The sequence below is a fragment of the Accipiter gentilis genome, chromosome 30 (genome assembly GCF_929443795.1).
Source record: "Accipiter gentilis chromosome 30, bAccGen1.1, whole genome shotgun sequence".
NCBI lineage: Eukaryota > Metazoa > Chordata > Aves > Accipitriformes > Accipitridae > Astur > Astur gentilis.
In genome coordinates this window covers 7,663,048-7,926,408 of record NC_064909.1, presented here as the reverse complement: position 1 = coordinate 7,926,408, position 263,361 = coordinate 7,663,048, and the positions used below count along the sequence as shown (strand labels likewise).

Genomic DNA, 263,361 nt, shown 5'->3' with positions numbered 1-263,361 from the left:
ATCTGCATATTTAAAGTATTGATGTTAATCACATGCACGTTACAAGTATCAGGTGGCTATTGACCTTACAAAAATGATGCCTCAGCTATTTATCACCTGAAATTCCTAGGATGTAATGCTGTTCAATTTGATTTTCTTTGTTTCACTGAAATGCCAGAATGAGAGAATTCTCTGAAATGGTATAAAAAGTAGGGGATTATGAAAGCATAAGAAAGTTATGAAAGTACAACTTTTCACTCTTGCTCCACTGCATTTTTCCACTGTAGAAGGGAGTATCTAAACTTTGGAAACTCTGGCAGGAAGAGATGACACTGGTAAATAGACATGAAACAGCTCAGGAAATTGCCTGGCTAGGAGATGACTATACACTGTAGCTGCACAAGCTATAACCCAGACTGTCTTCGTTAGCCATGGCCAAGTGTAGCCTCAAGTCATCGGCTCAACCTGCCTTGAGTTCCTACTGCTTGGTGGGGCATGGTTCAAGGTCAGGCTACTCCCCATGTGGGGCTTGATTTTTCCTGCCTGAGAAAACACAGTTGATCTGCCTGCAGCCAAGCCAAAACATGAGCCAATAACAGGAAGCGAGGATGGTGGGAGAGCTTGGACTCAAGCCACGAGCCAACATGTAATTAGGCACAAATAGCACCACGTCAGAAAGCACTGCTGAAACCAACAAGTCAGCTCTGGCTGAAACCAACAGCCGGTTAGGTGTTATCAGGCAGTTATCTAGGCAGGTATTTTAACTGTAATCACATTATCATCCGACTTATAATGCTGCACAAGGGAGGGGGCTGATTCCTTTTCTTTACAAATGTTTGGATATGACTGAATGAGACCCAGAAATGAAAAGGTTCTCAGATGTTTCACCCTTAATATACTGACCCAAACGAGCAGGAACAGCTTGGAGACAAGTTGCTTAATCTGGTTGGTCAAATATCCCTGAGTGCTGTATTGCTTTCATTGATCTGATCACAGAGAGGAGTTCAAGTGGGAATTTTCAACAATTAAGTGCTCCAAAAATATGTTTTGAAATTGCTACTCAGTCTCTTTAGATTTCCAGCAAAGTCCTGCAACTAGTCAACCACCAAAACTTTTGCATACATGCTTTTCTATTCCTGATGGCTTGTGGATACCAATTCTGCTACTGGCATTCAGGTGCCTGAGTGGTCCACTGTCCAGTTAATGTCTTGGAGCTAGAGAGTATCTGGAGCTTCTGCCTTAAGGGTATGAATGAACGTTCAAACAAGAGCAAGCTAAGTACATGACCCTGAACAAGCTTGGACAGACATCTCAGGCTGAGCCCAATAAGCATCATAGCTGAATGGGAAACAGATCAGTAAGGAGAAAGAATGACATACACTGAGCAACGTGTGAAAGAAAAGGAACACCCATGGATGAGTAAGGAGGGCCAAAACCAGAAAGCACAACATAGAGAAGAAAATTAAATTGGGACAAGAGGTGGCCAATATGCTCCCAGAACACCACTGCCAAAGACAAAACCTAACCCCATAAATGGCAGAGCAAATCTGCAGGAAAAGGTGGGTCAGCAGGAGTGGGCAAAAGCAGGCAAACTGAATCTTTAAAGCTTATACAGCAAATTGTGCTCTTGTGCTCCAGTGAACTATAAGACAAACCTTGTCCCCAAACGCTGCTAGCACTTGAAACAAGTTTTAAACACCACCCCACAAAACCAAAAAGAGCAGCTCCCCTAGATCAGACAGCAATGGAGAACCCCTCCTGACTCCAAGCCCCCAGTTTGCTGGGTCTGTTCAGTCCTAAAAAAACCCTTGCTGAGCATATCGAACATCTGCTTTGAGCTATTTCAGGCACAAGTAGCAGGTCTGAAGTGTAGTCCAAAGTCTGTGGTCCCTGAGGAACAACTCTTTGTCTGCAAGCCTCTCGATCGGACACCTGCCGGGCTCTCCAACATAGGCAGTCTGAGCCCGGGTGGAAAGCTCTTCTCCTACATATTGGCTTTGAAATGTATAAGCTTTAGAATTCAAGCCCAGAAAACTACTACCAGCCTAGTCACAGCTGATGCTACTATGAAGTGCAGCATCTGGTAAACAAATTCCAGCTCCTTAAGGGTATCTTGGTAAGACTAGTGGCACCACGCATGCCTGTCCTCTGCAGTCTGTATATTTGCCGCTTAGTAGAGGCAATTTCAAAAGCACGTTGATAAATTGGAGAGGCTGCAAATGTGATTTGAGTGCTGGCGAAAACACAATACAGTGAGAGCCAGCGAGTTCTATCTATGCAGCTTATCAAACAAAAAAGTGAAAGACAAGCTGATGGTCACATAAAAACTATCAGAAAAGACAAGACCAGGGATTGAAGCACTCTTCACTTTAAAGGACAGAATGATTGGAGACCTGTACGCAGTCACTGGAGCCAGACAAAAATCAAATTAGATTGCAGGAGTACATTTTCATTGTGATGGCGATTAACTACTGCGGCAAAACTTCAAGGAAGCGGTGAGTTCCCCACCGCTTGCTATTTGTCATATCAAGGGTAGATGCTTTTCTGGGGAAGGTGATTTCAGTAAGCAAATTAGAAGGTCAGTGCAGGTCTGAGTGAAACTCTGCAGCTATACAAAAGATGAGGCTAGATGATCTAATGGTCCCTTTTGGCTTCAAAAATCTGTCTGTGGACCTATGAATCCCCTCCCTCGGCTCCAGCTGCTCTGTGGATGAACGGAAAAGAAACTCCAGCGCCCACGGCAAACCGTATCAGTGTTTGCACAGTGCCACCAACTCCACTGCCCTATCACTTGCACCCTGGGCAGCCATCAGCAACATGATCTCTGCCTACAGTCCCCCTTTCCCAGGCAGATCAGTAGGTAAGTGCCAAAAAAGAGCCGGGTGGTATCGGAGAGAAGCCCATCCCGCTCCCGGCGGGAGCTCGACCCAACTAGCGGGGCGGGAGAGCCGGCGGGGCCCTGTCGCCACACACCGCTTTCCCGCCGCGGGGCCTGCTGCGCGGGACCGGGCGGCGGCGGAGGCCGAGCGGGAGCCGCGGGGCCGCCAGGGGGCAGCGCCGGCCCGCGCGGGCCGAAGCCGGGGCCGGGGCCGGGGCCGAGGGCTGAGCCCCGGCCTCGGCCCCGGCCCCGGCCCCGGCTTCGGCCCGCGCGGGGCGGGAGGGTGTCTCAGGCCCTTCCTCCTGGATCACACAAGTTACTCAGCGGCTGTGGGCAGTGAGTGGGGCACCTGCTTCTTCCCGGGATCAAGGCCTGGATTTCAGAAACAAATAAGCAATCGATGATGGGAGGGAGGGGCAGTGAAGTTGTTTGCTCAGGAGGTGTGTAGAACCTGAAGCGCAAATTCAACCGAAAAGCTGGAACCTAAGGGGGTTTTTTTCACTGAAAGCAAAAGTAGAGGCAGTGGAAGGCACGGGGCAGCAGAAGTCAATGACGTGTCTCGGATTAAATCGCACTTGTGGTATTTTAAAGTGATACAAGCTATGACTGCATTAAGCTCGTGAAGCGTTTGCTGTTGCTCTATATTTGTGTGTATATATATGCGAGGAAAGGTTTCTGTGAGGAAAGCAACCATGACGCACACTGGGATTTATGTTCGCAGAGAATATCCATGGGGAAACAAAACTTGTAAATGTCTAATTCTTCGGCTTAGTAACTAGGATGTCTTAGGAATTTACTATCCTTGTAAACTCGGAGGATTTGGAGCTTTCGTAAAACAACTGTTTGGTGAGCCAGACTTGCTGTCTGTGTCACACAATTTATGTGCTAAGCATCATTTCTGATCCCATAAACGCCAGTTCCAAAGTGCTTGCAAAACTCTGTAACACAACAGTGGTTTTGCTCTGTTCACTCTGAACTCAGAAAATGTGCTATTTTAGAATAACATTAAATTTGGCCTTTATTTTTAGCACATGCTGATAACTAGGCAGACATACTCTGGCAATGAAAGTTTGCAGCAGAAACATCCATCACCTTCCAAAGCACTCAGTTGATTTCCAGAATTTGTACTTGATAAATGGCAACGCTTCAAGACACAAGTGACATGACAGTAGTGATGGAAACATCCTAATTGCTCAGAAGATGGTTTGGCCTCTCTCTTTTTTTCCCATGCTGTGATTTTTGTATTTATTAAGAACAAACTATCAGGAAATTACTTCTAAATTTAAAATTACTGTGCACTCTCTATCTATTACTGCAAAACCCAGTCATCAGCCTTCTCACTGTTCCCCAGCTAGGCAAATCGAGCTGTCTTTGCCACTGCCATTTTTCTTGTGCAGTCAAATCCACACCTTCTTCCCTAAATCCTGCCTGGCTCTTTTTCCTTCATCTGTAAAAAGCAGCAGGAGAATTGACTCAATTCTTTTATCTTAGGTTCCCTTATTTTCTTCAAATACATTTTTTCTTCATCCAAAAAAAAAAAAAAGACACCACAAGATGTGGACAAGGATGTTGAGGGGATAAGAATCAAGAAGAGGATTTGCTTCTTACTTCATTTTCTTGTATTATATCCCTAAGGTTAGTATCTTTTCCAGCAAGGTTACAATCAACAAAATAATTCCGTTTAATGAATAGGTTTTGATAGATGACAAGTTACATTCCCTGTGCTTGAAAGGGAAATGTCAACAAATAATTATTTTTAGAAGGTAAAGTTAATTCAACAGGAAAGAGCTATGCTTCAACATAATGTATATATATTATTTTTTTTAGATTTGTTTGTTATTTATTCCCTCTGACTGCAGTTTATGTGGAATAAAGGACTACATATAATATTTTCTAGACGAGTGGCTTTTTACATTTTTCTGGTATTGATTGTAGATCCAACATCATGAATGAACAAAAGAAAACACTGATTTTAAACAGTCTGAAGGGCCTTTCAGACTCTATCTATTGCTGCTACCTACTCACTGTCCCTTTGATACTGAAACAGTTAAAAATGTCTGAAAGAGATTGATTGGGCCAAATTGCTCCCTGGTGCAATTCCATAGAGTATATCATGGATGAATTTAGCACCATTTCGTCAGCATTATAAAAGCTATATTCAGTCATTAGCCAGTTGATAAATTATTCAGGAGATTTTCTTCCATGGAGCCCATTAGGGACAAAGAAAATCCTTTTTCAATCAGTCATTGTCTCGTCTTTATTTTTGGTACTAATTTAAGAAAACACGCCACATTAGCAAGTGATTAATAACATTGGCAGGCAGTCGCCGATGGACCATCACTCCTCTGTGTGCATGCGTAGGGGCAGCCAGAGCCCATCCCACGTCCCACACCAAACACAGGCAGCTCGGGGCTGAAAGTCGGACAGCCTAGTGTGTGCCCTCATTTACCAACTCTGCCTCCCAGGAAAGTTTTGCCCCACATAAGCCGTGGATTAGCCCCACAGTACCCAGCTGCTGCGCCTCTGACTGCTTGCTCAGCCTCTTTGAGGCTGCCAAAGTGCTAATTAATGCCGCTCCTCATGGGCAGCTCTGGTGAGCACAGATGTCTGCAGCAGCAAATCCGCACATGCCAAAAGTGATAACTTTCTGTTACCACTGACAGAGGCCAGGGCTAAAGATGTGCGATGAAAACAAAAATGAAGCGTGCATCATTGCGCATCCATCCGCTCAGCTACCCCTCAGCCTGTCATTATACTTTTTATCAGTGCTTATGAAGACATTTTTCTATTACAGAGTTTGTGAAGTGATTGGGCACTGGACACTGAGCATGACACACCTGTTTTTGTTGACAGTGAGGAGTGTGTCATTGCCACAGAATAGCTACACTAGTCACTGTGGGCCATGCCCATTAAAAGCACTCAGACATGTGTCTTTGAGTTCAGGTGCCGAAGTAAGTCCCACATTGCTGATTCTCCTGCTTCCCAAACTCTACAAAGACCGATATTCTGTCAGCACCAGTTTCTGGCTGCAATGTCCAACAGAAGTACCCAAGGTCTGAGTCTGTAGCTTGTTGAAGCCCTGTAACACATCCAAATGCTGTGGGGATTTCCCACCCGAACAGTTATGCCCATTTCCTTGTTACACATGTTCTGAGAGTAGCCAGTGAACACAGTATACATCTGGGAGAGACGGAGAGGGTGTTTTCCCCACTCCTCCTTTTCCAGCCATCAGCTCTTGAATGACTACAGCAGTCAGCTAAATTGTGGGAGATCTCAACTAAAATCCCTCTTCCACCAGCTCTTCCAGAACAGGACATAAAACTTCAACCTCCCATTTAAGAGAGAAATGCCTCTCCCTCTTGTCTGCATCAAGTCAGTGGTGAACCACTATTAAACTCTTTGCTGAGTATTTTTTTGTTTGAGACTTTTTTTAGATACAAATCAGAGGATGGGCAGTGATTGAGGTCTCCCAGCTGAATGTCCTGGACACAGGGCTATCGACTCATTGCCTTTCAATGTAAATAGTTAACTGTACTGAAGATCTACCATCAGACCCTACCATGAGCATCTGAGACACGTAAGCAGCCAAGAAGAATAGAATTATTCAACATAGCCCAAGAACAATGGGATGAAGGTGATTAAAGGTATTTTTCAATTTAACACCAAGAAAAAAACATGGAAAACTACACTTAACTGCAATCAGAGTTTTATCCCAATCATTTAACAGCAGGTCTGCCACATAAATTAATATTGAATTGGTAAAATAGAATCATACAATTTATCTCTTCCTTAGTTCTGTTGTTTCATGGTGTCTCTAAAAAGGGATGGAAAGTTTTCCATCTGCCTAGCAGGAATGTTGGGAAACTGATCCACAGAAAATAAAAAAAAAAAAAAAAAACCAAAACCATTCCTGAGTTCAGAAGTGCAGCAACTTTTAGGTCACACATTCACATCCACCTGACATTTTAGGAGAACTCTTATAAAATGTGGGGAAGAATTACAGAAGTTTCTAGCAGGCATAGAGGGAAGTATGAACTGTACTAAAATTGTCTTCGTAAAATGTCATTAGCTTTATCCCTACTTGAATTGTGTAATTATTTTCATATAGTCTCACCACAAGATGAACACCTGGCCCATTCTCTCTTGTAGGGAAAGAATAAGCAAAACCAGCAGTTAGGATATGTCTGTCATGCCAGTTTGGGCTCATTGCATCAGGGCCCAAAAGATAATGCCTAGCTCTGCAGCAAAATACTTGCTGCTCTGTCACGCGGGTGAAACTAATTCACATTAGGAGATAGAGTTACACACTCATAAAGCCAATAGCCATGCCAAAGCTTTGATGCGTTATATAAAAACTCGGTATCAGTTTTCACTCCCCTTCAGTTCTGCCTCACTTAAAAAATTCCCCACTCAGATCTGTTATTTCCAATCCAATCCAACAGAAATTCTTTGCAATTTAAGCGAGCACAGAGCACAGTCCTCTCCAAAACCAGATGATATTTAAATTAGCTTCATCTATTTGCTTATTTAAAGCAGCATGACAGCAGGGATAGCTGAGCTCCACCTTGATGGTATAATAAACTTGAACTTAGCGATATGTGTAGGGGATTGATTTATGCTGTTGACAGATTCTAGGCTTCAACGATGAATGTGTTAGAGAGGATGTAAATGCAAATGGCCACGTGGTTTCCTGAAGACATGAGTGCTCCTATGGTCTTATACTAATCACTTCCACATTTAACTCTTATTTTTCTCTGTGTAACCTCCCTGGTTTTCACAGGAAGGTTATGACCATCCAAACCGAATGCATTTATTCACCAGATCAAAGTTTTTTTGAATAATAAGCACCAATTCTAAAACAAACAAGCAAACAAAAAAGGTAAATTCACTTTCAGAAATATCCCTTGAAGGTACCTTACCCTGACTAAATGCAAACTGACATAGGGTAAAAATCAGTATAAGAAATGTCAACCTGTGTTTCCTATGTTGATATAGATAAATTCACACTCTTTTTTCACCATCTACAAAAAACTTCAATCAGAAACACACATCTGTGATGACAACCTAAATTTTTGCCAAGAGGTAGTGTTGGTTTTCCCCCCAGTTTCACCAGTCCTTTTGTCTCTCCCCTTCTTGAGAACCACAGAGCAACCTTTAGTGCCTCCTCTCAGACCGACTTCCAGAGCGTGGGTGTTTTGCTGCTGGCTTGTAATGAGACAAAAAAGTCCCAGAGATGTTGTTACCTTTCCCCAGAATTCTTGCCTTGCTTAAAACAAAACATAAATTTTGAATTACAGAAAACCCGTTAAAAGAAGCAGGAAGAGGGGAAATCCTGATGCCTTAGCATTATAATTGCCCATTGAGAAATGACTCAGTTCTTATCAAGATAACACAGGTATAGCCATGCCAACAGCGTGGTAGGAAATGCTCGGCTCCTCAAGCTTCCAAGAAGAGCCTAACACACCCACCTCGGAGAGTGCTGCATGCCGCAGCGCACAGCTCCTTCCCAAAGCCCATCTCGTGCAGGCAGGCGTTAGCATGGTTGGTCTTCTGAGGAAGGAAACGACCTTGCCTATGAGAGGGCAAGGTCGCAGGCAAACCAGCAGCTGCAGTTTTGCAGAGGAAGTACCGAGTATGCAGCCGATGTTACCTTTTCTCTTCTTGATTCTTGCACTAAAGGAAACAGAAGGCAGACGCATTTAGAGGAATATCTTGGCCTGCAGCAAAGTAGTTCTTACGGTTCAAGCCTCCGCCACAGCTCCTGACAACTCAAATGAAATTATAAACACAAGGGGCTTGACCGTGCATATAACCCGTGTACGGTATTGTGAGGAAAAAACAATAACGGAAGGACAGACAGGGCTGTCCATGCGCCTCCAGCTTGGCAGGCAATAAATACACATACCTGCTAGCTGATACCAGCCAGCAAGAGGTGCCCCCAGTTTCCAACATAAGCTTATTTCTTTGACTCTTTGTATTCAGGCAGCCTCTCCTCTTGCCCCATCCTCTTCCCTTGTACTCTGAAGAGAGCAAATGCAAACACAAGGCTTTTCCCAGTTTCTCTGTGAAATCAAGAGTCAAATGAGCATCACAAATTTGTTTGTCCAGGTTCTGCTCAGGAGCGTTTTGTTGTCAAAAGATAAAATACATCCTGGCCTCTGTTTGCCCTTCATCTTGAAACTGTTGGTGTTATTTTCAGCTTTCCCCTGGAGACATTTAAGCTAATATGAGCTTTTCTGTTGTAATAAAAGAAAGAGAGAAAGAGATTTAATGCCAGGACTCCAGAAAACGGAGCCTTAAAGAAAAAAAAAGTCACAACTTTTACAATACTCTTGATAAGCCTGAGAGCGCTGCGTATCATGCAATAGCCTTCCAGTCTCTGTTGAGTTATCATATAAAGACTCACAGAAGAAAAGAGTTGGTTTAGCAACACCCAAATTACAAAAAGACAACCTTTCAAAGCAAAACAGGAAGCCAGCTCTCTGCGCCAGCTACCTGACTCACGGCAATGAAACCATTGGTAAAATGCTTTTCAACACCCAGTCAGTGAAGGCCCTCTCACAAAAAGAAGTATTGATGACCAAAAAAAATCACTACTACTTTTTTTTATTCTTTTTACATTATGTCTTTTTTTTACTGTTTGGGACAGATTTACTTTCAAAGCTTTTTATGGGCTATGGGGAAGTCTATTAAATCATTACGTTACACTTCCTAGTTCTTACACATATCCCTTTATAAACCTGAAACCTCACAAGGTTCTCCAAGCAGGCTTTATCTCTCTGTTTTAGAGAAGTTAATCCGGTTGCCCCAGCCAAGGCCAGGAGTCAATGTCTGAGTTGTGATTAGGACCCTGGACCTCAGTGGGTTGCTCAGCCCCAGGCAGGGATGGTCTTTGGTGGACAGCGGTCCATCATGGCAGGGCTGCAGGGCAGCGTTTCAAGCTTCGGCTGGAGGCTGCTGAGAAGCCACAGTTCTCTATGCAATTGGGAGAAGGGTTCCAGGTTACCAACAGTTAAATGAAAATCAAAGTTATAACCCAAACGGAGAGTAAAAATGCAATGTCATTAACCTTGGCTGTTTCCAAAAGACATCGTCAACCTGGTGCTAGCATATAACACAAGTTCAGTCACCTTAATGATGCCCCAAAAATTCATAGCTTGGTCAGCTTTAGAGTTTAAGGGACTGTTTGTGCAAACTCTGCTCAGAAGTGTTTTGCTGTCAAAAGTTGGAAAATATCCCACAGACAGAAACTTCAGACACTGTGTTCATTTGCCCAGAGCACAGTCTTGGATACTCTTTGTGTGACCCATCTTTTTGAAGTAGCATATGCATCATTCTGCCTGGAAAGCAAAGCAGAGTCACAGAGGCCTAGGAGCTGGACAGTGTCAGAACAGCAAGAAGTCGGTACCTGAACAACTGAATCACACCCACTGACCTTGGGTAATTAAATTGAAAGAGCCAGCAGGGCTGCTCTCCTACCAGGAGCTCTTCATAACAGGCAAGAGACATGAGTAAAATACTTCACTCTAGATTTCGTTTAGCTATAGCGTTTCTTCTTCTAACTCCAACAGCCTGATCAACACTCAAAAGTGTGCATTCAGCTATTGTCGCTATTGTCACTATTGCAAAGGACCTCAAAGTTGTGAACACTTTGTATTAAGACACTTTGTGTAGCCTAATAATTCTTTGGCTAGGAAAAAAAATCCTCCTTTTCTAGCATGCTGCATTCAGCTTAAATTACAGCTTAAAAAACTGTCTTTCACTGCATCATAGCATAATGGTGGCAAAGGCTGTAAAGCACCTCTCAGTATTTTAACTTCTCACTGTCCTTGCTGTAAATTTCCATGTAGACAGCCTGGACCCCAGCACACTGAGTACTGTGTTTTTAAAAATATCATATATGCTCACAGAAGAAGTTGCATATGCTCTTGAAGGGAGAAATTAGCTGAATGCCCATGCCTACAGGGCAATCACTTTCTAAACTTTTAAATTCTATTTATGGCATTATCATCCAGCTTCAGCAATTAATTACCTTGCATGCTATGATGCAGTTGCTGTGACTTAGCAACTGTTCATTCATATTCTGGTCACAGGGTAGAAACCCAAACAGGTACCCAGGGAGAGACCAAGATTCCTGACCTTAACTGTAGGTGGCATTCTTCATCTGTTCATCTGAGTTATTGCTCAAGAAACAGACAAATGAGTAATTTTCCTGTACCCTTGATTAATGTTATCAGCTCTCTCCTAAGTTTAATTAAATGGTACTTTTAGTTGGAAGGAATGCACATTCATAAAACCTGAAGTTGCGTAACTATGTCACCTGGAAAGATTAAAACAATTTTCTGCTGTTCTTGCCCTAGAAGCTGAGGAAATGACATGTGTTTGAATGATCTGGAGTGTTTCCAGAGAAATTCTTCCATCTTGTGCTATGAGGAAGAAAAAGCTGTAATGCCCAAAGGTTTATCCATGGTCTAAAGACCATTTTCAATTACCTTGCAGCAATAGTGAGTAAATCAAACTACATTTTAAATTATCAGTGTTATCTCTAGAGAAATCTCAAATAATTTCCTTTAGTAGAGGGATTTTGGCATGCCCAGAATTTCTCATGTGTACTTGGTTATCTGAGACAACTCTGTACTCTTCCAGCAGCTTTAGAAAGGTTACAAGGGGAAAAAAAAGTAGAGGAAATTTTCTTCTTCAACTTAGCAAAAAATTTAGTGAGCTTGAAAAAGAGGACTAATCATGCTCAGCTAGAGCCAGCCTGAACTACAAGCAAGCAAGTTATCTTTGAGTATCGCATGCAGCTCTGAGTACATTTTGCTCTCTAAGCTTTTCCAGCCCTGATCTTCTTCTGATGTAATGCCATCAGTGGTGTCAGATTATGTGCATCCTTCATGATGTAGGCAAACATCCACAGAGGAGAAGACTAAGGGCACAGGGTTAATCTACACTTGTGACCTGGGAGGGTAGACAGCTTCTAATCCTGCAAATAAATCTTCCAAATAGAAATGCAATTCAATTAAATTATTCATTTCCCTTCTCAGCTTAATCAAAGATTAAACTACAAGAAATACGTACTTGTGCCAGATAACTGAAAACAGATGGCTAAGATTCATTTTGTTTATCAGAGAAATTGGTAGGTCGAAGACACTGAGTCCCTCAAATAGTAGGCTTTCTTTTTTAAAAAAAACACCTTAGTCTGTGGATGACTTGTTTTCTTTTAATACTTTTATTTCTGTCATGACAGTGAGGTGCAGTCAAAATTGTTAAATGAGCTGTTTATCCACGTGGCTGAGAGGATTATAGGAAACGTTTCACAGGGACATATTAATTTTTCCACATTTTTTCTGTGTGAAATGTGTTAGCAAAATATTCATTTCAGCCTTCTGTATGACTGAGTTAAACCCAAATATTTTAGTCCTATCCAAGGGGGAACACTCAGATAAAGTCTAAATCAAATATTCTGGAAAGTTTAATTTTTTCAATGACAATTTGGGGCCCAATGCAAACAAAACAAAATACTGAATTCAGTTGCAGAACTGATAGTATTTTTGACCAGTTCTAAATATTATTTCTACAGCACTTATCAGCAACGAATCTGAAAGAATATGAATTCTTTGGCACCTACAAAAGTTTAGCTGGATGGAAGTGCTGTTGTATTTCCTTTGTAGAAAAAACAGATGAAAATTATTTGGCAAAGCCCTTTCCAGGAGTCATGCCTAGATTTTACTTGACCTTGTGTGGATTTTTTGAAGGCAGTGAAGGGAGACTAAGTGAACTGTACTTATCTCTTTCCCCTGTCTCCCATCATCACTGCTTGGGTCAATGTGCGTTCACTGATAAGTGACAGAGAAGAAGATGGGATGAGTCTTGTCTTTCCTATTCACAGCGTTGCTGGGTTCAGCCTTAGCTGGTAAGAGCAGAAATATAGATCAGTCGCCAAGAGAAAACTGTGAAAGCTGTGAAAATCCTGTATTATGCTGGATAATACACTTAGATACACCCTTTTTTTCTTCCAGATAGAGAATAAATGAAAAGGTACTATCGTGCTTGTTTACAGTTTATTATTGTTACACGTGCACAGAATGGTGTATTAGAATCTGGGAAAAGGGCATTAATTTATTGGTTTTCCTGTTTGTTCTTCTGTAAAGTGTGATTGTATGAAAACAATCTGTCCATCAGGCCCAAGCCTTAATGGGTGTCACAAAAGGAACCACGTCCACTGGCACCAGGTGAAGGGGGGGGCTGCTGCTTTTGGGAAATACTGTGGAAGTGAAGCCAGTCTTAGATTTGCTGCTGATTATGACAAAATGGCAAAACATTTCACAGAGTTCACTAATATAAACAGGATTTTAGATCATTTAGCTATAATAGGTGGATAGAAAATGCATTATTAAAGCTGGCTTTGTACTCCTGTGAATATATTACAGTGCAAAATCCTGACCAGGTCAAAGCTCCAAACTACAACACGGTCCATAAAGAACTCAAACATAAAACAAAATTGTGCAGCCCAATCTGCCTGAGCTCATGGATGATTTAAATCTCAGCCTTACTTACCTGAGTTTTGGAAAGGTTCTGCATAACAGGTTCTTGAGTTTTGGGCTTTAGTTTTTCAAATTAGACTGACGTTAATGAGGTCTTCAGTAGCACAGCTGATAAAGATGAACAGCCATTTTCTGCATGAGGAAACACACCAAGGTTATGTAAAATCATCCTTCAGTATGTTTTACAGCTCCCTTTATGCTCTCAGATCTGGAAAATATGTTTCACAGTGACAGTTTAACTAGAGTACCATGAGCTGAAGCATGCAGCAGGTTTCTAGGTTTCATTTTGGGCAGAAATGAAAAAATAAAATCACTTTGGTTTTTGTAAACACTAGCCATTTTGATATTAACTTAATCCTACAACTCAGGCATTTCAGATATATGTGTCTTTGCAGAGATCTCTAGAGTCAAGCAACAGGCACATGACTCCCTCGCTCCTTCATGAGCATGCTGCCATGCAGAGACAGCAAATTTAAAATACACATTCATAAAGGTACATTCTATAGTGCAATATTTTTATCACTTCAGTGAAGATACACCTAACATGGTGCTCCAGATGGTATCATGCACATTACAACTCTGCAGCAAAACTGTTAGCAGCATTGCAGCCCTGTGGGATCATGAGCCTGGAATCATAAACAGAAGTATCTTTAATTAATGGACAACTTCACAGCTATTTAGACTCTACCTTGATAGATTTAAAACTGCACCCTGAACTGTTACAAGGTCAAACTCATGTTCACATAAACATGAGCAAGACCAAGGCAAAATCCAGCCTTACTGGGTATAGTTAAATCCCACCTCAGTCATATCCCTTGAAGTTATGGTGATAGATTCCCCAGGCTAGTCAAATGATTGTAAAACCTCTCCATTCTGCACAAAGTGAAATGGAGATGAGACAGTCATGAATCCTCTACAGCAGCCTAGGGACCAAACTAACACATCAGGGCAGCTGCACTTCCTTATTTTGTGCTATGGCATCTGATTCTCACAGGTAGCTGTAGGAATTAGTTTCACAAATCCCTTTTCCCGGGTTTAATAAAGGGATTTGGCTGAACCAAAGATCACCATATAATCTGAAGAGAAACATTCAGGTAAATCCTCATCACATTATGGACTTAATCAGAAGATTCAGATGACCCACCCGGACCACATCTTCTCAAACCTTGTAGTGATTTTTTCAAATCAAATTCATTCAGTGCTTTGGAAGAGTGCCTTAGAAAATGAAGTCCATGATTTTTCTTGTATCATGTGGACAGTGTGTAGGCATATTTTCCCATACCATAAGAACAGATAGCACATTTTCCCACTCCCCTAGAAACTGAGTTAATGCAGAATGACTAATGCATCTGTTTGGACTGTCAAAATACTTGTTGTAAACTCGATGCATCATTTAGCCCAAGTACATCACAGTAAAGGATACAGTCCAAGGAACACAGTTTCTTTTCCCTTGATTAATAAAGGCTTGGAAATCATGCTTAAGAGCATTCTGTGGGCCCTCAATGTCAAGAAAAAGATGCAATACTTAGAAGTGGTTCACTCTGAGGAATTACACAGTACTTTAGCTCACCCTACATTGCTCAATAATTTACTTTTAAAACTTCCATGTGGCTTCACCTATCCTTCCTCTCTCTTTCTGCAATGTTTTGTTTTGTTTTGTTTTGTTGTTTTGTTTTGTTTTGTTTTCCCTGTCAGGCCAGACAGTGCAGACCCTGGGGCTGCCCACTCAGTCTTCACGCCATGGTCAGTGGTAGCTTGGCAAAGCTGTTGGAGGGAAGCATACGCTTCACTCTTCTATAAAGTGTCCACTTCAATGGAAATATTGTGCAGACCTCTGACAGAAATTAGGGCAACAACACAATTCTATTCACCTTGTATGTATGATTTCTTGAGTTTGGAATTTGCCAACAGATAACGTAAGCTGACTTCACAAGGTTGCTATAAAACATAAGGAAAGGTCGGGTTTTGTAGGAACTACAAGGGCAGGTTTTGTAGGAGATATATGTAGCATCAGCAAACATTTTCCTTATGGCCTCCTTCTCAGCAATTTATTTCCAAAATAAATGGCAGTGATTGTGTCAGTACCTAAACAGTCATTCCCCTGACTCACCAGTGCTAATAAACTTTCTAATACACAAGGAACAGGGGGTGTTCAGGCAAAATCAATCAGTGTTTTCTGCCATAACACTGCTGAATAACAGCAAAGAGAACGAAAATATTTATGAAGAAAGATTACCAAACCAATGACCCTCACTCAGGACCAACCCAACTGATGTAGGAGACAAAAGGTGGAGCGAGGAACAGTACACACGACTCATGGGGACATAGCACTGTACCTAACAGCACCGGCTGGAAGGTGAAAGCGCACTCAGCACCCTTGAAAACTTACCCCTATGACACAGCTCAGTGGTGAACTTGCAGAATTCAAAATTTTATACCTTCCTTATGCTGTTTTGCGGTTTTTAGCCATTTTACAGAAAGACAGTGATAGTATGGTTCAACAACATCTCCTGTGTGTTTGTTTTCCATAACATCTTCTATACAACTTATTAGTATAATAAGTTTGAAGAACTTGGCTGTAAGGGCTTTCAAATGGTTTCTTCAAACAGCAACACACTGAAAGTACTATTTTCTCTCGAGCCAAAAAAAAAGTCTTTGAACAGTTTATATAATATGCAGCAATGAATGTCTTGATTAATGAAACCCCAAGGGATATGGAATAGAGCTCATATCACAGGAGCAATTCTAAGGCCCAGAAGCCTATTATTTTGTAAGAATTACTGTGGAGATACAAGCATTCATTGCAGCATGTTCATTAGAGCATTTCTATTTTAACATCACTGGAATACTCTAATATCTGCTAGTCAGCTCAGGAATGTGAGATTGCTGCAGGAAGGAAACTATATTTTTGAAGGACGGAAGGTGCTCATTCATCTATCTCAGGAGCCAGTCTGAACATATCAGGATAATATTGATGTCTAGAAAGGAAGGTGCTTGGAGCACTAGAAAACAGGTGAATGGCAGGTTCAGATTTGTCAACACAGCACTGTAAAATCATGCATTTGAAGTACTCTGTATGGAGAAGAGGCCCGTGTATCTCAATTAACTTCTGTTCATCAATAGAAGAATAAAAATTTAAAAAAACAGCGGAAATGTTTTCATTGCAGTTACTAATTTGAAATACTGACTGACAACAGCTCCAGTATCTTTTTACTGCTCCTTCAGTAATTATTAGCTTAAAAAGAAATGATAACTACAGTTTTGTGGTTAGAATAACAAACAGCTGCAACTGAGAAATAGTAAAAAAAAAATTGCCAATAAATACATTAATTTCATGTTATAACAGTTCACCCTTACTTCCGATATTCCTCTACTGAAGCCCACAGTTACCTAATTATATACAAATTAATCAAAAATAAATTAGAGGGAGAGAGTCTTAATGTGAACAAAAAAATACAGCTAACTTTGTCCAAAAATTATAAGGATTGGCAAAATACTATGACCAAGGTAAGGAGAGCAAACTGAAATACTCAAAAGTAAATGAAGCTTTAGTGAAAGTTTGCAGTGGAAAAGAATATAGGAAAGAAAAGTTCAGGAAAAATGCAGTAAAGGGATATAGCTAAAACAAATGGGAAAGAAAAATAAACAAGGAAAATGCTGTTTAAAAAAACAGAGCATGAAATATAACATTCCACCTTCACTGAAAACAAATCTAGTGTCTACTTCTTTTATGCGCAGAAGGGTAAACACTGGCTAAAACATGCTGGCTTCCAAACAGCATTGCCAACATAAATACCGCCAGGAAACACAAGCTGTGCGTAGCACTTGCCCCATAGTTAATTCTGTTGTTCTGACTTCTACAGGCACAAAACACTGTGCACATTGTTCGGTAGTGCTCTACCTGAACAGCGTGCATTGAACAAAATGCCCCGGGGCGTAGTCTCAGCGCATGTGGAGGGGTGCTCAGCAAAGTGAGAGGTATGCCCGCCGCGGGGCTCCTCCACGGTGCCCTGCGTGGCCGCAAACCCACAGGCTCCCTCGTTGGCGTTCATTAAGCTGTTCAAGTAGGGTATCTGTCAAATTTGGCATTTCATCTTTGAAATGCAGAAAACCTACACCGCATCATATTTCACACCGGTGTCCCTCCACAGCTAAGGATAATCTCGTAGCTGCACCCTCATCAGCTGGAATCTCCGCTCAGATCTGCGCTAGCTGCGTGACCCATTTCCCTAGCATCCATCCATCCACAGGTGCTTACAACAAACTGGCTGCGATCAAGCTTCCTTACTGATTCTGATGGTTTATCATAAAATACCAGAGTGTGGGAAATGTGAGGAATTTAAGCGGATCTTTCTCAGGTCAGTTGGAAGTGGCGTGGTTGCTGAAGGTGGTGGACTACATGGAAAACCTGCCCCCCGGGGCAGAGCTACCAGTGTCTGCTGGGAGTGGACATGCCACCTTCTGAAGCCTTTCTGGCTCTGTGAGTATCCTTTTGTTTGGTGACTTCTGCCCCTTGCTAAGGGAGGAGGCAGAGTGGTGGACAAGTGGTTCTTAACAGTTCATAGACTCTGCATAGGGTCCACAACATACACCTGGCATACCACATACCTGTTCTTCCTGGGGCTGGCTTTATTTGATGCTGACATCAGTTTATTTGCCCTCACCTTGACTTACGAGTTAGATGATGTCTTTGCAGCCAAAGAAGACACGGGTTGAGACAGTCCTCAACAAACCTTCCTGAGGCTGGCATGTGCTCGGTGCCGACAGTCTGTCCAGCAGTGCCCATGAGCCGGTCCGCGCCTACCAGTACTGTTGGGACAAGACTGAGTAAATACAAGGTTGCTTCAGGTTTAGAATATCACTGAGCCTGGATAAAAGTCATGTTTCTTTTCCCTTTCTGAAGAATTTCTATGGCTCCTCCACACCCTTAAGACACTCAGAATTACAATTATTTGGGGAGGAAAAGATGAAATACTTTTATGACATGTTTTCATTGATTTAAAGAAAACCTTACATGTCATGGCTTTGCTTTGAATATTCTTCCTTTGATGTAGGAAAGAAAGGTAACATCATTCTTGAACTCTTTTCATGGATGATTGTAATATATACAGAATTTTTGTCAGGAACAAACATTTCTCCCCTTCATTCTTGCCTCCCCAATTAATTTTGCAATGAAATGACTACATTGTCCATTAAAATTTCTGAGTTTGTGGCACAGACTTTTTTACAACTAGAAGTGTGAGTTAAAATAAACATATCTTGCCTTGATCACTGTCTCCCGTATATTTGAAAAGGTAGTCTATGAAGGTGCTCACTGAACCAAAAATACATAGTGAGCCATGGATCTCTCAAAGCTATTTTCTCCATAGTCTAGAGTCTGGAAATTAGTCCAAACCAGGAAACATGTAGATACAGTGTGTATATAGGTAGTAAGCACAACTCTCTGTAATGACCTTGTAAGATTGACGTGCTGCTCAGTATTTTCTTACTTAAGAAGCAATGTTCAGCCATCTCAGCTCTTGCAATGAGGTAGCAAGTTTCTGTTGACAACTATGAATGCACTTGCAACTCAGATTTCCCTGAAGTCCAAGTTTTGACCCTACAAGACTGATTTCCTATGTCACAAGTAAATCAAGTAATTATTTGATGTTAAATGTATAAAGGCAGGTGTTAGAATGTTTTAAAAATGCAAATGTATTATTAAGTAGTATAAAAGTATCAAGAAAAAAGGGTAATAGCCGGTGTTTCAACTAATCACTTCACAGAAATAAAGTTCAGTTAATGTTTAAAAAGTTACGCAAACATTGCACGTTGACTGCCTTTTAAAGCAGAAAACAAGGGGGTGGGGTATACTGCAGTTTTCATTTGAGTAGACACCAGTGATTTTTATGGTGGAGAAAACAAACAGAAAATCTATCTCAGGCATCTCAGGAGTGGACCGGCCAGCCTGTTACTAAATAAAAACATTGGCAAAGTGTTGCTTAGCATGGTAGAATTATTTTCTTGTTTTTCCTGTATCCTATCTTGAGAATGAACAACAGGCAACAAGAATGACATTTTTTCACCTATCTGGTGCTAATGTTTTGAACATACCAAACTTGTGAATGTTAGAATTAAAATGCGTGCATGTATACGTACATAGATGTTCTTTAGTGTAAAAATAGAGTGCAAAATTAATGCTTGACACACTATGCAGCCTCTGGGCAATTTTAAGAGGAGGGACATCCAGATCCCTGACTTTTTTCCATTTATCCTGAAATATATGAACAACATTTCATGAATTTTTGCTCTGCTTACTTGGTTATTGTTTTCTTTTACTACTTTGTTTTGTTTTACTACTTTCACATTTCATTCATTAATAGATAAGCATTCTACATTTTTTTCCCTTTTTTTTTTTTTTTTTTTTTCTTTCTTAAAGCTAGGCAATGTAGACCATCATAAAAACAATATCTATTTGGAAAGAAATGCAAACTGTTTTAAGTCAGAAGCTCAAGAGGGTTATAGGAATGGTGTCCAGGTAGCAAATTCCACATCTTTCTGCCTACCCTCCATGAAAAGTTAGTTGTTGCTTCTTTCTCATTTCCAAACAGTCTGACAATAGCAACTTACAACAGTGAAAATGCAGAGTAAGTACTCCTGAGAGTGCTTGACAGAAAAACAAGCTGTGTCTCGAATGGAAAGCTTAAAAAGATATTTTTTAATGGCAGAGATTTTGCAGAAAGTTTGCTCTTATAAGCCAATGATTCAGTAGCATTTTCAAGATCAGGAAATCCTTTCTCTACAATGGATACTTTGTCATGCCAACGGACAGATCCAAAATTGCATTGTGACTCATTCATAAAGCATTCAAACATTTTTATTTTCTTCAAATGTCTGGAGTTTGAATCATCCAAATCTCGATCAAAAGCAGCAGCAAGCAAGCACTTTCTCCTTTCAGACGGGATGTTTTGCGAAGAGGCTATGCCTTTCGCCGGCCAGCACAGACACATATGGCACTTAAAGGTCGGCAACAGCAGTCAGCGGCATTTGCAGTATCGCGAGCACTAAGGGGCTGCTTACCAACTTGTCTCTACAGATTTTTACCTCTAATAGAGCCTTTCAAAGAACAAAAGTACTTTGGCTGTGGTAAGGTATGTGTACATCATAATGACTTTGTACAAGCTATGTACCATTGAAATTAATCTGTTTAGACAAGTTCCTCATCTGATTCACGGCTTAAGTAATATACCCTGGAAAGGTTTTCATGGGGTTTTGTTAATTTCCTGTGTTGCTTCTATTCAAGTATTGCTGATGTAAAATTTTTTAGATGAACGCAGTAACAGCAAAGATCTTCATCACTGACATTCACAAAACTCCACAAATTGCTTTCAAAATAGATTTTATTCTCCGGTACCTTGTATATTCTAGAAAGCACCAATAATGAGTTCACGGGATTTAAAGAATTAGTGCACAGGTATTTTAAGCCAATATTCACTTGTGACATCTCACTAATAATCTGTAAGGATTTCTTTTAATTCCTGAGAAAATCCATCGTGTTTGTTTTGTTTCTCATTTTGATTATCTGCTGCACTGCTCATTACTGAGCACTTTTTGCTTGTGAGTAGTGGAAAATGGAGCCATAGGTGGAGAAAGTTAGCTTCGGTGTCTTCTCCCTTTTTCTTTCATCTGAGAGTAATTGGGTTTTGATCATAAATTTAAGTAATTACTGCATACAGTGAATTTAAAATGGATATGAGAAGTACTACACAGGGTAAAGGATCAAAAATTTTGCCTTTTCAAGCAAGTGCAAACCATACTATGCCATTTGCTAATCAGGAACAAGTGCATCACCTCACAGGGAAAAACTAGTCAGCTCACACAGCTTGAACCAAATCAGTATTGAAGTGTCTGGTAGGTATACTATGGCATGTAGTTAACCAGTGATCACTGAACTGTAGATTCAGGATCAGTACTGAAAATACAACAGATACAGCCCAGTACCAGGCATTTATGAAATTATAATAAACACCTGAAAATTTCTAAACTTCTTTCTAGCACAGTCGTGGTTACTGCTGTTTCCACCCCAAGGTCTCACCACCAGCTGCAAATCTTCATGCTTCTTTATAGATCATTCACCTCCTCCAAAACTTTTAATAACTATTAGTAATCAAGAACTGTGAAATATCTAGGTTCTTGCTTACCAGCCAAGCAAATTAACTAAGTAGTTACAATTTATTCACTCAGCTGTCACTGAAATGAAATATAACACCTCGAATTTAAGACTCTGATCCTACAGGCTCCTACAAGCCCCTGTAGGACTGCTTAATTTTACCATGAGGAGCAGTTCCCTTTGGTCACTGACACAAAGAGAATAATGAGAGTAAAGGAAACTTATGAATGTATGATAGATTGAAATTTAATGTCTTAAAAGTTGCTATATTGAAACATTTACACTTGTTGATTACTTTGACTTTATTTTAATGATAATTCAGTTTTTAGTCTCTTCATTGCAATAGTGGTTCAGCAGCTATTTGCTACAAGCATTACAAACTATTTAAAATTATCTAGAATTACACGATGGAGTTTTATTTTTATTTTTCAAGAAGGAGGTTGAATATTTCATTTGAAACAAATAGGTTCACAAAGTTTTAATGCACACAATGTTTCATTTATAATGAGGAAATATAAAAAAAAACACCAGCTGCTCACATAGCCTGGGAGCTAGTATTTTCAAACTCACCAGTGGCACAAAAAGGCATACCTGAAATTCCAAGCCTCAGCTTTTCAAGATTTCCAAGCACTCAACCTTAAAAAGCCTTATGAATAGGAAGTACAGGCTTTCCACATCCTCAATACCTTCTTCTGACTTTTGCAAAGGAGACACTCAAATGCCGTGAAAGTTGGCATACATGTTTGCTGGTTAGTTGAACACATATACCATGGCCTGTATACCATGCATCTATCTGTGCATTTCCACAAATGGTGTATATCTGGCTATAGCAAGATTTTTGAGGTGCTAAATATGTAATTCCATATTTTGCGATCTAAAATTGAAAACAATTTTTTGCAATTTCTGTCATTTATGATGGGCTTTAAAAATAACATTAATCTCCCCAGAGTAGTTCTACATTTGTTTCACCATCAGCTAGAATATTGCAGAAAAACACTCTACCTTTTTCTACATGAGACTATTACTCCAGCAGAATTACCTTTTCAGATTTAGAGATATACATGCAATATAATATTTCCAGTCTTTGTTCACCTCTGTTCAGAGCTGGAACAAATCTGCATGAGAACTGCCAGCTGGAAAAATACTGGTAGGACAACAGATTTGCCAACGGCTGGATTACACCATGCAACCATAAAACCCCCAGGAGCATGTTTTAACCACTCTTTCTAGAATAATTTGTCCTTGTCTACTGTAGCAAGTCTTATTAAATATAGAGCTAGTTCAACAGCAGCCTTTACTGACACTCACCAGGAGCAGTAAGTGACATTTGAAGCTGGATCCTGACTGTGGGCAAAATCTCGACCTCAGTCTCTCTCTGGAACACCATGGACTCCAGTGGACAGGGTGCAAAAGACGGTCTGAATCTAATTGCTATTTTTCAAAAAAAATCTAGTTGAGAACTATTAAATAGCAAAGTAGATTGAAAATTTTGCTTTAGATGCTGGTGTCAACCAGCATCAGGCAGCATTTTAACTTCCAAAGGAAAGTTACAGCAAACAGAAGTCACTACTACCTGCCGCTAACTTGCAGAGAAAACTGGCCATTTCCACAGTGTTATGTACTCAACTGCCATTAGAGTGGATATTTTCCTTTGTGCGCACTTGCAGCCCATACCTTTATGAATACTTGTGCAATAAATAGTGGATTGCAGCTTGACTCATTGAATTGAACTGTAAAACACAATCTTCCCTGGAACAGGATATCCATTAATATACCAATCCATCTTAGCTTATGAATGGCTGTCACAGCACAATAAAGTTACTTTGAATAAAAACCAATTAACTTCTAAACACCACTCCAGCGGAAACTAACCATGAAGCCTACATAACAGTAAAGCCAACAAACAGAACTGACTGGGAAGGACCTTAGACTGTCACAGTAAGCCATGTCACGTTTTATCATTGCTATCAGCCCTGTGGATCCATGAAAAAGAAAGAAAACATGATTAATGCCTCTCTGCAGTCCACCAGTCACTAGGTACCAGATTGTCCTTCTGTGCCTGTTTGCTAGCACAGGCTGGAGTTGAAGTCAGGATTATCTCAGCTACACTGAAAGAAAAACAACCATCCCACTGGAGAAAGAAAAACTACAGTCTGCAGTATTTCTGCTCATCCTCCTCTGGTCCTGCCAGCTTAGTCAAGAAAAGTTCAATACTAGTAGAATACGCAACACGGAAGAATATGTTTTTCTTTGAAGCAAAATGTGTGATGAATATACCCGAGTATAGTTCAAGACAAACAAAGAGACCAGGAGTATTACTACTAAAATGCTCCTCCAAGGGGGGCACGTGGTATTCTGCTGTTCTAAGATTAGTTATACACAGTATGAAGACCCCCATGGTAATGACCAGGAAGCTCAGTAAGAGACTAAATTTTCAAGCCCTTTGCTCGGTAGGAAATGTTTAACGCAACACATTTACCTTTACTGTTTTGCTGCTAACAAGAGTGAGCTCTGTCCTGGAAGAAGACTTTGGCAGTTTCTTTGGCCAAAAACCACATGGCAGCAATTTCCTTCGAGTACTCCAGATGGCACAGTGACCCCCATTGACCTGTCAGTCCTCCCAGCTTCAGTGTTACTCAAACCAGACTTCTCCAGGGTTGCAGAACGGGAGACAGGGAGCGAGTGTCCGTCCAGATCCAGCACAAAGCATCTCTTCTGAGCTCCGATACCAGCACAGGCAACTAGCAAGAGGTTTCCTGGTTTACAGAGAGTAAGAAGGTAACCAGAGGACTAAGAAAAATCAAAAGCAAATTTACTCATAAACCTGTAATCAGTCATTTATGGAATAAGATGGTAATGGAAAAAGTTACCTTCTACTGTATTCCAGTCATGCATTTTGACCAAACTCTTATTTTAGGAGTCCTGTCAGACCGTTTCACAAGTAGACATGGCGTGAAGAGCAGCTCTGGCTCCTCCGCCCATGCACTCAGCCTGGGTAATTCAGTGGTGTCAGAAACGCCCAAAGGCTGCTGACGCCTTCGCACCTGCGCACACATCTGTGCCCACGACAGCACCTAGCAGTGCTTTCCTTTTGGGAAAGCAAAAAAAATACTCAGGTGAACTTACTCAAGCCAGGAGAGAGGAGGTAGAACACTTCAAGCCTCCGTTACTTTCCAGGTGACCACTGCTGGTTACTGGTGACTTTGGGCCATCTCAAACCGACACATAGTTTTAAACAGAGTCATCTTACTCTCGGATGCAAGGCAACAGGTTAACAAGGGGTGTATGAGGAACAGTGATAGGGCTTTTTCAGAAACAGCCCTAGTTAGAAAAAAACATGCTTTTTCACTTATTCTTTCTTTGCACTTTTTTACGAGTGCTAAAACTCTCTGTACTGTGACCGTCAGTAATTGCAAAGCAAACGTGTCACGTAATCATGCTCTACGGCTCTGTTTCTTCCATGAATCTCCAAGTACTTTACAAAGGAAGAGAAATATTGCTATTCCTATTTAGAGTGGATGGTTCCTTTTTCGCAGATGTCGTTCCCATACCACACGGTCCCCTCAGACAGCAGTAATGCTTCCTCGGTGCAGCTCTAGCTATAAAGAGAATCAGCCCAATGATGCATTTGGACCAACGAGCACAAGGGAGACAAACACATGGCTTGAAGCATTTAATTTCAAAGTCTGTATCTCTAGAGGACATATGAAGATTAGAGAAGATCTTTCTCACAGACACACAAGCCCAAACACCTGTACGTTCTTTTGGGTTTATTGTATATAATGATTTTTCTTTCCATTCTGTTTTACCAGCACATCTTCCTGACAACTGGAAATGGTTAGAAAACAGCAGGAAAATGGGGGTGGGAGGGAAGCAAGGGAAAAAGAAAATATTTACGTGCTGCTTTAAATATTTTCCAGATTTGAAGATTCAGGGTGGGAGGAGGAGAAGGAGGGGCCTGTTTTTCTAAAAAGCATGGGAATCCAAAAGTTGAAATCTTTAAATTTCCAAATGCCAAAATTCAATGGCATTAAGTCAAAACAGATGTTTCATTTTGGTTTTGCATTTTAAAAATGGATGTAAGCTTGATTATTGTCATTTCATAACAAAACATTTTGTTTTTAAAAGTGCTATAAAGAACTCCATTTCCTTTTACTTCAGTTTTTTTGAAAGAGGTTTCCCCAGGGAAATTTCAACAGGAAAAAAGAAGGGGCGTTCTGACCTCCTCTGCCTCCACACTTGACTTTAATCTGCAATGAAAACGGGTCACCTCATGGTCTTTATTATACTGTGCTCAGAAAAAGAGGACCAAAGAAGGTGTTAGAATATTCCCTATTGGACATTATGATGATACAATGAATTATGGCCATTGCAGACACTACCTTTTACCACTTATAATTTATGGGGGAACAGTAGGATATAAAACTGAAGAAGAGGAGAGTACATTTTTCATTTTGCAATGTAGAAATGGTGTGTTTCTTATAATTTTACAGCTCTGGGGTGTCTTTATTTTGTATTATTTTTTCCTGACAAGTTTGTTATAATGTTTAATATACTTTTTATGATCAATACTTGACATTTTGCATTTTAATTGCAATTTTTTGAAAGATGGTATTATAGTCACTTGAAAGAACCTTAGACCAGTCCATGCAAACATACATATTTAGTATATGCAAATGTATAATGTATATACCTCTGTATTTTCATTTTTAATCTATTTTAATACAGCCTACCTTTAATACAAAGGGGGAAAAAGAATTCTAAAGACTGATTTTCTTTGGCTTAACTATTTGCTATACTGAAAATTCTGCTTTCTGAATTATATAGTTGAAATATTTGCAAGGAAATGCAAAATCTTTTATAAGTTTTGAAAATAATCACCTGGCCTCTGCAATCCAATTCCCTTGTAAAGATTCCTGTACCATCGCAGTAACATTTACGCAGATATGCCCACTGAGATGAGACTGAAACACTGGAGAGCAGTTAAAGGGATTTTTGGTACAACAGATAAGAATAATCTGAGAGGAGGAAAAATGCAGTTACAAACCACAGAGTTAATGGTGTGGATCCTGTGTGGGGGGAGGGAGTGGGGAAGGAGAGAAGGGAACACGTGCCTGAGGATTCAGGCTAAGAAATACTAGAATTGCTTTGCAAAAGGCAGAAATAGCTCATGTGCTATTTTTGTCTTTCGCAAACTAAGTCTAAATAGCACACTAGAGCCCAGGGTCAGATTTTTTAAAACACAAAGGATGTAGATAAAACACTTTGGGTGCAGAGAGAAAAAGTGTGTTATCTGGCATCTAACTCCCACTGCAAATCAGGAGGTGAGAAACCCATTTTAACTTTAAAAAGTCAGCCCCCACCTCCACATGCAGGCAAACTGTGTATGAGCAAGTAGTGTTTCCTCGTTAAAATGTTTTTCCGTAACCCATCGGACAGTGATAGTGTACGAGACCTCTTCGGCAGAAAGCAGAGTGCAGCAGGAGCACCGCAGTGCAGCAGGACGTCACTTCTTTTTGCCATTAAATCCGCACCCCCAGCTGTCCCTTTATAATACAGTGCAAGAAAATGCATCCATTAAGTTGGGTTTCTTCATAGCTGGGCTGAGCCTGTGATTTCATGGGCAAGAAGAAAGCCTGCAGCCTTCTGAAAGAGCGATTTTGGCTCTCTTCATCTGGACCTTAGCCACACACCGTCTGCAGAGCTGGGGCAACCTTTCATTCTTCCATGAATTCCCAAGAATCAGACTTCAAAGTCTGGTGGGGTCCATGTACCCAGAACAGCATTTCCTGGGGGTGATGAGGTGGCTCCGGGAGTGGGTGAGCTGTAAAACCTGGGGAGACCACGCATGCTCTTCGGTCCTGGAGAAGCAGAGATGGGTCGCCGGTGGTGGGGAGGGGGATGCAGCAAGTGTGGGAGCTCCCTGCACTCCAGGTCGGCTCTATCCCAGCCTGTCAGTGTGGAGGCCCATTGCAGAACGATGTTATGTTTACAATTAAATGTATTAGCATCGCTGTCCCAGCGCTGGCTCTTGATTCGGCTTGCTGCCTACAGGACAAGTAAAACCCGTTTTATGATGGAGGCGTGCAGCTAATGCGCACAAGGTTGGTTTTGGTCTGAGACAGGGCAAAGCGCTTCTGTGCTTGGAAAAGGGTCAAAGCAGAACAGCAGCTGTGGCCCAAAAAGCTCTCTCCTTTTCTTTCCATTGGGATATTTTCTGTTATTATGCAATTTTCAGAGCAATCAAAGCCAAATGATTCCAAGCAGCAGCTAAACAAAGTTAAGGAAGAGGTTAATATAAACTACATGGAAAGCTACAGATCGCACAGAACAGTTTTCAGCGTAAGCAGACAAGAAGGCTGAGACAGTGAGACATAAGGAGAGCACGTATCTCAGCATTGCACAGGGAGCTTGTGAGAGCGGTACAGCTTTCTGAAGTCAAACTTGAATCTCACTCCATTTCTCTAGCTATAAAGCATGTGTCACAGTCCCCTGTGACAGTCTTCAGTGGCTCAGGAGTGAGTCTTCATTTCACAAACAGCAATTCTCCAGCTTAGTTTTTACTGTTTGGGTCAAACTTCCCCCTCCTTAAGTGTGTGGTATTCTGATTCATTAAACACAGTATGTTCATATGACTTTGTGTTTCAGGACCAGAGACTTATTTCAGTATTTCAGTGCTTACTAATATTTATAGAACACTGTTTACACTTCTCTTGACAATCAAAATTCGTTACTCAAAATGGTTGCTTTTTCCTTCAGAATCGGCACTTTGAATTCTTTTGTTCCTTTCTCCTTGGCCTACTTGCGTTCCCTTTACTTTCCAAAGCCATCCTACTTTCTCTTAGGCAATTTACAAAGCAAGTCACTGATCCACCACAGTTCAACTCTTGCATAAACTGGATCCATGGATTTGTGGGTTTTAAGGAAGGGGGTAGGTAGAGGGGTCTGACTGCTTGGCTGACGGTGCAGCTTCTCCAGAGCTCTGGCTCAGGCTATGCACTGCTCACAGAGCTAGACGACATTGTTACACACCATTAGCTGCCCAAGAATTAAGCAGGTTATATCACTATGTTCTCAAGAAGTTATTACTTCTCAACAGTCCCTTTGTTTTGACATTAGCCCCTATTTTACTGTAACCGGGTGATTGAAGTATTTCTTGTAGCATTTCATCATTATTCAGAGCTGAACAAGTGCAGTCAGTGATTAATAGCACATTCATTGTGAGACTTGGATACCTGGTGATCTGCATCATGGTGCTTAGTTCCCAACATCTGCTACATTCTGCAAACTTTGTGAGAACAGAGCCTTTGTAATATTTCTCTGAAGGTTTTTAAGCATGTTTGCTTGCAGTGTGTTTACAGGAATGATGTCTATTATTCCTGTGCTGGTGGAACTTGTGAGCCCTGAGCTATGTCTTGGCACCTGCACGCAGACTTTGTATAAATATATACATAGCAGCTTTTTAGGCCGCTCAGGACTGGACTAGCTATTGCTTCCTGGCAGTATCTTAGCAAGCAAGTTTATTGGCACAAATACTCATTAGTTAAAACAAGTCTGAAGTGGCTCTTATGGAAGTCTATTTTGAATTGGTATCATGAAAAGTCTCAGTAGGAGCCCCATTCCCTAAGGTATAGACATCTGATCGAGGAATGTGCTGGAACACTCACAACCAGCAAACACACGCTCAGCTTCACACTTTTGTATGGTATTAAAAACTTGCAGAGAACTGATATTTTGTAGCACCACTCCCCCTCCTAAAATTCTTTGTGTTCCCACTGCAACACTCTCCCTAGTGGGCTTTCCATCAGCCAAGTCCCCAACAGGAGAAAACCTCCTCCCCAAAACACCTCACAAGGAGAAGGGATGCTGGTGTCTCTGCTGCTGGGGATGCGTTGGGCGGAACTGACGGAGTGTAGCTCCAACGAGCAGCTTCTCTCCATCCCTGCTGGGGGAGCAGACAGGCTCAGCCACAGTCTGCTCCACATCTGGTTGGCTGCTGCGGCTTTTGGCATCGAACCTGTGTGGATATTTGCAGTCTGTTGAGTGGTTTGATGAACATATCAATATGATGGTCAAGCACGTCAGTTTTCACTTCACGTAGCATTGCCAAAGTATGTTTTTATTTAAAGTAAGGCTATTTTGAAACTCCCTTTCATTCTTCCGTGATGTCTCACAGATTACTGAAACTCATTTTTGGAAGGCTGAAGTGTCCTTTACGCCTTAACCTCTGTTCTTCCTGGGCTGCTCAGGGAATCTGCATGCTCCTTCCCACCCTGAACTCTACTACAAGCAGGTAGAATGGCTTTCAATGTTACGCTTTGTGCGTGCGAAAAAAAATCCCAACAATGCTCACATTTTGCAGTGTTTATACGTAATTGCAGAACAGGCTTTCTCCCTGTTGGAAGGGGCTGGGTAGGATCTGAACAGTGTAAGAGCTGTCCCACAACAGGGGAGTCTTCTCCCAGTGAAGATAGGATGCAACAAGGAAGGAAAAAAAAAAAAAAAATCTGTTTGAATAAGACTTTCTGTATACAAGGGTTAAAATCTGCTCCCTTTCTTCCTTGCTCCTGTCAAATTTCCCCCTGAAGCATGCTTCTGCAGCAAATCCTTCCCTAGGAATAACTCCTGCTCCCTTTCTACTCCTGAACTATTACAATTGGCCTTATTTCCCCCATGTCAGTGGTTAGAACAAGGATTATCTGAAGGGACAAACAAGTATTACAGGAAAGCTAAAAAGCCTTCAAAAGGGCGTCTTCAAAAAAAAAAGGGGGGCAGGAAACAGCTACGCCATGAGACTTTGGGAAGGTTCTTCAGAAAAGGGTGAAAGAGCTGTCCACAGGGCCATGTCCTCATCTATTTGTCTGTGAGGTCCCCAGGAGGAGATGCCTGCTCTGCCCTCCTTCTTTGGGGTGGCTGGTGAGGGTGCCTGGAGGGGCACGGCACCCACCAGCATCACCTGCCAGCCGGTACACTGTGCACCCCAGTTAAACCTGGTCTGAATCTCTCCCTTCCTCCCTTTTCCTACAGCAGTCTTTTTGAGGGAGAAGAAAAATCTCACCGACTTCAGAGGGAAGCAGAGTATCAGCCCAATTAGCACAACGGTCACTACGGGAGAAATGTCCTAACATTATTTAAGTTCAGGCTAACCTCTGAAAGGGCTGCGTGCTTGTACGAATGAGGACACCCAGGAAAGTTAACCCTTGTTTGTCTTTAAAGTGGATTGGTTAAACTAAGTTAAACTCCCACATAGATGCTTTTACTGTTCCAAAGGGAATAAGCACTGCCAGCCACAGTGGTGTGTTTAGCAGCGGTGTGCTTAACAGTGTCCACAGGGCAGTTTAATTCAATTTAATTAATCCACTTTGGAATTCACTCCTTTAATTAAATTCAAGCTCAGTTTCTAAATATATGATTTGTTGACAAGCCCTACATGAATAGCCCTTCAAACAAGATTGTCTTTTTTGCTAACCAAAAAATGGGAGAAATCATTCTAGGACACTAGTGCTGCTTAAGGGAAAAGAGCTGGAAGAGGAGCAGGTACAAGAAAGTGCTTGGCTTTGCTTTAAATTACAAGCCTTTCTATGGCATTTTGTATCACTTTTCTATTTCTGCTTTAGGTTTCTAAGGAAGCATTCAAGATGCAGTTAAATTATAAGAATGTCTCCTGGTTTGGTAAGGAATCATCCTGTTTCAGCAGATCTGTAATGACCTGAAACTTATCGAAAGCAAGACCAAGCACATTCCCTTAGAAAAATGTGTTACAAGTGGAGCCTGCTCATGCCGAGGCTCCATCCCAGGTACCACAAATGGACAGAAAGTATTACATTCATTTTAACGCAAAGATACACCAGCACTTTTGGTTCAGTGAGCTGAAAACTCAGAGAGATCTAAGACCTGTTGAGTGACTGGACAACTACAGCTTTTAGGAAAAAGAAAAATAAACTGATAACATAGGGTGAGTAATGACTAGTACATTTATGGTGCAGTTGTTTATGATCTGATCCCCCAACCTGTGGTATTTTCAGGATGCATGAATACATTGGTGCATAGCAACCTTCCAAAGTCTTGTTAAAAGGCAGATGCTGAATGGAAATCTTCACTTTCTTGTATTGGTGTTTATAATCTGAGAAATGTTGGGCAGCGAAGATACGATTTTCCAAGGGGTTATTAGACATTATCTTAATCCAACAAAGCACTTAAGCACCAAGCTTAAGAGCTCTGCTGGATCTTTAAGCCAGAGGGCTCTGCAGCACCCTGGTTATCAAGTCCTGTGTGAAAGCTACTCGGTGAGGAACAGGAACATATAGTGCTTTCAGCCCACTAAGAGTTAAAAGCGCAGCTGCAGCATTCCAGTAATAACATCCGGGAAACATCAGCTCCCATAAGATCACATTGACCACAAAAATCTCTCAAGCTTAAACACTCAGAAAATTGATTACCGCTGCTTTTTAAATAAGCCCTGTCTACTGACAGCAGGTTTATGAAATAGATTTGTAGCTGCAGTTATGACCAGTATCAAGTGGATTTCCTCTCTGGCAAGAGAGAAGGATAGCAGCAGACACTGTCCTCCAAAGGTCTAAGAAAAGAAAACCTTGGGGGATTGTTGAAAGATTTTTTCTCTCGACTCCTCAAGAAAAGGGAAGGTGGGCATTAGCAGTCATCACCTTCCACAGCTATGCAAGCTCCAGTTCACACACCACCCCCCCCCCCCCCCCCCCAACATTAAGCCCATTTTCAGACTGGTGTACTAACCTAGCAGCACTGTAACTACGTCTCATTCAACACCCAAGTATTTCATTCAGTCAGATGGCTGGGTCACCAGTTTCTCTTGGTAACAATAGGGTATAGATGTGTACATTTGCCGGGATCATAAGTACAGATCCATCACAGTCCCAGATGCATGAAATACATTAAACGGCTCTGTGGGTATTTTGGAAATTATCCGTAGAGATGATGATCGGTTTTGGTGTACACAGCCATGGTGGTATGGGTGCAACTGATCTTTGCTAAATATCTGGCTGCTGCCTCAGCTTTCCCTCTCTGAAAATGTATCCCCTGGGGTTGATTTGTCCTGAATTTCCCTTTCAAAGAAAGGAAGAGTCTGAGCACAATTTAGGTCAAATGTCTTGTTTTATCTACAGATTTTCTATGGGTTACCCTAATGCTCTTCAGGGACTCCACAGAGGGCTTTCCTGCCTGGATGGTGATGAAGGGCTGACTCTTACAAGGAGAGTTTCACCTCAGTGGTCGGGGTCTCTCCACAACAACTCTTTCACATCACTCCTTTCTTCTGGCCCAGTGTGGTCAGCCGTGTACCCCACTCCTTCCCTGCTTCACGGGAAACAGCTTACGAGCCAACACCACCTCCTCCTCCAGTTTCTACCTCAGGGAGTGCATTGATGAAAACACTGTATGGCTGATCATTTCCCTGCCCCAGCTCTTAAATACACCGCTTCATCTTTTTTGCAGGCCTTTGTCTCAGCCGTCTTACACTTCTCCTTAGCTGCTTCTTTTATTAAAAAAATCTTTTTTAGAGGTCGTGTTCCTTGCTGCCTTTCTACCACCACCACCCCTCTGCAATCCCGCCAAGGCACTAGAGAGCTCTTGCCCAGCTGCTGACCTCTCCAGAAGCCTCCCCCCACGCTGCAGCACCAGTCGCTCTCCGGGTTCCCATCACAGCCCTTTTTCCCGAGGATCCCCTCCCCGCTGAAGCCCAGCACATGCTGGCCTCGTCTCACCATGCCGTTCTGCATCCAGCCTACAAGCTAGCACTTGCTGCAAGCATGATCAGGGAGGAAAAACAGGTTGACACTGTGTAAGTCGGGGCTCAAGCCCTGGTTTCTGTCCCAGGTCAGTGCTGTCCCCTCCAGGGAGGCAGAGAGAAACCTGGGGTGAGTGGTGGCCGAGCTGACAGCCCCACTGCAGTAAGGGTGAAGCCGAACTGCAGAAGAGGGGAGGGGGGGTTAACACACGGGATGACATCTGCAGCAGGTAGATAACACCAGGCTGATCTAAGAGGCTGAGCAAGGTGGCATGGCCCCTGCAGCCCAAGTTGGCATGAAACCTGCCTCTGATCCAGGCTAATAATGAAACATAAATGGGTAGATCTGAGCCCAACTTACTTCTAAGCATCAGAGCATCAAACCCCACGATCTTAGACAATCGTGCTGTAGCACTTGTGGGCTAACGAGGAATTAATTTTTCTCCTCCAGGACTACTACTTGGGTTGATTGTCCTCAGCAGGAGGTGACTTGTGCACCCATGCAGAGATGTGCAGGGTGGAGAACTCGCCATGCCTCGGTGGATACCTGTAAGACGGGAAACTGTCTTCCTGGGTGGTATTGATTTCAGCATCTCACTGTACGGATTCTGCCATGGCACCTTGACAAAATTCAGATTTATCTGCACATCTGGCATTAAGTACTTCAAAAACACCTGCATGTGCCAAAACCGGCCTGAAAAAAACTGTATGTGGTCTGAAAACTATATGCATTTTTCCTACTTTTGAGATAGCTCAGCTCCATTTTTAATGATCACAGCCTCAAACGGCCATGATGTTAACAGAGCACAGAATGTGGTATTTAGAGAGCAGCAATTATGCAGCAGTTGAAGCATGGTCTGTAAGCAGAAGCAATTTTGTTAGACTTTTATTAGACTTGCTGCTGTTAGAGGAAGAAGCAAGTAAACTCTGGCCTTGTGTGCACTGAATGCCTTCTGAGTATCTTTTGTTTACTTTTCCCTCTCTACAAACCATGTCTTTCTTGTGTCTTGTGTAATAGATGTAGGTTAAAGAAACAACAGGTAAAACTAAGAAGACAAGAAGGACATCAGAAATGTATATATATGTATATATATTTACCATTTTTCAAAAGTTAAGATGTTAAGTAAAATCCTGGATTCAAGCATGGTCAGTTTACCCCACCTCAGATCTTAACATCTGAAATATGACCCAGCCCATATTTCTGACTTATTGCTTTCAATTTTATCAAAACAAAGTAGCCCAGAAGTTCCTTGCCAACCCATCTATTTTTGCCACACATACAGAAAGCAGATCCTTTTCTGCTTGTTCTGTTTTTTTCCAAGCACATCTTATGTCACTGTTTAAATCGTGGTAAAGATCTCTTCTCCAAAGCATTATAACTGCAGAAAATCAAAATTGCAATCACAATTGTGAAATATTTAGATTCTCGTTTGGGATCAATCTGTAAGTCTAGATGATTTCTGTAATTCTATTTCTGAAACATATGCAAGCACAGATGTAAAAGGAGAGGAATTATGTCAAGATACCAAAACTCAGTGGTAACTGTGTCTCACATGATTTCCTTCAACTTTGGCCAAAACCTTTGCTTCTGCTAATACCAAGGAAACTTGAAGGATGTAGCAAAATAATAGATGGAAATTCTTGCCTGGCAATTGTCTACTTAAAAGCCAGTTCAGCACCACATGCTAATACTAATACTAATACTAATACTAAATAATGATGATGATGATGATGATGATGATGATGATGATGATGATAATAATGCTGGGGTAGGTGAAGAAGGCACAGCCTTACTCTCTTGAGAGAGCAGTTGAAGGCACTACAGACAAATGTAGTGATCACTGAACTGTTATTTACAGCTTGATCTAAAATTTTCCACAAACAAAACCACAGCGGGTGAATCAGAGCTTTTGCCAGGGTACCAGCATTACCATCACTATTCATGCAGGAAAATGTCTTAATCTGGCAGTGGGCGAGAGCCTCACCCCCTCGCGGACACCAGGGACGCAGACGTGAGGGGTGCCCACCAGCATCGGTGCTGCCCACCAGTGTCGGCGGTGCCCACCAGTGTCGGCCGTGCCCAGGCCCTGGTCCCCACGGTCAGAGGCAAAGTCAGGCTTTGGGTCAGCGCTGGTTGAAAGACGGGGCTGTCGGCAATCCCTCCAAACTTTCTGGAGGTGTGACTGAGGGCTGGCTGACTCAGAGGGAAACATGCCACCTACTGACTCTTGCAGCGCCCGGGATTTTCCCTGAAAACTCCTATTCAAAAACTCACACGGAGCTTCACTGATTTACGGGTAAGGGATCAAGCAAGAGAAGAGTCATCACACAGAATGAGAAATTGGATCTGCTTACTGGACTTTCTCTCTTTGCTTTACACGGTTTAGACTTCAGTTTTTACTCGGCTAAGCTACTGTAGATGTCAGAGAAAATTTTGCCTGAGAGGAACTTGTATGGTGCTGCTCTGCAGTACTATGCATAAAAACCTGTGATTTTCCAGTGAAATAATATTAGTTTCAGGTTTATGGGATCATTCTGCTAATGGCTATTCCCGCAAATAGAGCCTCTGCGATTTGTATATGCTAGCTTTAGTGGACTTCTTCCCCAGATTTGTAGTTGTCTAGAGTCAGCTTCCTTCCATACATCTTGCAGAAGCTTTAGATCACTAAATAGCCCTTAACGATGAACAGTGAAAGAGTTCTAAAAACTGATTTTTTTTTATGATGCTGGTTTTTTACCTCTTTGTCTGCAGAGGGAAATTAGTGTGTCTCTTTTTTTGTGCCAGATTCTGCTTTTGTTTACATTAGCATTAATTTTTAACAACTCTATTTATTTTGTTTATCTGTATTATTATTTGTATTGCTTACAGCAGAAACTGGAAGCCTTTTTTTGACAGCTGGTGAGCCAAATTGTACTTTTTTACATGACCATGCACCTAAAATGAACCCTTTCCAAAATCCATTGCATTTAGCGGAGGCAGCATTCTCTCTCACAATTTTCATTAGTGATTCCAAAGTCTTATTTTCCTTTGTATGAGATAGCAAATCTCATTTAGATCAACTTGAAAGAGTCTTTCCTTGAGAAGACAAAGTGTCAGAGCCATTGTACCCATTTACAAGCTAATTAAACTGCAGAGCAGCACCATGCTTGCTGTTTCTGAAGCTGTGTTAAAAAAAGGTTCTTTTTTTGCTAAGTGTGGTCCCAAATATTTTCAGGATGCTTTTCTGGCTGTTTCGTTGCACATTCAAATTTTATATTTCAGAGGATTTAAAGAAATAGCTGGGTAAAAAGGCGTGCATATGTTGCCTGGCCTGGGTTTCTGACAAGATACCACCTCATTTTTCCATGAACAGACAGAATCACCCAGAAAAGAGCTCTGTGCAAGGCCCTGCTTTGGAGAAGGTGAGTACGCTGGATTTAGATTTAATCGCATTCTGGTGCATGCTCACTCATGTAGCAATTTGTCTTTCTGCATCAGGAATAAAATATACAAGCTGTCAGTTTAAAACATGCATTTTCCCTTCTGCTTCTGTTATTCTTTCACTGGCAGGCCCTAAAGTCCATATTCTGGAATGAATTTCCAGAGTTAGGGTATGTTTTCTTTCAGCAGATCAGATTTCAGGGCTTTTCTCCTACACGTGTAAGATCTGAGTTTAACTGAGCCTCCTTGCCTTAAAAATGAGGCTACAAAGGGGGCATAAGAAAAACTGGAGTAGTCTGCCAGAAGAAAGGGGTTAAGTACTCAGAAAGAGCATGGTACCTATTAAAAAGAGTTTTCATGCTATCACATATTCAGAGCCTATTTTTAGTTACAAAAAATCATCAGTGGTAAGATGATTTTTTTGTCGTCACATGCAAAATGTCTTTCAACTTCCTTTCACTTTCAGGTATCTCTGACTACCTTCTCCAAAATCAAGTGAAGCCAAGTGGCCAGAAAGATCGCTTGCTACTGATGTAGGGCTTGGCAGTGCCAGGTCCTTGGTATCGGTACCAGGATTCATGGCTACCCCTCTTCTGGAAGGGATGAGAGGACTGAAGGACAGGACATCACAGAGGAACTGGCTGAATTTAGAGAAACATCAAACACAGACAGAGGAGGTAAGATGGAGGAGGAGAAGACCACTCTCTGAGTAATTCATTCACTCAGTCTCCCGATAACACCCACTATCTTCCTTATGCAATGCAATCTCGCACCCTGTAATTCTTCGTTTCTCCTCTTTGTGCTGTCTCCTGTGAATGTTACATACTCCTGCTCCTGCTACAGTAATTTGGAGTCGCCCCCCCCCCCCCCCCCAAGCCTGTTGAACAACTATGGCTCCCCTTAGAAAAATTAACACCACTTCTAGCCGCACTGAAAGCTGCTAAATTAGTTCTTCAAGCATGTGCCAGCGCATAGGACTACTTCCCATTTTTGTCAGCATTCAGCCTTCTGACCATATTCTCAACCGCTCAGTCTCTATCCTTCTCCCCTCCAGCCTGCTTTTCATTTCCTGCCACTCAAATCCAGTCCCCCCAGCCCCCTTACTGAGAAGGAAAAAGAGAAAATAAAACTATCCTAATATCCTTTCACAAATTCACAAAGAATAAACTTATCTGCCAAATGTCAGGCACCAAAACTACCCACATCTAAGACACATTTTTATTTGTACAATGAGCAGCTATGTACATTATCTCAGAGAAATTCAGAAAGAAGGGAGCTTTTTGCAACATCTGCATTTCCTGTTGTATATTCATTCTTTTTTTTTTTTTTTTTTTCCTGCAGGGAAGTGTAGTGCAATCAATATATAAAATAGTGTCATTCTTCTTTGATCTACAACCATACCCATATTTTAGCAGGGAAAAAAAAAAAAAGACACTTTGCTAATAGCCACAGGGAAAGAAAAAAAAGATTGCCTATTAAATAGAGCGAGTGTTGATGAAAACAGATTCTGGTAACTTGACGTTCACATTGTCTGTTGCTCATTACAGCAGCACACAGTTGTACTGATTACAGCTGAGACCGTCAAGATTTCCATCCCGCACCAGTTGACCAGATGTATTTGCTCTGGGCTAAAATGTAGCATGCTGGACACGGGACATCTTTTATTAAGCAAATGTCAATTGAAATGATAGCAAGGCCTTAGCCAGAGTTGAGTTTCCCTTGCAAATCCATAAGCCCATGCAAACCTCTACTAAAAAGTGAGAGAGAAGTCTCCTGCAGCAACAAGGCACTCTTAGAGCAGACGCTCTCAAATAGTGCCACATTATTCATCACTATAGTATCTCTCAATAGCAGATTGTTATCACTATGGCTATAAGCAAGGCAAGGCAAGGCTTCTAGGGAAAGACAATTTCTTTTATTAGACTAGTTGGCATATTTGGAAGAAATGAACAAGCTCTGAGGAACATAAACTCTTCTTCGAAGCACAATCTGAAACCACTTTCAGCCTGTTCTTTCCCCAGCCACTCCTCACTCCCCATAGAGGACTTTTTGTTGTTCAGGGAAGTTTATAAGATCATCAAACAAGTTACCCTCTCCCTGGATTTTGTTCCAGCAGATTGAGTTTAAGCCACAAATGTTATTTGTATCATGCAGCCATGATGTCTGCTGGTGCAGGAATCAGAGGAACTGTATAAGAGGGCCTAAGTCCAGAGGAAACCGATGGTGAGAGTTTTGGTATAAAAAGACATCAGCTTCCTGGCTTTAGTGATTTTTTAAAGATTATTATTGTGTTAGCGATGCACGTTACGATGAACACCATAGGTGAGAGGATCAGCTGCTGGCAGGCAGGTCTGCAGCCCAGCCAGCTCCTCAGGGCAGGGTCCCAGCAGGGCTACTGCCACGCGTGTGACCCCCAGCCACGGGCTACTGCCACGCGTGTGACCCCGGCCATGGGCTGCTGGGAGTGTGGCCTTGCCATGGCAGTGAGCATCCTGGGGGCTGCGGCAGGAGAGGGGCCCCCATGGGGATAGGAGATGGGTGACGCTGGCCTGACAAGGGGGTCCCGTGTCCCAGGAGCCCAGGGGACTTTCCCCTGCTTGCTACCCCCTGGTCTTCCTCTGGCAGTCCCCGGGGGACTGCCACGCACAGCGGTCCAGCACAGGCAAAAAATGGCAGGGGCTTTCCTGCGTGGCCCCCCCGAGCAGCCCCCTGCACACAGCCTCTCACACCAGAGCCAGCGGACCACCCGCCTCCTGCTCCCAGGAAAACCAACCCCTCACCCTGCCCTGGCCCTAAGCGACTGTCCCCTCCTGGCCATGTCATGATTCTTCCGAGGTTCAGCTCCTTCGGGGCCCTGCAGGCAGCACTTCAAGTCCCCGTCACGCGTCGGAAATGGGGAATTTTGCTAGACAGCTGCGGGGGCATCACGTATCGCAGGAAGGCCGGGTAGGCCGTGCCGGCTTACTGCTGTCAACTCCGTGCTGGGAAAGAACGCTTCCTGAAGGATAAAAACCGCAACCGTCTGGAGCAGTGGAAGAGCTCCCGCCATTGCAGCAATGCACGCGCCTTGTTTTCGGCGAGAGGAGTGGAGGGCGCGGGTGGAGGACGCGGTGGGTGATAGCCCGGGGCAGATGCCGCAGCGCCAGAAGGGCTCAGCCCTGCTGCCCGGTGAGGGACGCAGCCCAGGGCAGACAGAGCCGCGGCTTACCCAGCACGCCGGGGAAGAAGCCGGTCCGGCAAGCTGTCACGCCACAGTCTGCATGCGTTTTTCTCACTTGGGAGCTGGCAGCCACCTCCAGCAGACTGTGTGCTGCTCTACCTATGCCTTTCACAGTCCTCACCCTCTCCTAAATGCCTTCTTGGTTTAAACGCCAGGCTCGTGTTGCAACCACCTCCCAAAGCCTTCTGGGTGCTCTTTTGCTGAATGCTGAATCTTCACAAATGAAGCCTGTCACAGCTTGCACACATCTTTCTACTGTACTTCCCATCCTGAGGTCTGACCATACAGCCAGGTTAGCTTGCATCATGTTATCAGAAGCTCATGCAGCATGTAATTTTCCCGAGATCCCAGCTCTTGGCACACAGCAAGGTTTTGGCTTTCTGTTTTATGAAGTACAGTTCTAGACCTTACTACGGAAGTGGGAGGTTTGAAAATGAAATGCTGTCAGTCCAGAAAATAAAGGGCAACCAAAACCAGAATCCATAGTTATTATTTTAAAGAATACATGATGTCAGACCGTCTCAAGATTTCTGAAGGCTTGGGGTTTGCAATACAAAACCTGCCTCTAATTCCTTGAGTCTGGAGAGAGATGTATCTGTATTGCAAAAGCCCAGCAACAGAGAGTTCATTCTCATCCTGTTATCATCCCTCATCACTCTGCCAGGCACAGACACACGCACACCACTTCAAGCAGTCTGGGCCACATCCTTATTTAGAGAATAGTCTCAGCTTCCTTGTACTTTTGCCTGGTGCCCGCTCATGCCATGCAGCACATTAACATAGCAGCTGACAGAATTAATCAGCAGTAATAAAACCACTTGCATGACTTGACCCATATAATCTATTTGAGGACACCTCTCTCTTGCCTGCTCTTTCACTCACCCTCTGCTTTTATGTCTAGCTCACTTATTTTTACCCATCATTTGCAGAGCAATTTAAACACACTGCAGCACTAGTGTGGTAGCTGAGCTACACAGCAGAAGTTACTTTGGGTGGTGGCTATTGTACAAAGTGGGTCAAATATAGCTGCAAAGCTGTTCTTGGGCAGCCTTTTTTTTTTTTTTTTTTTTTTTTTTTTCCTTCTCTAAATGAAGATCGGTATTGCAAAAATGCCATTTGGTGTGAGACAAAAAAATGCCCCCAAAATAAATCCAATTAAGTTTTCAAAAATATTAAGAAGAGGCAAAGCAAAAAGTGTAAAAAAAAAAAAAAAAGGAAATAAAGGGAAGGAAAACCTATTTCTTGGAAAAGACCACTGCATGACAGGAGATGTCACTCTTTGGTCTGGTCTGTTATTGTTGCATGACAGGAGATGTCACTCTTTGGTCTGGTCTGTTATTGTTGTTAATGAAGTATATTTAATCTAATCAAAGGACACAAAAGGGAAATGTTCAGACTAAGGCAATGAAATTTTTTACAGACCTGTGGGCCTTCCTTATGAGAAGAGATGAAAATGCCTGATTTTGTTTCATGTGCAAAGAAGTAAATGATGAGGACACCAGTAATTCAGCAGAGACAACAGAAAGGACCATTCAAGAAGAAATAAGGGAACAATTACAATTTCAGCTATAATCCAGGTAGAAAGACAGCTCTCTGCCTGGACTGGTGGTGGAGACGAGCTCCTGCAAATCAAGCAACAGGAAATTCCTTCTCCTGAAGCTACACCTATGCATGTTTTACCCTGGGAATACTGGTTTGTGTTAGTTCCTGAGGGCTTATCCCAGGAGATTTCTATCGGTGGGATCATCTGAAGAGTGACACTGCACACTGACCGGCCTGCACGGAGGGCATCTCCGCTGACAAGCTGTGAGAGCAGGTCTCCAGCACTGGGCTGGCTCTTCCCGCTCCCATGGGTGCAGGTGACATCCAGGATGTGCTAGGAGAGCCTGATACTCTGACTGACATGGAAAAGGATGCCTTTCTGCCCCTACCTTCTCACGTGCAGGGTGCCGCTGTCTAACCTTCATCAAGAAAGGTAAAGTACGGGCAGATGCAATTCCCTATGCTACTTTTAAATTTGAAAGCATGCAAATACACATGCAAGCAAGGCATGGCCCAGGACACCTGGTCTGCTGCCAGGGTACAGCTGCAAATTTGAGGGGGTTCCTCGATTAGGCAATTGCATGGCTACTCCCCTTAAATAGGCTAATACTTGTAAGACACATTGTCTGAGTCAGAAGTGTATTTCCCTTCCTTCATTCCACGTCATGATAGATCCCACTTGCACAATTTTTGCCTATAAAGGTATCACCAGGAGACAGGTGAAGGTGAATAAATTAAACCGTACCTTATTAAATACACTTTCTACTTGTTTAGCCTATACGCTATCCATTTCCAGATCTTAGATTTTCCAACTGTGTTTCATAGATAAATTTACTCAGTATCTCTCTGATTTCATACTCAGTGCAATGCCTGCAGAGCTGCCTGGATAGAGCTGTGTGGGGCAGTGCAGAAGGCATCATTTCTGTTTGCGGGCTCTCAGAGATGGTTAAGCTTCAAAAGAAAATTAGCATCATTAGGTCAGGTTCTAGAAACAAGCTCATTTCTTTGAAATGTGCAAATCCTAACGCTGGTAAATCTTTGCTGTTAGTGTGTTGCAAAAAGCAAAACTGGAAACAGAATTTCTTCGTTGTTCATTTACTGAGCCCAAATAAAGGGAAAGGACTTTAGGTACGGATAAACAAATCTGGAGTGGATGGGAGAGGGTTGGTTTTGCTTTTGAATTTTTCCTGTGTACCTCTTCCTGACAGTCCTTAATGACAACTCTCCCCTGAGACAGACTTATAGCTATTGATCTTAATTAGATTTGTTAGAAATATCAGCTGTTTTGGATAGGCACTCTGGTGTCTTATTTAATGTTTGAACCAAACCAACTGAGGAGGTTCTGTAGTAGCTGAGGCTCTGGACTACACTGCCCTGCACACAATGCAGATGTTTCCAAGAACTCCTCTTCTCTTTCTATTCCTTGTCAAGGCATGAAATGCCATCCCAAGAAGGGATATCATCAATTGATTAGCAAATTTTTGAAGCTTCATAAACAGACATCTATATTTGCATGTGCTTCTCAGTGGTTTAACTTGCAGATCCCTACACTCAAAATAATGGTGTTTCTCTATTTATCTATCTGCATTTTAGTGAAACAATAGAGCTCAGGAGGGATGCCTCACATAAAACTGAATTGACTGGCAAAGTTTCAGCCCTTCTCTACATGAGCCTTTTACACAGTGCCTGGCTGAGCTGTAGAACTCTTTGTCACAGGGCACTGTGGTTGCTAAAGGATGACATGATTTCATAAAGTGGGTGGATTAAGATATGTAAGTAAACATTTGGGGCTGTAAAAACCAAAAAACATTACCTCTAGGACAGGAAGACTCCAAGCCAAACTTTTCTGGAGTTGGAGAAGATACTGTATGGAAGTTCTTAAGCTTCTCCCCAGGATGTACTATTTGCCACTGTTTGTGGGAGGACAGAGAGTGAGGATATGCAGTCTTTGAATATCCCTTGTTCTCTTTTATCAAGAGATGCAACAAATAAGGAAGTTCTACAGGTATTTTAATTCACTTCAAATTTCCCAAGAGACCTCTGTATGCAGTCATACAACAGCCAGTAACAGTGCTTTTGGCCTGTCATGTTTTCTTCCCCGAAGCCCGTTCTTGGCGCTTCTGCTGAGTCTGCCGGAGCCTGGAACCACAGGAAAGCTCCAACGCTACCTGAGACCAACAGAGAAACTGAGGCAGTCTTGAGCAAACATATTCAGAAAGCAGCACTTGCTTCAGTTCAATGTAGAAAGAACTGGCCAACGAGAACTCAGCTGGGAGGCTTGACCATTTGCATCTAGGACATGGAAGAGGATGAGCCTACTCTTCATATGGTCGAAGGCAGAAAATGGCCAGCAAGTTGTGACCATGAAAGAGAAAAGAACTGGGTAAAATTCTGCATAGCTGGAAGACTCAAGCAGCATCAGTACATCAAGCACAGAGAATGTAGAAAGTAGCTGTGAAATTTTAAAAATAGCAAGTGGAAGAAAAAAGGAAGTTTATGATAAAAATATGCATCAGAAATGCATTTTACAAAACACTGTAAAAACTTGAAAAGGCAAGCAAAAAAATTAAGGCCAGCACAGTTAAGAACAGTGAGAAGAGATCTTTAAAAGATTAGGAGTGAAAGGACTAAGTAATTCAGTGCATGTATTGGAACAAATGGCCAACTCTGAGAAAATGGCCACATTTTCAACAGTAATAAACAAGCCAGAATGTCTGATATTAGTGGGAAGGCTTCAACAATTTCTATTCAAGAATTTTAAAAGAACTGGCTGAGGACTTTTCTGAACTCCTTCCTTCAGTCGTTATTGGTTGTGGGTTTTTGTTTTTCTTCAGCAGCTGTTGGAACGTAGGGGAAAACCTGGGAAGAGAGATGAAAATCATTTAGGATTGTGCCAATATTTAAAACAGGTAGGTAAGATGAAAACTATTACATGGGTGCTTGTCTCTGAATCTTGAAGGATATATACATATATCTCTCATCAGTCTTAAAGAGTATATCTATATGGCACAGTGCAGCTCTTTGCTGAGATAATATCTTGGTTTCAGGAACAATATAGCTGTATCAGTGCAGCCTCTGCCCTATTTTAATTAGCCTGGGCATACCACTGTGCTGATGCAGCTAAACTATTCCCAGTTCTGGAGCTGGTTCAGTTGGAGTTATGTCAGGTATTGTAGCATATTTTGGTATTGCACCATAAAGACAGAAAGGCTAGACTCCATATGTCTGGCCATGTAGTATATTGCTCAATGGAGGGGTTATACTTGTACCAGTAAAGAGAACTTCCTATTGGAAGAACAGGCAACAATACAACATAAATCTCACCAGCTAGCCTTCCAGCAGGGTAATTTGTACTTGTCTCCAGCAATCGTGCACTTACAGTGTTACAAACAATGATACATGAGCAGTTATGTGAAATATGGTTCAGATGTTGCCACCATACTTTGCACGAGACTTCTTAGTGCAGATGAGGTCAACAAGAAAGTCCCAGCCATCATGATTTATGCACGCAGAACCAAAAGGAAAAAAAAAAAAAAGACAAAGTTGAGAAAAAACTCAATTAGAAAGGGAAAGAGAAATACTGAAGACATAAAAAATCATCACATATTCTAGAGCACGGTTTGTTGAAGAATACAAAATGGGATCTCTCATCTGTGTATAATTTTTTTTTTCTTTTCTGTAGTTGGATTTTTTTTTAACAATTTCTCCTGGAGTCTTATGGGATTTCTTCCACAGTAACTGCCCTGGAAGCTATTATCCTAATTGCACAGATAATTCATGCAACCCACAGGCTAGTACTTGGACTTGGCTTCCCCTGCTGCCAACTTTTCTTTTCCCCATCAGATTTTCTTCCTTGTTTAGTGCCACGCTCCTCATCTTTCTCTTTTCCTCCCTGCTGTGAAAATATGTTTCTTTTCTGCTCTCTCTAAAGCTCCTCTCGCTTGAGGAGGAGATCTGGGATCCCGCGGAGCCATCCACAGGCTGCTCATAAACGGGAAAACAGTGGCCCCTTGCAGGGTCTGCCGGCTGCCCGGGGCAGTACCCTCCCAAGGTACCCGAGTTACCTCCAGCAAAGCCCTGCCTGCTGAGGAGCATCACCAGTGATTCCTGGAGGCGTGAATACATGGCTATCTTGCTCCTCGGAGCCAGCAGTTCCTGCTCCCGCGTACCCTTATGATACCCGGTGAGCAAGGCTTGATGCCATCACCTCGCAGCAGCGTGGCTCAGGCTCTGGCGTAGCTGGTGCAGGCACAGCTGTGCCCTGCAGAGGTGTCTGCAGGCATGGGGGAAAACCCCAGCTCTATAGGTGTAAGGTCCCTTTGCTTTGAAGAACATCAGCCTCCCAACTTGAAGGTATTTTAATTGCTTTCGTCATTAAAATGACAAGCAGCTAGGATTCATGGGAGCACAGACTAGAGGTAAGCCCACCTGGGCACAACAACTGGCCCTCCCTCCTATCCTCCAAAACATAACAGAGGTTACAGACTTCCACCAATATCTGCCCTGCTGTTGCTTGGCCTCTGTCCTCAACATCCGTGAGCTTTCGCCCCTAGTGACAAAACATACCTTCAATATCCCTGAATGTGCATGTAAAATCTTAAGTACAAAGCCATAGGAAGAAAGAATGAGAAAGAAAAAATATTGTCTGTATCTATGGCTCCTTCAGCGAAAGGGCAAGAGTGAGGTAAAGTACTAAGGGAAGCCCAAGACTATTTCATGGTGGCAGTAAGGCTCTCCTTCCCAAGCTAACACCCAATCTGCTTCACCATGAGATTTGGGAAGAAAGAAATTCTGGCTTCATGATTAGTTCCAGAATTTGCAGAGAGATGCTTAGCTCTCCTCTCATAGAAGGGCTTTTGTGTGTATGCGTATGCTTTTTAACGTCTTTGGCAACCTCCCATCACTACAATAGAGTCACTACAAACATATGCATCGTATTAGTAAGTTATATTGTCCTTTACCTTCCCTCATCATGTCAGCAGTATCAAGTTCTGGAATTAATTTGATGTCCTCTTTCTTCATTCTAGTTGTAATAAACCCATCCTTCCCAGCTACTCATGTCGTATTTTGAGTGTAATATCTTTAACTCTTATCATTTCAAGGTTTTTGTTTTGTTTGTTTGTTTTTTAAATTTTGGTTTCTAGAGTCCTGTAGGTTTCATTTAAAAATTAACTTGCCCCCAGGATTGCGGAGAAAAGTTGAATCAAAATTGAAAACTTCTAACAATCCAAAGCAAATGAAGCGAATTGCACAGCTAGTATTTTTCTATCTCATGATTTTTAGACAAATCGCGTGATTTTTGTGATCTGCCTTTTGACTTTTGAATGCATAGGGCTGGTGCATCTGGTTCGGTCCCTGTTTCATGCTGTTCACATGCTGAAATTCTGGCACTTCTTAGGGAAGAAACCTTTTCTTGGGAGGTAACTCTGCCATGTAGTTCAGGATGCTGCTCATGCCCTGTAAAGAAAGGATCAAATACTGGGCAACAGCAGCTCCAGCTGAAGGAAAGGAGATGTTTTCTTTTCCATCAGTAATTAAGGCTGGATTTTTGTTCATTAATTTTCTGCCTGTGCTTCTCACGCTCACTCAAGCATTACCTCCCAGCAGAAACCCCACGTGCCAAGGTGTACTGCCTTTGCTCTGTGAAAAGCTTGCACAGAGCAGACACGAGTTTTCACTTATCAGACAAAGATAGCCCATTTCTTCAATTCAGATCTTAACCTCACTGGATCAAAAAAACCTTACCCCTGATGTACATCTTTACAAAGTAGGAATGAATCAGGTTTATGACATCCTATGTTTCTCCTGAGTTTTTTTCAACGAGTGAGGTCTTGTTGCAACTCTGTAGGTGCAGACCAGAGTCCGTCAGTGCAAACTGCTCATTTATCTGTCCCGTGGACACCCTCATACTGCCAAGTCTCAGCTCTAAGCCAGTTCCCAATACACACGCTGTACTGTGCAGCCCAGTACATATGCATAGTTGAAGTAAAAGAAGTCTTTTTCTGCATTCTCTGCACGTATTGTGTATCTCTGTTTCATAGAGCTACGGTAGAAGTTATTCCAAAAATGAAGGTGCTAAAAATATCTAGGCTTCAGAACTGAATAGCATCCACATACTGCAGCTTTTTTTTCCTCTAGGTATATGTCCTTCTTATCAAGAAATGTTAATAAGACTCCCGTACACAACTGCATTACAAATAAAACAGTAGCACACATCTTTTTTATAATATTTTATTTTTTAACAGCATATACACAGACATCTGGCTAATAATCATTGGAAGACATGGCACAGTACTACCCCAGTTCTCGCATTTATACAAAATGCTGAACCAAAAGGAATCTAGAAGACTTTTCCTCTCTTCTTTACTTTCATAAATTAAATACACAACATGCCCCTTCTGGAAAATGCACACCACATTTCCAACATTTAGTCATAATGAAAACCAGAAGGCCACAGTCTGGCTGCTCTGGAGCGTGTGCGCGCTGTGGAGAGAAGGAATAAGGACCATTTCCTCTGTTTGCATGTCTTTTGTGAAGGAGCTGAAGTCTCTGCAAAATGGTAGGGTCAATAGGCTGCAGGCTCCACGTCCTGAGGTCCAGCCCTGTGAGCCCTGCGACTGCGTGGGGTCTCAGCTGGTGCTTCAGCTCTGATGGACATCAGGGCCGGGGAGGGGGGGGGGGGGGGGAAGAAAACACAGGGAAAAAACCCAGCTTTTGTATATGAGCAAAGTCTGATTATAAAAGCTCCAGGTTGGAGGAGTAGGAAGCGTCCCTCTCACCTCAGCTGCCTCTTGACACCAGGATCCTCAGGTGGATGTTTTTGCCCCAGAGCCAAGGGCTCCGGAGGCAATAGGCATGATGGAGACAGCACCAGCAGAGACCTGGGGGGGTCTCACCATGGCCGAGTGGTGTGGGGGCACCCAGGGGACTGCAGAGGGGAGCTCCGGGGCTCGCCGCCAACCTCCCATCTCCCCAGGTGCCTGGGGACCCCCTGCTGCCTCCACCACCTCCACCTCCACGGGCAACAACGGGAACGGGGACCTCCTGCCCGCAGCACAACTCAAGCCACCCCTGAAATGGTGAGGAAGTGGCAGCTGTGGTCCACAGAGGTCTTTTAAAATCATTTTTAAAAATCGGATAGGAATATAACATACTCTCAGCTAGTATACCTAAGAGTCAGCTGAAGGCACTGGAGCCAGCCAAATCCTTTTCTCCCTCTGTAAATACATACGATTTCCCTCTGTGCACGGCACTGCTGGATAAGAACAGCCACAAACTGTACTGAAATGTACTTTCCAAACAGTAATCAAATTTGCTGAATTTACATTCACATCCTTTTTGGACCCTCTTTCTCAAAACATCCTGCTAAAAGCGTCTCTTTTTGAGGCTCCTCACCTTGAAACAGCAAATGTTGTAGAAATTCATAAAGAGACTATGTGGGGGGTTGTAATTGCAGATTTGCAGAGACTGAAGGGTAGGCTGAGACAGAACGGTGTCCCAGGCAGGTATTGCTGGGTCAGGAGCCAGGTGTCAGGCTGGCACTGCTAAAAAGGTAACACCAGGAGCGGGTACTCGGGCGTCCCTCTGTCTCTGGGGGTCTGCTTATGCCGAAGCCCAGCTCCTACACCTGCAGTGAACTGAAAACCTGGGATGACTGCACAGGAAAGGAAGAGAGGCTGAGCCGAACATAAATAATCAACTCTGTTGCCTCTCAGGGAGACTAACAGCCCTTTCAGGCTACGAGTAACACCATTAAAGACCGTGACTGGGAAGAGAGGTATTTCGTGGTGAGGGAAGGATTTGTTACCTCCTCCGCATAACAAGTGGAAAACTATAAAGAGTGGAGAGCACTAAATTTCATATGCAATCTGCTTGAGGAACAGTTTGGAGACATGGAAAGTCAAAGGTAATGTACTGTTGACAAGCAGAGCACAGGAAAAGGAAAACACTCCATCGTGCTAAACACATTACACCGCTCTCCAAGGGCTCGCGGGAGAGAACACTGAATTCTCCAAAGGATGCCAGCGTGGAAGCGAGCAGGACTGAAGCTTATTTTCTAGGAACTCATCAAATCCAAACATTAGACTTAAAAACAATAGTAAAGGGACAGTTTAAAAAAAAAGACCACTGAAATAAAAAAATAATTCCAAGAATTGTACCAAATGAATCATGAAACAGAAATTAATGGTGTGACTGGTGCATCCAGATCAAAACTCCAGATCACATTGTTTAAATAATAACTGTGGTTATTTGCTAGCATAGAAATAGTTCTCGCAAAATATGTTCTTCATAGATAGTTAGAACAATCCATACAATCACAGTCTGTGAGGAAAATGAGAACTACATTGTAAGTACAAATAAACACATAACTTTGGTTTGACACTATGTGCTGCTGAAATATGCTTAGATTTGCATGTACCAGAGGTGGATCCAGGTTCTGGTGATTTTTAATGCTACTTGATGTTGACTGGCGCAGCAGATCTGATGGTGTTCCCATCTATTTGCCCATTCAGAGCAAGCACAAGGGATCTATTGTTCAGCTACGCTTTCTGCGGTGGATCAGGAATAAAGATCACGTTGCTGCCAGGGTGGATGTTGCAGGGAATCCATTGATGTGATTAAGGCATTTCAATGGCAAAAGAGGAAGAGGGATTTTTATCTAACCATTATCTTCCCAGCTTTCTCTGCCAGGTAACATTTTTGTATGCCAGGTAGCACTATCTGTTTGTCTCTTTGTAGCTGTATAGCACTTTTTTCATCACAGATAGACCTGCCTTAATGGGAGATTAAGGATAATAGCTATATTTAGGAGGATTTGGAAGACATCTATATTTAAAAGGAAATGCTGGGAATGAGAGCTTTGGGAAAATGTTAAATATATAAGGTATGGCCAAGCAAAAAGATGTTATTACATCTAGACAGAGGATTTTGTCATGAAAAATGCTTATAGAGATTTCGTACTTACGGCTTCACTACAAAGGGAGGATATGGTGCAGTAACGGAGTGTGTGAATTTATAGAGCACCAATTATCCAGCGCTAGCTGCCTGCCCAGAAACCCCTAATGCATAATGGATGTGAGCTACCTTATTCCAGTTTTTAAAGTAGAAGTGGTAACTTTTCTATGAATACATAAATCCAAGACTTTGTCTTCCATGACAGAGTGATGGCGGGGGGGGGGGAGAAGAGGCAGTTTGCAGAAAAATGCCTGTTACTAAACTGTCTTCTCACCCTACATCCTAGATGTAAGCAAGGCATCTGGAGTGCTCACAGCAGGTACTGAGGAGGGTTCAGTATGATACTACGTACCTGTGCTTCACCCCTTGTATGTTGTCCAGCAGCAGATGCACAGTACTGTAGCTCCATTTTATTTTTCAAAATGAGGGAACTAATGTGCAATACAAAGAGGCCAATTCTTCATCTCTAGTGTTAGAAAGGCATATTTTTACTGTGTGCTTCATTTCCCTTGCATAACCTTTGTGGATGCAGAGCACTGAAGATATACTGGAAGGGTGAAAGAAGTAAGGTTAGCCTTCAGTAGGTATTGTGTTGGCCTGTTCTTGTCTTAAATAAAAAGACAGCAAAACCGGTTGGTGCCTTCATGGATATTTTATGGTGTTATAACAACCCCACTAGCACTAGTTGCCTTGTTGTAGAAACCGTCCTTGGTGCAGTGAAGAGAAAGGACCAGGTAATGTGAACTATTAGGAACACAGAGTTCTAAGATATGAAAGAGGACAGGTTTTTTCAGAGTAGTAAAACTCCAAAACTCCTTAATTCAATGTAGAATTAGCCCAGCAATAGCTTTCAGCAGAGTCATACATGTGTCTTCTTTATGCCACTTCTCGCTCTAATTTAACACCATTCCAAATAAAAAAATTGCCCCATTAAAACCAAACTCTACATGGTTTAAAAATCTATCTTAAATTCTGACTGATAGTGCTTGGTGAGAAATAAATTACTCTTTTGAAAGAAGATAGGAAAAATTGATTTGACAGCCAACATAGAAAGAGGAGCACTCTTCTTCCCAGAATAATACCACCAAAAGGACTGTAAGAATTATGTGGATATTAATAAAAACAAATAGGCACTGGAAATTTATACCTGATATTTATTTGTGAGTTCAGTCATGACCCCCTAACAGGAAGGAATGAAGAATAAGTAACTTTAAGTTTCCCATGGTATTGTTTTAATCCTGTACTGCATATCCCACCAACTCCAGGTAAAGCTGTAACGGGAAATAGGAGTTTGGAAGTTTAAAGACAGTGAAGGAATGTCTTCTACCAAGTCACTTATGCAAACAGTGAAAGGGCATAGGCTAAGTCATGGTGGTTTCCCAGTACAGGTAAACACTGAGAGAAATAAATTAAGCTAACACAGATTAGGAGGTAGATGTTAAAACCTTTTCCTGATTTTTTTTTTTTTTTTTTTTTTGCGTGTTCACAACACTCTGTGCCTGAAATCTGAAACTCCACCTGTATTTACCAGCCTCAGATTCAGATCATCTTGACAGCTGATGGCCATCTCAGCATTGCTTTGGCAGATTCAGGAAAATTAAAAAAAAAAAAAAAAAAAAAGAGAAAAAGAGGCAGGGCTGATTTTAAACAGTGAAAGTAAAAAATAATTTCATTAAGACATACAGTGTCCTAGGAAGTTTTTCTTAACTATTTCTCTCTTCTGTAGGCAAGCAAACATAGCTGTACAGACTTTGAAATCTCTTTTAAACATTAAAGAGGAAGTGTTAGTCATTACATATACAAAAATATAATTATATAAATTGAATCGAATACCTGGTGGAAGGTTATCTTTGCAATCACCGGCATTAACACTGAAATAAAATTCAAGTTTTGTCATTGACTTCAGAGAAATCAGGATTTCATCCTTAATTCTATTTTTCAAGTGAAATTATAGGGCCTAACACAAAACCTTCTGAAGCTAACAACAAAAGACTGCAGTTGATGTCAGTGGTTTTAGTGGCAGTAGGTGGCAAATTGACAATGTGTAGATGTATAAAATATGCAAGGATATTTCCCAAATCTTCTAGAACGCCTGTTTCAAATTCTGTACAGTATATTGATTAATCAGACACATATCAGTAAGCACGGGTGAAATGAAAGGAGTGTTTTAAAGTTTGAGCCTACTGCTTTTGGAGTAAGTGAAGGTTTGTCTCTCATTTTTATTGGAAGCAGACCTAGTCCTTCCCAGAGCAGCAAAGCAGAGCAGATCATGAAGTGAATCGGCGACACATTATTGCTAACACAGGTTTTTTTCATGAGAATTATTTTTGTGTGCCTAGTGTCTGCTAGACACAGCCCTTGCTTCTTTTTTATGTAGCTTATTGCAGAATCTCCTTATCTCTGAAATGATTATTGATAAAGAATATTAAGCCACATTTCATTAAACACTCAACTGATAGTTTTAATTGGTTCAAGGAAGGCTGGAAAAGCACATTCACGGGTGGAGGGTGTGGTAACAGATTTGGTATCTTTGCTTTTCTTGCTCTTGCTATGCAAATTTGTCCTTCTTTCCAAAGAGGTGATGAAGAGCCACATGTATTTATTCCAAAGAAGTTCCAGACTGAAGGGCTACACTCAGCAGCCAGCCCGTAGTCCTTTCTCACACTGGACGTCCCTGGCTTCCCCGGGAGTCCCTTGGGCAAGGCCATGCGCCGAGGATGGTGTCCGTATCAATCACGGCCAATTCTTCCTCATAAGGAGGTGCTGGTGTGGTGCAACTGATAAATAACAGGTGGTTAGCGCAAAGGAATGCAGGCACATAACAGGGTTAAAACATTGCGATTTTGCCTGCAGCTGTCCGCAATAAATATGCGCAAGTTCATTTTTTGCTTAGTTATGTATTCATCCACCTGTTTTCCTGAGAGTGCCAGACATTTTGTACTCTAATTATTACCAGGTCCTACCCAAAGTCCATTTGAGTTAACACAAAAGAAGTTGTCAGTGATCTCAGGGAACAAGCCATATGGAGCAGTTTCACTAGCATATTTATATTACAGGTTCTCAGTTTTGACCTTACAAGAGCAAGGCCTAGAGAAAAAAGCATTCATTCTTTGTGCAAAGGACATACAGATTCTGTGCTGTTCTTATTTCCAGGTAGTTTTTAAAAAGAAACCTGTGCTCCTGCTGAATTATTCCAATAGCTACCTTCGCAGAACCACAAAGCCAATGGAGGGCTCAGAGCTGCGGCCCCAGTCAGCGGAGGTTGATGTTGCTCTGCTGATGGCTCCCACCCCTCTTCAGACTTCAGACCTCCCCAGGTCAGCTTTCACACTCTCTCCAGAGCCGCTTCAGCCGCAGTGCAACACTGCCCGTAAAGCCGATGAAGCGCTGCTGCCGCGGAAAAGAGCCCATTTCCTCCTTCGGACCACCACTCCGCTCCCCACCGACACTTCTGATGCTTGTCACTTTCTACCTGTTCCCTTCGACTGTTATCTTACCGGTTTGTGTCCGATGGGTTTTATCTCTATCGCCTTTGCGCTCAAGTAAGGCCATAGGGTATCCTACAGGCATAGTTAATCAGTGAGTCCACAGGCAGGATCACAGCCCTCAGAAATGTAACCTTATCAGGAAAATATCTACAATCTGTGAATGCTCCAGAAAACTTTACATACAGGGGTCAAGATTGACCAAACAAAAAACAAACCAAAAAACAACAACAAAAAAAGAATGCCTAGAGGTAAGTTCCCATGGGCATAATTCAACAACTCTGCAGATAACCAGATGTATGAAGTATCCAGCATTACCAGTTCCCAGTGAGTTTCAGGATCCATTTTATAAATCTGGAACTGCACCACATAGTATACTACGTATCACTTAATAATACATTTAATGACATAAGCCATCATATCAAGCAACCCGGCCTTCTCTAAACTCCATTTTCCCTCTTAGTGAAACAATCGGTGAAGCAATTTCTTGAACTTGACACTGCGTGACTCAGGATCATTAAATCTCATGCTTTATTTTATAACAAAACTTCTAGTTAATCAACATCAGACTTATCTCTTTTTATTACTGTCTGGTATTTACATTGAAGGTGTTGGCTAGTCTCGAAACTGAGGTGGTAGAAATGTGGTTTGCATTTAAAAAATGAACCCATGTTTGCTGACACCTCTCTGCACAACTATTTTCTGGTGTGAGTCTCATGGGATGGAGATTCTTGTCAGCCAGGTTTCGGGAGGTTCATGGATATGATTAGGTGACAGTGTCCCACGTGACTAGTGCACGCAAAGCAATATGAAATCAGTCTTCCAGTCTTGGCAAGTAAATGGAAGAAGAGCTGGCCTAGACCTTTTTCTTTAATATGTCTTTAGTTGTTATTTAAATTTCTTTGTTCCTACTTTACACTTACATTAGCAGACTAAGCAAAAATTTTATGGGTAGTTTTCCTCTCTGCAATATTGTAATTTGCATTAGCTGTTAGTATAGACCTACTTATGTGACCCATCAGTAGCAGTCAGTGATTTGGAGCTGGGAAAAAGAAAAATCAGGAAGATTATTTCCCCAAATCAGTTTGCTTTTTAAAGGCTGCAACAGAAAGTTTGAAATATCTACTCTTAATATCACATTGGTGAGTCAAGATGTATTTGCTTGCCGCTGAACACTTTTCATGCGGTACTCTCATGACTATTGGAGTAAGGAGAGCAACAGGGCCCCTCTGATCCCACATGGGATGGGAATCCCTCTGTGGGATCCAGACGTGGAGAAGCAGAGCTGCTTGCTCAGGGTGCCCCAGGAGAGGCTGAGGAGAGCTTAGCTCTTTGTGGTCCAGGCTAGTGCCTACCCAGCCGATCCATGCCCTCTCTCGCTAGGTGTTGTGCAATCAAATCTAAGATCAGAGCTATTCCCTTGATAGATGTATTTTTCAAAAATAGAAATTGCGCTATGATTATTTCAGCATAGAAACGCCATGCAGTGTTCTCTGCTTCTGAAAATTGCTGCAGCTCTGTGGATGTCTAATGATTTACTCACCCTTTTTTTGAGACAGACATCAACATTTCAGAGAAGACTATAAAGCCCTTATTATAGATTTTTATTGCAATATATTGTATTAAAATACAATGTGCATCATAGAATATACATTGCATTAAAATACAATAGTCAATACATTATTGTATATCTAGCGTATCATTATTCTTGTCATAAACTATTAATATTGTAAAATCAATGATGGAATTAGAAGTCTTTTCTGAAGTCCTGAAAATATGAAATCTGATTACAAGAGAATTTCAGGTATCAGTTAAAAGCAATTTCCATATCCCCTGGTGTGAAGAAAGCTCAAAAACCTGAGCCGTATGCAAACTGAACAGACTGAAAGAGAAGAAAAATACACGTATTTGTTAAAGCCTTCTGTAAGCTGATTTGATTCTGCAAGTAAAAACCTGGTAAAAGTTAATTAGACACCTGATTAAAATTAGTAAAAATTGCTAGCAAGCAAAACTGAAATAAATCTTTGCACAAGTATGGAGGCTGTTATTGAACTCTGGGCCTGAATGCCTTCCAGCCTTCTCTGGTATGGCCGAGAAATTTTAAGAGCCACATTTTCCTTTTAAACTAATATTCAAAAGAAAAAATAAAACAGGACTTCCAGAAAAGAATCTCCTGGGAGTTGAATAATGCTTTTCACTGGAGTTTGCTGCAGCAAGTTAGACTGTACTCACTACTGCTGAGAATTAAAGAGGTAATTAGCAGAAAACCAGGGAGAGATGCCTAACCTGTAGTGAACCTGTACAGCTCCAATGCAACCCACAAAGACTGCCCAGGCAAGATGAAGACAGAGTTACGACTTTGCTTTGTATTTTCCTTTGATATACAAATACATGTGTACAAGAGTAAAGCTACGTTTTTAGTAAAATCATATAGCTATACTACCTGACGCAAAATCACACTTGGCTTTAGAGGCCTGGCCCGCACCATAAACCTTATGTATGAGAAGTTAATAATTGATTTGGCTCTGCATTCAAGACAAAGCCTTATTTCTCAGAAGCATCAGCATATGCTGTAAAGGGACTTGAAGTTTATGGGAAAAACATGCATGGCAGAAGCATGCTGTTTTTACCATAAGTGATCTCCTTCAGGAAAAAAGTTCCGCAAAGAAATATCCCCCGAACTTAATAAAAATATAAAGTGCTTATTCCTAGTAAGCCTGAAATTTTTCTGGTGAGATTATCCCATGCAATAAATTTGTCAAGAATTACCCCTTAAAAAATTAACTGGTCTTACTAAGCACCACTAATAATGTATTTTAAATCTAAGACATATATGCAAAAAGAGATTAACTTAGCAAAAGAATTCTGAATTTTGCAGCAAATGATCTTCCTTGCAGATGAACATCCAGAATAATTTCAGTGTAAGTGGACATCAATAACAGAAGACTTCATGGGCACTAAGCAAGAATTTTTCCTTGTTTTTCATAATACTTCTTGGGTAATGAACTTAAGAGCCTGGAATAGAATAAACTACATAGTACTAATGCTAGGAAAACTACTTCTGTTTTATCTAGTTAATGGTAGTAACATTGCTGCAAGTGTGGATGCTGGTCTTTTAATGATAAGAAAGAGTATCTTTGGAATACTTTAATAATTTAAGTGTTCTTCAATTAGTGTCTTCAAAGAGCTCTAAATAAATTTAATAAATTGGGGTAAATCTATTTTAACAGCGAAAATGTTGATGGTCTGTTTTAGCACTGTGTTTGATATTTCTGGGTGTCCTGAGACATTATGAAAAGATTTTAATATTCAGAATCTAAAGAAGTAAATAATTAAGTATAATTCTGCTAGCAGACGAATCCACTATTCACTGGCGCTGAGTCTTCATCATTTTGCATATGGTGTAGTCATTTACAGATGTGCAGAGTCAGTGCAAAACATTACAAAGTTAGAATCAGATTGTTCAAAATCCCTTTATGAAGGTGCACGAAATGTAAGGCCGGAAACTGGAAAGTCATTCCCAGTGTCTTGTGGATCTCCTACTGTTACTGGACTGGATTCTAGTTTTATTCAAGTAAATTCTTCAGATCTGATCCTTTTTACCGTTAATTCACAGTCAAAGATGAGATTTATGGACCTGAACTCACGTGTTCAGCCATGCACAACGTGGTTTCTTTGAAGAAAAGGTAATCACCAGTAAACAGGGGCAGACCCTCAATTAGTCTCCATGGGGTTTTTTTTAGGCGTTTGCTAAAATTCGTATAGCAAGAGCCTGCTCTGTGCATTTTGCTGGACAGAATATGCACAAAAATATTTTCAAACTAAATGCAGCTGGTTCTAATCCTCTGATAATTCAATATACATGCATCCCTAGCTTTAACATGAACCAAGTCATCTGTAAAATCTTAGTTACATTAGAAGACACAAATCTAGTTTTTGACCAGACCCAAGCCAATCAATACGACTTTCTTTCTTTGATCTTTGTATTTTCTGGAATAATGGCAAGAAACCAAACAAAAGCCACCACAAAATCAATCCAAGCCATAATGCAGTCTTAAAACTACTAGGCGCTCTTTTTGATGAGGGGCTTCGTTGCTGGTAGAGTTTCTCCGCTCGCCACATGCATTCCAGTGGTGATTCAAATTCTTCTGCTGAAATGAACTTAGAGGATAAACTGTACTTGCAATCATTTAGCAAGCAGTAGGAATACTAAAAAGGAACCATGAATTTTATCTTAAAAGGCATATATGGCCCTCCTTGCTTTTTTCAGATGAAATCCAGACCAAATTTGTTTAAATAACCAGTATAGACAATACAGGAACTGAAAGCAGGAAGAATGATGAGAAAAAAGAAAATGCAGCCAAGTGCAAGTGCACCAAAAGCATTTTATTCATATTGTATGTTCACATTACGTTCAAACTGTGCTTATTCCATACTCTCACACTCCAGCTATAATGTGGTTTCATTACTATTTACAGATAACAGGTTGTATTTAAAAAACCCCCGAGGTTGATTTATTAAAAGGAAATGAGTTTGCATGACAAATGCCATTTTTTTGTGAAAGTCCCTTTATGCATCATGTAGTTTTCCTCCATTTGTGGGTTGCATATTCTTGAATCAGGATTTTTACTATCCTACACCTATTTAAGTGAGAGCTAGTTGAGTAGGAATGGGCATAAAGCACTGCTGCTAGAGTAGGGTAGTATTTTGATTTTGCTTGGTGCAATTTGATGGACAGATGAGCAGAGTGAGAAACTGGTACCTGCCCACCAACTCCTCCACTTTCCTTGGAGAAAGACAGTAGCACTCGAAATGCCCTTGAGTGATTTTTTTGGCTACCTACAAAAATGATTCAAATACAACTCTTAACTTGCTGCCTGAAGTACACAGCATGTTTTCAGCAGTATTCCTTCTACAAACCTAAACCCATAAGGCATAGAAAACAAGAAAAAGATGACTAACGACTCCAGGTCTGTTAAAGAAAGTCTGCTCCATTCCTCCCATTATCAGACATAATTAATAAGTTCTCCTCCATGTTTTTTTCCCAGTTGCTGCGGTCTTGTATTTTTCTTCCCATTTTATTCGTGTTTACTAGTTTTAATCTACATTTTTTTTGCAGCCCTCAAGATCAGTTACTCTTTTCTACTGATGTGGAACCAGCTAGAATAATTTAAAAGCCCTTCCAAATGCCTGTCATCACAATCAAACTTTTACTGTTTCATTTACCTGAAACCCTGATAAGTCTAAGTAGCAATATTTTCATTTGGACTACTAACTAAGGTCTACTAGTGCCTGATGGTGCTTTTTGCCTTTTCCACTTAGCTGTTATCTTTACAGTTTCCTCATAAACCAGTGGACTGGTTGCTCATCCACTTCTTCCATGTTGGTAAAAGATTTGGGCAGACTCCATCCTTTCATCTAGTCTACTGGTGTGGTATGCCCTGGAAGAATGGGTGGAAATGGTCTTAGCCAGGTATATGGTCAGTACAGATAACCCTTCCGGTACTCCCAGCTCTGAATGATGCTGGAAGGCTGACATAGCTGGGGAGGGATGTGACAAAAAAACATTCAGTGCAGATCTCCTAGGCTTCAGAACATTACCTGAAGCACAAACTATAGTAGCAATCATATTGAAATAAGAAAAATAAGAGAAACAGATCAGTTCCCCCTTTCATATGCTGCCACCTGCCCTCTCCCAGCAAGGTTCTGGTTTGACAGTCTTTGTAGAAAGAACATTTAAATCAGATTTTGATCTCCATAACTTGTTACAGCTGGAACAGCAAAATATAAACGAGCTCACAATGGTTTTCCATATGAAGAAATGCTGGAGACATCTCTAACTCCTTTGAATTGGCAGAGAAAAATAGTATGTATAGCCAATATAGTCTGTCTGGTACATCTTTTATTCAGAAAGAAAATGTCATTCATTATCATGCATACTTCAACCAAGGCATGCAGAGATACAGAAAGACAAAGGAAACCTTTAAAAGGCTTACACAGGAGCAGGAAGAGCACTGTAACTTTGAAATCACTGGGAGACCATAAGAAATCTTCTTGTTTAAATCTGAAACAAGGAACCTTCAGAAAATCACTATCAGTTGTGAACGGGGACTGGAAGAGGCAGTCAACCCAGCAGGGCCATCTGAGCCAAAAAAAATCTTATATCCCACAGTAGAAAAGAACATGGTGAAAGAATTAGCAGAGTAACGAGAAAAATCATTTAGAAATATATGGCTCTGAAGAGGACTGGGTTGCCTGATCCGAAATGTGGTAAAGGAATCTACTGAGCATGAGACATCTGTATAGCCAGCATATAATGTGCAGGAAGAGTAAGAAAAAACTTCACATAAGAATGTCTGTAAAAACAATGGAAGTGGGGAACTTGCTCAAAAAAAAAAAAAAAAAAAGAGACACTATTCATATTGTCACAGGAATGGTTAACTTAAGACATTTTTGCTAAATTTGACTCTGTACTGTCCCAATGCACTTGCTTTCCTCAGCTATGAAGCCCAGAAGGAAACTTGCCCCTCTCACAGTTCAAGCTTTATTTCCTTAAAACATATTATACCTCTGCAGAGGTAGAGCTGCAGAACCTAATGTCAATGACCTGAACTTCCTGTGGAAATCTTAACCTCCAGGGGCTGCTGTTTAAAGGATGAATTCATGAGCACCTGGATATTAAATGAAACTTTTTGTCTTTAATGCCTGTCTCACAACTTCAGCAATATTAGGTTTTGAATGACATTTTTCTTTCTCTTTTGAAAAGCACTGCCTTTGCCTGTGACTCCATTTATTTATCACATGATGCTCAGGCAGCAATTTTCTCCTATCTTGTCTCCGGTCTAATACATTCTCTGCATCCGGCAGTAAACCCTGGGAGCTGTGACGCTGACGTGTGAAGGATTTTGTCTGAGAAGCACGCTTTAGAACGAGAAATGTTCCTATCCACCACTATTATATTTAAAACAAAAGAAAAAGATCGAGTTGCTCTGGGCACTCACCTTTGCCTTCAGCACGATTTCTCAAGCATTATAAACCACATAAAAGGACAAAGGATACTTCAGTGCCAGGCCAGAGAGACTTGAGCCAAGAAATATGTTGCCAGGATGAAGATCACAGATACTGAGATCACATGCCTAAAAGAAAAGGGCATTTCAACTGTCTTATATTTTCATGACCAACTAGAAGAGAAGTTAGCCAAGAAATGATTCAAAGCCTACCCACCAAAGCGAGGAAGGCAAACCCCAGATTTGGATGCACAGTCTCTCTTGCTGCCATCTGCTGTTTTCCTGTGGAAGCATGGAAAATTTCAAATACTACACCATGATTCTTCCCTCTACCTACTGCATTAAGCCTACCTACAATTTGGCATAATTTCATGGACCATGTGGGGAGGTATCATTCATGCCAATTTGTTCACTCCGTGGTTCCAGAAAACACCAACTCCTTCATCTGCAGAATTACTGACAGTAGCTGCTCTTACTGAAGATGCCGCGCTTAGCTCAGCTTTGCTCGTAAGCACTTGCAAGAAAACCAACCTGTGGAAAGGGTAACGCTAGCTGCACACCTGAAATGCTCTGCAGAAGCTGCTCTGTTACCCTTCGGGAGCAGAAGGGCACCGGGATGCTCTGAAGGGCACAGCTCAGAACTGAGGAGCTGCAAAAGTTGTTGTGCGTATTACTACGGTCTGACAAGAAAATTCACGGATGCTGCATGGAAATTGTTCCTGTGCTTAATAAGAAGAGTGTGTGCCAGAAAGCTTTTGGAAGTCATTTTTTATGTGTCTTTGTTTGGCAAGTGCCTGGTAAATTTTGCTCGTTATCTTTAAAAGGAAAACCTGAAGTAGTTCGTGCTGCTATTATTGAATGACTTGCTTTCTCCGAGATATGGGCCATCCTGTGACAGAGGCATCTCATCCTGTGATGTTTTTCTCTTGATGTGAAGGGGCATTGATATTGTGTAGGATTGTACCACGCTTTTTCAATTTTTAAATGCAGTCATATACGCAAAATTAAAGGGAAGCCTTTCATTTTCCCAATTCTTTATTTAAGACCTATAATTTACTAATTTGACCTGAGAAATTTTCCTTTAATTTTGCTGCCTATTTCGGGGGGGGTGGGGGGAGGGTTGACAAGAATTCCCATTTGGGGCAAAGGAAAAAGGTTGTTCACTTCTGCTGAAAAGCAAAGAAAGCAGATTTAATAGGGGAAATAATGTATTCATTCTGGTATATTATATACTTTCTATGAGTAAATTTTAATTGGACGACTTGCATAAATGGAATGTAAATGTGTCTACAGCACAGCATGGGTCTGGTGCTTAAAAGCCCAAGTTCCACTCCTGATGTCATTAATTAGGAACTATAATTTGTAAATGTAGGGTAGGTAAAGGAAATTAAAACAAATGTGCTTTATTAACTTCAGGCACAGGTAAATCTATTCAAAAGTGAGTTTATTCACCCCAGCAACACACTGCATGCCTAAGACAGCCTTATTATGAATAAGTTAATAATTTACTGCCTTTGACTACAGCAAATCTAACTCCCCTGGTTACATCTGTTAGGGACCCACATCCAGGAATCAGGGTGCAAGACAAGTTTGAAGCTTCATCTTTGAGCCTTTACAGATTTGGTCCAAAGAAAGATCAACTATCACTGCCCCCATTACACAATCTGCATAAATTACTTTGAAGGCCCTCTCAAAGCAGGAGATACTCAGCTGAGACGTATGTTTTGATGACCATTAAGAAACCAAGATTAGAATTTTTATTTTCTTGATTGACGGTGATGGTCACAAAGATGCAATCAGATATGTCTTTAGACTTTGCAAGTGATACACGATTTCTGTATGACCCATCCTGCAAATGCAGTAACAGCGTAAGTGTGTCCAAGAGCCTGGCAGAAGCCTCCTTCCTAGATCTACATTTTCTCATGGAGTAGTAAAGTAAATGTCTGCTACTGCAGACATGGAAGATACCAATGCTTAAAAGCTCACTTGCGCACTGCTGGTATACAGAGAGCAGCCTTGCCCTTAATCCAAGTTCTCTCTACATAGACATTATTGCAGGATTATTTTTTAAGGGGAATAGAGTTTCCACTTTCCACGTTATTTCAGTTTAGCCTATGCTGACCTGGTTTTGGTCTTCACTCTCCAGCCTATGGTCTTGCATTAACATCCTTGTTTGTGTTCTCAGTCTGTAAAACGGAGGATGAACCCTGTGCTGCTCGCTGAATTTGGGTGCTAACGTTCTCCTTTCTAAAAGAAAACATCACACACCTGCCCTGCTAGCTAATAACCAGGCAATAGGATGGTTGTCACAGCTTAAAAATGTAGAAATGGAAATGGGAAAGAATCCCAAACTCCCAGAGGGGAAAAGGCCAAACATAAGAGAGAAATTTATTGCTGAGTGTGGCATAGCTGAAAGACAATAAAAGATTCCTTAAACTGGGCATAACAGCAGGACAAAAGAAAAACAAAACCTCCTAAGCCACGTCTGTTCACTTTTATTAGGGGGTCAGCTGCAGACTGCTAGCCTGCTTTAAAATCAACACTTCACAGCAAGAAACTATACAGTAATGTATCACTTCTCTGCAGGCACTTCCTTCCACTGACAAATGGTTCAAGCGGGGTAATAGCTTAAACAGAATTGCACAGAGGGGTGAACGGCACTGACGAAGGATCTATATGAGTGTATGTATTTACAGATACATACACATGCACACAGGCTATTGTGTGGACCAGCTTCTTATTGTGGGTAATGATCTGTATAAAATGCAAAGCTACGGGAGATGTTTTAACAGTCAGGGGAAAAAAAATACAAATTCCGCATGTGACACTAATTTATTCTGTCCCCAAGGGGGATCTCCATAAGCTCGTCAGTCTGAAAATCAGCTCCTCTTCCACCAGTTTTAACACTTACAAGTTAGCACCCCTAGTTAACATCGCTAACCTGCTAGCTTTATCTTTTCCCAATTTTTCTAAGCAAGGAGAACAGAAAAGGGGTTGCTCCGGAGCTCATCATAGTGCTCCCAAGTACAAGCTGAAGCACATTTTTTCCTGAGGCAGAGAATAAACTGCACCCTAATGTAAATGGCTGATACAAAGCCAATGCACCAATTTATGCCTCAACTAAATCCTTGACTTAGCACTTATGTAAGACATTAGACTTTTATAGGGCTTGGACCAAGGTACGAATTTCATGAGGAGCTCACTAATTTGAGAAAACAACTGAGTGTGCTCTTTGGTATGACAAACCAGACCACTTATCCATTGGGGAGAGATGAAGGAAGATAAGATTCTATTTTTCCAGCTTTCTGAAATGTTTTTCAGATTTCCTCATTTAATATAACCTGGATACAAACAAAGTTTCAGAATAAAATTTTTAACCTGCTCTCTAGTTAAAATGCTAAGCCTTTCCCCTCACGAGAAAAGAAAGTATTGTGCACACAGGGTTTCAACTATCTCTGCTCAAATTCTGCCAATTTTCAAATGCTTAGGAATCACACTGAATCTGCTCATTCCCCACCAGGGCTGGTGAATGAATTAGCACTAGAGCTCTGCTATTTTTCTCTTCCTCAGTAGTCACATTTCTAGGAGACTGCCATTTTCTAAATACATTAATGCAATGATGTGAAATTTAGCTTAAGCTAACAGGGTTTTGTAGATTCTACACTTGAACCAAAATGCGCATTTAACGAGGACTCCAGGAAATGATGTAGTTCTTGCCAAGGTTTCACTAATGGCGTGGAATTGCAATTTTGGGATAATCAATACAAAGCAGCAAACTGTAAGCTTGCTTTTTCAGGCAGTGGGTGCTCTGCACTTCCTCAAAATAAAACCATCTCTATTGAGTCTCCATTCTCCTCACAAATCATTAGTATCTTTAAAAAATATTCTTTTTTGTCCTGACTGTCCGTAAACTGTATTTATCCTATTAAATGAAGACATTTCTGAACATTTGGGAACAACTTTGCAAACTGTGATCAAAATCTATTTGCAATAAACTGAAAAACCAAACGTGCAGAAGTAAATTAAAGATCAACTACATACAGCTGCAAAAGTCAACCCTGACCCTTTATGAGTTTTTATGTTTATCAACGATGAAGGAGTAGCATTATAGAAACAAGACCATGATCCATCCTACTACAAAAAAAATCCCCCTAACCAGAGTTTAGCCACTTGAAACCTTTTGGCAAACTTTGATATTTTTATTCTGGAAGACAATTTCTGTTCCTACTTTATACAAAAATGGAGGAAGACCAGGAGACGCTTCGGTACGCCTTAACCTTAGACCTCTAGGAATAATTTACAAAAACTGAGTGAAGCAGGTACACAGCAACATGAAGAAGAGTGGCTTCTAATACATATTATACAGTAGCAGCTAGGCATCTTTATCAAAATTAATGAGGATAGGCGTGGCAGTTAACAAATTCAGCCCCATTTTAAAAACCCTATGTCATATTTTAGTTAAACACATAATTAAAAGCTTTAATGGAAGCTCTCTAGTTCTCCTCAAGTCTCTGGCAATAATCCTAGTGCCTTCCAGCCTATTCAGCATTACAGGTGCTGATTCATGCCCTTGGGTAATTTAGAAGGACTGAACCTTAGGCTGCTTCTGTGGGGAGGCAAAATCCCAGCCCAGAAAGAAAAACTCATGAGACTCTGTTGGAGGTAAGAGGAGTACTCTCTATAAATCAGGAAGGAGTAATTTAATCTTCCTCTAGGTCAGGCATCACTTTTTTTCCCTTACGTCAGTAACCCCTGGGAACTTCTTAAAACTCAAGCCTCAGTTGGGAGAATTTAACAATATCCCATGCCTTACGGCAAGCCAACAAAGTTGTTCCTCTTCAAAACAGGGCACCGTAAATAACCCCACATATCTGTGAAGGAACATCATCTCAAAGGAGCACAGGGAGTGATCCTACACTAATTACACCACCACCACCACCACCAGCTGCGGGGCACAGCTGGCTACAAACACCATCACCTCTTCCCCCCTTCCCAGGTCTGCAGGTGGGAGCAGGGGAGGGGCAGGACCAGGCCTGGGGCTCCCTGGCTGCCCCTTGCCATGCATCCAGGCTCTCGCCACGTCACCCTGAAGAGGTGCACCAGAAAAACTGCAGGAAGGAGAAGATTTCCTTCAGATGTTTCCACTTTGCTCCAGGAAACTCGACACCCGTTTAAGTAACAGGAGACCAGTACTGTGGGAAGCAGATTCCTCTTTCTAATGGGTAAGATGAAGTGGCTCACGGGTTCACACGCCCAACTTCGCACACAAGAATCTCAGCAAATTTCATTTTCAGTTGCTAGTCATTCTTGTTTCCTCAGTGAAAAAATGTTGAAATATAATTTACATTCAAGCCATCAAAGTTATAAACAATTCCCAGGCTGAATGTTGCCAAACTATGTCAATTAAAACAAAACAAAACAAAAGCCAAACAAAGGTATTCTTGCGAGAAGTACCATTCAAAAACCTGTAGTCCAAGGAAAATGTGCCAGAGAAAGGAAACAATGGGGGAAAAATAGCTTATTTCCTTCAAGGGCTGGGCAGAAATCTCTGGAATGTGTGTTGCCTCTGCTGTGTATTTCAGGGTGACCCTTTTCTGTGATTCATCATTTCCCCCTAGTAAGAGGCAGACTCCACGGGTATGCCCGGGCCCTCGACTAGGGCACCTCAGCGTTGCCTGAAGTCTGTAACACCAAAAAGATTTACTGCAGCTGAGGCACCAGCTCACTGCTCACCAGCTACCCTGAGAAGCATAGCTCAGACTTTGCCTACCCCAGCATCGGTCCAGCCGCCTCCTGCATCAGTGGCACTTGCAAAGGGTCCGGCTGCGCTGCAGAGGGAGGGAAGGCTGCAGACAAGAATTTGGATTTCCTAAATTGTGAATCCGTCAAACCGATATAAAATTCCTGCCCTGTGGTACTGCAGTTTTCTTTCTGTATTTACCACCTCTACGTGCAATAAAGCACTGGACGTTTAGCTGATTTGAAAGCTGAGGCGAGATATTCTAAGTTTACTCCAATTCTGACTAATGTAGTCTTTCTTTAGCATCAAAACATAAACTAAAAGGAGACAATCGCCGAACTTGTTAAAACTTTGTAACAACTCTGGTTCATGTTTTTGAATCATTGTCAACTAAGGAACAGAAGTTAAACCCCTTAAAGCACTATACAACTTCTCCCTCCTCCAAGTTAAGGACTAGGTGCTCTACCAGAGGTAAGAGAGCACCTTGTCCTTAGGGTTTGCACCTGGAACAGTTATATTGTTTATCAGTCTGCAGGCGATATTAAGCAATTTGCCAGTACCTGTCTGAAACCTACATAAACAAAAGTCTTTTTTGCTTTGTGTTATTCTCCTCAGCAGCCAAGTGAAATTGTTAAAGACGATATACACGTGCCCAATATGTATTTACCGCAGATTTTTTTGCTAAAGCTCTGCTTGTGTATTGTCTATACCACAATTACCTGTTGTGCACACCAAAAACAAATAAATTAACACTCCAATCAAAACCCCACCTAAATTTAGGTAGCATTCAGAACTTGGCTTAGACTGAAGAAGTCAACATAAGAATTTAAAAGCTGGAGTTTGCCATATTTTAAGTCCTGCATAGTTTTTCCTCTTCAGAAATTCCCAATTAACAAGTCACACAGAAGTAAACTTCCTTGCTTTTTAAAGTCTTTAGTTTTGTTCGTTTCCTTAACTCTGCAATGATAAAGCTTTATTTTTAAAATCTTGGAACCAAAGTTTGAGGTCTCATCAGTAGTTGAGTACCATACTCCTCTCGAGTTTGAGATGAGTATGAAGAACTAGCTTTCTTTGCAGCTCTCTAACTTTTTATGTACTTTTGTGCAAGCTCTGCAGGACCCAGATAATCAAAGGTATTAATTCATGCTCCTGACCAATTTCAGTAGGAACGAAACATCTAGATAAGGATCCATGCTGTCGTCTTCACCTCTGTGCCTCAGTTTCCAGTCTATAAAATAGAGGCAAGGCTTCTTTACTCACAGATCTAAGGATGTTTCCAGTAACTCACTGGTGTGTCTGAAGGATGGTCCTGCTGAGAGCTCAAGGCAGCAGCAGGGCATGCTTTTTGTTTGGTTGGGGATTTTTGCTTGCTTAACAAAACAGCACACCGAAGCACACAAATCCCACCTGAAGAATTTACATAAGGCTCTGCCTCAGGGGGAAGGGGCCCGTTTCTGAAGGAAACTGTCCACAGGCTCTGAATTCCCAGGGTACTTTTCCTAGTGTGAGGAGATTCTTCTCTCCATACTCCCGATGCTTTAAGCATCTTGAAAACCTGGCCTGAGGCAAGTAATAAATGGGAGGTGCGGGCATGGAACTGGAGCTATAGAGTCTTGTTCTTCTTGCTTTTGTTTGTAAAATGAAGCATTTTAAAGGGAATTTTTACTGGGCTGGACTGACTGCAGCACCCACTTACCATAACTTAAAGACCATGGAAGTAGTCTATTAAAGAGCCATTCTACAGCAACAGAGCCCACGAGCAGGTAGGAAGTCTAATGCCTGCTAGTAATTAAGACCAGAACTTGGTGGCTAGTGATGTCCCATTTACACCAGACCGATTGAAAGGCATCTCTTTCGACAAGACTACGGGACGTATGAAGATGGATCATTTACGTAGTTTGCAGGCAGCCACACTCAAATTCATTGCTGCGGCAGCCGTTCAGTAAAATTTGCTGGAAAATCTAGTGGAGGCCAGGTTTTGATGAGAAATTTCAAGGCGTTTTCCTCTAACGTGGGCAAGCATAAACCTCTCGGGTTTATCTTCTGTTGCAGATCAGCAAGATAACCACGCTTTTGCCCGAGTGGGTGGAAGGTGCTGGGGAAATGGGGGCTGCTACCATCAGGTCCGCGCTGCTCTCCAGCACGTTTCTCCCCAGTCCTGTTCAACAACATGCACAGACGGTCATTACAGGACACGGCTGCAAATGCCAGGGACGTGCTTGCGAGGCAATCGTCCATTTCTCTGTGCGACCGCAGAGCTGTCACTCGAGTGCAATAAAGGAAAACACTCAGAGCAAGCCGGGATGTTGCAATGGGTACGGAGCTTTTCCTGACCGAGGAGAAAGCAATGCATCACACAACCTGATGATGTTGCTCAAGGTGTGAAACTCTCTTGGCTGAGAGATTAGACGGTGCGCAGCATGGCTGACTTGAATTTCTGGTTCTACTTTCTGTTCTCCCTTGCCATCGAGCACATGGCTGGAAGCTACAGGAGTCAGCGGCGAGCGTGGCTGGCTGGAAGCGGCGGGAGAGATCGCCTATAGGCAGCTGTAAGAAACATAAGGTCACAGAAGCGACAGTTCCTCTGGCTTAACACGCAGCGAGGAAAAACTTCCCCAACTTCTGAACGAGCCTTCTTCTTAAGGAAACCGCTGTTTGGATTGCTGGGATCGTTCTATTACAACCGCCCAGCGAACACCGCCCGCCCAGCGCCCGACAGCATCAGCTTCCGAGCCTAAACCGAGATGTTTCTCCTGAACGGCTCACCCCGGACAAGGTGCGCCGCCGAAGACCGCCCCCCTCCCGCCCGAGAGCTGCGGTCCGCACCCGCCGTCTCTCCCTCCTGCCGGGCGCCCCTCACGGCCCGCGCTCCCAGCCGGAGCGCTCGCGGCGGCGGCGGGGTGCGCGAGGCGGGCGGCAGCCGCGGGCGGAGGCGGCTCGCGCCTGCCCGCCGGCGGGGGCCCGGGGCCGACCCACCCGCAGGGGAAGCGGCGGCTGCCAGGGCGGGCGGAGTCGGAAGCACGACAGCACGGGGCGCTGGGGCGGCGCTGGCGGCGGCGGGAGGAGCTCGGCACTAGCTGCCGTGCTGGGGTCGCGGCGCAGGGACGGAGCCGGGCAGCGCCGCCGCCGGCCCCGCAGCAGCTAGCAGCAGCAGCAGCAGCAGCAGCAGCAGGAGGAGGAGGAGGAGGAGGAGGAGGAGGAGCCGTCGGAGCCGCCTCCCGCCGCCGCCGCCGAGCGCGGGGAGCCGCCGGAGCCGCTGCCCCGGGCGGCTCATGAGCGCCGGGCTGCGGCGCCGCCGCTGCCTGCCGCCGCGCCGCGGGTGAATGAACCTGTCCCGGCCGGCGACGGCGGCTTCGCCTCGGGCTGCGGTACCGGCCTCCCCCCCCTCAAAATGGACGGTTTCGCCGGGAGTTTGGGTGAGCGGCGGCGGGAAGCGTGAGGGAGAGGGCGGGACGGGACGCGACGGGAGGGACGGGGCAAGCGTGCCGGCAGCCGCTGGCCAGCCCGCGGGGCCGGGGTCGCGCACCTGCGGCCGGTGGGGGTGCCGGTCCTGCCGCCGGCTGGGGCTGGGGCTGGGGCCGGGGCTGGGCTGCGCCGCGCCGCGGGGGCTGCGCGGGGCCGGGCGGGCGGCGGGCACCGGCCCGGCGGCGGTGGCGGTGGCGGTGGCAGCCGGGCCGGTGCAAACACCGCCCGTGCCGCGGCGGACGGGGAGGGGAGGGGATGCCAGCGCGAAATCTGGTCAGCTTCAAACCATCTGTTGCGAGAGCTCCGGCTGCACTTGCCTCCTTTGTTCTTCCCTCGCCGTGGGCTTGCGCTTCCCCGGAGTTAGTTGCTTGGGTTTGGGCTGTTGGTGTTTTCTTGTTTGGCTGGGTTTGGTTTGGTTGTTTGGGGTTTTTTTTTTTTGTGTGTGTGTGTGTGTGTGGTTTGTTTTTTTTTTTTTTTCAATATTATTATTTTGCTCCGGGGGTGGGAGAGACTCCCGGGCGGGCCTGGGTGTCGCAGCGGGAGCCCCGGGAAGCCCCGCTGCCCCGGGAAGCCCCGCTGCCCCGGGAGGCGCCGCTGCCCCGGGAGGCCGTGGGCCAGCTCGCCCCGTGGCCTGGCGCAGCTCGGCCCCGCCGTGCTCGCTCGCGCCCCTTAAAAGTTGACCGCGGCGATGTCAGGCAGGGGCGGGGGAGTCGGCGCCTTCCCGGTGGCCGCGCATCCCTCCGTTTGCCCGAGGAGTCCTCCCGGCTCCCCGGGCGTCAGGTTCCTCTGCCGGGAGCTGTGGCGGGAGCGAAAACATGTACTGTTTTCACCGTTCGTTTGTCCAGATGTTCCCAGAAAACTGATAGGCTGCGTTCTCCTCAGTTTTGTTAAGGCTGCGGCAAACTGTCCTTGGTTTCTTCAAGAAAAAATACTTCACCAGCCCACTTTCCGAATGATTCGGAGGACGGATTGTATGTCACATGAAGTCGTCCTGATTAAAAGTGCGAAGTGAAAATAGATCCGAGCGTAAGAATTACAAAGCCTGTACGTCGCTATGCATTTGCCGCAAATCATAAGCGTAACGTGGGTCTGACCGTTCACTTCGCGGTGACGTTACGTGTGGTGCCTACCTGCCGCTCTCTTGTACGCCTTCTGTTTGCTTTCAGGGCTGCTGCATCCGTGGCAGGCATTTCGTGATCAAACTCGCTCCGTCTTTTGTAGAAGAATAAATCTGTGCCTCTAAAAATTAGATTAATTTATTTTTATAGAACTCCTGAGAAATATGTAATAATAGTGAATAGTTCTCAATTTTCTGGAAAAATTGACTCATTTAAATACTTCTGAGTGTGATCCTAACCTTTCAGGTTTTTGAAATGTCAACTCCAGCATTTTGGGCACCTGTCCAAACCAAACTGGTGCACCGTAATTAACAGAACGCTTTGGGAGTTTGGCTCTTTGCCTGATATACTCTCCTTGCTCAAGTAACTTCTGTGGTCATTTTATATCCGAAGATCAAAAAGTGACACACGGAGGAGTTGTACGGGTTCTGTTCCTGGTTTTCAGAGGGAAGATTATGCCTGTGGGTGACATATGCAAATGTGCCACTGTTAATATTTATGAACCTCTTTACCCAGCAGTGGAACTGATCACCATATCAAAGGGCACCGATACTGCTTTTAACTCATGGAGTGTTGGCCCTGCTGAGGTCGATATTTAGAAATAACTGTTTTCTCTTGGAAGTGGGGAAAACCCCAATTATTTTGAAATAATAAAGCATCATTTTCCTGCTCGGAGGTTGCTCGCTGAGTAATGGCGCGGGCTGGTTGGGTGGCCCAGTATCTTGCGCTGGAGCAGTGGTGATGGGCTCTTCAGAGCATCCCGCTTGCCATGTTAAGGGAGGCTCCATCTGGACCTTTAATTTGTTTCCCTGTTTGGTCAGGAAGATGCTGATGTGATTTTATTAGAATTTAATGAGGATTAAGCTCAGCTCAACCTCTTAAATGTGTATCATGATATTCACTGTTAGTTGGCCTTTGATTTTGCTTTTATGGCAAGCACTGATGCACAGTGGTTTTCTGGGCTTGGGCTGAGGAGAGGGCATTCCCAGAATCTCCAGCTTTGAAGTATGAACTTTATGTGACTTCTTCTTGTTTTCAGGTTTGAATCATGCTGCTTAGTCCTCTTCTGTATTTATAATCACTTGCTGGTTCTAGCTGCTAACAAGCATGTAGCATTCACAAAGACGTGTGAATTGTTCTGAGATTTTTCTTTTAAACATGTCTAATTAAAATCTAATGGCTTGAATTTAATTAGCTGTCTGCTAAATGTCTTTTAGGAAGGCCATAAATTAATGTAATTTAGAATGAAATGTAAAAATTAATTAAAATTATTGTTGGCAAAACTGTGCTATCTATGTATGTGCGTGCTCAACCAGTCAAGCGAGCTCATTAGAGAGCAAGTTGTCCTTTTAATGTGTCCTGTCATTATCTGGAAGGCAAAATGTTATTACAGATTATGCCCTCCAGCACAGGCAGAAATACCTTCTTACATGTCTCTTGCAGTTGAAAATACTTTACGCAGCTGTTTTCTTTTGGCTTCCACATTGAAATTTTTATGAGAATAAACGATGAAAGAAACCATTTTATATGTAATTTAGAAAATTGTTTTGATTATTGGTTTAGTAAATGCTTATGTAGCAGTACTTAAGAATATACAATTACTGTTTACAGTAAAAAAAAAAAAAAAAAGTATTATGAGTTAACTTGCACAGCCGAAATAGGTATTGATTTACTCTTTTGATAAAACACTGAGTTATTTCACATTTGCTGGGACTTCAGTACCTTCTGAATATCACCAGTAGCAAAGCGGTTATTGTCTCAGGTAGGACAGTCATACCTTACATTTGAGCATGTCCAACATGACGGTCGTCAGAGGGCTCAATGGATTTTGGCCATCTGCTTTTTCAGATGCATCCCTCGAAGTGAAGGAATGTGCTTCTGAACGGGAACAAGAAGTCCAGAAACTTGGACCGAGTGCCTGGGCTCCTGCCTTGCGCCCTTGCCGAGACAGGAGCACAGCATGGGTGTCTGGCTCTGGCTCTGCCAAGTTCCCTCCTGTCTTAGGGTCCTGATCAAAACAACTTGAAGATGGCATCTTCAGGGAAAAGAAAGCACTGTTAATTCCACCAAAAGAATCAAGCAGAGAGTTCTACCAAAAAAAAAAAAAAAAAAAAAGGGGGGGGGGGGGGGCAAACAAACCAGAAAGTTGATGTGGGAAATAGTACAGCCAAGCCTGTCGGCAAGGCTCGCCGTGCTTTACCCCCCCTCTCCTCTTCGTGCTGCGCTGCTGCCCTGCATCTCTTGCACCTTCACGCTAGTGCCTGTGAGCCTGCGGTGAACTGGTTCAGAGGTGCCCATCAGAGGGCTGCAGGACTGTAGAAGGCAGACAGTTTTGCCAACAGTAATTCTGATTTTTACATATCATCGTGGATGATGTTCTGCTCGCCCCAGCTGTTTTGGCAGGTTTTTGCCCAGATTGGCTTGTTGGAGGGTAGGAGAAGCGTGACAGGTGGTAGGAGCCCTCAGCTGGGGGTAGGTGGGACGTGGTGGCACTTGTGCGTTGTTGGCAGCTCTCGGGTTGGCTCTGCTCTATTTTGAACCTGCTGCAGTGTGGAGGGTGATGCCTTTCTTGGGCGTAAAATGCAACTTTCTGGTGCAGCTAATGTCCACCTTCAGCTGAAAGGTGTCTCAGAGTGCTGCCTTAATATGAAGCATTTGTCACCCTGTCACTTCTCTGGGGCACCTCTTAAGCTGTTCATTTATCTTCCTTTCTGTAAGGTTAATTGGCTAAAGTACGAGATCTACTAGATCTAGGCTTGTGAAGAGTAAGCCCTGACTGGCTGCCTGGGGCTGGTGAGGGTGCTCTTTGGTGGACAGTTTTCCATTGTTTTTAGCTGTTGCATTGTTTTCCCTTCTGAGAAAGCTTCTGCTAATTGAGCGCTGTAACAATAACTCATTGTAAACAAAGATATGGAAGCATTCATCAGATTATGTTAAAAAAATGACTACCGCTGTTTCCAAGTTTGTCACCAACTTATGGTATGGTATGATAACAACACGGTGTAAGGCATTTCAGTAGGACTCTCTCCAGCGATGAGGTCTGTGGCAGAATAGTAACTCTTAAAAATAAGAAGTCTCAACTTCTGAATTCTAAGCGTGGTTTTTGTGCAGCTGTGCAGGATGCCCTGAAGCTTAGAAGTAGTCTTTACTGAAAAATTCTCTATGATTGAAAATATTTTCACAGAGAAATTAAAGTCAATCTTCTCTTGAAGTCTCAGGCAAGCAGAATAATTTAGGATTTTTTTTAAAGAAAAGAGTAGTTGAGCTTATGCATTTTTTTCAGACACATAGAAGGCAAAGGAGAGCTGGCATGACTAAGTGGAGACCAACGTTTTGCTCTGCTGTTGTTATTGGAGAGAGAGCTGGAGAAATGAGAGATTATTTTTTTCATTTTATGTAGGATCTACTATTGTTCTGTCACTCTATATATTCTGCTACCAACTGCAGTATATGTGCTAACTATTCGCTGGAGGGGTGGCATGGTTCCTCATTTTTTTCCCCCATTTCTCTTACTGGGTATCGTATAAAAGTTGTTGGAAAACATTCCTGTTTCATAGGTGTGTCAAGTCTGGTTCGGGTAGCTACTGAGGCAGTGTTATGAGTAGGTGCTCTTCTCTGCATTGGAAGAGTCAACAGTGTCTGCTGAACCTGTGGCTTTGCTAAAACCCAGTAAGTCGTCTTCTCTAAAGCCCCCAGTGATGTGCAGGCAGGAATGCTGGAGGGGTCAGGAGAGCTCAAGCAGAGAGGATCTTGTGGTCACCAGTGCTCTGAGCCTGGGGAGCGCGTGTGCATCATGATTCATCTCTAGCTGGGTTCAGTACCAAGAAAAATGAGCGTGTGGAATGACTAGCTACAGCAAGTTGGGGTATTTGTCATTTATTTGGGCTAGAATATGAAGTTTTATGGTTGCCCGTCTAGACTGCAAAAGTGGCCGTGGTGCAGCAGTGCAGTTGCTCATAGCGACAGCAAGTTCAGCTTAATTCGCAGGGCTCTGTTTGTGGGATTGCTGTGTGCTATTGTCAGCGTGCTAGTCTTCTTAAAAATAAAAACTTTGGCAGGACATCAGTCTATCCTGCCTGAGAAGGATGGCCTTGGTTGGTGCCAGGGGTGATTAAACTATAGCAGTGAGGAGAGGCTGTTTGCTTTAGAAACTCAGTGGTGGCCCACCTTTTGCTAAAAGGGTCTTTAGTTAATGGGCAGCGAGGAGGAACCCTTTGCTCTCTAGCCAGCTGAGAAGCAAAGGATCGTGTGTTTAAAAAACAATCCTTTTTTTGCACAGAGCAATTGGCAATATTTGGCCGGGTTGTGAGTAACACTCTTTCTTTTAAAAACAAAAAAAGAAACAGAATCCCAAACACAGGAGTGCCTATTAGAAAGACTGTTCTCTCTCCTTTAGAAAGGCTTTTAATGCTTGGGATGCTGAGAAGAATTTTTGGCCTCACACTGTGTTTTTCATACTCTTTAATGGAATATTTTTGATATGGGAAGTATAGTTATCTGACAGGATTTTCTGTTGCCTGAAGAACCTGCTCTGAAGGGATTTTTTTTTTCTGTGCTTTATATCATGAGGTATGCAAGAGGGGAAAAAATTGGTCAAGAACAGTGCTCTTACAAATCCTCTGAAACATCGTTTTGTTTTGTAAGCAGCATGATGTTGCTAATTATGCTGTTAGTAATGTACAGGGAGATCTGTATGTCAGTCCTTGCTCTTCAGAGCAGCTCTTTCCCTTCTTGGTGTGGTTTCTATCATTTATTGAGGTTTATTTTCCCCTTCTCTCTTTAGGTCCTTGCTAAATCTAATCCTTAATGAATGCAATTTTAAGGCCAAGAATGTTGTTCCTGTTTTACCCACACATAATGTAATACGGAAGGGTGTTAGAGGGTAATTAATGTTATAGCACATGGCATGTGTGATGACAGTGCAAGTCTCTCTGCTCTTGCTGGTGTTGTGCATTTCTAGTAGGGACACTCTGTTTAGGAGATGAGAATCACCCGATAAACAACTTTTTATAAGCTTCACTAACTTCCTTTTCAAGAAATCTTTCTACAGTTACTTAGGAGCTCAGGTGGAGCTGCTGCTTGCCTCGTTTTTCCTCTGTAAACAAGTGAGCACAGGCACCAACAGTTTAAAGAGGAATTGTTTGCCTTTTTTCCTTTCATCTGCTTGTTTAAATGGATGCAGAATGTTGGTTTTCTAGGCTTTTCTTTCATCGGGTGCTGAAGAATGGATACCTGCAAACACCACGTGGTGATGTGCAAGCTCTTCTGAGAGTTTTGAGTCATCTTTAGGAAACACACATACGTGCACTCAGATTTAAAAAGGCTGTGTTCCTGGAGAAGCTTGCCATCTGAGCTGATAATTCAGACAGTCAGTGGAAGTAAACGGGTGGTGCTGCTGGAGGGGTGGGATGTGAAGAGAGACACCAGAGACATTAAAGGCCTTAGTTTATTGCTAAATCTTGGAACGTACAAAATGTTTTTCTCTTCTGCTTTTGTCCCCCCTTTTTTTTTCTTCCTGGTTTTTGGTTTGGTTTTTTTTTTTTTTTTTCTTCCTCTTTCCCGCTCCCCTTTACTTCTTTTATTTAATTTTTTTTCTTTTTGCTCCATGTTTTAAGTATTTATGCTACATACCATCAGTGAGTACAGTATTCTTAAGCTTTCTGCCCTAAGACTTTATACTGGTTTTTTTAAATTAGTTTTTTGATTGTTTTGCCGCTCAGTGGGTTGCCTCTTCTGCTCACCCTCAATAGTTTCAGCCTAACTTGTTTACTAAATATAGCTGTGTCTTGATGTTAACTGCTGGTTTCCCAACTGCTCTCCTGACTTTTTTTAATGTCTGTACTGCTCTACTTTGCATGACAGTGCTGTTCATTGGGAAGGACAATGTTCTTTTAGCACGTGTTGGAGAATCCAGTTTCTTTCTTTGGTTGTTGGTCTACACTGCCTTTCTGCCCCATCTAATGATGTAGATTGCATGCTCTTGCAGGTTTTAGGCAAGATACTTTTGATTGCAAATCTGTCTTACTGTAGAAGTAAGCTTACTTTTTGTATTTAAATACATTTTCTTTAGCTTTCTGGAGCTGCTTGTACATGTGAATGACATGCATAATAGAAGTGAAGTGGAAAAGGCAAGAGACAACCAACATAGCTATGCTCTATAAACAGTTATGATATATTTTGGAGAGGTACAACTAGCTTGGATTTCAGATGTTGTCTTAAATTAAATACTCACTGTTCTCTCTCACCTGATTTTTCTCTTCCTTCACTGAAACTCAGCTTGTAGCTGTGAATGCAATGCTCCAGCCTGGAGTTGGTTCCCACTTCTCCTGCCAGTTTCCTTGGGCTTAAAAAAAAAGGGGAGGGGGGGCTGAAACCAAACTGGTTTATGTTTGAATGTATTTTGGATTTGTGTAAACAGTTTTTAATGCATCAAGCTAAATTGGCAGGCTTTCATAATCCTCTGGGAAAATTGGGAGTTTGAAACCCAGTGGATAAGTTAAAGTCAGAAATGCTTCTAAGCCCCAGATTTGGCTCCCTAAAGGGACGCTGTAAATTAGTTAGGCCTAGAAACGTGGTTTAGTTAAAGTAAATGAAAATGCTTTTTCATGAGAACTTTATAATTTTAAAGACAAAGGGTTGGATTTCTTTATTCTGAGTTGAGGACACAAAAGCAAGAAAATGACTATTAACAAGAGAAATTTATATTTGCTGTCCAAACACAACAGTTAATGATTTCACCACTTTTTATGGTTTTTAATGAAATTATGACATAAGGGTAATAGAAATTGTTTTAAAATGCTTAATTTCAGTCAGCGGCTGAGGTAAGCAACCCCTCACGTGCGTAACTAAATTAACAATCCCAAATATACGTAAAATGAATGGTAGAAGTATTAGTTTGCTTATGGTTTACTCTGTTACATTTTTTTTCCTCTATGGAGAGCAAAAGAAAAACATTGCTTTTACATCAGGGTTCTGACAAGCTTTGTGCCCATCGCTGTGCAAAAACAACAGCAGTAGGGTGGGCTCCAGTTTATTTCCTTCCCCCTTATTCATGGTCACAAGCAGACCATGCCATTTTCTTGAGAGGTTTCCTGTTGTGTGCATTATATGGATCTTTAATTAATTAGACCTCTGAATTTCGTTGGCAAGCAGAATAAAGCCCAGTCTTGCAGGTTCAGTTTTTGAGGATGGACGTCACCTCCCTAAACTAATTGGGTTTTTTTCCAGACTTTTATTATACATCTTACAGTACCTCTGGCTTTTATAACTAATAAACTTTGGATTGGCTTTGAATTGTAGATGTAATCCTTTAGGTAGGGCATGGCTGACCAAATTCCTTTCCAGGAGCAGTAGGTATTGAAACCTGACCACGTGGAATGGAAGGAAAAGTGTTGCTGTTAGAGATTTTCTCACACGTCTGGTTTGATGTAGCTGTGGTGAAACCGTGCTTTGAGTCGGAGCAGTTCTGAGATGACCGCTGCACACCTACATCTGGGCTGCTCTGGGAGCAGCATCCACTTCAGATGTGTTAACATGCACTACAGCTGTTGGGGTTTGGGGCTTTTTGGATGCGATTTGATTGAATGGAGTTTCAGGAGAGCATTCCTGAAAATGCGCTTCTCGGTGCTTCCGAAGAGAGGTGTGAAAAGGAGGAACCTTCAGCAGTAGGGACTGTAAATGAACCTCTTTCAGCTGCAGGATTCAGAGACATGGCAATACTCAACGTCTGCATAGTATCGCTTAGCTTTTTTTAAACAAGAACTCTAACAAGGAGAAAAGTACAGCTTTGTTTAGCTATGAAATTCTGCATTGACCTGCTATCGCCTCCTCTCCCAACATGTACTGTGCGAACGCCATCAGAGAGTTCTAGCAGGAAATCAGTGGTTTGTGTGCCTGTAATGCTTGCTTTCTGACCTCTAAACGTGTCTGTTAAAGTCATGAGGTCAAGGGGGCAATAACAAACAGTCCAAACTCTTTGGTGTTTGGTTCCCCCCTCCCCCCCGCCCCCCCATAGGATAAGTATGAAAGAGCTCCAAGTTCCCATTGACAGGTTTGTGATAGCTGTAATAAGCACTGCTTTGAGATGGTTTTAGACTTGCGTGCATTGGGATTGGTGATGGGGAGGATTTCTGCGTGTCTATTTTCTAAACACTTAACGTGTGGGATGGCATTTTGCTATGAAAATGATACGACATATTTAAGAAAGATGACTTGTTGGCAGTCCCGCTGTCCCGGTTTGGATTTTTAGCTGTATTTTCTATAATCTGTGACCATCGTATTTCCTGAAAGATGCTCAGAGGGGTGAAGGGTTGGTTAGCACGGATAAGGCAGCTGTTAGGCTGTGACCATACTAACAGTCTGCTTGTTCTTTGCCTGCCACAATTCTTGGACTGAATCCTCATTAGAGGAGTGAATGTATAATTTCTGTGAATATCCAAGTTGCTTTTGGAGGTATATATGGTGAAATGCTTAGGAGCTTGATTTCTTTGAGTTTATTCTTTACACTGAAGAACCAGAGTAATAAGGCCATTTATTTAGCCAGTGTAGACTTGATGGTGGTATTCTTGATGTAAATGCGATTTTTTTTTTTTTTAAGTATTATTTTTCTGAATTTAAAATGTGTTAGTCAGGGGAGATGCTGTTTCTATCTGTTAACATTTTTATTTTAAATGGTTTTAACTTATTTTTAATAGGCTGGATCTGCAAAAACTATTGTAGCTTGGGCAAGTGTTTAGCCTGAAGCTAAGAAATAGCTGAAATCTTGTTCTGAATTTGGTACGTGTGTTTGTTTTCCAGGAAAAGCTTCCTGGAGGATACATGCCTTTTCTGCAGCATCCCTCCCAGGTTGTTTTCCTTTTGTTTCTCACCCCATACCAGAAATCATTGTAGCTGACGTGGCTGAGGACTCAGTTCTGACAGGCAAGGCTAGAGGGAATAGGAACTGCGCAAAGATACCATATGGGTGCAGGATTTATGGTGAAATGTGGTAGACTGAAGGTGCAGTGTGCCCAGTGGTGATGAGGACAGATCCAGTAAGGCAGGGTAATAATAGGTATTTATATAATTCCTTGTGACTTCAAGTTCTGCATAACAGCATGATATTCCTTAATTCTACAACTAAACTTGTGTTTCCTGACTTCAGTAAGCTAACAGAACAGAGTTCTCCAATTTGTACTGAGTTTTTTTGTTTGGTTCCCCCTCCCCCCAGGTATTTAGCCTTGATTTAGACTTCTTGTTTCAGTTGTTTGATTTTTAAAATCCTATGACTATTCATGTATTATTGATATAGTGAAGTTAATGGAAGCTATAGCTATGAAGTGTTTAGTGGCTCTATAAACAAAGAGGAAGGCGATTTGAGATATTTTCAGTGTAGCTTTAAAAAAGAAATTGCTTATTTTCCTGTTAAACATAGAGGAAAATGGGTACTGGGCATAGTAGTAGAAAACCGTAAGCAATTTAGATTCTTGGAAAAATTGTGTATTTTTTTCTGAACACTTGCTCTGGCTTACTAGTGTTTCATTAGAAATGATGCTCCAGTATGGTGCTATTCCTGTGCTGTTTGCTAGTACAGCTAACCTGAGGGGTCAGGTACAGGCATTAAATAGGTGTGTATCCATATCCATTACTGCTCGTGTGCCTCGTCAGTTCTGGAGGTGAACGTGCTCACTAAGTGGGACTGCTGCAGCTGGGTGACTGGGATGCTCTGTGGATCGCAAGGTAAGGAATGTCAGCGGTGTGCCTTTTCCAGAGGACTGCAGTACCATGGAGGAAAGCAGATACAGTAATGAATCATCTCAGATGTCTTGTGTGCAAGAGAGTTGGGATCTGCTGCGTCAGGAGCTCTGTCCTCATCCCATGGTGGGTTTGGGAGGAAACGACTGCTGACCCCCAAGTGCAGTAGAGCCTCAGGTGGTACATCTCCAAAACCTGCCCAGCACATTAGTCAGTAATTGTATTAGAAATTGATTTACATTTTTATGATTTGATTCAAAAACTTTCAAAGTGCAGAGACTGTGTAAGATTAACATCAGGCCTCAAGCTTTTCCATGCTAGCTTTTCTTCAGATGCAAAGAAAATAGGTCTAAGCTTGCAATCTGCAGATTTATAAACTCTGATGTTTAGAACAACTGCAGCCAAGAACTGAAAAACAGTCCACCTTTATTCATGATGTGGAAAAATATATACTAGAAGTTACTGTTTAACTGTAGAATGGTTTGGGTTGGAAGGGACCTTAAAGATCATTTAGTTCCAACCCCCCTGCCATGGGCAGGGACACCTTCCATGAGACGCGGTTGCTCAAAGCCTCATCCAATGACAAATTCAATTCTAAAACAGACTTCCATTTTTCGTTTTTAGATGCCACACCTGTAGATGTTAATAGTTGTTAGTTATTTAAGTAATGTTGCAGATGCAAGCTTTTGTTTTAAGATGCATTGTGTGGAAAGTACCTATTTGTAGTTGATAGCAGCGCAAATATACCCAATGAGCTGTTTAAATACTTCAGTGTAACAAAAGTCTTACTGATTATATGTGCTAGCATTGGAGAGAGGAAGTGGGAAAGATACTGGTGCGGGTTAAGGGAGTTAAATATTCCAGGTAATCTGCAGCAATTACTTCTTTAGAATTTTAGGTACATAGAGCGTATTGCACAGGAGGGAAAAGAACCCTCCTGTCCCTGTCTTTTCAGCATGACAACTTAATACATTTAGATTTGATATTTGCAAGAATCCTACCTGTAAGAGGGGATAGCTTTTGTTATGCTGTTGCATGCCCTTCTGGGCTTGTAGGCCAAACAGCTTTGTCACTGTGGGTCTTGCAGTTATTTGGGGTTTGGTCTGTACATCTTTTTGAAGATAACTTTGATGTATGGTTCTACTTTTCACTCTGTTGGTTTTGAAGCAGAGAAATGGGATCCCATGCTTTGGTGCATCCTGCTAAAAGTTCTATTTAAAAAATATTTCCAACCTAAATCCTCGCCCTCCTTGGCTTTTTTTGTTTCTTTTTCTGTGCCAGGCCAGCAATGCTTTATTTGATATCAACATGCTATTTTCCGCTTACCTGATTTTGTGGGCTCTTTTGCAGTAAAACCGCTGGCCCTTTCCTCAAGTGAGAGCTCGGGGCTGTGGTCCAGGTGGTGTGTTGCTTTGTGCCTTGGTGAGAACCTGATTTCCAGCCCTGAGAGAGGCAGAGTGGAGGCTGGCTCAAGTTTGTAGAAGATGCTGTGACCCTTCTTCTGCAGCGGAACCCACAAAAGGCGCTTGCGAACCTTTAAGAAGTGCTGAGGATGCTGGCAGAACCCCTGTACGTTCAGGGTCTGTTCTGTGTAAATGTATTACCAAGGTAGCTTTGGTGCAAAGGTATTCAAGCTGTGGGCATCAGGTTGGCAATCGTTATCAATCTCTGATCTCTGTGTACTGCAGAATGGTTTCTTTTGGGTTAAATATCCTGGTGTGCATTAGCAAACACAGAAAATATAGTTTGCTTGGAGGAACCTTATGTTGCTTTTACTTCGGGGTAAATTGTAAGTGAGTTGTATGGTATTGGGCAGGACTTCATCTGACATCCTATTTTCTGAACTGGGATGAGAGACAGCTTTTTTTCTATCTAGTCATCTGCGTTTTGAACAGATTTTTCATCATTCATTTTGTACGTGTGTGCCAAGCTTGTGGTTCTGCTACAAAAAAGTTTATGTGTGTATTGTGCTCTGCTCTTAAAGGAATACGGGGTTGGGGGAGTATTTAATTTGAATTCTAGTAGTCAAACGTTGAAGTGGTCATCTGTCTGAACCATGAAGAGTGTAAGCCGTTTACTACTGTGTTAAGGTATTTCAAACCATAATGCGTGTAAAGATTGGAAGCTGTGCAAGCAGCAAGCAGTGTCTCTTTCTCTGTACCTGCAGAAAGCCTTACAGCTTAATGTGAGACCTATCCCTGAAGGTGGCAGGAGATGTAGGAGGGAGGGGAGGGTCTGAGCTGCTGGATGAGCACTGCTGTACACGTGTGCTCTGAACCCCGGGCACTCGCCTGGGACCAGCAAGGAGTTGTTTAGTGGGAGGGAGGAAGTTACTTAGTGCATTGAGCAAGAGAGCATCTTTAAATGAAGTGCGAGCGTGCGGCTTGCCCCCAGCCCCGCACAGGGGTCACTCAGCATTTTTTCTCATTGCCTTTACAGGGGGCTTGGACCTTAGATGCCCCTGTATTCAGTCTGTTTCCTCTGTTTTTCCTCTGTTTCCTTCCATTTATTCGTCAGGTCTTCCTATTTTAAATGGTACTGAAAATGTGGGCCACCAAAGAGTTAAATGTCTGTCCTTTAACTCAGATATTTATGGGCTGTAAACTATGCATTTGAAATTCTGGCTATGCTGAAGTCAATAATAATTTAAAAAAAAAAAAAGTCCTGTTAGTGTTGACCAAGCAGAGGTCTTACCTTTTGTTTCCCTCCCCTGAACAAGGCCCCATTACTGTCCTTGTCGTGCTCCAGTTCTCTGGCATTTCTCATCTCCATGCAGGGAGTCCTTGTTGGCCCCCAGCGCTGGCAGAGCTGAACACAGCTTGCTTCTGGGGAAAGGTAAAGAGGGGAGGTGATGTCTGTGCAGGTGAGATTTGAACCCCAGATGGGACTTGGCTTATGTGATCACCCTCCCCCTTCTCGTCCGTCCCCCCCCCCCCCATCTAAATACAGTGATTTGAAACCTTCAGAAATATGAAAATGAGAACTACTGTTTGTGCGCTCTCTAGATATTGGTTCAGTTATTGCCTAGCTAAGTAATATAGGTATGTGTGTAATGGTTCTTGCTAACATGCTTTTAATTATCTGCATTTACGTAATTATTATTTGCAGTAGAAATTTCAATTTCCTGTTCCTATAGCCATAGCAGCTTTACCAGCAAAAGGGCTCGAACTTGGCTGCTGTTTTTGTGAATTAATGGCAACATTTGCTGTTTGCTTTTTATAGACCACAAAGGGATGTTTTTTCAAAGCTGTAGATAAAATGACAGGGAATTGTGGGAAAACAAAAGGGAATTGACAAGAAAGCATGCATAGAGTATTTGCATCATATAGCATGTATTGTATTTCTCAGTATTGTGTGGATTTGTGTTTGATAGAGTCACATCTGCCTTTCAGCCTTTAGTTGAAGTTAATTTAAACAGGTAAAATTTGAATAGTCCTTATTTTTGTTTCCAGAACTGATTGGGAAGTTTCCAGCCTCTGGTGTGTGCATATATATACCGCTCCCTGCCCTGCACACCCCCCACCCTGATTTATTTAAAGGGACTGAAGTCTGGCCTTTTTTAGTTCATAACTGAACATTTCAAAGAATGCCATTACAGTTTGTTCTGGACCTAGTCATATCTTACATTTTCAGCACAGTCTACAACAGTCACAGTAGGTCTTTTGACATCTACAAAAACTGCATAAAATCATTACATAGTGCACCTATAATCTCATCAAAGTATATATGCATTCTTAGTGGAAACATTTCTATTATATTACGTAGCCCTATTTTCAGATACTTTCTGTATGTATGATTAGTACATATTTTAGTTTCTTTTCAATATTATCTGGTCTTGATTATCTCATGCATTGCAGTATGTATTTTGGTTTTGCAAAACTTTAAGCTAACTTTGAAGCAGCTTTTTTCCTCTTTCCCATATCGCTATTTACAAGTCTTTTTCATGCAATGTATGTATTAAAACTCAAATACCTTCAAAGTTGAACTAATTGGCAGGTAAAAGAAGATAGAATTCTTTACTAGAAAGAAGTGACTTGCCCAAGATGAACAAGAAGCTACATTTTGGCAAACAAGTCTTCTGTACTATTACATGATCTTTGTGTATGTATTTTTAGAAGAAAAATGGGTAGGGTTGATGCCATCTAAGCATTGCCTGTGCACTCTTAACTCTTCTTCATCAGCTTAACTACCCTGGGATGCTAAGGACCCTTGAGTTGCAGTACTGGCTGAACAGCCTCTGGTACCAGCTTCTGCGCTTGATCTGCATCATTCTCGGTTGTGGAACAGGGGTGTAGAAATAACCATTTCATAGTGATCCATCATCTGTTTCATCAGCTTTGATGTGTATGTGTTAATGTCCCCTCTTCCATGCAGCGCACAGTACATGTTGCATCCAGGGTTTCCCTCTGAGCTCCATGAGGAGTGGGTGGTCGGTGGCCTTGAGCCACGTGCTACCCCTGGGCAGCGCTGTGGCACCCCGCTGGGGTTTGGGGTTACCTGTCTGGGGGAAAACCCTCGAGATGTTGCTCAAGATGAAAACCTTCCCTGCGGCTGTTTGCTAATCCCATGGCACGTGGTCCTAAGTGGCATCCAGGGAAGCTGGAGACGGGTCATGCGACAGCAGAGACTTCTGTGTGCTTGCACGGAATAGGGGTAATGTTAATCACCAGACGTTAAATGCAGTTTGGCTTGCTGTGAACAAGCAGCGTTGTAGTAGGGAAGGGAAAGGCAGACGTCCGCCCCTGGGATCGCCGGCTGTGGGAGCCACCCTTGGCTACTCTCCGGGAAGTGTCACCGGGATGCTGACAAGCTGCAGCTGACTGGAGTGGTGCTCTGCAGAGCAACTCCGATTTCTTCCTGTTGTGTTAGGCTGCCATAACATGTGCTCCTCGCTATAAATACCTCGATTGTCCAACACTCGATAATTCTGTAGAACTTCCCCTCTTCCTCATAGTATCTGTATGGATGTTTTGTTGTGGGGTTTTTTGTTTGTTTGTTTTTTAAACTTCAGTTCCTCGGGGAATATTGTTTTCTGTTTTTCACTGACTGCCATTTAACTTCAAGTTTTTTTGCTGAAAAATCCTTGAGGTGGGTCCCGAGTATTTTTGCTGTTAGCTGCAAGGCTGCGCTCTAATCCTCCAAGAAGAGGCAGGGAAAGGTGATGATCATCCTGCCAGCGTACTCGATGGCAGAGAAGGATGGTACTGCGGTCTTCCTTTGCAGTGCTGCTGTGCTAGGGAGAATGGTGGAGGTGACACGTGCTTTATATTTCTTTTTGTACATTAAAAATGCATAGACTGTGAAATGGGGAGGCCATCCGTGCTGTCTCTAACTGGTACCTCATGGATTCCTTAGCCCCAGGTGGTGACTGCACTCATGTTGATGCCCTGGCTTGGGATCCCCGACAGTGTGTCCCCAGCCTCGCGGTGGTGACAGAATAAAGTCATCCCTCAAATCGCTATGGCATGCAGGCAGCAGGTTAGCACAGCCCTGCTCTGCAGTTAATTCTGTTTGTCCAAATCTGCTGGTGCATGACATGCACCCCCATATTCTCCTACTGTGCTCTCCGTTGTCATGGGCTGGTTTATGTCATGTCAGTCTTTTTCTAACCTGTGCCCTGCTTGGATTCTGACTTTGAATGGTTTCAGCATTACAGAAGCAATTTTCTGCCTCCTGGAAGGAGCTGTTAGAAGAGGTTTTAGCAATTTAACTTCTGTGCTATGTTAACCATCAATATTCTCGAAATGGAAAACTGAATCATGTTGATGCTCCGAGGACTTGACGTGTTGCTGGGCCACTTCAGGGAGCTTAGAGCAGGAGGGTGCTGCTGCTGCTGCTGCACTGTACTGGCAGTTCAGTCCAACAAGGATCTTCTCATCAGTTCTCTTCTAGCAGAACCATCCTTCTTGTTTAATAAGATGATGACTGCCATATGGCTTTCTTCTTTCCCCTCTTCCCTTCTTTTAATTTTGCATGTGTGTTTATGTACTAAAAGCATCAGGAAGACCATTTCCCATGCTAGTATAACACTGAAAGTAGGTAAGTTTCTACTTGTTTTTAGGGACAGTTTACTCACAGTTTAGTAAAGTAAGAAATTTTTTTTTTTGATGTTTGTAAAATAGACTCCTGGAGTTCCTGAAGGCTTTTACATTTTTGGGGTTGTTTTAATGTTTGGATTTTTGGATTCTTTTTCTTTTGTTTGCAGAACAGTTAATGCATTTTAAGGTAACTAACTATGGAAATATGACAAAACTTGTTTTTGCAGAATACGGCTACACTTTTTTAGCATATATAATCTTATTTTAAAAGCATTTACATTGGAGAAGAGGGGTGTTTTTTATACTGCAAAGTACGTTCCACTTCTTTGTTAATCATTACAATTTGATTATTTTTTGACGTGACTCATTTTTTCCAAGGACTTTTAATGCGGCAATTACACATGTACAACAGGAAGCCTAGAAGGAAGTGCAACATCAGATCATTGAAGATTCTCTGCTGCTTTTACAGCTAACTTTTATGTTTTGTGGTGCTGAAGTTAATGATTTCTTGCTGTGCATGTTCTGTTTCACATGCATAGTTTATATTGTGTCTGCTTTATCACTGAGAATATTTTTTTGAACCCACATGTCAGCGTAATTAGTAGGAAACTTATCTTTGATTTTGTAATTGAACACACAGTTGTGCTTAAGTGCTTTCTGGTGCTGCTTCTTTTGTTGATCTAGGAGGTGCCCTGTAGTAGCCATACAGAATAGTTACAATTATCAAGAGGTAGTGCAGCTCTTCTGCTACATGATGTGATCTTGTTATTGCCATATGTGTTTTTCTACAGTCATTTTACATTTCTCTTTCTGCTCTCTTTTGAGTAAGCCTTAGAGAGGACCTGCATATTCAGCATTTCAGCTGTGTTCTACCTACCAGAAAAAGTTCAGTTTTAGTTTTGAGGCAGTATTTATAGTCCTTTGGTAGGTCATTGTTCCTGTTTGTATGAAAGCATTACTAAAAGTGTCTGTAGGGGCAAACCAGATGGACTCGAGTTCTGGTTGCGTTCTCACTACCTTTCCTCCTTGGACCATGGATGATAAGCTGCTGCCTTTGGGACTGTGCTTTGCTCCACGTGTGTAAGCTCATCTGCATGATATCATGCTGAGCTGGACCCAGTCTGGAGGTGTTCTCCAAAACTTGTGGCTCAGACCGTGTGGTGTGTGTGGCTGTGTTGGAGGACCGCAGAGGGCTGGCAAGAGGCAGCTCTGCCAGCAGAGAACAGTGGGCTACCCACTGCTGTTGAAGGAGAGGGCTCCTGAGTGTGGCCTTCCTGCTTTGGGAAACAAAGGAATATTTTTTTTTTTTTTTTTTTTTTTTTTTTTTTTTTACTAGTCTGCTTTTATAAACCCTCTTCAGGTGAAGACTGAGTAGTGACTGCATTTGAGGGCAGAGGCACGAGAACAATGAAAGGTGAGTGCTTGAAGCCCAAATGATGTCTTGTATAAAATGTTTAGGATTAGCCGTGTGCCCATCAGCATGATGATGGGTATATTTCTGCAGAAAATTGGCTAATTAAGGATTTGGGTTTCCAGGCTAGACAGTACCTTGTGATAACTGTCTTCTTGCTTGTCCAGGGGTGGCAGCAGTAACTCTTCTATTCTTTCAGTCATGCTGCAGAAGCTCTCCAGCCTTTCTGAGGAGTTTTGAGACTCTGAGCCTTGCAGGCTTGGCTTTGCCCTCCCCAAGGAGCCCAGGTGCAGGAGGCAGTGCCGGTGTTGTGCCGGTGCTGCCTTTGACTTCAGTGGATCACTGTTAGTGGCTGTGTAGGCGGTTACTGGGAGGATCAATTTGTCATCTCTGAAGGACAGAAGACGTGTGTCTTCGAACTGAGCCGTCAGATGGTGATGTGAAGCTTTGGTTTGGAAACTGTAGAGATAACGCTGTGTGCCTACCCTTCTGAAGAGCTCTTGAGTTGGAGGGGGAAAGAAATTAAAGAAGGTGCCAAGCTGTTTTATGCCGCCCAGTATGGCCAACCTGTGGTCCTGTCCCCCTTTGCAAAGACCCGTCTGTCTCCCTTGTGGAGCTCCTGTCTGCCAACATGGTGAAGTTAGTTCCCTTCCCACCCCAAAGATTAAAAAACCTCCTCGAGGCATGGCTGCAGGGCTGATGCTGCAAGGGGGGCAAAAACGACTTGGTGTGGTGGTGGAGCCAGCTGGATGCTGTTGAACCTCCTTGTTCCTCTCTCCAAAACCTAGCAGCTTTCTTCCCCCTCTGGTTCTGTTCCTCCCCTTCTTCCCTTCCTTCTCCTTGTCACGCCATCCTCAAAAAAGGTGTGTGAAAAGAGAGACCAGGTGCACCCATCTTGGGAATGGGTTTTCCTTTCCAAAGCCTTCTGAAAAAGGTAAATGTGTAGCGTTAGGCTATGTCATCGTGTAATCTCAAAAATCATATGTAAACAAATGTATTACTGTTTTTTGAACCAAACCCCAACCTTGAATGCAGCAAATGATATAATTATCCCACTTGATTATCACTATTTGTCTAGCTGTCCTTGTTAAGGCAGTTATGCATATGTTCCCAATGAGAAAATGTATTGTAATTTGGTTTTGCTGTTGCTGTGTGATAAAAGAAAAAAGAAGCCAACCTAACTCAGTCTCTTAGCATGTATGTGTTTCATGGAAATAGTCTCAAATTAATTAATTAATAACTTTTACTGAATATTTTGTTTATAAGAGCAGATTGCAAGCCCCATATTCTAAAGCTAGTATGTTGTGGAACACCTAATCATAAGAAAAGCGAATAAGTATCAGATTACAGAATTTTTCTGCATTAAAAATATGACCATATGTGCCTTTGAATAATTCCAGATGGAAGGCTGCTGGTTTATAATTCGTTGTTTTGGATTTAATTTCTTCAGAATTCTTTATTTTTTTTGTAAACAGGCCAATCCATAGGTATATTACAAACAGAAGAGAAGAAAGGAATGTATTTGGTTTGCTAGGTGTATAAATCTGAACTTTTCACCTATTCATTCTCCCCTCCCACCTGCCAACATTTTGGTTGCATAGCTGAGCTATCAGGGATGTGTCAGGTTTAGATTAGTTGTGTAGACCTTTACATACATTATTATTATGTAGTTCCTAAGTGATTACATTTTACAGCACAATTATTTTTTATATGTATTTTTAAGAAGCATAGTCAGATGCTTATCGAGAGTGTTCCCAGAGTGAACGTGAAACCTTTCAAATAAAAAGGTAAATATTTGAGAACGTTATAAAGCTCTGAAAACAATATTATAATGAAAATTGTTTTGCAACCGTGGCTCTGGCTGCCAGCACTAGTGCACACTGCAACTGCTTTCGAAAGAAACATATTCTGAGAGTTTGCCAGCTTATTCTCTTTAATGATTCCCTTCTTGGGGGAGGGGGGGAGGAGTACTTTGTGACTTTGTGTTTATCAGGTAATTTTAAAGACCCTTTTGTTACAGCTTAGAAACAGGCATAAGCTTTGTTCGTGTTGTCAAAGGCAGTGGTTAAATATCCCATCTCAGTACTTGCACCTGTACTTCCATGGTAAGGTGAGAAAAATGCAATTTTAGGTTATAGTTTGTAGGGTTCGGCGTCCGGAAGATCTCACGATGTTATGGAAAGATGGAGGGTTAGTCGCAGCCCTATGACACACCTGTAACCCTGCCTGCCCTTATTAGTATAAAAGGAATTAACTGCGCAATAAAAGGCGGAAGTTTGTACTCACACCGTGTGTGTTAGCTGTCTCTTTCCCTGGTCCGGGTCGACCAGTGATCTAATCGTGGCACCTTGATATGTAGCAAATGCTACAATAGTTAATGGAGTCTTAATTGTTCTGTATCCAAGGTGGCTTGGGACTCTCTTGCCTCAGGAGTGGTTTGTAGTAATCCTTCAGTTCTCTTACCCTCCTGCCCTGGGCAACTTGATCATTCTTGATCCCCATGGGGAATGCCTGATTCACATTTCAGGTCCTTATTAGTCCTTGTTTGCTCATTCTTTATGCCAAGGCACTAGGATATACCAAGGTAATTCAGGGTGATCATTGCAGTTCTTACTATGCATGTCTATTTGTGTTTTCCTTGGCTTTTTTTTTATTTACTACTTGCTCATAGAGTTTTAACAGTATTTCATAAGTCAGTATTGTAGGAAATAATAATTGTAGCCATGTCAATAGATTTTTTATTTTTAATTTCACTCAAAGCATCACATGGGGTCCATGCGTGACCTATTAATAATGCAGATGGTGGGCTTGGCATCAAGAGTGCCTGTTCTAAGTTGCTTTTTCATCTTCATCCTTCCTTGTTTTACTTCTGCTGCCACAGTCAAAAGTTCTGGAGTTTAAGAAAGGCTATATACTGTATTTACTTCATGGCAGAGGAAGGTATAGGGTTTAGTCTTGGCCGTGACAATTACAAAGTCAGAATATCTGGAAAACTCATTTTCATGACTGAGAACTTTATCCTTCTTTTACCACTTCTTGGGGCTAAAAATATTGTTTATTGATTATTCAGGAGTCACACGAAGTATAAAACAGGACTTTCAGAGCCTTGTGGCTTTTAAGCCTTTATAAGCTTGCCCCAATGACTTTCAACTGGTTGTTAAATAAAGAGGTTCTTCATGCAGTTTGGTGACGTAATAGCTGTTCATGTCGGCATATTGTGGGGTTTCTTTAAGTAATGTAAGAAAACAGAGTTCTGTGATATGTCCTTCTTGCAATAAATGTAAATGTGAATAAAATGTGAGCATTTTTTTCAAATCGGGATCAATTTCAACCAATGTTACAAGTATGTGTGATGTAAGAGAAATCATTTTTATTCCTCAAGAAGCATCATCTTTGTGCAAAAGTGCAACTTGAGTAGAATAGTTTCTGGAGTACAGAACCTACTGTACAGTGCTATTTCTGAAATACCGCTAGGAAAGAGGCCAGGATTAGAAGGAGAGCAAAATTTAGCAGTATGGAGGACTGGGATTGCTAATGATAAGCATTTTCTCATGCTTGTGACTGTACCATTTTTACACAGCAGTCTTTTAAAATGTTTGGAGGAGGGATAGCATGAGATGCTTCTTTGGGCTCAAGTACTTCTGTGGTCATCTTTATCTGTGGTTTAGACTTTTTTAGGTTCAAACTCTTATTTTAAAGGATTTTGTCACTCTTCTATGAAACCATTGCCCTGGCCCTTCGACATCTTGGGTGGAAGCTGTCCTGTGCAGCTAGATATTTCTGTTGACTGGCTTGTGTTTCATTCAGTATGTAAGTTTAAACATGTTCACAAGCCCTTGCGTATAAGGGTGAGGGTTTTTCCATGCAGTTGTTTTGAGAAACCAAGGAACGAATGAGCTTTTGCAATATTAGGCTTGTTTGCGCAGTAGCTGTTATAAGACCCCCCCCTCAGTAATGCTGCTTTGCAAATGAATTCCTGCCGACTGTTTGATTCATTTTAGAATTTAAGACCACTTATTTGGTGACCAGTTAACCTGGAAAACTTGACATGTAAGGCTGGTTAACGTGTATGGTGTGGTGTTCTTTGCGTGCATTTTTTTTATTTTTAAGCAGCTGATGTAGCAGCAGTGAGGCACCGTCTGGCATTTTTTAAGCTCTATGATCATTCCTCAGCATCAGGGTTTCAGGAAGACACTGTCACCACACCCACCAGCAGCTCCCTCTTCTCTGGGGACTCCTTTTCCTCCTCTTTCCTACAGTGCCTGTGCGATTCAGCCGCTCAGAAGTGTGCGTTTGCCTCGTTCTATGAGGTGACAGGGTTTTGCTTGAGATTCAGAAGTCCTTGAGCAAAACTGTTGCAAGCTGACAAAACCTGCCGGCATGTGCCCTTGCAAGGGATGGGAGGCTAGCGGGGTGTGTGTGTGCACCTAAGGTCTTGGAGTAACTTATGATAGAAACTGTGTTTTGGAGCAGAAATGCGTAGATGGCTCAGTTATGTTGGCACCAATTTTCTGTGCGGAGCATAGGGAAGATGCTGTGGGGTGGGTACATAGACAGCTTAAACAAAAAATGGCTGAATCAGTTACATTTAGTCTTTCTACAGAAATTGCCTTTAGGTGGAAATTGGGCATGAAGAGCACAGGCCCGTGTAGAAGTAATTTGCTGGAGCTATGAGTAATTAAGATTTGGAAAAAGGGGATGCTATAATGGGAGGTGCGGTTGCCTTCCCCAGTGTATCCTTCCACATAAACAAACGGTGTTCCTTCAGCTGAAATGTGGGCTAGCAAAAGACAAAAGACAGCGTTATATCTTTAAGCAAACCATTGAACATTCAATTAATATACCACATTAATATACATAAAACTGAAGATGTGTGGAGGAGGGGATGGATTAGGAGCTGTTACAAAGCATTGTTAATGCGTTCCTAAAGGGAGATGGCAGAGGTGACTTTACTTACTTTAAGAAGTAAAGATTAATTGAAGAAATACCAAATATTGTTACAGATATGAGATCCATGCTGTCCTGTCCTGCAGAGCAAAATTTGTTATGAAAGGATGGATTTTTTCAATATGTAGTAATTTTTTTGCTATGCAAATAGTGTGTAGTCTCACTTCTTTATAGTCTGTGTTGCCACAGGCGATTTCAATAACCAAAATGTGTTGAAAGATAAGGTGATGCATTGCATAAAAATCTAGAGTATTGTTAAATGACAAAAGTTTGTGATACAGTTAATTTCTCGATAGAGAAGTTTCTCTGGGTTACTCCAAAACATTCTATAGCTTTTGGCACGGATATATTTATAAATATTTGGTCTGAAAGGCACCTTTTGATTACTTAGCTCTTTCTGTATGGGTGGGTTTGAAATTTTTAGTTTGAAACCTCTGAAGAGGAAAATGGTAGGCATGTTCTTGATTCTGCAAAAAGTTGATTTACCCGAGTAAAACTGCTAACGAGGCATTGTAACTGTTTAAAAATTACCGTAGGTAGGTGTTCTCAGGTTAAAATCCTTAAATATATAGAAGCGTACTGTGAAATGTTTCAGGTTTTTGTTTCCCTAACTGGATTAGACAGTGGTTTCTCCAACTTTTTCTGGTGGTCTAATCTGATTACTTTAATTGTCCAAATAAGAAAATCTTGAGTGACATAAGCAGACAAAAGAGTGCAATTGTACAATTAAGTTTTCGTGATATTTTTAGTAGACACATGTAAACCTCTAATCTGTATAACCTCTCTAGTTTAATGAACCATGATACCAATATTAGATGCAACTACATACTTTCTTCAAATGCCTAAGTGGTTATTCAGTTTTTCTCTATTTTCTAAATGGGTTAACCAGATGTATCTATTTAAATCCTGAATTTCTGATGCCACGCTATCTTGAGTCATGAAGTGTGTCTCGTTCACTCAGACTGTATTTCCGTAAATGACACTTGACAAGCTAGCAGACAGGAATTTAGAAACTGGTAAGTGTTGGCATCTTCAGTCACTGATCAAGCTCTGCCACACTTGCTCTCTCAAAGGTTTTTAGTGTTCCAAGGGTTTTTTTTTTTTCCTTCCCTTATATCTGTTCATATAGGGCTTATTCTCTGCTTGTTAGCTGATTTGTAGACTTAAGTTAGTTGGGTTATTTTGCGTTTATTTCTTTGCAACCAGGGAGGTAGCAAAACCTGTTGGAATTAATGTATATTTACACATTGCTTACTTTACTGATGTAGATGTTTTTGCTTTGCATCTGTGTGATGCATGCTCAAAGTCTTAATTTGCAACTTGGCAAGAATGGTGAGGAGTCTACCATTTAACATCTCTCCTGTGTTTTTGACAGCGTTCCTGCAGTACCTATTCAGCACATTTGAATGTACTCCTTTCATCAGATGTCTTGGAAGACTTAGCATTTTGGCAAGCAAAATGGAGAGTCTTCTACCAAAATAATTTTTCCCCTCTTTTCCATTCTTCTAGTGATTATTTTTTTTTCTTTTCCTTTTCTTACATGTATGCTTATATAAATTGCACCCAGCTCAGTAACTTTTTGTACATATCGCGCAGAAGCTCTTACTATGGAGGCTATGTTTTCCACGTGTCAGAATTGACATTCTCACTAATGGTTGAGTACCCTCTCTGCAACGTGTCTCAACCTCTCGCTTTTTAATTACAGACCTTTTAGAGCATAAATTCTCCAGTATTTTAACTTATAACTTTACTTTCACCCAAGTCTGGTCACCTCAGTCTCCCCGATTTGCTTGTGGGCTTCTTGTTTGCTAATGCCCACAACTTCAAGCAACATGGAGTGAGTATTTTTTTTGGTGCTGTAGTGTTGGACAAGCCTGTTTTTCTTTTATCTCCCTTCTTCCCCCCTCCCCCGGGCTATCAGCATTTCCTATCCACAGTTAACAGTACCCTATTAAACCCCTGAAATTCACAGTCCCCAAGTGAAAACAAAATTCTTCAAAATAGTAGTTTTCAAATGAAAATAGCATTTTCCGTAGAGTAGATGAGCTGTGTCCTTGTAATTACAGGAAGCTGGAAGATCAGTGTGTGTGGGTGCCAACTTATTACTGGCTCTCATCTTGTCTGCAGGTTCTACTGACACCTAAATTTTTCACCAGGGTAGGTTCCTCTTACTTGTATCACCTTGCTAGGAAACCTAAATTGTGGCCAGATTCCAGTTTTCATAGTACATCTCAGTCTCCTAAAGCTAACACGGACTTTAGACACATGGTATCTTAATCATATTTATTAGCAAAAAGCAGCAATTACTTCTATATTCTGTGTGTAGAGTAGACTGGTTTCACATTCTTAAAAAACGTGATATGCTTCCGTCCACTCCCAACTTAAACTATCAGACATTGAAACAACCAATCTCTTACCCTATTCACCTTAGCAGGCTTTCTGTTGTGAGGACTGTCCACCCTCATAAATTGAAGTTATCACAACAGACTTTACTGAAGTTTTTTCAACACATACAACAAAAGCGTAGCAGGCCAGATCCACTCTCCTTGGTGGGGTTCTGTGGATTAACATCAGCTGAATTTCTGTCCCAGCATGTCCAGTGCTCTCAATTCCCAAACATAGCCATACTGGCTCTGTGAGACACCAGGAGGACATTTGTATTGGAGCAACGTTTGTTGTATCAGCTGTGTTACAGAAAATCTGTTTTCCCTGGGCTGTTTGTTACAGACTTTTTATTGTGACTTTGGCTAGCTATCAGATGCTTCTATTTAAACAAGTTTCTTCCCCAAGTTTTTCTCAAGATGTTCTGCAGTGAAGTACCTCTGACTGAGACCAAATGGGGAATATATACATATTTAATAAGCGGCATTTGTTCAAACACATGGATAAATCAGTCATTGAATTGTGACTTCAGAGTAGGTTCTACTGGGAGTAAACCAGCGGAAGGCATCTTAAAAGAGAAAATTTCCGTTTCAGAACACTTATCTTTTGTCCCTGATGTTTGTTCCCCTTCAAGCCAAGTCTATGCTACCAGCGTGCGCTGCCTGTGTCTGTTGCTCAAGGGTGAGCCACAAAAAGATATGATTTGCTGTATTGAAGGTAGAAGTCCTTATGTACAGATATGTTGGAAAAACTGTGTGTTTGCATTTCTGGATTCATGTTTTTTAACTTGCCCTTTCCAGTGAGTTTTGACCCAGCATTTTGGAGCATCTGCTGACAAGGGTATGTCAAAGGACTTCAGAGTAGTATCTTCTATTCTTGCATTTTGGCTGGCAGTGCATTTTGGCTTGCTGGTATATTACATTTGTAACCCTATACCATGCATGCCCTCCTAGAATAGATCATAGAATCACTGAAAAATGTGGGTTGGAACCACTGGAGGTCATCCGGTCCAACACCCCCCAGCCCCAGCAGCGCTGGCTTCAAAGACGGATTGTGTTACTTGGGGTCTTGTTCCAGTTGAGTTCTGAATATCTCCAAGGAGGGAAAGGCTACAACTCTGGGTACAAAGCAAAAATAAAAAAATCCAGATTGAGAGTGGTTAAGAGCTAAAACAGGTTGCTGAGCTGGAGTTTCCCTTGTTGCAACTTGTGATGGTTGCCTCATGCACGCCCCTTCCCTTTGCACCTCTGAAGAGAGTTTGGCGTGCTTTTCTCTGTAGCCCCTGCCGCCCAAGGTAATGAAGAGTAGAATTGGATCCCACTTTGGCTTTTCTCTAGGCTGAACGAGCCTAGTTCTCACAGCCTGTGGTCATACCTGATGTGCTGCACCCTCCTTACCATATTCATGGCCCTCCACTAGGCGCTCTGCAGTTGGTCAATGTCCGCTGCACTGAGGGACCCCACGTTGGACATGTGTCTAGCTGCCACCAAGCAGGGAATAATCATTTCTGCCAGACTGTTGGCTGCACTTCTGCTCATACAGCCCAGCGTGTGGTCAGCCTTGGTTGCTGCAAGGGTTCCCTGCTGACCTCTGCTCAGTTGGTCCACCTGGATGCCCATCTCCTTTCTGCTGGTCACCCTCGACCGCACTGCTGCATGGGGTTATCCTGGCACTCCTGCAAGACTTTATATTTGTCTTTGCTGAATATTGCAAGGCTTCTGTCAAGCCAGTCTTCCAGTTTGTCCTGATGCTGGAGAGTGGCAGCCCTATGCTCCACCACTTCAGTCCTCCCCCAGTTTGGTGTCATCCACAAATAGGGTGAAGGCGTGTCCCCCCCCGTTGACCAGATGAAGCAGTATTGACCTTGGTACTGACTGACCTATGAGGGACACCAGTTGAAATTAATCCCCAGTTGGACCATTAGATTAGAACCATCGGCAGTTGGACCAGAACCATTAGACCACAATGACTGCATTTGAAGCCTGATGATCCAGCTGGTTCTTCACCCGGCTTCTAAAAATTATCGTGTGTCATCTTCTCTCACCCAATCCTTACATTTTGGAAATGCAAATTTAACAAACAGATTAGTGGAAAGCTGAACAGTGGAACAGAAATTGTTTATATTGTAGACTTCTAAAAATGCATCTTTGTTTTTAAGAAGGAATTGGGAATTATTTGTGAAAAGGACAGAGTCCAGCAGAGGAATGGTTTTTTTTTTGTTTGTTTGTTTGTTTTAAAGCAGTCTATATTCATGTTGAAAGTGGTATGTTCAAAGTGATTATTTGAGCTTTATTGCACTGGTTGTGTGCTGAAGACCTTTATAGGAAAAGCAATTGAGGAAGGTTTTAAGGGAAATACCTGATGGTAAAACCACAAAGTATCAGGAAGGTTCAGCATATTTTGAACTATTTTTAAATAATTTTTGCTTTAAAATCATTGAAGTTTTAAAGTCATCTTTATGTATGACTTTTTTCTTTTTCTTTTTTTTCTTTAAGATTTGGGAGAGACTTTTCCTGAGGTGGTGGCAAATTATTGTTAGTCAGAATTTGCTTTGTAAATTATTCTTCATCTGAAAAAAAACTTGGGTTTGGTTTGGATAACCTCAAGGTCTAAGCATGGCTGTCCTGAAACACCTGGGCTCATCTGAGCTGTGAAATGCATCAATGGGCAGGGTTTGACTGGAGCGTGGTGTGGGGGGATTGTTTTCCCGCACAGTGAGACAACCTTAGTGGGTGTTAGGAAGTCACAGCTGAACACCATGGAGCTGTGAACTTGCTAGGCAGAAAACAGGGATGGGAGAACATGTTTCCAGCTTGGGAACAGCTGACGTCCGTGAGCTTTGGGGAGCATTTTCCCACCATATGAATGTGAGGAATGGGGTGGCAAATTGGGGAAAATGCTCTCTGGGCAGAGGCAGGGTTTCCAATGTTGCACAGCAACTTAATGCTGGAAGACTTCAGTCCAACAGTCCTGTTTTAAGGGAAGATTTGTATGGAAGTCCTGTGTTGTCTTGACTGCAGGGATTTTATACCTCTGTTCCTGCTTTTCCTCCTTGACGCCTCCCTCTCCATCGCCTTCCCCTCCTCGGCAAACTAACTAGATCCCACCACAATCTGCTGCATTGACAGGCATGTGTGTTCAAATGAGTATCTTGTATTTCAGATATATACACAAAGCTGTGCATAGTTCACGTAAATCTTACATCATGCCTTAGTACATTCATTTTGCTAACCACCTCACTAGATCCATTATTACTTACACGTTTTTCCTTTTTTGTTTTGTTTTGTTTGATTTGGACTTGGAAAAGTTTGCACAATAACAAAGGTGTATTTGCATGCCTTTTCACTAAGCCAAGCAGCTTCAGTTGTCAAAAGATACACAAGTATGTTGACTTTGCAAGCAGACAAGCGTTTGGTAGATGAATTAGGTGGATCTTTGGAAAATCTCTCCTATGAGGCATCTTGATGAATGAACATTCATTTTTATTATGCCACAACTGACTTGCATTATTAAATTTAATGGTCAAAACATCACCCACAAAAGAAAATTTGGTGGCAGAGATCAGAGCTAGTGTTCTGGAAATGAGAAAAAATTGTTATCGAAAATTTGCGTATGAGTGGTTTTGTCCTAAGTGTTGATACAATTTGCTTGAAGGTTATAATAAAACTGTGTAACACTTTCTCTCCAAATAGGTTTTTTTTAAAAACAAAACAAAACAATCCCCAAATCCTAAGAATTCTTGCAGTGAATTTGGAAAAAATGCCAGGTATGAATTTACACAGCTGTGCATGGTACTAGAGATACTGACTTGTCAAATATAAAGGAGGCTGGAGATGCATTGACCTTTTATTCTTAAACACTCAAGTTTGCTGGAAGCACAGAATAAAATCATCTGTTGCTTATGGTGCTGGACATATAGATTGATGCCAGCAGAAGTACTTACAATAGAGAGAATGCCTTCAGTTTTGAGTAGAGAAGCCTGTTCACCATACCTTGAGGAGTGGTCACTCTCCTAAAAATAATCTGCTGTCAAATACAGGGAAAAAGTGAGAGCTATCAACTTTCAGCATATTTTACCTAATGGAAGATGTGTGATTTTTTTTTTTTTTTAAACATTATTTCTTTTCATTGTTGACAGTGGAAAGTGATTGATTGATTGATTTATTTATTTATTTTTCCCCTCTCCACGTGTTGCCTGAAGCCTGTCTTGCCGTGGTTGAATTTAGAATTGGGCAGCGAGCTGTATCTGCTAGAAGGAGCTGCAAGTTCACCTTTAACTGCTGTTGCAGCAAGAGAGGACTTGGGTTTGGGGCAAAATGGGGCAGGGTTTTCAGAGGGAAAAGCACATGTACAGTTAGGAATTTCTCTTATGGTGCTGCAGGCAGAAATTGTTTATTCTGTTTTCACTATATATAATCACTGGAGATCTTGATCTCTGTAGTGACTTAGTCAAGATAATGTGCAATCTTTGTTTCTGGCACAAGTCAGTAACTGTAGTTGGGAGACCACTAACTTTTAAGTAGTTCTGTTGATCATCAGGTACACGTGCCCCTAGGTATAACCCATGATTTGCAGTTATAAAGGTGTTTAAAACTTCTTGGTCTGTCAATCTGATTGACATCTAAAAATCAAGTTCATTTTGGAGAATATAACTGCTATTGTAATAATTACTAGTAGTCTAGTCATTACTTCGCAGCTGCATCAGTTTGAGGAACACTTGTGTTGAGCTTTTGGTTAATTTGTCTTTTGTGCTGTTAGAAATAAGTACAAAACAAATAAATACAAAATACTTGGGATAAAAATCTGACCCTTATCTGTAAATTTGTTAGATGAGGCTAGTGGTATTGAGTACAGACAGAGGAGTTCAACTGCATGAAACAACAGTGGCGATGGGATCCAAAACTTGCAATTTTTCAGCAGCTTTGTAAGAAATTTTAGAGGAAGAAACTTTATCGGGTTGCCTGTGAGGTTTTATACATTATTTTTTTAAGACAGAAATATAGTTAGGAGGGCACTGTTAGCTTGAGAGCTTAGTTTTTTGCTGACAGCATCACATTGATGCTAAATAGAGGTCTTTAATCAAAATTTAGATGTGAAAATAGACCTGTAGCTTGTGTATATGACACTGTGTAGAGCATGTTATCAGATGATGATGTAAAAGTTTTGCTCTTTCACTAATCTTTTTGATATTTTTTTTTTCCCTCTGAGGCAATAAACAACGTGGTATAAATATTGTACTCTCTTTGTCAGTTCAGTAGGTGTAAATCATAGCAGTTTCAAGAAGATAATTGCTAGAAGCTTTTATTGTGGTCCTTCAGAAACACCCTAGTATCTCACCGGATGGTTCTGATTATGTACAACTAGTTTTTTGAGGCTGTGACGTAGCTTTCTGTTTGTTTTTTTTAGTAGCTGCTGTTCTTGTAGATAAGGTTTTTCTGTTTTTATTCAAAGCTTTGCATAATTTCAGTGAATTCTGTGGTTTCAGCAGGTATAAGGCAGTGGATTCTAACTAAAGCACTTCAGCTCTGAAAACATCAGACTTCCAATACCTTGTCAGGAAGAAAGCTGGTGATAAATTTAATACAAAGTTTGAGCTTGTCTTTGTTATGAGTTGCTGAAACAGAAAAGTTTGTGTGCTGTTTTGGAGTAAGATTTGCTACTTTCCTGTTATGCAGCGGTCTTATCCAAGATTGCCTAAAGCCAATTCTGTAATGCCGGAGCTCTTAAGGTTTTCTGTTGTATGGATGCAGCAGATCTGGAAATGGTGTTCCGTCCATAACAGCATTACATTTTACATTCAGTGATCATTGTGGTAGAACAGGAAGAAGAAACTTCACTTCTACAGGGGGCAGAAAGCCTACAATGGAAAAATACTATTTTCTTTTTTTCTGTGGATTACAGTCCAGAAACCGTCAGAAGAAACAGGAGCATAGCTAGAGTTAAAATGAAAGGCTAAATGGAATTAAAACCAAGGTTGGAGCTGAAATTAAAGGCAATTTAAAAAAATCTGTTCACTGATTTCTGTATGATCAGTCCCCAAGATTCATCTGATCAGACAGTTCAGTCACTTTTACCACAAAGCAAAAGAGAAATGCAGCAGTTCCCACTACTTTCCTGAATGTTTTTTCCCCTTTGGAGATTTAAGGTGCTGCCTGAAGTTTGATCTGCTCTGTGTGTGTATGTATGTATGTCTACATATAAAAAAATTTCAGATATACAAATAATACTTTGTAGCATCAGAACTGAAGAACTGGAAGTCTCCCTTGGCAATGCATTGGCCTTTCCTCCCTTCCCATCTCTTGCTGTACTCCATCCCTCTGCTCCCCTGGCTCGGCTGCTCCATTTTCCTATTTCCCCCAGGTGCAGGCAGATGCGTAAAGCACCTTGCTGGCAGGGACCAACAGCTCTTTCCTCTTAGTTGGTGGGATTTGGCGAGATCACGTAGACACTTGCTTCAGGAGCTGGGAAATTACATTGCAGTCTGTTCCAGTTAGGTGTTTGTGAGTAATTGCAAGTTTCCCATATCTGTATTGGCTTAAGGTTTTCTATTGTTAATTGATTCAGTTGCATGAAGCTGTGACAGCTATGATAAGCCTTACCATTTTTACTTTCACTTAAATATTTATAAAATATGTGTTTCACTCTGTGGCTTGAAAGTCGGATGGCGAGTCTCTGAATGTATTTGTTTAACCATCTGTAGCCAAGTACAATTAGCATGTACTGTAAGGGCAGTGATAATTATCCTGTCTAGTAAGCATGCAGAATTCTTCCTTACTGGAAGGTTATTTTAATATTCCCTTGGTGTAGCTTGGGGCAGCAGGGAGGTGGATCCCCATGCTAAAAATAATAAAGAAAGATGTGCATTCGTGTGTTGCATCAGCTTTCAGCAAGCTTAAAATAATGTATTGTGCAAGAACATGTCTCCTTCAGCTGATTCTCTGAAGACTACTGGGAAGTTTAACTTCCTTGAACAAACACCCCCGCCCCATGTACATACACATAAATAGTTCATATGGAGAAAGCTGTGTTCACCATTTATAAAATAACTCATCCCTTTTTATGTGTTGTTCTAAATTCAGGAGGATCTGCACTTCAGGTGCAGATTAAATTGCACTAAGGAAAGGAAAGAATCTGTAAATATTATCAAATGGTGCAAGTAAGAGGTAACTTTAAAAGTCTCGGGGCAAAACGAGTTTGTTTTAAGTTTGTCACTGAATGAAAAGGGTAGTGGTTTGTTTACATGGAAAAGAAGAGGCAGTGTTAGCTTTAACTAAAATACAGTATTCTGAATTTGATTGATTTGGCATGAGCCCTGGTCTGATTAAATAAGTACTTTCTGAAAAGGTTGTTTAGGTGTCCATGTACTGTCTTCAGTTTCTTTGTTCCCCAGGGAAGAGAATTGGAGAATGGATGTGTAATATGAAAAGGGTTTTTTTGGGAATGGGGAAAGGCTTGGTGTTTTTGTTTTGTTTTGTTTTGTTTGTTTGGTTGGTTTTTTTACAAGTGAAATAATATATGGGTGTTTTGCAGTTCTGGAGTTCCGGGGAGTCAAGGCTTACTGTATTGCTTACTTTGGAAATGATGCACTCTTATTGCCTGTTTACAGAGCAGGACAAAATAAAGTTAAGGAACTGGGTACAGGATGCGGGAGATCACTCTGACACTGAAGTACTTCTAACAGTCAGCTTGCTGTTTAGGGAAGAAAGAGCTTGTAAAAAAATCTGTTACTTTAACTTCTCCAAGTTGAACAGGTTGTGGCACTTGTTGATGCTTGAGTCAATACTGAAATACAGCTTCTAGTACCTTTTTATATTGGTAGTGGAGCAAAATGAACCCATTTAATGGAAAGGCTGTGAGCTTTTTTATTTTAACTTGCTGTAACAGGACTGGTCTGAAATCAGGTCTCTTGAATTCTGTGTGCTAGAGCCAGAATCTCTTGATTGCAACTCTTGGAGATTCAGCAATAAATGTGTCCTTCCTCAAATACTGATTATGCATTACTGCATGTACTTGCTCATAAGTTGACTAAAGGAACTGTAGTATGAAATATCTTGTACAGCATCCACAGAGGTGCTTAAAAATAACTACACATTCCTCTTTTCTGTTATTGCTTTAGTTGTAGAATAATATTTTTGTTCTCTGCTTTGGTGAGTTTTGTGTTTTGCTTCAATATAGTTGATATTTAAAAAAAGAGCATAAATGGTTTTTCCAGTAGGCTAAGTAGCTATTGACCTAAACGTTTGAAGCTTAGCTTGGTGATGTGAGATTAAACTATAACTTTCACAAATGAACTGTCAGCTCTAACGTTTGAGGCTTTTATTTATTTTCTGCTCTATTTCTCACTGTGGGGTTTTGTTTTTTTTTGAGGTGTAAAGTAAACATAATGGCATCGTGAAGAAGAAAAAGCAATGAAAATGTAATTCATATCTATTAAGATAGTCACTTACCTGCTTGTAAACAGCGTACTTGAATTTGTGTATTTCCCTTCTGAGGCATCCATCCCTTTAGCTGGACCTTGCTTAGCGTGTGTGGTACGTTGCTGCTGGCTCTGGTCCTTCTCCAGTTTCTTCTAAAGCAGAGGGCAGCTGGCTGTAAACTTTATCTGTAAACTCCCCAGGTCCTTTTGTCTGTCCAGTGCTTATTGCTCTGATCTTCCTCTGGCGTTTCTTGGGACAACAGCAGTGGAAATAACAATGCGTACAAATGCCTAAACTCATCTGACTTGAGTGACCCGTCTGTTGGAAACACACTGCAAATATATCTTGCACTATCGGATTACATTTAAAAAGCATCAGTGATAGTGTCTGTACTGCACATTACTGGGGAGCTACTGAATTGTGTAATATGTGTGCTTGAAAAAGCAGGATTACGTTTAACTGGGAAGAGAAAAATTAAGCAGCTGAATAAAATGCTTTAGAGTACAATTATAATACTACAGAGGAGGCACAGTGCAGAAAATGGCACTTCTACCCAGATGGCTTGTTCATGGTTCCAGAACCAGGGAATAGTTAGGCATGAAACAAGGTCTTTACCCTCTAAAATGTTAAAAAGAAACTCATCCTCAATAAGGTGATTTGTTTGTTTGTATGTCTTTGTTTCTTAAGAAAGAGGTGTGTATGCTTTCAAAACTTGCATAAAAGCTGACATTTCTGTTTGTGCTTTTGTAAAACACTCTGGCATGTCTAACAAAGTGAATTCAGACAACAAACCGAGGCTATGTTACGATAATTGTTTTCCCTACTCGAATCAAAATTTGAACCTGAGTGTATTTCACAGAACAGACGTAAAAGTGCAATATTGATTTTTGTCTCTAGATAATTAAAGGTTTCCAGGTATTGCCATGTGTGGGAGTCTGAAGTTAAAATTCTCTGTTAAACTGTATTAAAATGCTGCTGTATTTAAAAAAAAAAAAAAAAAATCCATATAAATGCGGAGTAGAAATGATACCTTTCCTAATTAGCTATTGACATTCTGATGAACTTTACTAGTCTACAGTTAAAATTAAATAAATATAAATCAACGTTTGATTTTTTTTTTTTTTTTGTGGCTTGCATATTACACCATATTGTATTATAAGGAGCTTAATCACGAGCCCATTGCTCTTTACCTCTATTTATTTATATAGAGTGCACGGTCTTTTAAAAATAAATAAATAACTTCTATCTACACAGTGAATGTTCCCGGCCTTAACTAATTACTGATACAGATAGTTTCAGAGGTATAGAGTTGCGTACCTTAGGGTTTTTGGTGTTGGGTTTTTCTATGCTTAAGGTAAATGGAACGTTTTCTCATACTTCATTCTGGTTAGCCATAGGATTTGAAGTCTCTTACTTTTGAATGACACTATTCCTTTTTTGTGTTTTGCTGCTCTGTGTTTCTTAGCACTCTGAGTATGAAGGAGGAGGATTTTTTTTGCCAGTACAGGACCTATTTTATACAATTCTGCATTAAAAGGCATTTACTGGATTTCTGTAGTACTTACTGATCTGGTAAGATGAGCAAAGCTGCGCGGCGTGCTTTGACAGGTTCCTGCAGTTTTGAATGCCTGCCTTTCGTATGCAGTAAGTACAGAGGCAGCTGATTGGGGTTGGCCAAGTTCTGCTACATCAGTCGCAATTATTTAAACTTCGACGTGCCAGCTGTGATCTGAAAAAAAAAAATAATAAAATCAATTAACATTTCCGAAAGGTCTTAATCTTCTGTCTTCCCCCCCTTTACTTATTTAAAGTGAAAGCAGATTAGCTCAGAGTCAAAAAATGTTTTGAAAATCTTTGTGATAGACAAAGGAAACTAAGCCATGATATTTGTCTTTTTTACATATGAGAGGTTTTTCTAGATATTTTCCTAAATATAGTGTGCAAGAGTACTGCTGAAGTCATAGCCCTGAAGTGGTAACTAATGCTATGCCCAAACAACCCCACTGAATCTGTGGAGGAAGGATTTAATTCCTGCCCTCCTACCCCTTCGGACAGAAGTGTGCCATCAATAATTTGACTGGGGAACCAAAGAAACTTGAATAAATTTAGGTCACAAAAGTTTAAGTAACGTCCGGTCTTGGAAAGGATACGTATGTCTTGGGGGGGGGGATAATACAGAAGGGAAGCCAGAAGACAGAATGATGCACCGAGGTTGAGTCGACAGAGGCCCTTCAGAAAAGGGGAATTCAACCCTAGCAAAACTGATACAGAAAGCCATAAAATACATCAGACAAATGCATGGGAAGGAAATCAGAGGGGTGATAAGTCTGGGAAGCAGATGGTCTACTTGGTGATGTGCCACCTTACAAAAATAGGAAGTAAGTGAAATAGTTCCTTCTCCAATAGATAGTTGAAGGAAAAAAATAGGTGGAACTGTGGTGGTAAGTACTCTAGTTCTTTGGGGATTTTGTTTCTTTTGTCTTGTTAATAAGAATGAGTTACTGTCAGGCTTTAGGATGTTAAAAAAGCTGGTGTGCTGAAGCACAGCAGACTGTTGTGACCAGTTGGATATGCCAAAGAATTCTGGTAGAATTTAAGGATGACAGGGTTGCTCTGTTCCGAACGTGCGTTTCGCTGTTGGTGTGAGCAACGTGGTGAAATGACAAAAGTTGTATAAGAATAGTCAGTTATTTAATTTGGTTAAGACTAGGCAGGTTTATGAGAAAAAACAGAGTAACCTGATGAAGCAGCATGAGTGAGCAATAAGGAGACAAGGATAGCACATTGGACTAAGAGGATTTACAGAGGCCTAATTACTGTCTTAAATTGTGAAGGAAGGGGGGCAGGACAGACATGAGTTTCCAGATAAGAGGACCTTGATTTAGATTCTAAATCCAGAATTGGGCAACCAAATTTTAAGTACATGGAAGAAAATGGATTGCTTTATCTTAGAGCTTGTCTCCAAGGGTTCAAAAAAAAGGGGGTGGGGGAAGCATATGAGGCAATGGAAAGGTAGAACATCTCCTGTGAACAATGAATGCTCAGCGAAACTAAATCCAAGGAAAAGGAAATACTCCCACCCACTCTTTTTTCTTTATCCTTGGTCTCATAGAATTAGTGTTTACATTGAAAAAACCACATGTCCTTCAGAGGTTACTGAAGCTGAGAGCTCTCCTGAGAATTGAGATGATTTAGACATTTGTATGAGCAGCAAGAAGGAGGTGTTACAGTAAATAATCTGGTTTTAGAAAAGTGTAGAATTATCATGTTTTTAGGCATAAGCATATTTCAGAGGTGTGGGGTGTTTTGGTTTTTTTTCCCCTCTGGAAGAAAGCATCTCTGAATGTGTTACTAACATAAATGGAGAAGCAAATGCTGCCTATTTTTAGAAACATGGTGTAGGTTAGATTCACCGGTAGTCTGACCAGATTGAAAACTTTTTTTTCTGAAGTACAGCCCTACTGCATGGGCAGCTTGTGACCTCAGTGTGCATCAGGTCCTCCTGAGATGGGAGGAAGATTCATTTACGTCCTTTTTTAAAACAAAACAAAAACAAAAAATCAAATGCTTTGATTTGTATGTTGCTCGACTTTTGCTTGGGAAAATCATCAGGAACAACTTGTCTTACGAACAAACGAGTATCTTCTCTCCCACTTTCAGGAGGTTGGTACGAGGCTGTAGCATCAATGGAGATGTTGTGGGCTCTTAACTCTGTGAATATAAACAGAATTAAACAGGAATTGCTCTGGCTGGAAACTGAACTGCCTTAGCAGTTTAAGTGCTTCCAAGCACTAGTGACTGCTGGAACCACGTTGCCTTCATCTGCCCAATTTCAGCTGCTTTGCAGCCACTGCTGTCAACAGGCTAAAGACTTGTGAGGAGTTGAGAGCTGCCCTGTAGCATGTGAATTTCCATCTCAGAAATGTAAAAAAAAATCTGAGGGTTGAGCAAAGGCTGGTGCAATAGAGTCAGTCTTGAAGTAGTCAAATACAGCTCTTGATTTCTTTCTTCTCTTGCTAAAGAGAAATATAAGTTAGCTGATGTCAGGTTGGGCACGTCACTCCTTGAGATTTCTGAGATCTGTTGTGCAGTTTCAAAGTATGATGTAGAAATTATAAGCTGAATTTGTAGGACATGGGTATTTTGGCAAATCATGCTGGAGACCCATCAGATCTAGCGCAGATGGTGGCTGGTGGTCATGGCCACCTCTTGTGGCACAGGGAGCTCCGTAGTTTGTGATTATGAAATAACCTTTTCTTTTGATGGTCATGTTAAGTCCTAACCAATTGCCATTAGTAGAGCGTCAAATGGAATGAAATATTTTTTCAGAGGGGCTTTGAACTTCATAATGCACTTAAGAAGTATTCTTCTCTCCTTCATTACATGTCACAGAGCACATCTGCAAATCAGTTTACATGCCTATTGCATTTATACTGGGTTTGTTACTTTTTTTTACCCAGGTATGTGTGTGTAAATCCTTGATGTGTGAATTGCTTGCGCAGATGTGTTCAAGTAGAAACCCCACACCTCAAAGTCTGTATGTTATGGATGTAAAGTACTTTCTTGGGCATGAGGAGGCCTCATGTCGAAGTGTTAGCTCAATACGTGTTTCTGAGGCTTGCAAAAGGAAGGTGCTTAACTAACTTTTCTACTTAGGGGAGAAAAACCCCCACCTTTTATTACTGTTTGCATTGAATTATGGGAGTTAATCATTGCTCGTGTGTGTATGTACGTTGAGAGAGAATGTGTTCACTGAAGGCAGTAAATCTAACAATTCAAGTTGTTTTCTTCAGCGTTGTGTGCCCAGTGAGATATTCAAGTCTGATTTTCCTGTGTTAGGTGCTTTGAAGGCATTTTTCAATCCAATAACCACTGGTGAACAGTTTCTTACTAGAAATGATCTTGTAATGTTTGGGTAGTGTTGTATATTTTGAAGCACAGTAAAGCTGAAGTATAATTGTGCATCCTGAAATATAGTTAAATCTTCCAAAGCATTAGATGTGACAACTCATGTATTTGTCAAAGACAAAAAAAAATAATACAGCAGTTGCGTCACTTTCTTCATTATCACTCAGTATGCGGTTGGCAATGTTCAGTTTACTGTAACTGAAACATGAATGCACAGGTGAAGTAAAAGAAACTGCTGTTTTCAACAGTTGTGTAGGAAAGCCCATAGTAATAGTTTCCACGCACCTGGTGACCTTCAGTATGAGAACATACAGTTGTTGGTCTAGTTGTTATCTTGTATTTAACTTCAGGCATCATCAGCCAATTTCAAGAAAGTTGTACAACCTCCCTGCCAGACAAATGTGGGATGACCTTCCTCCTTATTCTAAATAGAACTTGTTTTACATCCTTAAGAAGGGTGCTTTGTATCTGTTCTAAAGCACTTGTGGTTGTTTTGTTTTTTTTTTTTTTTATACTCTTGCCTATCATGTCTGTTTGTAAAACTGGCTTTTCTTTGTGTTTTCTTTATGCCTGTGTTTGTCAATAGTAATCTGAATGTATTTATTACCCTCCTGAAAAGAATAGGTGGCATTTGTAGGAATGGTTGCAACTTTTGACTTTGCATTTGTCAAATGTATGTTTTTATTAATAGAAATGCAACAATACTTATAGTGCTGTTCTATTTTTAAGGAGAATATTGATACAGCTTACGTAGCCGAACATTAACAAATGTGAAAATGCTTCTTTTCCAAATACACATTTGCATTAGAGTTCCTAATATAAAGGAGAACAAAGTTCCTGGTTCATATTTTTTATCCTCTTCTTAAAATTGTTTTGAAGGCAACATTTTCTTCTACTAAAATCATTAAAATGAGACATTTGATTTTGTTTTAATTTCCAAAGTAATAAAAAATAGTTTGGGTTGTAAAGAATGTTAAAAATGAGGTGTAATAGAGAATAATATGAACCTCTGAAATACTGATTGCTTCTTTTTATGTTTTTGTTCAAGTTTGTTTGTGGTCAGTTGGAAGGAAGTAAGGACTTTGCATCCTGCTAAGCGTGAAAGGCTTTAAATATGTGTTGCTTGGTGTTAACTTTTTTAAAACATTACTTATGACTGACACATCCTGGTGTAGTTTACTCTTCCAGCTAGTGACCTTGAAAGCACGTCTGTGCAATAATTGCTTATTGCTGGAACAAAAGATAGTTCTGTCTAAGATTTGTTTGAATGCAGGAAGCTGTGTTTGCCAAAGTAAAATCTTGGTGACGCAACTATGTCAGGTTTCAGCAGCCACACCTCTGCCAAGCAGTTTCAAGTTTTCAGTTTTAACCTTTGTTCATAGCTATATTCCTTTTCCAGCAAAACATCTGAGGTGGTTTTCTTTCTTCCTTTTGCAATGGAGCTGTGCTAAAGAAATGCAGAGTTTCAGAAGAAAAAGCAGCAGCAAGTACTGTTGAGGTTTGCAGTTGTTTTATGTTAAGGTAACTGGACAGCAGAAGGATAAATGGATTCTCATCCTAATCACTGTGGTAAGGATAACTCTGAATATTTGTAAGGTTGAATGGTATAGATGGTGTGGTTTTTCTAGAATAGGATTTCATAATGAGCTATACTTGATACCTGAAAAACAATGCGAAATGCCATCACTGGGTTCTGATTGCCTTCCATTGTGAAGGGATACTGGATCAAATTAAATACTTAATGTCTTCACTGCCGTAATACAGTTTTCAGTGTGGCTCTGGGGTATTGCATTCACATTTGTCTTTGGTGTTGGTGTTTAATGCAAGAATACCTTTCTAATGAGCCGTGCTGCTGAAAGTGCTCCCTCTAGGACTGCGTGAATATAGTTTTCGCTGCTTTATGCCTAGGATTTGCTTTTCTGTAATTATGGATTTGTAAGAATCCCTTCAAAATTAATAGGTTTTGGATAGCAATTACAGTTCTGAAGCTTATTTCACTATTAATGTGCTGAGCTGGTCCCTTTGCCTGTGCTGTACCTGCGTATATTGACCTCTGTTCCTGTGCTGTATGTGCTCGGGTGAGCGCAGGATTGGGTCTCTGATTAGCGTAACTTCTCACCATCATCAAACTGAAAGTGAGCATGTAATTACAAATTAGCTGTTCTAATTGCTTTGGGGGAAAACCAGAGTTTTGAAATCAAGTCCTGAAGGATCAACATTTCAAAAGCAGATCCATCCATTTCTGCCTGGAGCCAGCCACATTTACGTGCGTGCATACACACACGGCTTTTAATTATCAAATACTGAAGTTTTGTACTGAGACTTCTGAAATTTGCCCCTCAGATGTAAATGCTAATTTTTGTCAAGCCTGTAAGTGCTTTAAGCATCCTTTTTGAATGGTTGCTGAATGTAGAGGGCCGAAATGAAGAGCTGTAGTCTTGGAGAGTGTTCAGTGCATTGTTAATACTCCTTTTCAGGCAGATGCGATGCCAAGGGTCGAGCCCTTGTTTACAGCAGAACTAAAAGCAATCTTTTTACAGTGACTTGTGAAGAAGCGATAGTAGTGTTGTGTGGAGCCTCTATAGTTTGTTTGTCGCTGCGTTCAGCTATGCCTCATCTTCGTACTGTCCCAATTTACTGCCACATTATGGGACAGCTGCCAAAGATTCTCACTGAAAGCAGTTTGTAATCTTCTTCTGTGGTGAGTTACCTTTAAATATGGCATCATGTTAAGTACATTCATCAGCACGGTCCACTGTTGATGTGTTAAAATGGCCATGCAAAATTCGTCATTTACAAATACATTTTTTCTCTAACTTGCCAAGAATGCCATGTTTTTTTCTTTATGTTCCTGCTTTCTGACTTGACTTCTTCCAGGGCTAAGCAACAGTACTGCTTTCCTAAGTCCCTTGGAGGAGCTGGTGAAGGATATAGGCATATTCTGTACCTTGAGGGACTAAACTATTTTCCACTAGGCATGGACTAGGAAAATTAACTTACAAACCCAGGGTTTTTTTCACGGGCAGCACTGTCTGACTAACTCGATGGTCACCAGATTCAGAAACTTTTTTTTTCTTTTTTTTCCTTTGAGATTTTAATATGGTTATCAAAGTATTTAGTGTGGTTTTCCACTAGAAAAAAAAATAAAATCCATTTCCTCATTGAATGCATTCCCAGCCATTGATATATGCTAACTTGCCTGCTGTAATGCAAAGAGGGATATGCTGTGCTCAGTGTTGTCAGAGCTTGCGTCTGCCCAGGAGACGGTGAGTATCTGCAGAGAGAAGAGCTTCAGCTTTACTTGAAGTAGGTCTGTTATGTGATAGATACAAGATACCTGGAATGAGATCAAGATGCTCAAGAGTGCTGTTGCCCAAATGGTAAACGAAGGCAAACTGTGCATGCCTTGAGCTGTTTGGGGAACATACTTCCACCAAGAATCACGATAGTTGCTCAAGTGTTTGATGTTTATTGAAAGTTTCCTTGAAAAAAAATTATTTCCCCCCCTGTCTGTATAATAGTCAGAAATTGCAGGCCTCAAATGAAAATTAAAAAAAACAAATGCTTGCTGAAAAAGGCAGTGAGGAAGAGGACGTATGCAACAGCTGTTATAGATGAAAAACCTCTTTCAGCTTCCGGGAGATTGACTATTACCTCCCCCTTGGGCCACAAAGTGGCGAACGCTAGGGTGATGTGAAAATGGTATGGTAAAAGACTTGGAAAAAGCACGAAGTAATCTAATTTAAGAATGTTTTAATTGAGCGTTGGTTTTCTGGCTGTGTTTAGCTTTAACTGATACCCGTTTACCTGGTGTGTGACCACCTTTGAGAAAGGCTAGGGTGTGCTGTGGCTTTTTTTGCATAGTTAGGAAGTATGTAAAATTAAGAGCGTTGATAATTGAGTACTTAAATTTATTCTATGCAGAGATGATCCTTTTACTTGAAGACAGATTTACGTGATATTCACAGCCCATAAATCATTCTTGCATTGCCTTCCTGCAAGACTATTGGCAGTAGTGTACGTTCCTTAAAATATGCCTGTTTTCAATTAGCTCAAGGAAAATTCTCTAGTCGTGGAAACAACATCCATCTCTATGACCAGCACCAAGAATTAAACACCCAAATACATTTGCATGAAGATTACCAAAGCTTACTCTGCCTAAGTAGCGATTAGCGCTGATTTTTAAATAGGAGAAGATAGGAAGATTTAACACAACTGCCTTTGAAATGTTTGTAATCCTGAGATTCAGAGTGGTGATCAGTTGTGGAGTAGCTCCTAGGAGATGGAGAAGTGCAGCAGAAAGCACGTTCGGCTTGGAAAGCAGGAAAGACATCAGAGCCATCCGTGGCAAGCACGGTGTGTGCTGGAGCTGGTCGGTCACTGCTGCGGGGTGCCAGAACACGTCAGGCATAATGGCAAGGCAAGGTGCTGCCTCGCTCGTCCCAGCTCACTCTTCTCTTCTGGGCGGGAGAGCAATACTCATAGTTGTTGCTTTTCCTCTTCAGCAGCAGTTGTCTGTACGCTCTGTATACCACCTTCCCCCTCCTTATCGCTGGAGTGGGGGAATTGAGAGCTTTTTGTCTTGTCTTCTCCCTACAACACTTAGACACCCTTGCTTTTTATTGGTGGCGTTACCCGTTTCATTGTGCATTGGTTAGAAAAAGGTTGTTTGGTCCTTGCAGTTAGAGGTTACAGCACAGATTGTTCTGTGCTCGGTGTTTCTTGTATAGCTAGTTCTACCTCTCCTCCATCTAGTTTGTTCTCTTAACTGGAGAAGAGGCAAAGGGACATTGCCAGCTTTCACAAAAAGCTTTTTTCCTTCCAAGGGGAATTGAAATACTTTTCGTCTGTGACTTTCTATTGAATACTTAGAAATGAACAATGTCTTATTAACGTGGTCAGTCCCAAGTCCCTTTTTGAAGGCAGAATGGGTGATCTTGATTTGTGTGAGGTTGCCAAAGTAAATATCAGTTGAAGTCTTGTGTCTAGCACTTAGCTGGAACAATATACCTGGCCTTTAAATAAAGCTTTTTTTTCACTGCCTGATCCTGGAAGAAGAGCTAATTTTATTCTGTTTTGCTGTTAGTGAACAAATTTCTAAAGGTACCACGTTAATAAGTGCAGCTGTTTTCAGCGTTTCCAATGAAAGAGCCATTTACTTCAGCAGGTACTTTTTGACATGTAAAAGTTAGGATGAAGACACGATGTTTTTAGGAGCATCTTGTCAGCCTGTTCTAGTGGGGAGTACAGGCAGCTTGAGACCGCATGCATGTATAAATTTGGAGGAGTCTGTTTTGTGAACATGTGCCTGCTGCTTGGAGAAAAGTGAAAACTTCCATAAAGTAATATTGCTACATGTGTTTAGATTAAAGTCATGGTGTTGTTTGTTTGGGCTGATAGGGAAATGCTAAGCATCTAATAATTTAAGTAGTCACCTTTTTACTGTGGTCAAAAGAAGTGGGTCATTTTGCAATGTGTATAAAACAGAGAGAGACTCTGTGGCAGGGTACATTGAAGCTTGTTGCTCAGGCATGCAGAAGACTTAATGCTAAAGAAATACTTTATATATATATGTACTCTATACTGGGAATTACTGACATTTTTGTTAATAGCACATAAGTCTGTGTTTATGAGACTTTAAAAACACTTTAGAGATCTTCATGCAGTTTATGGCTGTTCAAGAAGCTCTTTGTAGCTGTGTCAGTAGAAAACTGGCCGTTATTAAAGACTTAGACAGTTCTGAAATGGCTGTAGTTTATCATGGCCTGAAGCGCCTGACAGATCTGTCGTGGCAGATACCTGTTAAGGGACCTTTGTCTGCTTGCAAAATATTCTTTACTAAACTTAAAAACCTGACTGTGGGTTGAATGTAATATTTGGAGGAACAGAATCTTTTTATCATATTTTTAGCTGGAAGGTGAGGATGGGAGAGGAGGAGGAAAGCCCTGACAATGATAAACTGAGTTGTGTAGGTCATGAGTCAAGGGGTAGCATGTGCCATTTTGTGTCTCAATTTTTTTTTTTTATTTTTTATTTTATTTTTTATTTTTAAATATATCGGTGGTCTCAGGCTTTTGAAGGCTCAAGCAAACTAATGCCTGATTCTTACAAATTCATGTACTGGATGAGTAGATGTCTACTGTAGGGCTTCTGGAAAATGTCATTTGTCCTTTACTTGCACAATTTAAAAAAAAAGTAGAGCTGGGAACAGATGAGTTATTACTTAACTATAGGTTTTGTGCTTTAATCACAATTGCATGCTTCTCTTTTACAAATGCTTTTACTCTCTTGACTGTGGCATCCCATATAAACACCTTCCACTTCAGGAAAATCTTGAACTTCCAGAAAGCCGCAGGTTTGTGGCAGAATAGGAAGGGAATATGTTAAAGTGAGACTCTGTATTTTTATATATGCATATATTTATTTATTAAATATATATAGGGTATATTCACATATTTTATATATACATATAAAAATCTACACATTATATGTTTTTATACATATATAAATATATACGTATTCTTATATATATTATATGTGTGTATTTCTATTGGGGGTTTGTTTTTGGTTTTGGTTGGTTTTTTTTGTTTGTTTGGTGTTTTTTTTTTGCCAGCTGGCTTCAGTAACAGTTAGTAAGATGACTGGTTATTGGAGTTAAACCATTTTTGTAAAACCCGAAGAGAAGGAGCATTCGGGTTGCCTCTGTACCTTTGGGGCAGCAGCCGTAGGGAGTGCAGGTGCTCTGGCTGAGCATAGTGCAGGGAAGAGGGAAACACTGCCATCAAACACAAACATATGATGCCATTTTGTGCGCCAGGTTGTTGCAGTGTCAGTGGTCAAGTCTAATTCAATTTGCTGATAACAGTGTTAGATAGAGTTGAGGCTAACAACTTAGAGGGGTCCTGCTCCTTTTGGAGTTGGTGGAGCTTTGTCCTTGACTTCTGGGAAGGAGAACAAGTGAACTCCCAGAATAAATTGAAATGTCTGTAAAGCTAGAATTACTTGCATCTTGGATGTCTTAATATTTTGTTGCTGTAGGAGTTATTTTCTAGAAGAACTTTTGGAGAGATTACTGGGTTATTAATGCTATACTGAACTGTTACGCTGGGCCAGGAAAGGTAGGCAAAACTAGCACAACATTTTGGGTGGCTTTTCAGGAACAGACGACACTCTTCAAAAAAGCCCCCTTTTTTTATGCCTTCCAGAGAGTGATTTTTTTTTTTTTATTTTTATTTTTTTATTAATTTAAACATCCCGTCTCTTCAGGTTGTTTGGATAGCACACATACGAGCCGAGGAGGAGAGAATAAATGCTTTATGCGTGAGGAAGCACTCTGTTTAGCATAGTCAAAGGCTGGTATGTGCCAGATACATAAAAGCAAGAAAACTGCTCATTATTATTGAGAGGTTATGTATTTTAAAAGGGGGGAGAGGGGTGTTGATAAAAGGAAAGAAAAAGTATGATAGGTTTCTTCCAACCTTGACTGATAGAATCTCTACTTAGATAATTTGTGGAAAGGAAACACTAGGAATGTTTTTTCATGGATCATCAGTTTATGGGCTTGGCTCCAGAAGACCTTCCTGCAGAGAGTAATTTAGTTAAAACAGTGACGCTAATCAGGTGAAACTGAGAGGGTAGATGCTCAGCAGGTTCAATAACAGGATGTTGATTCTTCTGTTGATACTGTCTCCCAAGTCCAGTAACAGTGGGCTTCCTGGCGTTACTTGGCTTTCCCAGGTGGCAGACGAGAGCTCCATCTGACCTTTTTTTTTTGTGTGAGCCAGGAGCCAAGGACCTGTACATCCATGGGGGTCCAGGCTGGAAGGCAGAGGATCCTCAGTGAGGTTTCTGGATTTGAGGCAGTGCTTTTTGAAACTTATTTTCCTTAACACCTTTGGCTTTAGCGGACACAATGTTTTCTAGAGGACCGAGCGTGCTGGCACTGGGTCCTGCTGGCTTCCCCAGAGCTGGGAGCAGCAGCAGCAGCAGACAGTGCCCAGATTCAGTAGAGGGGTCTTGGCTCCCAACCCCATATGTTAATGGGTCTTTCCACCATCCTTGGTGGTCTTCCCCTAGCTTCCCTGGCATCTCCCTTTTGCTGTTTGGCAATGAATAGAGTTCAGGAGTGGATCAGGTCAAGAAAGCCCGGAATTGTGGGACATCTCGGGTTCCCAGAATGATAAAATTCTTGTTGCCTAAAAGCTTATTTTCTTTTTTTTTTTCTTTTTTCTAAACAGTATCATAGTTTTCCGAACAAGTTCCTTTTTACTGGTAGCTCCAGTGCACTTCAATGAGCAGGCTTATTTTCACCAAGTTGCTAGCTTGAGCTAGAAATGGAGATTTTGTTCCTTTCCTCTGATGTGAAGGTCCCTAGCACGTCTCCAGCTCAGAAGCGGGTGGTACCACCACCTGCTATGAACCTGTGCACAGGAGATGCTGGGGCTAGCCATGCAGCGGGGTGGCAGTAGCTCCTGGAGCTAATATTGCTGCTGATCACAACATTGTGTGGAAAAGCTGTTGGCAGTATAGCTAGGTGTTTCGTATGTGTTTTAAAAGCATGCTGTGCAGGAGTCTAATGCACGCAGTTAAAGAACAGTGCCAGTTTGAAACCCCCTCTGAAGTGCACGTTGACCATTTCTTCCAGCAGCGAGAAGGGAAGGGTTGTGGCGAAGCTCCCGCAGGGATGATGAGCACTTGGTGCACCAGGCTGTTGCTGACACACAGTGCCCATACTTCCTTGTGCTTCTCCCTGCAACCCGCAGGTTGTCCGTCAGCCTCCTTCCAAAAGTTGAACCCAGCCAGATCGACATTAAGCCTGGCGATGAAACTCAAACCTGCCAGCTCTCTGAACTGTAGTCTCCTCTATTAGTAAAAGGCCAAGGATATAAATGGTTTCTTGTGCATGAGATGTAGAAGCCATTCATACAGGTGCCAGATGGGTATCAATTGGAGGATGCTCCATTATGTTGGTGGAAGAAATGGTGGGAATGCTTGCTTAGAGTGAGTTTCAGATGGCGCTGATATTTAACTACTGGTGGTAATAAACCCCATATTTAGCCCCTTGCATTTAAACAAAACGATTTATATGTCAGTTTTCTAAGAAAATTTTCAGCATATCAAGTGAATTTTCCTTCTATTCCTACTGCTGTTTGAAACCAGTAACTTTGTTCAGGAAGAGTTTTTTGATTTTTGGTGTGTGTGTGGTTGTCACGTTTGCTTTTGCCTACGTATAATCCCCAAACAAAATTAACTTGCTGTAGTATATTTTAAAAATTGATTTATAGCAGACAGAATGCGTTAATGTGCTGTCAAAAATAACCACATGTTCCTATGCAGGAGGGAAGGAAAGGAAAGGACAGAGCTCTTGTAAGCGGGACTAACTACATTGTTATGAGGCAGAGAAAGCTGGTGAGAGAGAAACACTAAATACTCTGAACAGTTTGGAATAGGTTGTATACTGTCTTTATTTATGCTTTTCTTTCATAAAAACCAGCAAAATAGCCGCTACTCTCTATAAAGAAAGTTTTATGAAATATTTCTAGTGCTTTTACTAAAAGCAAAGAAAAAAGAAAAAGTAATTCCCCTGCAGTTGAAAAGTCTTGACTTTTTTTTTTTAAAAAAAGCTGCTTGTCCTACCCAACTGCTTTTCTTGTATCCTTGCTTACTTGATCAGGTTTTGAACAGCAGAAACATGACATACAGGTTGATGACCTGCAAACAGCAACACTTGAACATAAACTGAAATAAAACAGGATGTTAACTCTAGGACTGTAGTTTCAGGTTCTTACATGCATGTGATATCTTTTCTTATATACCAGTCTTGCCAGGGCTTTTCAACCTCATCATGTATACATAGCAAATAATGAGAAAACAAAAAAAATGCCGAAGTAGGCTTAATATAACTTTTGCACTTTATTCTTCCTTTCATTATCTTCTTTCTGGTTTGTTTTGGGTTTTTTTTGGTTTTTTTTTGGGGGTTTTTTTTTCCTTTCATTGATTGTAAGGTCACCATCAAGCAGGGATAAAATCGGAATCAGTTACGCAAATCAAGTGCACTTTCCTCCTTTCATAGTTCATCTTACTGCTTTGGACTTGACAGTAGCCTGCTGCTTTTGGACAACTACACACTGTTTTCCACAGTTTACCATTACATAATTTATTAAAAACCAAACACTTCTACCCTCCTCCTCCTCAAAAAAAAATAAATAGTTCAAAACAACTAAGGATGCAGAGCTGAAGTTCATTTTTTAAACAGGGTGCAGGCATATTCGCAATTTGGAGAAGGGAACTTTTTTCAAAGCTAACTACTCAGCTACTCCAAAATGTTGTAGGGTATGGCAAGCTGAACTTTGCCAGAATACCATCATGCTTTCAAGTAGTGTGTAAGACTAGAGGTATAGTACATGCAAAGTAATATGTAAATTTGCTGAAGGACAATCATTTTAGGGCATGCAAATGATTTCTATTGAAATATCATACAGATATCATTTTTAGGCCTTATGCTTGCCTTACCAAGAATATGAAAACAAGTAACATGTATGTATGTATATCTTTACAATTTAATGATTAAAAATTAGTTTTAGATGCTACTGTATTTTGTACATTACGCCCAGTGCAGGTGGTCCTGTTTGCTGGATGCCACGCAAACCTGGGAAGAGAACAAATGTTACCTTGAGGCATTTCAGGCCAAATGAAGTGGTTAGAACCGAAAGAAGTGTAGGTTTCGTTGGTAGTCCAGGGCAGTTAAACAAATCAAAAGCGTTGCTAGTAAAATGGGATTCAAATTCACTTTGCAACATCTGGAGTTTGTGTCTGTGAGCTGCTAGACTGTGTGAGCCTCCTTTGTGGTGGGGTAAGTTGGGGGGAATTCCAGTTTAAGTTTGAAAACTTATTTCTGTTTGAAACAAAAACCTAAATAAATATTTCCTTTTTCTTCCAGCACTGAGATGTTTAGCAGTGGGGAACTTCTTGTCAAAGTGCTCAGTGCATACCTTGTAATGGAAATTGTGGGAGAATGTGAATAGAACAGAAATAGACCCAGCGTTTATCTGATAGTTCAACAAAAAGTAAATATTGAGATTTGTTTCTCTTCTTGTAATGGACTATTAAAGTACGGCTGACTTGGGAATGGAGGGCTGAAGGGGACAATTTCACCAAACAGTCATGTAAAGAAGAAAAGTTTAAATCTAGATGGGCCTTTTGCTCCCTCTCCTCACATGTTCTAACAAATTTAAAGCCTTAATAAAAAGACTGAAAGAGTGAATAAACTGTATTGTGCCCTAGGGAGACAGCAAAAAAGATCAGAGGCATTTTTTCTACATCCCTGTTATAGTAGGGAATGTAGTAAACATAAATGTCTAGCTAACTGCGGGAACAGACCATACCTAAACTACTGAAGTCTGACCCCGGAAAGATTCACTCAAACAGCAGTAAAAATATGAATGAGGTGCAGCGCAGATTCCACTGAAGTTTGCGTTCATGTTGAAGTTCAGCTTGCCCTTCATCTTTCCAGCTGGAGTAACACCTCTTGCTTCAGGGCAGTGGGAACCCTTCCACTCCTGAGCCAGGCAGTTGGAAATTTTTTTTTTTTCCTGTCTCTCAGATAATCAGCAGAAGCTATCAGTACAGAATTTCAATTACTATAATAGAGCATGTGGTGTAGTAACAAACCTTCTTTGAACTGCCTCTTAGGAAATTGGTCAGACTGAACACCTGAAGCCTCAAACCAAGAGCGCCTGGGTTGCCTTTGTTCCTCACCTGTTTGAGATTCTGTCTTCAAACAGTTGTTGCTCCTTATCGGCCCCAGCTAGTTTGACAGGCACTCCCACCCTCTGCGCTGGGACCAGCCTCTGCTTTCCCCCCCCTAAACAAGCCTTCCTTTTCCTCTGAGGTCCACCCTGCTTTACACAAGACATACCTACAGAGCTGTCTTGCTTTCAGCACTTAATTGCTACCTAGAGCATCCCAAGTGCTTTAGCTTCCCTTACAGGATAGAGAAAATCTATTTTATATCTTTTGAGTAGCCTTCTCTGCACCTGTTTCAGTTAAATTGGTTTTGGGGGAAGGCATGTGGTTTTGTTTTGCTTTGGACTAGGTAGCCACAACTATATAGATAAAATTACAAATAGTGGTTTACTGACACTTTATATAATTGATCAATCCTGGTTTTCTACTTAAAATACCTTTTTTTTTTTTCTTCTCTCTTTTGCATGTAGAACTACTGAAAAGCATGGGTATCAAATGGCTTTTAAAAGGGCTAATAGGATCCTGTGATCTTTTGATGCTCTGACAGCTCCCTTCTTCCCTTCATCTCCTGTTAATGGGTCCCAGATCATAGCAGAAGTTGTTGTTCATAATTGTCTTTCACTCTGTACGCTTAATTTTCATTGCATTTGTGTTGCTTGAGCTAGCCCAAAAGACTGTCAAATTTCCGAGAGATGCTTTCAGGAACAGCGAATTCTCTAAACTTTGGTCTCCCAGAAGTCATTAATGGATATTTGCTTTTTTGTATGGTCACTACATAAATTACTTAATAGCCCTGATCTCACAAAACCTAAGGAACACAGTACCATCTGTTTGTCTGCCTATCTTTTTATTGTCTGTCTTTAAGCCAGTGCTTTGTTCATCTTTAAAATGTTATAGGTCTGTACCTTAAATATTATTGCATGAGATATCACATCAGTTCTTGCTTTAACTCTGGATTAAGTTCACTGTATTATCCTTTTTCTGAGGAATAAGTTGCCCAGGTAAAATCAAATTTTCCTTGTCTTCTTTTCACTGTTCAGTGACATTTCCTTGATTTCTTTTGTTCAGATCTTGTATTATCAAGGTCATGCTTATGCACTTCTAACACCAAGATTGCTTTTCTTTCTCTCCCAAACTACTTCCTTTCCCTCTCCCTCTTGTAATCACTTTTGGCATATCTGTCGTTGTTGTGTGTGCCAGTTATTTCAGTGTTGTGGAGTGGAGGTTATCCAGATCCCCTTATTTCTTTATTGCAAATGGTCTAATTTTTTTTCCACACTGTATGTGGTAATAACCATTATCCTGTCCTCATTTTCAGTGTATTATTTTATTATCTTTATTGAAACAGAAGGCAAAAAAATTGCTTTGGTGTTTGTTCCTGCTTATTTTTTCCTAAACATCCTCTTTAACCTCAGTGTGTAGGTACCTGTCTTTCTCTCCCTCTTTTGAAGCTGCAGTGCATAGTAACAGTGATGCCCCCAGTATTTCCTTTGCATGGTTCAGCTCAAGCAGGCTCCCAGTTGGTTTTACTCTTCTCTTTGTACCCTGTAAAGGTTTCCTGCTTATTGTTAGCATTACAGGTCAGGTTTTTATTTGTCTTGGTAGTCTGGAGTCCTCCTTGGCAAATTTGTTCATTAGCTTGGAAAACAAACCCAATGAGTGGAAACGGGTTTCAGCTGGAGTGCAAATAACCTCTGAAATCTGTCTGCCTCATCAGCCCCATTAACAAATTCTAGTTGTTTCTTGACATGTCCCTGGGAAGTGATTGGGAATGGTCAGGATTGGCTTGTGATTGCTTGAGCTACGGGTCATCTCTCCTGTCGAACAGCGTGAACTGACTCTGAGAGAGCATCCCTGTTGACCTGTGACTGATGATGACTGCTGACCAAAGGAATCCTTCAGCTGTCGTGTCTGTGCTATTGCTAACATTCATGTATTTATTTATTTTTTTAATAAAATATGTTGGCTTCCCAGGAATTCACACTTTTCATCAGCATTTTATGAGGGGTAATCTGTGGACTGCCGTCTGTGTTTAGGTGTAAATCTCTGTAGGATCCTAGTTGCTCTCCGAAGCGGTAATTGCCAAAAGTCTGTTATGTTTCAACTGTTCCTTATTTCTTAACCACTTCATTGGTATACAGTGCTTCCTCATTCCTTTATTTTATTTTATTTTATTTTTTAATTCAGCTTGAATGCCTTGCAGCCTTCAGTGCCTGTGTTGAGATTGCCATTGGTGTGTATAGATGTTGCCAATGTGCTGCACAGCAGCCAGCTCTGCGTTCTGCAGTCAGCCTCATCCTCCTTGGCAGTAAAACAAGAGTTCATAAGTTGAGCTCTTAAACTCACTGATACAGTCAATTGCTCTGTCTTTCTACAGTAGTCAGTTTTGGTGGGTGGATAAATCCACTGATGAAGGTGTGTGTGTGCATTAGTACTTCCTTTATTTTTTTTCCTCCCTCATTGACTATCCTACCTGGCAATTTTAGCCTTTGTGTAGGTATTGGCTACCTCTCAAAGGTTATGTTTCTCTTACTATGAAATACAAGAAGTATATTGTGGCAACGGCTCGTATTTTGAGACTAGGGCTTTTTCTTTTGAGTCTGTTAATTGCCCGCTGTGGCAGGACGTTCCAGTGCTAGCGTTGTCATCTTCGTGTGGAAAACGATTCACCATGTAAGAGAAATGTGTGGCTGAGTTATTTTTTTGTGTGTGTGTTTAAAAAAAACTTTTCTGTGGAAGACTATTACTTTAGGACCAAAGACTGTGTGGAAGAGCTGAAGTTGCTGGCAACATGTTTATAGGGGAAATTCTGGCAGATTTTTAACTGCCATACAAGAAATGTGGCTGTCTAAAACCAAGAAGTTGTACGATTCTTTTTCCAGACATGATCCCTTTACCTTTAATTGCAATTTTAGGGTATGAGAAGGTTGAGGAACAGAAAGACTCATGTAAAATGTCTAATCACACCAATAACTGACTCAGGTTTTTTTCTAATTCCACGTGCACAGTAATGCATCTGCTTGAAGGTGCATGTACTATATATGCAATTGTTAGCAGTTCCTCTCTCTAAAAGTGGAGTGATAGATGTTAATCATGCTGTGAAACCTTGTAAGCTTTGAGTGGTTAAAATTTACTTGTATGCCTGAATCTGCTATATTTGTTGCTATGCCGTTTCTGAGTGCTCCCTTCACTGAGTTGTCCAGGCCCTCTTCTGTGCTTGCTGGGTTTGTGTGGCTTTGTTCTGTGTGTGTGCTGGTTTTCTTTTTTCCCTTTTCTCTTGCTTTTTTACCCTCTTTTTTTCTTTGTTTGTTTTGTTGTTTTTTTGTTTTTTTTTTTTTTTTTGTTTGGGTTTTTTTGTTTAGCTTTACTTAAGCTCCAGAAGGGAAAGACATCATCAGGTCTATTGGTTGTGGGTCTGTACGCCTGGCTGTGCAGAGGGTGTGGTTTTTGGTTTGGTTTTTTTTTTTCCTTTTTGTTTTATTCTTCTGAGTTAACGGTGAGGAGAGGTGGGCAGAGGGGAAGCATTAGCAAGTCGTGATGCCTGGCACCGTTTGATTAAATTTGAAATTACTAGTTGTGATTTATGTTGTTTAGTTTTTGATGAGGAGGAAGAGGAAGTGGGACACATCCTGCCTAACAACCTCCTGTAACGCTCTATGATTTATCTTTGCAGCATGTCCAATCATACTATTCAGGTTATTTTCTATGTGGAAAATGTTCAGTATTGTCAACTGTTGAGAATTCTTCCTAATTTTGTCTGTGCTGGTGGACAATTCCAGGCTTGATTCTTCTCTGTAGACCTTTGTAGTCAAGTAGCTGCAGGCATATTGTTGCTGCTGCTCTCTTAATAGGTGAGCGAGCGAGTTTTGAATGCTGATGCCATCGCAAGGGGCAGAGTGAGACAAGACCTCTCGTTACTCTTTCTAGAGATCTACAGAGATGTTAGTGTAATCTCCCCTTGACCAGTGACTCATACCAGAAAAAAGGATCTCAACGCTTTTGAGCCGAGAAACGACTGATTTGGAAATACAGTTTTGTCTTCTCGCTTAACACAGTACTTCCTTCCTCTCCTTTATGATCACTGAACAGATGCAGCACCTGTTAAAACTCAGTTGTGTTTCACGGTACGCACTCTACCCCGGTGCTAGCTTTGTCCTTTAGGCGCCCTAAGTGAGCTGCTCCCAGGGGCCAGGTAGGCACCTGGTTTTGGAGGTCACAGGTGCGTGCCCATGTACATGTGTACCCCGGTTGGACTGGCGAGCTGTTTTAAGCTGAATCTAGGGTTAAGTTGCTTCAGAGCTGTGGCGGTGTAAGGCGCTACCAAGCTGGCGCGGCACGTTGCGCGGTGTTGGCGATGGTCGTCGGTCGTCGGTGCAGCCGGTTTGCCCCCGTGAGGGGTCCCCTCGGTGAGGGGTCCCCTCGTCCGCCGCAGTGCGAGGCGGGCGATGCAGCCGAGCCCTCCCCGAAGAGCGTGTACCTCGCCACCCTGGCAGTGGCCAGGGGCTCCTCCGCAGGCGGCCGCTGCCTGCGAGGGTGTCTGTCTGTCGCTGCAGGGGGGAATGAGAGATACTGGGGCGATAACTTCTTAAGGAGGTCTGCTGGATCTTGAAGGCCGCTTTTTTTTGGTCCTCTATGCAGGTGGGATCTTCCTTGCTTCTATCACTAAGGCTCCTGCTTAACCCTGTAAGCAGGTTATTTTTAAGGTGACTTCACGTTGAGATCTAGGGACTATTCCAACCAAGTCCCGCTTTGTCAAGAAATGGGAGCTTTTAGTCTGTCTGGGGAGGTGCAAATCTTACCGAGTGTTGAGTTCTGTTTTTTGCAGCTTGACAAAAGAAGGGGTAGTGTCAGGTCTTTCAACTCTCTGCTTTTGGGCAAGGGAGAGAAAAAAAAAGAAGTAAGCATTTGAAATAAATCTTGTTAATGTTTGCTAATCCAGGTGTAGGCTTCATTTTTATCGAGGTCCTTTTGGGGGGTGGAAGGAAGTGTAAATTTTAAATCTCTCTTCCCTGTCTGCCCTTTTGATGCTCAGAGGGGCCTGCAATTGTGTATGTTGTGAGAAATCCTGGGCTAAGGGTATATGTTTCTAAGCAGAAATACAAAAAGAAACTTACTAGATTGAGAAGTAAAAAATACCCTTTCATCATGCATCTAAGCACCTCTTTTAGCATAATAGGAGTCTCAAAACAGTTCCTATCATCAACAATTCATGCTTTAAATAGGCAAGAAAAGCAAAAACGGGATAAAAAGATGTTTTGAAATGACTTTGGAAATGTACCTGCCCATATATACGACTACGGGTTATTTTGCAGAATGGCACACGCTTGAGTCCTTTCTGATACAGCCACTTGCAATTCAGATAGGTTAAGCAGAAAAGAGTTTTAAAGGCTCTCTTCTTAATGCTCCAGTGCAATTAAATCCTGGCTTTGTTTGTAGAAGATACGATCAGCATGCATGAGAACAATTGATATGACCCATAAAAATAAGAGACTTTGTCCATATTTGTTGTGAATGTTCAAGTAAGCCAAACTGAAGTGAGCTTTATCAAGAGCTGTGTTTTCAGGGACTGAACTCCAGCAGTCACCCTGGTAGAGAAGGCCTTGTGTAGCTCCTGATTTGGGGTTTTTACAACACCATCAACTCTATTGCTAATGGACTTCGTTGTGAACATTTGAAAACTCTGGGTGAAGCCGTGAAGCACAAGGAAGAGGACTTCTGTGTTTGTTTAATAAAACTGGGAAGTTAGCAGTCCTCAAAGTTGCAAAAGGAAAAAGCATGAAAATCAGACATCCTCAGAGATGCAGCGTTAAGGGGAAAAAAAAATAATCCTGCATTAACAAACACAGGATGACCAGAAGACATTGCCCCCCTCCCAATAATTTGGCAGTTTGAGGTTGGCTTTTATTTAAGATCTGCTTCATAAATCATAAAAACTTGGATGTGGCAGATACCTGTTGTATAATGTATGGTTTAAACAAACATATTTAATTTAAGCTGACAGTGTTTGTAGTTGTTCTGTTCAAGCTGCTATCTCAGTGAACAGATCGTGCTGTCTAGTCACTATGCCCAGCAGACAACCTCACACACCTATGGGGGTCTTCATGCTGCTCCAGCTACCCCATATATTGAAAAATATTTTTGCAATTGTAAAAGAAACTCCCCCATCCCACAACAGGAGGCTGATATTCCTCTCCTCCCCATTGTCTGGAAACATTGGATCATTTCAAATGCAAATCCAGAGTACTGCATTCATCAGTGGTTTATGTCAGCTGTGTTCAGGTCAGGTGAAATTGAAACACTGACTGTCCTGTACCTCTCATGTGGAGTCAGTTAATGCTTTGTGTAGGACGGTGCACCGTCTTGCTTGTGCTGCTTAGGTTAGATCATAAAGAAAGCCAAAGCAATGGAACATTTGAAAAAAAAAAAAAAAATTGAAAAATGGAATGCCTTGTTTGGGGAGTTAGTTTATAGTATTCTGTAATATAAGGAGTGATATCTACAGCTGTGCTAGGGCAGCAACCTATGGGGGGAAAAGATGACTTTCTGTTATTAACTACAAAGATATTTATTTTTCAGACTTCAATTATACCATCTTTTTCTATTTAAGATAGAGCTAAATTGTAAATGACAAATGAGTGACATTTTCTCTCTAAGGAGAATGTCTCTGGTAGTAACTAGTGTTTCAGATTTTGATAATGAATTAACTGATGTGGACCAATTTTCCGGTTTACAGTCTCCTTGGAGGCAAAACTGTCCTTAACCTATTACTATATGATACAAAATAATTTCAGTACATAGGGCTACTTACCTAGCATTTTAATACACATTAGTGGAATTCATCTGCTGTAGAAGCAACTCAGTAAAACCTGTGCTGGTCCTACTTCATGGGGTACTCTGAAGCAGTTTTTTCTATGGAATGCTATTAAGTCAGCATATTTTTCGTTTTGTTGTCTTTATGAATTTATTAAACATTTTTCTTTTCTAGCAAAACAAGTATGAGAAATCAAAGTACTTGAATAATTTGCAAAAGCAATTTTTTTAACTGATGGAGTAATAATATTAATAGCCATTTGTTTTACGAAAGTAGCTCTGATAATCATTGGGAACGTGATGCTATAAAAGAAGGAATGGCAGTATCATATAATATTTACTATAACCCGAGCTGTCCAAATGCTATCTAGGTATAGTTTTATTAAAATGTTGTTTTTCAAAAGACTTTTATATCTATGAGGATGCCTTGTTTTAATAACTTGTTGGAAGTGCCATGTTATGTTAAATTGTGTCAGAGTAAAGAGTATAATAGTCTTGAGGTAAGTCCCTGTTCCCTTTTCAGTCAGCTGGAGTTTCTTGCTGATTTTTAGCTTGCCCAGCACCTCACTTAGGAGATGGTCTGCGTTCAGAGCTGAGTCCCCCTTCCACCCAGCGCCACAGCCGCCAGGCAGACTCCTCCCTGCAACATAGTGCAGGAGGATCTACAAATTTCTTGCCAAATCAAATCTTCCACCAATGAATCTAGTTTAAACCACTAATTTGCTATGATAACCAAACTCCTGACTCAAGAGGTTCGTGCCAGGTAGAGGTTATTTCTGCTCTAATCCTTTTACTGAAGAGTGGTACCTTGAAAGCAGTTACCTGCAAGTGCTTTATGGCGTGTTTTCAGGGATGGTTGGACTCGTTCTCGCAGCTGGTGCCTGGCTCCATCCTGTCTGTAGGAGAGTGGACCTGTGCTGAAAAGCCACCATGCTCTCTCCACCTGCATCACGGTGCTCCACGCCATGTATACGTGTGTGTGTGTGTGATACAGACAGCCCAAGGTGTTGCTTTGGGTTTGAAAATCAGTCATGTGTTCTTGCAGAGTGGAGCACTTTGCTAATTAACATTTAAAAATTATTTCCACTACAGATTCAGGCAGCTTTTATTTTTAGAGAAAGTAAATGTCCAAGTTTTCTGTAAACCAGATGCTCATCACACGTTGACGTTGACATGTGATGCCCATGCTCCGTGGTCTTAGTTGCAGTCTACTTCCAGACCATTTTGTATGGCTCCTGGGGTGGGCGATTAGGATTGGATTGCAAATTCAGTTCACTGTTTTGCTAGTTTGTTCCTTCCAATGTATATCCTGCCTAAGGATAGCAGTTGATTTTTTTACATGAGAAAAGGAAGGAGACAATGCAAATAAGCCGTGTTCTCTCATATCGGTTTTAATGCCATAGACCTGATTTCATCCGTGCAGACAGAAAACATCAAGACGCTTCCTCCAAATTGTTATTTAATTTAATCCTCTTCTCTCCACTTCTCCTCATCTCCCTCCAATGCACGCATCCTCCATGGGTTTTGAGGATGCCGCAAGAATAAACTGATTTCCTCTGATGGCAGGTATGCTTTAAAACCTGTATTTTGCCTTAATGGAAGATAACACTGACCACTTGATAGCAATGAAGCAGATAAAATCGGTTGCCTGATTACCTATCAAATGAGTTAATCAGTAAATCAAGTACTCCTCCTTTGGTGAAAAAAATTGAGTGATTTGAATTCTGTCAAGAGACTAGCAAAGAAAAATACTGAGGTATAAATCTTCTGTTAAGAAAATCTTGAAAGGTATGAAGTATAGTCATTTGCAATCCGCAACTGCTCTCTCTTGACCTGGTTTTAAAGGGGCTGGGGGGAGCTGCCTCCTTGTGAGAGACACTTTTCAACAAGGAGGTGTATAGTGTCAGGAAGAAAAAATGCAAAGCAGTTATTTTGAGGATTAGTTTTGAGATACAAATGTGTTTATGTTAAAGTGTAAATATCCTAGCTATTACAGTGTAGGAAAGCTGCGCAAGTGACTTGCAACAATTAATTAATTAATTCCCTATTGCTGTAATGTAATTTTACAGTTTATTTTGTTATGGAGTGGCAGAATATTGAACAATTTGACAGAAGAATGAAAACCTGTATTTTTGATTTGATCATGCCTCTAAGGTTGCTTCAAATCTGTTACCTTGCAAACTGAATGCATCCTTAAATAATGCCTAGAGACAAACAACATTTAGTGGAAGATTCAGAAGAAGGGACTGGAATTTTCTTTTCCTTGGTGTTTTAGTCTGTCTTCTTATTGCTACCTAATACCATTCCTTTAAATCTGATGTCCTGCAATATAATTTGATAGTGTATACTTTTCTGTAGAAGAATTTTCGTTTATGTTGAAAATAGAAAAAGCATATTCATGTTGTAAATACAGCCGATGGAGAAATATAATAAAATGTCCAGCATTGTAGGTTTGTTACTTTGAAGCAGATGTTGCTGCAGGCTCTGTTATGTTAGTAAGTCTGTAGTACTTGGTCGAAGGAAGTAGCTGAGTCTTCCTGTTTATAGAGATAGCAGGCAAAACATTTCTACTAAATAAAACTTATGCTGAATACGTAATTTTTGTCAGTTGCTCAGTGTCTTGTAAGTTTCTGTATTAATTATGAACTTATTGATAAATAAATCACTGTTACAGTTTGTCTTCTGAAGCTTTGTTTTGACAAAAACTTTTTTAAAACCATGAATTTATTTTGGATTGGTGATACAAAAAGTAAGAATGTGGCAGTTTTGGGGCTTGTATACTGGACTAAGTATTTCAATGGTCAGAGGTGACCTATGGCATACATCGTTTAAAAAAAAATAATCTTATTTTTGCTACCTAATTTAGAGCACTCAACTAAGGTTTGGACATCTTTTGTGTCTCAAGACTGTCTTGAGATCAACTCTCACTTACTTCAAAAATTTGGAATACAAAAGAAAAATATAAACTGTAAACATAATGATATTTTATTATGTCCATAATTTAAAAGCTGTGTAGCCATGTGCATTTACAAGTCTGTGCTCCTTCATTTGACTTTGTGGAGTGCTTTAAACTTCGTACAAGCTGATACAAGAAGAAGCATTTACAGTCAATTTCCTAGGAAATACATAATTCAAATCAAAGTTGTGTGTTCAGGTTGTCTGTAGGTTAGAACTTTGTGTTAAAAAAGAAACACACAAAAAGTCCCCAAAACTTGGATTAAAAAAAGCTATGTGTAAAGGTATTTGTCAAACTTCTATCTAAAAATCCTGTGGTGGAATTGTGCTTCTACCTGTATTGATCTTGTAAACTTGCATGTAAGCCTCTAGTTACATGAAGCCTCCTGACTTCATGGATTGGGAATTCCCTCTTGTATTAAGAAAAATTCAAATGCTGCAATAGTCTGCAGTGTGTATTTTAAAAAAAGGTGGGGCAGGGGGAATAGTGTCTATTCTTTTAGTTTACTTCCTATGCAAATATGTGTAGATTATTCCTTATCCTAAGCCCTCTGGAGCTTAGAGCAGTCAGTACTGTGTCTCTTTGCTAGTGAAGAAGTTGCTTTTAATTGTAGTCCCATCACCCTTGGTATTTTATTCACTTAGATCATGGACTTTTATCCTTCTCAAAGAACAGATGGGTAAACTCTTCACTTGAGGCTTGATTAAGTCGTGACTTCAGTATGTTTTAGATTGTTCTCTTGTTTTCCAGCTCTTATTACTTGAAGATGACTAGGTAGATCTGGAGTACAGAAACCTCCTGTGGTGAAGTGAGTAAGGACATAGCAAGCTCGATCGTACACTGCCGTCACCATCCCCACCTCCTAGGGCTGGTGGTTTTGCAGTGTACGAAAATGCCTCTTAGGTAATGTAATACCATCAAATTCCTGCCGCTTCTGACCTTTAGTAGGTCTCTGAAGCTTTGGTAAGCTGGATTCTTGGAAAATAGAACTGCATTTCTTAAAGTCACCAAGGACCTCCTTTTTTCTTGTGTGGTATTATTCCCCCATAGCATGGTGTGTCCTTGCCTCCTACACCACAGCTGTTTAATCTGTCAATTCAGTCAGCCCTCTACCATTGCACACCAAAGTTTCCATTCTCTCTTCTGCTCTCTCTCTCTAATTAGCCTTTTTGTTCTTTGCTTTGACCTTTAGCTGTCATAACAGGATTGATGATCCAGAGGAAGAAATTATTTTTCCTGACCTATAGAATGCTTTTTCTGGCAATATCAACACACATTTCTGTAGTCAGAAGTTGACCTCAGTCTTGACCTGTGAAAGAGCTACCAATTAAAATGGCGAGTTGCTTGTTGTCTCTTACTGTCCTTTGTTTTTTTTCTCCAGAGAGACTGGCAAAGGTATCATTTGTGTCAGTTTTTTGTAACTTTACTATTCCTACAGGAAGAATAAATTGGAAATCCATACCTAATTTTGTGTCAATAATGTTATTCAGACTTTCAAGTAAGCATGACTTCTAGTCTGGCAGATTTCATTTATTGACTTAGTTGAAAGGTCTCTTTTGACCTCTGTGTGTGAACCATGTTGGTTCCTTCCAATGACAATTTTTTATCAAACAATTAATGGAAATAGTGTAGCTTGTTCTTCCCATTTTATATTCACTAAGTTTTAAAGTGAAGCTGAAATATCAAGACAAAGAACGCTACTGAAAAACAAAAGAAGTAAATAGGAGTTTCCATGTTTGTCTTTTTAAAAAAAACCCAACTTATATCGTTTATAGTATAGGTCATAAGCTCTGCCTGAGGATTTCACAACAGTTCAATCCTATATTTGTAAACAAACCATAATGTTTATTATTGTGACCCATTTTACTGAGAGTACGAAATCTTCTGTCAACTAAATTTAAAGGAATGACACGGATATAGCACTGTCTCTACAGATTCCCTTTAAACCACTGTTTAGTAGTTTGTGCCATCAGAAGGGTAATTTATGGACTGTACAGCTGTTATAATAATGTCAAAACTGTGTGGCTGTAAATGATCTTTTGATAGGGTCAAACTCTGAAGTGTTGTAATAGTTTAAGATCTGACACCTACATCACATCTCTGTGTGCTAGGCAATATTTAAATCAGAGATACTGTGTTTATCTTGCATGGTCACAAATGGAGATGATCACCCCATACCTCAGGTGGAAGACTGAGGCGTATTCTGGCATATGCAGAAGTCTGGAAGCCGAAAGGTGTTCCTAGCCATCTCGATTAAGCCAAATTAATGTCTGTGTTTTTTCTTCCTCATTTACGTGCCGTTCCAAGATGTGTGGTTACGTCTGAGCTACCCTCTGGGATGCATTTCCCATCCCTATCTGCTCCCACAGAGTATCTTTCTGTGCAGAGAAGGATTGCGTTGTCCCAGTGCGCTGCTGAGCTGGTCACCCGCTGTGCGAGCCCTCAGTGCGTCCACAAGTCTCGTGCTGGACATCCTCAATAAGAATTAGTTGTGTGTGAAGGATTGCCCTTTTTGTTGGTGGTGTTTTTGTAAAGGCTTTTCTACTTCCTCAGCATCTCAAAGTGGATAGTAAGTGAGAAACTCTCACTGTTGGGGTTTTTTACACTTAATTTAGTTTATTCTTTACTACCTTTAAAAGTAGTAAAAATAGTCAACACTGCAGCAATATGTTAGTGGAAACAGCCAGTATTTGGAGATGTTTTAATATGCAAGAATGACATTTAATCTTTTTTTGAAAGAATACGCAACTCTTAAGCAGTAATATTTCTAGAAGTAGATACTTTTTGAAAGTGCTTTGTTAGAAAACACTCTTGCAGTTGGTCTCTCCTCCTCTGTTTCCCCACTTTTGCATGGCAAAAGCAACATTTTTTCTTCTGTTGGCATGAGCTAAACGGTTAGACAGCAATCACTTACCTATAGCTAGTCCATAACCGTAGCTTTGGTATGACTAAGACCGCCAGTTAGTCATCTTTATTAAGAATCAAATTTCTGCTGATTGCTTTGAGAAAATGGAAATGCTTCATATTTAACAACCTTATATGATTTGCCTATAGCTTTAAAAATTTCACTTATGCAAAACTTGTGTGTTTGAAGCGGCGTAGGTTCTTGACCAGAGATTAAACTGTGATTATCTCCACAAAAATACAGACTGCACCTAACAGGGATGCTGCTGTTCAGACTCTTCCTTTTCTCGGGGGGCAGGGTTGCACATTTTAATGGGCCCCCACGTAGGTTACATGGTCTGAAACATATGCCCAAAATAAAATTCACAGGAGAAACTTTTTGTGGCCGTGTTTTGGATTTAATACATTTTCATCTTGTTTGCTGGCTGTTTCCGTATTGTATTTGATGGGTAGGGAGGTAAGCAGCTGCAAGCAGTCTGCTGTGCAAGTGCTCCATGCAGGCAGCGGAAGGCACGCCGCAGCTGTGGTTCGATGTTACGCTCAGTGAAAAACCAGCCTGAAACATTGCCACCCTTCCTACTCTTCACATCAGCCTGCTGCCACCTCGGTCGCATTGGTGCAGCTGCCTCTGCAGGTCTGTGACAAACTGGAGTAAGCAGCTGATGCAGCAGAAAAAACACCTGACAAAAATAGAAATTCAGGTGGTTATTCTTAAAATAGGCACGTGCATTTAGAGGGCTGTTTATTGTTTGGGGTTTCTTCTCCCCCCCCCCCCCCCAAGTTAGGTAATGTGGTTTTGGAAAAAAAAAAATAATTTCCCCTATTCAGATCCCTTTCTGGGGATGGTTGACTGCATGGACATGAGTATGGTTTAGTTCTGGAGGACAGCCTCAGGACAGCTTTTAAGACGTGATGTACACCTATTGTTTCTTATTTTTTCTGCACGCTAGCTCTGTTTGAGAAAAACACCCATAGGACGAAGGAGCTCAGTTTAGAGTCTGGAGGGGGGACGAGGGAACGGCCTCCAGCACCGCTGTGTGTTCTCTGCACATCCTACCTTGGCACTGCTCGCTCGGGGACTTCACTCTCTTCTCTATCAGTTCTTGTTTCACTCAGTTTTCTGGCAATGAAAGGTGATTTGCAAGTGTAGCTGTTTCACAGTCACCTTAAGTCATCCATGGGCAAAGCTGCTGTTGATGGGCAGGGTTCCTGCCACTCTTTCCAGGTGCTGCCACCTCCCTGCTGCTGCAAGGTGGTTCATTGTGTTGTCTGCCACACAACTGGCCCGGTGAGTTTTCCCGTTTTGGTGTTAATGGGGTAGTTTTTCATGCTGTTGAGTCTCCCAGTGTGCTTCCCTGTGCAGCCCCAGGAGCGGTTGTGCCAGTGGCAGGAGCAGGATGAGGATGGGGTGCTTATTTTAGCAGTAGTGCTGCCGTATGCCAACTTTAAGTGACCTTAATCATAGCCAAAGGTCCTGCCTTCCATCACTCTTGGTATTAATGCTTCAGAGAATGGGACTTTAATAGGTTTTATTACAGCGCCAGCACCTGGAGTGAAAAGGAGGCGTGAGCAGAGGCTGCTGCATCCCGCAGGCGCTGATGAGAGCACTCAATCCTGCCAGGTTGTCCTTGTCCTTCATAGCTTACTAACCTCGGTACACCTTGCAAGTCCTGCTGGAAACAGGCCTAATGCAATGAGCGTCCTTAACTGAAGTGTGTATTTTAAAACTGTGCTTAATTATTTTTGTCTCATCTGATGAGATGGTTTTGATCTGGTGCGCTTGTTAGGTGATTGCAGGTAAAAGATGCTTTTAAAAACAGTCTGTTGATTTCAGAAAGGATTCCCCCCGCAAAGAAAAAGGAATAAAAGGCTTCAAGTCTTTAGGAATTGGGTAGTTATTAAAGAAATCATTGTTGTTTTCTCTTTTCCATGGGGTAAAGGTAATACTGGAACAGAGATGCATGCAGCTGCTGAAAGGTAATACTGTTTGGCTATGAGGTTGATTGCCAACTGAAACGTTGCTGCAGTTCCTTTTCAGAAAGAAGAAAACAAAATAATTGAAAGATTGTTTGCCAGTGGAAACATGATTAGTTGTATACATATGAAGAAATTAACTAGTGCTGCCCTCTTGCAGTTCCACAGCAAGACAGTCGTTAAACTAGTCTCAGTACTGTTATCACTTTATATTGTCTATGTACAGTTACAGCTACAGGTTTTCTGAAGGAAAGGTAGGTAGGAAGAGCTTCCAGTAATCTTTTGGAGAGAAGATAGCAATGCGATTGCCTCATGCAGCAGCTCTCGGATCTGTAATCTCCTAAATTTGAAGGAGATGAAGTGACCCTTGTCCTGTGAAAATCAATTTCCAAATTTCATGTAACTGCAGGTATTTTCTTAGTAGCAGGATCACTTGCCAAGGAAACTCAATAAATAATCTTCCTGTTTGGTTTTTATTTGCTGAAGGTGTCCTGGGGACACGGTGTCCGTTCTGCAGTCTGCAGCCGGAGGCGCGGTAGGTTTGGCGGGGGCATCCCCAAGTTTCCTCAGCGGGCTCTGGGTCACCGGACGGCAATGGTTGGGGTGTGGGGCAGGGGACCCGCTGCTTCCTCCTCTTCACGTGGAAGTGACTACTCCAAAGAGTTTATGCCTTCCTATGGCTCTCTTCAAAAGCTGGAGGAGCCGTTTGCTCCCACCTCTGAAGGTGGGTTGGAATGTTTTTTGATGCATGAAAATCTGATATGTGTCTAAACCGGTTCCTTTTGTAGGTTCATAATCTGCTGTGGTCTCTGAGACATCCGCTATTCTTACCAGATGTGTAATGTTCCTAAATATCTGTGTGTTGGGGACAAAAACAACAAATGAAATCTGTGCTTGCGCAATGTGCGGAGGTCTGTTCCTGATCTTTAACTGTAGTTATTATGTTAGAATGGAGAGGGTTGTTTTTTTCCTGGTGTAACATTGTAATCTGCACCGCTAACATACTGAGAGGTTTTTTTTCCTAGGCAAAGGTTCCTTGCCTACGTCATATATGTTTTATTTTGGTCTGTGCTGTATTTTAAGTACTTGTTTTATCATTTGTGCCTGCCGAAAATACTTAAGAACTTGAGTACCTCCTCATCCCCCTCATTCATGTTAAATAACAGCAGGGAGGAGCAGCCTGAGATGGTTTTTAAGCCTGAAAAGGTTAGAGGTAGACAGCTGTTGAAGATAGTGAGATTGCTTAGAAGGCCAGGTATGGGCCAGAGCTAGAAGAGTGCAAAAATCCTTATGAGGAGTTAAGGCTTTCATGAGAGATTCAAAGGCAAATCAATTTTAGGCAAAAGACTTTTGATCTAAGTCCTCAGAGCAGCAGGGAACAGGCGATGGGTGGATTGAGACTACTGCTGCTGCCATTTTCAGGGTGGGCTGTGCACAGTAGGCCATCTGAAATCTTACTTCAAACGTTAGCATTCAGAGGGTCTAACATTTGCTTTGGTTCCTTCTGCCTCAACCTGTATGCTCTTGATTCAGCAGGCATCTATTTAAAATACTGCCTTAATGCAACTTTTTTTTTTTCCCTACACTGAGGAGATCCATTCTTTTCAGAGCTAAAAATTAGAGTCATAGAAACATGGAAATATCAGTATTTCATATGTTTTTAGTACAGTAGAAGATCCTAACTTTTTTTTATAATAAAGTGTTTTTCTTACTCTAAAAGTGAAACACACTAAAAAATTTTATTAGTTTGAACTACATTGGATGCTTCTTGCCAGCTGTATGTAATCTGTCATCATTTGGAGCACTAATGGCCACTTAAAATTGCAAATCAAGCTCTTTCTGCTCTCTGTGCCTGTCTTTACCAGCACATGCAATGTCTGCTTGGCCTCATGGAGGATTTTTGCCCACAATTTCTTTCAAGGCTTCATAGTTGTATTAGGAAAGATGTTGAGTTTGAAGGGATACCAAAATGTATGTTTGTGCATGTTAAATAATTCTGTGTGTCCAACCCACCCAAGATAAGACTCGGTGTTTCATCTTGCAGTGAAGACTGTTTCATCTAATGACGTGATGCAACATAGTGGTTGGGACAAGTTGGAAGCATGGGTTCTTGGTCAATCCCAGTGCCACAGCTGCGTGTTGAGGCCCATGGCTTCAGTAGGGCCCTTTCCTTAATTGCATGCCCTTGCCTTTTACCCTTCATCATCGTCCACCATTCAGTCTTTTAGTCCCTTCCTTTTATTAATCATGGTAGTTTCCTGGCTGGCTTCATACTGCAGACCTGTATTCAGCTGACTGCCTTTCTCTTTTTTTTTTTTTTTTTTTTTTTAAAAAAAATCACTGCAGAGATCAATTCCTCCAATGTGTCAGGAGCTGCTGGAAAAGGAAGATACTGCTGAAATTGTGTAGATAGGAAATTCTATGGAAAACACACAAACCCCATTGTGTGCTGTCTTAACTATATGTGTTGTTATTAACCTTCTTATCAACCGTTTGTGAGGGTGGAAAAAAGCGCTGCGCCTCATTTTTTGAATGGAGACATGGACTTCCCCCTTGTTTTTTTTGTTTGTTTGGTTGGTTTTTTACTATCCCACTGTTGTCTGGAAGTCAAAACTTTAATGCAGAGTTATTTATCATGCTTGCAATGCTTGAAAATAATAAACTATTTGAAGTATGATAGAGAGACTAGGGAAAATATATGCAGTACATATTCACAAATAGTTTTGTTTTGACATTTATCTTGCTGTAGTCATTCTGCCAACTGGCTTCAGGCACGGCTACCAAAAGAATGAACACATGTTGCATTCATTAGTTCTCATCTGGCTGTGCTTCATCTTGCAAGACAGACGAAATCATGATCACGCTAAATAGATTGTAATGCGTTTGTAATACGAGTTCCCTTCTGCTGAATAGAACGATAGCTTTGCAAAGCCGGTGCGTTTAAGCCACGGTATTTTGCTTTGTTTTAATATAATGGATACGAGCGTATTTCCAGTGATGTCATTGCTCTTTCGTCGCGAAAGATGTCATATGAAAAATATTCAGATATAATACTAAACAGCCACCCGCCCCCTTCCTACCTCCTTCCCCCCCACCCCCGGCCCGTGTGAACTTTTCATGTCACGTTGTGCTTTGACCGACAGCAGGTCTGTGGCGTTTCTGACACGGAAACGCGCTTTGGAACAGTAACGGTTCATCTGAACTGGCGGGCTATAAAAATCTTTTTCGTTAGTCTCCTGTGGTGGCTCTTCGCGCTCAGACCGAGGGCAAATCGATGGCCCTTGGCTTCTGGCAGCGAGCGCCACGACTCTGAAACCGGCGGCGAGTACCTTGCGGTGCCGTGGGCCGGCTGCCTGTGCGGCCGCCCCATTGCTGTGGTTTCACGGGGGGAGGGTGCGAGACCCGGTCGGTCGGTGAGTGAGTGAGTGAGTGAGGGGACAGCTGCCGGATTCCTGCGTGGAAGCAGGCCGGCGAGCTGCGCGTCCCTGACGGCAAGGCACCCGGGCCGTCGCGGCGCGGTGCTGGAGGCGCGGAGCGGAGCTGAGCTGAGCGGAGCGGAGCCTTCGTGCGCTGCCCGCGCCCGGGGAGCGCCGGAGCCAGCGCCGGGCTGACGTCGGAGCGTTAGCCACTCCCTGCGGCGGCGGCCGCCGAGTGCCGTCCCCATCCCGCCCCCTCGAGCCTCTCGCTCTCGCCGGGGCCGCGGGGAGAGGCGGCGGGGAGAGGCGGCGGGGACCGGCCGCCGCCGCCACCACAGCGGGGCTTTGCGGCCCGGGGCGCCTCCGCGGAGCCCGCGGCATGCCGGCTGGGCCGGGGCGCGGGGGCCCGCTCTGAGCCGCGAGGGGGGCCGGCTCGGCGGCGCCGGCGAGAGGAATGGAAGACGGCTTGCCCTGCCTGGCCGCAGCCTGCGACCCCTCGGCGCTCGTCAGCTTCTGCGCGGGTAAAGTACCACCGCCTGCCCCGCACGGGGAGGGCCCGCCGGGCACCGCCGCGCTCCTCGGCCCCCAGCGCAGCGCGGCCGGGAGGGAGGGAGGGAGCTCCCGGAGTGACCTCCCGCGCCCTTCGCTCAGCGCTTCGCTTCCCCCGAGGAGGAGAAGGGAAATCTTGCGAAGTGAGCGCCGGGCTCAGTACTTACCCGCGTGGTTCAGTTAACTGTGCGCGCTCCTTAGCAGCCAGCAAGGTGCGCTGACTCGGAGGCTGAGGTGACTCGCTGCAGTGCAGCGTCCTAACCTTCAGAAAAGTAAAAAAAAAAAAAAAAAAAAGGGAAAAAAAATTAAATAGAACTTTGACGCGCGCGGGCAGCAGAGAAAATGACGGGAGGATCGCGGCGGAGTTAATGCTTGCTGGAGAAAAGGCTCCCGGCGCGGCCGCCCCTGCAGCCTGCGGGCGGGCTGCTCCCGCCGCCAACGCCGCCGCGGCAGCGTGGGTCCCGCCGGGCGGCCCGGCCCGGCCCGGCCCCTGAACTGGGAGCGGGAGGTGGCGGTGTGTGCAGGGGGCCCGCTGCAGCCCTCGGGGGAGAGCTGCCTCTGTGTGCCCGGCCTTTCCTTTCCACCTCTCGGTTCTACGCGCTGCAAAGGACGAGTAAGCCGAAGCCCGCTCCGGGAAGCCTGGGCAGCGTGCGGGCCCCTCGGGCGGGAGGAGGCAGTAAAGGCTCGTTCAAAGCGGGGAGTTCTGCCCTGCATCCGCTGCGGCTCCGAGCGTCTGCCTTGCTGTACTTGCTGTGCGCCCGTAAAACACGGATTTGCCCTTCAGAACCAAGTCCGTCGTCCCCCGCTCTATTTTTCACTAGTGTCGCAGTAAAAATGAAATATTTCAACACCTCTTTCCTCTCTTTAAAGAGCTGCTATCAAACCGGCCTCTCTTGAGTGTAAGTTGGGTGATTACTTGCAGGGTTCTAGCTTATCAACCGAAAGCATATGAGTTAAGGCTTAAAAAGACCAACTAAACAAATAACCCCCCTCGACAAATCGGATCAGAGGTAAAATGTATTGCTCCTGTATACGGTGAAGTATTTTACTGCAAATGAAACAAACATCACTGAGCAGCTCTTCTTTGTTTGCTGATTTACGCCGCGCGGTTTTGATACGAATATGGCATCTTGCACAGAAAAAAGTACACTTCTGCCCTAAAATATGATGGTCAACGGTTTGTTTAAAAAAAAAAAAAAAGAAAAGGAAATAAGGGCAGGTATTTAATGCGTAGATTTCTATGTGTATTTAGTGGGAGAAAGGAACGACTTTGCTTACTCGTAAAGTGAGCAATGCACTGTACTTTCATCTGCTTCAGAATTCAAGGCGTTTGTTTTAGAATTCAAGACGTTGCAACCCTGAGGAAAGAAGGAGGGTGAATTGGAAATGTTAAAATTACAAGTGCTTCCTACAATATTTTGCAGGCTTGCAAGGATTTTTATGGTAGAAAAGAAAGGCTAATGTTTAGCTCTTTTATCTTCAGAATAAAATTCCAAAGAACAGCAATTTTTGTGGCTATAACTTGCAACTTTGTTACTGATGAGTAGAGGTTTATGTTGACATTTCTATTGACTCCAGTGGCTTTTTAGCAAGAGTGTCTGTGGTTATCTGTAAAAAATATAGCAGTGTCTCAGACTTGAGCTTGAGGCATATCTTGAATTTCAGAAGTGAGTGTGGCATGGTGGACTTACCTTTGAGATTTGTCTAGAACTGCAGCAGAATAAGGTGCAAGAAATACATTCTTTTCTCCATGCGTATGTTCTACCTCAGTTTTTTTTCTGCATCTTAAAAAAATAATTTTGGCTATAATCTTGATACAAGACCGAGGATTTTGCTGGATAAGGGTTAAAGACGGCATTTGTAATTAAAAGAAAATGTTGCTTTGGATACTCTTAGCAGTGTAACGTATTCTGCTGATTTAAAACTTGATTCCTACTTAAATCATTAAACCTAATGTACATTTATATAAAGTTTTCTGAGGAGTGTGTGTTGGCTGGCAAGTGAACTTACAGTGATAAGAAACTGGTATGTTGGAGAATCAACAAGTGCTTTGTTCATACGAAATTTCTAACTTCATCCTCGAGAGCTCCTTGCCTTGAGGGCTTTTAGCAGCTTTGCAGTGGTGACAAGTAGGAAAAAGCATGAGATTAAGCTGTAGAAAGAATTTTTTTTTTTTTTTTTTTGGCCATACATGCTCATTCTTGCTTTATTTGAAGGAGACGAAGGCTTTGTAGTAACAGTAGGGTATTTCAGGTGAGGTTTGGGGGGATAACGTAATATTTTTTTAGTAAGTATCCTATAGTGATATGCTTTTCTATAGGGACATCTTTACCTTACTGTGGTGGGTTGACCCTGGTTGGATGCCAGGTGCCCACCAAAGCCGCTCTGTCACTCCCCCTCCTCAGCTGGACAGGGGAGAGATAAATATAACAAAAAGCTTGCAGGTCGAGATAAGGACAGGAGAGATCATTCACTAATTACCGTCACGGGCAAAACGGACTCAGCTTGGGGAAAATTAGCTCAATTTATTACAAATCAGCCAGAGTAAAGTAATGAGAAATAAAACCAAATCTCAGAACACCTTCCCTCCACCCCTCACTTCTTCCCGGGCACAACTTTACTCCCGGATTTCTTCACCAAGCCCCCCCAGCGGCACAAGGGGTACGGGGATGGGGTTTACGGTCATCACACATTATTTTCTGCCGCTAATCCTCCTCGGGGGAGGGCTCATCACACTCTTCCCCTGCTCCAGCATGGGGTCTCACCCACGGGAGACAGTCCTCCACGAACTTCTCCAACGTGGGCCATTCCCACGGGCTGCAGTTCTTCACGAACTGCTCCAGCATGGGTCCTTTCCACGGCGTGCAGACCTTCAGGAGCACACTGCTCCAGCGTGGGTCCCCCACGGGGTCACAAGTCCTGCCAGAAAACCTGCTCCGTGGGCTCCTCTCTCCACAGATCCGCAGGTCCTGCCTGGAGCCTGCTCCAGCGCGGGGTTCCCATGGGGTCACAGCCTCCTTCGGGAACCCACCTGCTCCAGCGTGGGGTCCTCCCCGGGCTGCAGGTGGAGATCTGCTCCACCGTGGACCTCCGTGGGCTGCAGGGGGACAGCCTGCCTCACCAGGGTCTTCACCACGGGCTGCAGGGGAATCTCCGCTCCGGCGCCTGGAGCATCTCCTCCCCCTCCTTCTTCACTGACCTTGGTGTCCGCAGGCTTGTTTCTCTTACATGTTCTCACTCCTCTCTCCGGTGGCTGTTTCTCCACGTCCCAACTTTTTTCCTTCTTAAAAATGTTATCACAGAGGCGTTACCACTATTGCTGATTGGCTCGGCCTTGGCCAGCAGCAGGTCCGTCTTAGAGCCAGCTGGTATGGGCTCTCTCGAACATAGGGGAAACTTCCAGCAGCTTCTTACAGAAGCCACCCCTGTAACCACCCCTCCCCCCCCCCCCCACCTTGCCACACAAAACCAATACACTTACCTTTAATTGTGATTTGTTTTTTGCACAGGCATTACCTATGTCCAGTAGTTCATTTCTTGCCAAAGCTAAAAATAAATTCCTAATTCAGTGGTGAAGAACTAGCACTTCTTTTACCATATGGGATATCAGTGCCGATGGGCAGCTTAATCAGATTTTTAAAAAACACTTGTTGGGATGACTTCTTTTTTCTATTTACATTTAATAAGCTTTTTGTAACTGAAGCTAAGGCAAGGGCTTCTGTCATAATATGTCCCTTGGGAAAGGTCTTAGCTATCAAATTAGATCTGGGCTAGAATTTGGCTTAGGTGATACAGATCAGGATAGAAATTTCTAGTTTCACCAATGAAAATATTTACCTGCAAACAAAACTGTTAGTTTTGCATGCTTCTTGATTAAATATTTGCCTCCAATGACACTTGGCATTGTAAACAGTATTTATAAACAGAAGAAAACCCCACAAATGTCCCCAAATTTGTAAGCCTGATTGTTTCCAGACTCTTGAATTGATTTGGATACATTTATCTTTAATGTTAAGACTAGCAGAGAGTTTGCTTAGGCGTTGTGTCACAGTGGGGATTTGCCAGTTGCTGGAGGCGTTGGTGGTAAAGGTGGTGGTGGTGGTATGGTGGCTCTGCAGGGTTTCTGCAAGGGTGAGACTGCGTCCTCCCTGGGTGTCACCATACCATGGAGGGCACCTTGGCTGGCAGAGACTTTGCCCTCTGCCTCTCTGGCAGGGGTGCCGGTGGCTAGTGCATGTTGCTGCTCTTGCTGAATTGCTTCCCTAACCAGGCGCTCATGGAGGAGTACTTACTTTGGATTAGTATCATAAGGAACGTATTGTCCACAGTCTTGGGCTAGAGGTGTGTTAATAGTTTCTCTGAACTTGCTTTCCTGTTTTCCAGAAAAAAACCTATTTGATAGTAGCACGCTTAAAGGGCCGCAGTGAGTTTCCTCAGTGAAGGAGGCAGAGCATTTTATTTTCTAGAAATAGTGAAATGCAACCCAGCTATTCCACAAGAGCTGGGGCTCCCTTTCCCCAAGGTTATGGTAGTCCAAATGCTTTAGGCTGTATTTTTGGGAAAATTCTCTGCTTCCTATTGATCACCTGACAGAAGGGCAAACTGGTCCCTACCAGGAGGAACAACAGTCACCAAGAAATAAATGCAAAGGATTGCATTTTTGTGGACATGGCCATTCATGCTTGTGATTGAAGGGCTTAAATGCCTGGAATTGGGGATTTCTGAATGTAGGGACGGATGGGATGTTGCTCTCCTTTTGTATGCTTCTTTGCTTATTATATCATACTTTATAGAAGGAAATTACGAGAGCTACCACTCTTCACTGGCATCATTTTCCACATCAGTTTGACATCTTCAGCTAGGATACTTGTCTTATGTCTAGAGGTGAAATCTCATCTCGTTATAGTTTGTGAAAATACCATTGCTGCCTCTTGCGCAGCCGTAAGTCTACTAGAATTTGCAGGATAATGCATACTTGCTTTTAAGTTCTGCTTCCTTATCAGGTTAGTATAGTTTTAGTTACCACCTTCTACTAGTTTGGCAGAGTTAAATGAATCTTTTATTGAGTGGTTATATTAGAGTAATTATAAGCACAGTTGGACAAAGCAGTATTTATTTGGTTCATGAGTTAGCTGAGCCTATGCTTAATGAAGGGAGCTCTAAGCTACGTGGGCTAGCTGTTTCCAGGCTTTATTACATTAAATTTATTGTCAAGGTGCTATTTCCTCTTCAGATACTACTGCCTTTCCAGGTAACCGGGAGAAGGGACATGCCTGGTCTGACCCAACCGTGCACAGTACAGGCTGGTGTGGTGGCATTGTGCAGAGCCACATGGATCCCTCTGTTGGGTCAAACACAGTGTTTGATTGTCACTAACTGTGGATGGGCTGTAAATGTTTGTGCCTACACAGCTCATTAAAAATCTTTCAATGTATGTCTCGACTGAGAAACAGAAAAAAAGTATATCTGGTATATGCTGTGGTAAATAACTGTTTTATTACTCTATAGCATATGACTAAATATCTGCAGTATTGCACCGTAACAGCAGTGCCATGTAGATACAGCATAAAATTACAAATATCGTAAAGGTCCATAGGGGTTTTCAACTCACTGTTTAGAAGGTTAATACTTACCTAGACTCAGTGGAAAAGTCGAGTTTCTTTAACTTGATAGGTACCTTTTAAAAATGTGGTTACATTTTTTGGTAATGTTTCTTCTGCTTTGCCTGTCTCGGTCTCTATCTCACTTCTAACAGTTCTAGGAATATGTATTAGTCATCAAAAGAGAGTTGAGAAGATAATGATGACTTGTGCAGGGTAACGGTTAGCATTTCCTTAGCAGTCGCAGAAAGTAGTTGCAAGGTGAAGTAATTGCAAGCCACACTTGAAGTTGCTGAAGTATCAAAACTGGTGAAATATCAAAGGTGCAGTTGACACAGCAAACTTGTCATTAGAGGTCAGATAAAAACGTTCAGACTGCACACGCTTTCTGAGCACTAAGTCAATGATCTCAAATTTTGAGTAATGCCCAGATTAAGAAACCCAAGAAGGTATCTTTATGAATGCTACATCGCAACCCTGCTTCACACAGATAAATAAATTAATCAGGAAAGCAGCAACATTGGAAACCTCCCTTTTGCAGCATGCAAAACTAAAGTGCTTCTTCAACCTGCTCATTCTGCAGTGAGACAGAGTGGCTCTGAGAGCATAACTTGCAAAGAAACACAGAAAAACTGCTGGACTTGTAGAACCTGCCCTGTGAGCGGGGAAGGAGAAGGAATGACCAGATGTGGCAGTCATTGGTCACGGTTGTTTATCGTGTGATGAGAAGATGCTGTGATGTATCACAAAACCAGATAGAATTTAGGTGCCACGTTTTCTGGCTTTGCTCTTCTCTCACAGCATCTTTTTTGTTCTTCATATGCTCTAAAAATGCATGAATTTGTTGGGGTTTGCCCTTCTTTGCTTGTGATGCTCTTCAGAAGCATTTAAAACCATGAGAATACCCACAGTGAGATTTCTGATACCTATGAGACGCATTGAACAGAGTATTCCCTTCCATGAGAAGCTGATTTGAGTCGGTCCTTCAGTTTTTTGCATGCTGTTGCCACTGTTGGTTTTACCCATTTGCTCAGTGGCTTGCTTGCTTAAGTGGCACGGTGTCTTGAGTGGTAAGGGTTTTTGGGGGGTTGTTTCCTTTTAGATGATAAAGGGGCAAAAATTGGAGGTGGAAGTGGCTTTTGATTCCTGAGTGGTTTGCACTGGTCACGTGCAGTTTCTATATTGGGGTTAGAGTACTTAACTGGTGGAAGAATGGCCCTGGGGGCTGTTGGGCAGGGGTTTGGCAGGAGCTGACAGGGTCAAAGCCGTGCTCCTGGTGCAGCTCCCTCTGCACCAGAGCAGTGACGTTGCTGGGGCAGGGTCGTTTGTCCTCTCCGCCTGTGGGTTAATGCCGGGAGGTCTTCCCCAGCTCTGAGGTGTACAAGCTGCGTTTCGTGTAGTGCTCTCGTACGAGGACTTTTTGCTGTTGCAGATCAGAAAGGATGGTCACACCTAGTTAGAGTGTGGGCTTGCACATGAGTTGCAGAGAGCTAAGTGAAGACGGAAAACTTACAGCATGTTGACACAGTAGGTTTGTAAATCTGGATTAGTAGGTTCAACAACCTGGCATTTAGTCTTGAGTAAGAAAATGCACTTGAGTAGTTACTACACGGAAGCTGTGATGCTGTTAACTCCCTCTTGGGCTCACTCCCTCATAGTTTATGTGGCCATGCCCCAGGTCGTAGCCCAAAGAACTTGCTCATACTAGCTCAGTTTTTATTCTTTCCTGCTAATGCTAAAAATAAAATAAAATTTGTAAAATAAGATTATCAGAAAGGTTAGAAGATGCTGAAGATGTATAAACCAGTTTTGTTCTTATTGATCTATTCTGTTGGGGGGGGGGGGGGGGATCCTTTTCATGCATGAATGATCCTGTTATTTTGTCTGGCATTATTATGCAGAAATTGCATGCTCCTGGATGGTTCTTTTTTATGTATAAATAGCTGAATTAGTATAGTGAATGCTTAATAAATGTATGTGGAATTAATCTTAAAACATAAGCGTTAAAGGAATAAACTGGATAAGCTGTGGTTTAAGATGATAGCTACTTTCAGAGTAATTATTATTTTTTTGGTTTTAGATTGTTCCTTCCCAGATATCAAACAAAGTTATAGAAATCTCCAGGATTTTAAAAAGGGAAAAGAACTGAATTGCAAACACTGGAGATCTACAACATACAGCTTTTTCCAGTGTGTTTTTCACGTCATTATTTTGAAATCTATTAGTATGGAACTATAAATTTTCTTTCCGTGGGTTGCAGACAGTCTTTACCTAGCATTGCTGTTCCTCATCTGTTACAAAAAGCTGGAAGTGATACCCAGTGTACTGAAGAGAAAAGCCTTGTGGTAGGTGTGCGAAGGAACAGTGGCCGATGTGGCAGTGGCAGGTTTAGTGGCAATGTAGAGGCTGTGTGTTTGCATCAGTGGTGGTGTACATTTGCAGCAAGACGTTGCTTCTTTTTTTGAGCTTGTTACTTTAGCACATAAAAATTGCTCTTTCTGACGCAGCTTTGATTGATGTCAGTTCTTTATTAGTTAATGCCTTGATTTTGGGGAATAGGAAGAAAATGGGAAAAAATGAAGCTTATTCCTGGTTTGTGACACTGCTGTTACTTAGTCCCAGCCAGATTTAATTCTTGTTTCCCTATCAAGCATTTGTAGTGCTTGATCATTTCTAATACCAGACACATCCATAATCAGTCCCGTCTCCCTTGCTAATTTGTAGGGATATTTCTTTACCTAAAAAACCTGTTGCTTCGTACCAAATAGTGGGAAAAGAAACCTGAAGATTTTTTCCACTTCAGAGGCCCCATCTCTTCAAAGAACAGGTAGTAATCTGTTTATGATACAAAACATGATGTATTTAAGCAACTTTGATAGAAATGTGGTCCCTTTTGAGTTTACAAAATGTGTTAAACATTCTACATAAGAAATGTATGTGTTTTCCTACAGGATTCTTTGAGAAGGAAGGAAAAAGTATCCCTGTGAAAAGGCCTATGTTTTTCCCATGCAGGCAAATTCCATGCACGCGTTCATGATGGTTTCATATGATTTATCAATAGCGATTGTGACACTTGAATTTTATGTAGGACTTCTACATAAAATTTGTTCAAGGTGAAATTCTATAAGGTCTTAGCCTGCCTGTGTCATCCAAAATGTTCTGTTAAGTGATTTTTCTCTGGGAATTTGTAGCATCACATAACACTGTCACATAACACTGTTGCCATGTGTTTGTGTTTGGTTGCAGGTGAATCGATTCTGAAACCTGCTTTATGGCTTAGCCTAAATAAAGATGAGACCTAATTCCTCCCTTTCCAGTGGAGTTTTCCATTTTAGGCATAATAGTGCCAGGATTAGCAAATGAAATTACCATTGAAACTGGCTTCATTTTTATGTATTCATTTCTGTGGAAGCAGCCTAACTATAGCTTTTTAAAATATATGTGTAGTCACACATGCTGTTCAAGGGTTCTTCCTCTTCATGAATTAAATTAGTTCAATTTGACAGTTACCTCATTTGTTTGCCGAGCATTTGTGGAAACTTATTTTTTATAGTGTCCTTGCTAAGGAAAATGTGGCAACACTTGATGGTAGATCTGCAGTCTGAATTGTTTAAAAGAGTATCTTTCTTTGTAAAATAATAAACGTTAATATGAAATATTTCAGACACAGCGTGTTGTAGAATGACCAGATCGATGACCAGGCAGTCCATCTCCTGTCAGGCAGCAGCAGCCACAGTGGCAGGAAAGGTGTGAGCAACGCTTTCCGCCCACACCTTGATTATAGGTGTTAACTTCAAAGCTTTGCTGGGGCTGTTTAATCGCTAACATAATGAAACAAAAGGAGCTTAACTAAAGAACTAGTCATTTTTTAAAATTGTATTTACGTTTGGTTCCCCTTTTTGAGGGTGGCTGTTGACTTACACCAGAATAAATACTTGCTGTCTGGTCTGAAATGTTTTCTGTGACACACAATGTGCAAATATTCCCTTTATTTCTCAATACTTGCTCCTCTGTAGTAACTGAAATGGAGATTGTGACTAATGTGCGATGAGTAGTTGCAGATACCACCTTACAGCTTGGCTGTGTGGGAGTCATGCAGCTTGTGCTTTATCCTTTAAACTACGCAGATAGCTTAGCAGCGTCTATACTATGACTAGTCTGTATGGAGACATTTTAGATCTTTCCTATGCAAAAAACCCCCGCCAAACTGCTGTTGATTTGGTTGTACCTGGAGTAAGCATTAGCTGTTGTAGAGGTGTTCCTCTAGTATCAAAGCTGCAAGCAGTTGCAGAAGTTGGAGACGTATCTTTGTGGAGGTAAACAAAAGTGGGATTTTGACTGCTGCTGTTAGAAGTGTCATGTTGGATCTAGCTTGCGATTAAAGAGATTTAGTCTTACACTCCCAAGAAACCATGGACTTTTAAAAATATCAAAAGCAAACCTTATGTCTGTTCTTGCCTACAAAATACAGGAGACATGTAATGACTGTGAGGTGGTATCCCCTGCTGCAACAGCAAGTGTAATGTTTCCAGCAGAGCTGAGAACAGGGGTGCCTTCTGCAGGGGACAAGGCCTGCTGTGACAGAGCGTGACAGGCACACAAGCACAACCGGTCGCCTTGGCTGTGGTGTGGCAGTGCCTCAGCCATAATGGATTATCACGGGAGAAAACTTAACACTGGAATTAATACTCCCTCCAGAAGGCTTGTCTCTTAATAGAGCTTATTTTTCACAAGGCAGTGAGCGTATCATCATCCTTTGGATAAGAAAATGCAAAGAAGGACAGTAACTTTTCAAGGTTCACTTTGGCTTGCTGGAGAGAAAGTTGGCATTTTCCTGAATGGGCTCTGGTATTGAGAGGTAATAAAGCAGTGGCCGCAAATGGGCTGTGAATAAGGGGAAGGAATTTCTGTACCTGAAAGGCAAGGACAGAGAGCAGAATATACCCCCCATAATCCAAGAGGAAATAGTTAGTGACCTACTACGCCGTCTGGACACTCACAAGTCTATGGGACCAGACAGGATCCATCCAAGGGTACTGAGATTGCTGGTAGAGGAGCTTGCCAAGCCACTCTCCATCATTTATCAGCAATCCTGGTCAACAGGGGAGGTCCCAGAGGGCTGGAGGCTTGCCAATGTGACACCCATTTACAAGAAGGGTCGGAGGCAGGATCCGGGGACCTACAGGCCTGTCAGCCTGACCTCGGTACCAGGGAAGATTACGGAGCAGTTCATCTTGAGTGTGCTCACATGGCATGTGCAGGACAACCAGGGGATCAGGTTCAGACAGCACAGGTTCATGAAAGGCAGGTCCTGCTTGACCAACCTGATCTCCTTCGATGACCAGGTGACCCACCTAGTGGATGAGGGAAAGTCTGTGGATGTTGTCTACCTGGACTTGAGCAAGGCTTTTGACGCTGTCTCTCATGGCATATTCCTTGAGAAACTGGTGTCTCATGGCTTGGACAAGTATACTCTTCGCTGGGTGAAAAACTGGCTGGGTGGACAAGCCCAGGGGGTTGCAGTGAACGGAGTTAAATCCAGTTGGCGGCAGGTCACAAGTGGTGTTCCCCAGGGCTCGGTGTTGGGCCCCGTTCTGTTTAATCTCTTTATCGATGATTTGGATGAGGGGATTGAGTGCACCCTCAGCAAGTTTGCAGATGACACCAAGTTGGGAGGGAGGGTTGATCTGCTCGAGGATAGAAAGGCTCTCCAGAGAGATCTGGACAGGCTGGATCGATGGGCTGAGGCCAATTGTATGAGGTTCAGCAAGGCCAAGTGCCGGGTCCTGCACTTGGGTGACAGCAACCCCATGCAGCGCTACAGGCTTGGGGAAGAGTGGCTGGAAAGCTGCCCGGCAGAGAAAGTCCTGGGGGTGCTGGTCGACAGCCGGCTGAATATGAGCCAGCAGTGTGCCCAGGTGGCCAAGGGGGCCAACGGCATCCTGGCCTGCATCAGAAATAGTGTGGCCAGCAGGAGCAGGGAGGTGGTTGTTCCCCTGTACTCGGCACTGGTGAGGCCGCACCTCGAGTGCTGTGTTCAGTTTTGGGCCCCTCACTGCAGGAAAGACATGGAGGTGCTGGAGTGTGTCCAGAGAAGGGCAACCAAGTTGGTGAGGGGCCTGGAGCACAGGCCTTATGAGGAGCGGCTGAGGGAGCTGGGGCTGTTCAGTCTGGAAAAAAGGAGGCTGAGGGGAGGCCTTATCGCTCTCTACAACTGCCTGAAGGGGGCTTGTAGTGAGGTGGGTGCTGGTCTCTTCTGTCAGGTGACTGGAGATAGGACGAGAGGAAATGGCCTCAAGTGGCAGCAAGGGAGATTTAGGTTGGATATTAGGAAAAATTTCTTTATTGAAAGGGTTGTCAGACATTGGAACAGGCTGCCCAGGGAAGTGGTTGAGTCACCACCCCTGGAGGTATTCAAAAAGCCTGTAGACAAGGCACTTCAGGACATGGTTTAGTGGGCATGGTTGATGGTTGGACTTGATGATCTTGAAGGTCTTTTCCAACCTAAATGATTCTATGAAATACCAGAAAACTAAGATAAGACAGTGAGTTGCCAAGTCTCTTTCCAAACAGATTTTACCTTTATCTGAAATCACTGTGTCCTGTGAGTTGGAGAGATAAGAGCTGTCAAATATCCTGCTGTGTACACCAGCCCTGGTCCCTTTCCCCTCCCTCCTCTGGTGTAAGTGTGTTTCTGTTGAGGACGAAAACCTACCAGATCCCGCTCTTCTCAGCAGAGCCGACAGGGAAGGCTTCCCCTGGGGGGGAGAGGAGTATTTTGGGAGAGGGAGCTTTGAGTGCCCAGGGGAATGCCAGCACCACAAAACAGAATTGCAGTGAGTTGGTGGCCTGTGGGGAGCTGCCAGCCTCCCTGGGAGTGGGCGCAGGGCTCTGTACCATGGGAGGAGCGTGGCATCCTGCTCTGCTGTCCTGGCACCCACAAGAGGGTCGCTGTGAATTTGGAGGAGTGCTGATGAACAGGGGTGTCTGCACTTTAAGGCTGAATTTTGGGCCTGAAGTGATGCTGCAAAGGACAGGCTTGGGCAGCTGTCCCTTAAGCATGAAGGAAGATGAAGACAAGTGAGAACAGCATTTGCTATGCTCCATGTTTAATATCAATATCAAGAAGTGAATCTCTTTAACGTGTCAGTACCCTAATACTGGTATTTTTGTATGCATGTCCATCATTCCAACAGGAGATTATTCTTTTTGCGTAAATATAACACTAAATCTACAAGATAACATCCTATTGCTTGTGAAACACAAGCAACCACTGACAGCTGCACAACCTGTGCAACCCAGATTCATAAGTGGACAGTGTGGACAAAAACATATTTCTTTTGGCAAAGGAAATTAATAAAATAGGCCAGGACTCTCTTTTTCCTGACTTGATGGAGTTTTGCATAGTGGCATTTATGGTAGAGTGCCATAAAATAGCACAGAATGAGATAAAAGAAACGTGGTTTGTACAGTGGTATTTTTGATGTTACAAATTAGTTACTTATGAGTCCTAGGGGCAGGAAAAAAGAACAGCACAATGAAGCAGCCAATACAACAAATTTCAGAAATATTCCAACACTTTTATTTACAGAGATAATGTCTAACTTGATTGCTGTGTAACAGAAGCTGGAGATTATTCGTCTTCTAGGATTTTATATTAGTAAAATTTTGCAAATAAACATTGCATGGTACAAAATAAATTGTATCCATAAAAGAAGAGGGTATGTTGCTTTGCTTGATGTTATCTCAATGATTTCAGTGCTTTTCTGTTTTGCTGCTGAAATTATACCCTAGAATTGATGAGAGTATAACAACCTTCAAGAGTAAAACCAGCTTTCCTCTGGGGCAAAAATGTACTTGTTAAAAGCACACCACAAACAAAAACTCAGATAAGTTTGCTGCCCAAATAAGCAATAAATATTTAAGATGTTGGAAGGTTTCCATAAGTTTCAGATTAAAGGTATGTTGGTACTACTGAATTCAAATGTTTTGCATCAGAGGAGGTGTACTGCAGTGATGGGGAATGTTGGACTTTCCCTGAGTTGTTGCAATCTAAAGCTTGAATATTTTGCAAACTTGGATTTTATTTGCATGTTACTAGAAAAAATATATTGGAAATATAGCTTAGAAATATAGCTTGGAATATCAGAGGTAACCTGTATGAATTGGTGCTTAAATTCTGAAAAAAAGATACCCTAAATATATGGACACTTCTCTGAGCAGGAATTAGCACCATCACTCTGACAAGAACAGTTAAAAAATAAGTGGCCCCGAGGGGAGGGAGGGGTGCAGAGAGGTGGAGAGTCTGAGATCACTCTGAGTGCTCTTTCTTTTTTTTTTTTTTTCCTCTGCCCCATCCCCGCCCCCCCCTTTTCCTCCCCCCCATTTACAAGCCTTCACACCAGTTTCCTTGCCTGCCAGATAACTGGTGGGTACCTGTCTGTGAAACTGAGTTCGCAAATGCTCCAAGGAAAACCAGTGTTTCAGATGATCCCATGTTTCTCAGTGAACTCTCTACAACGTTTGCTGGACTTCATGATGTTTTGGATAGTGGTACTTTTGTCCGAGCCTGAATATGGTTATTATTATCATTCGTTGTGTTGAGCAGATCAGTGGCAAAAAGACTGCTGCTGTCTTTTGTAGATTTATGCAGTAATGACATATGGTTAAAGAAAAGTGTTATGAGTGGGAAGTCAAAATACAGAACATAAAAGTCAGAACTGGGGTAGTCCTTCAAGCCTGTATTTAATCTTCTGGATCATATAGGTATTAAGATGCAGCCTTTAATTACTTGATCATAGTCTCCTCCAACTCAGAACTTGGAAAAGGTGATTCTGCCTAAAAAGCGGTTGTTCAGCATTTTGAGTTGCCTTAATTTTCTTTGCATGTCTTCCTATATTATTTTTATGGCAAAGCTTTTAGTCTTGCTTTTCAAAGAAATGGGTGAATTTAAACATTGACTTCCCTGCAGCATTTACGGTAGTGCTTCAGTAGCTCACAAGTGTTAATTAACCTTTATGCAGTGTGGGATGATGCTTGCATTTAACAGATGAAGAGTGAAGTTAAGAAGAGATTAAGGTCAAAAGCATCTGCTAATTACCTAATTTTCTAATTAAGTAATTGCCCAGTTTGAAACTGGGAAGACTTGATTGTCAAAGTGCATAAGTAGGACAGCCCTGTACACATCAAAAGCCTGATAGCTGCTGGTGTGAGGTACCTGTGAGAGCTCAGCACTTTTCCACCCTGATGTCCAGGGTTTCAGGTTAGGCAGAATGTGCAGGTTCTTCCTCTGTGTGGCCTAAGGAGTGCAGGATGGATGCTTTCCTATTCTTGGTGTCCTGCTCTGGGCACCCTTCAGCCCGAAGCAGTGTCTGGCTTTGCCTTCATCCTGCAAAGCTGGAGCCTGTTGAGTTTCTCCATGGGGTGGCTGGGGTGCCATCCGGTCATGGTGCAGGGAGGCAAGCGTTGGCAGAGCCCTTGGTGACAAGGAAGACCTCAGAGTTCTGGTCCCTCTTCATCTTCAGCATGTGAAAAATTGTTTCCCTAGAAAATTTTAACTAGATCAGTTTGGGCATGGGCGAGGATAGGGGAAAGGAACTCCAGGCACTGAAATTTTTAGCCTACATAGTTTCATGCTTGGCAAAGTTATTAATTTGTAACTCTTAAATTAGCATTTTATCATGGAAGTGTTCTAACACTTCTAGCCCAACATGAAATATTTTCGATGAAGGAATCCTAATGTATGTGTGCTAAAGTGTTATTTTTAATGCATGTGTAACTTAGAGCAGTTTGTTGCAGCTGTCTCTCTGGTTGCTATGTGAAATTCCAAGCATATGTGTTAGAAAAGATGCTGTCTGCCCCTCTCTTTCTCTTACTATGACATGAAAATAAGGTGGCATCAGATATTAAAAAGAGCTTGGGGTGACTGGGATTGCTGCTGAGCGAGTTATAAGGGGGATCCCAAGCAGGTGCCTGTAGACACCATGAATTCTGTCTACGGCGTGTAGCAACAGTGAGCAACAGTTGCTCATCTGTTGAGCAGAAACACCATTTTGGAAGATAAAGGCATGTCTTGCTGGTTGAAGGCAAAGTGTTGAGTCAGAACAGTGTCAGGAGTATCAAGAGCTAAGCAATGCTAGGAGAGGAAAGATACTTAAAAACCCACAAGGCTTTTTAAGTAGTGGGTGCTGAAAATCCCATGAATAGTCTTACTGTTGAGATGTGTCTTAATGGGGGTGGAGCTGATATGAAGTATGCAGTTGGGGAAGGTTACATGAGAGAGCCAGCATAATTACCTGCTTTTTCAAGTAATTATACAGATACCAATATAAAATATGAGAAGTCTGTGTAAGTGTTGGTTTTCTTTTGTTTTCTTGGTCTGTGTATCAAAACTGGTGTTGGCAAGTATGAAGTCTGATCTGTTTCTTCTTAAAACTTGTGTGCCCAATAAACACTGGAAACCTAGGCAAGCTGAACAGTCATGTTGGTCAAATACAGCATGGGTGGAGTTGTGCCCTGTGAATCTCATGCTGATATATTTCTAGATATCTGTATTAAAAATAATACAAGTGTTTACAGCAGCAGATGCACAGGATTATTACAAAAATATTTTTGTCATAACAGCTGTAATTTGTGGTTATTACAAAGTTATTTTTTCAGGATGTTTTTGTATTGTTTTTCAATCTTTCTCCTTCCCTTGCTTTTTCACGTCAGAAAAAAAATAAAATATTTGAAAGCTTATGTGCACAAATCTGTTTGGTGTACACAAGTAGAACTACTAATTACTAGAGATGAAGTGGTAGATCATCTTACGTGTCAGACCAACCCTTTAAATGAGACTGCCTGAAAACACAGGTGATGTTCTTTATAATGTAATGGTGCAGTAGTAGGCTGCCAGGCATGAAATCACTTCAAATAAACCATAGAGCAGTTCACAAATAGCAAAGATCAGTAGTGACTATTGCATTTCATAATATTCACATGCTAGGGTAATATCTCCTCATGGATCATCTACAGACAAAAAACTGCAGTTGTATAATGTATATATTGTGCTTAATTGAAAAGTCCTAAGGAAACTTTGTCCAGTGTAGTTATATATCTTTGTTCTTCTAAAATTTAATGCACTGCTTTAATGATTTAAATTTATAGTTTATGTCTGTCCCCCCCCCCCCCCCCTTTTATTTTAAATTGCATTTTGTTGTGTATGATTATCTATACAGATATATACAGGTCTGTATTCCAGATGGGCCAGTTTATTTTTATTCAAGTCATGCATAATTTCTTAACAGCATAGGTTATATTCCTTTCAGGGTTTTGACTGAGGTTTTTAGGCACAGTCTGCATTTTCAGACTTGAGTGAGGCTTGGGGTTTTTTTGTTGGTGTTTTTTTATATGACCAAGTTCTTTATCTATCAGTTAGCATGGCGCATTGAACTGCTATATTTTAAAGTGAATAATAAGCAATCTTTTTACACGGTTTATGATTAAAAAGGCAGATAAGCCATTGGGGTGATCACTTTTGATGTTTAAGGCACTATCCACTAGACATTGCACTCTCATTTTATGGTCTGATTTTGCACTAAGATCTGTGCAAATAAACTTAGTGTTTACTGGGGACTTGCATTTAAAGCAGCTTGTGAAAGGCTAGTGGAGAGTAATATGTCTTTTTTTAATAACTAGCATGCAGAGGACTAAAATGAGATTGTTTAATGTTTCATAGTCTAATCTTATGAGCTGCAGAAGGAAGACAATTTGCTCAACATGGTGGTCCTTGTGCAGCATCAAGCCTGAGCAAATGAGTGGTGTGTGACAACATGCGTTCTTCCCGAAAACCTGAAGAAATGTCTGTGGAAGAGAAAAACACAAGGCTTAGCTAGCGTTGGAAGTACTAACATGCTGCATATTTGAGGGCCCTGAATTGGAGATCACTGTCTGCAGTCAGTGACTTATCTGTACCCATCTCAAAGCATCTGCATTGTTCTACAAGAAAGTGCAGAAAGAGCTTTTACCTTTGTCTCCAACAATTAATGTGAGATCAAGCAGTGCATTATTTTACTTTTGAATGGAAAAACTGGAAATTAGGGAAAGAGAATGAAGAAGTAGGAAAGGAAGTAATATGTGGAGTAATCCAGAATGTTAAAGGCCATAGTCTTGCATTTGCAGGAAAGGACAATTTGGGGACAACTTCCTACTCCAGTTCCATGCTACCAGATCTAGCTTCTAGGGACACATCAGAAGTTAATACAGTATCATTTGGGGGGGGGAGGAGGAGGGAGAAGCTTTTTAATCTTCCACATTTGTGTTGTGGGTTTTAATTCCTGTTCTCATGTTCCTTCCATGACTCACGTCCTTTACAAAACCGAGATAATTTGTGTGTGTGCTGGCCTTTGGAGGAGGTGAAGGAGATACTGTGGGCAGAAGTGTAGAGTCTAGTTCTACTTATCTTTTTTTTTGGGTTTTGTTTTTTTTTTTTGTTGAGAATTATGTATTTGAGATATGGAACAGAATTCCTGATCTTTTATAAGCTAGTCTTAAGACAAGTGAGCTGCAGAGAACTGCAGAGCATTTTCTTTCAGTTAACATGGTAGGAAAAACAAATTTGTCAGTTATCTCTCTGGAGATATAAGCCTCATACAGAATCAAATTGTTCACTGCTCTTCAGAATAAAAATTACAAGTCGTGCAAATACATACCTTTCTACACACATGGACAGATTGTAGTCCCAGTGAGAAAGGGTTCTTTTGGGCCAATTACTCCCTGAAAGTGTGAGCCAGAGCTTTATACCACTCCAAGTAATTTCTATTGCATTTCTGTAATAAAAGTCTCTTACCACTCTGGGGAAAACATAGAAAACTGTGTGGGTGCCTTGGCAGGCAGGGGTTTAAAAATATCTGTGGTTTGTGTGGCTTTATTGGATAAAATGTAGGATTTTCCACCCAGTGGTTTAAGTTTCCATGTGCTGGAGTTTGTAAAATTTGTTTTTCTGAAATGTTACTTATGTCTAAAATGAAGCCCTTACTTATGTTTAGTCGGGGCTGGGAGGAATTGACTCAGAGAAGTGATAATGGATTCTCTGGAATTGTTGAGGGGCCTCCAGAATAGATGGTTCAGTAGTAAGATTTATTTTTATTTTTTATTTTTTTTAAATGCAGCCATTTCAAATTTTTGCTAGGCAATGAGTGATGAAGGGTGATACTTTTCAAATGCTGTTATCCTCACGTGCCTGGTTGGTGACATGTGAGGAGAGGAGGGATACATGGGTCACGAGGTTTGTTAAGTACCATCACTATGTGCTGGATACCCCTTTCAAAGTTCCTGGCCCAAGTCTAAGGGGTGGTTTGAGCTGCTGCTTTGTTCAGTCTACTGGGAGTGGTTTGATGCATGTGACTTGAGGAGTCCCATGCAGCATAATGCATCTGTTTAATGCTGTTCATTGACTATGAAAAGTGAACCCTAATTTTTAGGGTCGTCCAGATGTCTCATGAGTACTGAATACAAACATCCCGTATACATCCCTGCTTGCTCCAAAAGCAGGGGAAAGATTGATGTTTTAGCGGCTAAAATGATAAAATAAGACATCTTATTTTGAAATTTACAGTACTGTACGTTTAGACCTAGCATGGTTTTGCTGTCATTTGAGTACCAATACTCTTATTTTAAACCACTTTTTAAGATCGAAGGACCTTAGATCCTCATCTGTGTGGATGTCTCCTCACTACTACCAGCGAGCACTGCAGATAGTGCTTTTTTTGCAGTGGTTCTCTTCCCAGTGGCTCTCGCGAATGCACAGGTCATGAACAGCTTGGGAAATGTGACTGACACATCAGAAAGGATGCTATTTGATTATAATAAAAATAACCAGGTAACTAAAAAGGTCTTTTTAAAATTAAGTGAATGAATCAGCAGTCAACTTCACTTACAAATTTCTTGATATATACCCTTAACTGGTTTCCCTCTTTAAATCGATGAATAAATAAATAAATAAATCTCCCTCTGGTTTAGTAAATTAAGAGTGGTTCATGGAAGGCCTGGATAGATGTCTGAGACAGCATGAGGAAAAGGCCAGATGTTTAGGAGTGGGAGAAGAGGAAGGGAGGAGATGGACTTCTGCTTCACAAGTGACAGAATTTGTACTTGCATAAGAGTTCTTTCCCCTCTGAAGGGGGAAGGGCATACACTTGAAGGAAGCTTTTTGTTTAAACTTCTTTTGAAGTAGTTCTGTAGATTGTAAGAATGTATTTTTAATGGAAGAAGAAATCTGGAAAAGATTTTGAAAACTTCTATGGAAAAAAAAAAAAGTATAGTTTTGCATTGTGCAGATTTGTCAAAATGATCGCAAGGATTGCAGTTGTGTTTACTTTCAAGGCATCTTCTTTTAAGCTAATCCCTAGTTGACTTGCTTTTCAAGACACTACCAAGAAGGGCATGCTGAAGTTCAGTTGAATATTTGCTTTCATGGGTGAGATGTTTGGGTTGGGAGTCATTCATTTTAATTCTCTAATAGTTGCCAGGGTAATATATGCTTGTCATCACTTGAAACAGTTGCTGCTTCTGTAGAGTGATAAAGAACAATGAAATATTTTCCTATTGTGCTACTGTTCTTTGATCTACCAAAATAGCTGTGATTTTCTAGTGATCTTCTTGCTGTCCAACTTCTTTCAGTCACTGTCTCATGCGCCCTCTTTGCAATGCAACAGCCACTGGTGGTTTGAAACCTCTTTTCTGCCATTGTACACACACATTGCCCACTGCTTTGCCTGTTTTTGAATCAGCTAAATGGCTTAACCGTCTTGGTTTCCTACTCATGCCCCATTTATACAGCTATGACCTCTGACAAGCTGTTGGGATGAAGTTGAGTTTGAGGGTCCTTCTGCCTCTCGATGCTGTGTCTAGGGGTTAAACCTCCATAGGACAGGTCACAGAGGTGGACATTGCTCAACTCCTCTACCATCGCATTTGATATGTTGAGGAGGTCAGAGCATTGCAGCTCACCCTTACAGGGCAGAAAGATTTGCTCTCTTGCTTTCCTTTCAAGTTTCTAATTAGTGACATAACTGTGGCTTTGGGAACTGCAGGAGCTATCCAATGTGTCCCTTTTTTGGGGTGCTGGGGTTCAGCAGAAGCAGTCTAGGCCATGTTAGTAGTCGGTGGGGAAGAAAGATGTCCACGTCAGGCAGAGCGCTTGCATCTATGCTCATCAGAGAGACAGACCAACAGTGGAGCATTGCTGGTTTGGTAATTACTGTTATTTGGACTCCACACAGAGAACACAGTAATGTCTGGCTTCTGAAATGATGATTTGACATAACTACTTCCTCCTTTTACAAATGTTTTAGAGTGATCTGCTGTATATTTATACAGCCTGGGAATTTATCCATAATTTATCCATTATAAGACCTTTTAATAGTTCATTAATTGAAGGCTTTGGCAGACAAAAAAGGAAAAAATTAAGCTTTCCTTTTTTTTTTTCCCCCCTGTATTTTTTTTTCTTTTCTTTTTTAAAGAAATGTCATACTTGTCTCTTCTGTTTGAACTGCTACCCAGTGTAAGATGAGTTAGAAAGATTATACTATTTTGAAAATAATTGTCATTGTTTTCTGCAGTGTTCATTTTGACTGGTCCATTGCATGTATTTAAACGCTAATATTGTAAGGATAGCAAAAATATGAATTATATGGTACTTCTTGAAGTCTCTTTACTTCCCTAAAGCAAAAGCTTTTCTTCCTGAATTAATGTAAATTTACCTTAGTTCCTTTTTATATGCTGCACAGGTATGTGTGCTTGTAGGAACTTCTACTAGCTCCTTAAAACACATGGGTTTTATGGTTTGAAAATGGGGTTTTTAATAAAAGAATCTTACACAGTCTCTCCCAACCTGGGGTAGCTGTCACTGGTCTGGATTTGTAAAGTACTGTTGAGAGACCATTGGATATGCTGGGCTGTAGAGTAGTTAAAATAACTTTTCTGCATATAGGGGGTACAGTTATGGCTAATGATATAAAAGGCATTTTGTACAGAGTTGTTCTGATCTTTTGTCTCTGGATCTCAATCAGAGTACATGCCTTATTAATTCCCCCACAGGTTTTTTTTATTTATTAGCCTGAATGAATACAGCATTACCTGTGAAGTGATACACTTCTGCTTTTGGTTTAACCAAATAGTGAATTAAATCAATACGCAAAACTGTCTTCGTGTAGGGGTTGTTTTATCAATGTAATCTTAACTGTTCCTTTCAATGTAATAATAATCGTGAATACATTTCACTACTAATATTAGTTTGTTTTACTAATTCCATGCAGGAATTTTGTTGGTGTTGTGAAAGTGTTACTGTGATTCTTTATTTTGGTTGGTTCAATTCTTGGTCCTTCAGTAGTGAGTATCATGTTTTAACTGAATGGAAGTTGGCATTAAACTCCTTAATCGCTTTCATATTTAATTCAGTGGAGGGGTTTGGCTCAGTGTTTCTTTTGCTTACATTTATTTTAAAAGTGCCCTTATTCAAGTATTTCAAAGAGTAAGGCTTTTTTAGTGAAAAACAGAGTTTTAGGATTGTGGCTTATATAAACTCCTTTTTTTCCTTGGTATATCTTCATAAGATTAATGAACTAAAGTTTTGATTGTATATAATTGCAGTAATAATATCAGCTATTTACCTTTACGTGTAAATTTGCTCTTGGTATACATTTCATAGAAAATGGACTTACACTGTCTGTTTGTGTAATACAGGTAAATTTTGTAAACCTGTATTAGAAGTCCCTTCCTGAATTTTTAGTAAGCCTAAATCAGGATGGATAAGGAATTCAGTACCTTGTGATTAAGCAACATATTCTTTTATGGTGTTTTTTGTTTAGTGGTTGGCCTGTGATTTATTGGAACGGCCAAATACAAAAGTCTGTTACGTGTTATTTTGGCTTGGCAGAAGTAATACAAAGAACTGTCAAAGGCAAAAAGTATGCAGAAGCTGTAATTTCCTTTTTACCACTGAAGAATAGATTTGGCTGGATTATGCCTTCAATGCTAATCTATCTCTGTGTGGCCAAACAGATTTTTGGAACCTTTTTGCAGTGTATTTATTTTCTGCTCACTTCAGGCCAAATGTTATAATGTCATATGTTTTTCTGGCACATACAGGGTGGTGATGTGAAAAAAGTTAGAGAAGGAATTGAAGTTAAGAACTCTGATTTAGACCATTTAGACTGAGATTGCCACTTGATGCAATTAGGTCGTGGCTAGCAATACTTTTATGTTCAACTGTGGAATTTTTTCTTCAGCTTTACAACTTTCTTTAATACTAAGGATCACAATTAAAATTCTTCAACAGTTCCAAAAGAATATATTGCAAAATTTTACCACAGTTTTATACCTTTTTAGTTAATTCAGTTGGCTATTTAAATAAGCTTAATTTCAGTCTGTCTTCTGCTGGTAAGCATGTTTTTCTTTCTACACTATTTTAACAGAAAGCACATTGCCTCTTCTGATTGATATAGGGCCATGCACCTTAAGCCTTCTGTCTTGGCTAATGATTAGTAAAGTTTCTGTCTTGAAGCACTAATTTAATATGTTTAACATAATATCCATTACTTATTTGCCTGAACATATTTGTTTGAATGTCTTCAGTATTTCAAAGTGACGGGACAGACATACTCATGCTGTACATGCTTTTTTTCTGTGGCTTTTAGTTAAGAACAAAACAGTTAAATGTCTCTTTATACTCTGCTTTCCCGCTGTACAGATGACAGCATCTCAGCTGCAAGCACGTCTGATGTCCAGGACCGTCTTTCAGCCCTGGAGCTGAGAGTACAGCAACAAGAAGATGAAATCACTGTGCTAAAAGCAGCGTTGGCTGACGTGCTAAGGCGTCTTGCTATCTCCGAAGACCATGTAGCTTCTGTGAGAAAATCAGCACCAAGTAAAGGTAAGCCCGTATTTGGTAAATTCTTTCTAGAGTGAGAATGTTATCATTTAGAATGTTCTCCATTGATCGCTTCTTTTTTCCCTTTTCTATCTCATTTGGAAAGGCAGGTATATTTTGAGCTGGAGGGGTTAGTTTTTTAAGAGTGGTTTTATAGGATATGGCTAATAGATATCTGAAATACGCTGTTTGCTAACATTTTTATGTACTTAACACTGCTGAAAGTTTATCTTACTTCTTGTTAAAAGGTTCTTGTTTTAATTTAAATGGTGAAATGCTTTACACCTGCGGTCTTTAACCTACCACAGGGTGTTCTGGGGCCTATGGGCAGTTCTGAGTCTCAGCTTTGACTTCACCTAGAAGTTATTCAACTGAAGGAGCATATTAGAGGCTACATTTCTCCCTGCTCCTGAATTAAAAATAAAATGAAACAAAACCCAAAACACATTGCCACCAAATAAGGAAGCGTTCTGAATATAGTTAATTTTTCTTCATCTACAGAGATAACTCAACCACCAGTAGGTTTCTTGTAAGAAGTGGCCATATAGCCATTCAGCAATATCTCTTTTGGTTAGTAGCTAGTAACTTTTACATTGCAACTTTGAAATATACAGGATTGTTTAAAAGTAGAGAAACTAGATGCTTTTTGCACTAGTTTTTACATACTCCCCACCCCCCCCTCCCCCACCCCCCCACCCCCCCCTCCCGTGGACATTTCCTTTTCTGTTCCAGAGGACTAATTGAATTTAGTTATTTGAATTTACTCCAATGTAAAATTGTGTGTTCAGAGAGAACTGTAGCTATATATGTTTGTGGTATATATTAGGCCTCTTGATTAAATAAAAGGTTAGATCATATTTCAGGTAATTCACAGTTCCAGTTCACCATAAATGCATGTATCCCCATCAAACCATGCAGTGCAGTGTTGTCTGGGCTCAATCCGTGTTATTTCATCCTTGAAGTACACCCATTACACCAAAGCCAGTATAAAACTGAACTGACACATCATAGCCTATGTTTGGTTGGGTGGCTGCATTATACAGGCTGAAAATGCTGAAAGTTTGAATTATTTTAGGAGTTGCAGAGAGATCAAATTCCTTAAGTGTTTTTGCAGTCTCTCTGCCAGATGGAAGGAAGTGATGGTGCTTAATTGGCTTGGGCTCTGCATCCTGCCATTCTCTCTTGCTTACTAAGTGGTAGACTGTTGTCATCCCTGCTTATAAACGCAGTTTTTATCTAGCCAATATGCATCTCTGGCCTAAACAAGATTGAGATTTACTTCTCTAACTTTTTGTAAATAAAGCTCTAGCAAGTATTTCAACTAAATCATTCTTTGCTGTCTGCTGTCCATTATGATAAAAAGAAAATGTCCAAGTAGAAAACTGTGGGCAAAACGTGTGCAACATAGGACCGTATTCTTCCCTTTTAAATGCAGAGGAGCTGGAATATGCACAAACACGGCTAAAGACCTTTGGCTTGGAGCTGTCTAATACCCAGCAAACTCTGTGCACAGGCAGGGCAAACTTGCAGTATTCTGCAAAATGCCTTGGGGCCATCTCCTTAGTGAGACTTTGGGAGTCTTGGGGCCAGCCATACCAACTTCTCCAGGTGAATTTTTTTTTTCAGTGAAAAATAAATTAATTATTTCTTGGGGGAGAGGGAGGGTGGAATATCTAAAAATCTTCAGCTTTGTGCTATTACATCTCAACCAGTTAATAACAGTAGCGTGTAACTGAAGAAAAAGATGGGGGTGGGGGTAGATATGTACACATATGAGCTAATGCATTGAACTTTAAATGAGTTATGACCAACTGGCACTCTATTTAATTTGTGGTAGATGTGTCCCCATTGTGTTCAGTTACCTAATACCATCAGGCAACACATTAACTTCACTGTTTATCATGAAATCAGCTGCATATAGATGGTATAAAGACATCACAAGAGAAAACGTTCACATACAGTCAGTGGAATTTTGTAAAAGTCTAAAATTAGACTTGAATGAGTTTGAGATTAATATTGATTTAAACTTAAACATCAATATTTTAATAAACATTTCAAAAGAAGTTTGTACATAGCTTTTTGCAATACCTTAGGTATTTATTTTTGATTGATTTTGATTTCTATATTTTAAGCTCATTCATTAGGTAAAGAGCTCTGAAATGTTTTAACAAAGAGAAATGTATTAGTTTTGTGAATGAGTAGGATTGGCAGAAGATCTGAATTGTCATACAAAAATAATACTCAAGGAAGTCGTTAATTTTTCTTTGAAGTGTTTTACGGGTACATAACAGGCTCTTACTAGTCAAGTCATGGTTGCTGCAAAGGTAATTGTATTTCTCCAAAACTCTTTTTGGTGTTCATGATCCTGTCAAGAATCCAGATTTCTGTGTTACAACGATTGCACTTTCATGGTAAATATTATAGGTAGGTTTTCTTTAAAAAAAATGCTGAGGCTTTGATTCACAGAAGTATTTGTCTCTACAGCAGCCCTTAAATACATGCTGACATAAATGAGCAAAGAGGATAGATGTGTGCATATTTCTGAATACATTGAGAGAGATGTGAAGTATGGCAACACAGTGAGATAAATACTTTTAAAATAAACTGAACTGAGAAGAATCATAGTACCAGAAAAAGCCATCTTGAATCTTTCCATCAAACAAAAGAGTTTTAATCTGAGTAAGAGACAATATCTAAAGTAGTTTGAAGGAGTCTTTCCTACTTGTTGCTGAAATGAGTTTTCTAAAAACTCACCATTTTTTTTCTTGTTGCCACCTCAGCAGTGTCTTTGAAGAGAGGTTTTTCATAGGCTAAAAATAAGTGCTGTGAATAGACCGTGAATCATGCTGAAAGGGACAAATCCTGATCACTTTTCAACTGATTTTTTCATTCTGAAGTTCATAGCCCAACTTAGTACAAAAAGAGATCTCTTCGTCCTTTGTGTTAGTTTGTCTGCATTGCATATCTGGTGAGCTAATTCTGTGCTTATTTTTCTTATCCCTTTTTGAAGCAACCATAGCTGAAGATAAAATTATTCGCATTATCCTTGTAGTCTTGTGTTTTTCTTTTTTCCTACATTTGTTGCATGCTTATTTTGAACTTAGTCCAGTCTTCTGTGAAAAACTTCACATGGGCATGGGTAGAGTTTTATTTCTAACCCATTGGCTATCAGTCAGGAGGTTACTACCTATGATTTTATCTGTCTTGCCCTGTCTCAAAAGCAAGCTGCTCTTCGTGCAGGGATAGGTGATTTCCAAACTTTTTGAGAAAAGCTAAAGGGTTAGATATTATTTTTTTTAGCCACCATAGTGCCTCCGAGTAAAGTATGAAGTGGGGATACTGTATGAGGGAAATACCTCTAATAAGGATTGCAACAGACCTAGTGCTTGTCTGTTACTGCACAGTGAAGAGCAGACTGGGAGTGTTTGCATGTGGCTTGTTTTCCTGTTCAGTATTTCTCGATGCAGTGTCATTCTAAATTGAGAAAATCTTTTCAGAATAAAAAGGCTACAATAGTACTTCTCCATCTCTGCACACAGCTAAGAATAACTACACAAAGGAGAAATTACCAGGCCCAAAGATAGGGTTGAGAATTAGAAATGGGAAAGGGCTTGATTAGGGAACTGGTCCCCAGCAGCTACAGGGCTTGTGGGGATCGTACCGTGAGGGTGCATTTGGAGGGGGGCGGGAGGATGTTTTCTTTCTATCGGTCTTCCTTTTCTTTCTTAGTAGATGGCTTGGTAAGAAGGATTTCTTTGGTGGGAAGTTCTTTGCTTTTGGCAGCACTGCGCTCTTGTTGCCACACGTCTCTGCTGTTGATGAATGATTGATGCTGTTAACATTCACAAAAAGTTCCAAAAACAAAGATTACCTGGACACCGAAGAAAAGGAAAGCATAAAGCAGTCTGGTACTTGCAGCTGCCAGCAAGATAGATTGGCTCACAGCTGGTGGCTGGTAAACCTATTAAAATCTTCTAGGGTGTCAAAATGTGTGTAACAGGAGAATTCATCCCTCAGGCTCTGGGTGTGGAGACAAGTTTGTGGCACACAATGGCACCAGTAAAATATCTCAGACTAATCATGTCGCTGGGGTGTGAGCTCTTGCCTGAAAAAGCGGCCATCTACCAGAAAGTACATCTGATGTCTGCCTGTAGAGAAACAAAGAGTTCATGTCCTTTTTCTGGACCTGAAGGAGCCTCATCACAGGTTAAACCTTTGGACGAACATTTCCTATTGCTTGGACAAGAATTGATATAAAATAACTCATATGCAGACTCAACTCACAAAGTGAAATTGAAGCAGTGGATGGCAGTTTGCAGAGAGGGTCTCCCATGACAATGCAGGCTGGCAGACTTGAGAGGCATTTATTTTACTTAAAGCAATCATCTTGGGGACCTGAAAAAACAGCCATGTACTAAAAATGCAGATTTTTTAAAAATTTATTTTATACTTTTTCCCTTGTGCAGTGGATTTTTATTGTAGGAAGCCAGAGAGTTTTCCTTCCTTTCCTGCTCCCTTCTCTTGTGTGAAATAGTGTGTATCTTCAATAGGAAAAATCCTAAGTACTATCTTCGATCAAATTCCAGCTCATTGCACTAATGTAAGCAAAGCACTTCAGATGTCATTTTTGCCGTATCTCAACAATGGTTTCATTTCAATAACATTAAGTAATTTTCTTTTATATTAACAAAAATTGACTTCACGTGTTCAGGAAGCTTCATTAATGAAAGCATAGGATAGACTTGCATTTATGGTTTTAGTCCTAACACATTTTAATGCGCAGAATTGTACTAATAACTGGGTCATGTTTACGTTGTCTAATCAGTAAATGTTAAAGGAACAGAAAATAGAAGTGTAGACAGGAAAATGCTTATGGTAGAGGTAGGATATAGGCTTTTATCCATGATATTATAACTAACCTGGCAAGCTTGTACGTGTGTCATTTTACTCATGGGAATAGTCCAATTGAAGTCTGCAAGCTGTATGCTCGCATAACAAATAATGATACTCTTGAGGTCTTAATGGATTTTCCATGTATTGGTTTTAGTGCCATCTGTTCTTTCTGCATTAACGTTATTTTTTCTGCATTTCTTCCCCATTTTTTCCTATCTTCTCCTCTGTCTTTAATATTTTCTTTTTCTTCTGTTATACTTTCTATTCTTGATGTTCTTCACATATTTTCCTTTATTCAAAGAATTTGGATCTAGAGGGCATTAATGAACTAAGGGTCACTAACGAGCTAAGCTAAGTTTAAGGAAAGAGAAGTGAAGAAGAAGACAGTTCAGTTGTCTTTTAACTGCTGTAACCTAATAATCTTGTTCATTGGAGAACATACTCAGGGCATTGTAGAGGAGTGGTTTTCAGTTGTGGTGGTAACTGTCCTTATTCTTCTTCCATATGTTTCTTACAGTTTTGGATCTATTTTATGCATTTTTGTGCTTTTTTTAGAACAGTGTAGGCAAATTCTCCTGAGCGGTACTCAGCCATTCTCCATGATGCTTCCTCAAACTAAGAATTGCAATGTTGGAAGAGTTAAATGGTGCCACTAACATTTTCAGATAAAAACTGCTTGTTGTTTGTAACGCTAGAGTAGCTCTTTCATCACTGTTTGCGAAAGTACATCAAATTGTTTCAGATTACCATAGTTAAAATTTTATTTCCTCTGCTTGGGTATAGCTCATTTGGCAGTTGGTTGAGGAAGTAGATGGTGCCTCTGGGAAAGTATAGCAATATAATAAGGTGGGAGGGAGGGAGGAGAAGGGCTGTGGTTTGAAGAAGCAACTGGCTGTCCCATGCCAAAGAAGTCCTCAGTTTCCCTGGGTAGTAGGTTTTAAAATGCCTGCCCAAGGAGCCATGCGTTAGAGCAGGCTCCCCTAGACTCTTAAGAGCAGAACACCTGAAAAACTAGTTTTATTTCTCTAGGAGAATCAGTTATAGTTAGAAATGCATGCGTTGACAGGTTAAGTCACCAGCTATAAAATTTTTATAGGAAATCTCTAAATAAATATCTAATTATTCTTAATACTGTAGTTAATTTATCTGCCTATTGGGAGAGACTCAGTTGCATCTCAAGATGTTTATGCATTGGCTATACATTCTCAAACTGTTGCATATTAACATGCTTTTAACTGGAAATGACAAATAATGTGTCTTTAATAGCCAGTTGTCAGTTGAGATTTGTGAAATTGGGCTTCAATTAAAAAAAGTATGAAAAGCATCTTGTGTTTTTTCAGCTAGATACACTTATTGTAAGAATAATAAAGTTTGTCAAAACTTAATTTTGTCTTAAAATTGGATTATTAAACAAGATGAAGAATAACCCATAGGTAGTGAATGGAATTATTTTTTCCTGATTTATACTGGTCATTATTTGAGAACTAATATCTCACCCTGACCTGTAACGTTTGTTCATGTGATAGAAGAAGAGAACATTTTTTTCTACTTAAGAAATCTCAATCAGAATTTGACTCTTACTGTGTAAGTGAAGTAGCTGAATAAATCAAAATGCTGAAGAAAATATTTCCCTACCCTCCAGAATACAGTAGTCTTTTTAAAAGAGTCTTAGTGCTCCCAAGCTATTTCTTTGCCAGCATCTTCCATGAGCTGAGGGACTTGACATCCTTTGAAACTTTGGAAACAGCAGTGACTACAGTTAGTTGCTTCGGTACAATTTATTATAACATCTTGAAGTAAGTTTAGGATTTGTCATAACTTCTAGTTTGTTTTTGATGTCTTTATTTTAGGAAGGAAGTGCAGATAAAATCTTATGTTTTGCTACACTTAGAACTATTTCAGTCTGTTTTTCTACGGCTCACCTTTGTGGGTTCTCTGGTGACTAATAGTGTGGTTGAACACATGCTGTATGCTTCTTTTGTAAGTACTAAATTGGGTTTCTGTCCTTAAACCCATCAGTTTTATTTGCACAAAACCCCTAGGCATGTAATATGCTTGAAATGTAGAAATCTTTGTCAAGTTTTGCTGAAAATGAAGTATTCTGAGATTGTTGAAAGACTTGGATATTGTGTGCCTCTTTTTTTTTTTTAACAAGTCAAGCCTAAAAATACAGTATATCTTTTTTTTTTTGTAACACATAATTTCTTGAGCTTTTTGTTTTAAATCCACTAGAATGAAGTGTCCAGAGAAATTATTTTGATGTAGCTGCAGCTTCTTAACTTTAAATTGAAATTACCTGAAGAAGAAAAAGAAGGGTTAGATTTTAATTTGGAAGAAAGGCAGTTCACCTGTCAGGGTATCAGCAAAGACAAAGTTATTAAGCAAATCATTGTTCCAGCTAATACAACTAATAACATAATAAACTATATTTAAACATAAAAACCTGTAACTTTGGGGTTTGGGAAAAAAAAGAGAATTACTAACTGATCCTCAGCTCTAGTACCTTATATGTATGTTTGGAAAGAAAAGCTGTCATGTTATCACAGGACACACATTTTCAAAACTAGCACTGTCTCTTACAGCTTGGCTTCAGTTTTTCCCCAGTTAGCTAATCAAGGCTGATAAAGAGTTGGAAATAGATTCTTGGTTTATTGTGGTCTGTTTTTTCTAATCCTACTTATCTTTCATTCACACACTTGTGTACTTGACAGATGTTAATGAAATGCTTCTTTTGAACTCAACAGATACTATTCTGTGAAAATTATCAGAACAGAGATGAATCCGTTATCCATAAAAGACATTTTTTTCCACTTTGATCTCTGACAATTTGGCTTTAATCCTGGTCACCATACACTGGCTTTCATTTTACGTTCAGTTTATGTCTGGCTTTTGTTCCAAACTAACAGATAAAGCTGAGTGCTATTCAGTCTGAAAAATTTCAGACTGTTTATGCTAGCAGGTGACGTATGACATGATATTGGCAGAGATGTGCAATCCAAGTGCTGGGACAACTCAATTGTTTTAGTCTATTGATCTGGAATTTGTGTTCTTCTGTGCCATTTCATTATTTCCCAGGTCTGAAGCAAAGTTGCTTGACTGCTATGAAGGCCTATCATGCAGTGAAGAAGGTTATAGCGTTAATTTTTGACATCTTTTGACTGTAGAGATGCCCTGGTTAAAAGTTGTGAATAGAGCTGCATGGTTTGGGCTGGTAGGTCAGCTTCCCTGAGCTTCTGACCTGGCTGGCAAGATCCCGGTTGTGTGTCTCTGACCCCATGGACAGCCAGGCTTCAGTGCTCCACTGCCTGGGATGTGCACAGGGCTTAAACATGCCCTTCCTTCTCACGGCTTAAAATTTAAATGCATTTTTTTTACATGTAATTGCAGATGATTTCTTGAATTTTTCATTTTTTTTCCCCTTTAAAAATAGTATTCTAAAGGTCACTTTTGAATACCTAGTTAAAAAGGAATATATACTGAGACTTGAAGGGGGCTTTTTTCTTAGGGGTGTTGAGTTTGGGGTTTGAGGTTTTTATTTGTTTTGGTTGGGTTGGGGTATGTTTTTTCTCCATTGTTTTGGTTGGGTTTTTTACATTTTATTGTATATTGAGTGTGGCCCTCTCAACTGTGACTGACCAAGATTTTGTTCTGGACTGTAAGAAAGCCTGATATATTTTTGACTCTTGAAAAAAAATCTGTCAGTGTGGCTTTTTTCCTAGATATTGATGTTTTGGTCTGTGTCCAAATGTTTTGGTCACCTTTTCAAGGAATGAATGGTTCAAGAGGTCTTTGTTCTGTATAATTGTTAGTCATTTTACAAAAATTGTTTTTATTTTGATTCAAAAAAATCTTCATCTCAAATTTAATTTTGCATGCCGCTTTTTGAAATTAGGAAGTACTCTGCAGATCTGCCATCAACATCCACTTTACCAAAAACCAAATAACCCAAAAACTGCCATACGGATCCTTTTTTTGTTATTATTGCATTCATCATTGCGTGGAGCAGCGCACGTTCCTGTCATGAGTATGCACTGATGTACAGTTTTATTTGTAATCGGTTTTGTCCTTGAACGTAAGCAGGAGCTAACACTTTTTGTACCTAGAAGGGGGAATTACTCACAAAATAGCCATGTGCTCCTTACTTGAGAAAACTGAGAAATATGTTCCCCGTCTCATTAAGTTCCTGTACCCTGTCTTTAGCACTGTTGTTCTTTACACTTTCCACTGAATGCTTTCTCCACTGTACTGAGAATTACCACTATTATGACTCCTGATCCATGTTTCTGGAAAGTTGTGCTAGTGCTGCTTGGAGAGGCGTTGATCTATTATGATGAGCAGACGGAGATGTTAAGGTCGTATGCAGTTCAAGAGTGAATCATAGGGCTTGATATTATGCATCTCCACAAAGAAGATTATTAACTTTGTCACTGAAAATAAAAGAAGCTAATTTATAGGCTTCTAATACTAAAAGTGCTTTTTAAGCTCATGTGCTTTTGTTCTTGCATCTAAGTTACACAGGGGGGTAAAAATCTCTTGAGCTTCAGAGGTTTTGCACAGCATATTAACTTTTAAAATAAAAATCTATATTCCAAATGTGTATGTTGCAAGTAAAACAGTCACTAAGAAGTACCGGTTAGAAGGAATCACACTGAGTTGATTTATGCAGAACTTAGGAAGAACAATGATCTTTGCAGTGTTTCTGTATTTGAGCGTGTCTTTACTTTCTTCAGACTTCCTTTATTCTCATTTCTGCCGGGGATATTCTGCATGCTCCTTTTGGCTCTCCTGATCTGAATTTCAGATTTGGTCACATGCCGCTTGGTGCGTTTGAAGCAGTATATGGTTAGCGCAGGTCAGCCTATTTCTGCCTTCATCCAAGTAGTTCTGAAATCTAATACTCCTTGATGGTATCTCTCATATGTAAATTGCTTGTTTAAAACAAGAATTTGCCTCTTAGCCTGCCTGATAGAGCTGCGATCTGACAAATGGACCAAACGCTGGTATTGTTCAAATGATGCATCTGTGCGAGTTTGCCCTCGGTGCACAGAGCAGTTGATTCTCCCTGACCGCTTTTTTACTCCTCACTTTCATCTTCAATGTGTGGCCTCATGCCTTATCTAACTCACACTATTCCAAGCCTGCCATGAACACAGAACTGTTATTTTCCTGTCAGTCGTGTCCTTCGTGCTTGTTGCTGAAGTCGGAGAGACTGGACATCGTGACCCCATGTGATGCAGTAACAATTTGCTGTTTGTGAAATGGGGATGTGGCACGGAGATGGGATCAAAACTAACCACTGACTTTTGGATGCTTGATGTGAGATTAGCCCAGGAATTTTTTCAGGGCATGCCACGTTTCAGAGGGCAAAAGCACAAGTTTAGCACTCAGGGGGAGGAGGGGGCAAACTCTTTCCTGAGTAAGACCTTAGAAATAAGACAGGCAGGCAAAAAAGGAGACACACACAATTAATGGGAAAGGGCGAAATGTCAGGTTCGAGTAAAATGCCTTCTATTTCCCTGATGGTCTGTGAGCCAATTGCCAGGCTAGCGTTCAGCTCTTTAAATAGAAGAGCCTTCGCTCCCCCCCATCTTCCTTGCAATCCCCTCCCACATTCACTGCATAGTTTCAAACTTCTACAATGAGTGAAGTGGGCATCTGACAGACAACAGCCTTCTTCACAAATACAGTCTTGATTCATCCCCAGAGGGAGTCTGTAATGTTCACTGGATGTGGCTAACACTGGATGTTCTATGGAGTGAACTGTATCAGAAACGTTAACAGCTATATTGTAGTGCACATTATGCAAAGGTTGATACTTTTTTAAGATTGAAGGGAAAGCTGAAAACAAGCTGAAAAACTGGATTTTTGAATCCTTAGAATCACAACCCTTAAATAACTCAATAATTCTTTCAGTGTAGAGAGGGCTTCTGTCTGCAATTTCTTTGAACTTTAGTAAAAAACAGATTGAAAGCAACAACCCTCATGTAGTGTTATCTGAGCTGTGATGGTTGTGAACAACAGAATTGAAATAATGAGATCTGCTGTCCCACGGCTGTTGGAGCTAACCAGCTTCCCAAGGCTAGCCGTAGTCTCTAATTCTCCCTGTGGATCACAACCGGAAAGAGATGTGGCGTGTCACTGAATTAAAGTATTTGCTGGCAGCATGGCAGTAGAGAAGCTGACCCCTATCAGAGGATATTCTTGCCTGTCTTACTGTCCCAGGTCTCCCGTCTCTAGCTGCCTAGGTTAAGGCTTTCATGAACGTATGTCACTGGATACAGGCTAGATGGTTGTCTTGAATGCTGGGGCTGCTGCTGTGTGATACCAGGTCCACACCTGAGAGCTTTTGGTTTTTCAGATGGATCTTTGGATACAGCTGTAAAATTTTGTGTTCTTCAATATTATTTTTTTTCTAGGTCAGCCAAGCCTTCGAGAAGCTATCTCAATGTCCTGTATAACTAATGGGAGTACAGGAAGCAGGAAAACAAGCCACAGTTCATCTGTTTCTGTTGCCAGAAAAGAAACTCTTTCATCTGCTGCAAAAAGGTACCGCCTTGTTATTAAAATTGAATTTTTTTTTTTAAACAAACAAATGGAGCAAGAGTTTGATTTTTACCTCTGCATGACCCTCAGCAGAGCTTTCTGAAGTCTAGTAAGGCACAAATAAACTTTGGAGATGTACCGCGTTGTTGGGCTGCTTACAGCAGTGTTCTAAAAACAATTCATAAATGGAGAGTATTTCTATAGTGTATAGTGTCCACAATGCATTTTCACTGAGGGACAGAACAGGCAAACGTATTTCCAATACAAATGGAAAATTTTTCCTTCTGGTATTCATCTGCATCTTTGTTGGTTTTTTTCAAAGAAATTAAACAACAAAACTGACTTCATTGTCTGAAGTGTAAATAGTAGGCAGTAGCAAAATAGCTATGAAACAATAGTGAATTGTGTAAGATAAAAATTTACATTTTTGTGTAGAAGATCTTAACCCAAAATGTGGCTACTTGGTCCTTACGAAGAATATCTGTATCAGAACTCAAATGTGTAGAAATAACACTGCTTGAGTACTTGAAGTTAAATGAGCTAAGCACCAAACATAGATTTTTTTCCCCTCCATGTAATGGTTTCGGCTGCATACAGTAAACAAAATGTTTGTGTAACTACTTTCTTCTGTGGGTCTGTTAAATAGTGATTGCATGGCTTCTTTAATCAGTAGCTTTTGCACCTATTCCTTTTTGTTGGGAAGAACGGGCTGCCAGATACAGCCACAGGGCAGAGAATACTCCAGTGTATACCTGTGGTAAATGATGCGAACAAATTCTTGGCCTTTGTAGAGTACTCTGGTAACTTCAGTGGCTGGTTTATCTTCTAGCATGGATGTAAATACTGTGCTATACAACAAGACGGGGAAATGATATACTTCAGGGAATAAAAATGCTGCATGCAAATATAAACTGTATGGGAACAAACCAGTTTGGAACAAACAGTTGGGAACAAACCAGTGCCGTTTGGAATTTGGAAAGCAAGGGTAATGCCCTGCTCTTCGCTGTTCTCCATTGTGTAGCATTGCGTGTCTTTCTTTTTAATGAATCCTTAGGTTTACTTTTCAACAATAAATCAGAAAGTGATCACTGTATGTCTCTATACTAGTGCGACAGGCACCGGGACAAAAGACATTCCCACAGGAAGGTATTTCTTAGTTAGCACTTTTCCATTAATCTCTACCACTGTGGCTCTTGGCACTTTGATGAGAGCCAGTCCGGTTCCCGTGGTGTTCAGCTTGCGTTTGCGCTGAATCACCTTCTTGATTCATTGGCTGCTCAACACTTGGCTACAGAAGAAGAGCAGCCTGAAGAGAACAGCATCCCTTTCATCTGAGTTAAGGTCTTTAAAAGGAGACCTGGATAGGCCAAAAGAGGAAAACCTTAATATGCAAAGGGCAACTCTTCCTGGGCCCCCAAGTAACTGTTCAGGGAAGGTTTTTGTGCTTCCAGTGCAGCTGAAGATACATGACTCCCTTTTTCAAGGCTTGTTTTAGGAAGGCCTAAGTCCGTTCTTCAGTTATCTTTCCAGCAGTTCCTTTCACTCTCCTGTCTTTATATGTTCTTCCATTAAATTTGTTTGGTATTCGGAAGAATATAGACTTGCCCTCTTGTAAAATTACCAACTCAAGAAAGATGAAAGAAAATGCCTGATCTCGGGCTTTGTGGATGCGTTTTTTTAATAACAGCAAAACCGTTCGGTACCAAATAGTGTTCCTATTAGAAACATAAGTGAATGTCAGTAGTAGTCCCATTTCTGTAACAAAGTTAGGGTAAACATGTTTATTTCTAACACTCTTGTCATGGTGAAAAAGAGGAAGGCCAAAGGACAGTATCAGCTGGTTGTGAGATGCTTCACCCCAACTTGTCCAGGCTTTTCTTCAGGCTGGAGGTTGAACTGGTGCAGCAGGTGGACTCGGTCATCTGTTGATGTAGAAGTACGCTGTAGTTACCAAACAGACCCCATAGCCTGCTTATAGCTTTTCATGTTGTAAATATATGTAGCCATGCATCTACTCACAAATAACAGGTGGCCTACTTGTGTCCAAACTGTTGTTGTTGAAGTTTAGTGTCTGTTTCATGCAGTCTTAATATTGTATATTTCTGTGGCTCTGGCCTCTATAGACCTGCCATCTCTGAGAATTTATTCTATGAATAAACAGTTTCATTTCTTAGACTATTTAATCCTTGTTCTACCAACATGGAGATGATGTGATGGCTCAGTAGATGCCCAACAGCAGCATGTCTCATTTTAACAAAGGTATGCTAAAATAGCAGCTCTTGCGAAAACCAGAGCCCAGGAATGTATCACGAACAACAGGTAGATGATGTCCCATTGACAGAAATTAAGTCATGTACATGTTGGGAAAATTTCAGCCCTATAGTCTGGAACAGACTTGTGATAGAGGTGTCGAAACACTTCAGAAGAAAGAACCATGCTGCATACCTTGTATATCACCAGACTTGGAACCAGGTTTGTACTTCGTACTGTAGGTGACTGTCACAGAGACCTGTCTGATCGTTTTCCCTAGGACTAAACATTCTTCTGAAAACAGCTTCTGGTAAGAATAGTCCTCATGTTTCAGAATGACAGCACTCCACAGTAGCTGCCAATGTGTTGTGGTCCAAAGGATGAAACATTGTGCTGCGTGAAATGAAAGAATCTGCAAAATTAGGGCAGATAGTAATAGCTCTCAGCTACTCACATATAGACTGAAGAGATGCCTCATCAGGTTGGGATTTGGAAAGAATTTTTGGATGCATTAAATGACTGCTTCCCAGAACAACTAGTCTTTAGAAACCCACAAGAAAAGGTGCTGGTTTTGATTTGGTTTCAGTTGTTGCACAAGACCTAGTTGAAGAAGTATTAGTGGGAGAGCCACTCTGTAATAGCCAGTCATAATACAATTAAGCTGAAGATTTAGCAGAAGTGAGCAAACAAAATAAATTCAGCACAAAGATATTCCATACCCAGGCTGCCACATACCTACATAATTTACTTTCAAATTAAAATGGCAGTCAAAAAAAGAAGCCTGCTTGCAACCTGGTGGTAGATAAAAGCACTATGTTGGAACCCAAGGTATACCTTGTGCTGCAACGCAAAGAGAAACCAGAGTGGCTCAGCAGGGAAGTTAAGGAGTGAGCCTAATGGTAAAGGCGTGAAATGGATAGTCCACAGCTGCAAGCTGAGTGAAGACGTTGAAGAGATTCTCACACTGAACCTGTGGTGTCTAGGAGATGGATCAGGTGAGCTAAATGAGTTTGGGTAAGAACACAGAAAATACAAGACTGAATTGATAAGTTAGATGTATGCTACCATCAGCAGGTGGCATTCACCTGAGCCTGCTGGAGGAACACGGAGGTGAATTGCAGGGTTACTGGTATGTCATTGTAAGTGGGATATTGCAAAACGTGTGGTGAAAGAGACTACAGGTAAAGACCCCACTGTTGAACTCTTTTATGTTACCATCAGAGACAGAGCATGGTGCCAGGAGAGACATTGTTCTGACCAAGTAGGACCATTCTTTGTAGACTTGCAAGCTGGAGTTATGGAAGTCATTACATTTGTGCAGTCTCTCTCCTGCTTTCCTCATCTCTTTTACTGTTATTAGACTGTATTTTGAAATCCCCAAGTAGAGGGAAAGGGAAAATTGGAAGCATGTCTTCCTGAAAGATGATCTCTTTAAAAAAATCAAACACACACACCCCCCTCTGTCCTAGTAGATGGACTTTGTTGTGAGAAATCCTGCGTATATGGGAGAGTGAATGCAGAGGTCTATGACTGTACATGGCAGAGTAGGAATAGAGAGACTCTTGTTTTCTTTAGTGACAAGAGATTCAAAAAATTTATTTTGCTATACTGCATTTCTTGCCAGAGACTGCAAAAAGATGAAGATTTCATAGTGTGCTTTTGCATCCAGCAATGCAAGCTAAGTCTTCTGATTAAAAAATAGTAATTTTTATGCTTCTAGTTAATTAAGGACTTCTGGCTATAAATTATTAACCAAAACCCCACAGTTCTTCAAGCTTTGTTCTCTGTGATCACATATATGCCCTCGAAGAACTGTGAAAGCTCTTTCTGTCTTGTTTTCATCTGTTTTTCTGAAAAGAAAATGTAACTTTGATGGATTATATTGACATTTTTAACTAGTCAACATGGTTTACAGAAGAAATCCTGAGTGATCACTATAAATGTATTTTGGCATATGTTTTTACCTGTTCTTCTATGCTTCTTTGGAAGCATTTAGAAAATTTGAACTCATATAAGCGTTGAGGGCTTTGTCTCCGTGGTTGATGATATACTTTAATTGAAATAATAAATGAAACAAAAAGAGGATCTTATGAATGTTTTATTAAAATTGGGGGCCCATTTTTATTCATTTATTTTTAATATTGTCTTACTGTTTTTCATTGGTTTTGGGGGAAAGGTAAATGGAAACACAAATAATTAAGATTATACAAGGATTTGGGGGGGAATTGGTGTGAGGGAATAGAAATCTGGATTCTCCCCTTCAGAAGGATACTACTTCTTTTTTACTTTGCAGGTTACTTTGAACCCAAGAGAAAAAATTTTCCTTTTTAGCCGATGTTTGTGTCTTGCTTTGTTTGTTCACTGAGAAATTTATCTTGGAAGATTTTTTTTTTATTCTTAAGAAAGAAATAGACCACGTACTACAGAATACTCTTCTTTTTCAGATCCTGCTATTGTTTGTGGTATTCAGTATATTGCAAAGCATGCTATTTGATAGAAGAGCCTTTTAATTAATCTTTCTGTTTACTTAGTGGACCATTGGTTAGGTTCTTAATGAATTTAAGTTTGTTAATGGTATGTATTTGAAGCTGTTTAAAATGTTAACCTAATAAATACAGCATTATGAAAATAAAGATGTATTTTTAGCTGTCGTTTACTGAAGGCATTAAAGAAGTGGCAAGACAGTCTGATGTTAGTCAACTACAGATCAAAACAGCAATGAGTTTTCAGGGATGATTTCCTTTGAACTATGGTGCAGCCAGGGAGAGCCCAGGGACCAGCAACAGCATTTCAGTCTTTCAGTGACAGCGCAAAGATAAGCGGTACCACACATGTCCAGAAATACAGAGAGGTAGGTATAGTTTCATGGCAGGCTTAAGCTAATTGGAAATAATACAAGTCACACTCCTGCCCTTCCCTTGCACTGAACCTTGGCTGGCAGCACAGTAAGGTAGGCAGTGAGCTGAACCAGAGGATGGTGGGTTTTTTTTCTGAGGGACGCCAGACTTGAGGTGCATCAACTTGTGTCAGCTTTGAATGCTGTAGGAGCACCTGCAAATGAAGGACATACTCAAATCAAAGTTGTATTCATTTTAAAATCAGAGTAAACTTAGTACAACTACATGGTAAAAATAAGTAAATAATCTTCATGCCTCCCTCACCTTTTTTATTTTTGGAGTTTGTGAATAAATCTTATTTCAGCAAAACACTAACCTGAAGAGATTGAGTAACTAATCAAAGTGTTCTTTTGGTGATTATATATAGTAAGTTGTTACATGCTTCTCCCATCTTTTCACAGAGAGTGTTTTCTCCCACCTTTTTAATTTATTTGCTTGTTCTCTTTTTTTTTTTTCCCCCCTATGTTATACTTTATTTTACAGCGGTACAGAAAAAAAGAAGGAAAAACCTCCAGGACAGAAAGAAAAAAAAGAGGAATCTCATTCTAATGATCAAAGTCCACAAACTCAAGCATCACCTTCTCCCCAGCCCTCCTCACAGACTCTCCAAACACACAGGCAAACTCAAGAAAGCAAGAGTTCTGCTCCAGCTAAAAGGTTTTCACAGTACCACAGTACAGAAGTAGAAAATTATTGTAATGATACTGAGTTCATATTTGACAACAAGTCATGTGAAATAGTTCCAATCTCATGATCAAGTTAATAAATGTTTGATATTTTTTGTGCTAGAGAACATGCATTCAACATGCATTGCAACAGAGCAAATATGTAAAAATGCAGTTTTTCTCTGAGTAAATCTTTAAGATTACAAAGTTTGGGCTTTTTTTTTGTTCTTTGTGATTGAAATCCTAATATGGTAGATTACCTCTAATCAGTCATTATTCTAAAATATTTAACGATGACTCTGACTTAATCCTTCTCAAAATACACTTCATAGGTTTTGTCTGGCATAGCTGAGTTGTGGAGTGTATTTTGCACATGGCCATTTACTACATCTCATAACAGCATTAGTTAAATACTGGTATCATTGCAACTCTTCCTTTGGGAGTTTTTCTTCTCAAATTACTCTATAAAGTGACTGCAGTTTGGATGTTTTTATTTATTTTTTTTTCAGCTGTTCCCTTTTCATTTCCTGCTAGGTTGCAGGGTGGTTCACTTCACTTTTATTCTGATTCTTTACATGAGTGAAGTTCTGGTTTTACACCCAAATCATAGAACTGCTTGACTGGGGTGAATGTAGAAGTTTATTTAGGATTGCCTCTAAGTTCCCACTCATTTTAGTGGGAATTAGGTACAGGAAAAATGGTACTTTTTTTTTAATGCCTTTTTAAGTCAAGGAAATGGATTTTAAGATTTGGGTGATTACTTCTGAGTTTCAAAACTATGCAGATCACTCGGTGTGGTTTCTTTTTGTTTTTTTCAGTTCATTGTTACCTTCTTGTTTTGGGAGGTGTGAAATTTTCTTTTACTGTTTGACATTTAGGAGACTGAAACAAGCCCTTAAATAAATGAAATTTATTCTGAAATTTACTGTAGTTCACAGATGATGTTGTCTTGCATTGCTCGATTTCACAGCTCTAATAAATATTTCAACTTTCACTTGACTGATGCATGTTATAACACTCCATAAAGGCTCTGTTTCCATGTCTTGCACAAACTCTTTAAGTTGTCTGAAGCTGAACTTGTGGCCTGTTGTTCTCCTGCCTGGTATCTCACTGTAAAGATGTTTGTCTGAAGTCTCGCTTACTAATCTTTTGCAGTGTAGGGAAAAAAATAAATGCCTTTTTTAGTCTTCTAATGGTTTAACTTGATTTGATTAACTTGTTTGTCACAGGACCTTTCAGCCTCCTGAGGTGCTGTGGAAGGAGCTTGCCATTTCTAAAGCTGCAGTTCAGGACTTACTCCTGCAAAAAGCATTTCTGACAGGATGAAGTATGATACTGTTAGCAGGACAGTATCTATATGTAGACTCTAGATCAGCTGATTGAAGAGTAATTTGGGCTACATCACTTCTGAAAATGTTTTCCATGGTTAAGATGTGTGTGAAATTAATGAACTAGTGACTGCAAAACTTGCAGGTTCCCATTAGTGTAAATTGGCTACAATTAGACTGCAGAAAAATTATATCAGAATTCATGGATTTAATCATCTGTAGTATTGGGCCAAACCTAGTTTGCCTTATTCATGCAAGAAGTTTGCAGACATTTTTTTCAAAAAGATTAAAGCCATTAATGTGGTTTAGAATGTGCTATCTGTAAAACGACCATATGAATCTGTAATCTGATAGACCTGTTCTGCCTCAGAAATCAGTGTGTTAAAGCTAGTGAACAGTTAATCAGGGGAAAAAACTTCTACTTTTCTTTGTTACCTTCTTAAGTGATTTTTTTTTTTTAAACAATTTATTCTTTAAGGCTAATCTACTGTAGCCTCCTTTTTTCCCCACTTTTGTAATTCATTAGCAATGTAGTAATGAAGTATAGAGTTGTTTTGTTCAAGTCTTTATATGAGAGCATTTGGAAGTGGAAAGGAATGGATAAAACATTTGGCAGCTATCTTGCTCAATTGTTTTCATTCATCCAGTTAGAACTTTTTGACTAATCTTTTTTTCCTGTTTCATGCTTCAGCTTGAAGGAAGACCTAGCTCTGCTTTTGTCTCCTGCTGCTGCTTGATCTGTCCGTTGCATACCAGTTCCAATTATTGATATCTTATTATCTTGTAATTTTAAAATGTATCTTTGTTTCTTCTAGCATAAAGAAATCCTTGACTGCTGAAAAACCTCACAGTGCTTGGGAGAGTTCAGATGACAGTCGTAACAAGCTGCTGAGAGTAGCATCAACATCTAAATTAATATCAAAAGTGGCAAAGAATGCAGACAAGTATGTATCAGTTTGGTGCATAAAAGCAAGTGAACTTTAGAGTCAAAATATTATGAAATTACATAATTTTAGTAAACTTATTTGTGTATATGCTAAGACCATTTGTATCTTTGTTTTTACCAGGAGTAATTACTTGCATAACCTGCCAATGTGATGCTCCAGGTGCCTGTGGAATCTCAAAATTACTATGAACTGTGAATGCAGGATTTGAGTGTAAATATATTTTAATGTTGCCCATTTGGGTTAGCGAAATTATGCACTATGAGTTAAGATTTATGGCTTAATGCCACTGTTGTGAAGCTTCCAACCAGTTTTTTCCTAATTAAAACTGATTTAAAAATGCAAGTGTATTTCCTTGAAGTTAATTTACTGGATTTGGCATAGTATGTGTGTTTCTAAAGTAGGCTGTAGTAGTAAGAATATACTTTTATGATTTCAGGTGGGTCTCTCAAATTAACTATTTTAACAGGTTCCTGATTGCAGGTTCTAGATAATAGGCAGGGATCTTCTTTTCAGCTTCACCTTCAGTAGGTGATGTGCTGTAGCCCACCATTCCTCTTGTGCTCTTCTTCAGCAGCAGGTTTTCTCAGTTTGTGGTCTCCAGTGGAGACCTCACTGGGGATGCATAGCACAGAGTAGTTACTTCTCCTACTCCTGTCAGCACAGGTACAAGAGTTTTCTTTTTGCTGTCACTCCACATTGTTGATCCCTATTGTGACCAACTTCTTGTCCTCAATACTCTTTGCCAATTGGGCTTACCACTTTGTATTCACACACTTAGTTGCTGGTTTTGACTTTGTTGAAATTTTGCTGAATTTGTTGAAATTGTTGTGTTGACTTTTTGACTGAGCCCTCTCACATTTGTCGAGATCACCCAGTGTGCTGGCAGCTTCTCCCAGCTTGATGTCGTCTGCAGATTTCATGCATCTGCTCATTAATCTTCATTCAGATAGCCATTAACTGGTCCAAGGCAGAACTACCTGAACATCTCTCCCACTATGACAAATAAAACTCTTCAGACCTTTCAGAATAATTTCCAGTCTTTTGATGATCGTGTCTGTAGTGCTGTCCTTAGCTTGTATATAAGACTGTCAAATACGCACTTAGTCAGGAGCAGTGCAAGTGCATTCCTTCTTCCCTGGGAATGGGAAGAACAAAAACATCTTAAATTAATCTTGGGTGTGGATATCAGCACATGTACTAAAAGCTTTATGCTTAGCCTGAAGAGTTCTGCAGAGCAGTGAAGTGCTGTGTGTGAGGGACTATGGGTTATGTATTTTACAAGTATTTTTTTTCCTTTTATGATTGGTTTTCACTGTTGGAATTTAAAAGCCCTTTGGCAGTTAAGATTATAGCAGGGTACTGCTAGATAACATTTTGAAATGAAAAAACTCTCTGACTTGATTTCTGTTTATCGAGTTTCTTTTCTTAGTTTTTGTTATGCTACTAAAATACCTTTCACAATGTGGTATATACTTCAAATTTGCTAATCATAAAAAATAAATTTTATTGACATTTTGTATATTGGTTCAGGCATGGTCTAAACAGAGATATCTTGTTTCATTTTCCTGTCATTCTGATTTTTTTTTTATAAAAGACTTTAAATGCTGCCTTTCTACAATCTCTAATGTAGGAAAAAAAATCAGGTATGTAACAGACAAGGAAAGATTAGGATTAAATGTTGTAAGAGAAAGTTGTCTGTTCATTACTTGAAGCTGTTGTATCTTAAAGTATTTGGAAAAAAACCAAAGCTTTAAACATTATCAGTTGTAGACTATCATCTGATTGAAGACTGGGTGTTGTATTGTTTGTGTACCTTGTTCTTATGCTGAGATTTATAATAAAAGCACTATTTGCGTTCAAGAGTACACATTCATACTAATTTCTTACTCATATCCTGTGTGCCCAATTTCTGAAAGAATTGGTTGGTATTGTGCAAAGGCATATTGTTATATTGCATTTATCTTTCCCAATTAAGAAACATTGGCCTAATCTGCCTGAAGTTACCGAGTCTTGTGCAAGGGAATAGAATTCAGCCCCTAATGTGGGCCCCAGGACAGAAACGTTCTACATATGCTCTGTGCTACCAGCCCAGGATATGAATTTTGTTTAGTAAGCTCAGTCTTTTAGCCAGCACTGAGCTGTAAATCAGTCTGATAAAGACATAAGAAGTAAGAGGGTTCCCACGGCAGCCCATCATTCAGTGTTTTTCAGGCAAGACTGGGAGTCTAGTTTTAATATTTCATTTGGCAGTGTGGTGAAGGGAGATTCTACCAATAGCCAGAGATTACTTTCCTCATGCATATGCTTGACCCTCTGCCACTGTTACAAAAATTTGACCTTCATCCAGCTAAAAATACTGGATGCCACTCATACCTTCCTGCTGAATTTCAAATGAATTCAGGAGGGCTTTTTTATGCAATACACCATCCTGTCAAGGAGTGGTATTCTGGTAAGAAGTAGCTCTGATGCTGGAAATTAGTATTTTGTCCCTCTTCACAAAAAAGGATTGATGTTTTTTGTGAGTAGTTAATTCCTGTTTCTGGTGAGGAGAGACATCTCAGCTGCACTCCTTTGAAGACTTTGTGTTGTACATCCAGTAATGCCTTACGGGTCCAGTTTAAATGAAACTGCAACTTGCTTACATTTTATCCATGTGTCCAACAGGGTTAATTTCTAGAAAAGTTTGTGGTGGTGTGTGCTGACAGCTAATTTTGAAAGGTGTTAAATGCTTTGCATGCAGGCCTGAGGGTGTTTGGCAGCTTAAAACACTTGGGTATTACAAGTTTGCTCTCAAAATGGAATTTTCTGTGCACAAGGAACATGCCTTCCATAATTTATTTTTAAAAGCTTTTTGTATCTTGTTGTTATCACAGTAGTTCTTAGGAACCCTTGCCATAGGGCCAAAGACTGTAAGTTACTCAAAAGATATGATGAACTGTGTAAAATAATTTATGGGTGAAAATGCACTGCAAGATTAGTTATTTAGCATCCTATACTACAGTCACACTGTGCACAGAATCTGATGAGATTACCAAATGCAACAGAGTGTAAGAACTAGATGGCGTTGGCTTGATAAGCATTTTGCGTATTATTAACAATATTATTTTGAATTTTCCCCCAGGCATAAAGATGTCATCGTCAGCCAAGGTAAATAAAAAAAATTATTTCTAAATACTGGATAAAGTTGAAAAGATTTGCTTTTGACTGAATAGTATTTCCTGTAAATACATTGGGATATATGCTTATGAAACAGAGATATAGAGCTAAAATAGCATTAACAATTACTCCAAGAATTCATCTGGAAAAATGTTACTCAAGACCTGTATAAGGATCTTTGAAATTATGGAGAAATGCCTCATCAAATTGGAACTTTAGGAAGGACAGAAATTTTTGGTGGGTGGTGGGAGGATTTGTTTTACTCTTGTGAAACAAAAACCCTTTTTCGATTATTTTCTCTGTGTATGAGCATAAATAGAGGTTATGAAAACAAAAATCTAAAGTTTTGACCTATGTGCCAGTCTTCATCCAAGCAGGTGTGAGATTTTAGAAATAGTTTTAAGATATTTTATTTCTGTCCCATAACCAGCAAAAATGTCAACTCGTGAAAAAAACAGCCAAGGTAAGAATTAAGCTATGCCCTTTGGTTGCTTTCTAATTTAGTGCTCTCACGAATCTTTTATTTGGCTTTTCGCCATCAAAGAGCATCAGTGCATGATCTCTTAAAAACTTTGTGCATTCAAATAAATATTTCAGCTTTCTTGTTATGGAAATATTTATGCATATCACATTGCAATCTATGTGGGGATTATTTGGGGGTAGCCTAAAATAAATTACTACATACACAGCTTCCTCAGAGAGGACCGTGTGTTCAAATAAGGTTCTAGAAGTCTTGCATTGTTGCCTAAGATATCAGAAAATTAAGAACTGCCAACTAAAAGATTTGTTTTATCTCAGCTTTCTGTCTTGCCAATATTACAACATATACACACTGATTAGACAAGAACAGAGACTGAAGGTTTTAATATAGTCTCCTAAAATCAAAAATGAGTCTCTTCTAAAGCGTATGTCTTTGCACCGATGAATCTTGCATTCTGTGGCTACCTGCTGCTGCTGGCTTGTTCAGACAGGAAAAGGAGCCATCTACCCGAATGTGGTGGCATGCGACAACAAAAGAAATCCACTTTTTGTGTCGCAAAACTACTCTGCTTTGATGTCCTGCAAAGTGTACTGAAGCATGCAGTTTCAAAACTAAAGCATGTAACCCAAGTGCATGCTGTACACAATATGTATCTATGCACAGAGGTTCTGTCTTATGCTTTTTTGCTGCTAATTAACAAATCTGTAGTCTCCAAATTCTGTGCTGTAAGCAAGATAACATTATACACAGTTTGATTATTTTTGGTCTTCTCTAGATTTTCTTTCAAAAAGTTAATATATGAATAGTTGTAATGAGAGCAAAATCAACTTGAATCCAATTGCTTTATCTTTTTCTAATTAAAAATTTTCTAAATTGAGGCTTACCAAAAGCATCCTTCAAAGACAAGAGGGGTGAAAGAGGGTGCATAAGCATGAGGAACAAAGAAGAAATGTTTCTTTATGGCAGGTTGCTTAACACTAGCTGTGGAATGGTACAAATGTGCAGCAATAGTTACTGTAGAAAGAAAACTAATCAGTAGTGTCGAGACCAGCTGCAATTTAGCTTTGCAAGAATTAAATAAAACTGGTATATTAAAAATACCCTTTCTACCAAACTCAACTTTTCACAAAGTCAAGTTGCATACAGCTAAAATTTCTTCAATACTAATTCTTTCCTTACAATATGCTTCTACAATTCGATGTGTTCTGCCAAGAATGGGCCATCCTTCAGTTCTCTCATCCTGGTAGCTATAACTTACATGGCCTCGATGTGTACCCTGCTATCTCTTGTGTTACTCTGCAGATGATGTGAGCTTTCACTGGATGGTGAATGAGTACCTTCCATGTGTGTCATGCCACAGTCTGTTCTAGCCCAACTGGAACGAAAGAGAAATGCAGATGACAGTGGCCCCATGTATATGGAAGACTGAGAGAAAATCTTGTTGTAGAAAATGCATTTACTAACATTTTAAATATGTATAGTGGCAAAACATAATTCCGCCTTTACCATGGTTGCGATTAGCAGGGTTCAGTCTCCAAAGATTATTATTTTTATTTATATGGACCAATGAGTGTATTTTTTGACAGCTTTTAGAGTATGTGTCTGTGTCTGTGTGTGTAAGGCTGTGTTAGGTTTTGTGTTGTTTGCTGCCACAGAAGTAACCACCTGTTCTTTACTGTAGTTGCAGGGGGTCCTCCCATCCTTTTCAGTATAAGCTTAGCAATACTTAGCCAATTCTCTGTAGTGCAGCTTCCTGTTCAGGGTAGGTGACTTCAGCCTGTTTTGTACTCGCTAGTTGCCACATAAAATCAGTTTCCAGCTGGCACCATGACCCACCCAGTCAGAAAGTTGAAGAGTTGCACAGACAGTTAACACGGTTTCTGCAGGTAAATCCCGTGCAGCTGGACAGAGTTGTCTTGGGTGGGGTGGGATGAAGGGTAGCCTTTGCTCATGCTGTTTGTGCAGGACCTTCATGTTCTGCAACCCAACGGCATGAAAAGTTACAGCTGCTGTAACACTGCTTCATGGCTTGCCAGCCTTTGCCTCTAGAGGTAAGCAGTCTCTAGCATGGTGTTAATTAAGTTGCAGTAGCTCCCCTGAGCTGCTCATTTCACTAGGCTGTATGTGAAACACTGTGTACGCCCCAGGCACACGCCTCCCGTGCTAACGATTGTGTCAATGCACTTCTGAGAAATTGTGTGAAGGAGACTCTTGGGGAGACTGTTGGTGTGAAAACTCTCAAGCTTCAAAGCAGATCTATGTAAGAATATTTCAGTGTCTTTATATGCACATAAGCTTGGCAACAGTGAAATTGCAGATTATCATAGCAGAAGGTGTTTGTGTAGCATAATAGGATGGAAGGTGACAATTCTGTGTAGTTTTGAACAACTTGCAATCGTTTTTGTTTCTTTTTTTTTTGATTCAGCTATTAAATAAATTGCTTTGAAACCTGTCAGTGTAGTACAGTACCACAAAATGTAGAGGAATGTGGTTTTGCACACTTAGTTCCTAGAATCGTACTTTTCTAGCAGCAGAAGTTACTTCAATGTTATCTGTGTTGTAACCATCTGTGCATGTTCATTATGATTTCTGTTGATAGTATGTATTAGCTATAAAAGTGAAAGGCTTGAGGAGCAGGTGAGGATGAATCTTAGATGAGTTTCCGTAGTGAAAGGCATTGGCTTCAGTATGGAGTCCCCCAGAGAGCATGCTGCAGGTATTGCGTGTGAATGTCAGCAAGACCTGGGAAATTCTCTCCTGCCAGCAGCAGCAGTGTGGGGAGCCATAGCCTGCAGCTGCTTTGCAGGCAGTCGCTTGAGTTTCCTCTGTTCAGCACCATGCCGAGACCATGCATGTTACCAGTGCCTTTATCACTCTTACTTGGGTTGAATTGCACCTACTCCATGTTAATGTTGGGCCTGAGCTTTATGCATCTGGGTATATGCCGAAGCAGGGTAATACAGACAGGAACGCTTCGGTGATGCCAATCCACTGCGGGAAGTATTATACACACTTCCATACGTTTGCTGAAGAGGTTTTGGGGGGGTTGTTTTTCAGCTTATTTTTGAGCATTTGTTTGTTTATCATTGTAAACAGGGGCAACCTTTTTACAATAAAATCCAGTACTAAGGAGGTATTAAAATTCTGTGAAAATCCAATAAAGCTATGGGTGGAATGAACAGGTGCTGACTACAGCCTTACAAGGACACTAGCTAAAGTTATTCTTTTAAATTCTTTACCAGCAGGTGTTTATAATTGCCTATAAAAGCCATCTTGCTTTTCACTTCAGCAGAGACATTTTTAAAGTATTAATCATAAAGCATTCATATTTTTATACCCAGAAGTTAAAGACCTGGCTTATTTGAAGATAAAAGTAATTTTTTTCACTGAGATTCCATGTTTGAGTTTGGTTTTCAGTGATAGCAACTCCATATATGAATCACTTGTTCACTTATTATAAAGTAAGAGACACTTTAGACGTTTTTGGATGGCAATAAAAAACATATGTGAAAGAATTAATGAAAAACGTTCGCTGCATGCCTCAGTTTGTTTCTTTTTAGATTGTGCTTTATTAGTTTCCAGTACTTTTTCTTCTGTTAGTTTAACTGTGCTGTAGTTCTAGCTTCACAGAACGGGGCGATCGTGAAGCACACAATGGAAAAATCTACCCTGCTCCAGTGTGTCCTGTCCATGGAGAGTGCGTAATTCAGTAACTACCTCAGATCAGTTTTTTCATCAGACACAGATTTTCTGTCAGATGTTTACTGAAGGTGCTCACGTACCTGAGGGCAAATGGACACCCAGTCTGTCTCATTATTATTGGGCTGCTTGCTCTCATTCAGGCATTGTGCATATTATTAAAAACCATAGATACTGTAAGAAAAACAGACTGGTATTTGGGAGGTTTTATCATTGATTCTTGGTGAAATCAGGATTTTATTATTTAAGCAGGAAGCATTTAGATACAGTCTTATTGAGTTTGTGTCCAGTACTTCTTGTAGAGTCTTCTTTTTTTTTTTTTTAAAAAAAATAAAAGGCTAGAGTTTAATATTAAACTTGAATTATTTCAGTGCAAATGGTAACTGTTGTTAGTACCTAGATTCTTAATGCCAAAGCGGGGTTTTAACTATGATTTACTCATCAAGTTATATTAAATTAATAACCGATGATCTATTAAGAAATCACAAGGCAAAGATGTAAAATCATTCCACACTGAGGCAAACCTCTTGTCTCATTTGCTTTTTTTGACTGTTGGTTTGCAGTGCACCAGCACTCAATAGCAACAGTGCATGTCCGCTTGTCAGGTTCAGCAAGCATTGACATATAGCTCAGGGAGAGAGATGGCAGACCTGCAGTCGCATTTTAATTCCACTGTAACTTAAAATGTAATGGTCTGGGCACAGTGGCTGAATTTGGTTGTATTTGTCTCCGTGCTGTTAGCACTGGTTTAAATTAGAAACAGGCTTTTAAGCCTTTGTTCCTCAGGTTAGTGGTCCTACAGAGTTCTTGGACACAGGCCTGAAAGCAGAAAGCTTGTGGGAAAGAAGCTATTTGTAGTATTAAAAAGCATAACTTCACTGGTCAAGCAACTAGAAGGTGAAGACAGATTAATAAATGTACTCTGGATGTGGTAGTTTATTGTATATTATTAGAGAGTTCTGCTTGGCCAAGCTAGTTGGAGTCTTTTGGGGTTTTTCATTTGCTTGTAATTCACATTAAGGGTAAGATTCACATGCTAAACACAAGTAGAACTGAGCTGAGGGTTTTGATGCATCAGTCCATGTTCCTCTTTCAAACTAGATGGGGTGGGACCTATTGAAAAATAGTCACTAATAATTTGTGAGATAAGATTATTGTAATGATTCCTTAAGAATTAAATTTATAACCATGTAGAAAAATAGATAATTTTGTTATTTATTCAATATTATCTACTCTGTGTGTGTGTGTGTATATATGTATAATCTACTGCATGCTCATTAGACTTCCCATTGTGCATACTCTTGCTAGCTGAAGAGCAGTTAATTACAGCACAGACTTGGGGGGCTACCTCAGGGTCTGTCTAAATAATGAGGAATAGTGTGATATAAAATAGGTTCTAATATTTTCTCCAGTTTTTTTGAAGAAATCACTGAGGATGAGGGCTTCTCACATGCTTCCAGGAAACTACTATGTATTCCTTGATTTCATTTTCAGGCATGTTTTTTGGAAACTAGGAGGATTTTGGGTTTGTTATGTCACTGCCTTCAAATTTCTGAAGGATCTAAACAGTAGCTTTCAAGTCTCCTGAATTGCTCTTCTCTCTAGATACTTGAGTTAATCTACAAAGACTTCTTTGATCTTTTTTTTTTCCTTATCCTATCAGTTCCTATTATTTTTATTATTTTCCTCTGAAAACCTTCCATATTCCCCTAAGAATATGATTCACAGAAAGTAATAAAATGCTTAAGTGTCATTGCATGAGTCTTTCTGGACTGACTTCATAGAAGCACTAATTTCAGCCTTTCAGATGGTTTGTATTGCCATATCTTTGCTGTTTGTTATCACCTGCAGTGTTTTGCATTGGTCTTACCTTCCAGCTTGCTTTCCCTGAATTGCTGGGCTTTGAACTTTCTTCCAAGAGCAAATTAATAGGCATTGTTTGCAGTTGAATTTTATTGTTACCTTTGTGCTGCTTTTTCTTTTTGTTTTTTTGTTTGTTTCTTTCTTTCTTTTTCTTGTATAAGGCCCAATTAAAAGCTTATTTATGTTAATGGGAATCTCATTTTGATACAAGGAGGCTTTGCAGAAAATGTTCAGCCACTGTCTACTGTCTCTCTACAATTCTTTATTTGCCCCTAGTTTTAGTCCTGGATTCTTGGGTGTTGCATGATTTACCAACAGTTTCCTTGCATGCAAGCTAAGTATGCTGGCTTAGAGTGTCTGTCAATGAAGAAGATGCACTTGTTTCCTTGTAGATCAGGCAGGGTTCTAGGGTTCCCTCTCAGTAGCAGCACCTTGTTTCACCGACATATTTATTCCTCTCTTCTCTAGCAAGCTATAAACTTTCAGAGAACCCATAGCAGATCTCTGGTTGCTAACACCTGCCTCCAGGCTGTTGGGACGTATTTGGCTTAGTGTTTACATTAATGAACTTAACACAGGAAAGTAGGAGCACTGATGAAATTTCACTGATGACATGAAGCTGAGAGACCAAACTGATATAGTGCAAGCTGAGATTTTAATATAGTAAGACCTAGATGTTCCTGTGGCCTAGACTAGTATAAGACAAAATTAAATTAATCAAAGTGAAAGATCATACATGCAGGAGTTGCTGGCAGTGTTTTAGCTATAAACAGGTTGTCTGCCAGAATTAAATGTTGAGGAAAAGGGCTCTAACATGCTAGTTAATCATACAAAGATTGAACTACTCACTTGTTAGAAAAACACAAATGCAATCCCAGGATTTATCAGAAGCAATTGTAATGGAGATGTGCAGCCTTATGGAAAATGTTAATGCGTCAAACCCTTTTAGGTTCTCCTCTGTAACACTGCATGCCGTTGTAGCCACCCACAATCATAAAAGGCAAATTTTGTGGTGATGTGGAGACAGACTGAAACCTTACCACAAAAAAAGAGAGTTAAATAGCTGGATGTTTTTATTTTTGCAAAATGAAGGCTGGGAGGAGGAAGGGCATGATTGCTGTTTTCATGCTCACCTGATGCACTTCCAGTCAGCAGATGGGCAGACCTGTGCTGAAGTTAACAGCCATGCTGTCACACACACAAAAAGCAAACAGCCTGGCCATACTTTTGTGGTTGCCTGGAAGTTGAGAGGTTCCCAACTGTTAGGAGAAGGAGATTTTTGGATGGTATTCCAAAATCAGCAGAGTGTGTTTGTATGTATCCTAGTGACGGCCGAGTCTCTTCTGTCTAAAGGAAGTGCTACAAGTACCCTGCTCAGAGTAAAAAACAGAGTGATGCAGGTAGAGAGAGTGCACTGCGGGGAGTGCTGTGCATCTCTTGGGCAGGGCTTAAGCTTGGCTCAGCTGTGATGTTCTTCCAGCTCGTGACATGGGTTGGCAGAGCCTCGTGGCTGATAAGCACTCAAATCCACCTTTAGGTGGGCTCTTGCCAAGTCACTGGGCTCTGTCTTTGTGTCACTCTTCCTGACTGATGTTTTGTGTCCCTTCAGCTGACTGGGGCCACAGCGCCGTCAGACGAAGTGTTTCTGCATCTTTGGGGCTGAGTTAATAACTTCCCCAGACCTCCGGGCATCCCACAGACAGCTGATACCTGCATGGAGTTTGCTTGGGTCCAGCACACCCAGAGGGCTGCCATGTGAGGCTAATAAGCCTGAGCCAATCCTGGGGGCAAAAATTGGGAGTGCTGGTCATGTGTCCCCTGGCACTTGTGCAAAGAGATTGTTGAGGCTCCAGAGGTGAATTATTGCATAGCCAAGCAGAGTTTGGCAAGGGCTGTGAATGTGAGCTCAAAGCTGCACAAAAGCAGCTACAGCTGTTCCCAGTGAAGAGCTGACCCCTGAAGCCAGAGCACTGCATCCACTTGATGCTGCCTTTTGTAGCAACCCTGGGCCCGAGCTATTCCTTTTTGTGTGGCGTGGATAAGCCATGGCACCTGGGTGTGCTATCTACAGAGCTCCAACTGTACTTACAGGTTGGTTTGATCCATATTTGAAAGGATTGATAGGATGTCTGCAGTTGCAGATTAACTCAGCAAGTGCCAAGTTCCTTTCAGGTATGCCCTCCTGTCTCCTCCCCCCTGACCCCCAAATGCTTCTGCACAGTGGGTAGCGGGGTTTGAACATGTCTTTATATGCTGTAGAGAATTTTTACTTTCGTACCTACTGTTTTCAGGCAGGTAGATACCAGAATTGTTGAGGATTTTTTGTTTCTTGGGTTTTTTCTTTTCCTTTGCTTGCTTTAAAACTTCTGACTTTATCTCCCCTATACTCTCTTACCTACGTACCTGATATGGGATGACCAAGGCTCTTTTCTTCCAGAAGATCAAGTGAGGGAAAGAAAAAGTCTTGACATACTGCTTTGTACCTGGAAATAGTGAGAATGCAGGAAAGAAACAGATAGTCTAATGCTCTTGAACATTCAGTTGAGCCAGTATGCTATGAAAGAGTTAAATCACTGGTTTTCTTAATTTGCAAATACCAGAATTTGGCCTGAGGCAATTAGTTTCTGTTTGAGAATCGTTTTGTTGATGTGCTGCCACCCTCTCCAGTATTTCAAAAGATTTTGACATTAATATTATATCTGCCCTACAAGTTATTTTGACAAAAGGAAATTTACAGTCTTAGACAAAAATCTTTCAGTGGGTTGCCTTTTTTTTTTTTTTCTTTTTCTTTTTTAATCCTTCCTCTTCTGTCGGGAGAGGCTTAATCAAGTTATACCTAGCCTATGTCTCTCTAACAAGTGTGTTAAATACGTATCTTCAAAGGTAATCTTGAATGACATGCAGCTAGCTAATAAAAGCAAAAATTTTCTTTCTTTAACGGGGAGGTTCAGAGAGCCAGTTTGTATCTGAATGTCCTGCAGATAATCTTTTCCCTGAACTCCAGGAGAACCTCTTCTCTTCTGGCCAAAGACTTGACTGAATTCCTCTTGGACTCTTCATCTCTCATCTGCAGAGTCCAACAGGTGCAACTGCCTCCATCCATATGAATTTCAGTTGCAGCTTGTCTCCACTGTTCTAAGCAGCAATGAGAAATTTGATCCTAAATTTGTGGTGTCATTTTGCACTGGTCTTGTGGAACCAGAAGTGCCAAGCTCAGCATCAAATCGAGAATTTGACTTGCATAAATGAATGGTCTTTTCTAAATACCCCCAGGCTACTCTGTGCTTAAACTTATAAGAGTGTGAGTGCCAGATTTTAATAGAAAGATCACTATTAATATATTACTCTTGGTTTTGGCGAGTGTTGTTTTATCTCTTTAAAATACATACTATAAGAAAATATTTTGGTGGAAAAATGAGACATGTAACTAGTTTGGAGTAATTATCTAAACATTTTTGTTAAACTAGTGACAACACTGATCTTTAGCTTTTCTCAGCAATGCAATTAAGCAATGCACATTTGATAAAATAACTATTGTTTCTAATGTAGCTATTACAAAGTGATTTTCTTTGTTCTTTGATATTTGGTCTGAGGCAAGTTTTCTGCTGTTGTCAGTGGATGGACTCACACGGTTCTTGTTCAAAGGAGCTGTATTAGTTCTTAAAAGTGGGTCAACTGTTTTGCATCTTCTCAGTATTTGTTTCTTTGATACTGGACTTAAATGGCTCAACTTCCATTATATTAGTATTCTAAATAAGGAAAAACCTTTATGCATGTGTTAGTTTTACATTGCTCAATTTTTACAATTTCTGTTCAGGAATTATTTTTGAAGCCTGTGGGATTTTTGCACTAGCTTTCAGTTGTATTTGGACTGTTGTAGGAGAATTCCTTTACGTTGCCTCCAGCACAGACTAAACCTACCATCAGGGTCTAAAGCGACACAAAATTCAAGGAAAATGAATTCTTGGTCTCAGAAGGTTGACGTGAGCACACGAAAAGTGGAAAAGGAGTCACACTAATCGTATCTTTTAAGTCTGGGAACTTGGTAAATTTGATAAACTGTGATCTGTTTCATCAAACAAAAAAAAAGTTAAAACTGTTAAGCATCAAGAAATCAAACTACAGTGTGTTAAGAGGAAAACCAAAAGTTTTTGATGAATTAAGCCATACGTGTTGTGAAATCTTCAAAGTGAGTATCATGCACCTAGCAGAATACTTTTGACTAGCTTATGTTCAGGTACTTGGATTCATTGACCTACCTAAGTTTGAGCAGTGCTCTGACAAGTGATGTTAAAACCACGCAAGTGGTTTCTTTGGCTAGGAGTTACTGAATAAATTTATATGATTTGGTCACCATAGGTTTTTCCTATATGTGTCAATGCTGTCCAAGTCATTGCTGTGTGCTAGGATCATCACTGCTGTGTGTTCAAAGCTAGTGCTTTCCAGTGTTTTCAGAGCTGGGGTGATATTCCACAGAATTTCACACAACTCTGGTAAAATTCTCTATGGTCAGAAATACTTCTTTTAAATAACCTAGAATATTCACCATATTTTTTCATTAGACTGATGACTGTTGGTCTTCTGTCTTATCTAGCTGTAGAAGAAAGACCTTGAGTGTCAAGAATTCATTTCCAAACTTTGTGCAAGACTGCTTTATGTCTTTGGTGGATGAAAACAGTTACAGGTTTTTCCTGTCGCGTTCTCTTCTGACTGCAGTAAGGCAGAGTATGTTTCTGCAGTCTGTATAGTAGGGATATTTCAAATTCAGAGAAGGGTAGAGACCCTGGCTTAAGATTGGTCTTGTTCACAATTTTGATTATTTCTCAATCTTTGCATCTTCTAAAATGTTTCTGTAAGCAAGAGACTATTTTGGAGTCTACATTGCTTCTGCTGTCACTGAAATGCTCTGCTTTCTCTTGCCTTTTTAGATCTCCAAGTTTGTCTTGAACTGTTAAGCTATAATTCTGTGGGAATAAGTCTGAGTTTCTCATAATTTCAATTATAGATATTTTAGGGAATGCAAAACACAGATTACACATTCATGCAGTCTGAGTAATAATATTGCGCCTAATTGGGCAAATATTTACAAGCATTCCCTGGGCATTTACAGGGAAGTCTGTCTCGTGTTTGTCTTTTGAAAGAAATATAATAGTAATTATTTAAAGATCGTCATTTTAGAGCTCAATATTGGTTGCATCAAATGCGATGAGAGATTTCTTAATACTGTATTGCTAATTCACAGCTATTCTACTCCAGTCCTACTCAACTCTTCACATTTTGGTTTGAGACTCTGAGTTCCCTCTGTCTCCTGTGATTTTCAAAACTCATAAAAAATACCGTAGTTCCAGATTCACAGTAGAATATTATATTACTTTGTATTTGTGATATTAGTTACATTAACAATGGATATTAATTACTAAAGAAGTTGAAGAGTGATAAAAAGTTGCCATTTCATTGAGGCAAAATTAGTGAAATACTTGGATCTTTGTGATCAGTGCTTTTTGAAATGAAACTCGCATGTCAGCAGCAATGGAGTCTGGCATTAATTCTTGTGGATTTGAGGCCTGATTTAACCATGATTAAACAGCGTGGGTAGAGTGTAAAGGCTTTTAAAAGTCTCCAAGGACTTTTCTAGCCATCTGAAGTTAGAAAATTTTTATTGTCATTGTGTGGAGGGAAGACTCCTGTAGGGCATCTAATATACTAGTTGCAATCGTGTATTCCTTAAATCCAGATGCCTTATCTTCCAATGACTAGCTGATTTGTTTGACCAAGCCACTCAGCTACTCTGTAAATAGTTTTCTCCAGTGGAAAACAATTTCATGTTCCTTGAAAAGGAACTCCTAAAAGGTTGTGAAGTGCTCAGATGCCCCAACAGATTTACATGTATTTTGCCACAGCTGTAGACAGTGTTACAGCTGGAGTCATTAGGAGCTGTTGCTTCTTTCCATTCTTCAGGATATGATGCAATGTGCAATAGCATGCAATTAGAATGATTTCAATAAATTAATAATTCAGGTTAGTGTATTAGTGTGTGTGATGATACATAACTTCAGATGATATTCCTCAGCAAAGCTTTTGACACTTTTTCCTGCAGTATCCTTGTGTCTTAGCTTGGCCATTATGGTTTGGATAGGTGGGAAGCTAGGTGGCTAAAAGAATCAGCTTGGTGGTTGGCCCCCGAGGGTCATGGTTAATGGGTCATACTCTACCTGGTGGCCAATAGGTAACAAGTGGAGTCTGCAGGGGTTTGTCCTGGACCTGTCCTGTTTAACAACTTTAGCCATGACCTTTTCATGAACGAGTGCTTTGGACTGCTTAAGCAATCACTGTCAGTGGTATTAGCAAAAGTGATTTAATAGGAATTTATAAAAGCGCAACTTCACAAAGTTCGATGGCAAAGTTCACTCTATTACTTAATAGATGAAATGGATGAAACGTACAAAGGAGAATCAAGTTAGAATCGAACTAGAATTTTTTGTACAGAGACTGAAGACGCAAAAGGCTGAGAGAAACACACAAAGGAAAATCGAGTTAGAATTGATTTTTCATGATTTACACAGAGATGTAAAAAGGTAGGGGAGACCCTCTGTTGAGTCATGAGGTTCAGAGAAGACCCCCTTCTTTCTAAACTCCTGATGGAGCTTAGGTGTGGCTGGATCCACTCCTAGTCCCAGACTTGGGCAATGGTTTATGTCTAAAGGGATTATGTGTGTGGCAGCCATCTGAGGTTCATTCACAGTTTGAGGTGAATCACAAGATTTAGTAGAATTTGATCATTTTAACATTTACAAAGTGATTCAGTAGAATTTACTACAATCACAACAGTGACTTGGTTATAAAGGGCAATATTTATACTATACTTGCTGTAGAATACCTGGGTCAACTCACACACACATGAAGAGAGAGAGAGAGAGAGCGCGCGATATAAACAAAGGTATACCTGTTAAAAATTCCCTTTGAGTTCAGTGAAATACCCATGTCCAACGTCTTGGCATTTTCTCAACAGGCGAAGGGGTTGAGCCTCAAGGAGTGAAGGGTATCAGCCCAGGTCCTGTTGTCAGCTTTCAGCAACGGTCCTCCAATGTTCGCAAACTGGAGAGTTCGCGAGCGGTGAGAGGTGTCCCCCTCAGAAGGAGGTGCTGGTCACAGCCTGCTGTGGTCCAGGAGAGCTCAGAGGGCCTCACTTAGGACCACTCTTTATGGGTTCACAAGATGATTGGCTTTAGTCATCAGCAAATTACTGGGATTCCAGTAACCCTGGTACCATTTCACAAGAGTCACTCAGATAAGGGAGGTTCCAAGTCTGCCAGGGGACGACTAAGTTTCAGATAAGGGATGTTCCAAGGCTGTCCGGGGATGACTGATTATTCCTGTTCCCACTCCCCACCTTAGCCATGCAAGAGTTCCTGGTACGGTCAAGGGACGCTTAACTGCCCAACTCACTACACAAAGGCTAAGGTCCAATGGGAATTCCTGAGATGGTAGAGCAGCCCAGGATGGTGGGGGGAATGCACCACCACAGACCTGGAGCAGAGAACACAGTACACTCTCAAGTTTGCTGAGGACAGCAGACCAGGGCCCCACTTAATATGCTGGAGGGTAGAGCTGCCAGCCAGGGGTACCTGGGCAGGCTGGAGGGATGGGCCTGCAGGAACCTCACAAAATTACGCAGGGACAAATGCCAAGTCGTGCACCCGGGGGAAGGAAGAGCCCCTGGCAGGGATACAGGCTGGGGACAGAGGGGCTGCAGGGAGCAGCTCTGCAGGAAAGGCCCTGGGGGTGCTGGCAGACAGCCAGGTGCCAAGAGAGGTTGTGCCATCTCCGTGCTTGGAGGTTTTCAAGGCTGAACTAGGCAAGACCCTAAGCAACCTAGTCTGGCCTCGTGGCTGAGCCTGCTTTGAGCCAGAGATTGGATTTAAAGACTTCCTGAGATCTCCTTCAACTTGGAATACCTTATCCTGTGATTTTATGTCTACTTATTTATTCAATTTCAGATTTTAATTTGAATTTGAAATTTGCCTTTGTAATTTCATTTGCATGTCTAAAATGATACATGCTTAGTCTGTTCTATCACAAATTCTACTAACACTTACTGTGTGTGTGCGCGCGCGCGCGTGTGTGTGTTAGTGTTCTGTCTAAAAAAAAGTAAAAATCTGGGCCTTTACCAAGCTCACATTTCAAAAATAATTGTTATATTGCAAGTGTTATTTGCATTTCTGTGCTTATTACTGGTTTCTTTCATGCTTATTTCTTGTGTAAACTTGTCACGTGATTAATATGCTTTTTTATTTCAACAGAGGGAGAATATATCAAGATGTTCATGCGAGGTCGACCAATCACAATGTTCATTCCTTCTGATGTAGAAAACTATGATGATATTAGAACAGAACTGCCTCCTGAAAAGTTAAAACTGGAGTGGGTGTATCCTTGATATCAGTAACTACTTGCTCTGTTCCCTTTTTGTCTTGTCTTGCTTTTTTTTTTTTCCTTTAGAATTTGGTCTTGTCTACTCTGTTCAGAGACAAAAACTACTTAAAAGCAGGGAAAAAAAGTTCAATTTAATATAGCAATTGAAATGGTTCGTAGCTACTGTATAGTATGACTTTTAAGCTGCAAAATAAATAGGCACAGAAAAGCCATATTTTTTTCTTTGTTTTGCTCTTGAAAATAATTACAATTCGTTTTTAGTGTGAAAGAAGGTCTCATTGGAGAGTTACAGAGTTTCAGAAATGTCCTCCTCTGCCCCCCACTATATTAACATAGGCTTTGCATTCAGGAACATTGGTAGTTTTCAATCTCTGTTCATTTTTAGGAGGTTTTAGAGCTATGGCAGATCTTGAATTTCTTGTGGTCCTTACCTACAGAGTGAGGATTGCAGAAGCAGCCATCCTTTGCACTGCTTCTGTGTTTCAGCTCCAAAGTGAAGGGGTTACTTTCTTGGAGACTAGTGTGCATTAAATGCACTAAATAAATTTATCATTTGAAGAATGGAGTTGGTGTGTGGCTGATGACAATTCTCCAGGCTTAGTAGACGAGATGTTAAGTTCATTATAAGAAACGTGCTTTTGCACACGTTTGTGTCTTCCTGACACCCCCTCTTCTTTGCAGATTCTTCCAGTAAGCTGTGATTGTGTAAGTTTCTTAGTACTTCAGTAAAATAACATGTCTAGGCAGCACTTGGGTTGGTGTAATAATCTCAAGTTTGATCCTTCTGATGTTGCTGAAAGCAGAAACATTTTTAGGAATGTTGATGATACACTGTCATATGGCTACCCCTACCTCTATCAGCATATCTTAGTGACTAAGGCATACATATTTTTTAAGCCACCCCTTGTTACTCCCTTTAGGAAAGAAGATTTCTCTATTATTTTTCCTGCCTTTATTAACTAATAGATATTTAAAACAGAAAATGTTGGGTACTTGGTTATGAAAAGCAGCTGTGGGGCTCATGTCCTCTGAACTTTTCAGTGAGACTGAGGAAGCTTAGACTGTAAAGGAGGAAAGTTTTGGATTAAAAGTCTGATGGGAAGGAAAACGGAGCTTATTCATGCTTTGCAAAGCTGCGATGCCCAGCTTTCCTACTGTCACAGCTCTTGGGTGCTGATGCTGGCATTCATATGACCGTGGAGTGAATTGGGTCAGTCACTGATCTGGTTGAAATGTAATATTAGGTTTTTTTTGTGGAGTTAACTTTCAGCAGGATCAACTCATTAATTTGATTTGCCCCACAAACATGCAAGAGCTAGAACTGGTGTACTGGAGGAAGACCAGATCTACTTTTTCAGCAGCAGCAAGCAGTTTGGACTGACAAAACTGATCATGAAATCACACCCTCAGTTAAATAAGTGCAAATCCAGTGTAGACACACCTACTTAATGTCCAAGGACCTTAGGTTAAACCCATTTCCTGCTGAGGGCTGATTAAAGTGAAATAAATCTAGTCTAAACAGACTGTCCATATGTTTTTGGAATCTGTTTAAGGAAATGTCATCCTAAATCAGACAAGTATATTTATGAGTGTAGGGTATCTTTTGGATACAATGGTAAGGAAAACAATGAGGAAAAGGCAGTAAAATTTATGAGGGCTTAATATTGGTCTCTATGAAGTTGCACAGAATTGCTCTTCAGTTTTGGAGATGGGACGATACAGCAGCAGCAGATCTTGTACTTCATGCACAGGTTTAGCAAGGGGAAGAAATCTGCAGGCCGGCTGTAACTTTCAGATATGATGGCACACTGAAGCCTGTACACCTTATTAAAAAGGCATAGAGACAGTGATTCATAGAATGTTTTAGCAGTGTCAGTGTTTTGCAACTGAAAGGTCAATTGAGTGTTGAATTGTTCAATCTAAGTTTTGTTTTGAACACTTTTAATTCTGCTGCCTTCTGGATGATTGTTCATAATTGGGTTTTCCTTCAATATTACTGTTTTAGAAGATGCTGATCAACTATGAACAACTTCAAGGCAAGAACTGAAGGGTTCTTGGGGTGGGTTTTTTGTTTGGGATTTTTTTTTTTTTTTTTTGGGTTGGTTGATTGGTTTGGGAGGGGGGTGTCCTTTTTTAGATGAACTGTGTCCTGCATGTATATTCAACTACTGATACCCAGTACTGTAGATTCAATAGAACACACTTAGCTTTTGTCTGCCCTGCAGATTACTGTCAGTTGAGGAAATAACTAAGCTGCTTGGCAAGATAAAGTAGCTCGTGGAGAAGTCTGAGCTCTTGACTGTGTCTGGTTCCTGAGTGATTTCATTTAAATGTAACAATTTAGCTTGAGTATCCCTGCTTTGTAGTGCAATCTTTCCTACTGCACTTCAGAACTGGTAAAAGCGTATCTGGCATTCCCAGTAATAGCGAAATGAGTTTATGTAACAGCTAGAGAGGTCACAGTCAGTGCTGCTGTTGACAGGCAGTGACTTTATGGACTCTTTCTCCCAATGTATAGTAGCTCAGTTTCTGGAGGGTATTTCTGACTCTGGTTTATAAGATTATTTTTAGCACTGGTGCTCTTCTTTCTAAGAATAATTGAAGCTAGTGGTAAATGTACTATTGAATTCTGGTGTAGTGGATCACTTTTCATGAGGACCATGGCTATTCTTAGCCACTTAAAAACAAAAAAAACCCTAAAAACTAAAAGCTGTTAAGTATATAAAATGTTGTGACAAAACAGTCCTTGTAATTGGTGAGAAACATTCACAATATGAAGACAACCATCTCTGAATTTCCCTGGTTGAAACATCAGTCTCATTGAAAGATTAACATTGAAATTTAGTGGAAATTAAGCATCAAAGTTCTGTCACCCCTTTTTCTGTAGAGAGAGTCAGTCAATTATTGTATTAATGTATGGGCTGATTTGTTCTCTGTGGAGAAGGAAAGAACTGCTGTGGAGCAACAGCTCCTCTCGTTTTCTCTCGAGATAGTTGGGATGGAGAATGAAGAAAGCAAAAAATTTCTCCCACAAAACAGGTTGTTCCTTTACATGCTCCTAGAAAACACACTCCTAGAAAATGCAGCTGCTCTTTGGTACGTTATTATGTAGTAGGGGTAAAGGAAAGGAATGGACTGAGAAAATGTAACCATTTTTTGCAGCCTCATGAATGCCAGAGCTCAATGGTGGGTGCCAAAGTATTTAGCCTTAGCTTTGCATGGTAGACTTCTGTTATGGAAAGGCGTGTTTGCATAAATCGTTAATACTTTTCTAGGATGAATGTTCAAAGATGTCAATCTTACTAAATCCTTACCAATACACTCCCTATTGTATAGAGCAGATTAACAAGATCTGCCTTTCTTCTCTGAGAAGGTATTTAGAATAGCGTTCTTAATGCTTCAGGGTAGATAAAATATTTTCATTGGTTTGTAGCCCATCATTTTTGAAGGTTCAGTGATCTGGTTGTTTTGGTTAGGTTTGGTTCTTTTTTTATAAAAGGCCATTCTGGAGTTTCTTTTTGTTCCACTAGTGTTTAAAAGAAGAAGGAAGAGGAAAATTTAGTGGGAAAGTAAACAGTGATGGAGGAGAAGCAGAGGCATCCTCTTTTTGTCCTGCCCTCAGCATTGTGTTGTATCACCATTTCTCTCATTATCATTTGCTAAGCAAGCTCCTCTGCTTCAGAGGAGCCATTGTGTTTTCTGTAATAAATGGAAGAGAGCAAGATATAAATCTGGTTTGTTTTCTGTACTGTTACGAGATTTAATTGACAACTGAATGCAGTGTCCCTCTTTGAACCATTGTTTAGTTACAGCATGTTTTTAATTTTGCGAGTGTTTCTGTGGTATAGCAGTCCTGTGGTTTGATGGGACTGCAAAAGAGGAAAGGTAGTGTGGTGGGGGATTCTTGGCCATGGGGGTGGCATTGGAAGGGGTGTGGTGGTATTTTTGGTAGAAAGGTAGCCCTTTTCCAAGAAGAATAGAGGTCGGGCTGTCAGCTTAGGAGATGTCAGTTTAGATACTCCCAAACTTGGACTACTGCACCTGCTTTCATTTATGAGAAATGGCCAGCTTCATGCATCCAGCTTTCTCCATGTGGGTCTTTGACTTCCTTCTATTTACCTGATTAACCAGGACCTAAGGCTGGAATCCTTTAGCTAGTTGCTTAATGTATTTCCCATATTTTCCTTGCTCTTACAAGTGTATTAGTTGGAGCTGAAGTGGAGAGCTCTCTGAAGTGCAGCACATAACAGGAAAATTACATTTATTGAGGCTACAGAACTACTGTAAAGTCTGAGTTATGATGTTAATTGTACTTAGTGACCCTGGGAACTGCAATACAGGCAGACAGCCACATTAATAGTCTAGATGAAGAAAATTGCACCTGCTTCAAAGAAGTAACAAGCTGTAATAACATTTGATCAGCATAACTAAGGCTGAGTCGCAGTGTGTAAAACTTCTGAACATCATTAGGAGTCATGCAGGTTTCCTCCAAAAGTCATCCCTTTTATATATTTTGGGTAGATTGGGATAGAATATTTTCCACTGTGTCAGTTCCTTTTTAGTTTTGTTTGTTTTAAAAATACTCTAAAACAGTCTAAAGAAATATTTCCTGAACTTGGCAGCTGCTGGGCAGAAGCTCGCCTTTTTCTGAAGGGCGTTCGGAATTTTCACACGCTTGTTTTAAAAGGCCGAATAGTATACACTGAAAGTAATACTCTGGTGCCCACAGTGCAGATGCATAGCTCCATTGCTGTAAAAATTGTTAAATCAAAACAGTGAGTCGTGCTATTACCTAATGAAACTTCATGTGAAAGTTTTTATAAAATGACAGCACTTCATTTGTTTTACTTCAGTGTGCCTTACATATTTTATTTTTAACATCAGTGAGTATCACTTTTTAAGGGATTTGGTTTCCTGAAATCTAATTGTATGGGGTTTGTTTTGTTCTGTTTTTTTCTAAACTGTGTTACTGAAATTGTGCTATAGTTCTAGAGGAAAATCATAAAGGGCATTTCCTGACATGAGAGCTCCCACAAATCCTTTAAAAAAAAAAGTTGGTATTTTTTTTTCTGATATACAGTGATTATGAAAACCTTGACTTTAAAAAAAACAAAACACGTAGATATGGGTATCGTGGAAGAGACTGTCGAGCCAATGTTTACCTCCTTCCTACCGGAGAAATTGTGTATTTCATAGCATCAGTGGTGGTACTATTTAACTATGAGGAGAGAACTCAGCGACACTACTTGGGTCATACAGACTGTGTTAAATGGTTAGTATATAACATTTGCATGTAAGTATGTGTGTAATAATGCAGAAATGTATTTTTTTTAATTCTCTCCTACTGTACGTATGAGCTCATTAATGTCATCATAATTGTAATTGTTTTCTGTTTCATCTACCCCAGTAGATTTCATTGTAGTAAACACTGCACAAATGAATGGTGCTAGAGCAGTCTATGCTAGCTTACAATTTCTGCCTCAAATGTAAAACAGTGGGATACGTAGACAATCTAAGAGTGCCAGATTAGAGAGAGGATCTTTGCTTAAATTATTCTAAGTAGATATCCCAGAAATTAAAAATTGTTGTCAGCCTAATTCTAAATCAGTGATTTACAGGCAGTATGGTGAAGCTGTAGTCTTAAAGGAGAATTAGAAAACCAAATGGAAAACTGAGCAATAATTTTCTTATTTTTTAATAGATACCCCATCCAAGTATTAAGATGATCTGGGAAATCAGAAGTTTGCAAAAAAACCCACAGAAAAGCAGGGAAATTGAAGCCAATGTCATTATGGGTGGAAAGGCAGTTGCTGATTTTACAATGTTAGTCTGAAGAGTAGTGCACATCATGTAATGGTGAACATAAGCTCCCTACTGTACCTTAATAGAGAAGGGTTGCCCTCTAAACCTCTTTTTTCGTGGCTGTGCTTTGATAACTGTAATTGCTTCCTGTGGGAGGAATGCTGTCAGTCAGTCTTGTGTTCTTCACTTTCATTCAAAAAACAAGACTGAATAGTAAATGGTTTTGGTGTCCATCATCCTGACCTCTTCAGGCTCTCCCTGGCTCCCCCTTTCCTGTTTCAATGGCTTTCTCCACCTTTGTAGTTTTACAGAGAAATGCAAGTAAGAAGGTCGGTTAAAAAAATCACTAGGACTAAGAGGATGTGTATTCTGAAATCTGTTTTTTCACATTGGGTCCAAAGCAAAATGTGATAAGCAAAAGCAGATTTTTACTTACAGTAGTAGTACACCATACTGGAAAAGTTCATTAGTACAATTACTCATTTCAAGTGGTAGTAATCCCTGACTCCTGCGTGCACAAGCCATCAGCCAACTTTTCAGCTGTTTTTTTCCCCAGGTTCATGCTATCTGTAGGTTTAGGCATAAAATATGCTATAGTGTTTATAAATATGGCACGTAACTATGCATAGGAAGTTCATCATGAGACAAGGTTCATTTTGTTACAGTGGACTCCCGATACAGTCAAACCTTAGATTTGTCAGAGCACATGTGGAGGTGGCTCTTCTGGCGCTCCTGGTTGTGTGCCAGCAGCCATCGCAAGAGCCTGATCAAGCCATCAGTACAGTGTGTAATGAAATAGTCTGATGAAAAACATTCAAGCCATCTCATGTGGGATTTAGGGTCATAAGTGTCTTCATGGGCTTCTGTTGAGAAAGAAAAAAAAATTTACAAAAAACCTCTCAGTTTTGAAGACCTATGACAGCAAAAGCAAGTCATATTTCTGTCTGTCTTAGTCTTGCAGTTCATCCAGACAAAATTAGAATTGCAACAGGACAGTTAGCTGGAGTGGATAAAGATGGAAGGGTAAGTAATAGAGCTGTTGAGCAGTAGTATCTTGTTTTGAAAATCAGGAAAAAGTGTTTGGGGTTTTTTTTTAATCTCATCATCACCTTCTGTTTGCAGTTTATTTTATGTACTGCATTTACTGAGGTATTTTGCTGTTTCTAAGGTAACAGCCTATATCTCTAGCAAAAGACAGTAACAACTAAGCACTCAGCCATACGTCAAAAAGAGCAGAAGCTCATAAAGTCCTTTACTGTGACATAGGAGACTCAATTTTAATTGTGCAAGCAAATGTGAAGCTTGTAGTTGATTTATAAGGCTACATCATTTCTGTCACATTTTTTTCGATAAGTCTCCTGCCAGAGGAGGACAAGTCCCCCATTCTGTGGGTCAGTGTACTCTTAAGGATTCATGGAAGAAGAAACCAACTTTGAGAGTTCATGGAAGGTGTGTCAAGCTTTCCTACAAACTTGCTCATTTGGGAGTGAGTGTGTTTAAATGCTCTTGTCCCTGGCTCTTGGAAGACTCTGTCACAATTTGAATAATTGGATTATCTTCATGAAGTTATAGACAGAGGAAGAAAAAAAAAAAAAAGAGGGGAAAAAGAAGACAGATACTATGAAGTGTAGAAGCACATTAAATATAACCCTTATTCAGATGTTCAACTTAATTTCTTTTGTAAGAAATTGATGTGGGGTTTTTTGTATAGATGTTGTTATAATTTCCACTGAACACTTGTTGACTTTCTTGTTAGGGCTGGCTGGTTTGTTTTTCCATCAGTGGGATGATTTATTGACACTTTCGATGGTGAATGTTGTCCTTAAGCCAACTTAATTTCCACTTCATTTGTGATTGTTTCACATTTATGAAGCTAAGCTGGTCTGGGATAGTACTTGTATGAAATACAACCATGGACATTTTCATTGAGTGGTTGGTGATGGTTAGGGGAATTGGTTCACCAGGGGGTTTTTGTGGGTTTTTTTGGACATTTTCATTGAGTGGTTGGTGATGGTTAGGGGACTTGGTTCACCAGGGTTTTTTTGTGGGTTTTTTTTTTTTCCTACTTTATGTATAAAAAACCCCAAGGTTTGATCATTGTTTTCAGTGGTTGCATAAGATTGCTAGGTCTGGTGTCTGAAATGCAAGATGACTCTTGCATTATTTGTTCAATGACTTAAATTGGGCAAAGATTTATTTTCACAACTACCAAATGCCACCACACTTAATTTCCTGCCTCAGCGGCACTGCTGCCACATTTGTAGCTCAGACACAGGGAGTAAGATTGTCTTGACTTGCCTTCTGAGCTTCAGGATACTATCCAGCAGCATCATTAGCACAGGTCATCCTGCATTTCGGTCTGCAGTTTGTAATTCAGGTAGTATCTGCTTAAGGAAACTTGACACATGCATATGATGCTTTCACCGTTGATGATGCTGTTTGTCCCATTGCTTTTTCATGCAGCCTCTGCAGCCCCATGTTAGAGTATGGGACTCGGTGAGCCTGGTGACACTGCAGGTTATCGGCCTCGGGACTTTTGAGCGTGGAGTGGGGTGTTTGGATTTTTCAAAAGCGGTAAGATGGGCGCTATTCCTTGGTGTGTTAATTTATCCAATCCTGTGTAAACGGGAAGGAGATCTCTGGACATTTTGCATGTGGTTGTCTGGCTGATCTGTTCTGGTATTAAAAGTGTGTCAGTAAAGTTTATGTGTACTTTATAAAACCAGCTGACAGCAAGCTAGCTGGAAAAACAGGAAATTGCACATGTAAAATTGTGGTAACAAACTAGCACAGTGAAAAAATAGCAGGCAAGAAAAACCTTAACTAGAAATTGAAGGCCATGCTGCGTTTAGTGGTTTGGTTTTGTTTGTGAGGGGCTTGGTTTTTCATTTGGATGTTAAAAACAAGTTTGTTGGTGAGGTTCGTGAAGACAAATTTTAGCAAGTCCTGATAGAAGGGGTAACCTCTGCTTGCACAGCTGGAGCAGGTTTTTATCCACCAAGAAATAAAAAAAACCCAACATTGTCTTGTGCTATTTTTTTCCCCAAGAAATAATTTGTTCAATTTGTGCCTCTACTTTTACACGGAAAAAAAAAAAAAAGAAGTCTTGTTACTGGGCCCACAGAATTTGTCAGAAAAATCAGTAGCAAATAGAGATGTGCTACGTGGCATTGATAAAGTTCTCATTTCAGAATTGGCAATGAGTTTATGTTTTTGTAAAATATGTGTATATTTTAATCTTTAACCTGCCTTTGTATTTTTGCCAAAGCACTGAGACGTATCAGACCTGCTGAAAACTTAGACTGTGATTCTTGCATCCCAGCAAGAAGAATTAATGTGTGTTTTTAAAAAAAAATGCAGAAAAAGAATGTCTACTGTATTTTGCTAATAGAGGAAGAGATTCACAGGACAGCTGAGGTGGGAAGAGATGTCTGGAGATCACCTCATCCACCATCCTGCTCACAGCAGGCTCAGCCAGAGCAGGCTGCTCAGGGCTGTGTCCAGCTGGCTTCTGAGTATCTCCAAGGATGGAGACTCAACGGTGTCGCTGGGCAACCTGTTGAAAAGAAATGCTTATGCTATCTTGCTGCAGTTTCACTTAACACTGAAATGTTGCTATGTTAGTTACATCTAGGTTTTGTCTTTCAGTAAATGAGATAATTTTTATGGTGGGGTTTTTTTTACACAAATAAAGGGTAGCATAAATAAAATAATGTGAAAGGAGTACTGTCATTCCTGTCACTCTAACAAACCAGTAAAACTTTCGAACTGAGGTACGTTTTTTTTCTAAGGTGAATAAACACATTCCAACAAAACAAACAAACAAAAAACACAGGAATTTTTGAGGACTAGATTTTAGTTTTTATTAGTTCTGGTTTGCAGCTGAAACTGATACGTTATTACAGTCACATACGATTCCTCACTAGACAGAAACAGTGAATGTGCAGTATCTAGAACTGTGTTTTTAGCACATAATTTCATTAAGCCACACAAGAGCTGTGTGTATCACCAGTGCTGTCTTCAGGGTTTCTTTCCACTTAATAATTGACATGTATATTTGCATATTACTGATCATAATAGTATTTGGGAATAAAAATTTCAGCCACCTCTGTTTTCATAATTTGTTAGAGAATGCGGTTGAACTGCAAGAATCAACTTTAAAATAAATAAGGCTTCCTCCAAATCTTTCTACACATGTCCTTGAAACAACTGGTTTGTGCAAGTATGTGTTGCTGTGAATAAGTATGTTTTTGTTCTAAGATTTTCTGTCTGCTCTTCTAATTCCATATAGCCATATTTAACATTTTGTTGTAAAATTGTTCAAAATAAGCCATTTTAGTAATTTAATACTATAGATGCCAGTCTTTTTGCTCTGTAAGCATAATTTTATTCAGAAAGTGTTACCTTTGCTGCAGTTTTACCAACCACATGATGAAACTGCTGGTACTTAATGCTCCATGCGGAACAAATTAGATGTGCTTACAAAATTTGATAATGTAAAGTTGTGTGTATGTGATGGTGACATTTAAGAAAAAAACAAAAGCGGAGCTATGTGTCTGCTTCTGAGGCATGAGGAAAAACAAAATATTTCCAGAATAGAAAAAGGGAGAAACCTCTTTGCTACTAGCATGATACTGCAAACAAGAAAGCAAAAAAAAGAGAACAACAACAAAAACAAACTAGAAGAGAGAGACTTGGTAAGGTACTTTTAAAGGTTTCCTAGAATCATTATTTGAAGCGTGGTCATTTTTTGTGAGATTATGAAAAAATCTATGTCTGTCTTTAAGAGAAAAGGAAAATACCAGATATTTGGAGTTTATAATTACTTTAAATGGACTTGATTAATTTATATTTGTACCTTTGTGGTTTTTTAAAATACTACTACCCTGCCCTGTTTCTAAATGGGGTGTGATAGTACTTTGTCAGCACTTCTTTTTTTTCTTTTTCCTTTAGGATTCTGGTAGTCATCTGTGTGTAATTGATGACTCTAATGAGCATATGCTTACTGTGTGGGATTGGCAGAGGAAATCAAAAATAGCAGAAATAAAGGTAATTATTGCACAAATTAATATTCTGAAATACAGGTGGTTTTATTCCCATAAATAAAACAGTTTGAGACACACACATTTGATTGTACTTGGAAACTGCAACTGTAATACCATTGGTTTGTATAAGGATACAAAAGAAATGTATTCTTAACTTTGATACTGGAAGGTTTTTGCCTGTTGGAGTGCTTATAATTACATTTTACGTATCCTTGAGAGCCAATGCAAATAAAGCAATTCTCTAATACTTTCCTAATTTAAAAAAAAATAAGTCCTGGGAACTTTAAGAAACTGAAGTGGTGATTCAGTTTATTTAAAAAAAAAAGACAAAAGTTTTAGACATCCTTTATTTTCATTTTTGTCTGTATCGAGTTCCAAGCATAGATTCTCCATACATGTGTCTCTTCTCATTTGAAGTCCATTAGTACTTTTGTAGATTGCAATCTTGTCTGCTTTCCTGTTTGTTTCATAACATCCTAAATTTCTGATTGATGAGAAGCACTCAGAGGTGTTGCGCTCAATGTTCGTGTAAAGTTAATTCCACTGGAAACACCAAATCCAATAACAACTTGCTATTGAAGTCCATATTTTGAGACAACTTGATTTGCATTATACAATATCAAGCAAGGAGATACTACACGGACGTAGAACTGCATATTTTTTAATTATTTTTTTAAAAATCATGAGTCAGCAAGGGGAATACAGGGATGTATGTACAAACTTGGAATTTCAGATAACAAAATCAGGTTGGTTTGACCCATTTTCTTCAAATTATGTTGACTAATACTAATTATGTTCTATTCTATAAGTTTTAGTGTAATTCTATGTCAGTATTTTCATTTCCTTGCTGATATTTAATGTGAAGTTATTTGGCATGTGCCTTGTATTTCCCTTTTTATTGACATTATGTTTTGACTGTTTTTACTCTCCAAGGAGTTCCTTGGTGATTCAGAATTGGCTGAAAACAATTTGGCAGGGACAGCTTGCCCTTCAGTACTTACTCATGTTTAGGACTTGATCTGGCAGTATCTTAAGCAGCTTCCACAATAGGTGGTGTGAGCAGAGTTTCATCTCTTGAGCTAGGGTGCAAAACAGAAGCCTTTTCTCAGCTGAACTCCATTACATTTTTCAGTCCTTAGTTTCCATGGGATTTGTGGATATCACAAATCCGCTCATGTGGAGGAAGCTGTGTGTGAGAAGCGTAATTCAATAAATATGGCCATCAACAACAAAATTAAACTTAAGAAGGTTGTTTTCCTAAAGTGAGCCAAAAATGGTGAAGTGGGAAAGGGTGCTGATTCAGCAGCACTTTTATGGATACCCCTTTAAAGCATGGGCTTAAATCCCATTGAAATGCATTGATGCATTTACTTAAGTGTTTTGCAGAGTCCCTGCCTCCGGGAGATTGCCTTCAAAGACAGTTTGGTTGAATGTACATTAGAATTTAGATAAATGACCAGTCAGTTTGTTATGTTTGTAAAACCTATTGGTAAAGGATGAAATACTCACTGAGTTGTTAGTAATTCAGTAACAGTATATGCAGCCAGTAAAAATACAACGGTGGGACACTGTGTTTCAGAGTTTTGAGTTATGCAGGCTTCTGTTTTTCTTTGTGAGGAGGAAAGGAGAGGAAGAAAGAACCCAAAAGAATTTTTATAGAATTTCAGAAAGAGAATGATGGATGTAATCCTGCTGTTACCATTGTCTCACTTGCCTCTGTCAGAGCTTTGTTATCCAGAATACCAAACTAGTCTGTGTAAAAAAAAAAAAAAAAAAGCAGGGTGTCTTTTATACATCATTCACGTTCCATGGCAGAAATTTTAGCTGTTTCAGAGGGCAGAAGCTTTTATAATTTAAAAAGCAAATGTAAAACCCTGACTTTTCTACTGAAGTTTTACAAAGATCTCTTATGAATGTAGAAAATCCATATATATAAAAAGATATGTGCGGTCATTTAGACAGTAGATTTAGCACAGAACACGTACGGATTCTTTCAAGCATACAATGAGCTGTCTAGTTCCTCATATCTCTCTCTGTTCTGAAACCTGGGATCTTAACATGTGTTTTTAGTAGTTAATGTCTGAATATTGTCTGAATAAATATTATTTCTGTGATTATTTCAGACTACAAATGAAGTTGTTCTTGCTGTAGAATTCCATCCAACTGATGCAAATACCATAATAACATGTGGCAAATCTCATATATTTTTCTGGACCTGGAGTGGCAATTCATTATCAAGGAAGCAAGGGATATTTGGGGTAAGAATGTCTTGATGTCAGGTCAGTTTTAAGTCAATGGAATGATCTGCTCACACTTTCTATAAATTTGCTTCGTTGTTACCATGTTCTGTTTGAGCAGAGGTGTAAACAAACAAAAAAGGTTAAATTCTGCTTATGTGTATGCAGGGTGTATGGGTGTGGATACGTTATGCTAATTACGTAGAGAGTACAAGCAATTATCCCTTTCTTTTGCTTGCTTTGTTTCAGAAATATGAAAAACCCAAATTTGTTCAGTGTTTGGCTTTTTTGGGAAATGGTGATGTGCTCACTGGAGACTCAGGTGGGATAATACTTATATGGGGCAAAACTACTGTAGAATCTACTCCAGGAAAAGGACCTAAAGGTAGGATACATTCACAGTTAATCGCAGATTTTAGATAGTCTGTAGAAGACAAACATAAAGCATTGCATTAGAAAAGGAATAGGGAAACAAGCCTGACTAAGGGTGTACACTTCCTATTATTAACAGGTGTACTAAACTCCTTCAAGTGTCATGAATTTGCTGACTTAAGAGCAATCTAGAGGTTCTAAATAATTAATGAGACCGTGCCTGAAATGAATGCAAACTACTTTATCTAAAGGGTTTGCATTTAAAAACAGGTACAGTTAATTAGCTTTCCTTTCATCCTGATATTTGAAAAAGGCTGTAGGATAAGTTTGAGGATTCCACAGGCTACCTCTGCCTCTTAAGGCTTCCATTGTACCATGCTTAGTCTCAGAGGAATACCATTAAGTGTTGAAGCTGATGTTAATGGGACTTGTATGTGAAGGAAAAATATAATGCATAGTTGTACCAATTATGCAAATAAGAGTATCTGGTTTAGCAGATAAGTCTTGGCTGTAAAATATACTTTAAAACCCATCTTATTTGAAATTTGGGTTAAACTTACTCTTTAGGGCAAAGCTTTTGTAATAAAAGAAAGGAAAATTATTTGCTACCCTACATATGCAGACCTGGCGCAGTTGAGCCCTAAGGTAACTTATAAATTCAAGGATAATTTATTTTACTTGGCAGCTTTTCAAACACTCTGGTTTAAATGGGTATGCCAGGAAAACATTCATGTAAAAAGTAAATTTTTAACCGTAAGTATGTTTTTGTAGGTAAATCTTTTTCTTGTCTTTCAAGGTAACTGCAATGGAAAAATAACATATTATCTGATGTTTAATTTTGAAGTTCTTATGCAAAAATAACCGTTCCTGAGTATAATCTTAAAAGATGTCAAATAGAACATTTATTTACATTGCCTTAATTAAATATGGGATCTTTTAGTTGGTTTATCACATTAGATTGGTCACAAGACTTGATCTCATACTCTTTTTCACAGTGTGAGAGCATGCTGACTTAAACTGACTTGAGCCATAGGCAAAGTCAGCGAAGTTGAGCTGGTATTTATTTGAGTGGTGGTTTAGGCTTTTTCTGTGATTGCTATTTGGAAATAAGCAAGTCACAAAGCACCAGTCTTGCTTTTTTTTTAAAATATACTTTCCTACAGCAGTTCTTTTGACATGAAGTCCCAATTAGGATGCAAAAGGCTTCCTTTGCTACCTTTGTTGTTTAATTTTCTCACCTCTCTTTTGTTCTTCCTAGTGTTTTCCTTTGGGTAAACTTCTGTATTGATAGATGCCAAATGCTGCTTACACTATTTTTAAGTGAGGCAACATCCAGCACTAGATGTTAAGTTCATGCATCCTGGAAACTTTGCTATAAATAATTTGCTTTTTATTCCTATAAGACTATAGACAAGAAATCTTTTGAGTTTCTTATAAGAAAGTAACTTTAATTGTTTTCAAATAATTACTTGCTAAATGTTTATTGACTCTAAACGACAGTTTCTCTTGCATCGGGAAAGACTGTATTCCCTTGGATAGCAGAGAAATGAAAACATTTTGCAAATAATTGTTTTTCTTGCCTTCACAAGTTGTAGGACAATCAATCTCAAAAAATTCTCTTCAGAAAGGCAGGCCCTTTGTTTTATCTTTCTATCCTGCAAGAAAACACTACCACCTTGTGTTTGCAAAACTGATGCGATACTAATTGCCTGACAGTCCAAATGTAATTATTTATTATACACTGTTATTTTATTCTTCTGTCAAAAGGCATAGCTTCTTGTAAACCCCAGGTGAAAAAACGAGTAGTGTTTTTTATTATTTTCTTTTTGTGCATGTAGGAGTATATCAGATAAGCAGACAAATCAAAGCTCATGATGGCAGTGTGTTCACACTCTGTCAACTGAGGAATGGGATGCTACTAACTGGAGGTGGGAAAGACCGAAAGATCATCCTCTGGGATCATGATTTGAATCCTGAAAGGGAAATTGAGGTAAGAAAGCAAGAGTGACAAGGGAATTGCCTTGAGCAAGGTATTGACTAGCAAGACAGAGCCCTCCTCACCCTTTGGAGGATCGGAAGTTAGGATGATAGAAAGTCTTCTGGTTGCTGTCTTTTTAAGTGGATGACAATGTTTTATTATAAAGTGTTTAAATTTTCAGCCTATAATGAGCCTATATGAGGCTTTAGTTCTCCTCTGTTTTAAGTTCAACAGAAATTATAAGGTTTTTCTTTCCTCCAAGCCCTTCCTTAGTTTCTTTTATTTGTCACTTTTTTGAGGATATTGTTTAGTGTCACCTGTGTTTTTGTTAAGTTTGCCTGTCTGGAGAAAGACAATGTTGCCAGGATTTGGGGGTTTTAATAGAATTTTTGACATAAGGCAAACAATCGGTCAGATACATATGGGTATTCTGTAAGAATTAATGATTAATAAGCTATGTTGAGGAACTTCTTTTAACTTTATCCTAAAACAAGTGTTTAGTGAATATGTATGTCTCTGTGATTTGGCTGTATGGCAATGCTAGGCAAATGGGGATGAACTGGAAAAAAAATTGTACGTTATGGATTTTAAAATACTCCCTCCCCCCTGACAATAAGATGACCTCTTGAATTAATGTGTTCTTCTTAAACAGTTGTTCTAATAATGGTTTACTCCACTTACCTAGTGTCCATTTATAGCATCATTTTTTCCTTAACGCATATGTTTAGTTCCGTCTAGAGTTTACTACCTTGAATCTAATATTTACCTTTAGAAAACACATCTTGAGAGTAAGTAAGCATTGACTATTATATACAACTCTTAGGCTTAAGTAATACACTCTATTTGTATCAGTGTCTCTGCCTTTTGTTAATGTTATGTTGAAGCTGATTTCTTACGTTGAGAAATATTACCAGAGCCCTGACAGACATCTTTCTGAATGATTGCATTCATTTTCTATCTTGTGTAGCCAATATTAGTGAATTTTCTAAAGGTAGATCATTTAGAATACCAAACAAATGCACACTGTAAAACAAACCAGTCTATTAGAATTCAAGCATGCAATAAACAAACTCAGTAAAATTTGGGGTCGTTGCTGACATAAGGCATATGAACGTTTACTTAAGGCTAATCAGGAAGCATTTACTGTGGGCTACAGGATTTTCCTTATTTTTCACAATAAGTTTTGAAAAGTAAACAATAACTGTGTATTATTGCTATCCTTTTAAGGTGAGTTGTAAAGTTGTGGAGTGCATTTGTTTAGTGTATTTGGCACTTAAAAATCCACGTAATTTAATTTGTAATTTTTTCTACTGTGACTTATTATAATGGCATAATTGTGATTGTTTTGGAGTGAGATCGTCTTGTATACTGAAAAAATAAATGAGGTAGGTTTTGGGTCAAGTCCTGATCTAGTGTATACATGATTAGATTGTTCTTTTTACTGGGAGAACTGCAGTTCTAGTACCGTCTTTGTGCGCTATTTGTGGCCTTCAAAAATAAGCACCTATCAAGATGCGTGATGTGGTTTTACAGATGTTTCTTTTCCTAGGTTCCTGACCAGTATGGAACAATCAGAGCAGTAGCGGAAGGAAAAGCAGATCAATTTTTAGTGGGTACTTCACGAAACTTTGTTTTGCGGGGAACATTTAATGATGGTTTCCTAGTAGAGGTACAGGTGAGCACAACTTTTTTTTAAGCTACAACCCAAAAATGGTTTGGATTTCCCTGCTGGTGTGTTATTTTAAGAGAGTCTTTATTTTATTGTTTGTTAAATCATATGTGTTTTCTTTCCAGGGTCATACAGATGAACTCTGGGGACTGGCATCCCATCCTTTCAAAGACTTGTTTTTAACATGTGCCCAAGATAGGCAAGTTTGTATGTGGAACTCTGTGGACCACACACTGGAATGGACCAGGCTGCTAGATGTATGTCAGCCCTTTAATGTTAAATACAAAGCTGGAAAATAAGAAAAAGCATTAGTTTTCTGCAACACCCTTGTCCCACCTGATAGCAGGAGAAACAAAAATCCTGTAGTTATGGCTTTAAAACCAGCTATTCAGAAGCTTTGCTAAACTTAACCAGGCTCATCAGACATTGTACAGACTGTAATCTGGTTACCATTGTCTGATGCCATTCTGACAATTCAAGTTGTATAAAACTTAGTCCTTTGTTCTTGTTACAGTTTAACTTTTTCCCCAATCATTCAAACAGTCTGAAGAGGGTATTGTACAGTTGTGTGAGGTTTGGCTTTAGATGTCCTTCCTTACTGTCATTGTTTGTGTCATATTTTGGCTAGTTCTGTCCTAATACCCAAGCAAAAGTATCTTTTTACACAGAAGTTTAGGCTTTTTACTTTCAATGTCATGTAGTGCATGTCACTGATAGATTAAAAGAAAATCTTTCTGAGGGTCTTAAGCATGCTGCTAACTGATTGGTTTTTCCTGTGTCAGTTCACCTCAGACTTTTAGGGTAGCTTTGGTATAAGGAGAGGTGTTTGACCATAAGGAAGCAGGCGGGTGAATGATGTGTCTGTGCCTCTCTGTTCAGGAACCAGGGCACTGTGCTGACTTCCATCCCAGCGGAGCAGTGGTTGCGATAGGAACGCACTCGGGCAGGTAAACACCTTTCGACTGCATTGTGATGATTGTGGTGATTGAAAGTTTAAAGGAGACAATTTGATACTATGTATCTTATCTATTGGAATTTATTTGCTTTTTATTCTTTTTGCTTGAGGTTACGTAGCCTAAAAAGCTTGGGGGAAGGGAATGGATCTTTCTTACATGGGTTAGATGAAGACAGAAGGTTTGACTGTTGTTAGGCTGTTCTGTTTTTTTAACCACTTTTTCATGAAGGCCCAGATCTTGATTTTTTATTTTTTTTTTTTTAAACTATTTTTTTTTGCAGGGGCTTCCATGAGCACTCCTTATTGGCTTTACCAAGTATCGTTTATTTTAATATTGTGTGTGTATGTTACATTAGTTAATAAGGCAGGTACAGTACAGATCTTCCTCTTTCCCAAATCAAAACAGACTTGCAATCTTTTAAATTGACGTGGAGAGGCAAGGCAACAGGCTAGTATTTTGATTTTTATGTAAGACAGAGTTTGACATGGCACACTGCTGCAATGAAGTCCTATTGAGCTGTTCATATTCTTCCTGAAATCGTTGCATATTTGAAAGCTATCAAAACACAAACTGAATCTTTTAACTTGGGTGTCTTTCAGTAGTGGAAAAAATTTGTTTTAACTCATAGTGAAACTCTGGCTTGGTATCACCTCCCAAGAAAGGAGTCTCATGCAATGGATTTTTAGCAAGTACCAATTAAAAGAAAAAAACAGGATATTCATAGCATTAGAAAGGTGAGAGGAACAGATATTAAATCTATTAGGATTTTTAGTCTGTTTTTCAGTTCTACCTCATGGTTGACAACTAGATGATAAAATAATGCATAGTGCATGTAAGAAAATGCGGAATTTTTTTGTGTTTAATTCGCCTCCTAGAAATTTTTTTATGTGTAACCTCATGCCTAAAAACCATTTAAAGTTTGGTTTTTAGAAACCTTTGAGCATGTTCAATACCCTGAAACCTTCCTGGAAAAATGAAATGTTAAATACTTCTTAGGGAATTTCCTTTTCCAAGATGAAGATGCAGTCTGCACTTAATTCATTAGGTATAATATCAGGCTAGAAAACCTAGTTTACCTTCCTAAGAAAAATCTTGCTGAGCTCTTGTATATTTGGTTTCCACATTGTACTTTTCCATTTTTTTAATCTCTTTCTAATTATAGCATTAAATTGAACAAGTGTTTCTACCTTAATTAAGCAGAGCAGAAGATACTGGCCTAATAGTACTTGAAATAGGGAAAAGGGAAGAGAAGGTCAGGCTACATTTCTTGAGAGTTATTAGACATTTTTGAAATTATATCAAAGCACAATCAAGGCATATTGAGCAGCCAAAGCATTCAGTCTGTTGTCTGCTTTTGCTTTACTTTTTTTTTTTTCCTCCCTTCCAGACCATTTAACGTTACTTTTTGAGTTCAGCACTTTTCAGTTTAAATTCTTATTTTTAAATTACTGGAGGCAATCAGTTTATACTATGTTGGATAAGTTTATGATGGCGGCCTTTGGGGTTTTTTGTTTGATTTTTTTTTACCCTGTTCTTGGAACTAAGCAGTTATATTTTCACCATTATATTTTACTGCATTCTGATTGCATGATTCAGTGATAGGCTTGAGATATACAAATGAAACTGAATTTAAATGAGCCCTGGTAAGTGGACAAGTGTACGAGAAATAAATGGAATTGTGAATCAAGATAAACAGATCAGTTTTAAATTTACTGCCTAACCAGCGACATCACGCAGTGCTTTCTGTGCCAGATAATCCAGTCCAAGGGAGTTATTTCCCAAGGAATGAGGGCTGCATGATATACCTCGATTAACATAGGAGAAAATAATCTCAGACCCATAACAAGTCATTTAATAACTTGATTCATAGCCCAGAATGCTTAAAGCAAATATTAAATGAGTCTAATCTGTTTAGGACTCAATAAACACAAACCTTGGATGTGTCTATGTGTTGCTGTTCTCGTGCTGCTCTGCTTCCAGTAGGGAGGTCAGTAAGACAGAGGTAGGGAATGGAGCATTAAGAAAGTTGGGTTTGATGGTTGAAATTGTGACATCTGAAGAAAAATGAAATTTCTACCTCTCTTCCCATTCTTGGCTGTTGTTTCACAGCAGTGTGTTTTTATCAGGACAACATGTCATGGTCTTGGTGTGCTTTTCACATACCATGATTAGTATTTCGGTATCATTTCCCTTTTTGGGCTGTCTGCAAACGGTCTGCTGCAGGTTTTGTTGCTGTTTCTTTAAATACCTGCTGTGTGCCTGATCATCAGTTCTCTGGGATTAAGCCTGGTTTGGAGAGAACTAATACTTTTTGTGGATCCTGCTCTTTGCTGGAAATGCACAGGTGGAAAACTAAAAAGGGCTGGCAATCGGAAATCCTGCCAGAAAAGCGGGTTTTTCAAGGCACTGTACAGATCCTTTTGCCATGCTGCCAGTGGTATTATTTGCAGGGAAGTAGACCTTTCTGTGACTCATCATGTAGACCATCTTGAGTGCTGTGCATATGAGTACTCAAAAGCCACTAACATTATTAAGAAAACTGAAGGCTAAAGGACAAGACCAGCATAAGCTAGAGCCACAAGGAGATAAAGCAGTCAATAGAGCTATTGAGCATTTTACCAGTTCAGCATCTGTTGTGGTATTAAGATGAAGAAGCCTAAATATCCCAGGGAACCAGTCTTGTAAGATGGGTTGGTTTGTTCACCCTGATTAATGCCTTGCAGGTTCAACATTCAGTATTACCTAAACGTGGGAATTGCAAGTGTAAGTGCAAAAATATATTACTACTATGGAATACCATTTCCCTGGTGATTTAATCAGAAAAGACCTACATTCACAAATGTGAATTATCAATAATAAATGTCTGTCATGGGTCAGAATTTGTTTTCCAAAAGAGAGTAGTTTAAGGGGGTTTGTTTCTAAAAACACGGGTTTTTATATAGGTTATTAGTATTTTTTTAAAGCAAAGGAATGGGAAGACAAGAAACAGATGAAAAGGGCAAAAGTTTTGTCTTGTTTACATGAACTCACAAACAAGTTAAGCATGTTATCTTCGGTAATGATTGGGAGAAAAATGAATAAAAATCAGAAAGTGAAAGAACCACTATCTTACAGCTGGGATATCATTCATCCATTTATTTCATCCGATCTACAGATCAGAAGTTCACTTGGCAGCCAAGCTTTGCATTTCACAGCTCTTAGGACTTCTTCAGGGTCAGCTGCCGTTTGCATGTTGCATACGTTGGTCTTGGAAGGAAGATCGGAAACACAGTCTCAAGGTGGACCCCAGCTGTTTGCGAGAAGGGCCTCTGTGGGGCGTGCTGATGAACTGCTGTAGCTGCTAAACTGAAGACACATTTCATGGAGAAGGGCTTTTTTGCTGGCAGTTGCAGTATTTGCCATGGCATTGGGAGCGCTTGGAAGATTGAAGAGAGCACGTCTCATTACAATTCATGGAAGCATCAAGAAAGAGCTGAACTAGATGTGACCAGTGCTTCCTTTCTTAAATTATTATCAAAATTGTCACGGTGCACTGACTCTTTCCAAGGTCAGCTAAGATTGCTGCTAGTATGGCCTCTGCAGAAGAATTTTTTGAGAAGGACTGGTGTCACAAAATGCTGTCTCCTAATGCCAAATGAAGTTCAGTGTGCACTCTTAAGAGCAGCAGCAGTTTTGCATTGTGTTTGATACCAAACAATACCACCTCTGTGCTTTCAGTAAAATGGGGGGGGGGGGGGTTGAATGTTTTTCTAGTTGTGTTTTAGGCTTTGGGTGTTTTTCATTTTACATACTATTAACTGGAGGATTACCTGGTTCAGGTAACAGCCTCAAAGGACCAACCTAAAGAGCCAGTGTCAGGACCAGCATCAAGAGGCATGTCCTTGTGGCAGAAGCCTCCCTGCCCTGCCCTGCCCTGGTTGTCTATTTTGGGAAACGGAGGGTTCAGCTCTCCCCTTGGCTGTCTAGCAGAAGCGCTGTGCGGCATGGGCACCTGCAGGAGGGCATGGGAAAGGGGGTACATACCCGCTTTGTGGAAGAAAGCTGCTTTTGGCTGTTACTGTGCTGATCATCAGGTTTTATATCCAGGCACTGCAATTACGCTGCTCAGAATAAACAAACAGGTATCATGCTGTGTTGTCATGCTAGATAAATAGATTTTACAGTTTACTGCCTAAGTTTTCTGGTAAAGCAAAAAGTCTTCCTATGTCCTGTTTTGCTGGCTGTGCAGAAGAGGTGTGTTGCCCACCTGGGCTGAAGCAGTGAGGAGCCTCCAGCCTGTGCTGGATTCAGGAAGACACAAAATGAGAATGAGACAGGGGGCCATTGGCCTTCAGACCAGCTTCTTGTGTTGCTTGAAAACCAGATGATTTCAACTCAGTGATGCCTCCATGTGTGTTCCTCACCATTCTGTTGTTGTCCCATCAGGATGTACTTTTAGAGCAGTTTTCCTGTCCTGGTGGAGTGATTGTTTTTCTTTCTGTGGTGGCAAAATGGCATAGGTACCCTCTCTCTTCACCCCTGCCAAACACTTTTGTGGTTTTGGTTGTTGGGGGTTTTTTAAAATTTATTTTTGTTTGTTCTTTAATATCCACACCCACCCCTCTCAGGGTTATCACCCAGGTAACATCTTAGTGAAGCATTTGGCAGGGCCAAAGGGGGGCACAGTTTGAACTAAATAGCAGAATAGGAACTTGTAACTCCTAATGCGTTCAGAGAACCAGCAAAGCTTCAGTGTGTAGATTGGAAATCAAAAGTCCACTTTCAGCAGAGCATTACAGAAGAGAAACTGGGAGCGTGGTTTCTACTGCTGTCCAATGCAAACATATTAGCTGTTTTCCACTGGTTGCATGTGTCTTGCACACAGATTATTCAGCAGTCCATGGCATGTGGGGCTGGGGGCAGGGAGGGTTGTGTGTATGTCGTTTAATTTCTTTCATGTGGTTCTCTAACCACAAGCTGGTTTTAAGCCATTGGACCAGGTCACTTTCCAGATACCTAGCTACTGGACACTGGATCAGCATGAGCTGGAATCTGATCTCCATCCATAGAAAGCAGCAATATATGCTGTTGTTCCTGGAGTTTATTTTAGGTCATATAAGTTTGTTATGAAATAAATGGTCCTAGCTTTAGCACTGTTCCACTGAGTTCACTATGAGACAGCGGGTGGAGTTGCCTTACTCGTTTTCCCAGTGTGTGGGTTCACCGTTTGCCACTAGGGATGGAAACCTGGCTGTAGCATATGCACACGGTTGTGAGATCAGAAGTTTGGAGCAAAGAAATTAAATTCTGTATACAGCTTTAATGTATTTAGCCATGTTGACACCTTATGTTTTCATGATACATGTGTATGTATTTATATTTTTATTAGATTTTCATTGTCTTTGTTTTGCTAATGTTCACTGTATTTAGGAGTTAGGTGGGCATCAGAAGCATTGCAGAATGCTCAGGTTCTGCTGATCTTGCCTGTCTTGCTGTCAGTGGCCATTTCAGTGTACGGGCCACTGAGTTTTTGTAAGGTTCTCTGAGCTTTTTACGTGTGCCTCGTAACTAATACTGCAGTTTGAAAGTTATTGTTTAATAAAATATGCAATTAATTACCTTAGTTATAAATGATCCAAGCAGGAAATAAAAAAATAAAATGCTAGGTTATGAACCATCAAATTTCCGTAGATGGTTATGCCTTCTTACTTTGATAAAATTATTCATAGAAATGGAAAGGATTGAGGGGAAAATACTGAATTAGAATATATTTGTGTTTAAAATTAGTGTAGAAATATTTTCTACTCCCTTCCACTCCCTACTACTTCTATTTTATTTTTTTTTTAACTTTGCTTCATACAAACTGAACAATCAGTTTTTATATCAAAGCTGTTCTTCAAAATGGGGAAGAAGTAGTAGATCAAAATTCAGCTGTAGCCTTAAGGCTTCAGGATGATAAGGTGCAGTCATATTAGCTATCTGGTGGCATGTTTATCATCTGGTAGACATTTTGGTGATTACTGCAGTGTTCAAGGGTGGGGGAAAAAATTGGGCTGTATTTAGAATCTTTCATATATTCATCACTGAAACTTGTATCGCTTTGTGAACCAGAAAAGCATTCCATTAAAAACAGATGTTTGCTGTGCTGCTTTTGAGGCGCTGGTATAAGAAGGTGAAGGCAGGCAGTCATTATTGTTCCTTTGCTTGTTTTTTTGTTTAGTGGAAGTGATACTTACTGGAATTCTCTCTGTAGGTGGTTTGTTTTGGATGCAGAAACAAGGGATCTGGTTTCAATACACACTGATGGCAACGAACAGCTCTCAGTGATGCGCTACTCAGTAGGTAGGCAGACTTGTACGTTCAGAGTAATTGCTGATAAATGAGATGTCTGTTCTGTTAAACTGTCTTAAACTACTCTCCAGTCACTAGAAAAGGTAGAGCTTTGAAAAAAATCATTTAAGATGCTTAATATATAATTGAATACTTGGTTATGGATTTGTTTGTGTATGCTAAATCTTGGAGTTTTGTAACTGCAAAGTTACAGTCACCTTTCCCAGCCTTTCCTTCATGTTGATCTGTACTGTTACAATAAAAGTTAGCTTTGCTCCCAGAAAAACCAAAAGTTCTCAGCTAAATAGTTGGCAGGTTAACAGAACAGGCTGTAAAAAGCTTAGTGTTTCAGTAAGATTTTAATATACTTCTTAGTTAAATTTCAAGTTTATTAATACAAAACTGTAAAACCAAACAGGTCTGTCTGAAACTCAGAGCTGTTTGCTCAGTATTTGCTATGGGTTTACATGGTGTCCAAGCCAGTATTGAGTCTCCTCTTCAGATGTGACATGACAGACCATCAGAGGCTGAATTCTCTCTGTTAAAACTGGATGGAAGAACACCCTCGTAAATCTGTTTCTTGTTTGCTTTTGGATAACATGCCATGTCAGTGGGCAAAATGTTTGTCTGCTGCTGCCACATCTGCCAAGTGCATCAATGTATTTCAAAGCACTGATGTTCCTTGACACTACAGAGGCATTTGATCATGGTTCAGGGCAACTCTTGTCCATGTAATTCTTTTAAAATGGAGACAACACAGGTTGGAAAACTGCTTGTAATGTTTGAATGCTCCACTTGTCATTTAGACCTTATTTGGTGCTGATTTATACACAACTCTACCCCCTGCCCCGCCTCCCTCACCCCTCCCCAGCTAAGCTAACTATAGAGTAAAATACTGTTACATGTTTTTTGTGATGCACAAAACTCAAGCCTGCCTGCTGTTGACAGTTTCCAGAAATCCAGTGCAATCTGAGGATTTATACCCTTGTCTATTGGACACTTACTTAAAAAAAGCATAAGTGAAAGAACTTGCCCAAAAACCATGCCCACAAAGTAAACAAATACTGACTGAAAACCAACATAATGTAAACAGTTATGTATCCTTAACACAATTAGTAAGCAGTAGTTGAGACTATTGTCTTAGTGATAAATCTGAAATCATTAAAATTTGGAAAAAAAATATTCTGTTAATTTATATCAAATATTTTGTGTTGTAGATGGCACCTTACTTGCAGTTGGATCCCATGACAACTTTATTTACCTCTACGTAGTAACAGAAAATGGAAGAAAGTATAGCAGATACGGAAAATGCACTGTAAGTTTTGGAGCAAATATAATCAGCAGTTCTTGCATTTTGATGTTACACGTACACCAAGATGTTAAGCAGTGGAACTCTCCGCGTTGATGCTTTTCCTTTTTTAGTTTTGGTTATATGTTTTATGTGGTTTTTTTCAGCATTTGATTGATTTTAAACTTCGGTCTGATGGGAACTGCAACTGTTAGTGTTAGGTGAACACTTTTGCATCGAATATGGCTAATTTCTCAGACTATTGACTTTCTTTGAAATGGGAAATTAGCAGTAAGATGGAGAAATGCTCTGTACCTATATGCTAAAGCTCTTGGGGAAAATATTACACTTGTGTGGGGGTATTTTCCCCCTATTGGTAAAGCACTCATTGGACCAACATAACATTAGATGGTGGAATTTCTTTAGAATGGGTGATTTTGGAGGTTGCAAATATGCACTGTTTTCAACTGTAATTGTTACTACAAAATTTGGAATTGGGTGATATGTTAACAATAAATTTGTGGCCCAGGGTAAATAAATCTAAGTGTAGCACAAGCAGTGGAGTTTATATTAGTCCTTATATGAGGTTGTCCCAGTGTTTAGTTAGGTATCTAACATCCTGGCCTTAAGTTCAGCTATCTCTGTAGGTTAGTAGGAATATTTACATAAAGAACATCTGAACCTTAATGGGATTTGCAAATGATATCATAAGAATAGGTTCACATTTGAAATGTGAAATGTTTTTATTAAGGAGTGCATCCCCTGCTCAAAACACCTTTCATACGTTTGTCACCAATTGCATTTAGTTTTAAAAATAAGAAAACTCCTAAAGCTGCTTTGTTAATTTGAAAATGGGAGGTAAGGGGACCATAAGGCTAACTTGTGGGGGTTTAGGGTTGGAGGATTTTTTTATTATTATTATTATTATTGCTAAGATTTATTTTTTTTTTTTCCCCTGCAACCTTTGATGCAAGACTTGCAGTGGAAACTGTTAGGGGGAAAACGAACAGGCATTAGCCAATCCTTTAGTGACATTTATGATGTCTTTGAGAGATTTCTCAATCATTTTTGTTTTGGCTGAGGATGCCCCACACTGCTAGCACATGGGGGTCCAGAGCAACCTGTGTCCAGCTGCTGCCAGGGGCACAGGGCTGCAGGGGTGGTCAGCAGCTGTGGCTTTGCCCCATACCTACAGTGTGCAGGCTGGCAGGGAGGGCTCAGCGCTGGCATGGGATGCAGCTGGGAGGGAAGGCTGTTGGGTATGCTGGGGACTCCTCAACGGCAGGGTTGCGGTGCAGGGTGGGCCAGGGCATCCTACAGGCCGTAAGCAGGGTGGTGACGGGGTTAGCCGATAACACAACAGTCGTGAGACAAGAAATAAGGTCTGCAGCTTTCCCAGGGAGCTCAGGCAGTGGGGAAAGGGCTGACCCTACAGGTAGGTCAGACTGGGAGCCCACTGGGGCTGGTAGGGATGGCAGCAGATGGCTGCACCTCAGTACAGCATTTTAGCCCATCACCTACTTTTTAATCATAAAAGATAAAATCACTCAGAGGTGGCTAATCTTAACACACATAATATTTAGCTTGCTATATACTTCGAGGTCTCTGTGAGCTCTTTGAAGAGGTATGAGATCATTTATTTCTGTATGTCATATGTATTATGTATCAGGAGAGAGCATGTTGTAATTTAAACCAGCATCTGTATGTCTGTCTCTCTGCCTTGGCAGGAAAGGGGCTTGTAAAAATAGGGATGGGAGAAACAAGCATTGTTATACTCCGGCAGAAGCGTTAAGGCTTCAAAGCAGATTTCTGTTAACCACTTTTTTCAGTCTGAGTGACTGTGTGTAGAGGCCAAAATTAGCAACCTGGTTTCTGTCAGGGCTGAGCTCCCCTGACCCTTCCAGCTTGCGCAGAAGGCAGCAGCGTGTTCGCTGACGGGAGCGCGCTGCGAGGCTGCTGATCCGGTTTCATGTGCCCTGCACCTCCCCTCTGCTGCCTGCCAGCATGCTGGCGGGTCGATACCAGCTTGATACTAAGCAGGGAGACAGCCAGGCATGCTCGGGACCCGGAGCGCTCTCCTGGCTGGTGCTTCGGTGCTGGCACTGCGTCCTTCTGGCGTTCTTGTGTCATTCAGTAGCCTCGCGGATGACCTCCAAGTAGTATGACTCAGTCCTCCTGGTAGTCAACTTCTGGTTGTTTCTTCCAACTTGAATAAATTATTTGAATACTTTCAGAAGGATTTTATCTACTGAACCAGCATCAGCTTGTGCATAAGGGCTGTATGCCCACTGTTACATTTAAATCCCCTTTCAGTCACGACCAGGCTTTCTGCTGCTGCCAGAGAGGCGAGTCTCTGACCTGTGAACGTGTTTCCACAATGAGGGATGGTGTTGGTTGTGATCAGAAGGAATTTCAGATGAGCTGAAACAACCGTTTCAACTAGTGCAGCTGTTTTTTGAGGGCTCCAGCTATGCAGACAGCAATGTGAAGGTATGGGCTGGGGTATGAACTTCCAGCATGTCAGCAGCTCCATGGTAGCTGGCGCTGTCTCTGTTTGCCTTACATCAGAGATATCTGTTAGCAAAAGAGAAGTGTTGTGTGTTTACCGAGGGGGCTGTGGGGTGAAAGCCACGCAGGCAGCCACCCTGAAGTATTTGATCCACTGGACTTAACCTGAAATAATTAGCATGCCAATCCTATAGGCTGTGGGTATTTGTACCCTTGCACCGCTTAAATCTGAAACAGATGACCATTGCCAATGAAGGAGAGGGTTTCCATTTAGTTAGATAGTTTCATTAGCCAGTGATAATATGAGTAATTATGTTCATTGTATATAAAGGCACAGAAAAGGAGAGAGTAAAATGTTGCCCTATCAGTGGGCAGCTACCAGAGAAAGATTTTAATAGAAAATGGGATCATCCTATTGAAAATACTACGACAATGTTTTGTTCCAGTTCATCGTTCAGTGATCACTTGCCTGAAGGGATTTTGCAGCATGGAGCCCCCTGGCCAATTGCTTTGTTCCCTCCCCCCACTGCCCCCAGGAATTTTAACAGCTGCCAAATGTCTGGCAGGATTTAGTAAATGACTGACCAATTCTTTTCCATGTTGGAGTTCGTTTGCAAATTTGAAGACTTGGAAAATAAGGGGGGGGAGAGAAAATCCTAGCCAACTGCATTTTTTTTTTTTTTTTTTTTTTTTGTTTCCCAAAATACCAAGTTTGCATGTTGATATCGTATATCCCATCCATGACTGCAAAGCGGTTATGTCAATACACAGTTCCTCTGCTTGAGACAGAGACTAGTTCAAAAGTAAATAAATCTTAAAGGCTAGCTTTTCTCCTAAATGTTTTTGCAGTCTCTCACATTGGACCTGGGGAGAGGGAGACAGAGATGGCGTATTTCTACATGTAATTCTGGAAGCAGTCAGCATCTCTTAGAGTTCTCTATAGAGGGAGTTGGTGTGGTGGGTGGTGCGGCAGCCGGTGCAGTGCTCCAGCATGGCCCTGGCACGGTGGGTGCAGGCTGGGCCAAGAGACCTTGGGGGGGGGGCTGAGGGATGCCATTCATAATGCCCACTGAGAGAGGGAGGTGAATTGGCATCTGTCAGTCAAGAAAGTGGTGTTTTGTTGCCTGGCAGAATGACTAGGAAGGGGACAAAATGGATGGCCTTACAAGGGGAAGAGGAGCAGTAAGAAGAAATGGAAGGGTGGAGGAAGAAGAGAGTGACATGGACGTCACTCTTATTAATTTCCTCTACAGAGAAATAATTTATTCCTACCTTATACAAATGTGTGGCTTCTCTGGAGCCTCTCATAGCTTTATTATTATTATTACTACCAACAAAAAAGTTCGTGCACAGGAAAAATATTCTGACCAGCTGAATTTAGCTTCTCCCTCAAAAACAAAGGTGGGTGTTTAGCCCTCAGTGTGCTCTTGATGGTGATAGCTAAACAATTAGGCCAAAGTGTTCTGATTCTTATATAGATGATCCTGTGCCTATAGGAAGAACTTCTTCAAAGTTGGCACTAACATGCATGCGGTGTAAGAAGCACAGCAGAAACTTTGAAAAAGCTTACGAGGGTATTCTTGTAACACCAGTCCTTGATCTTGTAGTTTTACATGGTGGTTGTTAACTGAGCTAACCTAAGTTTTTAGGATGAGCAAAGGTTATTTGATTGTGCGTGCGTTTAATGGAAATTATTTTGAATGGATAGAGAAATAAAATAGAGTCCTATCTGTCACTTTTCTGTTGGGATCTAAAAATGATCCTGTGCAAGTTACTTGCCTTTCTCAATTAGTAGCAATGTGAGTTCATCCATATTTTAGCAATGTACCTTCTAGGAATAAATCATTCTGGGGTCTAAGAGGGACACGGTTTACAAGTGAAGAATCCACCATGCCGTGGGATAGGCACGATGCCCAGCCTGCATTTGTTTAGCAAGTGTGGCACTGTGGAGTAAGGAGCCTTTAAAGGAGCACAAGTGAATTGCGGCAGACCTGGGGTGGGTGGAGAGGTGCTTTTTTGCTGTTAGCTGTCACATCTGTAGGTGTAACTTCTGCTTGCGTTTCAATTAAAAGTAAGTGTTTCGCATTGATGTTACTGCATTCTTCTCCAGGGACATTCCAGCTATATTACACACCTTGACTGGTCCCCGGACAACAAGTATATAATGTCAAACTCAGGAGACTATGAAATACTATACTGTAAGTATGAAATTAGATACACTGGAAACAGAAGTATGTATTAGCTGTCAGAAAATTTAGAAGAGTGTGTTAGATCAGGACTGTACAAAATGCTTACTGACAAAGGAACCAATTTGAAGTCCTGTAACCTGATATCTTGATGTTATTCAGAGCTGTGTATTACCTAATGGCAATGCCAAATATAGCTTACTTCTTTACAAGGTCATAAATCAGTTTAACAGCATAGAATTTACAGAACAAGTGGCGCTACATTTTGATGCTGGCGCAAAGTTCTGTAGATTGAAAATAATATATACAGTTGTCTAATTAGTGTCAACAATACCAGTTGTTTTCGGGGAATAAAATCAGTGGGTCTGTGCCACTGTTCTGCTCTGGGGTTTCTTTTTTTAAACTTTTATCTTGGCTGGTGGTGTTGAAAATTAAGCAAAGCAATACTACTACTTTAATGAGTTAGTGGTAATAATGGTTTTGTGTTTGTCTTTTTTTAATATGTGAAAATATGAATTTAATATATAGTGGTTATGTCAAAAGTTCAACTTGCATAGTGCATATCAGTCTGTTTTTAAATACTTTTTTGTGTTCTTGTCTCTTGTAGCTTTAACTAGACGTGTAGCTTTAACTAGGATTGTAGTTCTGCTCCTGTACAGGCAAGAAGAGCCAGCAGTTTAAATATCTGTCACCTTAATATGTTTTTTCTGCCTGTCACAACTTAGGTTTCAAACCTGTATAGTGCAATATCTCAGTCTACCAAAAGGAAATGTTGGTGCTTATAATTGCCTGTATAGGGAAGCAAAGAGCTGTGACCCATTAGTACTGGGCTGGTGTATTGAAAGATGGACGATCTTTCCTTTCCTGGTTACAAGTTGAAAAGCAGTCTAAGGCTCCTCTGGCAATAGTTGCTCACTGTTTTAAAAGCAGAGCTTCCTGAATGATTGATTGAATTTTAACACATCAGTGAAGCTGGTAGGAAGGAGAAGTTATTCTGTTACAGCTGTATTAAAGCATTTTGTAGAGTAGGTGGCAGGGGACGCAAGCTGCAGGGAAGCATTTTTGAGGTATGCTGATCTAAAGAGGGAAATGAGAGGTAAATGTGACTCTTAAATACCAAGCGAAGCTTCGAGTATCTGGAATTTGATGAAAGTACTGGTCTGTCTTTGCCTCTATACTGGGATTCCAGATTGGTTTTAAGATTTATTTATTTACTGCCTTAGCACCTTCAAAGGGCACATATGTAAATATAATTTTATATGGCATAACTCATCGTTCACTCTTTTTACAGGGGACATTCCAAGTGGCTGTAAGCTAATCAGGAATCGTTCTGACTGTAAGGATATAGATTGGACGACATACACTTGTGTGCTAGGCTTCCAGGTGTTTGGTAAGCACCATTTAACTTGCTTTTAAGCTCTTCACGCTGTGCTTTTGTGTTTTTATTTTGCTTCAATTTGTCATTAGAAATACACTGTTAATGATTATTGAGGATGGTGCTGAGATGACAGACCAAAGAGACTGACCGCAGTACTTGTTTGTGATACAGAGCACTGGATGCTCTATAGACAACGTAAAATTGATTTCTGTTTTGTCTTGAAGTTTGGGATTTGACTTCTCTGCTGTCATTTTGGGCTACCAATTTTGGAGGCACTGAAGCAAAAAGCTGATATTTTAAAGTGCTCATATGGCACGTGTGCGTTCTCCTTTGCTCACCTTGTTTTGGGATAGGAACAAGACTATGTGAGTGTAGGTTATAGTTCAGGACTTAAAATCATGACAGCACTTTGATACCTGTAGTCAAAGGTGAATAATATGCACTGCTTCTAAAGAGTAAAAATGCTTTAAAGATTAAACAGATTCTTTACCTAGTAGTTTATTTTTAAAATGTACAGAAAAATTTACAGAGCTGCAGATCTGATTTTAATAGTGCAGTTTGAGACTGTGGCCAAACAGTTCAAAGTGCTTTTGCTGAGGGCAGCTCTGTTGGCCATAAATGAGGAGCCCCTCTGTGAGGGGTTGAAAAGTATGGTTCGGCCTGTCAGTGTTGTAAAACCAAGTTCTGTGAGCAGGATGCTGCATGTCTCACTTCCGCTGAGATTAGATACCTCTGTTCTTTATGTTGTTGGAAACATTAAAAGCAGGTAAATCAGCACTTTCTTTAGAGGTGAGGGTTAGGTCTATAATCTTTTTTTCACAGCTACTAGGAGTTCAACTTTGAATATCAGTTTATATGCAGGGTAGAAAAAAGTCAGTTAAGTCTGAGTGCTCTGTAGCTTCTGACACCTATCCGTGCATATTTTAGGACTGTCATGTGCTTAATGAGCCAGTAGCCTTAAGTGATTGCACTTGATCTGTGGACTAACACTGACCCTGTGTGGCATATTGGTTGGGTGGAGGACATTTGGTGCTTTATAACCAGGCTTGATTTCCTTTGTGGGTACCAGAGATCTGAGGCAGAGCAGGAAAAATAAAGGGGTCAGAGAAGGAAGCTGACTGGTTGATAAACTGCATAAATATTTTTGAGTTGTTTGGAGCTTGAGGTAGGTAGCAGAAATAAACAGGAGCATGCTGTTTCTGGAGCTGAATCCTGTTGCTTATTGCTAGTTTGATGAAAATATTGACTCTCATTAGCCTGAGATCTGTGAACTGGGTTGTGTACATGTTTGTTTTTATACAGTTTGTCTGGGTGAAGTAGAGACTGGATGGCTGTTTCCTCCTGATGCTCTGTGTGTGTAAGCCTAGGCTGACAAGGAATTGGTCCACAGCAGTCATTTCCTTTATGTCTTTGCTACTGTGACTGAAATAATAGTGCAACACAAATGCCTTTTTTAAAATGGAGTATCAGAAGATTCAGGAGATTCTAGAGAAAGTGAAAAGCAAAACTCTGATGGTAATATGATGTCTTTCTCCAGGAGCAATGAAAACACTTTGTAAGGACTGAGTATTCCTTCTGGAATAGCCTTGGAGCTGAAGGCATTCTACATTTTATGCAGAGTACTTAAATGTACCAGAAAGGTGGAGGTAGCAGATGGTGGCTCTTTTGCTACTGAACTTCATTTGGTAGTAGAGCAGGCAGAATAAGGGGAGCAGCTCTCTGAATTCCAGCACTTTCCCAGAAGTGTCCTTTACTCGTGACCTAAGGAGATGAGGTGTGGGAGTGCAGAGTTTGGTTTCACATCTAGACCATTGGCTTTGTCTTTTTAACAGCTGTTGGATAGAAGTGGCTGGGGCCAGGCTGGAGATGAGCAGCTCCCGTAATGACTGTTTTGAGAAGCCTTTTTACTTTTTGTTTTTAAAAAGTGGATGTCTCTTGATCCTCTCTGCATTCCCTTTTGGATTAATACAAACTTTAACCACTCTGGGTTAAGTTTAATTAGTCTCAAAAGCTCTCAAAATCTTCAGTGTGCCAGAGGACCTGGGAATGAAGTAGATAAAGCAGATAATGTGATGTTATTCTGGGGCAGAACAGAATATATTTAAACTTCCTAGCCAAGATTCATCATGCCTTGACTTTATATTGTCTGGTAGTCTGACACCCTTTGCAGAATCTTAAAATTATGGCTAGGTCTCAGACAAAGGCAAGTATTTTCCCATTAAATCAGACAGTGCATCTAAGCCAATCTAGCAGATATTTGCTGCCCAAAGGAGAAGTCTGGCTTTGACATGAGGGTCAGCTGGCTCAGGGATTCAAACAAGCTGGGGGCTGCTCACTTTAATGTTCAGGAGAGAGGGTTAAGTTTATGGGATTTGGGCTTTGGGGGTATGTGTTTTACTAATTTAGCTCTGTGGATAGTGTGTCCGTAGGCTCAGGCATTGCACTGTTGTCAGCAGAAGAAAGAGGACAGAAATGCATGGTTCAGATGAGAATAGCATCGCTCCTTTTTGGCAGTTGATACTACTATATTGGCTCAGCACTATCATCAGTCTGCACTCCGAGAACTTGGAAGTCACACTCTCATTTACTGCACATTTCCCACACTTTCATCTGAGCAGATTCTTTTGAGAGGCTTACCACTGGCTAGCAGAATTTATTAAAATTGAAGTGCTGCTGTCGTGTCTAATAACAGAGTCCTATTATTTTCTAATTTTTGCTATTTTTACAGTTATTAAGAACTAAGAATTTGGTCATATTAATGTCTTGGTTTTTCCATGTTTGCTTGATGCATCGAAAGCAAATCCTGCTGTCTTATGACAACAGGTTGTCTTGCCTTTCGAGCTGCTAAAGAAATTTGTGAACACAAAAGATGTTCAGTAAGAGATGCAATCTTGAATATTAGTCTTTTTAATCTTAAATTAAAAAGAAGAGGAGATAGCATAGCTGTTTGGCATAGTCTGCCTAAGGTGGTAGCTGAAACTTCAGGAAACTGATTGGAAAGTTCATTGATTACTCCCACCTGATGACCATATTTTATACATAGAATGCAGGAGAAAGTTAAAATTCATTCATTTTGAGCTACTTAAAAATTCTTAAGTAGTATATATTTTTCAGATTAATTTCATTGATGTGAGAGCGCTAAAATGTTTCTGAATACTTTCCTTAGCATTTCATATCTTTATTTAGTAAATTACCTACAGTGTAGCTTATTGGCATTGTAACAAGCTTAACAAGCTGCCTTTGTTATTCTTCAGAGAAAATGAAGTTCTTACTCCACCCACTGAAGAATGGAAAAAAAAAACAACTTTAAAGTTAAATGCTATTTGCCATTTTGCTTAAAAACAAGAAGAGTTAGTGTGGGAGTTTGAAAAAGATAAGGCGATTCTAAGTTGGTGTTTTGTGCTATATAAAACAGTAGACAGCACATGTTTTTTATTTTACCAAAGTCAGTGATTGTAACAGAGGAAGAAGATATTTTCCTATCTGATAATGAACATGCCTCTCACTCCATCAGACACACAGTTTTTCAGGGTCGGGAGTGAAATTTGAGGGGGGGAAATTCCTCCTAACCCCTGAACTAATCAGAAACCCAAGTCTGAGCTGTAAAAATATGGTACCTTGGGCATAAATTGGCATCTTATAACCCCTTGCTTACTTTTTGTTCAGCTTTTCTTGTAGATGTGAATCATCAGTTTTGTTATGGGAATCTCTAGGGTCTTTGTTTTTTAATAAAAATAGACCCTCCCCCTCCCCAATTTGTTCAGTGCTTTTTATCCGGGCAATGTTGTTATTCTTTTGTCTAGACATATCTGTGTCACTTTTTTCACTTAAAAACATATTGAATTGTACTTAAGCACTTGACAACATTTACATCTATGAAACTCATAGAGGCTGGGTTTCTGTGCAAAGTATCATAAATCACTTGCCTCCTTTGAATCATGCAAATACTAAGATTTAAAATAGAACCAAAAGAAATCTCTGCATAATGTACAGTACCTGGGCTTGTTCCATGTTTCAGCATGAGTCTTGCTTTCAAAACATTTCTGCATAAATGAAAGTATTAAATTCAGAGTTGCCAGTTTTAGCAGCAAACTTAAGATAAGATTTAAACAAGACGGGTTTTGAACAGGAAACATATATTAAGCCTGAGAGGTTATCCTGGCTGAGGCTGAGAGTTTGGGGGAACAGGGTGGAGGAGCACCATTAGGCTAGCAAAATATTAACGACATTTAATGTAACGCATATTCCATTTTCCAGTTGAATGTCTGTCTTACCTTTTGTTAAGCTTGCCTTTTCTCACAGTTTTATAGGTCTTGTTTTTGTTTATGGATTGTCTTTCAATTTGTTTCTAAAACTACCATCACTAAATATCTGCTCTACTCTCTCCTAGGAGTTTGGCCCGAAGGATCAGATGGGACAGACATAAATGCCCTTGTCAGATCCCATAACCGAAAAGTGATAGCGGTTGCTGATGATTTTTGTAAGGTCCATCTCTTTCAGTATCCCTGTTCCAAGCCAAAGGTAAGTCTAGACCAGTCTAGTCTATGTGCTTGTTTGCATTGCATGAAGCTTTCCTTGCCAGACACCTGCTTCCAGCTTGATTGTTTGGAACCTGGCAGCCAAACAGCTCATTTATATCTGAGAACAGTGCTAGAGACTAAAGCATGGTTTTCCCCATTAAGTTTATATATAAAATAATATAAAATACAAAATAATATACCTAAAAGCAAAGAGGCAATAGCTCTCCTTAAGTTCTGGAGCAGAGGTTTGACACTTTCTGTTCGTTGGCCTTGGTGTAAGGTCCATTACTTTTTGCATAAAGATCTAAATCTGTCCCAAGTTACAAGCCTTAAGAAGAAAGGATGTATTGGGGGGGGGGGGGGGGGGGGGAACCTAATATAAATACAGTTTTTTACTCTTATGTGAATAAAGAGCTCTCTTGAAGGGCTAAGCAAAAATTGTAGCAGTTTTAGATTTTGGTATCGTCTGCTCTTCTAGTCAAGCGTGTGATTTATCTTTCTGCTTGTTTTCAATAGGCTCCAAGTCACAAATACAGCGCTCACAGTAGTCATGTGACAAATGTCAGCTTCACCCATAGCGATGGCCACTTGATTTCAACTGGAGGGAAAGACATGAGTATTATTCAATGGAAACTTGTGGAGAAAGTTACTCTACCACAAAATGACATTGTTGTAGACATCGGTGCAACCAAAGTGCCCATCTCTGCCAGTGAAAATGCTGTACAGTCTCCTGCACCTCTCCCACAGCCTTTTAACGAAATGAACCAAAACGAAAGCGTAACTGGCAGCTCTCCGGCTTCTTTGGAGAGCAACTTGGAGCAGTCTGCGGAGGCCAGCGAAGAGCAGAGTGAGGAGCAAAGCGAGGGGAGCAGCCTGGATCCTGCCGAGCCAGGCTATGAGGAGCCCTCCAATGAGATGAGCGAGGAGCACAGCGAATCCACAGTCACTGAAGAGCAGCAAGATAACTCACCAGTGTCTTAATGCTCCCAGCTCAGGCGGTTGTTATTTTCCCTTGGTGTGCGTGCTTTCATTACAGGGTGAGGGTTCAAATAGGGAAAAGTAGCTGAGATTCATGACCACTCCAGCTTTTGAGTTTCAGTGAGATTTTTAGTCTGAGCTTCAGTTCAATGTGTGGAACCATCCTAAGGGCCTGGCTTGATGGTCTGTGTCAAGATCTGGTCACGGTTAGTAGTGGACATTACCATAGATCCATTTCAGTTCTGAGATCGCTGTCAGGAAGTGGCATGAAATGTATACTGGAAAAAAGGTTAGCTCTGAGAATTAGCTGAAGTAGACCACCTTAACTATGTGAAAGTGCTTTCTGAAAGAACTAAGCTGATGGGAAGCACTGAGCTGTTCCAGCTGGGGAGTACCGTGCTGCTTTTTTCCAGGTGCGAAGACAAACAAAACAAAAAAACAACCAAAAAGCTCTTTGTAGGGCTGTTTTCCTTTGTTTTTTCTTAATGAGAAAAATAGAGGAGAAACAATGTAATGATGCCACGTGCATGGCAATGCCTTCTTGATCTAACATATATGCAATTTTCTAACACTACTAATTCCTAGTGGAGTCTGGATGTGTTCGCAGTTGGTCTGCTCTGGATGCTGCTAGTTCTAAGGCAAATCCTGTCAAGGAACGGTGTTGGCTGTTCCTTTTTCACAGACTATTTAGTATCAGACTAACCAAATACTGGCGTGTTTCACTTTTCATGACCTGAAAGTTGATTTAAACTGTAAGCTGTAATTGTCTCTTCAAAGTATTGCTTGCCTAGAGAGATTGAAACTTTAAGAGAGTCTTTACAGTGACTTTGATGTGAACAGCAGAGGAAGCGTGGCAAGAACACAGAAGTCAGACAGGCTCCAAAGTTAAACTTTAATCCTTCAAGCAGAACTTGCTCCATCCCTAGTAGGAGAAATATAAATACAGTTAATTTAAATTATTAAATTGGTGCTTAGGATTAGTATATTAAGTTGATAATTTTTTCTTTTGAATTTTTAGAGGTAACTCTAAGAATCGTTAAACTGCAATCTCTACCCACCCCCACCGGCTCCTTTAGCCGTTGTGATATAAGCATACAGTAATTTAGATGATGATGTGATTTTATTTTTTATTTTTTTTCCCCTAGACTTGCTGATCTATTGTTTTTGTGATTTGTGTTTCCACCCCTCCCTGGGTTGCTCTAAGCCATGCAGCTTTCATGTGGCTCTACCTGGCCAGTTACAGGATATCTTGGCATTTGTTATGCATTTGGAAAGTACTTTTTTTACAAAGTTTGTCAGATAGCTACATTTTTTTCTTAAGTGCATACATTTCCTACTTTAAAAAGATATAGATTTACTGACAGATATCCATTTCCTATGTACTTGTTCATATTTTGATTACATAGAATTTTCTTTTTTAACTTGCTGCATTGTGCTGGTATTTTAGTTCTTAGTTAGAATATCATGTTTAGAAACTTTGGATGAGTTCATAAGTCTTAATTGTGCAAGCGTTTACGTGATTGTGCCATTCCAAAGTGCATCAAAACTGTCATTCCCTTACTAGTATCTTCTCAGGAGAAATGCTACAGATCAGGTATTTAGTCATCATTTGGAAAGATAAAAACAAATGGACTCCCAAAGGACATTTAGAACATTTATATATAAAATATATAAATATATATATATACACACATATATATATAAAAAAATATCCTCTTGTTTACAACAGTTCCAGAAAACCTCAAAGTAGTTCCCTTCAGATGGAGGGGGATATGAATTCCAAGCAACCCATCTGTTTAAACTGTGCTCTGTACATAGAGTTTTACTGGAGAGCTCTAGTATGCCTGACTTGCAAATTTGCCAAAAAGCAGCAATGGAAGGTAAAGGTCAGCTCATCAAAGTTCTTGGTTCCAAATGAGGAATATGCTGTAGTTTTAGAAAATAATCTTAATAAAGGAGAAAGGATTTTAGAGTTAATGAGGCACAGAGCTCTCTCTGTCATTTTTATGAACTCCACATAAACAACACTTTTTTTTTCTTTTCTTTTTTTTTTTTTTTTTGGAACATCTGTCACCTGGGGTTGCCATGTAAAGTAAGAGTTATAGTTGTGATATTCTTGTGTTTGTAGTTCAGAAGACTCTACTAATATGCAAAAAGCCTTACAGCTTTCAATTGCTGGCAACTACTGTTTAACAAATAATTAAATCTGTGATAATGGATGGAAATGGGTGGGATTATGTAACTGTAGATGTTTTAGAAAAATAATTGTGAATGAATTATGACTAAGAGTGTTTCATGTGAAGATGTTTGAGCCATTTCTATCTATCATGCATTCCTGTCTCAAGGCAGAAAATTTTGAAGATTAAAAAATAAAATAAAATCATCAAAATAATAAATGGCAGTGTCTTTCTCCATATCTCTTCTGGTTTCTTCTGAATATAAAGTGGATGCTGTGATGACAGTTGCAATGTCTGGGTCTATGATTTTGGAAGAACCTTTTTGACTTGTGGGGGTTTTTTTATAACCTCCCAGACTGCCTAAAAATAAGCTGATTCAGCATCATGAATAATGCTGGCACTCCTAAATATTGGTCTTGTTTACTTTTGTATGTGTATGACATTTCCCTTTTTCATTTTTGATGATTAGCCTACTAGCATTATCCTGCTGTAGCTAATTGATGGGCAGTAGGAGATCACAAATAGGTATTTGTCCTGATGCAAAATGCAGTCTACCTTCCAGGGTTCTGCCAGAAGCTTTCTTCTGGAAGTCATGCGAAAAAAGTACAAGCTTATTTTGGATGTAACATGTTAAATACCATGATGCTTCTACATTCCTGATAGTCTCTGTCCAATTGCAGATGCAGAAGGTCACAATATGCTTAATACATTCCTTGTGAAAGATTCTTAGTCTTTAAAGACTTTGAATCATCTCCATTTCTTGCAGCTGGTTTCTGTCCTTCACAAAAGGGGAGGGTGGGGTAGAGAAGAAACCTGCAAGATAGACAAATACCTCATGTTTATCCTCACTGGGAAAACAAAAAAACAAAACACAAACAAAAAAACCCAAAACCAACCAAACAAAAACCCCCCAAAAAACCAAACAGCAAAACCCATCATTGCCACCCTCTGAGGTTGACTGGAAACCTCCATGACTCTTCCACTAAATTGTCAAGAGAATGCTGCTATTCTAACTTGAGCAACGGGCAGATGTCTTGAGGTCATGCTGTGCTCTTTCCAGCACACCCACAACATCATGTACCACTTTGCCATGGGGGCAGCTGTGCAGTGGTGTGCTTTTCTAGGCTCTGCTCCCTTTCCCTCAAAATTCAGCTCAAGGGTTTTGCCACCTCTTCTCCTGGGATGCTGGGTAAGGCGGGAATCTTCCTGAAGAGTAGGTAAGCTGGTCTTCTGTGAGCCTCTCTCAGGGTGGAGGCGGGATGGGGCTCGTAAGTGCCCACTCGTACTTGGGACAGCCACATCTGCTGCAGTGATGGTATTTGTCCTGTGGAGCTGAAGTTCAGGGTGGAAGCTCCGCTGAAGGCATAAAATTACAACAGCATTCCATTTTACATGATTGAAAATTTAAATTTGACATCTGCATTAAAATTTTCATTTAGGTTGCATAGTAAAATACTTGAATGTTACGAAATGCCAAGTTTATGGATTCTTGCAGTATGCATCTGTATTGGGTGCATGTCATGCAAAGTGATATTAATTGGGTTTTGCATAGAAAGGGCACTTTTAAGGATATGACCACATACTTTGGTTTGGGTTTTTTCCCCTGTAGAACTTCCAGGATAGATGAGGAAGAGGCTGGGGATGTGGATGGGTAATGATGAACCAAGAATTTCTTAGGTTTGATTTTCCTGTAATTCTCATTATAAATAACAAGTACTAGTTTTTGCATATGATGCATGTCAAGTTCCAGCCTCTTACTTCTTTTAATCATCCCTAGAATACATAGATTCTGGCTCTGTCTCTCAAAATAAGGCAAAAATTAAATTTTGATTGTTGTATTGATTACAGTCTACACTGAACAGTATTTTGTATTTCTACTTTCTGTTTCACCACATAAGGTGTGTTAGACCGCCTTATATTTCCTTCAGTTCAGTGCAGTATTTCAGTTGAACCAGGATAAAAGTAAGTAGAATGTCCTTATGAAATTTAAGCTTGGCTGAGCCAAACAAACAACAAATATTCTTTTCTGCTGCATCATGCCAATAAAATGTTGGTTCCTGGCAATGAAAGGATTAATACTACATGAGGTGGATTTTACTTGCGCGATACTTGTGCTGCTTGTTTGCTTTCCTCCTGAACAAGCCTGAGCCCATTGCCTAATCTTTATTTCTGACAGATGTTTTCTGTACTAATACTTTAATCAACTGAGAATGAAAAAATGCTTACAGTAGGATTATACAATTTAGGAGACTGGGCAGTGTACACATTTTAATGTATTTAATGTGCATGGTGTGTCTTTGTGTGCATACACATGTATACAAGCATGAAATAGAGACGGCTGCTGGAGGCCTTTTTGTTTGTTTGTTTGAAAGAGAAATGTGGATGACTTCACACCGCAGTGAATTAAGAAGGTTTAGGAGCACAGGGGAAAAAAAATGTTCCCAGCAGGATGGCAAGGCAAGAGGACTGGGAGAGGAGGCACAGTGGTGGGATGGTGGTTGTACCAGGGCTGCGTTTCCTATGATGGGTCCCCAGTACCCTCCTGTGCAGGTCCGGCTGTCCTCCTCCATCTGGATGGACTAAGCTGAAGCTCCCGACACATCTCCTAAAGGTTAAAGTCCCCTAAGTGATATTTCACAAATGCAGGATGCGTTCAGTTAAACGAAAAGCCGCTTCAGAGGTCTGCTAACCTCGTTACCTTAAACTTGCTTAGTTACCTTGAACTGAGCACAGACCTTGGATTCCTCTTTCTAAAGAGGAAAACTTGAAGTCGAGAAGCTCAGCTGCCTCCTGGCACAGCTGAGCGTGTTACGGGAGGGCTGTGGGGAAGGAGGGGTGAAATGCCCCGTTAAGAAGAGACTCCAGTACACGGACTCTGGTTGCCATTGAAAAAAGAAGAAAAAACAGAACAAAAACACCCCCCCTCATGATATTGTACTTAATGACTAAACTGGTTTTAAGGGAAGAAGGGGAGATTATGAATGGATAATTTAAAAAACAAAAACAAAAAACCAAAACCAAACTCTTTTCCCTGCCCCACACCCAAAATTGCCCTCTGTTAGGTTTTGTCCGTATGCTAACACCTAGAAAAGCTTTCACTTCTGTTAGATGTTACAGGGTGGTTTTGAGAAAGAGCAAGTTTATGGAGATTTTGGCGGGGTCTTATTTTTAACAATTCTAGAAAACAGTTTTCTGCCAAAAAGTTTTACTAACAAACAAAAATCTGGAAAGTCTACATGTTCAAGGGATATGTGCATCCTCACGATCTAAGCGGTGGGTTTTACAGCCCAGTATCCTCTTCGGAAGGGGACTGGACTTCTGGGCATTTCCCAGCTCTCACCAGACAAGTGATCTCCAGCAGAGTCAGCAAGGTCCGTGCCTTGTTAGCAGCTTCTGCTGTGTACCTCTGCGTATGTCACGTTATTTTGCTCTCAGATAACCACCACGCTTTGTTGGTTCTTTGAGACAGCTGTAAAAAACCACTTTGTCTAAATGCTTACAGACTGTCTGAGTTACAATCAGTTACATTGTCACAGCTTTATTTTTTGATAAAGTGCCTTTAAGTTACTGTTTCTAGAACATGCCTTTGTACCGTGAGCCAGGTAAGTGCTCCAGATAGCTCTTGAGATACTCTATTCCCTATTGTGAGATATTTCAGCAATTCAATGTTTCTGTCATTCATCGTCTGTTTTGCCAATCGACCTTGCTTTCAAACCTCCTTGTCACACAGCACGGTCTTCGTCCTGTGTACATCACTGCCCTCCCAGGATAAAAGCAAGAGGTGACATTTGCTTTTAATGCTGCTTCAGAGTTTATTTCAGCTTCCTTTAAATATATTGTCTTGTCATTCCAGTTAGTGTCTGTGTGTGACCCTTTTTTCCCCTCCCACAGAAAAGAGCAGTCCTTGCTCTGGCAATAGTTTTTCTTTTTAGTCTCCCTTAAGTCCATTCACACTTCCTGTGCATCCGTAACTGCATACAGGAAAACCATAGAGAATGAAAGTCATAAGCTGTCTGCATCAGGCAAGGGATACGCCTTCAAACACTGGTATGTAAGTACAAAAATCCCTAGTACTTTGTATTCTATAAAAGAGCGTCTCTGGTGTTGTGTGGACACTGACAGTAGAATTGGGAACTTAAAAAACTATCTATGTCCTAGGTAAAAGGAACTTGGAACAAACTTCTTGTTACTGCTACATCAGAGAGGCCTGGAGGCTCGCCTCATAGCTCAGGAAAAAAAAACCAAACCCAAAACCCACCAACAAAAACCACCCAACACAAAAAAACCCACAACCCCCCCCCCCCCCAAACAAACAAAACCAACCAAACAAACAAACAAAACACAAAAAAAAACCCAAAAGCCAGCTAAAGCATTTGGCTTTAGCAAGGCACACAAAAAAGAGTTTTCAATTTGACAGCAGAAGAAGAGGGAACAAACAGCTAGGTAGCGTTGTGTGTACAAAGGAGGTAACTGTATGCCAAACCTGCTCTTACTATGTTTCTTCTGGTCCAAAGGTGGGTGTGAGCTGCATCCCTGCTCTGGGTGGGCACTCTCTTTTCTAGTGATGCTGCAGGTTCTACTGGAGGCAGAATTTCTGTGGAAAACCTTGTTTTCAGCGTTGCTTTGATTACAGGTTTTCCTTGAAGAACTGGACAATGCAGAATTAAGAGTGGAGAGAGCAGTCAACACCTTGTCCACACACAGATTTGTCATGAATGTTTAACATGAAATGGCTGTAGTATAGACAGGGCTCTTGAAAGTATCCCATTTGCCCCAAGTTTGGCAAATGGCAAATTAAGTGTCAGTTGAGCGTGTGAAGCTGGGTTTCTTGTGTCAAAAGTTGCAATGCATTTTTTAGATTGATTCACATATCAGGAGGTCTGCAGTCCTGAGGATTTTCTGCCAGCTGGGAGTAAAACAGATGTGAAGCATTTTAAACTTTAAAAAAGCATACCTAGGAGGGATTTTTCAGGACAGATGTCCTTTCCACCCTTTGCCAGGACCATACGGATCTACTTACGTTACATTATGTGTATGTGCCTCTGAAACATCTTTCCCTGAGTAGGCCTCTTGCTCTAATAGATTTCTATTCAATTATACATAATGTTTCAAAATGGTTTTTCTCTCTTAAGAGTATGAAGACCTTCCAGGTTATTTCCAGCAATTAAATCAGAGTCTGTCTCCCTAATCATCAAAGAAGGGAACGGCTACAACTCATGTAGGCCTTCTGTCATCTGAAAATTTTGGCTAAGGCTTCAGCTGTCAAGACGAAGTTATCCTGTGCCAACATTGCAGTTAGAGACTCAATAGGGCTGGTTGTGTACATACGTAAATGCACATACTTAAGGGCGGGGGGGGGGTGGGGTGGGGGTGAAGCTGCACAGGGCCCATCAAGGTCACCCTGTTTTGGTGAGCACTGCACTATGACACGTCATTGTTATCAGCCCGTGTGATGTTCCTGGAGCACTTTCACTTCCTCAGATTACTTTCTCCTGGAGTGTTTTCAGTTTAGTAGCAGCACACAGGCTATCACAATCCATACATTTCTTGGAGAGGAGGGGAAGAGGTTTTTACATTCAGCATTTTCATTTAATGCTTTGATTTTTACTTTTTTTGCTTCGTAATTCCACAGATTTAAATTTCTTTGACCGGAAATGGGCGAAGCAAAGCATTGTCACAAAGCATGCCGCAGGTTTGGAAAGCTTTTTCTTATGTTCCCTTCCATGTCTTTGCAGCCTGACCAATGTCACAGATACAGTGACAGAAATTCTGGTTTAGCTCTGCTATAAGAAGAGACCCAGGGGAACTATGGGCTGTATCCCATTTGGGGGTCCTGAATTATTGCCAACTATAATATCTCCCCACTGCATGCACTATCTCCCCAGAATCATCCTGTGGGATGATTTGCTGTCTACAGCAAAGAGCAGAAAGGATTTTTGTGCATAAGGGGGAGGGCTCCAGATGGGGAGAGCTGCCATAAACGGCTTACTTGACAGTCCAGCATTTTGCTGAATTGAAAACACTTCTAGAGACTTGTCTCGCTGAAAATCATGGGAATCGGCTCACTACCAGGCTAGATACATCTGCATGAAGTTGTATGCATAGAGAACTGGGCCTGGGGGTACTGTGCTCTGCTGCACATCTGTCATGCCACGTCTCTGTAAAATATGTATTTAATGAAATGTACATGAAATGGAGGGAATTAATATCATGTGTAAAGGAATAGGCAAGTTTTTGATCAGCCCAACATGCAACTCTTTTGTAATCCTTAACCCGATTTGTTTGTTTTCCCTTGTTCCTTCAAATTTTCAAAGGCCCTCCATGAGGTTTATTCCTGGTAGTTCTCAAGGAGTTCTAGTTCAGAGTCATTTTCAGGGCAGAGCTGCATTTAAACAACAATCAAATGCACCATTGTTTTCTCCTGTGATCCAAAATTGATCAAGCTACTGCTGATGGTTTGACGAAACATTACAGCAGTGAGGCTGAATAGTTACTGAATATAGTAGCGAGAAAAAGCCAATTCTACATAGTAATGGCAAATAAAAGCCAAGTGTAGTGAAGGCATACCGTTTTAGCACAGCTGCATAGACATGATAATCAGACTTGTTTGCCTTTAGTAGTTGCTTTGGATGAGTAACGCTGATACTTGTTTTTCCTTGGCTCTCATGCACCAACCACTGACCACGTATGAATATAATAACAATTCTTGTCTCCTGAACTGAAGTGCTGCATAGGAACTTGTGGCTTTTTGTTGACATTCATTTGGAAGAAAAATCCTCCCCTTCTTATCATGATTATAGAAATTTCACACTAGGCGACTTTTAAGCTAGCATTAACAAATTTTCACCTGAGAAATTTACAGGTACAAATTTAAGCTCTGAAGTGGAAAGGTGACTCTGAGAGTTGATTACAGGAAGGAAATACGTGGTCTTACATGACAGACACAATAAAAGAGAGGGATTGCACCACTGAATTTCCTTAATCGTAACAGATAAGTGGTCTTCAAACACTGGTATAGGAGTTCAGCAGTGGATTTATTCTAGGAAATAATGATACGTTTCTTGAGTAATTTGAAAACTGCAAGGAGGGAGAAAGCTGGAAAAGGGGATTTGCATGGATGGGTCATCCTACTTTTCTTAGCAAAGGAGTGTGCTCACCACTACAGCGCATTGCAGGCTAGATGGTGGGTTTGCGATTCTCATTCTCTAAACTACAAGAATTTGACCTTTTAAAAGGGTCTTTTATATTCTAGTAGAGAAAAGGCAACAGGAAGCATGTTGTACAATGCTTAGTCAAAACAGAAAGCAGACTTTCCTGAAGGATTTTCCTTGCTGATGTTTTTTTAACCAACTTTTTTCAGTGCTCTTTTTTTTCTAGGACCACTAGAATTAGACATACTTCAGATAGTGCTCCTAGCATTTGTTTGTAATTCTTGTTTTCCAGCGCTTGTCTTTATCCAGGGATGTTATTCCATTAAAAAAGAGCTCGTGAAGTCTGAATACAAGCTCTCTGTTCCTCAGAAATCATGCCACTGCCATTCACTCTACCTCCAGGAGACTTGGATTTCATTATTTTGCTTTTCTATCCCAGCAGGTTCTGAATATCTTTCCAACCTCAGGTATTCTGTGGCTCTGTGTTAGCACTTTCCTTAACGTGCAGAAATTGATAATGGATAATTTGACCATTGCCCTTAACGGAAACATATTGCCACTGAGGAATTATGTATTCAAGCTTAAGCTTTTGAACTTTGTCCTCCAGTTTTCCACTGAACACCCCATCTGTTATACAGGCTATATAGGCTACCTCTACCCATGAGATAGTGGGATGTTCTGTTTTGTATCAATGGCCAGTCCTGTTCTTCAAGCGGTGCTATAGTACACCTTACTCATCTCTGACCACCACCTCAGTATAAATTAGAGCTGGATTGATAACCAGCTGTGTTGCTGCCTTTCTTACCAGCAGGTGAAGATCTGCCCAGGTGGAAAGATGCTCACACCTCCCAACTTCAACCTGTAAAACTGTACCCAATGAAGACAGGAGGATATGCAATGACACTGTTTTCTTTCTCATGTTGGAGCTAGTGTATAGCTTGGGAAACCCTACAGCTTTGCAGAAATTTCTAGGAAGACATTTCAGATAATATATTTTTTAGATTTTTCTCCTTTCTTGATGAAATATTTTGATTAATTTACAGTACCTTTGTTAGAGCTGTGATTACCTAAGTTTGCTGTGTGTAGGCTTGTACTAAGACTGAAACAAAACGGTGCTGCACAGTTACTTTTTTTAACTTTGGAAATGTTTTCCAAACTTATATCCTGTTCTGGATATATTTTTCATGTTTTTTATTACTAATTTCTCATTCACTTGTAGAACATCTTGTATTTCTTTTTGCTGCAGGCAGAAACTAATTATTTAATCTCTGTACCAAAACTTTGACTCCATGGTGGGGGGGACCAGGCAGTGGCCAAAAAGGTGTTTCTTTCTCTTTTTCAGCAGAGTAGACTGTGAGTGTGTGGAAGAACATGTAGAGATGGGGTTTTGTTGTTGTTGGGGCTTTTGTTGTTGTTGGTTTTTTAATTAGCAAGTTATATTTTCAGGTAGGTGGTCTCCCCTCAGCCTCCTCTTCTCCAGACTGAACAGCCCCAGCTCCCTCAGCCGCTCCTCATAAGATTTGTGCTCCAGGCCCCTCACCAACTTGGTTGCCCTTCTCTGGACACGCTCCAGCACCTCAATGTCTCTCCTGCAGTGAGGGGCCCAAAACTGAACACAGCACTCGAGGTGCGGCCTCACCAGTGCCGAGTACAGGGGAACAACCACCTCCCTGCTCCTGCTGGCCACACTATTTCTGATGCAGGCCAGGATGCCGTTGGCCCCCTTGGCCACCTGGGCACACTGCTGGCTCATATTCAGCCGGCTGTCGACCAGCACCCCCAGGTCTTTCTCTGCCGGGCAGCTTTCCAGCCACTCTTCCCCAAGCCTGTAGTGCTACATGTGGTTGCTGTCACCCAAGTGCAGGACCCGGCACTTGGCCTTGCTGAACCTCATACAATTGGCCTCAGCCCATCGATCCAGCCTGTCCAGATCTCTCTGGAGAGCCTTTCTATCCTCGAGCAGATCAACCCTCCCTCCCAACTTGGTGTCATCTGCAAACTTGCTGAGGGTGCACTCAATCCCCTCATCCAAATCATCGATAAAGAGATTAAACAGAACGGGGCCCAACACCGAGCCCTGGGGAACACCACTTGTGACCTGCCGCCAACTGGATTTAACTCCGTTCACTGCAACCCCCTGGGCTTGTCCACCCAGCCAGTTTTTCACCCAGCGAAGAGTATACTTGTCCAAGCCATGAGACACCAGTTTCTCAAGGAATATGCCATGAGAGACAGCGTCAAAAGCCTTGCTCAAGTCCAGGTAGACAACATCCACAGCCTTTCCCTCATCCACTAGGTGGGTCACCTGGTCATCGAAGGAGATCAGGTTGGTCAAGCGGGACCTGCCTTTCATGAACCTGTGCTGTCTGAACCTGATCCCCTGGTTGTCCTGCACATGCCATGTGAGCACACTCAAGATGAACTGCTCCGTAATCTTCCCTGGTACCGAGGTCAGGCTGACAGGCCTGTAGGTCCCCGGATCCTGCCTCCGACCCTTCTTGTAAATGGGTGTCACATTGTCAAGCCTCCAGCCCTCTGGGACCTCCCCCGTTGACCAGGATTGCTGATAAATGATGGAGAGTGGCTTGGCAAGCTCCTCTGCCAGCTCCTTCAGTACTCTTGAATGGGTCCTGTCTAGTCACATAGACTTGTGAGTGTCCAGACAGCGTAGTAGGTCACTATTTCCTCCAGGATTAAGGGGGGTATATTCTGCTCTCCATCCTTGCCTTCCAGCTCAGGGAGCAGAGCACCCTGAGGATAACTGGTCTCCCTATTAAAGACTGAGGCAAAGAAGGCATTAAGTAGCTCAGCCTTTTCCTCATCTCTGGTGGCAACGTTCCCTTCTGTATCCATTAAAGGATAGATATTTTTCTTGGGATTCTTTTTACTGTTAACATATTTGTAAAAACATTTTTAGTTGTCCCTTACAATAGTGGCCAGATTTAGTTCTAGCTGAGCTTTTGGCTTTCTAATTTTCTCTCTGTATGATCTAACAAGATCTCTGTACTCCTCCCACGTTGCCTGCCCTTTCTTCCAGAGATGATAAACTCCCCTTTTTTTCTTGACTCCTAGCAAAAGCTTCCTGTTCAGCCAGGCCGGTCGTTTTCCTTGGCAGTTTAACTTGCGGCACATGGGAATAGCCTGGTCCTGAGCCATTAAGATTTCCTTCTTCAAGAACGTCCAGCCTTCCTGGACCCCTTTGCTCTTCAGGACCGTCTTCCAAGGGACTCTCTCAACCAGTGCCTTGAAGAGGCCAAAGTTTGCCCTCTGGAAGTCCATAGAGGAGGTTTTGCTGACCACCTTCCTTGCCTCACCAAGAATTGAGAATTCTGTCATTTCATGGTCGCTAAGCCCGAGTCAGCCTCTGCCATCACACCTCCCACCAGTCCTTCCCTCTTTGTAGACAGTAGGTCTTGCAAGGCTCCTCCCCTGGTAGGCTCACCTACCGGCTGTGTCAAGAAGTTATCTTCCACACACTCCACAAACCTCCTAGGTTGTTTACTCACTGCTATGTTGTATTTCCAGCAGACATCTGGAAAGTTGAAGTCCCCCGCGAGAATAAGGGCACACGATTGTGAGACTACTGCCAGCTGCTTGTAGAATGATTCATCTGCCTCTTCAGCCTGGTTGGGTGGTCTATAACAGACTCGCAGCACAATATCTGCCTTACTGGCTTTCCCTGTCATCCTCACCGATAAGCATTTCACCTTGTCATCAGAATCGTGTAGCTCTGTACAGTCAAAACATTCCCTAACAGAGCCATCCCACATCTTGATAGGACAAGGGGTGGCTTGATAGGGTAATGGGTTCGAGCTGAAAGCGGGTAGATTTAGGTTAGATGTAAGGAAAAAATTCTTCACTGTGAGGGTGGTGAGGCACTGGAACAGGTTACCCAGGGATGTTGTGGATGCCCCATCCCTGAAAGTGTTCAAGGCTGGGTTGGATGGGGCTTTGAGCAACCTGGTCTAGTGCAAGGTGTTCCTGCCCATGGCAGGGGGGTTGGAACTGGGTGATCTTTAAGGTCCCTTCCAACCCAAACTGTTCTATGATTCTATGATCTTAAATGAAAGGTATTGATCTCTTCTTTGCAGACAATGAAAAACCATTACACTGGTGAAATGCAGGTGTCAGATCCTTGCATCGCACTTCTTGCTGCTGTAGTCCGAGTCTGCTTCTGTGTGTGCAGTGTGGGTGTAAGACCTTTCACAGCGAGCAGCTGCACCCAGCCACCATCAGGGAGGTGCCTTGTAAATTAAATTCAGCTGCTCGATCTGATCATCCACAATATGGAACCAAATGTTTTTATCAGTTCGACATTTTCTTTATATATTACGCTTCTAATGCACAAGTTGCTTGCTTTCAGCTTTTTCGCTGAAGGAGGAAGTAGATGACCTAACCCAAGTGAGATACCCATATGTCCATTGCCTTCATGAAGCTGTGATGGTTTGCACCAGCTCCAGATGAGGCTGGAGCATGACAGTGGTGCTGCTGGCTGTGCAGGGGAGCCCCAGGAGGGAGGTCTGTGCTGGTGCGAGGCTGCAGGGCACAGGAAAGGGTATGTAGAGCCTCTGCTCGGTGACATCCCATTTCCTATCAAACCCAAAATCCCGACACAGACCTTCCAAAGGCATGCTTGCCATGGCAGGCTGTAGGTAGCTTTTGAACATTAGTTTTGTTTTCTTCTTGGTGTGCTGCACCTTTAAAATTTCCAGCTGAGGCTCTTGGAGAGCGGCATGTATTGATTCGTTTGCTGAACTCTCCTGAGGGGGAGAAAAGCCATCGTAATGGGCAGCTCTCACTCTGCCTCTCCTAAGCTGGGAAAGACAGACTTGGTTTATTTTCTGAAGGGACCATGATTATGTGAGGTAGTGATGACCAAGTACTAATAAGCTTCTCGTCAGAGAGCACAGCACTGAAAAGGTCGAGTTTTGTGGAGAAAAGCTTTATGGAGAGGTCTTGTCTGCATACACGTGTGAAATCAGACCTGCCATCCTAAAACTGCTGTGAGGTGGGTGAAGAGTCCCGTACAAAGCGGGGTCAGGGACTGCCCTACCCCTGCTCCGACACCGGTCAGCTCCGGTTGCCATCCGGGCTGGCAGGGCTTTTCCTTCCCCCGCTCTCGGAGGTGGCCCTCCTACACTGCTGGGTTTTGCAGCGTTAGTGACATGGGCTTACCCTGAGCTCCACAATATTGCAATAAATGTTGAAACATTTAGACACTAGGGATATGACTCAGATGCCTGTGCCAGATACGTGAAAAGAAAATAAGAACAGAAAGTAAACCCTCCAGAAGGAGGGGAGGGCCTGCGTGCATGTTTAATTGAACAAGAATCAGGCATTTTAAAGTCTTTCCGAGAAAAACAAGCCTAAACCTTAAGCTAAAATGCTCTATGGCCATCCTGAAAGCCATTCCTTCCCCTCCAGCTGATGTAACAACTGCAACCAGTTTCCACCCCGTCCCTCTTTTATCTGTTTCCCTTCAGTAAAGTCAGAGAAAGTATTTCTGCTCCCTCGCCCTCCTTAGACGAGGAGGCTGCCTGATATCCCCTCAGTCCGCGGGAAACGGGATGAAAACTGCCATGGCATGACTCGTTCTGTTACAGACGTGCACAGCTCCTTATCCCCAGGACACAGGGTGCTGAAAGGTGACAGTTCTGTACGTGCCTGCAACTGCCTCAAAAAACATGGTCTGAAATATAGATATATATATATGTTGTGGGAGAGAAGCATGAGGTTTTTAAGCACACGTCTTTGAAAATATGAGAGCTTAAGAAGAATTGGGTCACATCTGACTGCTACCATCTGGCCCACTTCACTCCAAGATTACCCAGGAATGTATTTCACATGTGCCTTTGGAACAAGATTGTGAGCTGCCAAAAAGCAAATATTTTACAGCTGAGCATTGCGTTTCGCTCTGAGCAGTTCAAATGCAATAACTCAAGGAGGAGGATTCCACCGGCGGGTATCACGCAGGCCGTTCGGGCTCAGCCCCTTTGTTTTGTCTGCGCAGTTTTGTAAGACGGGACTCCTCGTTGCTTGCCGGATTGGGTTTAAAGGTCCTTGGTTGGGACAGCTGCTTCCTGACAGAGAGCGGTCTTTAAACCCGAGGCCTGGGTAGGCGGCTGACCTTGTCTTAAACCAGAGTCCCAGCTTAAACAAGGCGGCTGACCTTGTGCAACTGGTGCCTCAGGATCGCCAGTGGGGAGGGCTGCAGCTGGGTGGGGACACCTCGGAGGGAGGCTGGGGACGTTGCAGTGCTGCTCCCAACTCAACGGGGAAGCTCTCACCAAAGGGCTTCACCCTTGTCTCTCAGTTTCCCTGCGCGTAGAATGAGGGCGTCTCGCTTCTGTGAAACCGAGGTGTGCTGCCCTGCCAGAAATATATATATGTGTATTTAAATAAAGAGAAATATTATTTAATAATGTTTTAAAATGTATGAAAATAGACGTTGTGATGATGATACTTACTTGCAAAGATGGCAAACTGGCAGGTGGGCCAGGAGCTTACATGATGAAAGAGCACATTGTGCCTGTTGTACTTGGGCTGAAGTAGGTCCATTCCACGCAGCATGAGAAACCCTTCTCACTAAAATGGGAAATGTCAGGGACAGCAGCACGGCCCTTTGCCTCCATCTGGGCATGCTGTAAGAGGAAAGGGAGCTTTTTGTGAATTACTCTAACCAGAATGGAGTTACTCCTCTCTCTGCCTCAAGCAAGAGTGTTTGCAGGACCAGATTGCTGAGCCAGCTGTGGAGGTTTCACTTCTTGCAGCATGCTGGAGATGGGGGGATACTGAGGTTAAGGAAAGACGTAGGCTCTCTGGGCGACCCTGGGATAATCTCGAGAAGGGGGTGGGAGTGCATCCTTCCCTTTTTAATTTTCTTTTTAAATAATTGGAATCAGCCACAGTTCAAGCTCAATTTTGTCCTAATTATTATTTTAGGTTTTGCGTGAGGGGAGGTCTGCTTTTTAAGACTTAATAAACGGGGCGCTTTCATTTACCTGTAGGGTATGAGCTCTGTCACACAGAGTGCAGTATGAAACTGTATGTAAGTGTGCAACACTTCTGCTAGCTGGAGCCACCCGTCCTGAGCTTTGTTGGGGTGGGACGGTGTGTAGTGGGACCAACTTGATGCTTCAAAAGGGTGGTGGTGAGCAAGTCTTCCCCAGGTCACTAACCTACAGAGGCATCTCCACACTCTGCCTGCTAATGTGCTGCTGCGCTTGCACCAAATTCTTCCACCGTGGTAACAATGGCTACAAATAGGTATAGTCTCAGAAGGGTGGCACCTCCCTGTCTTTCAAGATAAGACTTTTGGGTCAGAGCAGATGACTTTTGGTTGCAACAAGAGGAAAGTAGTTCAGGTTGCTTTTGTTCCTATAGCAGTTGCACAGCAGACAAAGGGTTTGAGTTGCTACACCCTTGTGTTTCATTCCTCTCAAACTCGACTGGTTTTAACCAAAAAAAGAAAAGAAAAAGCAACTTGTGAATCACATTAATTTCTCCCACTGCAAGGGTATATTTGCTGTATTTGGAAACATTTACTAAGCAGCTATGAAATCTTGTTTGATCCTCTAAAACAGAAGAATTGGTAACTTTTATGCTGCAGTCCGTGCTTGTAAATTATAACAGGCTCCAAACACTAACAGTGAAAGTGGTGTTTCGTGGCTTTGCTGCAGTCTGGACAGGATGAGACAAGAATCAGAATAATAATTCAGAATAATTCATTGAATTATTTTTTATCTGCTGTGCCCACTTCTACTAGCCTGACGATAGCCTGTGTTTTTCGTAATAAATGTCAGTTAATCTCAGCTGTCTCTCAAACACACCCAAGGAAGAAGACAGAACTGAGCAGCAAATAGACTTTACCTCAGACTGTGTTTTCCTGAGAATATCTGTGCTCCACCCTGACAGTCTGTGTGAGCCAGTTGTTCATAACCACGTGTAGCAATCACCAAGAGAAGGGACTGAGGCTTCTGTAGTCTGGGTATCATTTTCTGGGAAATCTTGTTTTACAGAACACCTGTTGTTAGGTGTGTTGTACATTTAAGAAATTAAAAAAAAAAAATTGACACTTCTCAATTTGTCCTTTGTTGGTCTTGGAGAAGAATGTCTACAGCATGGGAACATCATTCTAGCCAGGGAAATGCTTTCCCTAGCTTAAGACTAGGAAATGCTTGATCTCTGTTTGAGCTACCAGGGAACTTCTTCCTGCCCCCGCTCTGCCAGCCTAAAATCTCCCTTGGAATATCAGTAAATGCATTTAGGGAGTGAAAACGTTTGTCTCTCTCATCTCTGTTTATGTCTAAGGCCATTTTCAGAGCCCACAAGCAGAGTTTTCACCTCATATCTCTTCAAGGAGCTGTGAGGCATATAAAGATTTCAGCTGATGTTTGCTGGGGTCAGTAGGTGCCTTTCATCTGAAATACAGATGATGTTCCTGGCCCTGTGTGATGTGTTCACCTCAGCCAGGGGATTTAGATTTTTCTCTTGGTGGGCCAAAAAATAAATCCTTGCAAAGTTTGAAAAGCACAGTTTGAAATAAACATGACTTTTTTTTTTTTTTTTTCCTCCATTCTTGGGCATTTCTAGTAGTTTGAGCATATTTTTGTCACATTTTCTTCTTCTGTTCATGTATATGATGTTACGTACTAAAATCTAGAGCATGTGTAACAGTCTGAAAGCACTCACCCAGAAGTGCAGGGCTTTGTTAACAGCAGACCCTTGTCAACTTTACAAAGAACATAATTAGTTCAGGCTCTTTTATAATCTTCCCTTCTGTTACTTCTTATGCTTTCCTTGCATACTTTCAGAGAGGGTGTGTTACACTGCCAGTACAACTGAAGAATGAATTTTTGGTTAATAATTTCTTAGAGATAAGAGCATGCCTTTTGAATTCAAACCTGCTTAGCACTAGGTGGCACTCTGCTATAATCTAAATTAGTTTGCCTTAGTTTTGAAGTTTGGTAAACATTTTAGCGATGGAAACAACAAGAAGAGATTAGATTAATCGGTAATTTACCAGGATAGGCACCCATCTTGTGATATGAGGGGAATTTTAACTAGATTGTAAAGCTTTCTGAGCCTCTCTAAATGTCCGCTGGATGAGAGAGCAAGGAGGAAATGAGATCCATGTATTTATTCTAATAGCGCTGTTTATTGTACTTACTGCTGAGGAATCAGTATGGTGTTTTGTGGGGTAGATAATGTGGTGCTCTTTGGTGTTACAGTCTGAAATAATTCAAGACCACATCAGTAGGATGGCGATTGTGGTACACCTACTGAAACACTGGCCATTCTGCCCCATTTGTTCTTAGTGCATTTTGCATCATGGAGGCTAGGAGAGGGGAAGCTGTGCTACTTACGATTTTCAGTTTTGTGTTGCCATGTGTTTGGGTTTTTTTTTATTTTAATGGCCTGAGTGTATGGTGTATGTGAAGATTTTATAAAGAGGTGGATTTCTGGGACAAATACTGCCTGGGTGGGTGCAAGGCCAACTATTGGTCTGTGGGAAGGGTAGGATCCTCATAGAAGGGCATGTTCGTAGAGCGAATTGTTAGAAGAGGAAATGAAACCGATGGACGTAGGGCTTGAGCACTGGAACTCAGTTTCTAGTGATAAACAATAATCTGGAAACTCTGGAGTGAGGCATTGTGATCCATCCAAGCTCTAATTCCAGGAAGAGGTATTGTCTGGGAATGCTGATCACGTTCTCCTCTAATGACATCAATAGCGTGACAAATGGAAAAGGAGTGTCTCATGCACCATACACCTGAGAATGAGCTCTGAAATTCTCTCTTGTGGTGCTAACTATGGGCAATAAGATGATTTCCTGGAATATGACTGAGTGAAAATCCTCTGCAACCAAATATTTCAGGGACAGAATCAGGTGCCCTAATTTCAATTAACAGAAGTTGTGTCTATGTTAAAAAGCAATGCAGCCCAACAGGAACAAACCTGTGCATCTAAACACTTGGAGCTGAACTCCTAGCATCCATGCTTTACAGATTCTAAGTGCATATACGTTGGGCTAGCTCTAGCCTGGTCCCACAGAGTGCCCCCTACCAGCTGGAGGATGTTAGGTGCCCTCTTGAGGCTCATCTTCTAAGCAGGTTTCACATGAAATGAACCTAGTTTGCAACCTGTGAGACTGCTTGGGAATGTGAACTGAAGCACACTCAGGTGATGGCACTCAGGAGGTTTGCTTTAGAAGTTCTCTCCTGTTCCAGGTTAAAAAAAACCCTGTGCCCTAGGGCAGCCAAATTCTAGAAATGGAGCCCTCCTGCCTCCCTTGGAGGTGATCAAAGCACTGGAAGGTGTTACCGTTCTTGGTAGCTCCTACCCCCTCCCTCCTCACATAGCTGAGTCGAATGTCATAGACCATCAGCCAGCATCAGTGATCAGCCCTGAGCAGAGTAGCAGAAATGCCACATATGCTCTCTGCATATGCTCAAGCCTGTTTTTATTCATGGATGGGACAGAATTTGTGTATGTGCTGCTCATCAGGAAGAAATAGATAGTGTGACAAAAACTCAGCTCATGAATGCTGGTAAGAAAAATACGTGATTTGGAAAATGACTGTCAATTGTTGATCTTACATCAATGTTATTTCTGGGCAGCTTCAGAGGAAGGGCGACCTATGGCTCAGGACACAAACCCAGCCCTGGGATTACTGCTTTGATATTTGAAGTCTGATGATACCGACTTCCTAAGTGACCATGAACCTTGTCCTGGTTTCAGCTGGGATAGAGCTAACTGTCTTCCTAGTAGCTGGTACAGTGCTGTGTTTTGAGTTCAGCATGCGAAGAATGTTGATAGCACTGATGTTTGCAGTTGGTGCTCAGTAGTGTTTAGACTATAGTCAAGGATTTTTCAGCTTCTCATGCCCAGCCAGGGCACAAGAAGTTGGCACAGGACACAGCCAGGGCAGCTGACCCAAACTGGCCAACGGTGTATTCCATACCATGGGACGTCCCATCTAGTATAGGAACTGGGAGGTGGGGGGGCAGGGAATCGCCGCTCGGGGACGAGCTGGGTGTCGGTCGGCGGGTGGTGAGCAATTGCCCTGCGCATCATTTGTACATCCCAATCCTTTTATCATTACTGCTGTCACTTTATTAGTGTTATCATTATCCTTATTAGTTTCTCCTTTTCTGTTCTATTAAACCGTTCTTATCTCAACCCAGGAGTTTTACTTCTTTTTTCCCGATTTTCTCCCCCATCCCACTGGATGGGGGGGAGTGAGTGAGCGGCTGGGTGGTGCTTAGTTGCTGGCTGGGGTTAAACCACGACAAAACTAAGGACCGGATTCAGTCAAAGGCTCAGCTGCTTTAGCGTAACTCATCCCCTAACTCACAGAGTGTGGGAACTGAGAGTCTGCAGCCAGTATGTGATGAGAGTTAGGATCTGAGATGGGCAAATGAAGCATCTCTGCTGCTGACCAGAGAAGGGAGTGAGTTGTTGGTTAAGCTGAGGCGTGTGGGGGAGTTTCTTGTGTTTGGCAGAGCTTAAAAGCATGTCTGAGCCTGCTGGAGGTTCCTGTCCCCTTGGGAGCCAGAGACTGGGGTCCTCCCTACGGGGAGGCAAATGAAAGCATTTTCTGAGAAAGCTGACCAGAACTGACTGTTCGTCCTTGAAAATGGGGCTGGCAGAGGAGGACAAGGGCACTGCTTTTTTATTAACTAATTTAGGTGTTAAATATCTTCGCCAGATGTCTTGGGGACCCTGGGCTGACTTTCTTCCTTGGCACGGGGAGGTGCACGTCCAGATTTGCTCTTCGTAGGGAGAGAGCCCCAGGGCACCCGCAGCACCTGGCTGGAGGAGCTGCAGGGCTTCCACCTCCCACTTGAAGCAGTGTTGGTGGGCAGGAGGATGGAGGGAAAAGGGAGAGAGCCTGGCCCAGCCCAGTGCTTGGAGCATTTGTCTGGGAGGGAGGAATGGGCTTCAGGTGCCTCTAAGTGCCAGACTTTGCCAAAAACAGAGCAAATGTGTTTCATATGAAGTAGGTGTGTGTCTGTCCATTTCTTGCTGGTGAACATTGACTTTTTGTTAGTCTATGACCTTTGTGGTTTGAGTCCTGTCCCGAACATTAAGGGCTCTGTTGTGAAATACCTTTTCTTGTGCTCTGTGTAGACCAGTTCTTATCGCCCCAAGTGACTGGTGCCATTTTCCTTGGCTATCCGGGCATATAATTTGTTTAGCAGTTTTCTTCCAACAGTCAGTTTACTGGGTTGTCTTCTTTCCCCCTGAATTTTAGCCCAGGGCTTGTTTTGTCCTGTAAGACAGCTCTGATATTTTGGAATGCATTTATTATTTGCTCCTCGTCAAATACTTGCAAATAATTAACTTAAGTTTCTATTCCATAGCAGATCTTTGGTTGCTATAATGGCAAAAAGGGGCATACTTTGTAGATTTCTTCTTTTCTAAGGGGAAAGAAAGCTCAAAACTTCTGCATTTTTAGCTGGGGGCATGCCTGCAAAGAAAGATAAAGCCAAATAAGAGTAAATGGCTATCCGTACACACTTGTGTAAAGGCTATTTTTTTTCTTTAATCTTTCTGTGAGCTATTGCTCCCCCCCCCCCCCCCATAAAGATTACATTACAAAAATTTCCATATAAATTCAAATCCTTCTGAGGTGGTTCGTGGTGAAATGTGCCTGGTTTAACTGTTCTTTGTGGTGGAATACAACTGCAATTGGTGGTTTTAAATCAGTCCAATATGTGGTGGAGTACTGGTAAAACACACGGAGGCAGCCTGTCTTCCAGTGTATATTTCTGCTGGCAGAGACCCTAGATCTCCTTGGCCAAGCATTCAGCGCTGGGATATAATCTAGATTCCCAGCAAATTCTCAGTTAAGTGCAAGATGTTTCTCGAGCACAGAGCCAGAGATCAAACTGAAATAAGGCTCGCTCTCAGAAATATCTTGAAAACTGTTTGAATAACCTAGTGTATACAAATATTTTAGGTCAACTATCATATTCTCTCAAGACTTGTAGGCGTTTCTGTATGGGTGCCAGCAGCACTGCATCTCTAAAGAATGGAACCAATGCTGAATTTGTACTTCCACTACTGTGTCAGTGAATCCACCCACGGCTTGATAATGTCAGTGCAATGTGATGGAAAGTTTTAATTACTGTTTGGCTCTTGTGTTGTTTTAGTGATTTTTTGCATCAGCATTGCGACAAAAAGGAAAGGGTAGTGTCCAGGTATATGAATCACAAAGTAAATCATCCAACTGTTTGAAGACAAACTCACCTGGTATCACTTTGCAAAGCAGTGTTGGGAGCCAGTCTTTCAGGCTTTTTTCACCTTTAAAAGCCTGGCTTTAAATTAGAGGATAAATAACCCTCAACAATTTCTTCTGTTGCATTCCTGAAGGTCTATAGCATCACATCTGTGAATAGCACACACCGGTTCCCATGCCCTCCCAGAGCCACAGACATGTTTGGATATTCTGTTGACGGGAGCAAATATGACTTAGGATGTATTATACTGAGAGATGAGTCCAGATCAACAGACTGTACTGCTAACCAGCTACCAGCTTGGTTAAATTTGTGGTGCAGACAGAGCTTAAGCTGGTGTCTCACTTCATCACAGTAACCACTGTGCAGTCTGCTGACCAGCTATATTTAAGTATTTTGGCAGAATCATGTTTAAAATTGGAAGGAATGCTTTTAATAGTCTGTGCATTTCTCTTGGAGGCTTGTATTAAGGATATAGTTGCATCCCACACATACATAAGTCTGATTGGAAAGCACGATATGGCATGGATGTACTTTGTGGCTACAGGATGTCAGCAAGAGAGATTTAAAGTACCGCTGGCTGAATGACCAAAGAAAGATTCAGATGTTTTAGAGGCCAGATTCAGATCTTTCACATATGAAAGCAGCAGCAACTTTATTGAAGTCAGTGGTGTTACTGTGCTGTAATGCACGTAACAAGATTCTGAACATTAAATTGTTTGAACCAAAGCACATCCGTGCTTTTATGTCACTAGGATTTTGTACGTGGAGCTGCGAACCTCCTAAGAAGCCACTACACTTGCCAGCTGCTGTTAGTTTTCACACAGGAGAATTTAGCTCATCCTGAATTCATGCAGCAGTTGAGAAGATGAGAAATCAGTTGCTGTTCTGCAGTCTGTGGTATCGGAAAAGGGATGAGGATTCCATATATACCTCCAGTCAGGTTTTGGGGGTTGTTGAAAAGATACCTGGTCAGCTGCTGAGTTTTGTGCAATTAGGGAGAGAGCTCTGTGGTTTGCATGTGAAATGTACAGGTCTCACTTTGCATAAAATGTTTGCAAATACTGTAACTGGGCTGTGTCAGCATGTGGGTTGGCTGAAAGAGCTGTCAACCACAAGAATTCACAGCTTAAACATTAGTCCCTTCTCTCCCTGCCTCCCCTCCCCAATTAAATTACAATAAGGAGAGTTTATTTTCTTATTAAATATTTGGGGTTCTTTTTTATTTTTTTTTTCTGGCTCACAAAAAAACCCGACAGTCTTGGCTTACACTATAAAGCTTTCCTTTACAGCTACCAGGACCAGAAACTTATTTAAAAAAAAAAAAAAAAAGTAAATGTAACCAACAGATGAAAGCAAGGATTTTTCCAAAAGTTGCTGATTCCTGAAAGATGCTTGAGGGAAAACACCAACAAAGAGAACATCAATATCCAAAGCCTACTGATAGAACCCCAAGAAAAGGGTGTCTTTTTTCTTGGGGGGGGGGGGGGGGAGTGATTTAATTATATAGAAACTAAAATGTGAGCAGAATGAGCAGACTGTCAATTATACCCTGAGCAGGGAAAACAAGTTCCTGGAAAACACTGATAAGGCAAAAGCACCTGGAAAAGGGAATGTGTAAACTGTCATCCTGCCCATCAGCATTTTGCTGAGCAGAGGAAGACGTAGTCTACCTGGTGTGTAAGTGGGTGCGTCACTTCATGATACACTCTTCTTTGAAAAATCAGAGAATGTTCTACAGAGTGAGTCTACTTGAATTAGGTGGTGTGGATCCAAGCTTACTCTTCAAATGGGAACTTTGATAGCAACTTAATATTTTGTGGTATTTAAATGTTTTTGTAACACTTCCATGCAGAATTTTGGAATCAGACCGTTTGTGCTGTGGATGTGGCTTCTCGTTTTTTATACACAATTTCTCTGTTAGTTGCGGTGAGAACCTTGAATTGTGATCATCTCAACAAACCTGAGTATTTTCAAAGACTGCTGACAAGCTTTTCAGCAACCTCGATTGGATATAGTCTGACTGCATGTTGGCAAAACAGTTTCTAAGTATATAAAGATGTATGACTCTGTAGATAGATGATCTCATCCTTAGAAGCCTTGGCAGTGAATTCTGCAGGACACCCATGCCTTTGACAGCGTCTTTATGAGGGCACATGGTAGAAAGTACTTCCTGCGATTAGGTTTGTACACCTACTGAGACTGACAGACTCACCTCTTCTAATAGCAATCATGGAACTCACTGTGACAATGGCAAATACTGAGGGGTATGGAAGAGGTATATTTGAGAGAGCTATGTGTATTTGTAGGGGAGATGTTGTGGGTGGAAAAACAGTTAAAAGAAGGTGAAGTTAGGAATGTACAATATCTACGAAGAGACAACACAAGGCAGAATAAATCTCTTCAGGTCTCACTTGATTCCTTTTCAGATTGGTTTGGACAAACTAATCATTTCTCTAAGGTTATCCTGACATTAACAAAAAATGCTCTGCAGTAGGAGATGATGTGTAAGGTAAAACAGTTAGTGCTGGGGAGCCTGATTTCTGCAGCAGATGCCTTGGGGGGATTTATTTTTTAATAGCTCTAGTCTGATCCTGTGGACTTGCTGCCCATTAGCACAGTATGTGCACTCCTGGAGCGCATCGTCCCATTGAATTTAATGCATAAGGAATTGTGTGCTCTGAGGTGTTCTTGGAATACAAACCAAAACACAGTGAGTGGGATCAACCAGGAGATTTGCTTCAAAATCGTGCTCCTGACCCAAAAGAACACAGAGGCACACCAGGCCACAGCATTTATCCTCTCTCCCCCTTTTGGGAGAACCGTACATGGCAATCTTAACCCTCCTCATGCCTGTCATGCTGGAGGCTTTGGGAAGCCTGGCCAAGCACCCCTGCTGCCAGCAGCTTGACTGTACAGAAACGAGGGATTTAACCAACAGAGATTCCATTCCAGGGAATCCAAAACAGGACCTTCTGGATCTTGGCTGCACAGTTTTAAGTATCAAATCAACACGAAGGAAGTCAGAAAGGAAGATCAGAACAAGTCTGTGTGATGTTTACTGTTTACTCTGTGGGCGTTTCTCTCAAAGCCAGGAAACTGGAGAGAGAAGGCTCACCTGCTGGCAGCATTTTTTCCCCTATATTTTAATATTGCATATTCACAGGCTGGATCTTGAAACTCTACTCTTTGCATATGAGCAAAAAAAGGTGTGTGTTCACCTCATTATGGCATAGCTGCTCGCATTAATAAGTCCTAAAGCTTCCTTCCCTATTGTCTGACTTTCCGTTTTTAGCTTACATTTTTATATTCCTATGGGAGGTTCCTCACTTTCATTTCCATGCAGTCTTGAAGCTGGGAATCCCATTACCGTTGTTCGTATGACCTCCGGAATGTGAATAAATGTTTCATAGCAGTATATCTTCTTGGCTGTTCTCCAGTGCCTGTAAT

At 41.0% G+C, this 263,361-nt stretch overlaps 1 protein-coding gene and 1 long non-coding RNA gene across 9 annotated transcripts; both read left to right on the top strand.

Moving 5' to 3' along the window:
- Positions 1 to 35,526: 35,526 nt before the first annotated feature.
- LOC126052743 (uncharacterized) lies at positions 35,527 to 37,403 on the top strand. Its single transcript, XR_007510133.1, has 3 exons — positions 35,527 to 35,608; positions 36,665 to 36,713; positions 37,199 to 37,403. It is a non-coding gene; the product is annotated as an uncharacterized LOC126052743 (long non-coding RNA).
- Positions 37,404 to 69,830: 32,427 nt separating this feature from the next.
- On the top strand, positions 69,831 to 239,743 carry EML4 (EMAP like 4). 8 transcript variants are annotated; one of them, XM_049834010.1, is made up of 24 exons: positions 69,831 to 70,097; positions 162,785 to 162,967; positions 174,274 to 174,403; positions 180,031 to 180,204; positions 182,356 to 182,484; positions 185,609 to 185,634; positions 186,074 to 186,106; positions 199,987 to 200,110; positions 205,239 to 205,388; positions 206,872 to 206,941; positions 208,382 to 208,492; positions 210,872 to 210,967; positions 213,087 to 213,221; positions 213,450 to 213,585; positions 215,411 to 215,562; positions 217,100 to 217,225; positions 217,345 to 217,476; positions 218,099 to 218,166; positions 224,408 to 224,496; positions 225,702 to 225,799; positions 230,391 to 230,478; positions 231,758 to 231,856; positions 236,235 to 236,365; positions 236,881 to 239,743. In XM_049834010.1, the coding sequence occupies exons 1-24, from the start codon at positions 70,073 to 70,075 to the stop codon at positions 237,343 to 237,345; spliced, it is 2,970 nt and encodes a 989-aa protein (XP_049689967.1). In that variant the 5' UTR covers positions 69,831 to 70,072; the 3' UTR covers positions 237,346 to 239,743. The 8 variants fall into 8 exon arrangements, with proteins under 8 accessions (XP_049689967.1, XP_049689961.1, XP_049689962.1 ...); XM_049834004.1 differs by lacking the exon at positions 69,831 to 70,097 and adding an exon at positions 139,171 to 139,425; XM_049834005.1 differs by lacking the exons at positions 69,831 to 70,097; positions 186,074 to 186,106 and adding an exon at positions 139,171 to 139,425.
- Positions 239,744 to 263,361: the final 23,618 nt, after the last annotated feature.

What these genes read in the sequence shown, in the direction of transcription:
- EML4 (XM_049834004.1), top strand. Translation starts at nt 139,359, where the DNA reads ATGGAAGACGGCTTGCCCTGCCTGGCCGCAGCCTGCGACCCCTCGGCG. An exon ending in AGATGTCATCGTCAGCCAAG is followed by an intron (nt 185,635 to 186,073) that starts GTAAATAAAAAA and finishes TCCCATAACCAG; the next exon opens with CAAAAATGTCAACTCGTGAA. An exon ending in ATAGGAACGCACTCGGGCAG is followed by an intron (nt 218,167 to 224,407) that starts GTAAACACCTTT and finishes TTCTCTCTGTAG; the next exon opens with GTGGTTTGTTTTGGATGCAG.